This window comes from Dromiciops gliroides, chromosome 6, assembly GCF_019393635.1.
Source record: "Dromiciops gliroides isolate mDroGli1 chromosome 6, mDroGli1.pri, whole genome shotgun sequence".
Taxonomy (NCBI): domain Eukaryota; kingdom Metazoa; phylum Chordata; class Mammalia; order Microbiotheria; family Microbiotheriidae; genus Dromiciops; species Dromiciops gliroides.
The window spans coordinates 124,154,384-124,442,741 of NC_057866.1; the positions used below are offsets into that span (position 1 = coordinate 124,154,384).

The 288,358-nt window shown below is 39.0% G+C and overlaps 2 protein-coding genes across 3 annotated transcripts; one reads left to right on the forward strand and one right to left on the reverse strand.

The window, feature by feature from the left end:
* The first annotated feature begins 294 nt into the window (after nt 1-294).
* FIP1L1 (factor interacting with PAPOLA and CPSF1) lies at nt 295-95,626 on the forward strand. Its single transcript, XM_043970099.1, is given in 21 exon segments — nt 295-634; nt 2,286-2,325; nt 6,462-6,519; nt 8,931-9,034; nt 15,900-15,964; nt 18,726-18,833; nt 19,438-19,553; nt 19,828-19,896; nt 27,423-27,532; nt 30,640-30,747; nt 43,805-43,898; nt 48,303-48,440; nt 48,442-48,463; nt 61,963-61,989; nt 64,090-64,144; nt 65,314-65,369; nt 79,712-79,791; nt 81,977-82,190; nt 94,530-94,667; nt 95,324-95,499; nt 95,501-95,626. Coding segments are annotated over 21 exon segments (1,938 nt in total). The 5' UTR covers nt 295-549; the 3' UTR covers nt 95,576-95,626.
* Nucleotides 95,627-96,127: 501 nt separating this feature from the next.
* On the reverse strand, nt 96,128-211,434 carry LNX1 (ligand of numb-protein X 1). 2 transcript variants are annotated; one of them, XM_043970101.1, is made up of 10 exons: nt 210,935-211,434; nt 149,676-149,911; nt 148,884-149,036; nt 144,432-144,634; nt 140,015-140,386; nt 123,044-123,136; nt 112,537-112,714; nt 105,862-106,090; nt 97,534-97,692; nt 96,128-97,092 (listed from the first exon to the last, which is right to left on the reverse strand). In XM_043970101.1, the coding sequence occupies exons 1-10, from the start codon at nt 211,024-211,026 to the stop codon at nt 96,957-96,959; spliced, it is 1,851 nt and encodes a 616-aa protein (XP_043826036.1). In that variant the 5' UTR covers nt 211,027-211,434; the 3' UTR covers nt 96,128-96,956. The 2 variants fall into 2 exon arrangements, with proteins under 2 accessions (XP_043826036.1, XP_043826035.1); XM_043970100.1 differs by having other exon boundaries at nt 123,044-123,175; nt 210,935-211,431.
* Nucleotides 211,435-288,358: the final 76,924 nt, after the last annotated feature.

Here is a 288,358-nt window from a genome sequence, read left to right on the forward strand (position 1 = left end):
AGAACTCGTTCTGCATCCTTTACAAAACAGTACGTTGTTCTAAGGATTGGGCGGAAAAAAATATTGAGGAAAAAAGAAAACTGCGAACCTAAGGAAAGTACGCATGTATGGTAGAAGCACACCTAAACCAGAGATTTCATAAGTTGTCAGGGCCATGAAAATGGGGGAGGGATCTCAAAGAGAGGAAGGATGCCCAGAAACGCAGGAAATCGTGGTTGAGGAAGAACCACCCTCTTCTCAGAGCGTGGGGGGGAGGGGCAGAAGCTCGCCTCGCTTTTGCGCACGCGCACACGCAGGCGCATACTCAGGCGCACGCGTACCTGGCCAGGCTCTCCACACATCGCACCGCTCAGGTCGGGTTGCGATTGCGCGAGCGAACCTGTACCGCGGGGGGCTCGTCATCACGATCGCCGCCTTCGCTCGCTACGGGACCGGCGCTCCAGTGCAGTTCCCGGTCTCGCGCCCTCACGCCCCGCCTCGGAAGCGGAGCTGAGGGGAAGGCCCGGCTGGTGGTCCCGGCTTCTGTTCTCAGTCGTAGCCCGGGCCGCCATGTCGGCCGGGGAGGTGGAGCGGCTGGTGTCGGAGCTGAGCAGCGGGACCGGTGGGGATGAGGAGGAAGAGTGGCTCTATGGCGGTACGCAATTTCGGTGTCGCTCCTTCTCCCCCTTCCCCTCCCCCTCCTCCGCCGGTTTGCTCTGGGCCTCTTCTCCCTTCTCGGTTCCACGGTGGGGGCGGCGGGCTTGTGCCTCGGGCCTCTCTGCACCGGCTGGGACGCTAGGCCCGAGCGCAGCGCGCGTAAACCCTTCGGGAGCTCCTCCTCCACCCGCAACCCACGCTCCCCGTGGCCCTGGGTTCTAGCTCCGGGCCTGGCCCCTGGGGATTTGGGAGCTCCCTCGGACCCCAGCGGCCTGCCCGCCACCCCGTGCGAGCAAGCCCCTGTCTCCAGCTGAGAAGCCCGAGGGCCTGTACTGAATGCCCGCTTAGGCTGGGTTCTCGCCTTTATTCTCCCTGTCGGTTGTGGTGGTGGTCTGGATGCTAATGCCCTTCCCTTTTAGAAACCTCCTCCGCTTCTAAGTCTCTGGGCTTGTTGCCTGCTTAGCTGCTTGCTTGTTCATCATATATACAAAGTTTCTTAGGACCTTCCTAAGAGTCCGGTTCTCTTATGTTAGTCTTATTTGCATTAGTGACTTGATAACTTAGTTATTAAAACTTTTTTTTCAAAAAAATTAGCACCATAGAAGTACTACTATTGCATTTAATTTTGCATTTTGACTAAATTTCAAAAATTCAACTTCAATGATCAATGCCTCACGATGATTTCTCATGTAATTTGTGTGTTATAGTTATCTTTGTGCCCTAGTCCCTTATTTAACTCTTATTAAGCGTCTTAATGACTTAATAACGAACGCCCTGGATGTAGCCAGTAAAATATTAGCGCATTAGCCCTAATTAATGTGGTGGTATAGTAGTAGCGTGGGGAGTTTTTCGTTTTCCTGGGCTGAATCACAAGATAGTTAATAAATGCTTATGGAATAAAAAGGTTTGACCTCCCTCACTATCCTACTGACATATCTTTAAACTGAGTCTACCTTTTAACTTAGTTTATGTTTACAGTAGTTACGGTTCACGTGCTTGTTTTCTAAGGGAGAGTTTAACTTTATATTTAAAGGTTGTTTGCCTTATAAAGCAGCCAGATGTTTGACATTTGAACAAGTGTAGTGGTATCCAATTGTCTTTTGGATACTGTCATGTTTTTGTAATTGTATAGATAAGATACATGCAAGTACCATGTATCCCTTACATGAGTTTTAATCTTGGGTGAAACTAAAATTAGACAGCTTTGGCAGGAACAATTTATCAATAGCATTAAATAAATTTTGGATGATGAGGTTTCATTTGAGAGTCCCACACTTGAGAAAGTTAAAATTAACTTAGAATATAAATATGGTCTGGTTTTCTGTTTTTTTTTTAATGAGGCAATTGGGGTTAAGGGACTTGCCCAGGGTCATACAGCTAGTAAGTGTTAAGTGTCTGAGGCCGGATTTGAACTCAGGTACTCCTGACTCCAGGGCCAGTGCTCTATCCACTGCGCCACCTAGCTGCCCCTGGTTTTCTATTTTTAAGAAATCTAATAACCACCGTTTTTAGATATTTTTAAGGAGGAACTTATGTCTGTACATTATATTCAAGGTGAATGTTGAAAGATTAGGTTAGTATTTGTGTTTCCAGTTTTAAAGTAAAGATTCATTGACAATTTGTTTCGTTTTGTTTTGTTTTCTTGACAGATGAAAATGAAGTTGAAAGGCCAGAAGAAGAAAATGCCAGGTTGGTGAAATTGCCAATTGATACTTGTATTGTCAATCTCACAATTATTAACAGCTACAAATTTGGATTTTATATGTGAAATTTGAAGCTGATTAAAGTTTTACAGACCTATTCATAAAATGTAGGAAAAAAATTTCAGGGTTTTGCTAGCAGCTTAGGGATAGAGACTATCATTTCATTGGTATTGGGAACTTTTGTGGGAGGAAACTCCTGCCAAGGCAGGCTGGCATCCTCTGTACAACTTGCAGTCTTAAGAGTTTCCTAGAGCAGTGAAAGAGATTAAATGAATTCCTTAGAGTTACGCAATCAATCAGTATGTCAGGTCACCTTGGCTCCTAGGTCAGTTTCTGACTGTGCTGTGCTGCCTCTCATGCTACCAACTTAGGACATGGTGGGTTTTGTTCTTTTCACTTTTTTTTTTTTTACTATTACTACCTTACAGTAAATTTGTATGCAAGCATGAAATTTTTTCTAAAATTTTAACTAGTATGATAATCAAAATTAATTATACAGTAGCCAGAAAGATATAACCTCTTACCAATTTGTTTAAATTGCTTAGTGCTTTGTTAGAAGGATATATCTTTGTTTTATGTGCTAGGATGAATGTGCGGTTATCTTTTTTTGAATTATTATGCATGAAATCCCCAGTCTATACAAATTTGATTAATCAATACACCATATAGACAAGTTGCCATCTCATGCACTGCCCTGTCTCTTCACCACTAAGCTTGTAGCCCAGTGTGAAAGAATTTGTAGATACAGAAGAGAATAAGTAGTGAGATGATTTAGGAGACTTTGATTCATGTATTGCCATTACAACTTATGAATTTTCCTAGTCTGTGCTATAACTTTATAGTGGAAAGAGCAAGGTATCTGAGTTTGAAGACCTTGCTTGAAAGTGTCCTACAGTAGTTCTGTGACCCCCCCTGAAGCTTTGTTTTCCTTATCTGTAAAATGAGGATATTAATACTTAGACTACCAACTTCACATACATTTTTTTGAAAAAAAGTACTTATAAACCAAAAAACACTACATAAAACTGTACTCCCTAGTAGCACTTGAGCTAATAAATACACTCTTTAGTATTAAATTTTGCCTACATTTTGAGTTTAGACTTTTGTAAGATTCAGCTTAATCAATTTTCAATTTCTATAGGGAAATGCATTTCATCTGTTTTACAAGCTTATAAAAGGCAACCCATTCTTAAATTAAGACTGCACATATCAATTCTGATTAATCTAGACTAAATTGTTTTCAGTCTTTGCTTATTATCATTGCAATAGTCTTAATTTCAGGAAAGGACTTCTTTATAACATTAGACTAGTGTTGCAAAGTTTGTGGACGTTGTTGGTTGATGAACTTCAAAAACTGAAATACTTAGTTTTGAAGTGTTGATTTAGTTATCTGAATCCTTTTTTTCTTTTTTCTTTTTTTTTGGTGAGGCAATTGGGGTTAAGTGACTTGCCCAGGGTCACACAGCTAAGTAAGTGTTAAGTGTCTGAGCCCGGATTTGAACTCAGGTCCTCCTGAATCCAGGACCAGTGCTCTATCCACTGCGCCACCTAGCTGCCCCTATCTGAATCCTTAAAAATCTTTATTACAGCCAACAATAATTTATTTCATAAGTTTTGTTTGGGTTAATTTAATACAATTTTTAAAAACTAGCACCATATATTAGTGCATTTCATTTTGCATTTTGACTAAATTTTAAAAATTCACATCTAATGATTAATGGCTCATTTTAATGATTGGTAGTGATGGACTTAACATACCACTTTGTGTTCCTATTCTAATGCATTTATCCTGTAATATGTGTATTAAAGGCTTTTTTTGTGTCTTAGTCCCTTATTGGACTCTGTTTCATAAGATCAGGGATCATGATGTAGTTAAATTTATACTATCTCCCATGCTAACACAGTGGTCTGCAGGTGTTAAATAAATGTTTGGTGAATGAATAAGGGAAAATTTGGGGGGCATAGAATGAGGAAAAGGCATCGTTTTAATTGTGTTTGTAGATTTAGAGTCAGAGTGTATGTTAGGATTAGGTAGTTAAATTGTCTCATTTTACTGATAAGGACCCTCTTGAAGAGGTGGAGAACTAGGGATGTGGAGAGATGAATATGCTCTCAGGTGACTGATCTATATTTGGAAAGAAATGACTTAAAAAAACAAAAAGTATCAATAAAACAAGAACAAACATTTTAAATATTTCAAATCTAGTTCAGAGAACTCTGGACTTAATGAAAATATGAGGCTTTTCCCAAACCATGATACCAAATATTTTAAAATGTTTTCTAGACTACTTGCTTTGTTCCTCATAGTTCTGTGCCTTGAGTATTTATCTTGAGGTTTTTAAAAATAAGTTTTGTTGATGTCTTTTCTTTTTTGTATCACCTTACTTTGCTGCAGTATCCTTCCCCCTCCCCCTCACAGAGCTATCTCTTATAACAAATATTATTTTTTCAAAGACAAAAAAAAAAGGAAAAGAGAGGGAGCTATCTCTGAAAATATATTCAATATACAATACTTGTGAACTACCCACCTCTGCAAAGGGATAGCATGGGGTATCTTCTGTATAGATTTTTTTTTTTAGCGAGGCAATTGGGGTTAAGTGACTTGCCCAGGGTCACACAGCTAGTAAGTGTTATGTGTCTGAGGGTGGATTTGAACTCAGGTACTCCTGACTCCAGGGCCTGTGCTCTATCCACTTCGCCATCTAGCTGCCCCTTGGTATCTTCTCATAAATCTTCCTTCAAATCATTCTTGTTCTTTATAATTTTCAAAAATTGACTTTTAATTTTTTGTGGGTCTTTTCATTTACATTGTTTTATAGGCATTGTACATATTGCTTACTTGGCTCTACTTTTCACTATATCAATTCATGTATGTTTTCTCATCCTCCTCTATTCATCACATGATTTCCACTGGACAAATTCATAGTTATTGGAAACTTCTTTATGGCAAAGGCTTAGTGTGGTACAAGATATCTTTACTCAGAAAACACTATTTTGGTCATAATATAAACATTAGTATTTTTTAGCTGTTAATGTAAGGTATTGTGGTGGTAGTTAAATTAGTCCTCTAATGCAAAGCTTCTTAAACTGTGGGTTGCCACTCCATATGGGGTCAAATAACAGAATGTGGGGATCTTGAACTATTTTGCAACAGTAAAAGGTTATATATACATTTTATATACCTATATTCCCAAGGTCCTGTAAAAAAAATTTGGGGTCCTGAATAGAAAAAGTTAAAGAAGCTCTGCTCTAATGAAAGGAGGAAAAGTAAAGGAGCTTTTTGAGCTGATTTCAGATTATAGGAATTTTAAGGTCAAAATTGGGTCTGGCACTTTTTACCAAATTAGAGGACACTTTTCTATATAATCACTTAAAATAATTTCCAAGTACTTGCCATTTTAAATTACTTGTTAATCGGCTATTAAGTTATAGTTCATTGATTAGAGAATGGAGTTGGCTTAGCATAAATACTTCCCTTCAGCCAAAAGTAATCTCTAATTGCATTTGAACTTTCATCGATGCTTGATATAGTGAAAAGTACACTTAGATTGGGGTTGAGACCTAGTTTGAATTCTATCACTCAGTTGTGTGATAATTGGCAATTCATTTCACTTGCCCTAGGTGGTGTTCTTATCTGTAAAATAGTTGTAAGAAAAGGCTTTTTAAACCTTAAAATAACTATCTACTTATTTATCTAGATTATCTAGACCTCTGCTTCTTAAACCTTTTCCACTCTGGATCCCTTTTTACCTGAGAAATTTTTACAGAACCCCCAAGTCTATAGGTACATAACCTTTTACTGTGGCCAAATTTTTCACTTTCCCCACATTCACATTCAGACCCATAGTTTAAGAAGCTTTGGCTTAAACAAATGTCATTTTTTTGTTCCTTTGTTTCTTCTCTTTACCACTACAACCCCAACACCTCTTCACTCCAAACAAGACTGTAAGCAGTACGAAGCCAGGTATCATTGTCTGATTCCCACTGTCCCATTATACTGTATTTGTCATAGTTGATTATATATTTTTTTGAATGAATGACCTTAAAAATGGTAATGTAGCACATTATAGTGTTCATACACTAGTTATATAATAACTTTCTTGGGTGTGCTTTTCTTTTAAGTGCTAATCCTCCATCTGGAATTGAAGATGAAACCACAGAAAATGGGATATCAAAACCGGTAAGTTTAATTTTGCCTGTTATCAGACTACTATAATTCTTAATATATTTTAGGGTGTTTTGTAGAGAAGTATTTCTCTTTGCTTAAAGAAAATGAGTATAGAATTTGATATCAAAAAAAGCATTGGATTTGTATTTTAGAGATCTGGGAACCAGTTAATAGTGATGACTGAACAGATCTAAGTACTTACTTGATATTAACCTCAGTTCCCTCACATGACACTTACTAGCTGTGTGTCTGAGGTCAGATTTGAACTCAGGTTCTCCTGAATCCAAGGCTGGTGCTCTATCCACTGTGACACCTAGCTGCCCCTGATTAGGCTTTCTTGTGCCTACTAAGTCAAAGAATCATAAAATTTTAGGCATTGAGTGGCCAAATCCTTGTGTCACATCCAAACCATGAGATAGCTCTATATTTGTCAAAAAAAACTTTTCAGTTCTTTCATTACATATGTAATAGAAGGATGGTCAATTGTTCTGTCTTAGTGACTGGGTCTCCATAGGAACTCTCCTACTTGCTGCTCCCTGGAATTTCTCCCTGCTGCCATACAGTTTGCCTTCCTGTCGTTCTCTTTCTACCTCAGGCCAGTTCAGCATCTGATGGTAATGGCAGGGGAAAAGAAGAATATATAAACCCTGTGCCCCTTTCCCACATTTCCCGTCCTTCCACTCCCTTAGCTCCCTAAGCGTTGGGTCTTGCTTTCACCTAACCCCATTTCTTTTGATAAGAAGATTAGGATAGTTTGAATCTTATATTACTCTGAAATATTTTTTTTTTAATCTATCTTAATTTCTCATTCAAAACTTCAACATTTATTACTTACATGTGGATTTTTTTTTACGGCTTCTAAACAAAAAGAGAATTAGGAAAGCAGGCATATTAGAGAACCTTTTTGCTTCGTACATATTTCTTCATTTTTAGCATATTAAATCCTTTGAACCTTAAAAGGTCTACACGTTTTAGGGACAGGAAAATTCATTCAAAACTAGACTCCTTTGTATTTGATTTTCCAAAACTTAGCATAGTGTTTGTCATGTAGTAGGCACTTAATAAATGCTCATTAATCAATTGTTTGATTCCATATTAGGCTTGAGAGGAAATCCTGTCAGGAGGCAACAGTTGGTGCAATAGAAAGGAAAGTACTCATGTATATATACATGCATCCTTAAATAAGGTTTATGGGGAGAGAGTTATTTAACTAAAAAGGAGGTAGAGGTGGGAATGAGGTTGAGGTGAAGAAAAGAACAGCTAGAGCCAACCAAAGCAGTAATCTCCACATTTAGCCCTAGCCCTTACAACTTCATATCTGAATCCTTGCATTCCCTTCTAACTTCTCACGAAAATAGGTTACCATTGTCTCTGAGGAGCTTGGGTCTAGCTGACAGTTTCTGCTCTCTCTACATTTAGGCAGGGGCATTATGTGACCCTGGCAAACCAGGAACTATGAAGGCATTTTCACATAGGAACGTTGTGGCACATAATGTTTAGATTCTTATAAATTAGTTTAACTTACAGAGATTAAACTGGAGACTTCACTATTAGTAACATTGTTTCTTTGAAAAGATGTGTTCAAGTTAAGCAATTTAAGAAAATACCCTCTGGGACACAATATCCTAAGTTTGGTACTGTTTGTTTTTAAGGACCATAGATTTTGAGCTAGAACAGACTTCTTTCATTAAAGTCATTAAGACTAACCCCTTCCCCCATCAAAAACTTTTTCCTTTTCTAGCTGAGGAAATTGAGGCCCAGAGATGCTATTAGATTCCTATAGTTACATGGGTAATAAATGTCAGAGCCAGAATTCAAATCCAGGTCCAATGGAATAGCATAAGGAAAGTATTTTGACAAAAGTCATGGCCATTTTCAGATACCATACTTGTCATATGGGGCTGTGTTTCTACCCAGAGTTCTGTCAGTACAATAAATATTTTCACTTTTTACCCAGGAAAGGCAATACCCCAGTAGATTGCCCAGTTTGAACTTTTTATATGGAACTATATTCCAGCTGTGTTATTCTGTGTCATCATCTTATTGGCTTCTTTGTGGTTTGACACAATGCTGATGTTGGAAGCACAAAGACAGCTCCCTCACAAAACACTAATGTATTCACCCCCCAAAAGAGGGATGCATAAATATAGCTACACAAACATTTATATACTGATTTGCACACGTGTGCTAAGCATCATATCACTAAAAAATGCACCTGAATTTCTTACTCCTCCTACTTAACATGCGGTAGCAAACTCAGGGTTGGAAATGATAAAAACCCTCCAGTGAAGCTTATCTTCCCAGAATAATTTAAGGAAATTGTGGTTCAGTGTCTCAGTACACTTTTTACCTCTTCCAACCCTTGTGAATCTTTGATAATGAATTAGGTAACTGAAGAGTCTTTTAAATGATTCTCTATGTAGAAGGTGACTGAGACGGAAGATGATAGTGAGAGTGACAGTGATGATGATGAAGATGATGTTCATGTCACCATTGGTGATATCAAAACTGGAGCACCACAGTATGGGTGAGTTAATTTTTAAAAGAGTAAAATTTTAAAGTCTCAACAAACATAAAGCACATATATCAAACTAAAGTAGTTGTTTGTGTTCTTTTTCCATTTCTCTACCACTCCGTAACCTAGGAAGGCAAGTAAATCTGCATTAGGTTTGTACTACAGAAGTGTTACATTGTTTTACTCAAGTTAAAGGGAAATTTGTCAAGTTATATGAAAAAAGTAATCTGTGACCTGAGTTTATTTTTCACAACAAAGCAATGCAAAACTTAAGTTTTTCTTTACAGGTATATCCTGCCTAATATCACTTGTTTCCATGAAAATGTTAAAGTAGGTAAAACACATGGAGGCAGTTCCATAGGGATAATGCTTATGCACATGCCAATATGGTGTAATTGTAAGTAATTTTACGTGGAAAGAAATAAATACTTTTGAGGATCAAGTACTCCCTTGAATTGTCCTGAGTCATCAAGTTTGCATCCTTAGCAATTGGCTGAACAAGTCTCAAGGCATTGGGTGAGTTTTAATATATTCGGGACAAAAACATTGTCAGGAATATGGTAGTATGGTATCCTTGTGTGTCTCCTTTTACCACAGTTTCTCATTCATTGCCTTACCCAAATTAGAGTTCAGATTTAATTTTTTTTAATCAACCAGAACAGCATCACAAACAATACCAGTGGGTTGTTAGAATTAGTGTCTGTATTGTTATTGTGGTCCCCCACACTTTTTTTGTATTCACAATTTAAGAAAAAAGCCCCACAGAATGAAATGTTTCATTACATCGGTTGTTCCATTTTGATGTATTGAATCATATCGTCTATATAGTGTTAGGTATACTTTACCTTTTATCATAGCACATAAAGTATACTTCAGTTCTATCTTTAGAAGAGAAATATATTAGAGAGTTGATGTTTGCAGATAAAATAAATTGTCTTTTATTTGTAAGTCCTAACAGGAAATTTTAGGCTCATAAAGACCTTGGGAATTTAACCGGTATCTATGTAGTTACTACACACCTCAAGGTTCCACTTAAATCATCCCTGGAAAAAAGAAAACTTGGCAAGATGTAGTTTGTCAGCCTCATACAGTAACACCATCTTACCTGGTTTCCCATTGTCAGGAAAATCTGCCTTCTGTCAGAATGCCTTGCCTTTTATTTTAAACCTATTTTCTTCCTATTCTTTTGTTATCTATAGAGAACATCTCATTCTATGTCTAATGACATTAAGGCATTCTCTGAATGAATAGTCCTATTTCTTTTTTGCTTTTCTTCATAATTTTTTCCAGGTCTTAATAGTAATTTTGTTGGCTTTCCTCATCTTCCTACTTAGTTATTGTCTTTCTCACATTGTTTACTAAATGAATTAACCACAGTTTTACCAATACTGAGAGGAATATATGTTAGTTTAGATGTGCTTTATTACTAGTGACTAACCCTGTTTTCTGATTTCAATTTTAGACTTTATATGATACAACAAAACTCTTACTTTTGTTAGCCATTTATTGTCTCATGTTTTTGTATATAAAGAATCATTAAGTTTAACATTTATTAAGCTGCCATATTTAGAATCTTTAACTAAATTGTAATGTCATTCTAATTTCTTTGATAAAGTCATTTACTTTCCCAAAAGGTTTTTCAGTCTCTCTTTTAGAAGTGATTTTGTTTCTAGTACAACTTTTCTTATAGTAATGACAGGTGGAAATAATGTAATGATTGAAATGCACAGTTAATCACAGAAGCTTTTTACCTGTGAAAGGACATACAAGTTCCCATTATATTCAACATGCTACCAGAACCACCAATTTCCACAAGTTGCCCCTTTGCTGAGCCCAGGAAAAGATGAGTAATTGGAAATTATACCATTTATTAAACTCCTAAGTGCCAGAGAAATATGTGTAATAAAAGGAACAATTCCTATTTGCAAAGGAGCTATTGACAAAACTAATGTATACCGATTTTCCTTCCATTTTTCAAGGGTAGATATTAATGTTGAATGAAATATAGGCAACAAAAGATTGATAGAGGAGAAACTAGGAGAATATATATATATTCTTGTTGATTGTCCTTCATTCTCAAAGAGGACCATGACATTGGGGAGGTGATGTCATCACTTGCAGTGAATTGGATTTAAGTGAGGGAGGGCTGTGCAAAGTCATCAACCTCTCTCCTCCAGAGCCCTCTAGATATATCTATCTATCTATATCTATATCTATATCTATATCTATATCTATATCTATATCTAGCCCTCTGATATACATCAGGATGACTGGAGATGGCCATGGATGTTTTAAGGCAATTGGGGTTAAGTGACTTTTCCAGGGTCACACAGGAAGTGTCTGAGCTGAGATTTGAACTTGGATTCTCCTGACTCCAGGGCCAGTGCTTTATCCACTGTACTACCTAGCTGCCCTTTGGAATATATATAAGCCATGTATTGGATAGTGAGAATTCTAATAACTGAAAAGTAAAAATCAGATTTTTTTTCTTAGCAAACTTACTACAGGTCAGTTTTTTCCTTTTATTTCTTTATGGGGTCATTAATCTCACCTGTGTGTTTTTTACAAAACACATTACAAGCCATCCAGGCCTTCTGATTCTGCGCTTTTTTGTTTATTTCCATTTCCTTCCAGAAATCCATTATAGCAGTTCTATGGAACATGCTTGAGATTCCTCACTCTCCCTTTTTTTTTCTTGAATAGTTTGTGGGGTTTTTTTTTTTGGTTAACAGTGGGTTATTCATCTATATTTTTTGCTATTTGACCAGCCAATTTGTCCTTTTCTGGTCATTTGGTGAATAGTTATTCAACTTGAGTCAGTAGGATCAGGGTTTGAATAGTGCCTCAGAGAGCTGTGCAACCCTTCAGAAATCACTTAAACTCAGTTTCTTCATCTGTGAAATGGGGACATTAATACCTGTAGTCTCTATCACGAGCACAGAGAAAACATCTTAACATACATCTGTCTTAATTGCCAAACAGAGAGGGATGGCTGACAAAGGCAATACTAGATTAGGGTGGGGTGTGTGTGTTTTTAGAAAATCTTACAAAGTGTTTTGGATAATTATGTAAGCTGGGGAAGTAAAGCCAATTTAGAGAAAGCTTGTCAAGATATCCAGCTAAAAGCAAAATCATCCCAAGGGCATTTAAAGATTTAAATAGAATAAGGACTACAAGCAGAAGAAAAATAAAATACATTGTTTTCTCTCTCAAGGCTGTTTTTAGAACCACAGTGCTCAGATCCTGTCATCATAACTCCATATGTGTTTATGGAGAAATTAGAAATGTTTCTAAAGAGAACAGAAAGAATTATTGTGATAGACCAAGTATATATAGAGCAGACTCATGTTGGAGATGATATTATGAGATGTTGAGGGACTGACAGCTGAAGTATATGAAGGAGACTATGTCAAAGGCATGGGAAAGTCTCAGACTTTATTTAAATAGGTGACTCAAGATAGTAATAACTATCAGTTGATCTTATATGAAATTTTTATAAGTCATTTATTCATGAATAAAAAATCTCTCTTGATGAGGGCATTAAGGAATGAGATATTTAGAAATGATATTCAACAGTAGACAGTATCTTTGCCATTTCACTCAACAGAAAAATGTAGAGAAAATAAGGTGTATTTATTTGCAAAAAAGCATTAGATGCAGAACAAAACTCTGCCTTAGATGCTTATTTATAAGTTTTCTCCTAGCCATACAACAGAATAATTCAAGATTCCTTGGAATATATAACAATAGAAAAAACTGTCCAATCATCCTCTGATTATAAATAAGAGGCAACATAATATGCTTACCAAAGGTGGTCACCTCTCTGTTGGAAGCAGTCCAGCTCTAAATTTGCTCGACAATGATTCCCTATGAATGGTGAGCATTCTCCAGCTCTTGTTTGTACTGATTTCTTTGGCCTCCAGAACCTTGTCAAATGTCCTTGAAGAGACATGTAATCACTAAAAGAAGTTTGGTCTATCTGTCCACACACACGAGATGAAGAAGCTTTATTGTCCAGATTTCAGCATGCATTTGGGTGGGCATGCTATAGCGCTCTATTATTATGAGTATACTTGAGACCGACAATGTGGATAGACAATGAACTGACCTCACAATAGAACAGGCTAGATTACTCTCAACAAATTGTAAAGTTCCTTTGATGACCCCTAAACTTTCCATGAAAACCAAGGCCTATCTTTTAAATACTCATTTTTATCTGTAAAATGGGAAGAATAATAAATCTCGGGGTTATTATAAGGCTAAAATGAGTCACATGTAAAAGTGCTTTGCAAATCTTAAAGCACTACAAAAAGGCTATTTATATATATATATATGCATCTGCCTATGAAGAACTAAAATGAGTCACAGAGGGAAGTGGAATTATATAGGGCAACAATCACTGAAATAGAAATGGAAACCTGTTGTCTGTATATTGACTTAGAAAACCATGTATAACATATTTTGTTGTATTTATTTATTTTGTTAATGATTCCCCAGTTGCATTTTTATTTGATTCAGGCTGCACAGGGGTGGGAGAGAGAGATGATGTCAGTTATGGTACAGGAGATCTGAGCAAACTCAGAAAGCATAAGTACCGGAGGCAAAAGATGTCATGAAGGAAGCTTATGGTAGGAAGAGAAGATGTGGTAAGGGATAACAGGTAAACATCTGGGTTCTCCTGCAATGTCATGGAAGAAAGAAGAAAGCTTCCAGTACACTGTGTGGACTGCCCGAGTCTTCATTTTTGGGAAGACATGGATGAGGAGTTATGAACGGCATAGTTGTAATGAACTTATAAATTAATGCATTCAGGGATCCATTGGAGTAATACCACAATCTCTGTTGCATGAGAAAATAGAAATGGCATCAAACAAAATAAAGATGGAACATAAGACACACAGAGGAGGTCTGTTCTGGCAGGTACACCATTTCCAGGGTGTGGAGAGGATGAATCTCAAATTACCTGTAATAAAAGGATGACAGCAAACACTTGGAAAAAATCATGGCCTTAATGTTACCAGATTTCTTCCCCCCAAAGCCCCCCAAAGAAAAGCAATTGAGGAATTTCTCTACAAAATATTTATTGAGAACAAACATAGTCACACTTGACTGAAATATTAAATTCCTGTGTAGGGGGCAGCTAGGTGGCGCAGTGGATAAAGTACCGGCCCTGGATTCAGGAGTACCTGAGTTCAAATCTGGCCTCAGACACTTGACACTTACTAGCTGTGTGACCCTGGGCAAGTCATTTAACCCCCATTGCCCTGCTAAAAAAAAAATTCCTGTGTACTTATTGTTTTATGTAAAAAAAAAATTGTATTCTATAGAGCAAAATGGTATCAGACAAGGCACCTCTAATTCAAACATAAAAAATTATTGATGTTTCTGAAAAGACATAACAGTACAAATACCTTTGTTCAATCCTCTGATTATTAATATTACACAAGACACAATTTGTTACATAGAAAATGTCTGCGCTCTACGTAATCTGTATCTAAAAGATATTCTATATAGATTGTGAGGTTCTCCATATGCTCATATTTACAAAGAACACTGTGCTTGAGTGCAGTAATCCCAAGAACATTGCAAAGTTCCTTTTGATGAAATCACTATTCAGACTAAAAAATTCTGAATAAAAGTCCACAAAGGAAACAAGTGAATAATTGTTTTTTAGATGGATAGTCAGATGGACAGTTGCTAGAGCTTATCCAGTAGTACATAGCAGATACTATGGACAAACGAGGAACTGGGCCGAAAATTGAACAAGAGGAAAAGAGCAGTCTCAGTGGCAATTAAGAAAATACTTTGTTTTAATGACCTCCAACATTTTTCCTCTGGAATTGTGGTTGGTCACTTTGTTTAATTCTTTCAAATTTGTTTTTACAGTATTGTTGTAATTCTGTAAAATGATTTCTTGGTTCTACTTGTTTCACTCTGTATCAGTATTAGTCTTAGGTTTTTATGAAACTCCATTTCATCACTATTTTTCCTTTCATCATTTCTTTGGCACAATAATATTTCATTGCATTTGTATTCCATAATTTGTTTAGCCTAAATTAGTTTCCAGTTCTTTGCCATTACTAAAAAAGCAGCTATAAATATTTTTGAATATATTTGATCCTTTTTAATTTCTTTGTGCTATCATCCTAGTAGCAATATCACTGTGTCACAGTTTAGTGAATTTTTAGTCCCTAGCCTTTCCTTTGAAACAGAAGTCTATTTTTGTCACATACTATTTAGATGATAGTCTCAGAGTCCCAGAATCATGAGTGACTTGGAATTTTTTTAAATCTCCATACTTAAAGTTTGTGTTCAACTAAAGGATAATGGAAGTGGTCATAGTTAAGTCTTTTTATTACAAGCTGGGGTCAGATTTTTCCTGTAAGAAGGAGTACCTTGCCAAAATGAAGGAGGTTTGTGGGAAGACACATTTTTATGTAAGCCCATTTCCTTTGGACTGAACTTTTTCCCCCTAGGACTACACATAAAGTGAATTTAATCTGTAATGTTAAACTTAATATGTTTGATGTAATCACAAAATAATTGCTATAGGAAGGAAATAGAATGCATAACAGAAAAACACCTTAATTTTACAAAGTTGTTTTCAAAATAAAAATAATAAAATAATATGCAGTTGGGCAAGCTCATCTTAAGGTAGGAGCCCAACTAGTATAGTGTTGTTGACTGTTTTTTATCTTTGTACTTCAGCCTAGGGTTTTGAATCACTTTAAATGAAAGTATCTTTTTAATGTTACTTGATCTTGGTGAGTACACAGTAATTCATTCAGATTTTGCATATATGTAGTTTATTTCAGGGCATTGGGATCTTTGCTGACATTACTTTGATTAAGTTTCTTAATGTAATTTTTATTTTTAGGAGCTATGGAACAGCACCTGTAAATCTTAATATCAAGACAGGAGGAAGAGTTTATGGAGCTGCAGGTAAAATTTGCACATTGGCATGAGTAGAAATTTAAATGAAAATATTGATCAAGTTATGTTTCAGGGAGAAGTTAAAAATCAAGGGTTAAATGGTACTAACATACAGATAAGTTAGGAGCTTCATTTACTTAAGCCAGCCATTAACCTTTTGTGTGACATTTCCAGTAAATTATATTTGTTCTGATTTATGCATTAAATTGGCATAACCCCTATATACACAGATTTAAAAAAAAATTTTTTTGTGGGCCAGTGAGGGTTCAATGACTTGCCCAGGGTCACATAGCTGTCAAGTGTCTGAATTCGGATTTGAACTCAGGTCTTCCTGAATCCAGGGCCGGTGCCCTGCGCCACCTAGCTGCTCACCCCCGAATATATTTTCTACAAATATCTTCTACTGCATTGATACTCGCGTATTTCAGGTTGTTATGCTATCTAGTTATACCCATAGAAGACATCCTCCATGATGGTGGCGAATACGTCTTGCCATTATATGTCTCCTTGTTTTATACCTCACTTGAAAGTTATCAGAGTTCTAACAAGGTTATCTTTATTTTTATAATTATCAAGAAGTCTTAAGTGATTTTGACATAAGAGAAACCTTTTAGAGTTGGACCTTTGAGGAAGCATTTTGCTGTACAGTAGGGCTTGCTAAAATCTGGCCTTCACCTGTTTTTATGGCTAGCAAGCTAACAGCAAGAATTTTTTTTACATTAACAAATTTTTATGGTACTTTAAAATGTAACAGCCATTTAAAGTTATATTTTATGACTGTCCTTTTTAGTTATGCTGGAACAGGCTTCTAGCTTTGATCTTCAGGCAAGTCTGTAGTTTGACAACCTATGCTCTATAGCAAAGTTTCTTAAACTATGGGTTGCAACCCCATATAGGATAGTATAACTGAATGTGGGGGTCACAAAGAATTTGGCAGTAAGTGTTTGATTTGTATGCCTATTTTATATACTTGTATACCTTGGGGTTGCGTAAAAATTTCTTGGGCGAAAAGGGGTTGTGAGTGAAAAAAGTTAAAGAAGCCTTCTCTATAGAATCAGATTTTTGGTAATCAGCAGACCAATACAGAGGGGTGTTCTATTTTCTACAGTTTTCATTCAGTTGAGTGATGATTTGGTATTGGGAAAATCTTTGCCACTTCAGTGTGGGCTTAGATTGTTCTCATGTTTTATAGAAATGGGAAAACAGTTGTGTTCACTGGTGATTATTGACATTCTGTCTTGTTGTGTATGCATATGTGCTTGTATGTGTGCTTGTGTAAGGTCCAGAGTTTTCCCAAACTCTTTGCTACTCATCTCGTTTCCAGATGTCTTGATTGCTTGATCCTGCAGTTTGCCCCTCTATCCCCTCAATTTCTGTCCCGTTTGCCGTAGTTCTTTGTGCATACTTATTTATGACCAGTTGCTCTTTAGTCATTTTCATCTCTATTAGCAACAGGTCAGGGAAGTAATATTAGAGCCCAAATGCTAGAGCTTTATTGTCTTTGGTCATGAAACAATTTTTTAGAGTCATTTTGACTGATTTTTACAATTTTCTTGTCTCTTCCAATTTTTTCAGTGAAAACCTTTAGAATGACTGCTTAGATCTGGTGCTAAACTTTCTATTAGTCTTACTTGCTAATGCTTCTCACTTAATTTATATTTAAAACCCATAATGAGTTGAGAACTATCTTTACATGTAATGGGGGAAAAAATTTATTAATTAAAAAAAAACCATAATGGTCTTAGTTGCATTATCTCTATTTGACAAGAAAATCAAGTATATGCTGAGGTAGTTTCTAAGTTCTTTTGGCTTCCTCAGGACAGCTGATTTACCTGAGTCAATAGTCTTCAGAAAATTGTTATAATCTGTGTTGATATCCCTTATTCCATCCACTTCCATTTTGGAGGGCATTAATAGCTTGCTTAGGTCAGGTTGAAATTATTATATTTGCATGACAGAGCATAAAAATGATTATTTTTATTCTTCTAGCTTTTGTGTTTGTTTTTTTTTTAATCTTTGTGCTAACAAGTCAGCACTCTGACGCTATATGCACAGCTGTTCTGTGCTGCTCACCATATCTGTTTTTTGCTTCTCTTTCCAGTTTTATTTCATGGTACTACCCTTTGTAATTGTTTTATTGCAAATTCAGGGACCAAACTCATGCAATATAAGTCTGTATTTTGAATTCAGAGATGCAGTGTCCTGTAGTTGATAGAGGGTTGCTTTGGTTGTCTGATCATGCTGAAGTCACAACCTCTTATTGCTCCAGGCAGCACTCTTAAGAATAGAGGTTATTGGGGGCAGCTAGGTGGTGCAGTGGATAGGGCACCAGCCCTGGATTCAGGAGTACCTGTGTTCAAATCCAGCCTCAAACACTTGACACATACTAGCTGTGTGACCCTGGGCAAGTCACTTAACCTCCATTGATTGCCCTGCAAAAAACAAAACAAACAAAAGAATAGAGGTTATTGGTCAGTTGCCATTCAGGATCAGCAGAGGGAATCCCTACATATACTGATGAAAGCACAGATCTAGATCAGAATCAAAAATCTTAATTTGGTTTAATCCAGTCTGCAAGTGTTTCTAGATTTCCCTTGACAAATAAGCAAAAGGAGCTACTACTCATCTTTTCTTTCTTTCCCCCACATACAAATCTGATATTTTTTACCTCCCTAGCATTACCTAAGAGTGTAACATATATGGTATATAATTGGATTGACTGCTTTTTGTTTATATAGCTAAAAAGCTGTTATGTTATTTTTCCTAATAGGGACAAAAGTCAAAGGTGTAGACCTTGATGCACCTGGAAGCATTAATGGAGTTCCACTGTTGGAAGTAGATTTGGATTCTTTTGAAGATAAACCATGGCGGAAACCAGGTAATATTACTCATTTATATCACAGCACTAAGTGCTCAGGGTAGAGCTGGCATTTGTATAGTAATGCTTATTGAATGAATCATAATGAATGTCAGGTTTTTTAGATTTTGTTTCTTTTTCTAATCAAATATTTTAATTCAAACAAATTTTTTAGATGGTTCATTTTTTTTTTCTTCAGTAATATCTGAAAAGTAATATTTGGGCACTATATTTGAATATACTTAGTTCTGATTTTATACTGATGACATTCTCAAATATAGATAATAAAATGCTATCTGAGATAGGATTATTTTGAATAATAAAAGAATATGACTAGTAAATTTGAAATATTAGTCATTACTAGAGAAAAGGAATATGTGTGTATAATTTTCATGTGTGTTTATATATAATTTTTGTATGTATATATACACACACAGAATGTATAAACACATTTGTTTTCCACTGATATACGAAGACTGGGAAAAAATATAATAACATTCAGAATCAGTATAGCTTTAACATAGTAATTTTTTGTTTAGTTTATGTCAATTTGCTGTATAAAAATAATTAAAACTGGAGAGAATCAGAACATATTTATGTATTTAAAAGTGTGTTTGTTTTATAGGTGCTGATCTCTCTGATTACTTTAATTATGGTTTTAATGAAGATACGTGGAAAGCTTACTGTGAAAAACAAAAGAGGATACGAATGGGACTTGAATTAATACCAAATAAAATTACGGTAATTAGGAAATATTCTATCATTCCTCTTTTTTCCCTCCCCATACCCCAGTCACTTCTCATCCCTATAAAGGTGGTTAATTGCAATATTACTGCAGTTTAGAATTCCATCCATTCTCCTTTGTTAATGAATTTATTCTTTCTCCCTTCCCTTTCAGAGTTTCTCAGTAATGTTTCTCAATATTGTTCTTACTTTCATGTGACAGACTAGCTACAATTAGTAGCTAATTCAAAATTGTGTGGTATCTTAATGGGGAATATGTTATTTAACTTAGGCCGAAGACTATACTATGGAAGTTACACCAGGTGCAGAGATCCAAGATGGCAGATACAATCTTTTTAAGGTGAATTTTAGTAAATTATCCTTGGTTGCTCTCATTTTTGTTCTTGAGTATGCTTCCCATACCACTACTTATAGTGACAAGATTGAAGTGGAAGTAGCTACTTTTTTTCAAACTCTCAGCTTCCTGGTGACTTACAAATTTGCTGGATTGTTTTGTCTCCACTGCTGCAAGCATGTGAGTTATTAGTAGCCTACTGTACTAACAAATGCAAGGTGAAACTGTTTGTACTTTGTTACTTTATTTTAAATTATAGTATTGTTTTAGGATATTAAAATTACATACCAACATACTAGGTAAATGCTATATATGTGTATACATAGGTGATGGCATTATCTTTTTGTTTGTTTTTTGTTTTTATGGTGAGGCAGTTGGGATTAAGTGACTTGCCCAGTGTCACACAGCTAGTAAGTATTAAGTGTCTGAGGCCAGATTTGAACTCAGGTCCTCCTGAATCCAGGGCCAAGTGCTCTATCCACTGTGCCACCTAGCTGCCCCTGGCATTATCTTTTAATGGCAAAGGTGGACTATTTCATTTTTTACATTTCTCACATGTACTCTAAAGGTAGATAGCAGCTTATCTATTTTCATTTGATACCTATTTTATTGATAAAAAGCCCTTTTAAAATTTAGTCTAATGAAAACATTAGTCATCCAGTGAATGCCCTGTGTTCAGTGGAGTGGCATAAAGCATTGTAATTTTCTACCTTTTCTGAACTACTTAGAAGTAGGTTTATATAAAGGACACCAAGACTGGCCCAGGCCTTGTCCTCAATCTGACTAAAAGGAATAATAGTACAGTTATATCTCTCCTCATCCCAGCTGAGTTCATACACTCCTGTCCCCATTTGCATATGAATACATCCATACATACTTAATTGTTGAATCAAGCAATAATTGTTATGCTTTTAGTGTTGTACACACATTTCTTTTTTTGAGAACTGGTCTTCATAGAGACTGGCATTGGGTAGAAAGTTAAAAGTGGTTACTATACCGCTATACATACTCTGCTACTCTATGTAGACTGGGTGTAAAGTTCTATACCTTCTTCTGGACTGTACCCCTCCCCCTAAAATTGCTGCCCTATACAAATGCATGCCAGCTCTGCTGGAACCTAGTACTCCTGAATTTAATTTCAGTGTACTTTTTGCATGAGGTAAGTATCTGGTCTTTGCTGCAGGTATTTTTATTGTATTAGATTATTTCTCTTCTATTTGAAATATATCAGGGTTTTTTAGGTGTTTTTTTAATTGGATCTTCCTCTTCTCGTAGCTGAATATTTTCTTATCTGATCAGTTTTGTCAGGATTGTTTTAATGATGACAAACAATTCTCTTATAATTCTTTCCCCATTCTTTTCTGTGCTGCAAATGAAAGCTCTTTTTCTAAACAACTGCTTTTATATATACACACATACACACACATATGTATATATGTATATGTATATATGCTTTACTTCCTTTCTTCCACAGTGGACTCTTCTAAGCCAGGAGAGACAGAAAATGAAAGGGGCTTGATTTTCCATTGTAGGCAGCCATAAGAGTGAGTTATATATGGGAAGTACCATTTTAGGAATTAGTCTAAAACTGATTTCAAATGCAAAGAAATCTCTGAGTGTTTCATTCTGTATCTGGTATCTTGAATGAACTATGATTTAAAATTTCGATGTGTTATCTGGTGGCTTATCTGGCAGGGCAATATTATCCCCATCTTATGTATTGATCTAATGATTTAATATTCTTAACATAACAGGTTAAAAAAATCTTGGAATGCTCTTTTTTTTTCAGGGTCCAGATAAAATTTTACTAATTGGCAATTTTTTTTTAGTGTAACAGAAGGATGTTTGACATCTAATCTTATCATTGATTTAAATTTGTATATCAAAAATCATACAGAGTAACTTAAAGATTCCTTCATTTTTACATCAGTGCCTACAGGTGTGACTGCCTGCTTTTTATACAACATTATATAGAATGTACTATGTGGCTATTCATTATGCTAATTTTTATAAAGAACATAAAATGTAACTTGTGGTCTCTTCCCTCACAGAATTTGTTATCTAGTTTAATACAATAAACATTTATTTACTACTTATATTCAGAACACTCTTAGGTTTTGAGGAAAATCAAAAGTTTAATAATATGAAGTCCCTGCCCTGGAGCTCAGTTTCTAGAAGAAAATCAAGCACAGATGTAACTAATAACTTATGTTAGAATATAAGTAGGAAAGATAACATTGTGCTCTGAGCATTTTGGGGAGGACGTGACTTCCATCTGGAATAATCAGAAGACTTCTGCCTCCTAGGTTCAGGGGACTGTTTACCAGAATTCAAGGAGGTAGGAAAATATGAGGAGAGTTCAAGGAAGAGTGAGTAGTCTGATTTGCCTAAAATGGGAGTTTTAGGCAATAGTAGTTTGAAATATAGAAGAGGCTGAGCTATAAGAATTGTAGTGTGCTTTAGATCCATCACTGTACTACTTAAGCCCTTTTCTGGGGCTTGAGAATACTCTTCCTGTCTTTGCCCTTCTCACCCCCTATCCCCTCACCTTTTTCTTTGCCATGTTTTGAGCCTCCCTTAGTACCTCTAGGGATAGAGTTGCACTTGAAAGCCTTCAAATTACTAAGCCTGAAGGGAGCAGGCAGTAAATTGAAGCTGAGGAGTGGGGGGAGGAATGTGAAAGTCCTGAGATGTGGGGAGGAAAAATGCCCAGGGTTGAGATGACCACTTGACAGCATACCCAGAGACACAGGATACATCTTTTGAAAACCACTGAACTAGATGACATCTGAGGTCCCTGCCAGCTTGAAGTTCACATGAGTCTATAAATTTAGTATTCTTCAATATCATACTCAAGTGACACTAAGAATTTTGACCTTTATTTGATAGGCAGAGGAGAAGCCTTTGGATGTCTTTGAGCAGGGGATGCAAAGTGATACATCGGATATATTGAAAAGGAAGAGAATGGAAACAAGGAGACTGATTAAGAATTCATTGCAGTAATCCTTGGGAGTAGTAATGAGAACCAGAACTTGGATGCTGGTATTGGCATAGAGGCATATTGCAAAGGAAGATTTGGTGGGATTGAATGTAGCAGAAAGGCAGGAGTTATTGATGAATTTATGTGTATACTATCCATTAGCAGCAGGGTAGAGCAGTTTTGGGGGTTAGGGAGGGCTGAATGATCTCAGTTCAAGTAAATGTTCGGTTTAAGGTGCCAGTGAAACACCGCCAGTAAGTTGGAAATGTGTGTCTGGAACGTTAAAAGAAAGCTCAGGGAAGAGTGGAGGGTGGATATTAAACCCTGTACAGTGTCTGAATTTAAGGAATGGGAGCTGGTGGAATGACAAAAGGAAACACAGAAAGAGAAGTAGAGAGCTAGAAGGAGAGGGCACTGTCACAAGTACTTAAGGATAAGCAAATTTCTAAAATGGGCAAGGTTAGCAATGTCAGATGTAGCAGAAAGTCAGTGAGGATTGGATTTGAGGAAGAGGAATTGAATAGCAATTAGGAATTCCTTGATAATCTTTGAAGGAGCAGCTAGATGGTGCAGTGGATAAAGCACCGGCCCTGGATTCAGGAGTACCTGAGTTCAAATCCGACCTCAGACACTTGACACTTACTAGCTGTGTGACCTTGGGCAAGTCACTTAACCCCCATTGCCCCACAAAATTTAAAAAAAAAAAAAGAAAAGAATAATCTTTGAAAAAGTATTGGAGGTGGAGTTCACCTTTGAAGGTGAATGGGGGGAGGGAATGAATGAGTTGGGAAAGGCAACAAATAAAAGACTGCTCTTGAAAACTGGGAAGACTATAGAAGGAGGGGGGAAAGATACTCAAGCTGGGTAGCAGGGCTCTTTTTAGACTATAAAAAACTGGGTGTGTTTAAAATAAAGAGGAAGTAGCCACTAGAGGAGGAAAGATTGGAACTGTGAGAAAAGAGGGAGATAATTGATGAAGGAAGATCCCTTAAGAGGAGATTGGATCTCAGACCCAAGCTGAAATGTTAATCTTTGGAAAGAGGTAGGATATTTCTTTCCCTGATAGGGGAAAAGGAAGAGTTTATGGGTAGAAATGCATAACTATTTGGGGAAAGTTTAGGGGGCTTACATGTCTTTTAAAGTAGAAATCATAGACTGAATTAGAAAAAAACCTTACAATCTCTTACACAATAAGTGGTTATCTAGCTTTCCCCTGAACATGTCCAGTGTCAGGGAAGTGGTCAGAAGGAAGCAGAGCTGGAGGACAGAAGGAAGGAAGTGTATGGAAAAGATAGGAAAAAGAAAACTGTAAGACAGTGATCTCCCAAGTGAGTTGGGCATCACCCTGACTGCAATAGTTATATCAGTGTCCTTGGGAAAATCACACCCACCAGCAAGAAAATGTTGCCAATATGAGTACTCACTCAGAAAAGTTTGGAGGCCACTGCTATGTAACAGGAAGGCCACTAAAAATGCATAAAATGTAGGGCTGTCAGTAATCACTGAGGACTTTGCCAAGTTTGGGGAGCATGAATTTGCAGGAGTACGAATATTTAACATGGGCTTTCTCTAACAATATTTGGCCTGCTGTGAGCAGTGAGCAAGGGCTTGCTCTCCATAGCCATCTTGCTGTAGTGGGACTAAAACTAGGCAAAATGTACTGCATAATGCTGGATCTAATGAAAGACTGACTTCCTGGCTCTTGCATGACATAATATCTGTCTCCAAGCACATTGACTATTTAATGATAGCTCGTGTGGCTTTCTTTTTCATAATCACTTCAGTTGTTTTTTCTTCACTTTTGCCTATCCAGTTTTTTTATTTTTACCTATTTAGTGTGCTTTAGATCCATCACTGTACTACTTAACATTTGCTTATAACTTCATCTTGTTTTCCTTACATAACACAGGGATTAAGTACTCTCTCTACCCTTTTCACAATCATAGTAATTCCATCTAACTTGATAACATTTGTCATTTTTATGTGCCAGAGTTGTCATCTAGACAACTGTGGGTGTGCAGTCATCTAGACAACTGTGGGTGTGCAGTTAAGCAATAAGAAAACTAACTCTGGACTCATGCAGTTCCTCTGGGACTCTTGAAATTTACCTGTCCCTCCCCTCAGCTTCTTTGCCATTGGGAACTACTTTGAGGGTAAAATGTTAAAATCTTTTATGAAAGTGTCTAACATTAATTAGTGTATTTCAGACAGTTACTTTCTTTGCTTATTAATTAGAAATTTGTCTGGGGTGCAGTCAACAACAGGCCTTGCTTGCCCATACTGCTTATGACTCATGTTTATGAAGTTAAAGTGAAAGCCCCCTGAATTGGAAGGTGGAGCTTTCCCTTCCCCCGCCCCCCCCCCATCTTGTAGAGGAGCAAACAGGTGCTGGAAGGTGACGTGCTGCCCCGCAGCTCCCCTCACCCCCACTCCTTCCTCTTGGGGTTACACAGCTGGTTAAATGTCAGAAGCATGATGGGGGAACACAAGTCTCCTGACTCCCTAGTCCTCTTGCTGCAATACCACATTGTCACATGCTCTCTGGGCTTCCATCATCGCTGTCATACACTTAGCTTGTATTTAATAATGATTGAAAATATAGCTCAAGGAGTTTTGACTGTTGGAAGAAACAGCACAGCAAACTAATCAAGTGGCAGGTGTTAAATGTTGGTCACCTTTATTAAGAGTGTTCACCAGAATTATGTTGAGCAAAATTGATGGTGACTTTATTAAATTTACTGAATGTCTCTTATGTGCAAGATACTGTTAGGTGCATGCACTTTACATTGGTACATAGGGATACCAAAAAGTGTAAAATGTAATCCTACTTTGAATCTAGTGGTGAAGCAAGCTACAATAAATATGTGAAAACATATCCCACAACAAATGATTGAAGAATCATCTAAAGCAATAATGGTGGAGATAGTCCTAGAATTTTGGAAATTGGTAGATACATTAAAGGTCACTTTGTCTTAGAGGTGAAAAAAACGAAGACCCAGATTCATGATTTTTCCAGGTTAGAATGCTAATTAGTGGCAAACTAGAGACTGCCATTCTTAAAACAGTAAGGTGTGATGAAAACTTTAATCCCTGTTCCAACAGTCATCAGTTGAATTCTAGGAAAATTGGGTCACTGGTCCTAGACTGATGCTTCCATGTCACTTGTATAGACTTCATAGAATAGCAGCCCTTTCCACAAGTCATGTACACACATACAAGGTAGAGTGTAGTAATATGGAAAGAAACCTACAAAGGGCACTAAGAGGATATGGAGTTTACTTCCAGCTAATGGGGAGAGGAAGAAGATTCTAGTGTGGCACCATGTAAAGCACAGTCAGAGGTAATTGAGGTTAGAAAACACGAGTCCTGTGTTTAGGCAGTGGTAAGCAAACTGAAATTTAGATTAAACCCCTTAACAATTAGACCCTTGAATCCAGAATTTTAAGGACTTAATATTCAGGCAGTTAGTAATGAGGATGTGAAGTAGGGTATGGAGAGCAGGAATGGAAAGGAAAGGTAGGAATAACAATTTAATAACCTGGATTGGAGGGGAGAGAGCAATTTTTTTTTTTTAGTGAGGCAATTGGGGTTAAGTGACTTGCCCAGGGTCACACAGCTAGTAAGTGTTACGGGGAGAAAATTTTTTAAAAGAAATCAAAGGTTTTGTAAGCTCTAGAGCTGAGGGGACAGTGGTGCTATTAATAGAAAAATAGACAAGATGGGGGAGCGGCTTGAAATTATACTTTTTATTTTGAATCATTTTGAGTTTTAATTGTTGACATTATCCACAGGTTCCATGAAGACGTTTGATAGATACCCTCTGTGAAATGTACAAGTTACCTTCATTTATAATATACTCCAAGAGTCTTAGAGTAGTGAGAAAACGACCAGTTCCTTCTGTAATTCTAGGTTTGTCAAGTAGAGGGATGGTCTAGAAGCCTTCCTGTTGTGGAGGATAGGTTATGTTTAGTCTCTTGTACTCAACTATAAGAACCTAATGAGATGTGTTTAGCTTTTAGGTTGAAAAAAGTTGTTGATACATGCAAAACATTAATATTCAAATTTGCTGGATATCATCCCCTCTATACTAATGGCTTTATACTACTATAATAGTGACTTTATGCTAATAAAACCTCACAATTTTGATATATTAGTTAAAGGGAAAAGTTTGCTTTTAGTAATGCTAAAATTCTGATTTTCCAGTTCTGGTGGTTGGTCATTTCATTTGTTTTTCAATTTTTCTGGGGGTTTTCTGCAAAATCCAAAGAGAAAATAATTTTTAAATTCAGTAAGTGAGCATTTCTAAAAGTAACAGAAGAAATTTTGTGTTTTGTGTGGTTTTTGTATGCTTTAATATATCACTTAGAACAAAAAACAATGAACTCCTAATTCCTATGGAACACTTGATATCCCACAAGCGATTTTTTCATATTTTTCATCCTGTTTTTAAATGTTTCATTTTATTAGACATTCATTAACATTACAATATGAGAGATGTTAACTGAAATTATAATTAAACTTGAAGAACTAATAAGGAAACATTATTTTGAAGGTACAGCAGGGCAGAACTGGAAATGCAGAGAAGGAAACAGTGCTACAGTCTGCCAAAACTGAGTTTACATCTCCTCCTTCTCTATTCAAAACAGGACTTCCTCCAAGCAGGTTAGTTGAACATTTGTAATCAATAAATCATCATAAAGCATCAGTAACTTTTATGTTGTGCTAATACTATGTGAAATGTAGGGAAATTCAAATGTTCCATAAACAAAAGTAATATCTGACTTGACTTGGCTTAACCACCAAGCCTAATGCAATATGAAAGATTGTTCCATATATTGTCCTTTTAGTGTATATGATAAATGAAGTGAAACTGAACAGAAGTAAAATGTGTGGGTTGGTGGGTGGTGTCTTTTCTGTTTTTATTGATCATTTTTCTATAAAGAATTGTGTTGACTATAAAGCTTTTGGAGTGACTGATTTCTTAATACCAATAATGCAATCTGTGGAGAGTACGTATTAAGAAGTCTTCCAAAGTAAAATAGATTTTTCATATTTCTGGTTCGGGTGAAATGTAATAGTATGTGTTTCTCAACAATTCTGATTTGGGGTAGATGTAAATAACATATTTCTCACCAACTGCCTGTTGTACTGGGGCAGATATCAGTTAATAGTTTCTTAACACGAACTAGTAAATGGCCAATCCCATATTTTGGAGGACAGTCTGATTATAATGCAAGATCTAAGATAGCATACCCAGGCTGAAAGTAATTCTAGGGTATTCTTTCTGTTATGTATTAAGTCCAGGAAAGTTCTTGGGGAGGGGAGGGAAATATCCTATAGGTATTTATCTACTTTTAGCTTGGTCCAGAATGACCCAGATCAAAAATATATTCTAGCACATTTTTGAAACTTTTAAGTGCTTTAAAGTCTTGTCTATATTCAATTCTGTAATACAATACTTATCCATTACATTCCAGATTAAGTATTTTGTTAAAATAGATTTGTAAAGAACTTCAAGGTCATGTCATTTAGCACCTGTATTCAGGTAAATATGTAAGCCGTGGAAAATAGAAGAGTGTTGTTCAAGATATAGGAATGGAGTTTACCATGACCATCAGAATCGGACATATTTTTCCTTTAAAAAGCTTGATGAATACAGTAGTTAGCAAAAGAATTATTTCCTGGTATTGTGATATCTTATACTTCAAATACCAGCATCAGCTTAACTTTCCCCTTCCCTCAAAAGTACTATTTTAATGATTCTCTTAGCTTATAAATTTGTATAGTGAAAATTCCATAATATATTTTCCATTTGGTTTTGCTATGGTTCTTATCAACTTTTTAATTTATTATTTTTAGAATATTACAGTAGTTAGGAAGCAAGAAAGATACTCTTGAAAATCAGTGTAAACTTTTAATTGATCAAATTAATAATCAATTGTATTTGTTAAAATATTTAACTTAAAGCAACTTCTAGTTTGTATGAATAGTCATACATATATAATTATATGATGTTCAGTGTGTCATAGCCACACATGCTCAGAATATAAAAAGTATAACTGTTAAAATATTTAATTTTTCATAAGAGGATATGGTATCTTTAAATATAATCTTGTCGGGGCAGCTAGGTGGCGCAGTGGATAGAACACTGGCCCTGGATTCAGGAGGACCTGAGTTCAAATCCAGCCTCAGACATTCTACACATTTACAAGCTGTGTGACCCTGGGCAAGTCACTTAACCCCAATTGCCTCACCAAAAAAAAATATATATATATATACACACACACACACACACACACACACACACACACGTATATGTATATATATATATAATCTTCTCTTGCTTGATATACCTGGATTGTATTTTTTGCTTTTTAAGTTAGCTAAGTTGATCATGTCCTCGGTACCATCATGCTATAGTCAAAAGTTTAATTTCCTTTTGGGTCAGCTTGTTTTTCTGAATTCAGTAGGCATAGACCTCTAATTTCCTTCCCAGTGCTCCTACCCTTGTTTCTTTGGTTACAACACTGCTAAGGCAAAAAAGGATGAATAGATCAAATACAACTCAATCACCATTTCAGTACATCAGTAATGTCATTTTTTTGTATAAAGAATAACACCCATTTGACATAAAGACTCTTTGAGTTCGTTTTCACTTGATTGAGACCAAAATGGGGGGTTGGGGAGAGGGAAACCTTTTGAATTGATGTAAATCACTTCTCTCGATAACAAACTGTTTATGTGGAACTGAAATGCTAAAAGAATAGAAATTAAATGTATAAGACTAGATTACAGAATTCTAGAAATTAGATTTCTGTCTCTTGGTCATATAGAATACTGTTCCAAGTCTCACTAAGCTAACATTCTATCACTGAAATTTTTATTGTGTTCTCAGTTAACATTATTTGTGTTCTACATATAGCAGTTTTGATGTGGCAGTATTTCTTTCTAAAGGTTTTATTACTGAAAATGTTAGGATCTTGACCTTACGTTTGTAGGAGAAATAAGGTCAAGCCAAAATGTTATGTTCAGTACATGTGTAGATCAGAATGCTTTGCCGCATTAACCTTCAAAAGTTTTGAAAAGTATTAGATGGAACCTTTTTATCCTTTAGAAATACTTGGAAAGAATAGCAAAAAAGATAAACAGTCAAACTTTGCAGAAGGATAAATAGCTGAACTTCTTACATGTTGTATGTAATTAGAGATGATACTGACTTTTCTTTATAAGTAGCTTTCTTAAAATGTACTTTGAATTTGTTAAATTGAAGTTGTTTTATATAACAAATGCTAATTTATCATGAAGTATTGTTGGCATAGTATTTGAATGATTGGTTTCATTAATACCTTTGAATGAAAAGTAGGGGGGTATAAAGTCTTAGTATAATTTTATGAACCCACAAAAATTAAAGTAATGTTATTTACACACAAAAGCAGGAAATTTGTTCATAACATCCTTTCTGTTCGTACATTGTAATCTGAAGTGAGGTTTGGATCATACTCTTCCTATTTTAACATTTGGCATAATGCGGCACTATCCTAGAAAATATTTCTAAAAGTATTTCTGACGCCAAACTAGCTAATAACACTTTTCTATTTAAATAATAGCAGAGTTTTTGGTATTAAGTGTAATGTGTTCTTTGTGGGGTAGAAAAAGGATTATACAGGGACACGAAAAGGAAATTGTCAAGAAATGAAAATAGTGAGAAAGAAACCTAAAGTAATAGTAGTAAAGATACAGGAAAAGACATAGAAAATTTATCTCACCAGAAACAGCACCTCTTCTCAGTCTCAGACAAGTTCTGCCTCCAGAAAAGCCAATTCAGGCATCGGGAAGTGGCAGGATCGATATGGGAGGGCCGAATCACCTGACTTAAGGTAAGACTACCCCAAAGAATGTCATATAAGCTCTTCCTCTTGAGATGATTACCACTGTTTTATTTATTGTGACAGTCAATTTTGGTTAAACCTGCCACATCTATGCCTTGATATTGCAACACATATAATAAGTGATACTTTTAACCATTAAATATAAAAAAATACTTCTGGGTCTAATGGTACCTTTAACAAAAAAAGTGTTATTAGTGTCTTATGTGTGTGTGTGTGTGTATGGTACCTTTAACAAAAAAGTGTTATTAGTGTTTTGTGTGTGTGTATGTATGTGTTTTCACATGTATATTCCATATTGTATTCTTAGAGGTCCTGCCTGTCTGTATTTATCATCTCACACTAAGATTACTGCTATATAGTATAACTTTTATCCTTCTCCATATTATTTCCCCCTTCTAGTCAGTGTTTCGTGCTGGTCATAGATTTTACCCTTCATGCCCTTTTCAAAAAACTTTCCAACTGTACCTCAATCCCAGACCTCTCAGCCTATTTATTAAAGTTCACTTATAGCTTTCGTTTGTTCTTCAAGATTTTATTAACTGGACTTAATACTTTACCAATCTTATCTGTTGTTATTCCCTGTGTAAATTGTCTACTATAATCAAAAGGAAACTAATTATTGTCTGTAATGATCATTATGGTTTGCAAAGCACTTTGCATATGTTACCTCATTTGCTCCTTATAACTACCCTGTTAGGTTCTTGCTGTTATTATTCCCATTTTGCAGATGCTAAAACTGAGGCAGAGAGAGGGGTTAAATGATTTGTCCTGGGTCACACAGCTAGGAAAGACCTGAAGTGGATTCAAACTCATGTCTTGCGTCCTATTAAACATACCTTTTTGTTTCCTGTCTTTGGGCCTTTTTTTATTCTGTTTTGTAGCTTAATCCCTTTTTTAAAACATATTTCCACATTAGTCATACTGTAAGAGAAGAATCAGAGCAAAAGGAAAAAAAACACACAAGAAAGAATAAACAAGAAACAATAACAACAAAGTAACAACAAAAGTGAAAATAGTATGCTTCATTCTGCATTCAGATTCCATAGTTCTTTTTCTGAATGTGGAGAGCATTTTCCATCATAAGTCTTTAGGCAGTGTCTTGGATCATTGCATTACTGAGAAGAATTAAGTCTATCACAGTTGATCATTACACAGTGTTGTTGATACTGTGTGCAATGTTCTCTTGGTTCTGCTCATTTCACTCAGCATCAATTCATGTAAGTCTTCCCAGGATTTTCTGAAATCCATCTGCTTATCATTTCTTAAAGCACAATAGTATTCTATTACATTCATATACCACAATTTGTTTAGCCATTCCCTAGTTGATGGGCCTCCCCATAATTTCCAATTCTTTGCTACCACAAAAAAAAACAGCTATAAATATTTTTGGACATATGGGTCCTTTTCCCCTTTTTTATGATCTCTTTGACCTAATAGTGGTATTGATGGGTCAAAGGGAGCTTATTCCTTAGTTATCTAGATCTCATTCTGTCTGCCTATAAAATCCATTGTATCTTGCCTCTTCTTCCATGAATTATCCATCTCATGGTACTTAGCATTTTCATCACTTCTTTAGTACCAGTAGGATACTGCCTTACTTTTTTAGTTATATTTTTAATCTTTCAGCAAAAATTGGTATAGCTACTAGGGAGGGAAGTGCACTCGATTAAAGTTAGAAGGCCCGATTTCAAATCTTGAGTTACAGTGGTACAGTGGTCAAAGCACTGCCTGGAGTTAGAAAGCTTGGGTTCAAATACTGCCCTTGCCACCTATAACCTGTGCGACTTTGAGTAAGTCATATGACCTCTCTGTTAAAGTAAGAAGTTAGACTAAGTGCCTTTTAAGGATCCTTCCACTTTTAGATATATGATCATATAATTCTTGAGTATAACCTTGGGCAAGTCAGCAATCTCCCTGAGCCTCAGTACTTCATCTATAAAATGGGGCTAATACATCCATTACCTATTTTTTCAGCGTTGTTTGGTAGAAAGCATTTTTGTAAGTCTTAAAATGCTATGTGTATGTAAATATGAAGTCGATTTACTATACTTTTATTACTAGGTGCTTTGTACATGGAACTATACAATGATGACTGAAATGGATTAGTTTCAGGTCACGTAATCTATATAAAATTGGCTATAAAATGTAGGTTGTGAAAGTACAAATACAAGAGCTACAAAAGGGGGAAAGAGTTGTCTCTAAAACCATATTGTGAGTTTCTCAAAGATGGCCATTTATTACTTTCCTGTAATGCTTAGCACAGCTTAACACACAAAACATTCAGTATATCGTAGTTATGCCTGTAGTTTGCAACTTTACCCATAAAATAATCATAGCATATGCAGGAAAGTTATTTTGAAATAGAATTGCTATATATACTTTATATGTGAATTTCTCTGAAAATTGAAACTTAAATTCTCATTTTTCACATTTATCACCAATTTTTTCCTTTGATCAGTAATAGTAATTTAGTGTGGTATAAAATTTTTAAAAGTGCCCCTGTGGGGGTGGGGGGGTGAGGCGGGGTGCAGCTAGGTGGCACAATTTATAAAGCACTGGGCCTGGATTCAGGAGGACCTGAGTTCAGGTCTGGCCTCAGACACTTGATGCTTACTACCTGTGTGACCCTGGGCAAGTCACTTAACCCTCATTGCCCTGCAAAAACAAACACACACAAAAAAAAACAACAAATAAAAGTACCCCTAGGCCAGTGGTGTCAAACTCAAATAGAAATAGATCCCTAGGGGCATATTGAATTAGTAAACCACAAATTAACATTTATGTTCTATTTTATCAAACATTTTCCAAATTACATTTTAATCTAGTTCTAGCTCCAGCCCTTTGGACAGTGAGTTTGACACCTCTACCCTAGACTCTAACTGAAATGTAAACAATCTGAGTCATTAAAATTTTAAAATTTCTGTTTACCTTGAAAAAAGAAATTATTCTCTCTGATGCTTTAAGAACTATCAATTTGATTATAAAGTCTTTATGGCAAGTATTATCACCATTTAATTAAAGGGAAAACCAAAACATTTAAAGAGAATTAAGAGATGTATTTTTCTCTTTCCACTCCCTAAATCTTACAATTAGATAAGAATTAAATTAGCCTTGGAACATTGTTTTACAGATCATGCTCTAATGTGAAAGTTGCTTTTATTGCCAAGAGATATATCATCAATTCATAGCTCATTTTTTAAAGTTCACAAAATCTTTATTTTATCCATCTTTGAATTGTATTTCTTAGCTTAAATAAATGTTTTTAAGATGCTTACAAGTTTTTAAAGTATTTTTCAATGTTATTTCAAGGAATTTTGGTTGTAGGATTTCCCAGTTATAGAAATGTATTATATAGTCTCTACTAGAATTGAAAATTAAATTTGAGTTTTAACATCTGTGGATTGATTAACACTTTGGTTTTTCTCCAATAACATATATTAAATATATATTCTCAGTGAAAATAACAAAGTTAAGATCCTCTTATAGATTGCTAATAATAAAGAAGTGTATAGATGAATATTTCATATGATCTAGGTATAGTGAAATCCATATAATCCAGAACATATGTCTTATGTATCTTCTTCTAGATCATGTAAATTCAGACTTACACCTAAGATGTGAATTTTATGTTGAGAGAACCTTTAACAGCTTCTGTCCATCTCATAGGTCTCAGTTAAGCACTTAAATTTAGAATCATAAAATTCTTTATTAAAGTGAGCAGTATAGATAAATGTAGAAACTTAGAAATATTCCTTAGACTAAAGTGAAAGGGCACTGAGGATAGTGATATTTACTGCTCAGGCATCCCTGAGGACAGCCTCCTCAATTTTTCTCACTCAACAAGAGAACTTCAGAATTTTATCAAAACCTGCTAAGGCTCCACAGTGGTCAAAAAAGAGCCATATTTCTTTCCCTGCCAAATTTGGTTTGTATAAAACTTACATACTGCTTTTGTAATTGTACCCTTAGTATCTTTTTTCTTTTTTTTTTGCGGGACAATGGGGATTAAGTGACTTGCCCAGGGTCACACGGCTAGTGTCAAGTGTGTGAGGCAGGATTTGAACTCAGGTACTCCTGAATCCAGGGCCAGTGCTTTATCCACTGAGCCACCTAGCTGCCCCCATGTACCCTTAGTATCAGTGACATCGCAGGCCTCAGTCTCTCCTGGCACTAACAACAGCTTATCCACATCTGATGTTAAAGTCTGTGCTAAAAGCCTCTGTGACTGATGCTATGGGGGAAATTCCTCCCCTCATTCCTTAAGGGATAGAGATCTCACTGCAAAATCCATCAACTTATCTGAAGCTAGAGAGAAATTGATGGTAGAAAAGGTTCCCTGAGGGGTTCTGCCATCCATGAGGTGTCAGTGCTTTGTCAGGAAGATCTGACTGCTTTCCCACTTAGAGGGTTAGGTAATCCTAGAAACTAATTGAGAAAGGAGACAAAGTGTGACTATGGTAGGTCCCTTAGGGTATTGAGGTTTTCAGGTGTTGCATTTGATCAAAGCCTTCAAAAGGAGTGCAAAACAGTGGCATGGGAAAACAAGTAACAATGACCCTAGGATTTTGTCTCCTTAAAGGCAAGCAAAACCTCTTAAATCCTAGACTTTAGAGTACCCTCTGTCTCCAGAACAAGGTAGTGGTGGAAAGAAAGTTCAGAGACACTATCCCAGGTTGGGAGAGTGAGCAGTGAGGTTGGCCTGGGCAAGAGAATATTTTGTGGCATTTGTTCCCACTCTTGAGAAATCTGCCAAGCCCAGCTTGGTGGTTGAAAGTAAGCATGAGAAGGTACCATAGGACATCTAAATGAAGGGAAGAGAACAGAGAAATACTCTTCTTTTCATTACTGTAATAGAATGCTAGTAACATCATTTGTTCCCAATGTAGATCTCCCTAACCTCCCCCATCTTTTGAATGAACTTTATTTTTTTTTTACACACAATCTAGATGTTCCTGAAGTTGGAAAAGTCAGATGAAGTGATAGACATGCCCAAAAATAATTAATAGAAGGGTAATGGCTATTTAAAAAATATTTTTGTTTTGTTAAATATGTAAATAAAATTTTAACATTCATTTTTAAAAATCTTAAATTCTAAATTCTCTCCCACCCATACCCCCGCCTTGAGAAGGTAAGTAATTTTATGTCTACTTTACATGTGAAGTCATACAGAATATATTTCCATATTAGTTATATTGCAGAAGAAAACTGACCAAGAAAAGTAAAGTTTAAAAAGTATGCTTTAATCTGCATTTAGAGTTTATTAGTTCTTTCTCTGGAGGTGAAGAGCATTTTTCATCATGCTTCCTTTGGAAATGCCCTGGATTATTGTCTTGATCAAATTAGGAGTCTTTCACAGTAGATCATCCTTAAAATATTGTTGTTACTATGTACAGTAGTCCCGTGGTTCTGCTAACTTTACTTTGCATCAGTTCATAGAAGTCTTCCCAGTTTTTCTAACACTATTTTGCTGATCATTACTTATAGCACAATAGTATTCAATCACAATTATATACCAAAACTTGTTCAGCCAGGCATTGACTAGTTTAAACATGAACTAGAACTGTCCTCAATTTTATTGGTTACATAGTTCTTTATTTTTATTACTGAGCTTTATTTTTCTCTATTGTTTTTATTTCATTGTTAAGTATTTTCCTTTTCTGTTTAACCAGTACAAAAAAATAGAATAAAATATTGTGGAATGTTGGATACAGTGCTTGTTTGATAGTAGCCAAAAGTTCCCATATAACTGAAGAAAATGGCAGTTCCCCTATGTGCTATTAAACTATATAAAATATATTTATTGAGTTGTAAAAAAAAACTTTTTCAGGAAGTATATTTTACCAAATATTTTGTGTCCCTCTCCCCCCTTTTTTTGGTGGAGCAATCGGAGTTAAGTGCTTGCCCAGGGTCACACAGCTAGTAAGTGTCAAGTGTCTGAGGCCAGATTTGAACTAAGGTCCTCCTGAATTCAGGGCTGGTGCTTTATCCACTGTGCCACCTAGCTGCCCCCTCTCCCCGCCTTTTAAAAAATACTATAAAGGCTAATTTCCCATATTTGCGATTATAAATTTCCCCACTTACCTAGATTTGCTGTGATGCTCAGACTTTTGTTGTGGGAGAAACATTTTTAGAAAAAAATGAGTTTTTTTCCTAAATATATCAATGGAGTCTTTATTTAGTAGTTTTTATGATTGTTTTTTGTTGTGTGCCTATTTCTTTTTCTATTTCAGAGATCTCTTATATAGGGGCATGACCTGTATTTAGCTTGATATGGTACTTCTGCAGGGAGAAGTGCTGCAGGATTCATAAATGTGGCCATTTAAATGAGGTTCTGTGGTATTAAAATTCAGCAAGCATTTATTGAACATGATAGGTCACTAAAAAGCACATAAAAGAAATGTCTTGGGCCTCAGTGAGTTTATGGAAAATCCTCTTAGTGGATTATTCTAGGTTTCAGGTATACTTCGTTAAACTGTCTTTTCCTGGGCACTATAAAGATGCTTTAAAAAATGTTCTATTTAATTTTCAATTGCTCTCATAATACCTGTAATTTAGGGCATAGCAAAATTTTATTAGTAATCATGGAATGTTTAACAGGGATTTTGGAGACTGTCATTTCTGACTTTTTTTTTTTTGCGGGCGGGGGGGGGGGTGTCAGGTTTTTGTTTTTGATTTTTTGTTTTTAAGTATTTTTGATTTGGTTTTTTACATCATTATAATTTCCCCTAGGACTCCCCCATAAAATATCCCATATAACACATAGTATTTTTTTTTTAATTTTTTAAAATATGGGGCAAAAAAGAAGAAAATATCAGTATAATTTGATCAGAAATTTTGAAAATTTATTGAAATGTGTAACATTTGTGGATAAGGGCATAGGATGGAATATTTCAAGCCATGTTTGTTCTTCATAATTTTGCAATATGCACTTTTGATTATTTTGTGTGTGGGGGGGGTTCCATGTACATTGTCGTAATGTTTTCTTGGCTTTGTTTATTATTTCACTGTATCAGTTTGTGTAGTTGTGTCCATGCTACTCGATATTTGTCACATTCATGATTTCTTACAATGTAATCTTCTAGTGCTATCACACAAAATTGTGTAATAAGTATTTTGTTTTAAGTGGGGACCTTATCAGTGGCCTGCCTTGGTGTATATAAGTCCAGTAGTGGAATTTCTAGGTCAAAGGATGTAGACATTTTAGTCACCTTATTTGCAGAATCCCAAATTGCTCCTTAATGATTGTACTGATTCACAGCTCCACCAGCAATGCACCTGTGTGCCTATTTTCCCACAACCCCTCCAAAATGGATTCTTCCCATCTTTTATCATCTTTCCCCATCTATAGGGTATGAGGTGAAACCTCAGCGTTTTAATTTGATTTTTCTCCTTATTAGTAAATCAGAGCATTCTTTCATTTTATCTTTAATAGTTTGTAATTCTTTTGAAAGCTGTTTCATATCCTTTGCTTATCTTTTGAAGAGGAACACCCACTCCCCCCCTTTTTTTAATGAGGAAATGAGTTCAAAGAGGTTATGTGTTTTTCTTGAAGCCTTGTACACTGTGACCTGAGGCATGACTTAGAAATCAGGTTCCCTGATTCCCAAGGTTAGTGTTTTATTCCGTTTGGGGTTGCTATACCACAAAGCCTGAACAAATTTATACTTTTTTCCTATTAAAGGGAAGCCCTTAAAAAGAAAAGCAAATTGTATTACAGAGAATAATAATATTCAGAAGGGAGTGGTAAGATGATAGTGTTGGTATTCAAAGATGTTGTAGTTCTGCTATATCCAGGTTCCTGAGAATACTTAATTTTGTCTTCGTTGGACTTTTTCCCTAGGAGAAAAGAAGTTTGCCCTTCATAAAGGCAGCCAGTGCTCTCAAATGTGATAACATTTGACCTATTCAGTAACAATTCTACAAAGGTGTGTCACTCTTCCAAGTATTTAAGTAGAACCCTTTGTAGTTGAAGCATCTGATTTATAAAATTATAAACATTTGTAGAATATTTTCAGGTTTTTTTTTTTTTGCTAATTTAAGTTATTAAATTAAAGTTATTGATACTTTAGTTTTGAATCTCTAAAAGATAACTAGGCAATTTTTTATTGCTATATATTATACAGAGAGGCAACTTAGTATAGTAGATAAAATGCTAGTCTAGGAGTCATTATGGCCAGCTCTGGCACTTAGTTGTTGTGTGGTCCTGGGCAAATAAGTTCTTCAGTTGTATAAGAGATAACGTCTCTATTAATGGAGAGTAAACACCATTTGAGAGTTCTTTATGCTAATAAAATCACAGGACCCTCTCATTTACATATACAAGATACAGTACAAAATCCAAACCATGCTGTAAAAATAAGATTGTATATGATAAACACATTAGAGAAATAGTGTGGTATGGTGGTTAGGGAGCTGTCCTCAAAGTTAAGAACATGTGGATTAAAAACCCTCTACTACAGATTGACACTGTGACATCCAAACAGGTCAGTTCTAACTTCTCAGTTCCTAAGGCTCTAATACTAAAATAGTTGCAAATCTGCATTCACTGAGAGGTGGCTACACCAGTGAAATCAAAAGTCTAGACTATGAATGCTTGAATCTAGCTATCTTTACATATTCCAGTAATGGCATCCCCAGACATTTCACAGTAGCATTGTTGTGCTGATGACTGGGTAGGATATGTTAAGAGAGGAAGTTTATACGTACAAAAAACTAATTTCATAGTGTTAGACTATGCCTCTAACTCTGGCCAGCCATCAGCTCAATTCAAGATCCCGAGAAGGCCTGAAGAGGAAAGGATAGATTATAAATCCATCATTCACAAGAGTGGCTAGTTAGTAGGGGTCCTTCAGTTTACATTCCTTATCAACCAATAGCATAATTGTTTCAAACAAAAAGGCAGCCAGATAATTTAATTTTTTAATGATTAAAAAAAATTAGACCTTTTTGAATGATGCTTTGATGTTATAGAAGAAGCAGTAGTCTTTTAAGCCAAGAGGTCTAGTTTCTGGTCCTGGTCTTGTGTTTAACTTGCTGTGACTCCAGATAACCCACTTAACATCTTTGGAATTCTTTCTTCTCTATAAAGAGAAGATAGTAAAAGATAATCTCAAAGTTTTTTGATTCTAGGATTCATTTTTTGTCTCTTATCTTCCAAGTCCACTTTTGAGTACTAGGTTCTTTGTTTATTATAACTTTTGGTTTCTCTTTCGTTTAAATAATATATTAATGGCTATAATTACCATGTACTCTCCAAAGTATTATCTTCCTTATTCACACACTTCATATATACTTATTGGGGGGGAGGGAAATAATGTGTTTAGTACCAATTTTACTATAAAATTTTTATATGCATTTCGTGGTTTGGAAATTTTAGAAAGTAATGTGACAAACTTAACTAAATACTACAGTTTGGTGATTATTTGGTATTTTCAGATGGTTATATTTGGTGGTATTTTAAAAAATTCTTTTATTTGGTCACCAGTGTTTGGGGATGCTAAAATAGTTTGAGATCCATTATGTCAAAATGTGAGGTTAGAAAAGATATACAAATTTCTTCTCTCCCCATCTTAGTTAAATTGTTCTATGTTATATTCTTTAAGAATTTCTTCAAATAGAATGCTTTAGAGAACTTTTGTTTCTAGATCATGTTAACTGATGATAGCATTAAAAAACCTAATATTTTAGTTTATATATGTTTCTGGCCCTGTTTTGGAGTAGTTAAGTTTGATCTAAAACAAAGTCATCAATATGGTTTTAATGTATGTATACATTATAGAGAAAATTACTCTCTCCATTGTTTGGGTAGAAAATTGTAGAAGAATTAGCATATATCAGCAACATAACTAGAGAAAACTGGAGATAGAAGTAAATAGTTTGTGATTATATAATCTGTTGCTTTAACCACTTAACCCTTAAAGGATATGACATTGGGTTTGTATCCCTCATTTTACTTGTTGACTAATTAATATTTTTTTCTCTCCCGTCTAATAATCTTTGAACAGACATTTAATGGTACTGATTTATGGTCAATAAAAATCATTACTAAAATTCTTTCTAAAAGATTGTCTGTTATAAAGGGTGCTTGGATTAAAAGTCAGTTCAGTTTGGGATTCAAGATTTGAGGCTTCAAATGAAAGCTCTTGATACTTTAGAAATCTCTAAAAGCTAACTAGTTATTTCCTAATATATATATTATACACAGAAGCTGACTATGTAGTAGTATACCCAGGAGTCTCCAGTTCCCAAATGTGGTAAATTCATCTTTCTTTCCTTTTTTACCTTTATTTAAATTTCAAATTTTTCTGGTCCTTGAGTGTCTATATAGAATATATTTCTAAACTTTATTACAATACATGTATGGGGACTTTTTGTGATAGAATATTATTTGCTTTTCTTATAAGCATAGACCATTATTGGATTATACATTGGGCTATTACTATAAGCATTGTCAGCTTTTCAGAATTAAAATGGGAACCCCTAATGCAAGAGTGGTCCTGAGTTGGTGAACTTTCTCTATACTTTTATCCTTCTTACAGGTACCTTTATTGCCCAAGATTTTATTTCACAAGCAATATTCAATCGATTAGGAATTTATTTTGGTTTTTTAACATTTTAACCAACTAGTAATATTAAGGCTTTTTAGTCCTTCATACCTTAGAGGCAATTATGTTATTTCATATGCATTTCTACTCACTATTTTTTCTCAGGGACCATTTGTTTTGAAGGGGGAGAAGGGAAAGAGATTTTGATATTGTGGCACGGAGCATTGCTCAGAAGGGCAAGTTTGAATGGGGTGCTGTTGTTGGGTGACTTTGGGTAGTGAAAATAGCCAGAGGCCATGAGACATGCAAAGAATGGATTTGGGGTGTTAAAGGTGTTTGGAGGGTCCTCAATAGAGCTTGGGATAACTGATATTTTAAGACCTTCAGCTGCTTCTTATTTCTGGTTTCAATACCTAAGGATTCCACTTTTGAGTCAGTCAGTAGTGATACAAGAAAAATAAATGTTGGGGTTGGTGGTTGAGCAGTATTCGTTTATTATACCTTTTGTTATACCTAGTTTATGTATTATTATAATATTACATAATTGTTTTAAATTTATTATAACTTCACAGTTTTGCACACACTTGTAAAAGAGTTTTTTACATTTAGTGACAGGTGTGCAAGTTCAGCAGAGTACAGTGGAATCTTCTGTTTGCCATTAAGTTATTTAATTTCTTTCTCAATTTAATATAGTATACCTTTATGTATGTTTCACTTTTAACTTGAGAGTTTATGCAGATTTAATATTTCAGTAATATAGTTGGGATATGTTGTTGTTTTTTTCCTGAATTAAAATGCAAAGACTTTTTCCTTAAAAGAAATTTACATAAAATACCTAGTAAATTGGCAAACTAGGTGGCACAGTGGGTAGAGTGCCAGACCTCATGTCAGGAAGCCAGTCTCCTCTTCCTGAGTTAAAAGCTGGCCTCAGACACTAGCTGTGTTGACCCTGGGTAACTCACTTAATCCTGTTTGCCTCAGTTTCCTCATCCATAAAATGAGCTAAAAAAAAACGAAATGGTAAACCACTTCCAGTATCTTTGCCAAGAAAACCCCAAATGGGGATGTGCACAAATGAAACAACTGAACAAATCTAGTATGTTATGAACTCTTAGTTTTGTAATTTAAAATTCTAAATGTGGGTTCTAATCTTTCCCCCCAGTTTTGGGGGGGGAACTGACTAAAATAACTGATAAATGAGTTTAGATTTTTTAAGCATTTATTGAAACATAGTAAAAGAAAGAGAAAGATTGAGAACAGATTTCCTATAACCTGGCAATCCTAGCCTTCCTAATCTCCCACTTCTGAAGTTCTTTTGCCACTACTCTGATGTCTCCAAGCAAAGAGGAAGAACCCTCCCCAGTATCCACTTCCTGCTTCATGCTCCCCTCCCAGAAATGGGAGGTTCCTCAAACTGATTGGCTAGTGTCATTCAAATTTATTTAGTAACCTTAAGTACCAACCAGATGTGTTTACAATCTAGTAAGCCAGTCAGAGTACCCTTAAGTACCAGCCAGACATGATTACAATCTAGTACACCAGTCAGTCACTCTTCCCCAACTCAATCAGCCCAGATCAATCTCCAGGTAAATGCCTGAGTTCCATTATCTTGACACAGAGTAAATGTCAAATTTACAATTTTTTACTGTAAATGTTTTCCACATTTTTTATTTTTCATGTGAGATATTTGCATTTTTTATGTTTGCTTTTACATTGTTGCCACATAGCCATATGATTTCCTGTAATCCTAAAGGAACGTAAGTATTCAGAGAGAAAATTGTCATTAAATGTTCTAGTTTTATTCTCTAAAATCAAGAGTAGAAAACTGTCTTCCTTTATTTTTATGTTTATAATGGATTCAACAAAAAAATGAAAAAAATTTCATTTAAAATAAATTTTTACATTAAAATTAAAATAATTTTAATATTTTAAAAGTCTGTGCTAGAAACATATGTGCTGCAATATATAATGGCCCCATGGTAATAGTTATCATTCTTACTCTAATTATGTAATTTAACAGATTCAGTTATGAATTAGTTGTACTTTTTAACTGAATTTCCTGGCTTTTGTAGTATTTCTATAACATTATTTTAATGTAATCCACTTTGCAAAGTGGAGATGACACTGGTTATCTAGCCTGTTTTATTAAGAAACTAAACATCATAAAACAGACAGTTAACAAATGTCACTCATTCAGTAAATAAAGATTTTTTTCAAGTAAGTACCAGATTGGTCTGAATATAGGCCATATTTGTTCTGCAGAACAGCTTATCTAAAACCCAAGTAAGGTATTTAATCTGTTTTATTTTATATTGCCTTTTCCACCAAAAAAGTTTGCATTTTAAAGAAGTGGCTTATATTTGGACCAATGTTATAATATGATCTTATTCTGGAGTGATAACCAGGATCTAAAAATGCTTGTTTTTTCAATTTTATTTTAAGTACAGTTTGTACAGAAGTCTTAGGATTGTGATACTGAATTAATATAACTTATGTTACAGGAGATTATCTGGCACAATTGATGTAATTGGTCAGACTATCACTATTAGCCGAGTAGAAGGAAGACGGCGTGCAAATGAAAATAGCAACATCCAGGTTGAGTATTTCAATTTAATACTTATTTTTCCTAATTAACATGTTGTTCTTGTCTTGATAAAGATGAATTTTACATCTGTTAGGTTCAAGGATTGTGCTAGATATTAGAAATAATACAGAGAAAAGATGTGGCCTTCCAGTCATTAAAATGATGCAAATCTTGAATTTTTGTAATCATTTTTTAAATTTTTCTATTCATTTCTAAATGACCAAAAAACTCCTAAACCAATTTCCATGTACACAGCACAACACAAAGAGAATTCAGTATGAAACCATGAATCCCCATTTCACAGTTTACTTTTTAAAAAAAACACCATGTAATAAATACTATATATTGTTTTCAAAGCTTGTTGTTCTTTTCTGTGCTTCCTTCTGAATTTTCTTTTTTTCTCTGCTGTGCACTTTTTTTTCCCCCTCCTCACCCATCCTAGAAGAAAGCCACCATTAGAATTAATAAGTGTATTGTATATAAAACCATAAGGGCAGGCTAGGTGGCACAGTGGATAGAGCACCAGCCCTGGAGTCAGAAGGACCTGAGTTCAAATACAGCCTCAGATAGTTGACACTTACTAGCTGTTTGACCCTGGGCAAGTCACTTAACCCCAATTGCCTCACCAAAAAAAAAAAAACCCAACAACATACTACACATATTCTATTTTATCTATCATCTTCCATCATATATTCTTTGTAGTTGATTTGAGTATTTAAAACAGTTAATGTCTTCATTCACAGTTCTTTTTCAAACAATATTGTTACTGTATACAATGTTCTCTTGCTTCTGCTCATTTTACTCTTTATTATTTCATGGAAGTCATTCCATGTTTCTTTAAAATCAGCCTGCTTATCATTTCTTACAGCACCATTTATCAGTTGGGGAATGATTCATATTCTTTTTTTTTAATGATTCATATTCTTAAACATTAACAAATTTTTATATGCAAGATTTTTATCTGAGAAACTAAAATTTTTCCTCCCAATTTTCTACTTTGTTTGCAATCTTTGCTATATTGATTTAATTTCATTTGTACAGAACCTTTTTAATTTAATGTAATCAACATTATCCATTTTATACCTCAAAATGCTCTTTATCTATTGTTCATAAATTTTTCTCTCTTCTTTAAGTCTGATAGAGGGAATACTGTATGTTCTGGACTAGAATATACAGTAACCCATATGATCCATTTTCCTAACATCAGCAAATATATGAAGGTTGTATAAGAAGGCAGAGTACTAGTTAACAATTTCCACACAGATATGTTTGCATGTGTCTATGTGAGCTTTTACATATAGCTTTAAGGTTTGCAAAGTGCTTTACAAATATCTCATTTTATCCTCACAAAACTAGCAGTAGATGCTATTATTACCCCATTTATAAATGAGGAGACTGAGACAGACAGGAAAAGTAAACTTCCCACAGTCATACAACTGATAAGTGCCTGTGGCAGTATTGAAACTCAATTCTTCCTGACTCCCAGATTCAACTCTTTATTCACTGCATCACCTAGCTGCCTTGGGGTCATGAAAATACAGCAAAGTACTTTGGAAAGACTAAGAATACTGTTAGAAATTCAGAGATAGCGGGGCGGCTAGGTGCGCAGTGGATAAAGCACCGGCCCTGGATTCAGGAGTACCCTGAGTTCAAATCCAGCCTCAGACACTTGACACTTACCAGCTGTGTGACCCTGGGCAAGTCAACTTAACCCCCATTGCCCCGCAAAAAAAAAAAAAGAAAAGAAATTCAGAGATAAGATCTATTTTGGCAGAATAGTTTTCCTTGTATAAAGGAATGTTATTGTATAGCAATCTTTTCAGCTACATATCTTGGCAGTATCATTTGGTGTTAATTTGCAGTAATATGCACCTCTATCTTTTTTTATTATTTATTGCGGGGCAGTGGAGGATTAAGTGACTGGCCCTGGGTCCACACACAGCTATCTAAATGTCAAGTGTCTGAGGGCCAGATTGAATTCAGGTCCTTCTGAATCCAGGGGCCGGTGCTTTATCCACTGCACCTCCTAGCTGCCCCCCCCATTCTTTAACTTTTAAAAAGAAATTATATTGGGGCAGCTAGGTGGTGCAGTGGGTAGTGACGCAGGCCTGGAGTCAGGAAAATCAGGCCTCGGTTAGTAGCTGTGGTGATGCTGGGCAAGTCACATACCCCAATTGCAATCGCATTCCCCCCCTCAACCCCCCCAAAAAAGGAAAAAAAGAAATCATAGAAATAAAGATGTAAGATTGTTAAATCCTTTAACATTTATGCCCTGGCGTGTGTAATTTTTAAAATAAGTGGTGCACAGTGGAAAGGACTTTAGAACACATGTATTTTTATGCCAAGTGCTTAGCATAGTCAGTCCTGGTGCTTAGCAAATAACATTTTCACTAATTTGCACTTTCATTCGGGGGTTGGCTCATTCTTACTTCTGATTTTGTCTCTGGTACTTTATTTAGACACATTTCATTTTATACCTCAGGGTCTCAGTTTCCACATCTATAAATGAGAAAGTTGGTTCTAATTATTAGTGGCAAGCTCAAATAGAAATGGATGCCTGTAGGCCCCATATTGACTTAGAAAACTGTAAATTAACACTATCTATTTGTATCTCCTTTTAATTTGTTTCATTTAAACATTTCCCAATTACATTTTAATCTGGTTGTGTGGGCTGCTCAGCAAGTTTGATGCTACTAGTGTAGATGATCTCTGAATGCAGATACTGCTTAGTCCTTACTGCATATCTGAGGCAAGTAAGACTTGTCCTTATTTTCAAAAAATAAAAAAAATATAAATTGATTATCTCATAGTTTTGTTTTTTGTTTGGGGGGGGCGGGGCAGTGAAGGTTAAGTGACTTTCCCAAGGTCACACAGCTAGTCAAGTGTCTGAGGTCTGATTTGAACTCAGGTCCTCCTGAATCCAGGGCTGGTGTGCGCCACCTAGCTGCCCCTAGCTCATAGTTAATATGTTACTGGAATACAACTTGAAGGTGAATGACCCTGTGATTTCCACTTGATGAGCTTAGTGACCATACCATGGAAGTAGCTAGTGAGGCAATGGAGAGAGCACTGGGCCTGGAATCAGTACAACCTGCATTCGAATCCAGCCTCAGTCACTTAGTGGCTAGTCACTTAGCCCCAGTTTGCCTCAGTTTCCTCTACTGATGGAATAAAATGAAGATAATAAAAACACATACTTTGCAGGGTGGTTGTTTGTCTTTCTTTTTCTTTTTTTGGCAGGGCAATGAGGGTTAAGTGACTTGCCCAGGGTCACACACAGCTACTAAGTGTCAAGTGTCTGAGACTGGATTTGAACTCAGGCTGTCGGAATCCAGGGCCAGTGCTTTATCCACTGCGCCACCTAGCTGCCCTATTTGTCCTTCATGCTTGAAGAGGGCAGTGATTATTAGGTGATGTCCATGACTTGAAATGAATTGGATTTAAGTGAAGGAAGGCTCATCAACCTCACTCTCTCTTCCAGAGCTACCTGGGGTCCAGAGGCAAGATATACATCAGGACAACTGGAGATCTCCCTGGATGTTAAGGCATTTGGGGTTAAGTGACTTTGCCTAGGGTCAGCAAAGCTAATAAGTGACTGAAGTGAGATTTGAACTTAAGTTCTCCCAACTCAGGGCCAGTTGTGCCACCTCGTTGCCCAAGGGTTGTTGTGAGAATCAAATGAAATAATGTTTGTAAAGCATTTCAAACAGTGCCTGACACATAGTAGCTCCTATAGAAACGCTTATTGCTTTCTCTCCTTTACCCTTTAGTAAAGACTTACTAGGTTCCTACTCTACCCCAGGCACTTTGTTGCACATTCAAAGAGAAAGACATTTCATACTCTTCTTTAGGAGTTTGCATCCTACTGGATGAGCTTACATTTTGTTTGGATATTCATATTGTCAAAAATGCGGAGTGTATCAGGGACAGCTAGGTGGCCACAGGGATAAGTACTGCCCTGGATTCAAGAGGACCTGAGTTTAAATACAGCCTCAGGCACTTGATATTTACTAGCCCTGTGACCCTGGGTGAGTCACTTAAGCCCTCATTGCCCCACAAGAAAAAAAAATGCAGCAGGATCTCCCAGTTATAGCCTATGCTTTACATGAAAATATTCTGTCAACAAATATATTATGAGCCTACAATTGGTGCCTAAGACCATTAGTAATTTGATGGTACCAATATATTACATAGCTTTTCTCTTTTAACTTATAATTTCTTATAAATAAGTTACTTGTAATAAAGGTCATAAGTTTTGTGTATGTTTGCATTCTAATATATAGAGGAATTAATAATTAATAAAGGAATCTTTTCTCTGTTTCTTTTAGAATAAATAATGCTTTCATTTAATTACAGGTAAATCATTAGAGATATGAATTGCATAGATATGGTATAAATATTCTTAATTCTTGTAGGTTCTTTCGGAACGACTGCTGCTGAAGTAGTCAGACAATTGTAGCAAACCCCACCTCCATTTTTTCCCTCCAGGAGCTCCTCCTACTCATCTCCCACCACCTCCATTTCTTCCTCCTCCTCCAACTGTCAGCACTGCTTCCACCTCTGATTCCCCCCCCAGGTAAGGTAGTACACACAGCAGTATGAAAGTGCTTCTTGTTTATTTCTTCTAGGGAGAATATAAACATGTACCGGTATTTTAATAGTGGATTTTGGTAATGGTACAACACATGGTCCATGGTGAAATTGATTTAATGAAGACCTAAGGTCTTTTATCTATATTTATATACATACACATAATATACATATTGTATGTTATTTGTATAATATATAAATTTACATGTGTGTATATATATATTATACTTAAATATTTTGGGACGTTGAGCCTCTAGCAACCCGGATATAACTTATGCTATTAAAGTGTTGCTTGGGCCATTGAAAGATTGACTTGGTCAGACAGTCAGCATAGATCAACAGCTGAACTGAACCTAGGACTTCCTGACTTCGGTGCCAGCTTTCTCTTCATTCTCTCATACTGATCTTCATATACACACATTCACAAAGTTTCATGTTGTTTTACCACAGTAACATTATACAACATAGTAAAAAAGAAAATATGATTAGAAAATATACTTTATTGTAATCTTAAGTTCAGCCATTAGTCTCCCTAAATACATTTAATCTTATGTTTATAAATGCTTATATAACAAACAAGATATAATTTTATAGTTGTTTTTAAATCCTTATCAAGGGATGTTTTTATAATCTGAGTTGGATTTGCAGACTACATGTTCATTTCCTTTGTGGAGTCTTCTATAGTTCAACTAATGTATGTAATCAGTTTTTAAAAACAGGACAAAAAAAGGATGTTCTATTTTTCAGTGTTTTCAAGTCCACTCTTGTATTATGGCAGTAGGCATCAAGAAAAATACAAGTCATTGAAATATACAAATAATTGAGCAGTTCTGGGTCCCACTCCCAGTATACTCTCCAACAAACTTCTGATTTAAAGTTACTAACAAGTAACAAGATCGATGGATTAAAGTTTTAACTCCTTATCACCCTCTTTTTCATTGTAAATGAGGTAGTAATCTTTATTAATTGTACACTGCACTTCATATTATAAAAACTGATGCTACAATGTCTGCTGAAAGTGTTGCGAGTGCTTTTTTCCCCCAATATTATCAAACTGAATGATTTCCCAGGATCTTAAAACTCAGCTTACAGCAGTGACCCATACATACAAATAGTTTTTCCACCATTTCATAGTACTGCAACTCTGCTGGTGAAGCCATTGATGTTTGGTGGTTTGGTTTTTAATGGGGAATTTAAAGGAAAGTGTAGTAGGCTTAGAAGTGTAGAGAAACAGCTATGAAAACCAATCATTTTCGGGGGTGACCATAGTGTCGTCTTAAACATACAGATACTTCTGAAAGATTAGATGTAACCATCTAATCATCTCTTAATTATGTTCAGATTATTTCCTCAGAACACCCTGATAAAAGCAATTGCACCTGAAGAATGGGCATTTTGGGGGTAGGAGAAAAGGTAAGAACTTTAGACCGTAAAGCAGATTTGCATGGGATGCAAAATAGAGGACTGTAAGGCCAGGGGAACAACAGACACTAGAGGGTGAAAGGATGCTAGAAACAAACTTTAGTCATTTGAATGTCTAGAAATGTTCTTCCTCTTAACTAGGGTTTATAATGCTGTTTATAAGGGAAAATGCTCCTTCCACACAACTTTTGGGATACAACCCATTCATCAATTGGAGACTATCTACATAAAGATTGTTAACCCATGACTGACCTCTTCGACATAGCAAAAATTGGTGAAATGACAAAAAGAAAATATGATGGCATAAATAATCCACAAATTGCTTTATTAGCCTCTGGTCTGCCTATTAGTTTAGCTTTATAACTTTTGTTTCATCAAGGAAACACCCCATGTTTCTCAATGAGACAAAGGGGGAAATGTGATAAAATAATGGAATTTGGCAGACCCCCAAGGGTCCCACCTGATTGATCTAGTATTGTTTGAGAAACTGACTAAGTACCTACTTGAGATGATTAGATACAGGCCACACCTGGCCTGCCCTGAATGATGTATACTGCTGACATCAGTGGCGGGGACCAGTCTCAGCCTTGCAACTTGAAGGACCTCCCTTTTAGTGGAGGGAGAGAAAAGGTAGAAAAGTGAATGCTGAGGCTGGGAGCTCACTTTCCCGTCCCTGAGCTTCTGAGAATGGACTGGAGAGGGGCTGCACAGTTGACTCCTATAGAAACTACGGGCCCCAGGTGGTGAGAATAGAAACAAGGCCAGCTCTCCAAATTAGCTGAACTGGAAACAAGTTTGGGGATTTACTAGAGCCAGGGAGATTATCCGTTTTTCTCTTCCCTTATTCCTTTGTCCTTGGCTTATTAATTTTACCTTTGTTGTATATTTTATTCCCATTAATAAAACCTGATTTGTTTGTGGAAAAGAGGCTGTTAATCTCCTTTCTTATTGGCCTGGGAGAAATAGCTTAAAAAGGCAGTTTGGAGGGGAGGAAGCTTTGGACCTAGAGGTCCCTCATTTTCTGAACCCCAATATTACGGCGAGCCACCCAGTTAACTCTCCCCATATTAAATTTGCCCCTTACACTTTTAAGTAATTATCTTTAAAGATAATTGGGGGGTTTTTTGCGGGGCAATGGGGGTTAAGTGACTTGCCCAGGGTCACACAGCTAGTAAGTGTCAATTGTCTGAGGACAGACTTGAACTCAGGTCCTCCTAAATCTAGGGCCAGTGTTTTATCCACTGCGCCACCTAGCTGCCCCTTAAAGATAATTGTTTTTAAGAGCCTTGGCACTCCTGCCATAGGCTGCATCTGTGTAATCTTAGCCCATAGTTTGTTTGCTTTTTTCTCTTCACTGTTAGTTGTTTGTAAAGAGAAAGTGGGTAGTATGTTACAACCCACTCAGGAAAAGGGGAGTGTTCTTCCTTTGGTGGTGCAGTGCCCAGGCCTCTATAAGATAGAGAATGTCATTATTTAGCAAAAGCAGAAATATCCTAACTATTGTGTTCCTAGTCTCCAGATGTCTACTAGGGCCAAGACCCTTCTGGTTTATAGAAATACAATGCCGACTCACAGAATTCAGCTAATCTTGTTCCACACTCTTTTTATCTGTGTTGTCAGCTCTCAATCATGTCTGTTGTAGATTTTTTGAAATTATACTCCAAAAAGCTCCCTAATTGCAATCTCATTCTGTACAATCACTATCTATTTATTTGTTTGTTTATTCATTTATTTATTTATTGCGGGACAATGAAGGTTAAGTGACTTGCCCAGGGTCACACAGCTAGTAAGTGTCAAGGGTCTGAGGCCAGATTTGAACTCCGGTCCTCCTGAATCCATGTTCATGGTGGTCCATGGTTCTGTTTCTGTATTCACTCCAATTAACTGTTATTCCCCTTGTTCAACAATACTCAATAGCTATACATGTCTCTCAGACCAATATTAATTACATTGTGATCTGAAAGAGGAGGAGGAAAGAGAAAGGAGCAGCTGTCAAGGGAAGTGAGCAAAGGTTGGGAATCTAGAAGTAAAGGAAGGAAGAAAGGATAAATGGGACCCACAGCCCTAAACCAAAATCCTTTGTGTCAGGATCAGAGTAGCCATATAAGTTAAACTTTAACCATAATGTTTGCAGAATTGATTATTAAGTAGAACTCTTGAATTTCTTGAAAAACCTTTAAAATATTATTACTTTTTCGCCTCTTAATGATGATGAACAGAATTAAAATTCTTTTGAGGATCTTAGAATGCCTTCCATTCATCATTTTGAACATTCTATCTTATTACATAGTTATATAACTGTAGAAAGTTAGGTTAAATATTTATTGTCCTCAAGTTACATGCCCTGGATGTTGGTTTTGAATAAGTCCCTTAGCAGATTTTTGTTTTGTTTTGTGATTCATTTCTTAAAAGTAGAATATGGAGGGGAAGGGAAAACAAGGTTATTTGAGAGAATCAATTACTTGTGTGACAGTAAAAGTTGCATGTCGTGGTAATAAAAATATTTCTACTTTAGAATGTTTCTTTTAAATAATAATAGACTATATAATATGTAGAAAGTGGGATAATTGTGCGAAGGGTAAGGACAGAAGGAAAATACTTGAGAACTCTGAATGGTTTGTATTCCCCTTCTCCTCTCCCCCCAAGGAAGGGATCTTAATTGTTGAGGCTTAATGTTTTTGACCAAACCATTTTTTATGTTTGTGTCAACTAGGTTAGGTATAAAATTCACCTTTGTATTCATGAAATTAATACTTTTTTAAAAGATTATTATTTATAGTGGTCACTTTATCTTGATTGTTAAAATGTAGTCTAGGAAAGAAGAGGAAGCAGTCGAGATTAAACCATTTTTCCAATTTACTGATCTTTAGGAGGGTTTGTGTAACTGACCCAGTAGGAGAACAGTATCAACTAGCTCTGCAATATGTAGGGATGCTATTTCCTGAAAAAACTAATCTAGTCAAACCTTAAGATATTCTCATTTGATTTTGTTTTCTTCACTTAAGTGAAAATGTTTTACACATAAAATTTACCTCTTAAAACAAGACATATATGCAAAATATATTTTTGAGCAACTTTGAATATTCATTTTCAGTCTTTTGTTTAACAGACTGTTCTTTTTTAAAAAGACTGCATCAACATCCTATGTTTCTAATAAATCTCAAAGTAACATTGAGGGCTGGGGCTTTAGCACCTTTTAATTGTATTAGTAGCTCTTCAGAGCTGTTAATAAAATATAATCTGTCTTCCTTGTTGCTCTCAATAGAAGACACAAAGTGCTGTTCATACCTCATATTAATTGGTACTGTTTGAGAGAAAAAAATCAAGTTTTTAATATCCTTCTAAAACCCCTTTTTACATGGATATTGCTTTGTTTTCTTTTTTCATATTTTCTTTTCTTGGGCCTTTGTAAATAAACAAAATAATACCTATGTTTTCCTTGAGACTTTATTGTATTATTTATATGTTATTTTTTGTAGTGGGCATGTACTGGTAATTGAAAATTATCATTTAAAAAAACATGATTCATTAGTGCTGAAGTCTTCAGATGTTGGTTTTGAATGCTTTAGAATTTTTCTATGTATTTTCTCTCTTTTTTAACCAATGAAAGGAATTATATTTCTTAGGGCCATAGATGCCTTCAGTTTCAAAAATGTAATGCTTTTGTCATCTTCAGTAATTCTATTATATGATTACATGGAAGAGATATCTTATAGTGAGATCTTTAGAAATATTAAAACAGTAGGTATAATTCAAGAAAGGATTTTTGATTCGTTCCTCAACTAATTTTAGAAAAAAATAATTATAGGATTTAGAGTCTTTAATATGTGAGGATCTATAAATGTCCACTTTACTATGAAAGTATTCTATCATTTTGGGGGGACTACATAAGAAAAGAATTTGGACGGTAGCTATCAATGTTGATTGCAAAAGCAGACATCTAATTGTTTTATTATTAAAATTATACTGTAATGCCTTAAACTTTTTTCTTAATTAGGGTTTTTTTTCCTACTTTTTAAAAATGAAGCAAGAAAACTAAAATGTTAAGCTATTACTTCTTGGATTATAAAACAATGCCCTTTGTATTATTCTTCAGTCTTAGATCTTTTGCTAACATAGGTGTGTGTGTGTGTGTGTGTGTGTGTGTGTGTGTGTGTGTGTGTGTGTGTTGAGAACTACCACATTACTAGGTGCATAGAAAAGCAACTCCACTGGAAAGGGCTTTTGCAGTTCAGTTTTTAAAAATTTATTATATATGTAAAAGTATAATTCAAATTACTAATCTTAGTTTCCTTTGTATTTTCAATAATGTTATATGAAAACCCCTGTATTTTGGGGTTTGATAGCTATATGGTCCTTTTGAGACCAGTAAAATTTTTCCATTTCCTTTTTAGCATATGATCAAGCTTGATTGCCATTCATCATAGTAGTGCCGTTGAGTCTCAAAAATTGAGGGTTTTGATGAATAAGGAAAAGAAGGAAACTCTATAATGTAGCTTATATAATGCCCTGAATTATATAGCGTATAAATCCAAGTGACTTATAGCCTTTAAAATGTTACTAACCTAAAAAAAAAAGTTACTAACCATATCAGGTATATCTTTTAGATTCACTCAGAAGTTCTGGGTCATTTTAACCAAAGAATAGGAATATATATTGGGATTGAGAAGATGATTCATAGTATTTATTTAAGCCTTTATTGTGTAAAGGACATGACTCATTTGGGGAAGTATTAGAAAAGAAGTTATAAATAGCCTTGCCCCTTAATTTTCTTTATTCTGCTCTCACTCCTTGACTGTATTTCAACAGTCACTCCCAATCCTACATTCTGAGTGACCCTTGATATAATTCAGTATCTATTGCATTACTTTGGGAAACAGTGGTGCCATCAATGTGGATATTTCTTCCATTCCGTAGTAAACTTTTCGTGAATTTCTGTGGCACATTTTTTAAATCACCAGGTAGGCAATGTTCTATTAATGGCACTCTCAGTTTGCCTATTTTCAGTCTCATGTTACAAGCATATTGTCTCTAACCCATGGTAGGAGACTTTCTAGCTTTGAAGGCCGTTCAGGACTTTTTGATTTGTTAGCCTTAGAACATCTACTTTAATACCATATTGAAGCAGCAGAGTAGGACTACCTTGTATAAGTTTCCTACGTTTAGCGATATAAATTGTTAGACTTAAAATTTTCATTCTCTCTCTTTTATTATAATGATGCTAAATAGATATGCTGATATCTTGCAGTGTAACAATGGAATTACATATAGATATTAATCTTTTCCTTAACTACCAAGTCTTGCTAGCAGTGCTGAGCCAGGAAGGAAGCTTAGAACCTATTATGTTCTCAGTACTTCAGATACTGCGTTTTGAGAGTTTTCATAAAGGAACAAGGTATGCTAGTTAATCAATAGTCAATAAGTGTTTATTCATTAAGTGCCTACTATGTGCCACATTCTGGACTGCACTGGAGATACAAACTGGACAAAAGATAAGGCAGAGTTAGTCTAAACTAACTATATTTTTAAAATTTATTCATTCATTTATTTATTTTTTGCGGGGCAGTGATTATTAAGTGACTTGCCCAGGATCACACAGCTAATAAGTGTCAAGTGTTTGAGACTGGATTTGAACTCAGGTCCTCCTGAATCCAGGGCTAGTGCTTTATCCGCTGCGCCACCTAGCTGTCCCTGTCTACACTAACTATAGACAGAGTATGTCACCTATTCAACTTTTCTTTGGGGTATTGAAATCTAAAGAATCAAAATGTTTTCAATAGAGTAAGGCAGGAATTCCTTTTTCTTAGTGTGCCACAATTTTACCTAGAAATCAAGACAACCTTTGCTGTTTTCCATCTCAGTGCTTATATGTTTTATTACTTAAATATTACTAATTTATCACATACGTATGTTTTTCTTATGTGCCACTCGAAAAGTACATTGATGTTGAGGTCTCAAGGATTTTTGCCAAAAGAAAATGCTTATTTTTAAATGGTGATCAGGAAATATATTTGATAGTTTGAAAGGAATATCTGACATTCTTTTCAATGCCTTTTTGCTAGTTTTTTAAATTGAAATTTGTTGAGAAATTGGACTTGTATAAATTAATCAGTTATAATCTCAACAAAGGTACTGCCTGTTATAAACAGAGGTCAAGCTATCACCTTGATATTTTTACTTCTCATGACAAGTTTTTCACTTAGAAAAGGCTCCAGAGTGAAAAGAACTACAGTGAGGTAGGAAGGGCCTGGATTCTACCATGAGCCAGTGTGACCTAAAATCATCTTTGCTACATGTTTTCCTCCTCTGTGAGAGTGAGGGAGTTGGAGAAGATGGTCTTTAAGGTCTATTTCAGTTTACTATTGTAGTAAATTGTAGGCTGATGATAGGGGTGTGTTGTCATGGGGGCACCAAGTGTACTTGTAGAAGTCTTAAAGAATAGGAAAAGATCAGGAAATAATAAATCATCAAATCTAGGTAGAGAATAGAATATGTGAAGAAGAGTAGTAAGGCTTTGAAGGTAGCTAGTATCCAGATTTGTAAGAAGTCTTTAGTAAGCTAAGGAGTTTGTTTTTCAGTGTCCCTAATTGCATTTAAAAATATACTTCATTAGATTTCTTCTAGTTGATTTTTGCTGTCATTTTATTATTTACAGCAAAAGCCATTAATAGAATTGTACCTAATTATACCTTTTATTTTGTTCTTAATGTATCTTATTAGATCTGTTGCATCATAGTTTTTTTTCCTTGCCAGCTACATATGTTACTAAGCAGGTTACAACTATTAACCATTTAATGCATTTCAAATTTTTTTGGAAGTCATTCAATAATCATTTATTAATTATCTTCTGGGTGACAGGTGTTTTGCTAGGCACCAGGAATATAAAGACAAAAATGAAACTGTCCCTGCTCTCAAGGAACTTTACCTTCTTTGGGAAAGACATCATGTGTACATATATAAGTCCATATGAAAGAATTATAAGGTAATGGGAAGGGGGAAGCGGGACTAGTAGAGCTCTGGTAACCACTGGGGATGTGTCATAAATTCTAGTGCTTGAGTTGGTCTTTAAAGAAATTAGGGATTCTAAGAGGTAGGGTTAAGTAGTATACATTGCAGTTATGGAGCCTGGGTAAAAGAATGGGTTGAAAGATGTGTCATCTTTTTGTTGTTGTTGTTGTTGTTGGGGGTTTTTTTTTGTTGGGCAGTCGGGGTTAAGTGACTTTCCCAGGGTCACACAGCTAGTAAGTGTCAAGTGTCTGAGGTCGGATTTGAACTCAGGTACTCCTGAATTCAGGGTCGGTGCTTTATCCACTGTGCCCAATGAGTGTCATCTTTGAGAAATAGCAGTAATGCCTATTTGGTTGGTTTAAAGGGTGTACAAAGTGAAGAAATGTCTAATAAGGCTTGAAAAGGTGCAAGTCTAGAAAGTGCTTTCTTAACAATTTTCTTTACATGAAATCACTTGTATAAATCAAACTGTTGTTTGATATTACAGTAAAGTTGGTTGGCTAATCTATCTTGTGAAAACATGGGCCTTTATAGCTGTGAATTTCAAATTTGGGGGACTAAAAGGAAGCCATCTCACCTGGAATATTGAGTGAGGGGGAGGGGCATGTATGTTGGAGTGATTTGAAATAAGCCCAGGAGGGCTATTTCTAGATGGTAACAAGTTTAAAATGGTAAGCTCGCTTTTTTTTTTTTTAAAATCCGGAGTTTATCAAGCTCTGCTCAAGGTTCTCAAGCAATGAAATAGTGAGACTTGTGTTTTAGAAATACTGTTATGACAAGTGTGTGGAAATAGATTGAAGAGAAGAAAACCTGGAAGATGAAAATCCATAATGAGGTGGGAACTAGAGTGATCCATACAAGAAGTGATGGCTTGAATTAAGGTAGTGACTATGTGAGTGTGAGAAGGAAACAGATGCAAAACAGGTTTTGTAGGTGAAATCAACAGGTCAGCAACTGATTAAAGAGATGATCCCAAGTTTGTGAAGCTTTGTGACTTGAAGTACTATGGTTACCTTAGCCGAATGAAATTTGGAGGAATATGATTAAGAAGTGTAAGCAGTTCTATTTTGAATATATCACGTTTGACATTCATGTTCTATGAACATCAGTTGGAAATGCCCCGTAGGCAATTACTGAAGTAAAACTGGAGCTTAAGAGGCCTGGGGTTGGAGCTATAGATCTAGAAGTCATCTGCAAAAATAGAGTAATTGAACATAGATGTCATAGGAATCACTGAAACTTCTTACAAAAGGAGTAAGTACAGAGTCAGATCTGGCCTTTAGAAATACCTCCTTGGCAACTGTGTGGAATATGAATTGAAGAGATGAGAGACTTATGGGGCACCAGTCTGGAGGACAGGGTTTTATAGGTATGAGGTAATGAGATGGCAGTGACCCTATGAGTAGAGAAGAGGGAATGGATGCAAGATGATGTCGGGTGGTATCCACATAACTTGGCAACTTTGTATGAGATGAGAGAGAAGCAGATAAGTTGGATGTTTAGAACCTGCATAACTCAAACGATTGCCTTGCTTGACAGAAATAGAGAATTTTAGTAAAGGAGATGCTTTGGAAGGAACGCTATAAAACATTGAGTTTGAGATGCAGAGAGACTTGAACCTGTGGGAAATGAGTTCTCTATGAAAGGATTTGCATAGTAGAAATGGGCACGGATAATGATTCAGCAAAAGACTGGTGTTTTTTTATTTGAGGAAAACTTAGGGCAGAAAGTGTTTGGGGATGGGTTGTCAAGATGTGTGCATGCAGAGTTTTGAGAACTGAGAAGAGACCATCAGATTCTGTCATTAAAAGTTTGTTGGTAATCTTGGAATTAAAATGAGTACAGGTTTGCAAGAGGTCAAGAAATGGAGGCCAGGGAGGGGGTCGAGTAAGGTAGAGACAAGTTTGGGCCTTTTTTTTTTTTAAAGAGCTATAGTATAGCCTGAGGGTTATTAGTTCCAAGTGAAGAGTTTTTTAAGAAGTTCAGGAGACCCGGAAATGTTTGTAGAGGGCAGGAAAGGAGCTAGTAGGTAAAGAGGGGGACATTGTTGGAGAGAGATGGGGATGATGAATGAAAGGGCTTTATGTGGAAGGTGTATAGGACAAAGACAAAATGGGGTGACAATGCCCTTGGCAAGAAGTGCCAGCTTTTAGCCTAGAGCAAAGGTAATTTAGGAGAATGACATTGGGAGATTTTGAGGAATGCAATAGAAGAGGGAGCTCAGAAGATAGCCTTTTTTCTGCAGTCAGGCCCTGTGATGAGACAGAAGGGTGGGGGGTGGTATTTCTGGAAAGAATGTTTGAAATATCCAGTGTGGAGAGTGCACTAGAAAAAAAATTAGTGTGGGGCAGCTAGATGGCGCAGTGGTTAAAGCACCGGCCCTGGACTCAGGAGTACCTGAGTTCAAATCCGGCCTCAGACACTTGACACTTACTAGCTGTGTGACCGTGGGCAAGTCACTTAACCCCCGTTGCCTAAAAAAAAAAAAAAAATTAGTGGAAAATGGAAAGATTTCAGCGTAATAGTGTAAGGGCTCAGTTGTGATGAATACATTTTAGTAGTAGACCAGCCAACAGGGTTTGATTTCTTCAGTTGTCTTTCAGCAGTATATGAATAGGAGCAGAGAAGGCTCTGTTATGGTTTGTCTAGGTATAAACAGCAATAGACAAAGATGGCATGGAGCTTGAGAATAAAAATTCCCCTGTGGTTGAACTGGTTAGCTATAGTCAAGATTGATCATGGCAGGGCATGAAGCCAGAGGAAGGTATGATGACCTGGACGATGTGGTTAGTCAGAGGAGTCAGGAATCTCCTGCATAGAGTTGCATGTTTAGGAGTGATGGTGAGAACAAACATGAGAACATCCTTTATAGTCTTCAAGTTAAGTATAAGGACAGAACTAGACTGGAAAGCTGGACTGTGGATATGTAATACGTTAACTTCTTGGAGGGGAGTGGGGAGAGGTGGCCTTATGACTTGGAGCTACATAAATGCTGTTAGAACTGGATAGGTTGATGATCCTCTTTAAATTTAGAGTATTCCTTGGACTATTGACATATGCAGTACTTCAGTAGGCCCTATTGAAAACCTTTCCAACTTGGTATGACCTGCCAGAACCTTTTGTTCTGTTGGCATAATTTTCAAGAACATAGTTATAGAGGTGGAAGAGAATTTATGGATCATTCCAGTTCAGTCTCTCAAAGATGAGGAAACCCAGGTCCAGATGGAATGACCTCACCTATGTAACAAAGGAAGTACAGGGTGAACCAAAACTCATGGTTTGAATAATTTTTTGAAAATAATTTTTTCTTTATTTTTGCCATGTATGAGATTTGATTTTTCACAGGTAATAAAAATTCATTTCCTATTTATACTATAAATGATGCTATGTTATTGTAAATTAAAAACTAAAAATAAAGGAGTTATTCAATATTGATTTTTGACCCACTTCTGTGTAAGGTAAAGTCAGAACTCATATTGAGAGCTTCTCACTTTAAGGCCAACTTGCTTTAAAGTTTTTTTAATATCACACAGAATTTTAGTGGTAGAAAATTAGATGGCAATGATTAATAAAATATAACATGCCCTACCTTTGTTTACTATTTATTTTGGTCTCCATGGGAGCCTGTTTGTGGGGTACTCAGTGTTTTTGCTATATTTCAATTTAGCGATGTGGAAAAAAGCAAAAGAAGTCATAGATAAGTGGGAATTGGCATGAAAAAATGTGAATGTGGTCGATCGAATTTATTTAATAGTAATAATTTCCAAAAAGCTATACAAGCTGTACTGCAGACATTTTGGAATTTCTGGGTTTGCACTTTTAGGATATCTAAAGATATTTTTGAAAATTTGTTGTGGTAACTTACACATCTTCAAAATTTTTCAGAAGTTATAAACATGTTTTCAACTGAAACAGTATAGAAAGTGTTCATAATACTTCAAGCAACTTATGGATTCATTTCTTAGATTAGAAAAAGTTCATCATTCAGTTAGGATTTAGGAAATGTTAACATTTTTGTCAAGTAGTCTTTTTAAATATAAATTTTTAATGATTCAAAAACTGTTTTCATTTTCTTTTTATCTTATTAGCATCTTTTTCTCTAAGATAAAATTGTTGTTTGTGGCATACCAAGTTAACTTTTTTGTACCCTTGTCTTAAATATTATTTATTTCATTTTGAATGCTTAGCAAATGTAAATGATTACATCATTAGGGTTTTGAGAACAATTAGGTAACATAAGTTGGTAATGTTTTCTTTGGAGATATGCTTTTGTCTTAAAACCAGAATACCTTAGGCTAAAAGTATTGTTATTGAAAAACCACTACTTCTCAAAGTTTGCAAACAAATTGTGTACAAATGTGAGTCAGGAATGTACCAGGATATTGTTCGCTGACATTTGTAGCAATAAATTTGGCATCTTTTTCTTTAGGTGCTTTGGGTTGTTTGTTTATAGAGCCTTCCCAGCCACCAGCAAAATGTCATATTTTCATTCCCTTTTTCCTTAACTGATAAAATGTATTGCTGAATGTTTGTTGAGTATCCCAAACTATATTGAAGTTTGTAAAAATGAGTGCTAGATCTCTTCTTCAGAGTTGTATTTTGTACCTCATTAAGGCTACACAAAGAGCCTATTTTCTTATTAAAGTGTCAAAATGTATTAATGGAGCTGTTGTGGAAATATGCAAAGGGTCTGCTTGGGACCTGATATTTTAGTTGGGCTAATTTCATGGGCTTTTGATATATGTGTGCACGAGTGTGCTTTTTAAATGATTGCTAAATCTTCATTTGCAGTTTTAACAAATGGGGGAAATTGTAATATCAAGTTGTTAGATTGGGTCTCATCAGGAAAGTTGGATGTTATTCTGTCGTATTGTTACTTTTATACAAGATGGAAAATGATCAAAAAGCATGGCTCATGATTCTTTTGAGTGAATGAAGCCAGGAAAATAAGAGGCCATTGGTTTTTATTTCAAAGTTTGTTTTGGTGATGGCATTAAATACGTACCAGGTAATGAAATCCAATTACTATATTAAATTTCATCACTTGTTTTTTAGGTATTCCAATAACTGTACCACCTCCAGGTAAAACCTTTTTTCATGTTTTCTACATCATTGTTAATAAACATGAAATTTCACGCATGTAGTTACAGGAGGGACAGTGGTGATGTTGTTAGAATATGGAATAGGCTATTGAGATTTCAAGGTCCTATTTTCAGCTCTGCCTTTGCTTCATTCCAGTCCTGATTCAGAAAACTACATTTAGTTTTCTCTTACCACTTGTCTTACCCATTGATATAGCAACAACCCTTCTCTAGGTGAAAAGAATCTGTTAAAATCATCACCAAACTAATTCATAAAAACCTTGAAGAAACAGATTACTAGGAAATAAATACTGTGATTCTCTTAAGAATAAGTCTTCTTAGACTAACATTTTTTCTTCTGTAACAAAGTGACTGGCTTAGGAAACCTAAAGAAACGGATGCAATTTTATCTTTACCTTTCTGTGGATTCTTATTTTTATCCCACTGGCGTATTCATCTATATACTGGGATAATATGGTTTCAACCACACAACTATTAGATGGATACTCAACTGGTTGGATAGTTGTATCAGTGTTGGAAGAACATTATGATATACAGGGTTTGTTCCTTGACCCAGAGTTGGTGGTGGTTTTTTTTTCTTTTTAAAAAATATTTTCATCTGTGGCCTTGATAATGGGAACAGCAAGCATGTTTGTTAAGTTTATTTTAGAAGTCAGGAGGAGTGGAACATATGGGAAGGTAACCATTACTTTGAAGAATGGAACTAAATTTCAAATTGACCTTGATAAATGGGAGAATCAGTAACAGGCTGAGAATTAAGTTTAGTAAGAGTAAGTGCTAAATATCACACTGGCATATGGGAAGAGAATGACTGGCTATGTATGAGTATGACAGAATATTGATCATAGTAGATGACAAGGAATACAGAAATCATTGGTGTGTTGTGGTAGTTTTTAAAAGCAGTATGAAAGCATATATAAATAACAATAATGAAGTAATTCCATTATATTCAGCATTTTGTAGACCCTTATTTTATTAATTATGGATTCCCAAACTGAGAGCAAAAAAAGGACATGGTGACTTGAGAAAATTTGAAGCAGAGCCACAAAAATGTATAAATTAGTCCTTCAAAGAACGTTTAAAAGAACTGAGATCTCTTAACCTGTAAGAGAAGGGTAAGGAGAGTCTTAATAATCTTCATATATGTATATGAAGGGTCACTAGAGAGAAGATAACAGCCTGTAACCTCTCTCTATTAAGGTTAGTGTAAGAGGAAGTAGTCTAAAACTAACATGAGGAATTTAATTAATTGTATAACCTATTTCCTAACAATGGGGTTTGTTAAAATTTCGGTGGGTTGCCACAGAAAGTTAAGGTACCTCCTTTTAGGAAGTCTTTTAAAAGTTTTCTTTTTATGAGGTGGTATAATATAGTTATGTCAGAAATTGGAAATTTAGACTAGTTGAAGACTCAGGGCCTTTTTAGTCCTGTGCATTATAAGTATTTCATATAGGTACTGTAAATAACTAAGATTTTCCATGAGGAGTACAGTAATGGTGCAAATTTCTTTTTAAACGAAATTAAAAGCTATACTAAGTGCTTTGCCTTTTTTTTTTTTAATAGTTCCTTGGGATTGTGCTATCAGCCTTAAGTGCTTTAGATCTTTGCTCGTAATATATTTATAAATTAAGACTTTTAAAGTAAATTCTGACATATCTAAACTTCTCAGATTATTTTTTAAAGTGGTAAATATTTCTTTGCTTATGTCTCATCTAAAATATCAGAACAATAATAGGTCTCTGGCGTAAAAATAGGGATTTATGTTTCATATATGGAAAAGGTAAGGCATTGAAATTGAATTTGTCAGACTAATAAAATGGGCTATGTGTGGTGCTGAAAATAAGACCGGGTCTCCTGATTCCTAATTAGTGTTTTATGTTCTAGACAAGATTACCTTATAAAATGTCATAGTACCATTTTTTTTTTTAAATTCAGGGGTTCTTTTGCTGTCCAGTACAAACAATAGAAGAATATTTGTTTCCAGAAAAATTGAATGATATTCAATAACTTGATTTTAACTCCTTCCATTATATGTTGACACCCTATTAATTAATTTTTCTTATTTTATGATTGAATACAGGTTTTCCTCCTCCCCCAGGAGCTCCTCCTCCATCTCTTATACCAACAATAGAAAGGTAAAGAAGAATGGATTGTATAAAGTACTAGTTGATGGTTGGTGACTATAGGCAGATTGAGATTTCTAGCAAAACCTTTTTTATATCTTGGAATTGGTTTTTACCTAAAATATTAGTTTGCTTTATATACAAATACTTAGCAATAAATTTCTTATATTTCTTTAAGAGAACTATTCCTACAATCATACACCAAAATTTCCCCCAAAAAACAGAAAGGATATTATTTCTATTAAAATTTAATGTGGGGGCGGCTAGGTGGCGCAGTGGATAAAGCACCAGCCCTGGATTCAGGAGTACCTGAGTTCAAATCCGGCCTCAGACACTTGACACTTACCAGCTGTGTGACCCTGGGCAAGTCACTTAACCCCCATTGCCCCGCAAAAAAAAAAAAAAATTAATGTGATAATTACTTTGTTGAATTTGACAAGTATACTTTTATGGTTTTCTCAGTTCCTGACTTAATACTATTACTGTTACCATAATCTCTGCGTATGGGAGTGTAAAGGAAGCATTAGCATAGACTGAACCATGAGAAATACCCTGACCTACCTTGTAGCTGCAGTTTTCTACCTAACAAAAAGGGAGACTTACCAGGCAAAAGCAAGAATAAGTGGAGATGCTACTAATCCTCTCCTTGCTTTTCTTTATTGATTCCTTAACAAGGAATGGGTCTCCAAACTATTCCCTGAAGAAGGAGCTAGATAATGAGAAATTCTCTTGGAGGGGATAAGTACTCTTACCTTGGAAAGATCTAGAAATAAAGCATCATGGTGCATAGCTGGGTTGGGTGGGCCCTAGTTACAGTTTCCTCAGCAATATGGCAGCTGGATGCCAAGGAACCAAACAGTAAGAAACAGATCTATATCTATATCTCCTATATCTTGTGGTAAAATCTTATCAACCAATTTGTTTAGCTCCTCTTGAACAAAAATTATATCTCTGGACATAATGAATTAGGTTTATTTCCATACTTTAAATGTTATCAATTAAGAACAAATTTGTAACAGTAAATTGTTAAATATTTCCAATAGATATTTGACATTAAAATTCTATTGCTTCTTTTATTTTTGATTTTCCATATATCTTGCCTTTATATTGAAGTTAGTAAAACTGAATAATTAACATGAATCTATTGGAATTAATAAAGTTTTTGTTTTTTTTTCCAATAGTGGGCATTCTTCTGGATATGACAGTCGTTCTGCTCGTGCATTTCCATATGGCAATGGTAAGTTTTTTAGTTTCCTAAGATTTAATTTAAACTTGTGAAAACACATAAACATGTTATAAAAATTTTAAAGGCTTCCATTACACAAAGCATTGAAAAAAAACATTGAACATAGAGAAAATTTATTTACATAGTAATCTAGCATGTTAGGTAGTAAAATGCTTTCAAACTAAGCATAATATGTCCTTTTTTTTCTAGCATGGTAAAATAATTTTTAGGTAGTCTGATTGGTATGGCACTGAATAAGTAAATTAATTTAGGTAGAATTGTTATTTTTATTATATTAGCTCAACCTATCTATGAGAAGTTGAAATTTTTCCAATTATTTAGAACTGATTTTATTTGTGTGAAAATTGTTTTGTAATTGTGTTCATTCATAGAGTTCCTGGGTTTGTCTTGGCAGGTAGACTCCCAAGTATTTTATATGGTCTACAATTACTTTTTAAAAAATTTCTTTTTCTATCTATTGCTGCTGAGCTTTGTTGGTCATGTATAGAAATGCTGATGATTTATGTGGATTTATTTTATATCCTGCAACTTTGCTAAAGTTCTTGTTTCAAGTAATTTTTTAGTTGATTCTTTAGGATTCTCTAAGTATACCAGCATATCACCTGCAAAGAGTGATAGTTTTGTTTCCTCCTTGCCTGTTCTAATTCCTTTAATTCCTTTTTCTTCTCTTACTGCTAAAGCTAATATTTCTAGTACAGTATTAAATAATAGAGGTAATAACGAACATCCCTGCTTTTACCCCTGATCTTATTGGGAATGCCTCTCATATCCCCATTATATATAATGTTTGCTGATGGTTTTAGGTAGATACTGCTTATTATTTTAAGTAAAGCTCCACCTATTTCTCTGTTCTCTAGTGTTTTGAGTTGTTTTTTTTGATGGGGCAGTGAGGGTTAAGTGACTCACCCAGGGTCACACAGGTAGTAAGTGTCACGTGTCTGAGGCTGGATTTGAACTCAGTTCTTCCTGAATCTACAATCAGTGCTTTATACACTGTGCCACCTAGCTGTCCGCCTCTAGTGTTTTTAATAGGAATGAATGGTGTATTTTGTCAAAAGGTATCTCTGCCTCTATTGAGATAATCATATGATTTTTTTTTTTATGGTGGGGCAATGAGGGTTAAGTGACTTGCCATGGGTCACACAACTAGTAAGTGTCAAATATCTGAGGGCCTCCTGAATCCAGAGCTGTTGCTTTATCCACTGAGCCACCTAGCTGCCCCCAATAATCATGTGATTTTGATTAATTTTGTTATTAATGTGGTTGATTATGTTGATAGTTTTCTTAATGTTGAGCTAGCCCTGCATTCCTGACTCACCTGGTCATAGTGTATTGTCCTGGTGATGAATTGCTATATACCCTTGCTAATATTTTATTTAATATTTTTGCATCAATATTCATTAGGGAAATTGGTCTATAATTTTCTTTCTGTTTTGGCTCTGCCTTGTTTAGGTATCAACACCATATTTGTGTCATAAAAGGAATTTGATAGAACTCCTTCACCTATTTTTCCAAATAATTTATATAGTATTAGAATTAATTGTTCTTTAAATGTTTCATAGAATTCACTTGTAAACCCATATGGCCCTGGAGGTTTTTTTCTTAGGGAGCTCATTGATGGCTTGTTCAATTTCTTTTTCTAAAATGGGCATAATATGTCACCTAGCAGTGTGCTTCCTGCCAAATGGGCAAATGGTATTTGGGATGCAATTATCAACAATTTTGTATAAATAAAGCAAAGTATCACTATTTAATTGTGATCATAAAGTCAATTAAAAACATATATAGGTGATGTTTCTGAAGGGCAGTATGTGAAATAAGGCAGAAAAAGGGAATGTTGGAACAAGGTTGTAGAGGACTTTAAGTACCATTCTGAGTTTATATTTTAGTCAATCAATAAGCATTTTTTTTTTTTTGAGGCAATTGGGGTTAAGTGATTTGCCCAGGATCACACAGCTAGCTAGTAAGTGTTAAGTGTTTGAGGCCGGACTTGAACTCAGGTCCTCCTGGCTCCAGGGCCGGTGCTCTATCCACCGCGCCACCTAGCTGCCCCAATAAGCATTTATTGAATGCTTATTATGTGCCAGGCACTTTAATAAACTCTGGGGATGTAAAAATCGATCAGAACAGTGTCTGCCCTTAAGGAACTCAGTGTCTAATGGCGAGAGAACAATCAAACGGATATTTACAAACAAACTCTATGAGATAAATAGGAAATAATTAATAGAGGGAGGGCATTATCATTATGAAGTTGGGAAATATTTCTTATAGGAGATAAGATTTTAGTTGGGACTTAAAGGAATCCAGGAGGAGATGAGGAGGGAGATTACTTAGCCAGAGAAAATGGCCAGAGTAAAAAGGAAGATTGAAGAGGCCAGTGTCTCTGCTTCTAAGAGTACATCTTGGGGAGTATGTTGTAAGAAGACTAGAAAGGTGTTAGTAGAGGAGATGTTAGGCTGTGATGGGCTTTGAATACTAAAAGGTAGGTTTTATGTTTGATCCTGGAGGTAAGGAGCCACTGGAAGTTACTGAGTTGGGGGACTGATAGACTTGAGTTATTACATGAATGGCACATGGATTGGAGTGGGGAGAGACGAGGCAGACAGAGCCACCAATAGTCTAGGTGTAAGGTGAAGACCTACACTAGGGTGGTGGCAGTCAGAGGAAAGAAAAGGCCATTTCAAGAGAGATTGCAGAGGTAAAATATTTTTCATTTTTTTTTTACTTAGAATTTTATTTTTTCCCAATTACATGTTAAAAACATTTTTAATGTCCATTTTTTAAAACTTTGTGTTCCAAATTCTCTTCTTCCCCCCTCTCTAAGAAGGCAAGCACTTCAATATAAGTTATATATCTGTAGTCATGCAGAACATTTCTGTATTAGTCAGGTTGTTTTTTTAAGTTTTAAAAACATTTTAACTTAAAGTTTTGAGTTCCAAATTCTATTCCTCCTTCAGTCCCTTCCCCCCCCCCCCCGAAACAGTAAGCAGTCAGATATAGATTATATATGTACAATTATGTAAAACATTTCCATAGTAGTCATTTTGTATAAGAAGACTCAAATGAAAGAAAAAAATGAAACAAAGTGAAAAAATAGCATGTTTCAATTTGTATTCAATCTATCAGTTATTTCTTTGGCAGTGGATAGTATGCTTCATCATTAGTCCTTTGGGATGTCTTAGATCCTTGTATTGCTGAGAAAAGCTAAGTCATTCATTCAAAGTTTTCAGCAAACAGTATTGCCTTAGGACTAGGATCCAGGATCCCCATTTAGGTTTTGCATCCTCTTACCACAAGTGTCCTCCAGTCTTCTATCCTGAGCCCATTTCTCTTCTCCCTTAGTACTTCACTCAGTGATCTTATCAGCTCCCATGGAGTTAATTATCATGTCTGTTCTATGCTGAGGATTCTCAAATCTATTTTTCTTCTCCCAGCTTCTCTGCTGACTTCTAATCTTGAATATCCAACTGGCTCTCAGACATCTCAAACTAGATGTCCTGGAGACAGCTTAAGCTAAACACATTCAAAACAGAACTGGGGGGGGGGGGCAGCTAGGTGGCACAGTGGACAAAGCACCTGCCCTGGATTCAGGAGCACCGGAGTTCAAATATGACCTAAGGCACTTGACACTTACTAGCTGTGTGACTCTGGACAAGTCACTTAACCTTCATTGCCCCACCCCAAACCAAAGCAAAACAAAAAACCATAGAACTCATTATCTTTCCCCCAACCCTTCATACATCTTCCCAAATACTGGAGAGGGCAATACCATCCTCCCAGTCTCTCAGACTTGCAAGCAAGGAGCCATCCAAATTCCTTACTTTCTCACCCTCCCAGGGCCAATCAATCTTACCTCTGCAAAACCTGGGAAGACTTACATGAACTGACCCATAGTGAAGTGAACAGAACCAGGAGTGGTGATCACATGAAAGCAGAGGGAATGAATGTGAAAGATGTTTTGAAGATAGGTTTGGTGGCATATTTTTAGATTTATTTTCTCTCTGTATGTCTGTGGGTTTATTATATGTTTGTTAAAATGTCGATAATCTATAAACAAAAAAATTAAAGCTAAGTCCAATGTCTGTCAGTGTCATTATTAAAAGTATATATCTTGGATAGAGCACTGACCCTGGAGTTAGGAGTACCTGAGTTCAAATCCAGCCTCAGACACTTAACACTTACTAACTGTGTGACCCTGGGCAAGTCACTTAACCCCAATTGCCTCACTAAAAAAAAAAAAAAAGTATATATCTTCACCATGGCCAAAATGTATATTCCAAAGAGATCATAAAAATGGGGATAGGACCCATGTGTTCAGAACTATTTATAGCTACTCTTTGTGGTGGCAAAGAATTAGACATTGGGAGGATGCTCATCAATTGAGGAATAGCTAAACAAATTTTGGCATATGAATATAATGGAATACTATTGTGTTGTAAGAAATGATGAGTAGGCAGATTTCAGGAAAATCTTTAAAGATTTACCTGAACTGATGCTGAGTGAAGTGAGCAGAACCAAGAGAACATTGTACATAGTGCCAACAACATTGTGTGATGTCATCTGTGATAGACTTAGCTGTTCTCAGCAATACATTGATTCAAGACAATGTCAAAAGACTCATGATGGAAAATTCGTTCCACATCCAGTGGAATCCAATCTGAATGCAGATTGGAGAATAAATAGTATTTTCACTTTTGTTTTTGTTTCTTCCTTCTTTTTTTTTTTCTGTTTTGTTCTGATTCTTCTCTCACAGTATGACTAGTGTAGAAATAATGTTTAACACGATTGTAAGTTATAACTATATCAGATTGCTGGCTTCAGGAGAGGGGAGGGAGAGAAATTTGAAACTCAAAATCTTACAAAAATGAATGTTGAAAACTATCTTTACATGTAATTGGAAAAAATAAAATATATATTTTTTAAAAGTATATATCCTCAACCATGAACAGTAAACCACAAAAGTAGAAATACATGCTCTCAGTCTCAGTCACTTCTCAACAGTTTTGCTTAGCTGTTTTTAGGAATGTGCTTTGTGAAGGGGTTGTATGCTTTTTGGGACATGTCAGAACAGTAATGAAAGTAGACTATTGAAATGAGAGGCAGCATGTCACAAACACTGCCTAACATAGTGACCTCAGGCAGAACAGGTGTAAATGTGCATTTGTGCACTGGAGTCCCCTATAGCAATGAAATCACAGATCTGGTCATCTCCTCTTCCCCCCCCCCCAATAGTTATAATAACCCTGCTTATGGACCAGTGTGTTCTCCTTTTGCCCTTATATTTTAGGCAATGCTTTGTGTAGTATTTACACTGTGTGTGCAGTAAACCTCTGACAAAGTATGAGCTCCTCAGTAGAGTATTCAGTGGCCTTTCTTCAATTCTTTGCCAACCCTCAGCAAATTGGGTAACAGGACAGAGAAGTTTTTTTCCGGAGACCATTTATTTAGTGTGTAATGGCCTTTCCCTGTGTAACTTTCTGAGTAACAGTCTTCCTTATATAATTCTACCTGAATATTAGAATCTCTTGACAGTGACCTACACATAGGGCAGGTAACGTGTTAACTAAATTGACTTAGTGGGATTCTTGTTCACATTGTGTTTTCTTTTCAAATCCCTGATTGCTTCCGTGACTACTTTCTTGACCTCCTTCGCCCCTTGCCTTCAGCATCCATGCTCTCTAGAAAAACAATATTCCTTTATTTCAGGGCCTCAAATACATTATCTAATTGATGTAAAAATTTCATTCCTTATTGGTGTTTGAACATTGACTTAGCTGTGTCACTTTGACTTTGGCCACAACCTTCTTCTAGAAGTCTTTAAGTGGTTTTTTGATTTTTTTAAAAATTTCCCTAAAGCATTTTACTGTAATGGAGGAAACACTAAACTTGGAGTCAGGAAAGTTGAGCTTTGGAGTTTTAATGTTGATTAGCTAGTTGACCTTTGGCAAATTACATAATCTCTTTTTCCTTATAAGGAAAATGGTGATGATAACACTTGCTCTATATGTGCTCTAGTGTAGATAGAGCTTTTGTAAACCTTAAAGTACTCCAGATATGAATTAGCATTCCCAGTTTAGAATTATTAGTCCCTGACAGTGTTTTCCACTTGACTCAATGTACTTTGTTTTTTACATTCTATTGTTTTCCAAATAGATCCTTCCTCCCTACTCAGTGAACCTTGCTTTGAAACAAAAAATTGAATAAACAACAGCTTAGCAAAATCAACTGACAACTCAAGTTTCTAACAGTAAATCCTAAGCAGTTTTAACTTCTTAATAAATTTTCCCTTTCTTGCACTTAACTGTCTTTGCAAGGGCCTTCATCCCAGGTTTTGGCCTAGAGTTTATCTCCCTTAGCTGCTAGTGCTTTCTTCCTCCAGTCTTACCTTAATCTGTTTCATATGCATTTTTATATACATCTGGGTGGTGTGTGTGTTTGTCATTTCATTGGGTCTCCATTTTCTTCTATGTAAAATGAAAGTGTTGGACAAGATAAACTTTAAAGTCCTTTCCATTCTAAATCTGTTATCTTGTGATTAATCAGTTAACCTTTCTTAAGTACCTCCCACTATGCTAGGTGTAAATGGAAATAGGCCTTGTGCAGGGCACACAGATAGTAAACGACAAATCAGTATTCAAACCCAAGTCTTCTGACTCCAGCTCCAGGACTTTTTCCAGTGGACCTTGATGCCTTCATTTTTAACTATGTTTATATTATCATGAGTTGGGTAAAGATAATAGATCAAATTGAGAATTGAATTATCTAATTTTTGTTTAGCTGTAGAGATTCAGGGGATGTAGGGAAAGGCAATGATTTGGAGTTGGGAGGACCTGAATTTGGCTGCCACTTCATAAATGTAGTAGCTATATGACTCCTGGCAAACTGAGTACCAGTTTCCTTGTCTGAAGTCATGGAAATAAGGTTGAATTGGGTAGGCATTTATTATGGGTAACCTTTTTTCCTTCAGAATCATTATGTTGACATGTTTATCCTTTCATCTGAGGATTTTAAAATATTAAAATCATAATATTGGAGTTGGAAGGACTGTCAAAATAATTTATTCCCAATTTCCTTATTTTATGAAAAAAATTGAGGGAAGGGGAACTTCTATTTTGTTGTCTGTGGTAAACTAGCTAGGAATAGAGCAAAGACTAGAACTTAGAGGTTCCCTGGCACTATACCCCCCTATTTGTCAAATGTTAAATGAGGACTGCTTTTAAAGAAGAAAAGGATTTTAAAGAATTTGGTTTGGTTTGTGCATTTGTTTCTAAAGCTAATGGAAAGAGATCATCTTTTTTATAGTTGTCCATTGCAGTTGAGAGAAGTCAGGTTAGAAAAGTCAAATTCTGTACTTCCAAAAGATTATGCAAATGTCTGCCATAACCCTCCAAAGTCTATTTTTGTCCTCATCATCATAGGAATTTATGATGCCCTCCATAGGAAACCTCTAATCAATGAGATATAAATCTAGAAATGGAAGGAACCCTGGACACTTTCTAGTCCTACCCCTTATTTGATAGGTGAGGAGACAGACTCTGGAAGAAGTGACTTGCCCAATTTAGACAGTATCTTGGGATTTGAACCCAGGGTTTCTGACTTCAGGGCCAGTACTCTTTCCACCTTACTATCTTCTTCCATGAGCCCACGGTACTTTCTCTACTTTACTACCTTTCTGGTCTCACACCTCAAATCTCTTCTACCTTTGTCCCATTGTGGCTCATTCTTTGCCAAACCCCACCCCTGCATTATTTCCACCATCTGCCACTGCTCCTCACTTGTGCTAAACAGTGATAGAAATCACCATCCACCTCCTTTGCTCCCACTCACATGCTGCTGAGCAGAGAGAAGTCAAGCAGCTGGTTTGATTGGATCCAGCTGGAAATTGGTTCACTCACCTACTGGGACCTCACTAATTGGTCTCCTGGTCACACCCCATTCCGCAAAGCTGTTCTAAGTCTTTGCTTCCCATCCCCAGACATTAGCTTGAAGTCTTGCATAAACTTAGCTTTTTTTGTTTTTTGTTTTTTCATGGAGGTCAAATGTTATTTAAAATTTAAGGTAAAAGTGAAAGATGTACCCTAAACTTGGGTTAAATAGAGAGGTATGTGTTTTTAATTTATGCTTTTGTTTTAATATCTCATTGATTTTCATTTCTGACCTTCACCAAATCTACTACCCAGAGTGTACTTTGTAACAAAGAATAAAAAAGAATTTTTTTAAAAAAGGTGAAAACCACCTAAAACCACATCTAGAATGTGCAATACTTCATACCTGTAGTTCCTTCTCCTCCTTTCCTCCCTCAACAAAGAGAGCCCACGCTTGGTCATTATCATTTGCTTAAACTTTAAAGTGATTTTTATGTAAATGTGTATGATTTCTCAAGGATCCTGTTTCTATAGGAATCAGTTGTTGGATGAAAGGGGTTTAAATTGTTATATTAAAATTGAAAGATTGAAAATTTCTATTTTGAGGCCTGTCATTTTAAGTGGGATTTTTCTTAACCTTTGAGAACTTAGCCCAAAAGTTCAATTTATCTAAAATTTTTTCTAAATGCTCCTCTTGGTTGTCTTGCTATAAATTATAGCTAGATACAGTACAGATTTATTTCTGTAAGCAGCACATCCAAGCTGTCTATTATGTAATGGTGTTTAGTAAACTTGTTGGCAAACAACTGTAACCATCTGTTTTGGAGCTTAGAATTAGATTTTAATCGTTGATGGCCCAATTCTATAAATATTTGTAATTATTTCTGTGAAAATATAAGGTAGGGTGTGTGTGTGTGTGTGTGTGAGACTGAAGTTGTCTGTGACTATTGGGTGTTTACTATTAGTTATTTACAACTGAAAAAGTCATTGTTAAAAGTATTTATGTCTAGATCTACATTGGCTTAAATTATTTGAATTAAAAGAAATTTCCTTTAGAGAAAGGGATACTGAAGGGTTTTTATGCCTGATTGAGAAAACTAAATTAATACTTGAAGAAGTTGTTTTACTGACTTAAAATAGAGAATTCTAAATGGAGATTAAAAATTGAGAGAAAGGGGACAGCTAGGTGGTGCAGTGGATGGAGCACCAGCCCTGGAGTCAGGAGTACCTGGGTTCGGATCCGGCCTCAGACACTTAGCACTTCCTGGCTGTGTGACCCTGGGCAAGTCACTTAATAACCCCATTGCCTCACTAAAAAGAAAGAAAGAAAGAAGAAAGAAAGAAAGAAAGAAAGAAAGGAAAGAAAGAAAGAAAGAAAGAAAGAAAGAAAGAAAAAGTGAGAGAAAGTAACAGAGGAATATCTTTCAATAAAAAACATTTGCACAGAAAAGTACAAATAAAACCAAAGTGCATTTAGGAGTTAAAGATCAGATTCTTAGCAAATAGAATGATCAAGTTAATTGCATATTATAATTTGTTTACGGTATAAACATGCATTCTTATCTGTTTAGGTATATTCAACATTATATACATTTTCATTTCAGAATAAATCTTAATTGTTTAATTTTGAATTTAGTTTTGTGTTTTTTCTAATGTTTATTTGTGAAGAGGCTAATGTGTTTTTCTAACTACCTTAAATTCTTTTATTGTGCCTTTTAATTAAGTTTGTTAATTAAACATTCCCATCTTTTAGAAGAGAGATGTTAAAATTCTGAGAGACATTTTTCTGGCTTTTGATTGACATCAGATTTTTAGAGTTCAGTAATAAAATAGCCTGTTATATAAAGCCAGTGGATATAATAGTTGGCTAGTAGAGTTAGGAGTTTTATTATATCTGAGTAGATACATCTCTGGACAATAATAAAGCTTCCCATATGAGCCTAAAGAGCACACATGGGTTTGGGGGTTTTTTTCCCCCCTTTCCAAGTCATGTCCTGCTATCAGGTAGTGTGTGCTTCAGTATTTAAAAGATCGTTAATTTCATCAGTTCTGTTACTCCCTCCACATCACAGAACATTAACCCAGAATAGAACTTATTAGGTAGTCCTTCAGAGTTGCTATGTCTGAAAAATTAATTATACTACACAGCCTGTCTGGTGATATCTCTTCAAACCTAGAAAGACTGAGTCTTAGATGACAAATTATAGACCAAGTTCTCTATTTGATAAATAGGGATAGTGAAATAGAAAGTGTCACTTTTCCAGGTCCTCCTAGTTATTAAAAAGTGGAAAAGCTGAAATTTGAATCCAAGTCTTCTGTTTGTTTTTTGTTTGTTTGTTTGTTTGTTTTGGTGAGGCAATTGGGGTTAAGTGACTTGCCCAGGGTCACACAGCTAGTAAGTGTCTGAGGCCGGATTTGAACTCAGGTACTCCTGAATCCAGGGCCGGTGCTTATCCACTGCGCCATCTAGCTGCCCCCCAAGTCTTCTTCTGATTACAAATCTAGTGTTCTTTTCACTAAGATATCCACCTTCTTTGAGGACTCTCATAGATGTCATTAGTCTATAGAACATTCTTCACTCGCTGTCAGCATAGCTTCTGTTTCCTCTTAAGAATGAGAAGGTAGAAGTATATTTAGACTTATTGGGAGAGAGGAAAGAGGAGTGTATACATTTGCTCTGAAAATAGTTTATCTCAGTTGTTTACGGTTATCATGGACTAAACAAAACCGCGGTGTATTAATAGAATTTATTAATATAATCCACTGCGGCTAGGTGGCGCAGTGGATAAAGCACCAGCCTTGGATTCAGGAGGACCTGAGTTCAAATACGGCCTCAGACACTTGACACTTACTAGCTGTGTGACCCTGGGCAAGTCACTTAACCCTCATTATTCTTAAAGAGAAAGTTTCACAAAATGAGCGTAAAATTTTTTAATTGCTCTTTAATGATCTAGATGGAGAGGATCTTTATTTTTAGAGATTATATTTAGTATAGATAGCTCTCTACAGGTTTGCAAAGCATTTTATTTACAATAACATTATGAAATGCATTATGTAAATATTGCTATCACAACTTTACAAAAAAGGAAACTTAGATTCAGCTATTGAGTGGCACAGTTGAAATTTTAACCCCATGTCATCTGAGTCCAGTTGTAGTATTCTTCCCGCTACACTATTCTGTCTGGTAAAAAATCATTTAACTGCAAACCAGTGCATCATAAGATTTATTTAACTGAATTTTAATTTCTGTATTCATCTGTTAAAATAAATGGGTAAGTATCAGCAAAACAACATGTTATTATGGTTTCCAAAAAATTTAGCAATGGAATTCATACTAGTGTCAAGAATGTTATCCCATCTATTTAAACACTACAGGGAAATGTGATTTTTTTAATGTTGATCTTGACATGCACTGCATGATCATAGATTACCCAAGAAAGGTTTTTTTTTCCCTCCAAGAAAGTTTAAAATATGTTCTTCATATGTTGTACTAAAGCAGGATTTGAAGTTTTAGAAAAGGAGAAAAATCCCAATATATTTTTGGTGAATTCTAAGTCAACTAGAAAATTTAATTCCTTGGGTATTATAATTAAGCAGAGTTTTTCTCCACATAGCAAACATCTCAAAACAGCTCTACTAAATAAATTTTCCCAAATGTTTAAGTGTTTAATTTGGTCTTTATATTAATAATTTCATGGGGGGGGGGCGCAGGGCAATGAGGGTTAAGTGACTTGCCCAGGGTCACACAGCTAGTAAGTGTCAAGTGTCTGAGGCTGGATTTGAACTCAGGTCCTCCTGAATCCAGGGCTAGTGCTCTATCCACTGTGCCACCTAGCTGCCCCCAATAATTTCATCTTAAGTTGTATTGGTTTTCTCAACTACATTAGACTTTGGGAAGAGAAAAGGAAGGGGTCATGTGATTTTTCTGAAGAGATTTTAGAAGGTTTTGGGGGGAGGTTTTTTGTTTGTTTTTGTTTTGTTATTTTTTGGCTTTTGGTGAGGCAGTTGGGGTTAAGTGACTTGCCCAGGGTCACACAGCTAGTAAGTGTTAAGTGTCTGAGGTCAGATTTGAACTCAAGTCCTCTGGAATCCAGGGCTGGTGCTCTATTCACTGCACCACCTAACTGCCCCCCCCCCGTCTTTTTTTAAAGAAGTTTTTGAATTAGAAAATACTTCTATTTATGTGTTTTTTAAAAATTTAAGCATAATTTTTTGGAAAACAAATGAAAGATTTAATAGGTTTTTGTTTTGTTAGCTTAGTTGTTTTCTTAGTACTTCTTGGTTAACTTAAGTTTAATTTTTAAAAATTATTCAGTAATCTCTTTTTTGAAGATAGAATTTTATAGTAGTTCTGATAATCTCCATTTCCCCAAAATTTACATCTGTAAAAGACCAAATGAATAATATTCTTGGGTGGTGTTCCTAATTTAAGACAATTCCACAAATGGGCTTTTGGTCTGGGTGCTAAGTCTAAAATTCAGGAACTAAATGATTTTCCAAGGGAAAAAAAAAACAATCTCAGAAACAGGGAAAGGTAGTCATGTGATTTTTAGGGCATTTGTTCCCAACTCAGGTCAAAACCCAACTTAAGTTCAGCAGGGATATATTCTACAAAAGAAACCTGGAGCTTATGCACAGTGAATGAAAGCCCTAGTGAGCAGGACTGCCTCCTCCTAGCCTGTTTATTTCTTTCAAACTTTTAACTGACTTGATACAGGTATGGTGGTAGCTGAGGGAACTTGGCTTCCTGTTTCTCCATGAACCAAGTGGTCATCTTTAGTGCTTCTGCCTGTCAAAGTTATCATCAAAATCAGTACCAACCAACAACATATTTTTGGTTGTCAGGTAATAAAGAGGGAAATAGGGGACTCATGAGAAACAAAAAGTATGTCTATAAAACCTTAAAAGAAATCAAGATGAAATCCAGTGGAGATCATTGTCCTTGTAGTTTACTAAGGTAGCAGTTATAATATAATACAGGCTATTCTCCATTTGCCAAATCTTGCCATTTCTACCTCTGAAAAATCTTTATCAGATACTCTCTCCTCACACAGATGGTACAGAGGCTCTCATTACCTCTCATCTAGATTTTTGTAATAGTCTCCTAACTGGTCTCCCTGTCCCAAATCTCTCCCTATTCAAGTTTCATCCTCAGCTGCCAAAGTGATTTTTCCATGCCGTTCCCCTCTTTAATAGTGGCTCCCCCATCACTTTTAGGATAAAATACAAACAAGCCTTTCACAACCTGATTTTAACCTAACAACTTTATTTGAGCAAGGTGGGCCAAAAATCACAATGTTTTAATAAAAAAAAACTTTGAAATTTATTTTTTCATGATTTTTCACACATAATGTAAATTCATTTCCTTTTTACATATATTGTATATGTTGCTATGTTATTGTAAGTTTAAAAAAATTAAGGCGTTATTAAATATTGAAACCCCTTTATGACTTTTTGCTCCCTTGGTACTTTCTACTTCCCCATTCCCATGCCACCCCCACCCAATACAACTAAACTGTTGTTTGCTCTTTCACATACAACACTCCATTGATTACCTTTGCTCTGACCACCTTCCATGCCTGGAATTTACTCCCTCACCATCCTTCCTTCCTTCAAGATGCAACTCAAGTTTGACATTCTAAGTGAAACCTTGCCAGATACTCCCACCTGTGAATACTTACCTGTTTTACACTGTGTTAAAGACTTTGTATTTATTGAGTAAATATATTCTTTGTGTACACACACACACACACACACACACACACACACACACACACACACACACATATGATGTGTGCATACATACATAGTGGTGCACACATACTTTTTTCCCTAGAATAATGGAGTTAGCATATAAATGCCTTGAAAATAAGAATAGTTTCATTCTTTGTATTTAAATGCATATTGTCTAGTGCATATAACAAGTGGCATATAAGTACGTGCTTAACTCATTGGTCGATTGGAAAAGATTTGACAGTTATAGTGTGCCACAGGATGAATTTGAGGTGGTAATATATTGCTAATTATTTTTAAACCATTTTAAAATTTTATATTGTATCTTTATCAGATTATAAGACAATTTTTTTTTCAGTTAGAATAAAACTAAACACACATACACATGGGTAATTTTATTTATTTATTTTCCACAAAAATCCTGAAAAGCTACAGGGGCCAGGAATTTGCAACAGAGGTAATAAACAAGCTGAAAATAAGCTCTTTTGAGAAAACTTAAGGTATTTGGGATGATTTTTCTGAGAATAAGAAGGGTAGAGGAAAATGTAATAATGATAGCAATAAAGAGAAAGTTGGCCACTCTATAGTGAACTGAACATAGACCAGTTAGCTTGTCCTATCCTTTTGGGAGACCTGTGATTTTTAAGTAGTCTCCATACTTTCTGTCTTCAAAATCAATATTTTGTTTATATACAAATAATGTTTTCTTTTGATTATTTTTTTCTTCACTTCTAGATTTTCTTTCGCATCTATATATTTGGATTTCCAGTCAGTTCTCTCCTATTTCTTTGGTGAAATTTGCCTCTGGAATCAAGGTTTTCCATTCCACTCATCATTTCTACTGTGCATGCCATAAATTCTATTTACATGATTCTTAGTTCTGTCTTGAACCATTAAGGAACATCTTGTTCTGGTTCCATTGCTGTCTTGGGAATCCAGAGGGACTTCTGCCTCATCAGATATCTTTGTTTTACAACATTTAAAGATTTTTGCATCTGTTTAACCTGGAGACTGTGTTTTCTCCTTGGTTTATCTGTTTGTGCTCAAAGTTCTTTACTCATTTTCTTCCTCCTGAGATCTATGGTATCCATAGTCCCCTTTTTCTCACTTTCTGACTCTCCCCTTTATTAGCAATTTTCTTAGGAACTAAAATTCAAATCTGTCTCAGCTTCTTGTGCAGTTCAGGCTTTACCAGCCTCAGTCTTTGCCCTAAGTGACTTCTGCAGGGACAGAACTAAACTTGGCTGGGTGTTAATAAATCTTTTCCTTCATACCCGGTGAAGACTCCCTTGATGGTGCCCAGCCCCAGGTGTCTCTGTTCCTCTCACATGCACCACTAGCACACTGCAGCCCTCAGCATGCCTCCTCTTAAAGGACTGAGTTCTCTTAAAGCTGTCTTTTGACAGGTTGGTTGTTATGGGGTTGAATAAGTAAATTAATTTAGGTAGCATTGTCATTTCTATCATATTGATTCAGCCTAACCACAAGCAATTAATACTGCTTGTGTAAAAGGGATTTTTAGTTGTATTCGTATAGTTTGTGTTTCTTGGTAGGGACACTCTACAGTCTTATACATTCTGCAGTTTGTTTTAAATGGAATTTCTCACAAGATCTTCTGCTGAGTTTTATTGGCATTATATAGAAATGCTGATGATTTTTATGGATTTATTTTATATCCTGCAGTTTTGCTAAAGTTATCGTTTCATTAAATTTTTGGTTTACTTTCTAGGATTCTTTAGGTATACCATCGTATCATCTGCAGAAAGTGATTTTTGTTTCTAATTTACCTCTGTTCCCTCAATTTTGATTTTTTTGTTATCTTAGTACAATATGTATAACAGTATAATATAATATAGCATTTCTAGTATTATGACAAATAGAAATGGCAACAGTGGACATTCTTGTTTCACCCCTAATTTCATTGGAGGATTCTAATTTATCCCCATTACATATATAATGCTAATTCTTGGTTTTAGACATATACTATTTATAATTGCTTATCTTAGGGTTTTGTCTCTTTTTTAAAACAGAAATAGGTATATTTTATCAGAAGATTTTTTTCTTGCACCTCTTGATAAAATAAATCATGGGGTTTTCTAGCTTTTGTTATTAGTATGATTAATTAATTTATAGTTTTCCTAATATTAAACCAACACTGAATTCTTGGTATATGTACAGTCCAGTCATGGTGTATACAGTCTTTGTGATATGTCTATCTTTGTTGCTTAAATTTTATTTTAAGATTTTGTATCTATATTCATTAGGAATATTATTCTTTTTTTTTTTCTTGGTGGGACTTGTCCAGAGTCACACAGCTAGTGTCAAATGTTTGAGGTCAGATTTGAACTCAGGTCCTGAATCCAGGGCCAGTGCTTTTATCCACTGCGCCACCTAGGTGCCTCCAGGAATACTATTTTAAAGTTTTCTTTGTTGACTCTGGTATATTAAGACAATATTTGTGTCATAAAGGAAACTTGGTAGGGTTGCTTTTGCTGTTTTTGCAAGAAGTTTATGTAATATTGGAATTAATTGTTCTTTGAATGTTCATTAGAATTTGCTTATGAATCCATCTGGTCCTGGGGTTTTTTCCTGTTTCATAAAATCTATCCCTTCCCTATCCACCCACCCCCAAATCTACATGTCAGTTCAGGTTCATTGACATTTAGAAGCTTGTGATAGCTCTTCTACTACCAGCAAATTTATAAGTGGCAATTCACAGAAGCATACATGGAAAATTTTTGAAGGTTGAAACATATTGTGGCTGGGAAATATCCCAATGGTAAATAAGCACTTAGAATTTGTTTTCTTCAAGAGCATTCTTATTAAATTTGCAGCAAAAAGTTTAAGCTTGCCTCATACTTTAATATAATAGCATATCTGGGGGGTTTTTTCTCTGCCAAAAAAAATATATGTGTATGTATACATACCAGTCTGTTCAAACATTAGTCTTTTGTTTTCAGTATATTAACCTTTGTTTCTAATTATTTCATTTTCTTTTAGTTGCTTTTCCTCATCTTCCTGGTTCTGCCCCTTCATGGCCTAGTCTTGTTGATACCACCAAACAGTGGGACTACTATGCCCGGAGAGAGAAAGATAGAGAACGAGAGAGAGAACGAGATCGAGAAAGAGATCGCGACCGTGATAGGGAAAGAGAACGTACCAGAGAGAGAGAGAGAGAACGTGACCACAGCCCGACGCCAAGTGTTTTCAACAGGTTTGTTGAGTATACCTTAATTTATACCTAATGTTATATACATCAGAGTTTAAATCCAAATAAACAACTAAAAGTTTTGGAGGGAGAATGAAAAATCCCAAACGGAAACTTTAAAACTTGTATTAAAAATTTCTTAAGTATCTTTTACATGATGGGCACCAATCTACATACTTAGGTTACCCAGACTAAAATAGAACAGATACTGCCTTCAAGGAGCTTACATTCTGTTGGCGGAGAGGGGAGACTGGGAGCTGGAAATAATGTGTATGCAAGTGAATATATATATATATATATATATATATATATATAAAATATATATTTCAGGGAGAAAAACGTTAGAGACTGCAGCAATCAGGTCCTATTTCTTTTGAGGGCACCACCATCCTCCCCATTACCTAGCTTCCTAGTCTTCCAGTAGCATCCTTGATAACTTTGTCCCTTGTTATCTAAAACCATCAGTGTCAGATTTTGTCAGTCCCCATGACCTCTCTCATATCCATCCTGTTTTCTCCATGCATATCTTCTGCACTACTTCAGAACCTCTTCATGTTCTGTTACCCAGTAGTTGCTGTTCTTTTCAGTGTACTTTTTCTCTAATTTGCTATCTCCACACCTCCTAGAATACTCTTCCAAGGCACAGCTCTGGCTGTGCAATTCCTCAGAATGCTCAGACTACCAAAGATTACCCATGGCCTACAAGATAAAACAGAAACACCATCACTTCTCATTTAAGGCTTGCCATAGGCAGGGTCCCACTTATTCTTAGGCTTTTGAGTACTGTAGTCCTCATTAAAAACTTTACATTCCACAAACCACTTCTGCCCATTTCCTGAACTCAGTCCAGTCCCAGCTTCTATGTATCTGTATAAGCTCTTTCCTAGAATTCATTCCCTCCTCATAATCCTCGTTTTTAAAGCTGTGATTTGAGCACTGATAGTATCCAAGATATTATTCTACCATCATCAGTGACAAAATTTTATAAGTGAAATACATTTATAATAGTATCTTTGTTTTATAAAATAAATTTTATTCACATCTTTTATTTATGAGAAAGAATATGAGAAAAATGTATTAGTACCTCAAAAAAATTCTAAAAATATATGCAATATCCATAGGTACTGAGCTCTCACTTACGCAAGAGAGTGGTGTGTCTTTTCATATCTCTTTTTGGTGACCATGCTTGTTCTTTATAAATTTGTAATGTTCATTGTTAGTTATTTTATGTCTTCCCATGCTTCTCTGTACTCATCATTTCTTATAGCCCAATAATATTCCATTGCATTCCCATTCTATAATTTGTTTAGCTATTCCCTAGACAGTTTGTATCTATTTTGCTTCCAGTTCTTTGCTATTACAAAAAGTGTGGCTGTGTATAAATGCCTTCATCTATTTGGAGATTTTATTTTTTGTCATTGATCCCCTTGGTGTTTATTTCTAGCATTGGAATCTCTGGAACAGAGTGTATAGCTATTTTAGTAACTTAATTTGCATAATTCCAAATTACTTTCTAAAATGGTGGGACACTTTTTCAAGGGGGTTGTGGAGGAGTGAAATACTTATCTGGTAGGTACATAGCAAGTTTATCTGACATGTAAGGTAAGAGAATAAAGTGGAAAGAGAAGTATTTGCATTTTTGTGAATCAAAGTTTGTTGTCCATAGCTGGTTTTCTACTGGAAATCTGAAACAGAATATTTGTCCTCTTTTTGTTAGAATAACTGCTGTCCATGTGTTACTTAGGAACAATGGGAAATTCTCAGAGCACTTTTGAGGGCCTGTCCATTTTTTGTTTGTATTTTTATTGAAATAACTTTATTTTAAAAGAGTTTTTGTTTGTTTTTTTAATGTCCTTCTTAAACTTTGGGTTCCAAATTCCCTTTCTCCATTTTATTCCCTCCCCCCAGCCACTGAGAAGACAGGCAATAGGATATCAATTATACATGTGAAATTATTTTAAATATTTATATATTATCCAAATATTTCAAAAAGGTGGGGAGGATTATACTTCAGTTAGCACTGAGAGTTCCTCTGTTGTCTCTCTCTTTGGAGGTGGATGACATTTTTTCATCATGAGTCCTTTGGAATTATCTTGAAACATTGTATTGATCAGAGTAGACAAGTCTTTCACAGTTGATCATCATTACAAAATTGCACAAAAATCTCTGTTCTTCTCGCTTCACTTTGCATGAGTTCATATAGGTTTGATCATGTTTTTCTGAAGCCATCTCCCTCTTCATTTCTTATAGCACAGTAGTACTCTCACAATCATATGTTACACCTTGTTCAACTATTTCTCAGTTCATGAGCATTCCCTTGATTTCCAATTCTTTGATCTCTTTGGGATATAGACCTAGTAGGAGTATTACTTAGTCAAAGGGTATATAGTTCTGTAGTTCCTTGTGCCTATTTCCAGATTGATCTCCAGAATGGTTGAATCAGTTCACTACTCTACCAACAGTTCATTTGTGTTCCTATTTTTCCCTCATCCCCTGCAGCATTTGTCATTTCTCATAGGTATGAGGTAGTACCTCAGAATTGTATTCATTTGTCTTTCTCTAATCGATAGTGATTTAGAGAATTTTTTTCATGACTATAGGTAACTTTGATTTTTCCTTCTGAAAAACTACCTGTATCATTTGACTATTTATCAATTGGGGAATGGCTCTTATTTTTTTTCTTTCCTTTTTTAGTGACGCAATTGGGGTTAAGTGACTTGCCCAGGGTCACACAGCTAGTAAGCATTAAGTGTCTGAGGTCAGATTTGAACTCAAGTCCTCCTGAATCCAGGGCTGGTGCTTCATCCACTGCGCCACCTAGCTGCCCCTCTTATTTTTTTCTAAATTTGACTCTATTCTATACTTAATACATATTTAAGAAATGAGGGCTTTATTAGAGAAATTTGCTGTAAAATTTTTTGATATTACTTCATTTTCTATATCAGGGCTTCTTAAATTTTTCCCACTCATGAACCCTTTTTGCCCAAGAAATTTTTATGCAACCCTGGATATATATATATATAGGTGTATAAAATGGCCATATACAGCCATTTACTGTTGCAAGTTTTTTCCTGATCCCATATGAGGTCACAACCCACAGTTTAAGAAGCTTTGGTCTGTGTTACTTTTTAACAAAATGTTTCCATGATTATCCTTTTTAATTAACTTTATTTTTGCTTTTGCTTTGATCAAAGAAAAAGAAAAAGGATGACCTACATGTACAAGAATATTTCTTTATAGCAGCTCTTTCTGTGGGTGGCAAAGAATTGGAAATCAAGGGAATGCTTATCAACTAGGGAAAGGTTTGGACAAGGTGTGGGGCATATGATTGTGAGAGTACTACTGTGCTATAAGAAATGAAGAGGGAATGGTTTCTGAAAAACACAGCAAGATCATTACTTTGATCATGATTGTTACCTCTGCCTTCTTTTAGTTCAGCCTGAAGCATATTAGATTCTGCTCCAACTCTTTTAACTCTGTTGTCTTTGTGTTTCAAATGTGTCTCTTGTAAACTACATATTGTCGGATGGTGGTTTCTAATCCATTCTGTTATCTACTTCCATTTTATGGGTGAGGTCATCCATTCACATTCTTCAGTTATGGTTACTATTTCTTTCCATCCATTTTCTTCTGTTTTTTTCATCTCTTTTTATGCTATCCCTCCTCAGAAGTCTGTTATGCTTCTACCTACTTCCTCCCTTAATCTTTCATCCCTTTTATCACACACTCTGCTCTACACACACACACACACACACACACACACACACACACACACACACACACACCTCCCTTATCCCCACCCCCCTCCTATTTCCCTATTGGGTTGTTATTTGTCCTTCTCGAAGAGAACCATGACATCAGGGGTGATGCCATGACTTGCAGTGAATTGGATTTAAATGAGGCAAGACTGTGCCTCATTTCTCTCCTGCAGAGCCATCTGGGTTCAGTGGCAAGATTACATCAGGACAACTAGAGATGGCCCAGATGCAGTGGGAGAGCTTGGCCTTTTAAGCCTTTCACAGGTCTCAGTTTGCCCAAGGCAATGCCTACCTAGTGATTAAGACTAGATAAGAAATGAGACAAAGAAAGGCCTCTTTTATTAAGTCAAAAAGAAGATAGATAGATAGATAAATAAATAAACAAATGGGGGGGGGCAGCAGGGGAGACCCTTAGAATTTCTGCCCAAAATAGAATCAGTGGCTATATAGACTAACTCTAAGCCCTCCAGAAGCCAAATGAGGCTTGAGCCGAGACCGATCAAAGAGAACCAGTCATTTGGGTTTAAAGGAGTGGTCCTTAGAAGAAATCTATCCCAAGACATTTTACGGTATTTTGGCAGACAAACATTTTCCTACCCTGTCGTCCCATCCCTTCTCAAAAGTCTGTTTTGCTTCTACCTGCTGCCTCCCTTAATCGTGCCCCCACCACCACCACACACACACACATACACCCTTCTTTCTCTTATCCCTACCTCCTCCTATTTCCCTGTTGGGTGAGCTATATTTCTATACCCAACTCCGTGTGTGTGTGTGTGTGTGTGTGTGTGTGTGTGTGTGTGTGTGTGTGTGTGTGTGTGTGTGTGTGTGTGTTCTTCTCTCTATGAACCAATTATAATGAATGTGAGGTTCAAGCATTGCCTGCCACCCCCACCTCCCATTTCCTCCTCCACTGTAAAAGTTCTTCCTTGTATGCCTCTTTTATGTGAGGAAAATTTCCCCATTCTACCTCTCCCTTCTCCCAGTGCATTCCTCTTTTTCACCCCTTAATTTTATTTTTAATTCCAACATAATTGATTAACATTCATGCCCTCTATGTAAACTCCTTTTAACATCCCTAATAATGATAAAGTTCTTAGGAGTTACATAGGAATGTAAAGAATTTAACTTTGAGACCCTTATGATTACTCTTTCATGTTACCTTTTTATGCTCTCTTGAATCTTGGTGTTGAATGTCAGATTTTCTATTCAGCTCTGGTCTTTCATCAGGGATGCTTGAAAGTCCTCTATTCATTAAATACTCTCATTTTTCCTCATGAAGGAGTATTCTCATTTTTACTAGTAGGTTGTTTTTTGTTATAATCCTACCTCCTTTGCCTTCAGAAATATCACATTCTAAGCCTTCTACTTCTTTAATGTGGACATTGCTAAATCTTGTGTGAGCCTGACTGTGGCTCTATCATATTTGAATTTTTTTCTTTCTGGCTGCTTGCAATATTTCTCCTTGACCTGAGACCTTGGAGTTTAGGTATAGTATTCCTGAGAGTTCTCTTTTGAAATCTCTTTCAGGAGGTGATCAGTGGATTCTTTCAGTTTCTGTTTTACCTTCTAGATCTAAGATATCAGAGAGAGCAGTTTTCCTTGATAATTTCTTGAAATATGTCTAGGCTCACTCTTTCATTGTGGCCTTCAGGTAATCCATTAATTCTTAAATTCTTTCTCCTGATCTCTTTTCCAGGTCAGTTGTTTTCCCAGTGAGATTACATTTTCTTCTATTTATTTTTCATTCTTTTGACTTTGTTTTCTTGTTTCTGATGTTTCATGAAATGATTAGCCTCAGCTTGCCCAATTTTGATTTAAGGAATTATTTTCTTTAGTCATATTTTGTACTTCCTTTTTCCATGGAAATATAAATGTCCAGCATATAATAGGTGCTTAATTATAAATTTAATATTATTCATTTTGGATATGGAATTATAAAACTATAATACTTTCTCATGCTTTACTAAAATTTAACATTACCAGCCCACCACTGTCTCTCACCTGGACTACAAACTATAGTGTCTTCTGTGTTGAAGGAATAATAATAATTTCTTTCCAAAGAGAAAGGGGGCGGTGACCAGGATGAGTTCGGTCTAGTCTCTGACCCCCCCACCTCTGTGGCCTTGACCATGGCAGGGAGTTTTTCTGCACCTCTGAAAAATTGGAAGGAGAAAGCTTCAGACAGTTCTTTCAGCTCTAGATTGATGGTCCACTTAGAATCATAGACGCCCTACTCTCTGTCAGAAAAATCTCTTATCTCATTGGAAAATTGAATCCTAATTTGAAAATATAAATGCTTTATTTCCTCCATATAGCACAGTGCCTGGCATATAGTAGACACTTAAGAAATATTTGTTATTAAATTATGCATATATTTTTTGTCTGTTTCATGTTGCTAGAATCACCACAAACATAATAAATGGACATTGTCTGTGAAGTTCAATGCTTGTATTTCTAAGAGGATCAGTTAGTTAATCAAACTTGATTCAGTCATAATTCTTATTAAGTTAGTTTAGAAATAAACCCACTGTCTATGAAATGTGCAGTTCATAAGCAAAGAGTTTAACTTTAATATAATGAAAACAGAAATCATATATTTCCATGGAGTTACATGTTTTCAGTATGTACGAATAATGCAAATACTTGCAGTTGCAAAGTTGCATTGGTGAGGAAGAGGACTGAAAAAAATCTCAAGTGGTAATTTAATTTTCAGTATAAAAAATAGACAATTATATTAAGCCAATTTGAGAAAAGTTTAATCTTTAGGTTCCTGAGATGCAGTAATACCAGTCCAGTGTTTACCTATTCTAGAAGTACTCAGGGCATGATTTAAAAAAAAAAATGTTTAGAGCCACAGAGGGAGAAATGTGAGAGTACTATGTAGGTTTGAATTTTCTCCAGATTATAAAACATACTTTAAAGGTCCAAATGAAGTACAAGAAAATGCAGTTCTTTTCTGAAAAACAGACATTATATTGATAGGGGCATATAGTATGTGTTGTATTACAAATTACAGGGTCAGTGTTTTAAGAAGTCCAGACCAGTTGTAACATCTGTTTTCAGGCAGCTAAATTGAGGACCAGAAAGAAGCTGGTCATTCTAGGTGCTTGAAATGAGCTATAATGACTTCCAGGCCCAGAGAAACTTCTGTGTAGCTGCCAGAGTTATCAGTAAAAAGGGTGGGAGAAGAGGCCTTGGGGTTTTGTGTGTGGGACTAAATTATCTACCATCTGCAGTAAAGCTGCTGCCATATGGCCTGCATTAGAAACTAAAAGACCTTATGCTAACAGAAGTTTGGTTTTAGAGTAAGAGAGAGGGTTAAAAAAAGATAAAATCGTGAAATAATTGGCATGTGTTTAAAAAGAGAGGAAGGAAAAAGTTTTCCAGTTTAAATCATTAAAAAGAGAACTTTTTATTTAAAAAAAAGGTTTACTGGCATCATGTGTTTTCTACTTTGACAATACTGTTTTATCTTGGATATTTGGTCATAATTGTCAAAATCTTGCTTTTTTAAACCACTTCCCACCTTCCAAATATTGCTTCTCACAAAAAAAAATAAATAAGGTGAGGTCTTTTGCTATCAAAATTGGATGCCAGTAAAATTGCTACCAGTACTATTACCTCTTTTTACAGAGAGTATCATTCTGACTTTATTATTCTCATTTTTGTGTTTCTACCAACATGTGGAAAAGAATCACAGGTTAGAGAATTATGGGAAGATAAACAAAAGCGAGATGGAAGCAGCATAATTGATTTTATTTTTCTGTGTATCATTTTGGCCCTTTGTTGGAAAAGTTTTCAATCCCGCTGTAGGAGTTCAACCTAAGAATTCTCAATTTGAGGATATTTTTCATCTGGATGAAACTGGCATCCCAGAGTTTTCCTGCTCTCATATTTGGACTTCTGGAAAGTCAAACTTAGTTGTCAGATCAGAATTATTCATTCATTCATTTATCCATTTTACTGCAGGGCAGTGAGGGTTAAGTGACTTGCCCAGGGTCACACAGCTTAGTAAGTGTCAAGTGTCTGAGGCTGGATTTGAACTCAGGTCCTCATGAATCCAGGGCCAGTACTTTATCCACTGCACCACCTAGCTGCCCCCTATACTGATAAATTTAAAACAGATAAGCCTAATGTTTTATTTGAATATTACTGGAATAATCAACAAAGACTATTTAAATAATTCTGGGGGGCAGCTAGGATATTGTTTTCCTTCTACCTAGTATTGATAGCAGATGTAAAAAAAATATTTTTAATAGGCCAAAAAAACCCAAGCTTTTTTGAATCATGGATAATATGGATAACAATTCAGTTATTGCAGAATTAAATTAAGCCTGAGCTTCTTTTGCCAACTTGATATTAAGTAGGAAGCAATGGGCTAAAGAAAGGAATTGTTTTACTAAAGCTATCTTAATTTCATAGTTGACGTACTCATATAGTAGGCAAGTCACCTAGTGATAAAACTTTTTTGTGTGTGTGTGCCAGGGTTCTGATAAAATAAGGAAAATTTAAAATGGCCCCTGTCCTTTTTCAGTCCAATGATGCTTTGCAGTAATGGTGGAGTGCTGGGAAAGGGTTCCTGGAGGTGTTGAGTCGCAGTTTTTTACCATCAACAAATTGTAATTTGGCTATTGGTTGCTGTAAATGTGAGGTCCTTGTTCAGTAATTGAATGGACATATTGTCAGAAGAGATGAATCACATCACTCTTGATATTCCTGCTATAAATGAAGTGAGAAGGAAGGAAGGAAGTTGGGGCTTAAATGGGATGATGGCTCACAGGATCCTTGAAGAGGCAAAGAAAGAAATTGGCAGCACGGGTTTTATAAGAGATGTTTCATTGACAGTGCACCATCATCATGAATTGTAGCATTATGGCATAGTGTAAATATTTGAAGCTACTGAAATTAACTTGTAAAATAGACAAGTAAAATAAATGTAAAACAGTTGACAATAGAAACGACATCAGCACAGACTACAACAATTTCATCCAGAAAGTAAACCATAATAAAGAGCCCAGAAAGTGCCCATGCAAACATCTGACATACTGGCCAAACAGAGGTGACTGTCAAAGTCAGCATCAGCTTAGAATATGAACTCCTCTATCAATTTTTACAAAGAAAGATGATGTGTATTGTTTCATAAAGCAGAGAAGCGAAGAGAGTAAAAGTCTTACTTTGTCTAAAGACCTCTGGAGCCAGGCCTAAAGGGCCATTCAAAGACTACAAAGGACTGGGGTGGGATGGGGGGTGGGGGGTGGAATAGATTAATTACTCAAAACAAAACTTTTCTCATCAAGGAGTGGACAATCACACTTGGACTGATATGGTTAAAAGAAGAAATAGAGGGGGCAACTATGTGGCGCAGTAGATAGAGGAAAAGGGCCTTGTATTCAGAAGAACCTGAGTTCAGATCTGGCCTCAGACACTGACACTAGCTGGGTGACCCTGGGCGAGTCACTTAACCCTCATTGCCCCGAAAAAAAACCCAGACAAACAAAAGAAGAAATAGAAATGGCACTAAAGAGCACAAAGGCAGGAAAAGTAGCTGAATTGGGATCAAGAATAAATGAGATACGTAAATGAAGCAATCAAGCACTTATGAACACCAGCTGTATGCAAAACATTTGTGCAAAGCAGTGGGGATTCAGAAAGAGAAGTCACAATTTCTATAAAGAAAGTTCACATCATAGTAGAGGAGATGACATACATGGAAAGTTTCAGTTGCCGGTCATATTGGAGGGTCCCATGGTCCTTAGGGTGCAGCAGCAAAGTTGATGGTGATGATTGCTGTTTAATGTCATTTCCATTGACAAAATCACATCAGTTTCTAATGTTGAACCATATGACAGTGTCAAAAGACTTTATTGGCAAGAACTTTTTAGGTCTCTAGTAGTTTTGTCGGTAGCACCTGCAGGAACAGCTGTCGGGTGGCATCTCCACATGGTTTCCTTCCAGGATGATGGTTGTGAGGATTCCTATTCCAAAGGTTCTTGGATTTAGAGACCTCGGCTGACCTCCAGCAGAGGGTATTGTGAATGATGGTTTTAGTTTGACCTTCCTGTCACATGCTGCCTCCTATTTCTGCCTCCAGGTGTCCAAGTTCATGCTGGAGGTAATACAATTGATGGACCAATGGATAGGTTTCTAAAGTAAGGGAAGTAACAAAGCCATAGGAAGAAACCTCAGACCTTACTGATTCCTCATAAGCATATAGGTGATAACTACACCTGTGTGCTTATCCTCTCATCTATACAAAGTCCTTTTGAGAGTCATCTACACATGAATGGAGTGTGTCCAGCGAGGTTATTAGTAGGGAACAAGCTGACTTTTGCACACAATATTCAACCGCATACTACGTCTTTACTGTCTCTCAATTGACTGAAAGATACAGAAAATACAAGATCCCATTGTTAAATGGAAGAAAGGAGCACTCAGCAGAACAAAACTCCGTAGGTTCTTTTATACATAAAATCCTAGCCATATTTGCCACTTGGATGTAGGAGATCAGGATAGAGGTCAGGTCAACGAGGAGGATTTTATGTTGATGTTGTAAGCTCCAGTTGCCCACACAGAAAAGACTACAGTATATATCTGAAGGGATGACCTATCAAAGTTCATCAACATTCTCTATCTGAAACAGACAATTTGGCTTAATGAACTGGGTCCAAAATTTTAAAAGAGGAGTGCATAGGGCAGCCAGGTGGTGCAGTGGATAGAGCACTGGCCCTGGATTCAGGAGGACCCGAGTTCAAATCCGGCCTCAGACACTTAATGCTTACTAGCTATGTGACCCTGGGCAAGTCACTTAACCCCAATTGCCCCACTAAAAAAGAGGAGTACAAACTGGATCACTTTGGGCAAATTGCAAAGCAATTTTACTGACCCCACACTTCCCATAATAGCTGTGGCCCATTTTTTCAGCACAAACATGTTAGTAGTGTTGTCTGTATGGCAGTACAATCTGCAGCATGATTTTCTCCAAAACAACTGAAGATAAAGGCAGACAGTAGAAAGGCTTATGGTAGGTTTGAGCAAACATAGAACTAATGAGAATTCCAAATAGAATTGCTTGACAGATCAAGAAAATGGGTTGGTTACATAGAGGATAGAGGTCAGCTAGAATGCTCCCCTGGTGCCTTAGCAATTTTAGGAGAAAACAAGAAAGGTCTCCATCATCTTTGGGGGAGCCCAATTGGATTGTACCTCATATTGTTGGAGGGAACTCATCATTTTGAGTAAAGAGAAAGAATTTATAAGAATATCTTCAAGTAAAATACTCCATAATTTACTATGGAACCATCATGGTGAAAGCCTATTGCATTTTATAATGCCAGGCTGGTAATTCAAAGTACAAGGTATGACATCCTGTAAGGTTATATTATCTATATTTTTGCATTCATAAACAGACATGTATTTTAGTCCTAGCCACTCACTTAATAGGATGTAAGCTTGTTGAGGATAGGAACAAATTTTATCTTCCTTTCTTAACACAGTGCCTTGCAATTAGCTGTTGATACTAAATGTTTGAATTCAACTGAATTTGGCATGTGTAAGACATTGTATGAGACACAAGTCCCCTACTTTTATGGTATTTAGGCTAGATTGCCATAGGCCTTGATTTTTCTGGTAACTGAATCTTAAATATTTAGTCACTGATCACAAACTGGATTTTCTGTGAAGACAGTGAAGATTTTGTCCTCTCCTTGAACCAGTGTAGCATTCTTTGCTTGATATTCAGGGTGTAAAAAGTGGGACTTGGATTATCATGTCCTTAAGTAGATAGACTCAGAAGTAACTAACTTTGGGGTTGGCTTTATTGCATATTTTTACAGACTTCTTACATATACTACTAAGGGTTAAGCTCTAATTTCATTACATAAAAAAACCAGTCTTGGAACTTAATGGACAGAACAGTATCATGCTTCTTAATTTTTTAAATGTCATTTAAAAATAGTGCTTATTTTTTCATATATATGATTTTTTACAAACAAATCTCTAGTGAAATTATATTCTCCTGAGGAGTTTGGGAGTGAATTAGCACATGCGCTCGCTCGCTCTCTCTCTCTCTCTCTCTCTCTCTCACTCACACACACACACACTCACTCTTAACCGTAGATAGACAGGTGGTATCATTTCGTGCATGTGAAGAAAATACCTAGAGGAAATCTGTTGTTTCTTTAGTTATTGGAGATAATTGTGGAACCTAGAGCCTAGCTAGTCATTTCACTTGCAGAAAGCAGCTAGGTTACTGTGCTGTCTAAAATAGAGGATACTGTGTTCTAGAAAATAGAGAAATGTCTTCATGCAAACCCTCATCCAAAATCATCTCCCTCCAAACTGATGTCTTGCTATATTGACTCCCTAGAAATATATAGGTCAAGAACTCACTTGCTATGGTATATTTCGAGCATACTCATTTATATTGGGGGGATAAAAACAGGAGGCATTAGACCCACTTATTTCTTGATTGGTAATATTTGTTTATAAGTTGGTATGTAATGACAACTATGTGTTGTTTAATATAACTGCCCCTACTTGTTTATGTCTGATAGTTTTCCAGCTAACTTTTTCCTGACTTCAATTCCAGTGATGAAGAACGATACAGATACAGGGAATATACAGAAAGAGGCTATGAACGTCATAGAGCGAGTCGAGAAAAAGAAGAGCGACATAGAGAAAGAAGACACAGAGAAAAAGAGGAGACAAGACACAAGTCATCTAGGAGGTGTGTTCTTTAATTTAAAAAATGAAATGGATATGAAACTAGTAGAAATCCACTTGACTTGAAATACTAGAAAAATCATATAAACACTTCCAAATAATCAGTAGTATACATGCTGCTCTCTAAATCATTAAGAATAACTTTTTGAAACACAGCATTTATTCAGTCATAGACAGTGCATTCAAGCTTTCACTATCCACAAATCTGGATGGTGTGTGACACGAAGGGCAATGCAGCACAGAATCTGATATGGAAAATTAGAAGTGTGGTAGCATAAATGTCTTTTTAAAGAGATAACGTAAGCAACCCAAAATGTCTTTTTTAAAAGTATATGTTCTGCTTTAAATCCATTGTTTAAAATCCCCAACTGCTATTACTTTTTATAATTTTGTCTTCTATAATTTAGATTATATGAATAGAAAGTATAATATGAGTTAAATAGATTTCATTCCACGGTCACCTGTCGTAAAAAACCGTATGTGCCTAAAGGTCATCTCATCAAAATAGTGATGATCTGATCAGTGTTTTGTTTTTCCTTGATTCCCAAAGCACAGAGAAACAAGGAGGCCTGGTTTCATTTGTCAGGTTCTGGTGTAAAAAATATTGTGACCACCAGTCAACGTACAGTAGCTCTGACCTTTTTTTCCTTTTTTCTCTAGTAATAGTAGACGACGCCATGAAAGCGAAGAAGGGGACAGTCATAGGAGACACAAACACAAAAAGTCGAAGAGGAGCAAAGAAGGAAAAGAGGCTGGCAGTGAACCTGCCCCAGAGCAGGAGAGCACTGAGGCCACCCCTGCTGAGTAGGCCCGTAGTGCTTTCATTAAGGCCAGAAACTGGCTGCTTTAAATCTTGTTCTTTTTCTGGATAATGTTCAGAAATTTCTGCTTAATCTTGTTCTGTTAGTATAAAGAGAAAAGGTTAATTTTTTTTTCCAAAATAAAGTGAATTTTTCATGTCAAGTTTAGACTTGCTTGATTTTTGTCATCATCTTGTAATATTTGAGAAATCAAAGGGCAGAAATCTCTCGAGGGTATTGTGAAGAAATCATTAAGTAGATTTAGAGAGGGTGTTCCTTTCAAACAGGATACCAATGTGGATATCACGTTAATGGAACATCAGGCTCCTCTCTGCGCCATGGTTTTCAAGAGCTAATCAGCTACCTGTCTCATGCCACACTGCTAAAGTATCACAAGGCATACTTGTATGAGCCTCAAGAGGACTTCATGAAAACAGGAACGTGTTATTTGCAAGTAAGTTTTTTTTCTTTCATATTAGGATGGAGCTATTTCTGTTGACATAATATGGCACTTGTTTTTAGTATTACAACTATCTGGCAAGAGATTTTTAGCATACATTTGGGAATATAAGTAGATGGTAGAAGTTCAGTATTTCCAAATCAGGAAAATCCGTTTTTAAGGCAGTCTGGTAATTTTGTCAGAAATTACTAGAATTATGTAGTTCCTAGCAGGCACATACACTTGTTATTTGGCACCACTTTGGACCTCCTCGTGGTCATCCAAAAGAGCCAGGATTAAGTTGGTTTTCTGTTACCAATCACCAAGGCCTCTTGGCCTGTCTGTCCATTTGTGCAATTTTACATTGTTGCTACTACCTATGTTGTGAATTTAAAATCTCTTTCAATAAAGATATTAATTATTTAAAGACGTAAAGGCAAACTCATAATTCTGGGTACTTTGGGGATGATCCTAAAGTTAATATTGGTAGTTTTTGTAACAAATCACATGGCATTACAAAGAATTCATTAGTGTATTTTTAATTATAACAAATTCAATTCATATAATGAGGACAAAATAAATTTGAAAAAATATTTGCTGCCTAGCTGATCACTAATGGAAAACCTTGCTATAATGTCTCTTCAGCTATTTGGGATTGAAACCATAAATTTAATCATCACATTATTTCTCTGGTGTTTTACAACTGCCAGTTCTTTTTCCTTGTTGATTTCTTAATCAAATTGCATATAAATTCGAATACAATAATAAGGGGCACACAAGTAGTTCTGGCTAAAGGGTTTTTATTACATTATTATATAGAAAAATATAAACTTAGAGACACGAAATGATGAGTCTTTGACATGAAAAACTACTAATAGTTTTCTGGTTTTTTGAGAAGCATTCTTCTTGAGACCCTACTTTTCTGACATGCAAGTTTACATTTTTCTTAATGTACCCATTAAAAAGTAAAAGTTGAAAAAAAAAAAGTCGAAATCTTATGTCAAATTTTAAATAGCTTGTTTGTGTTCTGTTTTCCACCACAGCATCACTTGTTCTATAAAAAAGTTCCAGGCCAAGAGACAATAGTGAGGGTAATTCTTCCTTTCAGTTCTTTCAGCATCCTTGCCAAACAAGCATGCATCATTCCTGATGTGCTTCTACCATTGACAGCAAGAAGAATATCACCACATCTGGAAATACAGAACGACAATATGTTTATCCATTGTTACAGTTATTTTAAGATTTTTTGCTAGTTTGTTTCTCTTACATCAGTCAGCAGTTTCATGACATCCCCTTATTTTACCATTAAGGGAAGACTTGTCTATCTCAAGCCTTTTCCCTGCACTTATTAAATTATATATACCCTTTGGCTCCAATGTATTTTATAATACTTTATCAAAAAAGACAGCTATGCCCATATTTTTCTATTCAAATGTATAAATTCATATATGGTAGAAAGAAGTCATGTACTAACATAAATAGCACATAAACCTGAAAGTTTATAGCTAGGCTTTTTTAAGTAGTATGAAACAAAGTATTCTCCCTCCCAGATTCCTTAATATAATAAACCTGTGTACTCAGGAGAAATTCCACCAGAACAGAACCCCCTTCAATTACCCATTTATCCTTACCTAATTCTTCCATCATTATATGCTGGTGTTCCTTCAACAATAGATTTAATAAAAAATGGTTTGTTGCCGCTGTATTCTTCATAACCTCCTACAATACTGAAACCTAGACTTCCAGCTGTATTCCTTCGTAATATTACGTCTTTGCAGCTGTACAAATACCTGAAATATCAACGTGATTAATGTATATACAGAAGGTTAAGCTTAATTACTCATGACTCTTAATTCACCTTTCTGTTCCTCTTGTTTTTTAGATTAATAATACCATGGGTTCACTCAAAAGAAAATAAGTCTTCATTAGTAAACTAAATTTGTTTATCTGACTTTCTCTAATACCTTTCATAAGTTTTGTATGAAAAAGCATTACAGAAAGCTAACAGTGGCAGAGACCAACAGTGAAATAATGATTATAGTAACACCTGAAAGGTAGAGCGGAAGACATGCATTTCAGATGTTGGAAGTAGCTAAAATAAGTCCTAAAAGGTTGGTGGTGGCTAGGTTGTGATGGGCTTTATATGTCAGACTGGGGAGTTTTATCTTGGAGACAAAAGGTAGCCACTGAAGGTTTTTGAGCAAGGTCGTATATATTCCTTAGATTAATATTACAGGTGTGTGGAGGATCGATTAGATGGGGAAGAAATTGGAAGCAGGGATATCAATTAGGAGTTTTATTGCATTGGTACAGGTAAAAGAGAAAGATCTGACCTTGAGGGTCACATAAATGGAGAGGAGAATACATGAGAGGTTACAAGGATGCAATCAACAAGATTGAAATGATCATGAGGAAGAAGGAAGAATCAAAGATGACTGAAATTGAAAAAAACTGGCTGACTGGAGAAATGGTATCACTCAATAGAAATAAAGGAACTTGGGGAGTGGCAGGGTGAATTTGGTGGTGGTGATGGGAAGAAGTTTTTTTCCCCATTTGGGGCATGTTCAGGCAGTTGATAATATGAAACTGGAATTCAAAAAAGAGACAAGGGCTGGATGTGTAGATCTGAGTCATGCACACAGAAATTCTACAGAGATCCAAAAGACTAGATCACCAAGAGGGGGAAAAAAATGACCCAGGTCAGAGCCTTGGAGTAGACCATAGATCAGATCAGCCAGAGAAGATATGGTCAGGCAGGTAAGGAGGAGAATCAGCAAAGAATTAAGTGGTTGGGGAAGGGGGCGGGGTAATTCACAGTCAGTATAAAGGTCAAATAGATGAGGGCTAGGAAAAGGCAATTAAGGTGACTGATAATGCAGAAAACAATTTCAGGCAAGTGGTGGGATTGGAATTCAGATTGAAATCCATTGAAAAGGGAGTTAATAGGAAATGAAGGAAGTCAGTACTTTCCCTGGGAATTGCTATGTGAAAAGGAGGGCATAGGCTAAGAAACCATTTTCCAATTTCTTCTATTTATCTGTATCTATCTATATCTATATCTATATTAGATGATTATGCCTCTTCAAAGCATTTTTCACAATCCCCAGCCATTACCCACCAGACCACTTCTAGTCATTGCTGCTGAACTCAACTGGTGAAATGGCCTTCTAACTGTTCTCTTTGATTCAAGTCTTTTACCCCTCTCCAATCCTCCACACAGCTGCCAAAGTAATCTTTCTAAGGTACAGATCTTCATTTGCTAGGGTCTAAGATAGCTTGAAGGTATAGCAGGGTCAAGTGAAGGTTTTTGAGGAATGGAGGAGATAGTTCATCTTAATACCCACCCGAATCTGGATCAACATGTTCCTTTTAATAGACAAACACTGAAATTGTTGGTCTTATGAAATGATACATATTGGCAGCTAATCTTGATTATTCTGCTAAAATGCCTACAAGTGCTATCATATCAGTGCAGAAAGTCTGTTTGAATTCTCATATCTTCATAAAATTTAAAATATTGATAAGGTTTGTATATTAATTACTACTAACTGTTCATTGCATTTGCAATTCAATCTTTTCTCTAAAATTTCTAATTCCCAGATTAAATGAGATTTGAAATAAAATTAAAACATTTTGATTAGATTAAAAATTTTAAACTGGTGTTCAAATTAGTTAATTAAACATCCAGGTTTTCAGGTTTATTTTTTAATATAATCATTTAGGACCTTACCAATTTTGTTGTTTTTTTAAAAATATATAATCCAGTCACCCAGCAAAAACAGGGTAGCTTAAAAGCATGAATTGTAATAAACAAGAATCCATATCCTAATTTTGATGTAAAATAATATTCTTTTGCCTTATTTCACAGCAGGACTTTATGGTAGTAGTAGATTTATCCCAGTGGAACTACAAATATTCACCTGCTGCTAGGATGTTAGATACCATGTTTACACAACAGTTCACTGGCTGCTAATGTTAAAAACAGATGATTTGGGGCCTTTCTCCAGAAACCAGAGAATATTACTTTCCCATCTGGGTGGCTGTACACCAAATGACTTTGGGGGAGGAGTCAGAGAATTTGGTCAATACTTAACCAAGGTCATGGTCAACTGTCGTCTTAGCTAACTGTGTTAATGTATTATTTTTAAAAATTGGTCAGTATGTAGACATATTTCAGTATTTGCTTTCATAATAATAGGATTTGGGAGATGCTGAATGACAAGACTATGTCATTTTTGGTATTTGCTAACTAGGTTTAATATGAATAGTGGCTAAAAATACAGGAAAAAAAATTTAATGACACTTAAAAAAATCTTTTTCCTTTTTTTTAGTTGCTACCTATCATACACCAGAAATACAAGTCTTGTAAAATTAAGTTTGTGTGGCTGTGCCCATTTTGATTTAGTTTTTGTTTTGTTTTTTCTTTTTTTCTGGGCAATGAGGGTTAAGTGACTTGCCCAGGATCACACAGCTAGTAAGTGTCAAGTGTCTGAGGCCAGATTTGAACTCAGGGCTCCTGAATCCAGGGCTGATGCTTTATCCACTGTGCAACCTAGCTGTCTCCCCCCTCCCCCCCCCCCCATTTTGATTTAGGAAACAAAACAGTTCCTAGTTAGAGAATGGCATTCTGTGTCTCATATTGTCATAATGGTAAGTTTAGTTTTCATTTAAGTATAAGGTCATAGATCTTAAGCTAGAATGAAATGGGATCCCAGATTTGGAGTGGGAAGAGACCTCATTGGAACCCTTTCATTTTACAAATGAAGAAACTGAAGCCCAAAGAGCGAAGTGACTTGGCCATGGTCATATAGATAATAAAAAAGGTGGGATTTGAGACCATTTTGCAAATTTTAAAGCAATATGTAAATGTAAGCTACCATTATTTTGAAAAGATAACAAAAATCAATTAACTGTGCTGGCAATTCAAATTAATCAAAACTAAATTTTTTTTCCCTGAATGTTTTCATTGACGTTAAGTATAAGTCTGGCATTTGAAGTAACGTTTTAATGTTTCAACAATTAGGTTTACTGACTTGGATCTTGGTCCTCACATACAAACTACTGTTATTTAAATATTTATATCAAGATTGCCTTCTGGAGATTTTAAAAAAGAAGGGGCCATCTAGAATCATCTATAGTAGTTCCTTCAAGTAGAAAGTCAGGTGCTGTGATCTGCAAAAAAATGCATTATTAATGAAGAGCCTATCCCCATTACTGTTAATTGTATAGTTTTCATCTTCCCACTAACTTAGATGTATTCATTTCTGGGGTACAACCTATAATTTCTATATTGCACATCAACTCAACCTGCCAATGAGTTCATTAGTTCCCTGGTCCACTTAATTTATCTTTTGAAATTTGATTCCCTATAAGTAAAAAGTTCAGCAAAACTAGTAGGTGCCTGTGAATACAGTGAGTTATGAAGCCACTAAGAGGGGCAGCTAGGCAGTGCAGTGGATAGAGCACCGGCCTGGAGTCAGGAGTACCTGAGTTCAAATCTAGCCTCAGACACTTGACACTTACTGGTTGTGTGACCCTGGGCAAGTCACTTAACCCCAATTGCCTCACAAAAAAAAAAAAAAAGGAATGAAGCCACTAAGGAATGGGCCAAAACAAATGTTAAATCTCCTGCTTTAATCATTTTTCATTAGAGAGTGTGTGTGCATGCGTGCACATGTGTGTACACATATATATGTGTACATATTAAATACAATATGTTCAGTTAATATTACTGTTAAAAGATAGAGACATGGCACATTTGTTTTAGTTAAGAATATAAAAGAATAACATGATAGACTCTCTACACTTGGAAGCAGCCTAAGCAAGAGTGTTGTTACAGTAATAAAGGAGGATCAGGGATTTGAGTGATATCTGGACATAAGAGAAAGTCTGGGAAAAGATCTTTGATTCCTACAATTTAAGAGAGAGTATCCACAGACCACAGCAGTTCTTAACTACCTAAACAAAAAGGAAAATGAAAACCATCTAGCCTTAAAACACCTTTTAATGCAGGGAGTAATCCATGTTTCTACATATAACACAAACTCTAATTTAGATACTGATTGTTTAAAACTGCAACAACAAAAAAGAGACCAATTATCTCATCAAAACCCCTTGATTTGCAGATTAGGAAATCGTTTCAGAAAACTTAAGTACTTGTTTAAGATCACCTGGTTAGTAAGTATTAGAGTTCATTACAGAATCCAGGTTTTAAAATTCTGGACCTAATTCAAACAATGATAATAGGAATAATTAAAATAACAAATTAAAATTTTGTTCTGTGGCTGGTACAATACCACCCAAGTATATAATAAGATCATGGATTGGAAGGTATTTGAGGTCATATAGTAAACCTTCAGTTTACAGTTAAGGAAACGGAAATCTAAAGATGATGTTTTCCCAAATATGAAATAGCGGAGGTAAGATTTTAGCCCAACCCCTTAAAATCCTCTTTCCACTGGACCTCACAGAAGACAAATATTTGCCACAAATAATACAATCTCCTGGAATGATAATTTTTCGTGGTTTCTAAGATATAAAGGTGGGGAAAAGTAGAGAACGATTGTCACTAATTTAATTTTAAATATGCCATGAATTCAATGTCTGGCTCCACGTGGGGTGAAAATGTGGTCACAGCAATGATGTATCATGGGATGAAAGGAACCAAAGACATGAAGAGTAAATGTACTTAGTGGTTGGTTTTTACTAATGGGGAGGATTTTTGCTCAAAAGAGAATCTTCCCTACAACTCCCACTTTTCTGTGTGGTTTGCAACTATTCTGAATCTTTATGAATCCTTCATGAAAAGGATGCCTACATGCCATGGGCAGGGGCTGAATGTTTTAGACACCCTACTGTGCCACATCCTGGAGAAAACAGTATAGCTCAAATGGTGTTCTGTTTTGCTTTTGTAAGTTAAGCATCCCTGATTGGGGGGACGTGGGCAGGACGTGGCTTTTTAAATGGCAGAAAGGTATGAACTAACCTGGAACTTTAGGAGCAACATTTCTTTCCCCGATTCTTTTACAACCTGTTAGGCCAGCTAGGGCGGGCCACAACTCCCTGTCTGTGTGTTTACTTTAGTCACAATGGGTGTGAGTGTGGGAGAGGAGCATTCCCCCCCCCCCCAAAAGAATTTCTAAACACTTAATAGTGCACACGATCAAAAAATAATCATGATGTGTCCAAAACTCTTGAAAACAACTCTGTAACTGTAAATGCATTTCAGTGCAATTTATAATTTGACAATTCCTAGGATATTTGGGTTGTCTCCAATGTATTAAAGGTTTATTCCTTTGTGGTCCTAGTGGGAACCCTGGTGGCTAGTCAGAGCAGTAGGAGCCGAGGTTTGAAGATCCTTTTCATCCTCTGAGAGTTAGTGAGCCACCTTAAATAGCCTCATGTTAAATGGAGTGGGACCATAGCAGGTGCGCAATAAAGCGGAAGACCACCCTGATCTCCCGGCTCCTGGAACTCTCTGTTCTGGCTCAGAGTCCCCATCTAATGCAGATGCAGGTTCCAAGTCCCAGGCCTTGCTTATTCCCTTGATAAGTCCCTGCTTGCTCTCTTGTTTCTTACTATCATCTGTGATGTGAAGGGAATTGTTCTTTCATTTGGATTAGCTGGAATCCTCCCTTACTCAGGCACTGAGTCACTCTTTGTTATTTGAAAACTTCTTCCCACAAAATAGTACTGTTCAGATCAGGAAAAACATGCCAGAGGTGCTACGAATAAAGGAAGCTGTGTCTAAAGTGGAGTATCATGCTGCTAACATCCATCACAACCCATCAACAATAATGTATGAATTTTGCCCAGATTCCACTCCCAGAATCTGGTCCTGGGTAAAGAAGGAACACATGAAGTTATCTCAAGTAGTTCAAATCACATTCTTGTGCAAACCTATGATGAAGCTTAAGTGGAAGAAATACCTAATTGAGTTCTTCTAGGAGTGTTAGGAAAGGTTTTTAAAGGGAAAGAAAATCTTATAGGAAACCTTCACCCCCAAAACTTCAGAATTCCAGGATAGGAAAAGGTTAAATTCTTAGGGAAGAAGGGAAATGATTTAATGTGTCTTAATGTGATACATGTCCTGATGAGAGAACTTGTTGAAGGACTTCCAGATGCTGAGTATGGGCCCTCAAGAGCTAGCAGAATAAAGATCATAAGTATTCCCTGAGTCAGCTCCAGTTAAATGGCATCTGATAACCTGTGTGACTAAATGACATCTGAAACTTGCCTCGCCTGGCATACAACCGGGTATTAATAAGGGTGAGACACAGCTTTGTTTATTGTCCATTCGAAGCCACTTTTACTCTTTCTACCCATTGCCTGAGTCTGAATATAAGAGGATGGGTACCCACTGGATCAGCATACTAATGCCCCACTCTTCATGCACACTCGGGCCCTTTTTGTGTGAATCCAGTTGCAGCTGGGGATGTAATTACAATAAATTTCCTGTTTCTAGACTTGATATGTGGTGGAATTTTTCTTCATTGGAAGCTAAGAGGGCTGGCTTGGAGTGGCAATAGGGCATATAGGCCTAGCTAATCATAACAAGAATTTAAAGAAAGACTTGATGTTCTTCATCTAAACGGAGTCGAGATTTCTTTTTAAAAATATTTTGCAAAAAAAAATTAATAAAAAAATTTTGCCTTGTTTGTAACTGCCTAGGGCTTCCACAGCCAACCAGAATATATTTCACAAAGGGTCGTAGAATAGCCTGAAACTCCCACCTGAGCATTCAAGATAGGTACCTGGAGACATCCCCATGTAATAGGGCCAAAAGTGTAATGAATTCATGTCTATATCAAGGAAAGACTGGTTTCAGGAGTCCCTCAGGGACTCTACTAGCTGGAACGGCAAAAGTTAAAGACAAGAATGCTCAGCCTCCGAGTGAAAAGCAAAGTGTGTTCCAGGGAGGGAATTGGATCCTGGCACTGCCCAAGTGGGTGATGTAGCAATGAAGATGGAAGATTTCCTAAGAATACCAAAGCAACTGAAAACCAGTGATTTGTTGACTGGGAACACTTCAGGACACTCCCTCACTCTTCCCTTAGAGGGCACTCAGGAAAAGCTCATGTTTCTCTCCCACCAAAGAGATAGGCTCCATTGTTCCCTCAGCCAAATGAAAGCTAAAATGCAAAGGAGGGTGAGATGAAAATCTTGTCATTTGATTTCAATACTATGGAAGGAAAGGGAGTATCTCTTTGCTATTTCTTATTTGTAATTTCTTTGTGATTTCCAAGTCAGGAATACCTGGGTTGAAATCCTCTAATATACTGGTTCTATGACCTTCCAGAGTCAGCATTGTACTAAATGACCCATAACAGCCCTTCCATCTCTTAAATCCTGTTATGTGTGGTAGAACGGTTCTCTGAATACTATTAGGAGAAACAAACTCCTAATTTTAACTTCTCCTGGCTTAATTTCCAGAGGCAGATCTCAGTTTGGTACAGCTGCTCAGAACACCTTTCTCCTGGGGGAATCTGTGTGAGAAAATTAAATGTCTCACTCTGTAGCTCTAATTGCATTTTGCCAAAATTACAATTCAGCTGCTTCCTGGGTTTTGCAAATAAACTTTTCAGTTACAGAGGGTGAAGAGAAGACAAAGCCAAGCAGTTCAGCTACACAGCTGTCTTAATGGCAGATTCAGTGTCACAACTAAAGCTGCAGGGCATAGAAGGGTGTGTAGCACTAGCCTCTTAGGTCTTCTCCATGTCCTCTGTTTCTTATGTTCATTTTAAAGAATAGGTCACAGACACAAGCCTTTTAACCACACATTAATATCACTCCCTTTCTGCCTATTCAGACCCAAAGGGAAAGGCAGAAGTAGTTTTAAAAAAAAGTCCCACAAGCAAGCCTGGTTCCAATTAAGATGTGAGTATAATGAATCAGCCCGAGAAATGGGAACATAAATCTTTGTCCGCGCTCCTCTATCTGAACGTCATTTGTAGACTTACCTTGGCAATTCCAACCACATGACCCAGGCTGGGGACCATTCGCTGGGCTGTGCAGTGCTCTGGTTGTTCTCCAGGGCCAGACAGTTGCCGCCGGTCTCCAGGGACTCACATTCTCTCAGTTCTAGGGCTTTGAGCACCACAGCTGAGGAGGTGTTTTTCAATAGTGCAACTGCTTCCCCTCGGCTGGCCCCCGTCAGGTCAATCCCATTGACATTCAGCAAAATGTCACCTAATAGCCAAAGATCACAAACTGCTTTTAAAGGGAGGGAAGAACAGTCGATTTTGTTTAACATGGGGATAGGTGGCAGTAGGAGAGGGGGCTGGGATTTTGTAGCTTGTGTTTGATTCATGACTGAATCTATGAATCTGCATAAAGAATAGATTTAAAACTTCACATAGCAATATAGGTCAGTTTATATTATTGCCCCCCCCTTAAATTGAGCAGTCATTTTGGGGACCTCACTTAAAAATCAGACCAACTGCCTTGAATCTACTTGAATTTTTCCCCTCTGCTTTCTCTCTTATTTTCCCCCTCCTCTCCATAGGAAAGGAAAAGCACAAGTTGAAGCAACTATCATGAAATCAGCAAGAAAGCCTGCCTACTATTAGACAAAAAACTTAGAATTGTGGTTAAGAAGGAAGTATCAGCTGGGCTATATTGTTCTTTCTCTCTGTGTGTGCAGAGGTGAATTAATGTAGTAAAGTAATGGGTTGATAGGATAGCTCCTGTAACATTAAATGGTTTATGTCCCTGCTAGCCCAGGGCCTGGCACACAGTAGGAACTTAAGAAATGCCTCTTTGTTTGATCCAGTTGAGGTGCCTCCTCTAGCTATCTGCCTCTTCAGCAGCTTGGCTCCTCTCAGTTATCAGGAATTTGCCAAGAATATAGAGGATGGGGGCAGCTAGGTGGCACAGTGGATAAAGCACCGGCCCTAGATTCAGGAGGACCTGAGTTCACATTCAGCCTCAGACACTTGACACTTACTAGCTGTGTGATCCTAGGCAAGTCACTTAACCCCCATTGTGCAGGAAAAAAAAAAAAGAATGTAGAGGATGATCTGACTGGGAGATCAGAGGGATTTTAGAGGTGATTTAATCCAAGCCCCTCATTTTACAGGTGAGGAAACTGAGGCAGAGAAAGGTCAAATTACTTGTCTAAGGTCACAAAGTTAGGAGGTGGAAAAGCCAGTATTTGAACCCCAATCCTTTGGCTACCACAAACCCAACATTATTTCCACTATATGCCCCACAGACTTTCTTCTCTTTCTTGAGATTGAGCCATGTCTGTCAGAGAAACCCAAACAGTATAGGAGGTGGGAGCAGAAAGAGCAAAGTCCTGGGGAGGCATAGTGCCCCATATCTTCACTGAAGCACCAACAAGCAGCTGTGGCACCAGGAAAACACCTGTGCTGAGCAACTAATGAGCTGACTGATGGCTGGCTGAAGTCCTGCTACTCCTCAGGGGGAGAACAGAGTTCATGTTCTCATCACGTGGGGGAGAATGCTGAAGGAATTGTAATACATAAATGAGATGGAATCTTCTTGTGCCACATTAAACACAGAATACAAGGCATTCAGAGAAACACAAAAGTTGCAGTTAAATAAGCAGACCCAAAGCAACAATGTACACAATTGAAAAATGTGTAACCTAAAACAAAAGCAAAAGGCAAAGTCTGATTAATTTGTAATGACCCATTTCACCCTCAGCCATTAGAGAACTAATGAAATCTGCTTTCCCCCTCTCATTAGAGGGATGGGAAAAGACAGGTTAAAAAATGTGGTGCATATGGTCAGATGCAGTCCTGTTCAGTTAAATTTGCTTAACTGTTTTTCTTTAATGCCAGAGAGGTTTTAATGGTGAGTAGAAGCTTAATTAACTTAATTAAATGGTTAATATAAAAACAGAAAGAGGCAATAAAACTTAAAAAAATTATTTTGAACCAGCCCTATGACTTCTTTGTTATAGAGACCTTCCAATGAAGAAACTTCTGCTAATGCAGATGGACACCTGCTTGGTGATTTATAATCTTAGCCCAGGCTACTGTGGCAAGTCACCTGACCAGAATGTATTAGAGGTGGAGCAGGGAGCCAGATCTTCATGACTGGGCCAACTCTCTGCCCATTATGATACCCTGTCTTCTCCTGTCCTTTTCTTGAAAATGAATGCCATTACCTGCTGTCTAGGGAAGGGGGGGAGGGAGGAGAGGGAAGGAGAAAAATTGGAAATTGGAAATCTTATCTAAACAAATATTGAAAACTAAAATTAATTAATTTTTTTAAAAAAGAAAATGAATGCCACTCAAACCCAGGAACTATATGAACACAATTACAAAACGCTTTTCACACAAATAAAATCCATCTAAACAAATGGAAAAATATCAATTGCTCATGGGTAGGCTGAGTTAATATAATAAAAATGACAATTCTACCTAAATTAATTTACTTATTCAATGCCATATCAAACTACCCAAAAAAACCCTCTTTTATAGAGCTAGAAAAAATATTAACAAAATTCATCTGGAATAACAAAAGGTCAAGAATATCAAGGGAATTAATGAAAAAATGCAAAGGAAGGTGGCTTAGCTGTATCAGATCTAAAACTATATTATAAAATGGCAATCATCAAAACCATTTGGTACTGGCTAAGAATAGAGTGGTAGATCTGTGGAATATATTAGGTGTACAAAACACAATGGTATATGAATATAGGAATCTACTGTTTGATAAACCCAAAGACTCCAGCTTCTGGGAGGAGAACTCATTATTTGACAAAAACTGCTGGGAAAACTGGAAAACAGTACAGCAGAAACTAGGCATAGGCCATGGGCACATGATCTAGACATAAAGAGGGATACCATAAGCGAATTAGAAAATAAAATACTATGAAAAAACTTTTAAAAACCAAGAAAATGAATACCTCCTCTCAGAAAACAGGTTCATGCTTTCAAGGCTTCACCCACCTACTCACATGGCAGTGTTAAGCTACTCAATCTCTAATCCCCTTTACCATGCTGTCATATCTTCTTAGTCTAGCCAATTCCACTTCCTCCTTCAGCTTACTATTTCATCATTTGAACCCCAAATCTAACTCTTCTATACCTGCGTTTTTTTTTTGTGGGGCAATGGGGGTTAAGTGACTTGCCCAGGGTCACACAGCTAGTAAGTGTCAAGTGTCTGAGGCCAGATTTGAACTCAGGTACTCCTGACTCCAGGGCCGGTGCTCTATCCACTGCGCCACCTAGCCACCCCAGATACCTGCCCTTTTAATGAAGGGATAATGCAATGAGAGGTATTGATTAATGGACAGAGTGAATCAGCAAGATCTGAGATCAAGACCCAGTTCTGTAACATACTAGAGTGTGACACCAGGTGTCAATAAATCACTTTACTTCTCAGAACCCCGGACAGCTCTCTAAGACTCCAACTTAAAGACAAGCTGACTACATAGGCAGTTCCCTACACAGCTGAAATTCCAGGTCCCTCCAAAAGGAGAACAATAAAAACAAAACAAAATCCTGAGCATAATAGATCAAACTTAGAACTTTTGTGTCCAAGGGAATAGATGAAATTAATTTTACATAACTCTATAAAATAGTAGAGACAAACAATAACCTAGTCCTTCCCCATTTATCTCAAAAGTGAGGACAGAGATTACAGTGCAAAACACAAACATTTTTACCAGGTCATTTCACCTGTAGAAGATAGCATACCCTACAGAGATATTATAACTTTACTTACTGTTTGCCTTTTCCTAAAGCACTTTGTATGTGTCTCTGCTTTAGTTACATTATTGTATTATACATAAATACATGCCATATTGGAGAAGGAAATGGCAAACCAGTGTCTCTGCCAAGAAAACCCCAAATGGGGTCATGAGGAGTCCAATACAACTGAACAACAAAAACATGCCCTATGCCACATGGTGTATTCCCTCTGGTAAAATGTAAGCATCTGGAGGGAAGCAACTATTGCTTTTAATCTTTGTATATGTGCCCTGAGTCCAGCATATAAGAGACATATAATAAATGTCTTTGGAATATAAGTAGTATTATAGTTATGTCAAAGCGGAAAACCTAAATCTCTTTCAGCTTCAAATCCAATGATTCTGTCATTTGCTCAAGGTCCCATGGCCAAGAAGTATGAGAACTGGAGCCTAGGACTTCTGACTCCAAACTTAGTGCTCTTTCCTCTTATATCATACTGCCTTAATCAGTTAGGCAAAGAATTATATTTTATTATTGGGGCATCTCGGTGGCACAGTGGATAGAGTGCTGAGACTGGGGACTGGGTTCAAGACAACCTGAGTTCAAAGCTGATCTCTGACGCTAACTTTGTGACACCGGGCAAGTCATTTACTCTCTGCTTGCCTCAGTTTTCTCAGGTGTAAAATGGGGATAATAATAGCACCCAGGATTGATTTGAGGATCAAATGAGATAATAAAAATTATAAAGCACTTATCACAGTGCCTGACATGGTAAGTGCTATATAAATGTTAGTTACTATTGATATTATTGTTATTGAAATATTAGCCATCTAGGTGTCTCAGTGGATAGAGCAGCAGGTCTAGAGTCAAGGAGACTTCTTCAAATCTGGCCTTAGATACTCACTTAACTTATTTTTACCTCACTTTCCTCAATTTTAAAATGGGAATAATAATGGTACCTTCCTCCCAGGGTTGTTGTGAAGAACATTTGTAACATGACTAGCATTGTGCCTGGCACATAGTAGGTTCTACATAAATGCTAGTTGCTGATTAGTTGTTGTGGTTGTCATCATTATCATTGTTACTACTACTACCACTACCACTATAACTAGTACTACTACCACTACTACCATGAAGATGACGGAGCAGTTTCCATTGAGGATCAAGCCATGAAATTTAACCAAAACAACATGGTGTTAATTTTTCTAGCTCCTGTTGATTCTTGAGTTTGTTGCAAGGTTCTAGTACAGGAAGTCAGAACCTTGTAAGAGCAAAAGAATGGCACTCTTTGCACACAACTTTGGGTGGGAAACACATGGAGTGGGGATGTGGAAAGGAGAAGCTTGATTAGCTTGGCAGATCAAATGAATTAATCTGGTGGGTAGTGTGGTGACTGTTTAGACAAGGTCTTGTCTTCCTAGTAATTCTTTTTTTTTTGGTGAGGCAATTGGGGTTAAGTAACTTGCCCAGGGTCACATAGCTATTAAGTGTCAAGTGTCTGAGGCCAGATTTGAACTCAGGTCCTCCTGAATCCAGGGCTGGTACTCTATCCACTATGCCACCTAGCTGCCCCCTTCCTATTCTTATTGAAAGGCAGCAAAGGCATAGCAGAATCCTGATACCTACTAGCTGTGTAAGTCACTTAACATTTCTGAGCCTCAGTCTCCTTGTCTATAAAATGGCATAATTGATAGTGGTAATAGCTTTGTGGCAGGGTTGTTTTGAGGATTAAATGAAATGATCTTCCCTAAAATAGCAGTGTCAAACAAATAGAAATAGGGGCCAATATTCCATACATATGGATCCTTGGGGACAACAAACTGACTTTGTTTTAAAATGTACCGTTATATATGTTTTATTGTATATTTCTTTTTGTTAGATATTTTCCAATTATATTTTATTTATTTATTGGGGGGGGGTGGCAATGAGGGTTAAGTGACTTGCCCAGGGCCACACAGCTAGTATCAAGTGTCTGAGGCTGGATTTGAACTCAGGTCCTCCTGAATCCAGGGCCAGTGCTTTATCCACTGCACCACCTAGCTGTCCCTCAATTATATATATATATATACACATATATATATTAATGTATTTTATTTTAGTTTTTTCTAGTTTTCTCAACATTTGTTTATACAAGCTTTCCAATTTCAGATTATTCTCCCTCCCTCCCCTCCCCTCGACAACAGGTAATCTGATACAGGTTTTGTGTGTGTGTGTGTGTGTGTGTGTATATATATATATATATATATATATACACACACACACACATAATAACATTAAACATATTTCGGCATTAGTCATGTTATAAGAGAAGAATCAGAGCAATGAGGAAAAACCTCAAAATAGAAAAACAACAGCACCAAAAGCAAAAGAAATAGTCTGGTTCATTCAGCATCTCTACTCCACAATTCTTTTTTTTTTTTCTGGATTTGGAGATCCCCTTCCATCATGGGTCCCCTGGAGCTCTTCTGTACCATTATATTGATCAGAAGAATCTAGTCCATCACAGTAGATCAACACACATTGTTGATGATACTGTGTACAATGTTCTTCTGGTTCTGCTCATCTCACTCATCATCAGTTCATGCAAGTCCTTCCAGGTTTTTCTGAACTCCTCCTGCTCATTGTTTCTTACAGCACAATAGTATTCCATTACATTCATATACCACAACTTGTTCAGCCATTTCCCAATTGATGGGCAACCCCTCAATTTCCAATTCTTTGCCACCACAAAAAGAGCAGCTATAAATATTTTTTGTACATGTGGGTCCTTTTCCCTTTTTCATGATCTCTTTGGGGAAATGACCCAAAAGTGGTCCCCAATTATATTTTAATCTGGAGCATGCCAGGGGAAGTGTTTGACACCTCTCCTGTAAAGCACTATACACCTATTAGTGATTACAAAGTCTACATGACCTAGATAATTGCCTGATCTTGCCCAGCTTCTTTTTCCTAGGTCCCTTTAGTTTTTACCTGTTTTTATTCGTCCATCTCTGCTTATGACTCCTCCAGGTTCAACACTGATGACATAGATAGGCAAATCCCATTCTCTATGGGATGCTCCCCCTGCAACAGTCATGCCAAGTGATTCTGTGTAGTCTTTTCGGACACTTACCACCTTCTCATGACAGGTAACAGCATGGAGGATAGTCTATGAAAGACACAAGGTAAAGGCAAATAAAATAAGTATGGTTGACTCATTTGTAACTATTATTGCATTTTCTAATTCATCATTGTTAAAATTGCACCAACAGGGGCAGCTAGATGGTGAAGTGGATAGAGCACCAGCCCTGGAGTCAGGAGGACCTGAGTTCAAATCTGGCCTCAGACACTTAACACTTACTGGCTGTGTGACCCTGGGCAAGTCACTTAACCCCAATTGCCTTACCAAAAAAATAAATTGCACCAACAATGTACCAGTATAGTGCTTGACACAGAAATGTAATATGAACAAAAGAGTACTGAATAGAGACCCAGCTCTAAAGGCATTTGATTTTTCTGAGCCTCAGTTTCATCATCTGTAAAATGGGAATAGCACATTAGTACTTACCTCATAAGGTCTTTGGGAGAATGAAAATATATAATGTATTTAATTAGCTTAAATTGTGTTATATACATGTTTCCTATGATTATTAGTAAAGTGAAGAAGGTGGACTAAATAATCTCTTTTTAAAAAAAATTAATATTTTCTGAATTCTCTCCCTTTTTCTCTCCTCCTCCCAGTGAGAAGGCAACCAATTTGACATAGGCTATACATGAGCAGTCATGTAAAGCATATTTCCATGTTGTACTAGGTAATCTCTAGCTTTATGATCCTAAATTCCCAGACCAGCAACCAGCTAAGAATGACAATAGTATTATTAAAATTATTAATGTATATTACTAGGTAATGAAGTAAGCAATTATATTTACTAAATAATGTCACTCTGTTTTAGACTCCCTTTCACCATGGAGTTCAGTACTATGGTCTGTCTCATCAATCTTCACAAACCCCTTAAGTAGGAAAAGTTCTTCTAATCCCTGGAGTAACCAGGAAGAAACAAAGAGGTTGATTGTTTTGTTTGTCTTTGTCAGGGACACATCTCCGATTAACTTTTTTTTTGCATGTACATATTCATATATTGCCTTTCATCTTTGAATCATAAATTCTTCTTGAATTTTTTATACATGTATGATTATGTAAAACATGACCATATTGGCCATTTTGTATAAGAAAACTTGAATAAGAGAAAAAAATGAAGAAAAGTGAAAAATAGCGTGCTTCAGTCTGTTCCATCAATATCACTTCTTTCTTTGGAAGTGGATAATATGTTGCAATAGTCCTTTGGGATTGTCTTGGATCATTGTACTGTTGAGAACAGTCAAGTCATTCACAGTTCTTCAAACAATATTGCTGTCTGTGCACAATGTTCTCTTGGTTCTGCTCACTTTACTATACATCAGTTCATACATGTCTTTCCAGGCCTTTCTTAAATCATCCTGTTTGTCACTTCTTATAGCATAATAATATTCCATTACTATCATAAACCACAGTTTGTTTAGCCATTCCCCAATTGATGGGCATTCCTTTGATTTCCAATTCTTAGCCACCATAAAAAGCTGCTATAAATATTTTTGTACAAATATTCCACTAACTTTTCAAAATTTAAAGCTTCCCAGAATTACAAAGAGAAAAGATATTTCTTCTAGTTATTTAGGCTGACTCAGAAGGAAAATGTTTCCATTTGGAAAAAAGCACCAACAAAAATGGTAGGAGGAATTGACCAGAGTTCCTTGGAGGAAGATCAGAACACGAAGTGAACCAAGAGTTATGAATTACTCAAATGACTCATTTATCACTTAGAGTAAGTGAATCAAGATTTAGAAACGTTTTTTACCCCCCAGCAAATTGGAAAGCTGATGTTTTAACACCCTCCCTACCACCACCAAGTAAACACATTTATATTAAGTCGGTCACCATGCCTCGCTTACTTAATAGCTAGCTCCTGGATACTTTGCAAGAAAATTATCTATTATATATATTCTAATATCAAACCCATTATCATTTCAGTTCTCAAAATAGATACATATAGATACTTCCCATCCCAGATACCTGCAAGCAAAGTTTGGTAAGTTGAGAATCTGGCCGACAGAAAGCTCTGAGATAGTAGAATGAGTGAGACAGTCAGAACACCTGGGTTCCAATCCAGACTTTGCAACCTGCTACCTGTGTGAGCTTGTCAAGTCACAAAACCTCTCTGGGCCTCAATTTCCTCTTTAAGATGAAGAAGTTGGACTCATTCAATTCACAATGATCTACTAGTCTCCATGTCATTCTTCCTCCTTTTTCAAAGAGTTAAGTACTTGTATAAGGGTTTCTCTCCAAGTCAACCCCTGCCCTTATGCTCATTGTCCTCTCAAACACCATGGCCTTTCCATTCATCATCATCTGCATCTCCCACAGCCTATCTTCACTCCATCTCAGTCAGGATAATTATACCTTTGACCTTATCACCCTTAAGTGTTCTGCCTCTGTGATCAAGAACTCTGAAACTCCCCCTTTCTTCTCATCCCTCCTTTCCATCTATCTTTCCCTCTACCTCATTCCTCTTAAAACTGTTGTCCTCTTCATGACTTCTAGTAACAACTCCATATCTTTTTTTTTTTTAGTGAGACAATTGGGGTTCAGTGACTTGCCCAGGGTCACACAGCTAGTAAGTGTTAAGTGTCTGAGGCCGGATTTGAACTCACGTACTCCTGACTCCAGGGCTGGTGCTCTATCCACTGCACCACCTAGCTGCCCCTCAACTCCATATCTTAAAAGCACCCTATATCACCACCATTCTCATCTCTCTGAAGGAATAGATTTCTTTGCCAAGCTCAACCCCACTTACTCCCATACCCCCTTTTTTTCCTTGAAATACCTGCCCCTTTTGATCATTCTCTCTTTTTCTCTAGTGTTCAATCTCTCTTGATCCACTACTTATTTACCTGTTCCCCTACAATCTCTCCATTCTTCTTTTTTTTTTTTTAAAAGTGAGGCAATTGGGGTTAAGTGACTTGCCCAGGGTCACACAGCTAGTAAATGTTAAGTGTCTGAGGCCGGATTTGAACTCAGGTACTTCTGAATCCAGGGCCGGTACTCTATCCACTGCGAAATCTCTCCATTCTTAATTGTACTCAATCCTGCTATCCTGTCAAACTCTGTTCCTACATCTCTTCTTTCTTCCAAAGTCAAACTCCTAGAATGTGCAGTCTATAGTCTCTATTTTCCCTCCCAATGACAAATCAACTCCTTTCCTTCCAATTTGCAACCCCACACAACAGAAACTGTTTATCTGTTAAGTGCTAAATCTGACAGCCCTTTAAAAATTTTTCATTCTACTTATCCTCACTGTAGCTTCTGACACTGTCGACCAGGTCCTCCTAGATATTCTTTCCTTTCATGGATTCTATAACACTTTTCTTCTTTGTTTCTACCCCTCCCTCACAAAGGATGACTTAACCTTTTCATTTTCCTTTGCCCCCTGACCACGGGTGTCCCCAAGACTCTGTCTCTTTCTAGAAGTTTCATTGGTATCTCAAACCCGTCTTCTTCAAATAGAACTTGAATTTCTCCCAAAGCCAATAAATTTCCCCAAACCCCTTTATTTACATTAAAAGAACCACCATCCTTCCAGTTACCCAGGCTTACCACCATGGAATGCATCATCCTTGACTCTTCTCTTTCCTTCACACTCATCTCCAATTACTTGGCAGAGACTTGTTGATTCTACTTCCACAAAATCTCTTGTATCTATTCTCTTCTCTTTGATCACACAGCTATTACCCTGGCTTATGCCTTCACCAGCTCTCACCTGAGCAATGACAATACCTTTGTAATTGGTTATTCCATCCCTAAACCATCCACCACACAACTGCCAAACTGATATCACTAAAGCACAAGTCACACTATGTCTTCCCCTACTCAAGAAACTTCGGTGGTTCCCCATTGTTCCTAGGATAAAATACAAACTTTTTTTTTGTGGGTCAGTGGGAGTTAAGTGACTTGCCCAGGGTCACACAGCTAGTAAGTGTCAAGTGTCTGAGGCCGGATTTGAACTCAGGTACTCCTGAATCCAGGGCCAGTGCTTTATCCATTGTGCCACCTAGCTGCCCCCCAAATACAAACATTTTTGTCAGACATTTTAAGCCCTTGACAATCTGACTCCAACCTATTTTTCTACACTTATTTCAGATTCCTTCCTCTATGCTCAGAGAAATCTGATCTCCAGTCAATCTGACATTCTTGTGGTTCCTTCACATGACATCCCATCTCCTCCCACTTTGCCTTTGACAGGTTGTCCCCTATACCTGGAATTCACTTCCTCCCCACCTCTGCCTCACACAATCCCTAGCTTCCTTCAAGGTTCAATGCAGATGTCACCTCACATGGGATAAAAAGGTCATAAGACTATAAACAACGAGTTCTTCTTTAGAAGTAAAAGATGGAGTAAGCCAAATTTCCAAAGCACTGTTTAATGCATTTCTAGACTTTTCATATAAATTTCTATGTTTTCATAATTACATTTAAATAAACTTAACAATTACATGTAAATAAAAATTTTTAACATTTTGATACACTTTTCTAATCCTATTGTAATCAATTTGGAGACCTTGGCAGTGAATATATTTCAGGTTTCTTTTTAGGTCAAAGAAAGGTATTTACAAGAGATGGTCATAACTTCAACATTCTGCCTGGGTCACCAAAGTTTAGTTCACACACATGTCTACAAGAAACAGTCTTTCTAAAGTGGATAGTTAATACCATACATGAAGCACAGTGGCCATTTAGAATGCCTGAGCCAGAACTTGGATAAGCTCTAAAAAGAACCAATATTTAGGTACCAAAACTGATTCTAAGGCTGCTGTTGAAAAAACCCAATGGGCTGTTGCTTACTTTTGTCCATAGTGAGCTTTCAGAACAAAACACAAAAACCAAGTGTCTGGCTGCTGTAAATGTAGCTCTGCCCAAGGTGAGAAAGTATGGATTAGACCAATATTTTCAAAATTAATTTCTGTTATACACTTTGAGCCTTAAGGTGTATTGCCAAAAATTCATAAATGTTGATCTGGGGGAGCAGAAAACCTCAGGAACAGAGAGGGGAAAGGGCTGAAGAAAATTTAAGTATGATAAAGGTAATGAAATATTTTCATACCAGAACTTCCCACACCTAATATGTATTTTTGATATATGTGTGATTTCTTATTTAACATTGTAGCAGGGAAAATATTGTTAACATTTTTTTCTCTTAGAGCCCTTAAATTATATACCAGATTGATGTTCATAATGTGATCTGGTCCCCTGTTGTTATTTGATAATTCTACTCTACCCTTATTCACTCCTTATCTTATTCTCCATAGCAACTATTTTGAAATTTTCCTTGTCTCCTTTCCATACCACAATAACTCTACCCGCCTTCATCATTTATGCCAAATGATTTTGCCTCCCACTTTACTGAGAAAGCCAAATCTACCAGATGATCTGTCTCTACTCTTTACAATTTCTCAGCATTAGGGTCCTTTCTATCTTTTGTCTTTCTGGATGCAGAAGAGGTATTCTTACTTCTCAGTAAGTGCTGCCTCTACCAGTTGTTTGTCCTTCATTCTTAAAGATCATGAAATCAGGTGATGTCATGACTTGCAGTGAATTGGATTTAAGTGAGGGAGGGCTGTGCAAAGTCACCAGCCCAGTAGCCTCAGTCCCATTCCTTCCCACTTCTTTTCTTTTTCTTTTTTTTTTTAGTGAGGCAATTGGGGTTAAGTGACTTGCCCAGGGTCACACAGCCAGTAAGTATTAAGTATCTGAGGCCGGATTTGAACTCAGGTCCTCCTGACTCCAGGGCCGGTGCTCTATCCCCTTCCCACTTCTATTACTCTAGTAGTCATTGTCTCTCCCTCTTTTGCATCTTCAGTATCTCAACCTTGAACTGACAAGGCTCACATTATTCCCAATCCTAAAAAAAGCCTTCCCTGGATCTCTTCCTCCCATTCAGCTGCCATCTCATCTGTCTTCTCCCCCTTGAATTTCTTGAAAAAATTGTCTATAGTAGATGTATTCCTCAGCATTTACTCTCTAGTCAATCCTTTGCTTCCCTAACATTCTACTCAAACTATTCTCAGGTCACCAATGACTAAATTCAGCAGTATTTTCTCTAGATATCATAATCTTTGTCCTCTTTAGCCTTTGATACTATTGAGAAGTCCCTTCTGCTAGATCCTTTCTTCTCTCTTGCTTTCAGAGACACCAAATGGTCCTGAATCTCCATCTACCTCTCTAACTATTCCTTCTACAACCATCTACTTCCTGATCTCTTGATAGATACATTTCCTAAGGATCTATCCATGACCTTCTCTCTCTACAATCTTTCCTTTAACAAACTCAATCTCAAAAAAACTATAGAACTAATCAATAAAACTAAGAGCTGGTTTTATGAAAAAACCAATAAAATAGATAAAATACTGGTTAATTTGATTAAAAAAAAGAAAGAAGAAAACCAAATTACCAGTATCAAAAATGAAAAGGGTGATGTTACCACCAATGAAGTGGAAATTAAAGCAATAATTAGGAAATATTTTGCCCAACTGTATGCCAATAAATTTGACAATCTAAATGAAATGGATGAATATTTACAAAAATACAAACTGCCCAGGTTAACTGAAGAGGAAATAAAATCCTTAAATAAACCCATATTAGAAAAAGAAATTGAACAAGCTATTAATGAACTCCCTAAGAAAAAATCCCCAGGGCCAGATGGGTTTACGGGTGAATTTTACCAAACATTTAAAGAACAATTAATTCCAATATTATACAAATTATTTGGAAAAATAGGTGAAGAAGGAGTTCTACCAAATTCGTTTTATGACACAAATATGGTGGTGATACCAAAACCAGGCAAAGCAAAAACAGAGAAAGAAAATTATAGACCAATCTCCCTAATGAATATTGATGCTAAAATCTTAAATAAGATATTAGCAAGGAGATTACAGCAAGTGATCACCAGGATAATACACTATGACCAGGTGGGATTTATACCAGGAATGCAGGGCTGGTTCAACATTAGGAAAACTATTAACATAATCAACCACATCAATAAGAAAACCAACCAAAATCATATGATTATCTCAATAGATGCAGAGAAAGCCTTTGACAAAGTACAGCACCCATTCCTAATAAAAACACTAGAGAGTTTAGGAATAGGGGGAGCTTTCCTTAGAATAATAAACAGTATCTACCTAAAGCCATCAGCAAGTATTATATGCAATGGAGATAAATTAGAGGCCTTCCCAATAAGATCAGGGGTGAAACAGGGATGTCCATTATCACCCCTATTATTTAATATTGTCCTAGAAATGTTAGCTTTAGCAATCAGAGAAGAGAAAGGAATTAAAGGAATTAGAATAGGCAAAGAGGAAACAAAACTATCACTCTTTGCAGATGATATGATGGTATACTTAAGGAATCCTCGAGAATCAAGTCAAAAATTACTTGAAACAATTAACAACTTTAGCAAAGTAGCAGGATATAAAATAAATCCACATAAAAAAAACAAACTCAATCTCTTCCATGTCTACAACTCCTACTATTATGTAAATTACTCCCAAAGCTATATCTTCAGCCCTGATCTCTCTTCTGAGCTCTGAACCCATATCTCTGATTGTCTATAGGACTTCTCTCCCTGAAAGTACAAACAATACTTCAAACTCAACAAACAAGTGAAAAATTGGCCTTATTTTTTTCTTCTTAACCCTACTGTTCTTTCTGATTTTACTGTCTCTGTAGCACAAGCTTTCATCTAATCTCCTATAATTAAAAAAAACTTTGGAATTATTAAAATTTAATTAGTTTCCCAATCCTGTTGCTTTTGTCTTCTTTTACTACCACTACCACAGTAGACATCTTCATTGTTATTTGTATGGATCTCCAAACAGGTTTTCCTGACTCCACTTTCTCCCTTGGAAACAATACAGCATTTTGTTTTGTAATCACTGCCTAGTAGTTAGGAAATAGCTTGCATTATGGGTTTCTGGTTTTATTGTTTGCAAACAGTGTGGCTTAGTTATTATTTTTATTTATTAATTAGGGATCAATGTAGATTATGCAAGGAAAACAGTGAAGACTGTCATTATTATTTTTATTGGTGATTACTTAGGGATTATGCAAGGAAACAGTGAAGATTGTACAATACATTACTGCAGCCTATAAAAACTTAGGATCTGCCAATCACCTACCAAGACATGACCTACTGGCTAGAATTATACATCAGAAGCTCATTATCTTTTGTGGACTGACAAATACAGACCTGAAGAACTAATTTAAAAAAAAAAATCTGTCCTAGAACCAAATCTAAATTACAAATTGAAAATGTCCATAATCCACCAGAAACATTGATTCATTAAAAATTAAAAATAATGGTTTGAATAGAAATCACCCTCTCAAATATTCCTAATCTCCAAATCACATTTAACAAAAAACTTTCAAAACATCCATGAGGGGGCACTAGATGGCGCAGTGGATAGAGCACTGGCCCTGAAGTCAGGAGTACCTGAGTTCAAATCCGACCTCAGACACTTAACTAGTTGTGTGACCCTGGGCAAGTCACTTAACCCCAATTGCCTCACTAAAAAATTAAAAATTTTTTTAAAAAACCCATCCATGGGGAATCAGAGGACATATCATCCCCCTTGCCCTATCTGCTCTTGGGACTGTACTGAAGCTCCATTCAGTGAGCCTCAAAGGATAAACACATCCTAATCCATTTTTTTCAGCTAAAAAAAGTATTGCATTTTGCTCTATTTATGGTGGCACAGAACTGGAAACAAAGGATGCCCATCAACTGGGAAATGCTGAACAAGTTGTGATATATGAATGTGATGGAATACTCTTGTGCTGTTGGAAATAATAAAAGGGATAGTTTCAGAAAAGCCTGGGAACATTTGTGTCAACTAATGAAAAATGAAGTGAGCAGAACCAGGAGAACAATCTACACAGTAATAGCAATATTGTAAAGTTAACTTTGAAAGACCTGGTAACTGATCAACACAATGACTGACCACAATTCCAAAAGTTTCATGATGAAACATGCTATCCACCTCCAGAGAGGGAACCGATTAATTCACAATACAGATTGAACCATGGCTTGTTTTTTTCTCATTATTCCTTTTTCTTGCTTTTTTCTTAGAGGAATGTGGAGGGAACATGGCTAATGCAAAATTTTGTTTTGCAAGACTAAACAAATTTGTAATAGGTTTTGTTTTTCTTGCCTTCTCATTGTGTGGGGAAGAGAGTAGAAGGAGAGAGAATTTGGAACTCAAAATAATAGAATAAAAACCTCTGTACTTAAGAAAAACTTTTTTAAAAAGACTATTTTGCCTACCTATGCAACAACACATAGAACATTGACGACAAAGGAAGAATACTAAGATAATGACATATCCCAGGACCATTTGTTTCCATCTGAACCCCATTTAAAAAGATAACAATTATAATAGCTTACATGAATAGCACTTTAAGGTCTGTGAACAGCTTAACATATAATTATCTCATTTGATTGTCAGAGTCAAGAGAGAACTTGTAGCAAATTCCACCTCTGAGGCTTACTATGTGACTTAACAAATCACTCAATTTTTCTGAATCTCAGTTTCCTGACCTGTAAAATGGGGATAATAATGCCTGTAGTAACTGCAATTCCTTAGCTTCTATGACCTCTGCCTGTATTCTGCAGGCAGGCAAGCAACAAACATTTATTGAGTGCTTACAATAAGCCAGGGGCTGTGCAGGGAAACAGTCATATCTTGGACTCCCCTCTTCAACCCCCTCTCCTCAGCTCAACTGAGTTTACCCCAAGGGAAAAAATTCCTACCTATGGCTCTGGTTTCATTGAGCTGTACTATTATGTTACCAGAGGAGATTCTAACGAGGAAATGGGACTTGGGGGGTGGGGGTGGGGGTGAGGGTTAGTTGAGTCATTAGGAAATGACCGTGATATAAAATAGTCATAGACCAAAGTACAAGCTGTACCTACTGATTCACCCAAATTCATCCCCTTAAGAAACAAAGAACAAACACCACGAATGTCATTATGGTCATCTTCAGCCAGATTGAGACTTTCCAAAACCCAAATCCAGTCAAACTTCTTGCTTTATTCTCGTCTTTATTCATTTATTTTTAAAATCAACCTAAAAGATTTTTTACCAGGGAACACTGCAACTGATTGTCTGGTGAGAAAGCAGGTTTGTCTACAGTATATGAGGCTGAGACTTGGTTTCATTTTCATCACTCACTTTCCTCTTTTCCTAGCTTAGATAAAAGATATAAGATGTTTTTTACGTATTTAATTTAAGGCCAGTAGTGCCTTTCCTAAGGACGATGACCAGAGGTGATTTTAAAATGTCAAGGCAGCAAAATAGTCTCCACTTCTGCAGCATAAACAGTCAGGACAGTTCAAGTCCTCGGACTCACCTTGTGAGTATTCCTCCTCTCGCCGCGCAAGGGCGGGCTGCCATTGGCGTTCCAGCCTCCCTCCTGCAAGATGTCAGCACCTTGCTGTCGAGTCTGCCGGGACACAACGAAGTGAACTCGTCTTTCGCTGGCCTGTGTGATGAGACACAAATGTAAATCCCGCTTACATAAATCCCACACCAGAGGATGGATTATAGGATTACAGAATGTTAGCATTGGAAGGGACTTTGGAGATGGTTCTGGCCCTGCTCCTTGATTTCACAGAAGAAGAAACAGAGACTCATAAAGTTGACATGAGTTTTGCCCAAGGTCACACAACTGCTTAGTAGCGATATCAGAACTGAAAACCTGTTTTCAACTGCCTTCTATAGAATGGCTAATTCCCATAGGACCGATGTTTGGGAATCTCTCTATCCTAAAAAAACTGTTGGTGTTGCCAGTATCAATAAATGCATTATTTTTAACCTTTCTTTAATAAATAGTACTTTAATAGTCACATTTTCACTCACTGCCTTAGACAACAATGTTTCAGAATATCCTGCTGGATGTTACATGCCATATTATCTTTCAGGGGAAAAAATTCTTTAAAAAGACAATGAAAGGGGCAGCTAGGTAGCACAGCAGATAGAGCACGGGCGCTGGAGTCAGGAGTACCTGAGTTCAAATCCGGCCTCAGACACTTAACACTTACTAGCTGTGTGACCCTGGGCAAGTCACTTAACCCCAATTGCCTCACTAAAAAAAAAAAAGACAATGAAAAAAGAATGTGGGGGAGATGACAGTGAGAAAGAGGGGAGATGAGAGGGAGAAAGAGAAAAGATGGGGGCAGCTAGGTGGCGCAGTGGATAAAGCACTGGCCCTGGATTCAGGAGTACCTGAGTTCAAATCCAGCCCCAGACACTTAACACTTACTAGCTGTGTGACCCTGGGCAAGTCACTTAACCCTCATTGCCCGAAAAAAAAAAGAAAAAAAAAAGAGAAAAGATGAGGAAGAGAATCTAGTGCTATCCCTAAAGGGATTTAAATTTCTAGCAGGGAAGTGAAAAGACACACACCTGGAAAATTCGAACAAGTTCTCCAAGATGGTTATAATAATAACAACAATAATAAGTGACACATGTCGCACTTGAAGATCTATAAGACACAGTATATAAATTAACTAATCTGAGCCTCATATTAATGCTGTGGGAAAGGGTACTTCATGTATTATTCTCATTATGCATATAAGGAAACAGAAGTTAATGGAGATTTTAACTGGCTCATGTCACACAGCTCATAACTATTATGAGTTGAATTTGAACTCAGGGCTTCCTGACTCCGATTGCAGAACTCTATCTGCTATGACAGAGAAGCCTGTAAACAATCTAAAGGTACACAGTGAAAACTTTGAAGAAAATATTTCTGAGAGGCTGTAAAATGTTAGGATTAGAGCCCACCAAAATAAACCAAACCAACCTTTCATTTTTCATAAAATGCTGATCTTATAGTTTGCAAACTACAAATAATAGCTAACATTTGCATGGTGCTTTCACATTTGCAGAGTGCTTTACAAATTCAATTTCATTTGATCTTCACAACAACACTGGAAGGTAGATGCTATTATTATCCCCATTTTTAATGGTGAGGAAATGAGGCAAGCAAAGGTTAAATGACTTGCCAATGGCCATCCAGCTAGTATCTAAGGCAAGATTTTAACTCCTGATTCCAGGTATAGTATCCTATCTACCATGCAACCTACATTATCTCATTAGATTCTCACAACAACTCTTAGATATAGGTTACACAAGTAGGATTATACCCATTTTATAGATAAGGAAAGAGATTAAACTGACTGAGCTCACTGAGCTAATTAGTGACAGATCTCAGACTAAAATCTGTGTCTTGAATTTTTCTAATGCAGTATATTTGGTTTACTAAAGGTAGAGAAAAAAAGCCGGAATGGACTTGGTTGCAGCATGAAGGATATAGAGTAGAAATAAAGAATATCCAAAATATAAAAATTCTTAACACCTGAAAGTTATAGAATGCTTCCTTCTTAAAAACATGTCATGAGTAGCCTTAAGACTATCCAAAGAAAAGGCTAGTTTTTTCAATTTAAACAGTCATTATTCCATTGAGTGAACTTCTAATTTCTTCTAGCCTAATCCAACTTTTTTGGTAGTATATTGCACCTTATTTATAACACACACACACACACACACACACACACACACACACACAGAGCAGTAGCAGCAGCAGCATCTTTCTGTTGCTTTTGGATCACCAACTATTCTGATTTTCAGAAATCATGGTGTTCCTGGGTTCACAACCACATAACATCAACTGAGGAATACTGATTTCTAAAGGCTGGGTTTTTTAAATTTCAAGGACAGAGAATGGACTGTGATTTCACTCGTCTGGGGGAACCCCAGATTCAACTTGGCACTTTTCCCACAACTTCCAGTTACCTAGTTCTTTGAGAAGTTAAGTGACTTGCCCAGGATAGCATGGACAGGACATGTCAGAGATAGACTTGAATCCAGATCTTCCTGACTTGTAATATATAAATGATACAGGGAAACCAATCCCTAGATGAAGGCTAATTAGAATAACTTGTACTACTTTACTGAAAAAGCTGGTATGGTAAATAGCAGCATAGAGCAGGGGGTCAAACTCAAATACAAAAGGATTCCCATAGGCTGCATAATGATGAAGGACATCTCAAATCAACATGATCTATGTTGCATTGAATTTTTGTTTACTTTGTTAAACATTTCCCAATTACATTTTTATCTGGTTTCAGGCAGAACTTGGGAGTAGCCCACAAAGCCATGAATTTGACACCTCCTGTAGAGCATTTTAATAGCCAGGACTGAAGAAAGTCACATGAACCCAAACATTAAATAATCAGATGAAAGAGAAAGTCAGAGACAAAGAAAAAAAACACAGACTGAGACAGATGAATTGAGCCATCTAATAAGTATAAAAGAAGATGAAAAGGAGGCATTAAACCATGAAATTGCTCTGGGCTGATTGAATCATGGAATCTTTTTGAAAGTTTTCCCCTTTCTAATTTCTAGTTTGAAATCATTTTAATACTTAGAATAATTTAACAGTGGTAAAGTATCTGGATCTTCCCCATCTAAACACTTATCCAATGATATATCTTTCATGTAAATAATAGAGGGTTTTATTTTGAGTCACACTTCTGCAGCACATTGTAGCAGATTAAAAAAAAAAAAGATAAATTGTGGGGCAGCTAGGTGGCGCAGTAGATAAAACACAGGCCTTGGATTCAGGAGGACCTGAGTTCAAATCCAGCCTCAGACACTTGACACTTACTGGCTGCGTGACCCTGGGCAAGTTGCTAAACTCTCATTGCCCTGCCAAAAAAAGGGGGGAAAAAAGGAGATAAATTGAAATAGTGACCTCAGTGACAAAGAAAATGATCTTCATTCTCAAATACATGAATAAAAATTTCAAAACAAGGTCATCCTGAAGGATGAAATGAATTGGGGAATGAGTTCTTGAAAGTGGGCAAGTAAATTTAGAAGAATAAATGCCATTCCAATTGATAAATGGTCAAATGATATTAACAGGTGGTTCCCAAGGGTAGAAATCTAAGCTCTCTTAATCATGTAAAAAAGTACCAAAATCACTAATAAACTAGAGAAACACAAATTAAAGGCTCTATCTCACACCCATCAGATTGGCAAAGATGATAAAAAAGGAAAATGGCAGTTGTTGGAGGGACTATAGAAAAGCAGGCATATCAATGCACTATTGGTGGAGTTGTGAATTGATAGAGTCATTTTAGAAAGAAATTTGGAACCATTTCCCAAAAGTTACAAAACTGTGTAGATCCTTTGACCTAGAAATACTAATAGTAGTATAAGAAAAAAAAAGGTCTTATATGTACAAAAATATTTAGAGCACCTCTTTTTATAGTGGCAAAAACCTAGAAACTAAGGGCATGGTTGGTGCCCTGTTGGGAGATGGTTGAACAAACAATGGTGTATGAATGTAATGGAATATTATTGTGCTATCGGAAATGGTGAGTTTCAGAGAAGTTTAGGGAGACTTGTATGAAGACAGAAGTGAGCAAAACCAGGAGAACAACCTATACTACAATATAATATACTACAATAGAATGCTACACTACTTGGCAAGAATTGATGGACTAATACGCAGAATAAGACACACATTTTTGGACATGTTCAATATGGTCATTTGTTTTGTTGGACTGTGAAGTAAAGTCTCTATATCATGAATGGGACTAGTCATCTATAAGAAGACTTTCCCAAAATGACATCCTACAGTGGAATTTGGAGCTAGTTTACTGATGAGATGAAGGCATCTCCCTATATGTCATCTGCAAGCAGCCATACTAAAATGTAATGGATGAATTACTATCTATGTGGTTGGGAATTATAACATTTTCTGAAAGCATGTTGGAATGAAGATGGTGATGCAATGACAAATGTAAACACAAAAGTCCCAATCCTAGTGGAGTATAGAAAAATGAGATTAGAGAGTAAAAATTTGCTAGCGTTTCTCCAGTATTGTTCAAGGGAAACAGAGACACTGCAGTTTCCATCTACCATGCATAGGAGCTTGTCTGTACACAGGTGTTGGCCTGTTGTGTCTCTCCCATTAGAATGTGAGTGCCTGATGGGCCCAATACTGGAACTATATTTTTGCCTTTGAATCCCCAGTACTTAGCACAATGACTGGCATATAGTAAGCACTTAATAAATGTTTGTTAACTAATTTTATTGGGTGGACGCCAATATTCCAAACACAGGAAATAGGGAGACTTGAACAGATGGAACTAGAGCTCAGATGAAACATCCCTCGAGACGGCCCAACTCTATTTGGGCTAATTCTGTGCTTCCCAAGCAACTTTCTGATTATTCATCACTTCTCAGGTAACTCCATTCTGGGGAGTCAGTGCCCTGAAGGACAATGAAGAACATTCTGACTTTCTGTCAAAAATCGAGTCTCTCATGAGTTGGGGGCAGAATGAGCCAATTATCTCAAGGAAAATCATCCCCAGGTGATTTGTAATAGCCAGCTCAGGCATCAGTTGGGGATTTCTCTGTGTTCTCCCTTCCACAGCCCCAACCCCTACTCAAAGTTATCATCTAAGGCAGTGGAAATGAATAGATTTTGTACTCACTCACCCTTTTATTCTTTTCTTTCCCTCCCCCCAGAGGTGATGTGGTGAAGTAGAAAGAGTTCTACAGTATGAAATAGAACAAAAGGGAGATTGGTTTGGAGTCATAGACTTTAGGGCACTGAATCAGGAAACACTAGAGATCAAAATCTGGCCCTGCAACTTACTGCCTGTGTGACCCTGGGTAAGGCACTGAACCTCTCTGGGACTCAGTTTCCTCACCTGTAAAATGATAAGGTTGGAACAAATGACCTCTAAGGTCCCTTCTGGCTCTAAATCAATGGTTCTGTGACTTTTAAACACAGGTCTTCTACTTACTGGCTTCAAAACCTCATGCAAGCCAGTTGGCCTCCATGGCCTCAGTTTCCTCACCTGTAAAATAAGGTTGGATGACTAGATCATCACTTGAATTTTCCTCATTTATATCAGGATTAACACTTTCACTAGCTTCTTTCACAAGATTGCTATGAGGAAAGCACTTTGTAAACCCTGTACAAATTTCTATTATTTTCTGACCAGTAAGGTGGTCATACAAAAAAAAAAAAAAAAGAAAAGAAGCAATAAAAACACCATTGGTAAAACTGATAGGGTCTTCTTTTACATTGTTAGTCTCCATACACGTTTCTTCATCAGAATAGTACCAGTTATACTAATTAGTCTTCATTCAATAAGTGATTTCCCTGAATTATTAATATCACAAGTCTTAGCACAGAAACCACTCCTATAATATCAATATTATAAAAACAATTTCCTGACCTTACTTTTTTTTCATTTTAAGAGAAATCTGTCCCCAGGGCTTCCCACCCAGACAACTGATTGTTTTGTTGTTGTTTAGACATTTTAGTTGTGTCTGGCTCTTCATGACCCCCATTTGGGGTTTTCTTGGCAAAGATACTGGAGTGCTTTGCCATTTCTGTCTCCAGTTCATTTTATAGATGAGGAAAACCAAGGCAAAAAGGGTTAAGTGACTTGCCCAGGGTCACATAGCTAGTAAGTGTCTGAGCCTGGATTTGAACTCAGGTCTTCCTGACTCCTGTCTAGACACTCTATCCACTGTATCACCTAACTGATTGATTATTTACAAGGAGGTTATAAATGTGATGAATTCCATATGAAGACACACAGCAACTGGAAGCATTGCAGAAGCCTGACAGTGAGGACAGCCAGATCCTGTGAATTCAGACAACCAACCCCAACTCTCCAAGCCACGTTCTCTTGTATGAAAAGCCCAGTAATCTCTGATGATCAGAGTAGTCACTGCTTTTTTTTCTTTCCCGGGTGTTTCTCATCAGATATAAAGCAAAGACGTTCAAGTCAGGTTCCAAAGGCCACATAAATAACTCATCCAGGAAGTAGGAATTAAGAAACCTGACACAAAGATCTATGGCATTAGCTAGCTAGATGCACTTCTTGGAAAAGCATTTTACAATAACTGTGTCCACTTCTTTGTTTCGCTGGCATCAATTATCCTAATGAGTTTATCTTCGATACTCTCCTAGAAAAAAAAATTTCTCGAGACAAATTGGGGGTAAACATTAGGGATGAATCTTGAACTGAGGAGCCCAACTTGGTCTCTCTCTCTTTGGGAAATTTCAGGCCTCTTGAAGCATGCTGGCACAACTTCCCACTCTGGGCCTGTGTTTTGTGTTGAGTTAGTCTTGGAAGAAGAGAGGACACCAGATCTAATCACCTCATAAAGGATCAAGGGTATTTTAGGCTCATACATCACATCAAGTGGACAGACAAAGCCCAAATGCCAAGGAGCAGTCTGCAACAGTTATTCAATTCACATTTTCAGTCTCAGACTTCTCACTGGATTTTCATGTGCTGTATTTAGCATTAAGTTATTGGCAGAAAGGCACCCCTAATAAATAACGGCTCTCCATGTACGTGGAAATCCTTACTTGTAATGTTAAGTTCTCAGCTCACACCAACCACCTAATAAAAAAGGCACACCAAGTCTGCATGTAGAGGGGCTTCTCCACTCTTCCACAATGAGGTGGGACCTATCATAAGTGGGAAAATGCATCCATTACTTTGTTTTGTTTTGGGTTTTTTTTGGTGTTTTTTTTTTTTTAGTGAGGCAATTGGGGTTAAGTGACTTGCCCAGGGTCACTAGTAAGCTAGTAAGTGTCTGAGGCCGGATTTGAACTCAGGTACTCCTGACTCCAGGGCCGGTGCCCTATCCACGCATCCATTACTTTGTGCAGGTGAATCCTCGATCCTGTACCCTCATGCATCTAACTAGACTTGGAATCAAGAGGATGAAGTTCCAACATTGCCTTGCTAGTCGTATGCAACTCAAACAAGTTTCAGTCTCTAAGAGCAAACATTCTTTGAGGCTGACTATTTGGGGACTATTTCATTTCTGTCTTTGTGTTGCTGGCCTCACCCAATGCCTGGCACCAGGCAGGTAATTAATGTACGTTTAGTTGATTGACTGATTTGTAAACTAAAAACACTACAACTGTACTACCTGTCTCATGAGATTCAGCAGGGATTTCTTAAGTTGCTACTATGTGTTAGGCACTGTGCTAAGCACTGGGGATAAGGAATAGAGATGAGACCTGTGATTTTATTGACATAGGAAAGTCTCAGATGAGGAAAATCCTTCTACTATGGCAGGCCACATCATCTCTGCAACATATCAACTTAAAGAGTTTCTTGGCTCACTGAGAGGTTAAGTGACTTACCTAGGGCTACATCACCAGTATGTATCAGAGGTGAGACAAACCCAGATTCTTTTAGAACCAAGGACAGCTCTCTATCCACTATACCAGGACCCAAGTAGGCAGAGGATAAAAAAGACAAAAACAAAACATTTCTTGCCCTCAAGGAACTTACATTCTACTAGAAGGAAACAACCCACATGGGAAAGTATTTGAGAATCCTATAGGCAACTAAGTGGCACAGTGGATAGAGTGCTGGCCTGGAATCAGGAAGACTGACTTCAAATCCAGTCTGAGACACTTACTAGCTGTGTGACCCTGGGCAAGTCACTTCACCTCTTTTCCTCATCTGTAAAATGAGCTGGAGAAGTAATTGGCTAAACCATTCCAAGTATCTTTTTTGTGTGTGAGGCAATGAGGGTTAAGTGACTTGCCCAGGGTCACACAGCTGGTAAGTGTCGAGTGTCTGAGGCCGCATTTGAACTCAGGTCCTCCTGAATTCAAGGCCAGGGCTCTATCCACTGCGCCACCTAGCTGCTCCCCACTCCAAGTATCTTTGCCAAGAAAACTCCAAATGGGGTCATAAAGAATCAGAAAACTGAACAATGACAACAAAATTTTCAAACCATATAGCACTATAATTAGAGACATAAATTATTCTTCCTTCGTACCAGAAAGTCAATACATTGGAGCACAAGGGATTGTTTCCTTTCACTTGTAGAGGTGCAAGAATTGGTGCTGTTGGGGGCAGCTAGGTGGCGCAGTGGACAAAGCACCGGCCCTGGATTCAGGAGTACCTGAGTTCAAATCTAGCCTCAGACATTTCACACTTACTAGCTGTGTGACCCTGGGCAAGTCACTTAACCCCCACTGCCCCGCCCCCCCCCAATTGGTGCTGTTGACCCTTCTTTTCATTTCCCACCCAAATGAATACTTCATGTGCCATGCAAATGGATGACTAAAGGGGGGAAAGCTGAACTTGTCAGTAAGAGGAATTACTAATCATGAAAGTTTGCCTATGAGCCAATAGAATAACAAAGTATTTCCATGTGATTTTCCTCCACTAAAGCCCTCCTCAGATGGCATTGACCTAATGCATGTTATGCCAGTGGAGTGCAAGCTCCAATAGAGCTAAAGATGTGATGACATAAAACAATGGGAAAAGCTCTGGATTTAGAGCCCATCTCCACTATTTTCTACCTGAGCAAATCACTTAACCTCTCTGGCCTCATCTTCTGTATCTGTAAACAGAGGGGGTTGGCCTGGAGCTTGCAATTTACAATCCTATGGTCTTCCCAAGGTGAGCAGGCCCCAAGCTTAGGTCCTAGCATCTGTCAGCTGGGGACTAATCTGTCCAGATCTGGAGAGGCTCGGGCTCTCCAGAAGCTGTTAGAAAGCCACGAGGTAATGGACTTTTTCACCACAACAACTTCTGAATTGGCCATAAGGTATCTTTAAGAGGTTTACGGTATTATCATAGTTATATCTTACAGACATGGATACCCTGTCAGAGGGGCTGCAACCTTCATTCATACAGGGAGTGGGCATGTGGATAAAATAACAGATCTTTTAAAGGGTTTTTTTTTTCCACCTTTGTTGTACCATGGACTCCTTTGGGAATCTGGGAAAGCCTATGGACCCCTCTTTGGAGTACAGTTTTCAAATGCATAGAATGCATAGTATTACAAAGGAAACCATTTATATCAAAATACAATTATCAAACTTTTTTTTTAAAGTTCAGGGTGCCTCACATTAAGAATCATTGTTTTAAAGAGAAGGGATGTGTAGGATTTTTATCAATTGGAATTCCAAAGTTACATCATTTTAATTAAGGTTTCCTCTCCTCTGAATCTTGACTTTCCCAAGTCAGATAAGGAAACTGTGACTCTGAGAGGTGAAATATCATTTCTCACACATCCCACTCCAACTTCCATCTCCTTTACACTCACTGCCCCCTGTGTCCAAAGACCTAGATTCCCATCCTTGTTCCAACACTTACAATTCTGAGTAAAGCACTTCATAAACCTGAGAGTTTTCCACAGATGTGAGTCGTCATCATTATTCTTGTCATAGCATTATGGTTAAAGCCAATAACCTACAGAGCTACGTGTTTGAGACCAACCTCCTTTATGTCCGTGGGACTTGGCCATGTTACCAGTAGTGCCCCCTAAGGATCAAAACCACTTGGCATTATTCTTTCCATTGCCCACCCAAGAAACAGTCCTCTAGAGAGGCTGAATTTTATTGTGTCCAATACAGCAGCATGGGTCTGGAAGGGAGTCAATTAGCTGTTTGATAACACTAAACCCATGGTGGCTTGTCCAAGTCACGCTGAATGAAAGGGGGTACAAAATAAAATTCCAAAATGTGAGTTAGCTGGGTTCCACAAACACCATGCCCTCAGTTATCCATGTTTTTCACCACATTTACTTGGGGTCAATCTGTCATGATTTGCCCTGCTTGGGGATGTGCATGTGAGTCCAGAGGAAGAAGATAACAACATGAAAAAAGATGAAGGACCCTGGAGTTACATGATTTCCTGCTAATCCCAGAAGGAATTTCATCTGAAAAATGATGTTTCCTGGTGATACACAGTTCATTAGAAAGCTACGTGTAAACTGCCCCAGTACAATGTAAGCTCTTTGAGGGCAAGGCCTATTTTTCACCTTGTCTTTTTATCACCAGAACCTAGCATGTTGCCTTACACATGGTAGGTGTTTAATAGATGCCTGTTAGTTTTAATTGAAAAACTTAAAAGCTAGAAAAGAAAAGACCTTAGAGATTCTCTAGTTCCAGATCAGGAAATTGAGGTCTAAAAAAAGAACTTTCCCAAGATCAAACAGATGATACACCATGGAGCCAGAATTTGAACCCAAGTCTAACACTCTTCATTTCTTAACAGTGACTGAAATATTTTGACTGTGAATGATAATTAAAATTAATTTATCAATTAATCATTTTTGAGAGGTGCCATAGTATAGTATACAGAATGATGAGTTCAAATCTTGCTTCAGACACTTACAAGTTGAATGGTTCTGGGCAAGCCATTGAACCTTACTTGGCCTTAGTTTCCTATCTGTAAAATGAAGGGGTTGAATTTGATGGCCTTCAGTCCTACTGAGTACTTAGTATGTGCCAGGCACTGTGCTAATAAGCGTGCAGACACAAAGACAAAAATCACACAGCTCCTGTAGGGAACACAGAATGGGATCATAGATTTGAAGCTAGAAGAAACCTTGCAGACCACCAAAACCCTTTCCTCTTACTGATGTGGAAACTGAGGCAAAGGGAGATTAAATGTTTTGGCAAGGATCACACATCCAGTAAGTATCCAACAAGGATTTGAATCTAGATTGATCTTCTGGACTCCATGCCCAGTGCTCAATCAATATACAACACTGACTTTGGAGAGTCACTTCAAAAAGAACTCTCCCTTCATCCATAGACACCATGAGCATTTGCTTCTTTTACACAACCCTAGAGAGAAAGGTTACTAAAATAGACCATGTTCTTTGCATCATCATACAAAAGAGACACAGAAAAGGGTACTGCATAGAGAGTTTGCATTTCACTTGAAATTCTGACTGACTCCAGGAAACTTGATTCTTCCCCAGGTTCCATCTTGAATCCACACTTTCTCTACCATGCCCCAGAAACCTCCTCACACTAGAAGCTCCCTCTCACCCCTGGATTCTCACACTGGAAGTACCCTCCACTCCTGTGGCCCATTCTTCTGATTGGCTGGTTCCTCCCAGAACCTCCATCTTTGCACAGGAAATTGCACAGGCCAATTCCTCTCCAAGATCCACTCCTGACCCACCAGACATTCCCTACCCTGCCGCTGAGCATACCCATCATCCCTCCTTTTCAGCTTCCTTTTAAGTGAAATGAAATGTAAGCTCCTTGAGGGTAAGTCCTATCTTTCTTTCACTTGTATTTGTATTTCTGGCCCTTGGTACAAGGCCTGGCATGCAGTAAGCACTTAATAAATGCTTGTTGACTTAATTTCTAAGTGACTGCCTCAGAGCTCCAGATACTCAGCAGAACTCATTGGCTAGCTGGAATAGAATTCAGGAAAAGTAAGAAACCAATGCTGATACTGCATCACAGCATGGTGTAGTGGATAGAGAGTAGGTCTGGGAGACAAGAAGGCCTGGGTTCAAGTCCTTTTCCTGGCACACACTGGCTGTCTGGCTCTGGCCAAGTCACATAAGCGCTCAGTGTCTCAAATCAACTTTTCTAACACTATTAATTTCAGAACAGGTGCTGGTTTGCCTTGGTAGAAGGAGAATCCTCATCAGGGATTGTCTATGCCAATGAAATCACAGATGTTCTTTGATGGTCTCTAAATGTATGTCCTTTACAAGTTGTTACATGGGTCTTAATGCAGTTTTTTTTTTTTTTAGTGAGGCAATTGGGGTTAAGTGACTTGCCCAGGGTCACACAGCTAGTAAGTATTAATGCAGTTTTAAGCGACAAGATATAGCTTTGTGTGTATCCATGCATATTACATATACATATTAGACATAATTCACAGTTTTACTGTTAAATATTTAATATATAGCAGTGAATCTTCATTGAAAATCTTGGCTATTATGAAAGTATATAAGGTGGTTTAAACATGTTGCTCCAACATATTAATGATGAGTCAACTATCAGGCATTTGCCATATGTCTGAAGCCCCCAAATATAAGTAGTTTTAATTTATATGTAAAGGATAAATGAAATGTTAACTGTTAAGGAAACATCAGGAAAGATATTCAAATGGTAGTTAGTGACATTTTGGTATTTAAGGTAAAAATTCCTGGGACTGTAACTTACTATTATTTTGAGCTTTGATTTCAGGGATAGTTATATTGTCATGAAGCCAATAGCAGAAAGTGGCAAGTGCTGCGGACTGAGAACTGCTAAAGGTGTGTGGCATTCAAAGGCCTTCATGCTCTAGCTCCCTCTTACCTTTCCTGCCTTCTTATACATCATTCACCAACACGGACTCTCTGGCCCAGTGATGCTGGCCTTCTGGCCCTTCCACAAAGACGGTATCCCATCTCTTGGCCCTGGGTATTCCCTCTGGCTAGACCCCATGCCTGAAATTATCTCCCTCTTCATCTCTGCCTACTAGCTTCTCTGGCTTCCTGTAAGACCCAACTAAAATCGCATCTTCTACAAGAAACCTTCTTCCACTCCTCTTAATCCCAATGCCTTCTCTTTGTTGATTATTTCCAATTTATTTTGTAGAGAGTTCACTTGGCATATATTTGCATGTTGTCTCCCCTATTAGATTGGAAACTCCTTGAGGGCAGGGACTATTTTTACCTCTTTTTGTATCTCTGCCTCTTAACGCTGTGCCTGGCACACAGGAAGCACTTAAAAATGTTCATTTATTAATTTAAACTCTAAGTGCCCCATGGCAACTCTGTAAGACTATTAATGACAGATGAGTTGCTGACCTATCTTGGTACAGGGGGTTTTCAACACTGATGAAATTATGAACCCAGACCAAAATACTATGGTGACAGAATCTGATGATAAGCACGATTCTCACCACCACCACACCCATGCTCATCACTTGTATGTAGATGATTGGATAATGTGTTTTTATTAACTGCTCAACATTCATCACATCCCAAATTTATAACAAGACATAGGTTTAAATAATGGTTCTGCTACCTCTACGGCCTTAAGGGGAACTTTTGGGGCCCCAGTTTCCTCATCTGTAAAAGGGGTTGAACTAAATGACTTCCAAGATCCCACCAAACTAAATCTGAGATTATGACCTCCAACTCTTTCTCTCCTTTATTTTGGATACATCCATTTCAGGTATAATCCTGCACAATTCAGCAATTCCACTGTCACATTCACTTAAGTCGATCACACAACTGCTGTTTTCAAAGTTATTAGGAAACCGACGCTGGCGGGAAAGCCTAATTACATCCAAGATGCTAAGGAAAGGACTTTTGGCTAACTTGAAACTTTTGGCTCTCTCATGATGGGGCTCTGCTTTACTCTGGGCCTCACATTTAGGGTCTGGCAAACTGAAGCCTGCTGTTGAATAAGCAGAGGTTAGGACCTGACGTATGTAAAGTCTGTCCGATTCAAAACATTTGTGGCTTCTTCAGTAATAACTCTTCCCTGAAATCATGTGGAAAGAGCCAGAGTGCGTGGTACCCTAAGAGAAAACAGGACCAAAAGGATATGCTGTCTGGGAATTCTTCTGTTAGGCAAATGTGATTCATGGAGTACACACATCAGGCCAAGGATGGCTGGGGATTGGTTGGAAATTTGACCTTCTCCCTTTGATGGGGCAGTCTGTTTAATTCCATCCCCCAGCCCCCACCTCCATCCCAGCCTGGTGTGTGTTACAAGAATCATAGGAATATCCACATTTTAGAATTAACAAGGGCTTAGTTGGTTTTTTTCAACAGTGTATCATTTTTTCCATTTCTTCCCCAACCAGCTTTTTGGTGGGATCTTCCACAGCCCACGGGTCTCCTTCTGCTTATAAAGCAAACTGGTTCTGTTTAGTAAGCAAAAGGAAATGTTTTTAGAAATTCCCATTCTTAGGCAAGATTTCATTTCATAAATTAACCTCCTTGGAATAGACTTGGATTTTTGTTGTTGTTTTTTGCTTCTCTGCTAATAAGAGGAAAAATCCTGAATTCAATTAAGGTCTTTTCAACTGACACAGATAGTGAGTTGTTTCAGCAAATTCAGTTGTCTGAATATTATGTGAGATGGTTTTTTTTTCCTCCTAAAAATTAAAATGCATTTATGTGGTGTGGATGAAGCTGAAAGTTTTACCTAAAGCAGATTCTAACAACTTAAGGGTCTAGGGACAATTTGTGGTAAATAATTTTTCCCTTAATCTAAAATCACACCATGTATGATCCTAACATAAGGAACATCAGAATGGCTTCTTCCTTTTTATTTTCATGCATTTGGCCTATGTTATGTGCCTGTGGAATGGCACCAACATTTGAGATGCCCGTCCTCATCATATGCAAATAGGGCTTTGTTTCAAAGTTGTTTAGCCAGCTGTGTTCAAGGCTTTCCAAGGAGCCTTCAAAGACTTGGGGCCTCAGAGAAGGAGGAGAAAGCTACAGACTGCCATGGGAACAAATGGCGTTTAAAAGAGGATTCACGGGTGATGCGCTTGGCAAATGACTTCATGAGGAATCCCGGGAGGGGGGAGGGGGGGGAATGTGGAGCGGACATGGGACAGCTTCACCACCACCTGAGCAAACCATTCACCATCAGAAAGGGAGCAACTCTGGCTCCGCTCTATGTTTGTCCCACTGTGTGACAGCCTGTCATGGCACAAGGAGCCACTGTGCGTATCGTACTGTGACATCGAGAAGATGAGCTGCATGGCTCAGGTTTGCTCCTCTTTAAAGCCAAGGTCAGGAAAGAGTGAGTCGTGTGACGTCAGCTAAGTCGCCTCACTGCTCCTTGGACAGATTTCCCCATCATTAAAATAGAAATATCACTAAGTGTTCCCCGCACATGAATTCAGAGGAGCTAACGTAAATGAAGCACCAGCAACACCTCAGAAAAGAGCAGGAGCCCAAGGCAGGAGCCTTTCTTGGAGAAAACATTAGAAGGGATCCCTAGAGGGCAGGGATCATGTCCTACCATAACTCCTCACAGGGCACTGGTCTCTAGATAAATGATGTTGCATTACAGACAATCTTATCAGGCTCTTCTGTGGTTCTAGAAACCCAAGATATTACTAAATACAATTTGAAATCCAAGCCCCCAGATTGGGTTTCACATGTGGAGTTTTATGGGAATGCTTTTGTACAAAGCTTGAAAAATTATAATGGGGGCAGCTAGGTGGCACAGTGGATAGAGCGCCAGCCCTGGATCAGGAGGACCTGAGTTCAAATTTGGCCTCAGACAGTTGACACTTACTAGCTGTGTGACCCTGGGCAAGTCACTTAACCCCAATTGCCTCACCAAAAAAAAATTATATATATATATATCAGCAACCCTCACACTGGGCCTCAGCTATATCCCACATAGGCTCAAGGATGTGAATTCTGGGCCAATATGAGGTCCCTGATTTGCCTGATGAAATAAACAAATGTCTCAATCAATGCTACTCTGGGCATCCTGGTGGGGGCAGGGTGGGGTGGGGTGGTGTAGGGACAGAGGAGTAAGTAGAGGGGGTGACATACTTGTGAGGTTCCCATCTGCTCCAGGAAAGGCTCATCCAAAGGGAACCCAAGAGCTTAGTCCTACCCTAAAGTAGTCTTGGTCTCTGGCACTCGTAGAAGAGGCTGCATAGGGGCTTTCTTGCTCCAGACATTCCAAGAATGGGCTAGAATGTGGGGCATACAGGTGTATCATGTGTTAGCTTTCACTAAGACAAATGCCAGGCCTCCCTGAACTCCACTATGTGAGATGGGAACCCCTCTGTGCTGTGATACACCTTACAGGTACTAACATTGTATTACAAGATGGTAGAGTGGATAGAGGGCCCATCAGGGAGACAAGAAGGCCTGGGTTCAAGTTCTTTCCCTGGCACACACTGGCAAGTCATGTAAGCTCTCAGTGTCTCAAATCAGCCTTCAAACACTCTTAATTTCAGAACAGGTGCCAGTTTACCTTGGGAGAGGGAGAATCCTCATCAGGAGTTGTCTATGCCAGTGAAGTCACGGGCCCAGTTAAAAACAATGATAACAACAATTTTTCATAATAACTTACCTTTCTACAACACTTCATAATTGACAAGACACTTCCCTCACAGCAACCCTGTGAGGTAAACAGTACAAATACTATATTTCACAGGTGAGAAAATTGAGTTTCAAAGAAATGATTTGCTCATGACATATAGCTAATGTTAGATCCAGGGTCTGAACCCATATTCCTGGCACTCTTTTCAGGACACAATATCACTCAATGTCCATTATCGCATGGATAGATTATGGTGCTATAACTGGGCAATTTCCAAGTCACCAGGGCTTAGCACCACTACTTGGACAAAACCTGTGCAAATGCTAGCCAGTCGGCCTTTTCTCCCTTAAAGAGTCACAACAAATTCTGTGTGGCAGTAACAGGGTTGGGGCTACGGTGGAAGGGTATTAATGACAGGTTCCAAATGGACTAGACAGGTTCAGAGGGTGGTCTGGGACCACCGTGACCCACCTGGATCAGCTGGGCAGCCCTTTCTGGACTGCCATACCGAAGGTCATGTCCGTTAATGGCTAACACCCGGTCATTCTCCTCCAGCTGGCCGTGCCGGTCGGCAACACCACCATCCAGCAAGTTGAAAATGAACACCCCGGGTTCGTCCACCTTGCGTACTAGTTTGATCCCGAGCTGCTCTTCTGGAGTGCTTTTGTTCAGGATCACATGAAAGCTATCGTCGCGGGGGCTCTGAGTCTCAAATGCCAAGCCGCTGGTCCTGCTGCGGTATCTTTGTTCCCTCAGGACTGTTAGCCGGAGCACTTGGCAAGGCTGTCTCAGGAGACTCAGGGCATAGTTGTGAGGCACACTGCTGATGTCCATGCCATTGACCTAAGGGAGAAGGAACCACAGAGTCAGGGTAGGGGCCACAGTGCATGCTTTGTTTCTTTTCTTTTCTTTCTTTCTTTTTTTTTTATTTTAAAACAAGGACCATTAATACATGGGCATGGCATACAGAAAACCTCACCTCCACCCTACACACAAGAGTCAGTGCTTTTCTTCTCAACTCAGATCATATTGTACTTATCTTGTGTCATGTTCCTCAGTAGAAAAAAAACCAACCACTTTGACAGCAGAGACTGTTTCTCATTTGTGTCTCTCTACCTCCAGAGCCTATCATAGCGCCTTACTACTCATTGTTGTTGTTCAGTTGTGTTTGACTCTTCATGACCCCATTTGGGCTTTTCTTGGCAGAGAACTAGAGTAGTTTGCCATTTGCTTCTCCAGCTCATTTTACAGATAAGGAAACTGAGCCAAACAGGGTGAAGTGTCTTGTCTAAGGTCACCCACCTAGCAAGTGTCTAAACTTAGAACTTCCAGGCCCAGCACCCTACCTACCTACTGTATTTTTTTTTTGTTTTTGTTTGTTTTTTTTAGTGAGGCAATTGGGGTTAAGTGACTTGCCCAGGGTCACACAGCTAGCAAGTGTCAAGTGTCTGAGGCCGGATTTGAACTCAGGTCCTCCTGACTCCAGGGCCGGTGCTCCATCCACTGCACCACCTAGTTGCCTCGAGTTGGCAGTTTTTACTTATTTCAGTAAAACTCTGGGTCTAAAGAAATATGATTGTCTTCCTCCCTCCCCATTTTTTAAAAAATTCACAGAGAAATCTTTGCAGGGTTACAGTCAAACTGAAGTAAATAAGAGCTTCCATACATATTCCATACACCATTAGAACATTTGGAAATGCCTTTTAAAGACATTGAAAATATGCCCATCCCAGTAGTGCAACAATAACGCTCGACAGGGCTTTCTGGTTTGAATTACTCTTTTCCAAACAGTCCCGGGCTGAAAGGCTGCACCCTTGAAAGTTCCTCATGACTCTGGAAGAAAACAATTTCACAGCATCTCTGCAGCTCAATTCTCCCAGGGCTGAAACCATGACAAAGGAGAAACAAGTGGCCTGGATTTCCCTAATATTGGTGAGACGTCTTTTCCTGGCAGCTATTCATTAGAGGAACCTTGGAATTAGCTTATAAACCAATTCCACCCAGTGTGGGTAAACTCAGAAAACATCTTCTCAATCCCCAGCAAAGAAAGTAGAGGGAATGGGGGTGGGAGAGTCATTTATTCAAGAACAATCAACATACTACGCCTCTGTCCAATCACAGACAAAGGAGAAAAGGAAGACTGGGGTGGGGTTGTTCCTGGTTTCCTACTCTGCCATCTGTTCCATAAGGAATTCATCATTGCTTATTAAGAAGCATGGGGGGTGGGCAGCTAGGTGGCACAGTGGATAGAGCACGGGCCCTGGATTCAGGAGGACCTGAGTTCAAATCCAGCCTCAGACATTTGACACTTACTAGCTGTGTGACCCTGGGCAAGTCATTTGACCTCCATTGCTCTGCAAAAAAAAAAAACCCCAAAAACAAAACAAAACAAATAAAGGCATGGGGGGACCTTTTTGTCTCAAAACTCAAGTCAAAGCTCTCCAGAAGCCACACATTTTGTGGAACAGTCCTCAAGGGAAGATCTTTATATTGTTTCTTTGAGTACTAGGGAGGGAGCCATTGGGAATATGGAAATTCCTTATCAGATGAGAGGAATGCCTATCCCTTGAGTTTACCTCACTGGACTAGTCATCAAGAACATCGCACTTTCCAAGATAATTCCTGTGATAAGAGATGCTACTATATATACATTTTAATAAAAAAATTAATTTTAATCCAATTAAGACCAGGACTTATGCCCCTTTTAATGGTCAAGCAAATAATATTTCACAAAGTGACAATGGGTTCTAGAGAATTTTTTGCATAAAAACTTCTCTACTAACAATGGACCTGGGCATTGGTTTATACATTTTAAATTAATTTCCATTTATTTTCTCTCCCTCCTACCAACATTGTAAAAAGGAACAACTCTGAAAGATTTGAAAACTATATAGACGTTTCTAACTACTCTCCTTTCATCCTTAATTCTCTCTCCCCTGAATTCCTATGAACTTAAACAGATATACAAGTGCTTTTAACTATAAAGCACCATCTCAAGTTTAACTCTCATGCTCTTAACAAGTTATATTTGGGGGCAGCTAGGTGGAGCAGTGGATAAAGCACCAGACCTGGATTCAGGAGGAACTGAGTTCAAATCCAGCCTCAGACACTTAACATTTACTAGCTGTATGACCCTGGGTGAGTCACTTAACCCTCATTGCCCCACCAAAAAACAACAACAACAACAACAACAAAAATCCCACCAGGTTATATTTTTTCCATTCTAATATAGCAGTTTATATGCACCTCTTTAGTGATTCCTCTCACCGACTGACTGACCTTTCCTAAACTGTCACTTCCCTAAGAATGGGGACTGGGACTTATGTATCTTTACACCCACATTACCCAGTATAGCTGCTTGCACAAAATGAATGCTCAGAAAGACTACACAGCATTTATATAGCCCTTATAAAAAGCTTCACAAATATTATCTTATTTTTATCTTTATATTTATCCCCATTCTTCAGGCTGCTTCTTGTCCTTCCTTCTCAAAGAGGACCAAAATGACATCACTATTTTGGAGTTAAGGTATATGTGTCTGACTGGGGCTGATCAGACTAATCTGGGCTTGCAAGGCTCTACCACAGGTTGGGCACAAATAGTCCACATGAACATTTGGAATGGAGATGTCTCTAAATTTGTGCTTCTCACATTTCCTTTGAGCTACTGCAATTCTACTTCTCTTATAGCACTGTCTTTGATGTGGGCACACCGTGCTGGATGGTTCTTTGCCAATGTCTCCCATGTCAAACAATCAATCCCAAAGTTCTTCAGAGAGATCTTGAGAGTGTCCTTGTATCATTTCTTCTTCTTCTTCTTTTTTTTTTTGCGGGGCAGTGAGGGTTAAGTGACTCGCCCAGGGCCACACAGCTAGTAAGTGTCAAGTGTCTAAGGTCAGATTTGAACTCAGGTCTTGTTTGTCCTTCATTTTTTTTGTTTGTCCTTCATTTGTATCATTTCTTCTGACTTCCATGTAAGTACTAGCCTTTTTTTTTTTTTTTGTGGGGCAACGAGGTCAAGTGACTTGCCCAGGGTCACACAGCTGGTAAGTGTCAAGTGTCTGAGGCCAGATTTGAACTCAGGTACTCCTGAATCCAGGGCCAGTGCTTTATCCACTGTGCCACCTAGCTGCCCCACTAGCCTTTTTTTTTAATGGGCAGAGGTTAAATGATTTTCCTAAGGTCACAGCTAGTAAGAGCCTGACCTAGGTGTCTCAAATGAAAACAATAAGGAAAAACTAGTTTATAACTAATTAAAGGAATAGAAGGAAAATGTAGAAGAAAAGCTTCTTTTTTTGTTGGTTTTTTTTTTTTTTTGTGGGCACTGGAACCTTCAAGGTCCCTACTATAGGTTTTTCACTTTTTTTTTTCAAGTGAGACAATTGGGGTTAAGTGACTTGCTCAGGGTCACACAGCTAGTAAGTGTCAAGTGTCTGAGGCTGAACTTGAACTCAGGTCCTCCTAAATCCAGGGCTGGTGCTTTATTCACTGCGCCACCTAGCTGCCCCTAGAAGGAAAGCTTCTTAACAATTAGAGGGGTCCAACAGTGTGGGCATGGTGTGGGGGCTCAGGAAGTTGTGAGTTCCCTGTCATTGGAGGGATTCAGATGGAGGCTAGATGACCAGTTGTCTGAGAAGTTTCAGAGATAATCCATGCTCGGGGCAAAGGGGGAACTAGATGATCTATCTCTGAAGTTTCTTCTGTCTCTAGAATTCAGTGGTTCTGTGATTCAATTATAGACACATGGAAGGAAAAGTAGAGAAGGAAAAGCCAACATGGGATTTGGAGGCACGAGGACATACACATAGAGAAAGATGCATGTGTCAGACTAAATTCACAGGAGAATGTCAGTTCACTCATTTAACCCTACAGCCGAGAGCTTTCTATACCTTTAAGATCATGTCCCCTGGTAGTAGTCTTCCATCTCTGGCAATCACTCCATCTCTATAAATATGCTGTATAATAATATGGACCAAGGGAGTTTCACTCCCTCCCACGACCCTGATAGCCAGGCTTTCATTGGGATCCACACGGGTGATCTTGATGCTGGTGATTTCACCATCTGGAATCAGGTGATACAATCTGGGGAAAACTAAGATGCAAAAAAACAAAAACAAAAACAAACAAACAAACAAAAAAAAAACAGAGAGAAAAGACAAAAGGACTCACTGAAAAACATTCACTTGTCTTTCCAGAACAGTTTTCATTCAATATGTTTCATCACTTGCTTATTGAAAGGACTAGGAGTATGCTTGTTTTCCTGCCCTCTGATCTATTTCTTACATTTCTTTCTTGCATTTCTAGCTTTCGCGCTATGACAATTATTCCTCCTCCCAGCAGCATAATAAGCACTTAATGTCTGTGTGGTATGTTAAGATTCACAAAGTGTTTTACACATATTATTTCATTTGATCTTAACATCAAACCTTTGTGGGGTTTTTTTTGTTTTTGTTTTTGTCTTTTTGCGGGGTGGGCAGGGCAATGAGGGTTAAGTGACTTGCCCAGGGTCACACAGCTAGTTAAGTGTCAAGTGTCTGAGGTCAGATTTGAACTCAGGTCCTCCTGAATCCAGGGCCAGTGCTTTATCCACTGTGCCACCTAGCTGCCCCCAACATCAAACCTTTGAGGTCGATGCCGTTATAATTCCCATTTTACAGAGGAGAAAACCGAGGCTCAGAGAGTGAAGTGACTTGGCCAGGGTCATACTGCCTGAAGAAGGACTTGAACACTTCTCTTTTGGGCTCCAAGTCCAGCACTTTATTCACTCTTTTCCTCTCAGCAGAATCTTTGTTGGTGCTGAAGCTAAAATAGCCACCAAGACACAATAGAAAGAGCCCTAACTGTGGAATCAGAGGGTCTAGCTCAGAATACTACCTGTGTTACTTTGAACAGATCACTTGCCATCTCTGTGCCTTGATTATAAAAGGAGGGGGTTTGAATACCAGCTCTAAATCTATTCTCATGCAATGAAATTCTTGAAAATTTCCAGTTTCTTGTAGTTTTTCAGTCATTTTCAGTTGTGTCCAACTCTTTGTTTTTGTTTTTTATTTTCTTAGTGAGGCAATCAGGGTTAAGTGACTTGCCCAGGGTTACACAGCTAGTGTCAAGTGTCTGAGGCTGGATTTGAACACAGGTCTTCCTGACTCCAGAGCCAATACCCTATCTGCTGACCCACCTAACTGCCCCTGTGTCCAACTCTTTGTGACCCCCTCTGAAGTTTTCTTGGCAAAGACACTGGGGTGGCTTGCCATTTTCTTCTCTAGTTCACTTTACAGATGAGGAAACTGAGACAAACAAGGTTAAGTGACTTGCCTAGGTCATAAGTTAGTAAGGGGGGAGGGCAGCTAGGTGGCACAGTGGATAAAGCACTGGCCCTAGATTCAGGAGGACCTGAGTTCAAGTCTGGCCTCAGACATTTGACACTTACTATAGCTGTATGACCCTGGGCAAGTCACTTAAACCCCCATTGCCCCACATAAAAAAAAGTTAGTAAGGGTCTGAGGCTGGATTTGAATTCAGGAAGATGAGTCTTCCTGACTCCAGGCTCTATCCACTATACCACCTAGCTGCCCTAGTCTCTTAATAGATCATAATGTATAGACTGTAATAATAATAATAAATACCCTTGAAAAGTATATATATAAACACATATGTATACACACATATACATACACACATCTATCTGTCTTTGTGTCTATCTATATTTAAAAAGCCACTAGGAGTGAAGGACCATGATGGTGTGATGGCGGACAGTAGCAGCTCTGCCCTTAAGACTCTTCCCATTACCCACCTAATTGCTTCTGTTTAAAGTCCTCAGAACACTGTGGTCCCACAGTCCTGAACCGAAGTCCCCATGGACAGCACCAAATAACATGCTATTGCTAAAACTGGGTTAAATGATACCGATTTCTATTTCCAAGGAAGAGCGATCTCACAGCTGCTTTAGGCCTCTGGGTTTCAGAGTGGACAGGCTAGGCTGCCTCTGGTAGCTGGTTTAATTAAGCACTGAGTACACTGAATCACATTGAAAGGGGAGGGCTCTAACTCACAGGGTACGGCTGCCTTGGCCCTGGGAGGCTTGACTAATTATGTCAATTGGAAAGGTCACAACAATGGGTCTGGGATCTTTGTAACCCACTCCTCTGTCTGTCACTGTTTCCAAAACCCATGACCTTAATCCATTTCCTCTAATAGGATAACAAGTGGGCTGCTCTCTTGGGAGAATACAGAGAAGAGCTAAAGTTCCTTGAAGTTAATAACCAAGTACCATTCGGTGACTTGAAGAAGACCGGGTCTCAAAAAAATCTGGACTCCAAACTGGATCTCTGATCCAATTTAACTAACTGGCTTGTTGTAAAACCTTTAACTTCTCCGTTACTCAGTTTCTTTATTTGGTGCAAAACTTAGGCAGTTTAAACTGAAATCTTTAAACCATTTTAAAGATGCAAAGCTATATATTTGATTATTTCATCCCTACCCCCCTTTTCAAATACTGATTTGAGAAATTTTCTATTTGTCAGTTTGAAGAAGGAAAGTTTATGTGTTGGAGATGAGGGCGACCCATTTTCCCTTCCCTTTCTCCTTAGGCCGCCCCCTGAATTCTAAAAGAAAGACTACTGGCATTTGAATTAGGAGACCCGGGGTAGAGTCCTGTCTGACACTAGCTCTGTGACCTTGGGCAAGTCAATCATTTCACTTTTCCCCCATGAAACGAATGGGTAAAACTAGATTACCTCTGTTACTTCCAGCTCTAAATCCTAGGACCCCCAAGCTATTATTTGGCATCGTATTCAGTGTGTGCCATTAAATCTGCCTCTTGTCAACTTGTCTCCATGGCTTCTAGATCTGCCCTTTGGAACCAAGCAGCACAATCCCTCTGTTACACAGCAGCCCATCAAATGCTTAGAGGTGGTTCTAGGTCTTCCTAGGTCTTTTCCAGATTAAACACACTTTGTTTTTTGTCTTTGTACTCCCAAAGTCTAGCCCCATTTCCTGCATATGACATGCACTTAATAATGGTGAATGGAATTACATTGAATATGACGCCATCTGGACAATGACTCTTCTCTTACCCAGCGTGAACCAACCAATAAGTGTTAGAGGCAGGATTTGAACCTGAGTCTTCCTGACTCCTGGATCAGCTCTCTATGTATTCTACTACATGGCCTTAGCATGTATTCTCTTTGTAACCCTTAGGAAACAAGCCAAAACAGACCTCTCTGGCTAAGTGACAAATAAATACAATTTGGAGGCATCTGATTGGGTAGGTTTGAGGTTAGAGAAGAGAGTTCAGTTTTCCTATTTTTGCCCTCTATTTTTTCACTTCCTGCCCCATCACCAGTCCTGTTCTTGATTCTATAGGATGATGGGCCCCAAACAAAGACACTGATTACTTTGTAGTTGCTAGAGTGAGTTACCTCTGATAGGAAGCCTTCAAGCAAAATTTATTGGGTAAGCTGGAGTAAGAATGGGACTAGATAGGTTCCTTCTAACTCAAATTCTGTGTGTTTCTGTTATTGACGGATCATCCATCCTTGGCAATTATAGTAATACAGTGGGCTGGGGATAATAGTCTCCTCCCTGGAACAGGATATGTCTGGTCTGCCTTGGATAAAGCCCTACTGCCAAAGTAATAATGAATGAAACCAACCTCCCAAGTAGAGGGAAGTTGACCACAGTCACTACTCCACATTAAGAAAACTTAAATCATGTGACTCTGGGCAAGTCACTTAACCTTCATTGCCCCGCCAAAAAAAACCCCCAAAAACCACCCCTTAAATTGGTGGAAAATACAAAGGATGTGACTTCAATACCTTGTTGGCATCTGGAGGAGGGGGTCCCAGACCCTTTTTGTCTTTTTTCCTTTCTCTATAAAGTGGATATAATTCCTGGCCCTCCCTACTTCAAAGGAGGTTTTGAGGAATGAGATAATGGGCATTAGTTCTTCATGACTTACAAATAGGTGTGCTAATTGAATTATAAGCTACTATTATTCTTGGACAGTTTGGTGGCACAGGGGACAGAGCGCCAGACCTGGAGTCAAGACTCATCTTCCTGAATTCAAATCTGGCCTCAGACACTTGCTAGCAGTATAAACCTGGGCAAATCACTTAACCTTGTTTGCCTCAGTTTCCTCATCTGTCAAATGAGCTAGAGAAGGAAATGGCAAACCACTCCAGTATCCTTGCCAAGAAAACCCCAAATGGGCTCATGAAGAGTCGGACACAACTTGAGAAATGACTGAACCAAATTATTATTCTTATTAATACCAGGAATCGAATCACAGAATTGATCCTGAGCCCCACCCAAATCCAGGTGGGAACTTATGTAGACGTATTTACCTTCTGTGGCAATAGCATTCTCAGGATTTTCCCTCGGTTGGTCAGCTTGGTTGGCCACTGCACTTCCACTTTTTGTTCTCCGAAGAACACTCAGAGCTCTATTTATTTTTTTAAAAGATCTACTTCTGATGCTGGATCGCTCAAAGTGCTGGGCTGTTGTGAGGGAAAAGAGAGAATCAAGAAAGCTAGAGAAGCCACCAGTTACATCTTAATGGTGACCATGGCACGGACTTTATTCCCATATTCGGGGTTGGTTGTGGTTCCCCAGTGCCCCAGCATCTCATGGTGGGAGTGGGGGTGTCCCCCTCCCCTCCCCCCGCCCCTGAGCCTCAGAGCCCCGAGCATTCCACAACATTTACCATGTGTCCATTCTGGAAGGCTGTTCCATGGTTAAATCCCACATAGTTATCCTTATAATCTGCTAACAATCCTAGAAAGTATGATGCAGCCCATATGGCTTTGGATTTGGAGTTAGAAGACCTGAATTCAAATCCCTCCACTCACCTTCACTTTTCTCATTAGTAAAATGAGGGAGTTCCATTAGGAGGCCTCTATGATCCTATTTGAAAAGGGACATTGCCAAGTCAAGGATTGTGCTTCCTAGAGTCCTTTTCTTTTCTTTTTTTTTTTTGGTGAGGCAATTGGGGTTAAGTGACTTGCCCAGGGTCACACAGCTGGTAAGTGTTAAGTGTCTGAGGTTGGATTTGAACTCAGGTCCTCCTGACTTCAGGGTCAGTTCTCTATCCACTGCACCACCTAGCTGCTCCTCCTATTCTTTTCTTTCACACTCACCTCTGTTGGTTCGAGCAGAGTCTACAGGGCTGTTTGCTGACTGGCCATCATCTGTGGTAGAGACAAAAGCAGGGTTGTCAAGGCCCGGCTCATCTGTCATCAAGGCAACGGTCGCTGCTGCAGAGATGTCTGGAGAGAGCGCTGCCGATGTCAAGCTGGCACAGCCTTCTGGGCAGCCATCTTGTGAGCGCCTCTTGCGGTCCTTGGTAAGGCCATAATGGGAGGCACCTTTACAGCTGAGGCCGGAAAAGAGAAGAGAAGAAGACTTAGTCTGAGGGGCAAACATTCATGTCTAAAGCTGGCAAAAGAAATCCATTTAATTTTTTGAAGGCTGTGTCTGTAGTGTCTTGTAAAAGTGTACGTTGCTCAAGGCTATGATGAGGTTTCTGTAGTTGTGGCATGTTTAGGTATCTTGCACTAGTATGGGCTGGTCATTCCTTCTTTGTGTTTTTTTTTAAACCACTAAAGTCCTGAAGACAACTGATCTCATGCCAGTTATTTCCAAGTTCCTAATTCTGGCATACCCTATTGTTTAAACAAAGTATTTCCTGGGATTCCATATTGAACCTCCTTCTGATGCCAAATCACACAATAACCACCAAACCAATGTGGACTGATGAGTTTTCTCCGGAGTCACTCTTGGTTGCTGCCTGTCTCTTGGTATCCCCGATCATAAATATTTGGCTACTAGGTGGTATGGTGGATAGAGCACCGACCCTGGATTCAGGAGGACCTGAGTTCAAAAACAGCCTCAGACACTTAACACTTACTAGCTGTGTGACCCTGGGCAAGTCACTTAACCCCAATCGCCTCACCAAAAAAAAAAAAAATTGGCTAATGGATTTGCTGTGTTTACTACTACCATTACCAGTTTCTGAAGACGCAGGTGAATTGGGACTATCCATTGGCCATTTATGCTTTCTACACTCATCTCTGGCCTTCAAAGTCAACTCAGGGGCAGTGTTGAAGCTTTCCCTGATCCTCCTCAGCTGAAAACATGTTCTCTCCCAACTCAAAGATTTCTACAGCAACATCTCCAGAGCTCTTCTTTGTCCTGATTACCTTTCTCCTTCTATTACAGTCATGTGTCTATATATTTCATCTGCATTCACACACACACACACACACACACACACACACACACACACACACACCTTTTAGAATATACAGTTATCCCTTCCACATCATGACTTTCCCCATCATGGGTCAGAATAAGAAATTAAATGGGAATCTCGGGGGAGTTTTACAGAAGTTGCAGATGACGCATGAAGACCAGCAGACAAAACAGAAAAACTTTAGAAACTGAGAAATGTATAAAATATGTACAGTATTGTATAATATCAACCCAACTTTTACAGTAAGGTACTATAAACACCCCATAAATGAAGAAGAAACAAAGTCAGACTTCTTCTCTGGTACAAAGGAAGGGCCAAAAAATTTTACATGGATTTTCCAGATCACAGGGGCGAAGTGGAAGGGATAACCGCAAACTCTTGAGAACAGAGACTATCTTGGTTTTGTTTTTATATACCCAGTGCCTTGCTCAAAGCAGGCACTAGATATACTTTTTGTTGAACTGAATTCCATTGAATCTTTTTCTTTTTTCTTTTTCTTTCTTTCTTTTTTTTTTTTTGTGGGGCAATGAGGGTTAAGTGACTTGCCCAGGATCACACAGCCAGTAAGTGTCAAGTGTCTGAGGCTGGATTTGAACTCAGGTCCTCCTGAATGGAGGGCTGGTGCTTTATCCACTGTACCACCTAGCTGCCCCCTGAATTCCATTGAATCTTTTACAATTCAGAAGGATTAAAAAATATTCTTGTACCTGACGAGGCAGCTTGGTGTAAAAGAAAGAACACTGTAGTTGAATTGACAAGAGTTGGGTTTGAATCCCAAGTCTAATACTTGTAGCAATTTGATGGTGCAGAAGACAAGCCTGTTAGAGCTGGAGTCAGGAATACCTGAATTTAAATCCAGCCTCTGACATTTACTCTCTGGGTTACCCTGGACAAGTCATTTAATATCTGTTTGCCTTTTCCTTCAACTGTAAAATCAGGGCAGCTAGATGGCGCAGTGGATAGAGCACCGGCCCTGGATTCAGGAGTACCTGAGTTCAAATCCGGCCTCAGACGTCGCTTAACCCCAATTGCCTTACTAAAAAAAACAAAAACAAAACAAAACAAAACAAAAAAACCCTGTAAAATCGGATTGATAATAACATCTACCTCTCAGGGTTGTCAGTGAAGATCAAATGATCAAAATATTGTAAAGTAAAATTAAATAAATAAATATATTGTAAAGTGCTGGCACAAAAGAGGCACTATTTAAATGCTTATTCCCTTCTCTAGTACTTGGGCAGGTCACTTGACCTCTAGAGGCCTCAATTTCCTTATGTATGAAATGAAGGAGTTAAGCTGGGTCCCTTCTAGTTCTAAATTCTACACTCCTAAGAGTAGCCCTTAAACTTAATCTTTCTCTTGTTCCTAACAGCTAGGTGGTGTGGCAGCTAGGTGGTACTATCGCCCTACAATCGGGAAGGACTGAGTTCACTAGATGCTTGATCCTGAACAAGTAACTTCACCTCAGTCTGCCTCAGTTTCCCTCACTTCTAAAATGGGGATAATAGTAGCACCTATTGGGGGCAGCTAAGTGGCACAGTGGATAAGGTACCAGCCCTGGATTCAGGAGGACCAGAGTTCAAATCCATACTCAGATACTTGACACTCACTAGCTGTGTGACCCTGGGCAAGTCACTTAACCCTCATGGCCCTGCCCCCCCCCCCAAAAAGAGAGAGAATCAGGAGATGATGTGAGGAGTCATACACATTCTTGTTGTCCCTCTAAGCTGTCACTGTTAATTTATCCCTCTACTGTTGGCCAGATTTGAAAAGACACCAAAATACCCATCTTCTCAAGGAATAGGTATTACTAAAATTCAATATTTTCCACAAAAATCTCTTGAATTCATCCCTCACTAACTGAAACTTTGTACATAGCTGCACAGACAATTTATCCTTTGCATAAATTTTTAGAACAGGTTTTCCAAAGTAAATTAATGCTGCCATCAAGATTCCTTGAGTTCATTGGGGATTAAGAGAATAAACTTTAGCTGCACCCTTTTGTAGATAATTTACATGCTAATTATAAATCTTTGCTTCATAAAATGTCCCCAACCTGATTATACTAATCAACACTTTGATCGTGTAGTTTGAATGACCACTTAAAAGAATAAAACTGGGGCGACTAGGTGGTGCAGTGGATAAAGCACTGGCCCTGGATTCAGGAGAACTTGAGTTCAAATCCAGCCTTAGACACTTGACGCTTACTAGTTGTGTGACCCTGGGAAAGTCACTTAACCCTCATAGCCCTACAAAAAATTAAATTAAATTAAAAAAGAATAAAACTGTATTTCTTATTTTTAAAAATTACATATTTGAGCCTTTTCACTAAGTCCAACTTTCTTCCCATTAGGCCAAATTATTAAGCTTCTATTGGAATGATATTCAAGCTTGTTAGCTTATGGGAAACTCAAGTTGGAAGAAATGCTGTGTGGTAGGCAAAATAAAATGAGATAAGAGTTTGGGCAGCCAGAAAACCACAGCTATCTCCAAACAGAGCACTTTTCTAATTAGGCCAACAGTATTTGATCTGTAATGCAGGTGTCAAGGGATGGGAAGTTCCTAGACTGTTTAGTTGGTCTGGAAATACTCCCTCTTTTCTCAGGGCATCATGGCTCATGACGGTGTACTCTGCTGGAGCCAGCGAATGACTTCTCCATTTGGACAGATGGCTGGCAGAAGCCTCCAAGCCCTCACTGGTTGGGGGGAAACAAAGAGTTGTGATCAAAAGAGAGGGGGAGGCAGCTTCTTCTGGTGGTGCAGGAGTTAAAAGGATCCAGGCTTTGAAAGGGTGAATACTACGGAAATACTACTACAAAATCTTAGTCAGTGTCAAATCCCTGGGGCACCAGGCCCTTCAGGAAAACAGACTCAACTGTCTCCAGAAAGGGACTGATTTTAAACTTGAGAAACGGAGGGGGGAGGGATAAAAAAAAACAAAAAACAAACACACAACAAAAACCCTTCCCAGGTACAACTGCTGAACCAGAGGCTGTGAAGAGGAGCAGATTTGGGGCAGCTAGGTGGTGCAGTGGATGAAGCACCAGCCTTGGATTCAGGAGGACCTGAGTTCAAATCTGTCCTCGGACACTTGACAGTTACTAGCTGTGTGACCTTGGGCAAATCACTTAACCCCCATTGCCCTACAAAAAAAATAAATAAGAGGAGCAGGTTTAACAGATGAAAGAGAAAAGTTGTACAGTGGAGGCAGTCATGAGGAAAGAAGAATATGGTCATGAATTCTAGGTTCCTGCCTTAGTTACTGCCAGCCACCCCAGGTCCTCCAGGGGACTGTCTTTGCTCCCTCTAGGCTACCTAGAAACTAGAGATAGGCTCCTGAAGCCCAACTTCAGAAGCTGGGACTCACTACCTGCCCTCAGGGTCTCCTCCCTTATGTTATTCCTGCCTGCCTACACCTCCATCTACTGCTTACTGCTAGTGAGTCGCTGAAGGATTTTGAGGAAGGGAGTGAGTGATGCGATGGAGTTACATTCTAGCAAGATAATGTTGACAGACATCTGTAATTGCAGCAGCAGGCTTCTCCATACTGCTTTCAGGTTTACTAAGCTCTTTATATACAATTCCTCTTGGGATTCCCATAACAATCCAGGGACAAAAATGCTGTGAATATCATTATGCACATTTTGAAGATGAAACTGAGGGTCATGAAGGTTAAGTGATCAGCCCACAGTCACACAGCTAGGAAGTATCAGAGATGGAATTCATAGGATCATAAATGCAGAACTAGAAGAGACCTTGGAAGCCACTGGGTCCAAACTCCTCCTTTTACAGATAAGGAAACTGAGACACAGAAAGGGTAACTTGCCAGAGGCCACACAGGGAATAAATAAGACTGTGGGCTCCTTGAGGGCAGGGAATGTCTTTTGCCTTTCTTTGCGATTAGCAGAAAGTGGGACAAATAGTAGGTATTTAATTAATGGTGACGATTGGGATTTGGAACCAGATCATCTCCCTTCAAATCCAACACTGCACAATATACTGAACCAGGTCAGGCAGGCAAACTAGTGCTTATTAAGTGTCTCCTGTGCGCCAAATCCCTTAACTCCATGTCCACTGCCCTCCCCAATGGATCCTTTGTAGAAGAAGTATGTGCACATAAACTGCTCCTTCAGGGAACCACAAGCTTGGTGACCAGGTTGTTTCAATATCAAGCTGGAAACAGCCAACTTCCTACTGCCAAGAAATGGTAGAACAAACCTAAAGGAATGGGAAAACCTCGTGTTGTCAATTTGACCTATTCTAACCCTGGAAGTAAATGTACGGAATCCCTGGAAAAACTATAATCTTCACATGGTTAAATCTTCATCCTTAAAAACCTCCTTGTGGTAACCCTCCATCACAAAGCCTTCTCAGACACCCTCCCATATAACTAGGGGCAATGTTTCCATGAACCTTTGTTTAGACCTCTCTTCAGCTCTTACCCTATTGGAATTATCGGTACATGCATCAAACATGCCCTTCTATTCAGACTGGAAACCCCTCCTGACTCAGACCATGCCTTATTCATCTTTGTAGCCCCAAGTGCCTAGCCCCGTGCTTTAGCCATAACAGACACCTAACCAATAAATGTTATTTGTTGAAATGATGAAATCTCTCTCCCTGCTCTTAATACACAGCTGTATTTTTAATGGCTGTGGTGAGAGAACACAGATGGGAACAGAAGAACCCTGATTCATGAACCTTTAGTAGAGGAGGGGGTTCATGCTTATGCAATGTTGGCTTTTCCCTTCTGTTAAGCTTAGCTTGAATCTGAGGCAGAGTAATCTATGAAGCAACTACATGTAAGCACTAATTATCTTTTTCATTGTGACTAATGCTTAGGTCCAACAGGCAAAAAAAAAAAAAAAAGTGGGGGTGGGGGGAGGAGAGTAGATCTTTTAAATAGCTTTTAGTCAATGCCAAAACATATAGGTGAAGTTAGGTGGCATACTAGATGGAGTACTGGCCCTGGAGTCAGGAGAACTGACTTCAAATCTGGCCTCAGACACTTAGTAGCTGTGTGACCCTAGGCAAGTCGTTTAACCCTGATTACCACATATATATGCATGCATGTGTATATATGTGTATATACGCCTACATGTATGTATGTATGTATATCTGTCTTCCTACCTATCTATCTACATACTGTGATTAGGGATATAAATTAACCGTGTGTCTATTTCCAGCCTTAAACATTTGGGATGCTAAGTGTTTAAGGGTTGTGCCTAAACAGAGGGAAAATGGCCAGCCTTTTTTTCTCCCTAAACCCCCCCAAAGAGACCCTTCTGATGCATGGCTGTGAAACACACCAACCCTGAAAATTGTCTTTCCTGGCAATACTGGAATGAGGGGGCCTGTTCCTTCTTCACGAAGTGAGCAATGACAAATAACTCATTAGAACAAGAATACTAAGCTACCAAGAGGTCATGGGCTAGTGGTCCCTTTTAGGGAAGAGGAAGAAAAAACAAACATTCCAAACCAAAGCGGAGTGGGCTTATTGCTAATGAGACTTGGAGGCCAACAGCAGATGCTGAGCCCAGGCATCATTCAGATGAGGTCTGATGGGGCTTCCTTTTAAGAGTTCAGCCAACTGTACCTTGGATCTGTATCAACCCTAGTTCAGTAAGCAGCCTCGCCGGGTATAGTGGGATTTGGAGGGCGAGTAGAGAGCTGGTTTCAAAGCCAGAAATACTAGGTTCCAGTCTTGCCTCTGGCACATACATATCGGCTGTGGGATCTTGGGCAAATTCAATCTTTTAGACAACTAAGACCCTCAAATGCAGAGAAGGCACCAACCTACATTGGCAAAAGTAATTTCCACACCTGGAAGTCCTATATATCAATGAAATCTCAGCTTCTGTCCCTGTCCTTACCCAGGTGACTGAATCATATGACCTCCCTGGGCTGTGAGATCTTCATTTGTAAAATGAGGGCATTGGACTACATATTCTCTAAGGTTCCTTTTAGCTCTAACTTCTATGATTCTGTGTCCCTGAAAAACTGCTCCATGCGTGACATGTGAACATTATCCACAAGAAAGCCGGATGAAAGACTATTGTCACAGTCATATTGGCAATGCCCTTTGATCCCTTTACTTCACAGAGTTTGGATCCAGTTGTGTGTGTGCGTGTGTGTTTTTTTTAATTAGCTTACACCAGCAGCATTGTGTGATGATCAACTGGGATAGACTTAGCTCTTCTCAGCAGTGCCACAATCCAAGATAATTCCAAAGAACTCATGATGGAAAATGCTCTCCACACCCAGAAAAAAGAACTGTGGATTCTGAATGCAGATCGAATCATACTGTTTCTACTTTTGTTTTTCTTTTTTGAGGTTTTTCCCTTTTGTTCTGATTCTTCTTTCACAGTCTGACTAATGCAGAAATATGTTTAATGTGATTGTAAATATATAACCTATATTGGATTGCTTTCAGTCTTGGGTGGGGGGAGGGAAGGAGAAAAATTTGGAACTAAAAATCTTATGAAAACAAATGTTAAAAATTATCCTTACATGTATTTGGAAAATAATAAAATACTTTTAGGATTTAAATTTTAAAAATTAAAAAAACCCAAAACCAAAAAATTAGGTTATATGTCAAATCAGCTTTCAGCAGCAGCAGCACATTTTCCTCTGTGGATGAGAGATTTGAATTCATTACCTGCCCAAAATGACTTTGATATGAACAACAACAAAAAAGCTGCCTGGCCAAGGAAATGTCCATCAGCCTAATATCTCCAGCACTGTGCCTGGTACAGAGTAGGGCCTTAATAAATACTTGTTGACTGGTTTGGTGCTCTGGGTCCCCCAGGGATATGATGACTTTTCTTTTGAACCAAAACTTGGGACCAATGGTTTGAGAAAGGACCACAGAATCTCAGGAGCAGAATCAAGACCATCAGACCCTAAAATGGACCCAAACTCCTAAGAAAACTTCCAGCAGGTGGTCACATGACCTTCAAATAAAGATCTCCACTGATGGGGAAACCCTTCTACCTGATGAGGCAGCTCACTCCCCTTTAGGAGAAATGGTGGTTGGGAATTCTTTCCTTTTGGCAAATCTGAATCTCTGAATTTTCTGAAACTTTCATCCATCACCACTCCAAGTTCTGCCTTCTGAGGCCAAGGAGAACATGTCTAATTCTTTTTCCATATGACAAATCTTAAAATATTAGAAGACTGCTAATTGTGTTCCCCTGGAAGCTTCTATTTTCCAGGTGAAACACATCCAAAGCCTTCAGTTGAACCTGGATTTCTCCAACCTTCTTGATTATAATTATATTATATTATAATTATATCCACTGCAGCTAGGTGATGCAGTGGATAAAGCACCAGCCCTGGATTCAGGAGGACCTGAGTTCAAATCTGGCTTCAGACACTTATACTTACTAGCTGTGTGACCCTGGGCAAGTCACTTAACCCTCATTTCCTGCAAAACCAACCAAACAAACAAAACCAAAACAAACAAAATAATTCTCCAAATTATAAAATGGCATCCCTACACTATGGTACTCAGAACTGAAAACAGTATGGCAGATGTCACCTGACTAGGGCAGAGTACAATAGCACCATCATCTCCTTAGTGCTAGACACTAGACTCCTTTTAATGCAGCCTAAGGTTTCGCAAACTTTTTTAGCTATCAATCCCACTCTGTATTTATGTTGGCAGTCCATTAAGATCCCCGGATCTTTTTCCGACAAACTGCTTTCTTCACACAGTTTCCCCAGTTTCATAATGGTGAAGTTGGTTTCTTGAGTCGGCGTGTGAGATATTACTTTATCCCTATTAAATCATCAGCATTCTAAGCTATTGAGAGGTTTTTGGATCTTGAGCCAGGCAGACAATGTATTAGCTTTCTAATGAAGGATCATAGAGCTAAAGGAATCCTTAGAGGTCATTCATTCCAACACCTAAATTTTGCAGATGAGGAAACTGGGGCCATGAGAATTTAAGTGACTTGCCCAACATTACACAAGAGGTAACGTTCAGTCATTTTGGTCACATCATGACCCCATTTGGGGTTTTCTGGGCAAAGATACTAGAGTGGTTTGCCATTTCTTTCTCCAGCTCACTTTAGTGATGATGAAACTGAAACAAACAGGGTTAAGTGACTTGTCCAGGCTCACAAAGCTAGTAAGTGTCTGAGGCTGGATTTGAACTCAGGAAGATGAGTCTTTCCAATTCCAGGCCGAACACTCAATTCACTGTGCCACCTAGCTGCCCATAGGGTTAAAGTTACAGCTTGGATTTGCTTTTTCCACTGCACCAAACCAGCTCTTATCCCTTGCTGGCCCAATATTTTAACTGGTTAAGTTTGTGAATTCAGACTGTCATGTAATAAGTTAGTTCTATGTTATCTGAAAATTTGATAAGTATGTCATGTATGTATTCATCTAAGTCATTGAAAAAATGTTAAACCACACAGGTCTAAGCACAGATCCCTAGGGACTTCCTAACAAGCTGCCATTGAACCATTAATGAGTATTTCCTGAGTCCACTGAAGCTAGAAGCCAGAAACAACTTTCTGTTAGTTCGGAATCTACCTAACATCCTATAGTTTAGGTCACATCTCACCATCTTTTCCACAAGAAGAGCAAGACCGATTGCCAAATAAAAATCTATATTTGTTAAATCTGAGTCTGTATATGTTTGTGTGGAGACAGGATTTCCTTGATCTGCCAGTCTAATAAATCCTGTCAAAAAAAGGAAATTAGATTAATAAAGCATGACCTGATGCCAATGAAGCAAGGCTTCTTCTTTCTAATCCCTGCTTATTTTTCTAGCTTTCATTTCTTTTCCAGATTTACACTTTCCACCCCATTCCTCCCACCATGTAGTCTTTGGTCCAGTGACAATGGCCTCCTTGGGCTTCCTCAGACATGACTTACCAGATTCTGGCTGAGCATTTTTGCTAGCCTTAAACATTCTCCCTCCTCATCTCTGCCTCTTGACTTCCCTGGCTTTCTTCAGGTCCCTGCTAAAATCCCATCTGCTAGGAGAACCCTTTCCTAACCTTTCTTAATTCAAATGGCTTCACTCTGTTGATTATTTCCAGTTCATCTGCAGTGTCTCCATTTTACTCAGAATCCCTAGAGAGCAGGAGTTGCCTTTTACTTTTCTTTGCATTCCCAGCACCTAACAGTGCCAGGCACATCAAAGGAGCTTAATAAATGTTGATTGCCTGACAATTGACTATCTAATATATTGTAACTCACTTGACCTCTTGATGCTTTAGGCGACTCTAAGACTATGTTGCAGAGACAGTACCAACCAGCACTAGCAGAGAAGAGTTTTCTCAACTGAGTTCCCTATACCAATGAAATGACAGACCCTGTCCCTCTCCTTATCCCTCATGAGTTCATATTCCACCCCTGCCTAACTCCTTTTCTGAAAATCAGGAAGGCAATGGCCCTTCTCTAATTTTGCAGCATCTCTCCCATTCTTCATAAGCTTTCAAGGATCATGACAGGATTTAGTCCATCTGGGCCAAGTGGCTCGAGTTCATCAATGGCAATTAATGCTTTTTCCATCTTCCTACTCATGCTGAGCAATGACTCCAATGAGCCACTTTTGTTCTGTCTTTTCCTGTCCAATGAATAATCCTTTACAATGTCTCATTAAAAGTACACACATTCTTTTTTAATTTGGTTCTGTCCCAACAGCTATATCATCCCCTCCTCTCTACTGCTCCCCTCTACTGAGGAGGGGAAAAAATTATCTTCTATTCATACTGTAACCCAGATGGAAACCAAGAGGAGGCTTCCTTCTCAATATTTACTACAACCCAAACTCTGATACAGGGGAAAGAAATAAAACTGAACACCATATTCATGGTTTTCGGATTTTCTACTTTAAGACCTAAGCCTTTATCTTAGTAGCAGAGGTTTGGACTGGATAGTGATGGAAACAATTAGCCAGCAGGGAGAAGGGTCCAACTCTAGTGTATCTGGGAAAAGGGAGACATTCAACCTTAACGGGTGTATTCAACCAATCAGACAGCAAAAGGAATCAATATTAGCAAACTCTACAGGGACCTATCTCCCAGGGTTCACAGCTCAGGTGCAGGTTACTCACGCTAAGTAAAAAGAGTGACTTTTAAACTAAGCTCAGTGGGCAGGGGCCAGACTTTGGAGTTTGAAGATGGGTGACAGAAGAGATGACAACAGAAGGATACTAAAGAGTCTGAGTCTGAGCTGTTATGTTTCTAATATGACTCCACCTTACTCCCATACCTAGGATTCCTTTCTCTAGGAACTGGAATATCAACTACTACAATTTAGATAAGCAGCTCTAGGTTGGTCTGACCACAACATCATTAATGCCTCCAATTCTAGCGTATACTATGGGTGAGGTCTGTAGCGGCAGAAATCCTGACCTGGTATGATACAGGTATCCCCATATACTACCACAGCAACACAGTCAGAGGTCCCAACAATACAACTGTCCTCCTTTTCATAACCTCAACTGCTCCCTCCCCTGCCCTAGCTTCAACTTTCACTTATGCTCAATGCACCACCAGGTTCCATTATCCCTCTTACACTGCCCAAAACCTTTGCTCACAGTATTCTTCACACGAGAAATTCTCTGACCACAGGGCTAAAAAATCCTCAACACCCCCCAAAGGCTAGGCATAATCCCTTCTTCTCCGAAGCAAGCACTATCTGTTCTGGATCCTGTGATCTCCACTTTAAATTGCTATAGCACTTTTTATTTGTATCACTCATTTTGCACAGTGTTGCACACAAAAAGTGTTTAATAGAGTGCCCACACTCTTTGACTCAGAAATTCTGCTGAGTGGTATATATCTCAAGGAAGCAAGGCCCCCAAAATACCCATAAATATTTATAGTAGTGCTTTTTTTTAATAGAAAAGAATTTGAGACAAAGTAGATGCTCAGTAATTGAAAAAAGGCTAAACAAATTGGGGTACGCAAATATAATGGAATATCTCCATGCTACAAGAAATAGTGAACATGAAGACTACAGAGAAACATGGGAAAAATTTATATGAAATGATACAAAGTTTAGCAAGTAGAACCAGTAAAAAAAATGCAGACAACTAGAATAATGTGAATGTGAATAGGGTAGCAAAAAACCCCAAACCCCCAAAAACCAATAACAAAAAAACCCCCCAACCCTCTGAAACTGAACAATGCTATTTACTTAGAGTGATCAGACTTGATCCCAAATAAGGGATGAGATGACTCACCTCTCTTCTTTTCATGAGACTGTAGGTGTGAAACAATGCATATAATATAATATAATAATAACAACAGCAACAACTACAACATGTATATAGTGGTTATTATGCTGTCAAGTACTATGCTAAGAACTTTATAAATATCATTTCATTTGATCTTTACAAAACCCTGGAAAGTAGGTGTTGTTATTATTATTATTATTATTACCATTTTACAGATAAGAGGAAACTAAGGTAAAGAGAGGTTAAGTAACTTGCCTAGGATCACACAGCTAGTAAGTGTGTGATGCCAAGTTTAAAGTCAGGTCTTCCTGACTCCAGACTTAGTACTTTTATCCACAGTACCAAAAATCAACCTCAGTTGAAATGGGGGAAAGGAGAGACATATTTGGAAATGAATGCTATGTAAATCCCAAATATATCAATATAATTTTTAAAAATCCTAAATAAATGAAGGAGTAGGTTATTCAAGCTCTGAAGTTAAATTAGGAAGGTGCTGATAGGTAGGTGGTACAGTGGATAGAATGGCATGCCTGAAGTCAAGCTTCCTGAGTTCAAATCTAGCCTCAGATACATACTGGCTATGTGAATCTGGGCAAGTCACTTACCCCTCAGTTTGCCTCAGTTTCCTTATCTGTAAAATGAACAATAGCAAACTACTACAGTATCTTTGCTAAGAAAACCCCAAATGGGACCACAAAGAGTCAGACATGATTGAAAAATACTGAACAACACAAACTGATAGGTAAGTGCATACAATTAGCAAAAATGGTTAGTTTTAGGGTTTGCGATAGTGCCATGGAACTTTACTTTCTAACATGGTTTTCATCAAATTGAACCTGTTGAATTTGATATTTTCTGGGGAAAAAAGGTTAAGTGACTTGCCCAGGGTCATACAACTAGTAAGTGTCAAGTATTTGAGGTCATATTTGAACTCAGATCTTCCTGAATCCAGGGCCAGTGCTTTATCCATTGTGTCACCTAGCAGCCCCTTGAACTTAATATTTTCAAACCACTTTAGTGCATGCAATCCCATGCAATCACAAAATCTCAGAGCTGGATGGGATCTCAGAGGCCATCTATTCCAACTTGAATAAAAATTCCATCTACAACACACACCAGTCATCACTTAGCACTGGTCTGAAGACCCCCACCTCTTTGTTGTTGTTAATTAGTAATTTTCAGTCATGTCCAATTCTTTATGACCCCATTTGGAGTCTTCTTGGCAAAGGTACTAGAGTGACTTGCCATTTCCTTCTCCAGCTCATTTTACAGATGAGGAAAATTGAGGCAGAGGTAAGTGACTTGCCCAGGGTCACACAGCTAGTCTGAGGCTGTATTTGAACTTACAAAGATGAGAATTCCTGACTCCAGGCCCAGAACTCTACTCACTGCACCACCTAACTGTTGTTTTGACAACCTCTAGTGATGAAAACCATGATCTCAAAAATACAAAAAAATTACAAAATACAAAAAACCCACCCCATTCTAATGTTGGCTATAATTAGGATGTTTTTTCTTTATGTTAAGCTTTATTTTTAATCTCTGCCCCTATAAAGTACTCCTTGCTCCTCCTCATCTCCTCTGAGGCTAAACAGAACTGCCAAAAATCACCGGCCTTTTTAGTATAATGACAATTGTAAATAGGTCATGGATAAAGTGCACACAAGTTCATAAGGGCAAAGAGCCATCAGACCAGCAGCCCCACCCTTTAGCAATTGGTTCAACCACTACTGAGTATGAACTTCGACCCAAATGACTTCCTGGGGAACTTATTTACTTCTATTACCAGTAAAACTAACAGGGCCCTCTTCTCACCGTCATTCATTTCTGAGGCACCCAAGTACTTATCCCCATGGGGAAAGGTATCTTCAGCTTTATCTGCTCCTCCTGTTTAACTCGCTAATGGAAACCAGATACAGCCCAAAGTGAACAGGAAGGTGGCATTAAAACTCAAACTGAGTTATGAGCAGAACTAACCCAAACTCACTCCTCTCTACCCAATAAGACTGAATGGTGAAATGAGGGACACAACTCTTCCCTTGTGTGAAACTCTAGGGGGAAAAACAAAGGGGCCTGTGCCCCTGGCCACATACCCATCTGAGCAAATACCGTCAATTTGCTTTAGCAAAAAAGTTGGCATTTTCCTTTGAAGTATGTTATCCAATGCTACACAGGCATGAGAAATTTTTTTACTATCTCTTCAGCAGATTAAATAATGAGTTGGAAGATGGAAGGTGGGGGGAGATCTTCCCAGATCTCCTTCAGTCTTTCCATTCCTCCTCCCTGCCACTGGAGCTAACCTTGCAAAGGCAGAATGCTGCCGTCACTGAGACAACAGTAGCCAAAGGTCACGAGGTGCCACCCCAGTGGACTGGATCCTGACATCATTGAAATACTGTGACTGCCCTAATGTGACATTCCAGCCACCGGCTACAATTCAAAATCAGTTGGTTGTGGACTGTGATTCAAAACAGCACTCTCTTTCCTCCTCCCCCACTTCAGCTTAAGACTCGTTTCCCTCTCATTTTTCTATCCTCCTGACAATTTAAGATCGGTAAAGTAGGAGACAGAGGAAACGAAGACTTGTTTTTATTTCCCCCAAAGAATTATGACTCGGAGACATCCCCAGTGCCAAGAAGTCTATTTCTGATCATTCCTCTTCGATACACTGACCTTGAGAAACAAGGCAAGGGACCCTAGCTAGCTTGCTCCCTGTTTCAAAAAGAGTATGGAATCCAGGCCTGCCCGATTTACTTTTTGTCATAACACTGCTGCTGGCTCCACCTGAAGGGATTATAGTATGGGTGACAGGAGAGAGAAAAGAAAAATTAAGAGACTTGCTAAGCAAGAAGAGGTAGCTGTAAATAACCTTATATTATTTTATACAGATATTATTCATTACGGACAAATTACTGGCTGCCAGCAGAAATACAAACAGCATGATCAGTAATAATGCCAGACCAGAAACTCTTCTACTGGATGGGTTACTCCAATGATGTCTGCATCTACACGGGCTGACATACCAATGCCCCTGCCTCATCAACCGGGACACTTTTCAGAAGCAAGAGAAAGCTGGGGGGTGGAGGGGAGGGGTAGGAGGGAGGAGCATGTTGGTGCTGAGTGGCAAGGTATGAGGAAGAAGTTACCACCATCCCCACATATTTTCTCTTAGGTTCCCATCTGTCTCAATGACCTAGTTGTCTTCAGGGACAGAGATGTCTCCATTTATTTGGAAGGAAATTGTATTCAAGTGATGGCACGGGGCAGGGGAGGGGGATGGGATGAGAAAAGGTAGAAGGGAGATGAGAATAGTTTATTCTAACACTTTCCTCCTACACCATGAAGTAGGAATACCACCACCATCTTTTATAGAAGAAAAGGCACCAGATACTTGATCTGTTCCACAGCAGTTAGGAGTACATTTCTTTTCTCATTAAAAACAACAAGGGGGCAGCTAGGTGGCACAGTGGAAAAAAGCACTGGCCCTGGATTCAGGAGGACCTGAGTTCAAATCTGGTCTCAGATATTTGACACTTACTAGCTGTGTGACCCTGGGCAAGTCGCTTAACCCTCACTACCCCACCAAAACAAAATAAAACAAAAATAAAAACAGCATATTGTAGTGTACTAGACAGAGAGCCAGCCTTGGGTTCAGGTGTCATCACTGACATATGCCAGCCATGTGATGATGCCAGTGCCCTGGGTAATAAGGGGCAAGGCAGTTTTCTCCACCAGGGGTCCCCACACAGATGAAACTATAGATTTGGACAAAAAAGAAACTTAAAAAAAAAAAAAGAATTCTCTTGTTAACACCTGCCAAGGCACTCTTTCACCTTTCCCCAAGTACTACCTGCGCAAACAGCAGAAACTCCAGCTAATTCAGACAATGCTTCCCTTACTCTAGGTTCTTCCTCTCACGTGCTCATGTGAGTTCCTAATGCCTTACTACACTGACTTCCAGAATTGCAACTAACTGCCCCTGGGGCAGGCCAGGGAGTGGCCAGAACAGGCCCCAAGACAGTCCCAGGGGATCTACAGTGACTGAAAGGATGACATTCATTGTTTGCTTAGCAAGAGCCAAGCTAATAGTCATGACTGCCTGATAAATGCCATTCCTGCTCCCCAGGGCGATGCCTAAGAGAATTCCAAAGTCAGAAACCAGATGTTAAATTGACAGTGGTTAATGGGGAATGTTTGAGGATTTGGGCACAGTCCAAATGCCAGGCTAATTCCTCAAAGAGATAGATGTATGTGTCCCTTCTGTGCATCTCCTATATCCAGTTCTCTCTGAGGTCATAGAATAGTTATTGTTGGCATGTTTAGACTGAGAAGGGGATGTCCCTAGCACTCTGAGCCAAGGCTAATGCTGCAGATGATTGGAACTTTCCATCAGCTTGCTCCCAATTTGAAGATTCTCCCATTGTTCATGAACATTTCTAAGGCTGTAACAATGAAAGGCCTAAAACCCTTAATTAGGTTCCCAATTTTTGTGTTACGCACTTAAAACACTCTGAAATGCTCAAACTCGATCATTTCATCTTCTACAAGAGCCCTTGTATCTCTACAATGGAGGAAGGCCTTTCCCTACTGGGAGTTCTCCGACATAGCCCAGATCCAGAACAAAAGAAATTCAGATAAAGTAAAGACATCAATAAAAATTTTATAAAAATTTTGCTGTGCTCCCTGACATTTAATCTATTTTAAATCTCAAGAAGAAAACAAAATATTTTATTAATCTATCATCCCTCTCAAAGCCCCTTCTGGGTTGGGTGTGTATTAAGACTTTTTGGAAAACTGTTCTTAAACATATTTGACTATGAATCATATTTTTCTTTCTCTGAGTTGAAGATGTTTACTATGTGAACTCTGTGTGTGTGTGTGTGTGTGTGTGTGTATAGCCTGACAACTTCAAGATGTAAGATGTCTGGGAAATACTCTTCCCCTGCTAAATTTCAGTATATTAATCTGCCTTGTCTCTTTGCTGCCCAGGATAGCATTCCATCTTCTCAAAATGAAGACTTATCGCGACCAACTTTCTATTTAAAGATGGATGAACATCTTTGTGGGAAGGAGAACTTTGCAGCAAAGTCCTGGGTGTTGCCTGAGATACCTGGAAGTCGAAAGCCTTAGCCACTGGCATACAGCAACGGGAGGCATAAGAAGCAGGACCTGAACAGTCCAAGCCCAGCCCTCAGCCAGTAAATCATCTTGATTTCCAAAGCTTAAAGAGTTGAAAATAATACTCTAGCATGCGTCTCCAAGAGAATAGATACCTTTCTCCATAGCAGGTAATGAATGGATTTAGTTACTAGATTATTCCCTTTTTCTTTCATCTCGCTCTTACTTTGCCCTCCAACATTCTGCTTTTTAAAAAAAGTCACTGTAGGGAGAGCTAGGTGGTGCAGTGGATAGAGCACCAGCCCTAGAATCAAGAATACCTGAGTTAGAATCCAGCCTCACATGCTTACTAGCCATGTGCTCCTCGGGAAGTCACGTAACACCAATTGCCTCAAAAAAAAAAAAAAGTTAATTTAACAGTATGTGAGTTTCTAAAGCTACAGTAAGTGTCCATGAAATATGAATTCAAAAGAGGGGCCAGCCATGCTTCTTTTTGCCATTACTCGGACTTTTGAGTTTTTCGGTCACTCTACCATACCAAGCTTTTAATAGTGGAGCATGTGCTCCAAACCATCTCATGCATACAGCATATTCTTCCCCACCCCTATACCTGCCTCGTTCTATTCTCGCATCTAAAATAACCTCCATCTATACAAGTTAATCATTCCTTATATCTCAATGCCACCAGCTCCATGAAGCATTCCCTGACTATTCCAGCCCATGCAAATCTCTTTTTTCTCATTCATCCACTCATTCAACAAATCCCATTTTGGCCTTTCTGCCTGTGGTTTGATATGTTCAGAGGGCCCAAGTTAGGTATAGCAAATTCCTACGGAGTCAAAAATAACATTGAGGCACAACCTGAAACCATAAGAAATGCAGGGAAATAAAAATTCTAATAAATACTACAATGGGTTTCTATGAATTGGGATTATCCACACCAAGTTTTTTCCCCCAAGAATAATAAGCAGGATAATTAGAAATCAGTCTAAGAAACAAAAAAGACCCGCCCCCCCCCCCCCCCCCCCCCCCGCCAAAAAAAAAATCTCTTTACATTTTACTCTCTGTCCTTATAACATGCTGACATTTCTCCTGTGGGTCTGGGTACACAAATTCCACTGGGAAGGAAAGATGGATAAAAGGAAAAGAAGAAGGAAAGAAAGAAAAGAGAGGAAAGAAGAAAGGGAAGGAAGTAGGAAAGAAGGAAACATTTATTAAGTGCCTACTATGTGCCAGGCACTGTGCTGAGTGTTTTACAAATATTATTTCATTTGATCCTCACAATGACCCTGGGAAGTAGATACTATAGTAATCTTTTTTAAAAATAAATTTTCTTTTACAGTTGAATAAACTAAGGCAGACAGAGGTTAAGTGACTTGCCTAGGATCATGTAGCTAGTAAATGTCTGAGTCTGCATTTGAACTCAGCTCTTCTTCAATCTAGACCCAGAGCTCCATCCACTCACTGCATCACCTAACAGAAGAAAGAGGGGTTTGGGGACAAGGCTAATGAAGCAAAAAGATCATTGGTCTTGGAACCTAAAGTCCTGGTTTCAAAACCTGACTTTGAAACATAATAGCTGTGTGATCCTGGGCAAGTTATTTCATTTTTTTAAGCCTCATTTTATATCTGCAAAATGGGAATAAAAGTGCTTATGCTATTTGCCTCATAGGATTGTTATGAAGAAAACATATTGAAAACCTTAAAGCCCTATAGGAATGTGAATTATTATGATGTTCCCAGCTTCTATCTCTGATTAATTTGATCAAACAGGAGGACTATCATATTGTATTCAGAAGAAGGTGGGTAGATTTTACTCCTTTCAGACTTTTTTTCCCTTTTCTTTTTCCATGGAACTCGGCAATCCTAGACTACAGCTCAGGGGTTGGGGGCGGGAAGCCCAGAAAAAGGCTTAAAACAGAAACAAAGCATTACTCTTGGCCACTTGCCAGCCAGGCCTGCACAGCCTATTCAGAAGAGATTCTATTGTGAAGTAAATTGAATGCATTCGATGAGGTCAAACTTTTTAATTGGTCCAATGACTCTAGAGGGGGTAAGTAACCCAAATCCCTAGATCAGTGTATGAAGAATTACATGGTTTTCACAGATTTTTCCAATCCAGTCTCTACCTAACTGCCAGCCCAGGTAAGGTGAGCAGAGCAGAACTCCCCAGGGATCTACAGCTGGAGACCTCATTTGAAACAACAATCAGTCCAGTCTACAGGAGTGTGAGTACTCAAAGAGCTACATCAGTGATATTTTCTCTGCCTTCCTAGACCCAAGCAACCCAGACCTGCAAAATCATCCTAAGGTTTCGGACAATTCCACTTGCTGCCAGTGTCTCTCACTGGAAAGACACAGATGAATAGTTATTGAAATCTCAAGTAAGAAGAGCACAATGGGCTATACAGAAACCTTCTAAGCAAATGCCAAACTAAGTTTGAGTAGCTCTAGCCAGTGGTATGCTGGTGAATGTTTAACAACAAGCTCTCAAAAAAAAAATGTATGTCAGGCATACTTTTAAGTTCAATCTACACTATTAAAATTTTCTCCACCACTTTCTTAAATCTAGAAGATCAATAAAACAATAAATCAAGCCCTGATGTGTAGGGTTTGCATATTTCTAAGGTGCAAATGCTCACACTGAAAATTTAACAATCAGCTTTTTTTTTTTTTTGCGGGCCAATGGGGGTTAAGTGACTTGCCCAGGGTCACACAGCTAGTAAGTGTCAAGTGTCTGAGGCCAGATTTGAACTCAGGTACTCCTGAATCCAGGGCCGATGTTTTATCCACTGTGCCACCTAGCCGCCCAACAATCAGCTTTTAAAAAACTCCAGTGTGTCCCTGGCTCCAGCATACTTTTCCAGCCCTTCCTTATACCCTTTCCCTCCAGTTCCAAGCAGATACAGCCAGCTCTTCTCAGTCTCAAGTCTTTGCTCATCTCATTCATCCCTTATGTTCAAAATGCTCCCTCATCCCAATCACCACCTATCTTCAGGGCCCCATTTAGATGGATCCTCTTCCATGAGACCTTCCCCATCCCTCCAGATATGTCATCTTCCTCTTTGGAGCTCTGATAGGATGTTTGTATTTCTGTTGTGCACTTATCTATTATATTCTAATTTATATTGGAGTTATGTATATACATCTTCCCCAGTGAAATAAGTCCCTTAAAGAACAGAAACAGTTATTCATCTTGGTTCTGTCCTCAATATCTAGCACCATGCTTTTTTCTGCAAGATCTAGCACCATACTTTTGAAAATAGTTTTAAGTTTCATTGTTTTTGGGGGAGCGGGGAGTGAGGAGTTTTAAATTTGTGGTTTCACTGATGTAGGGAATTTCTAGTATGGAAACTGCCTCCACTTCTTAGAACAGCAACTTCTCTGTAAATTATTCTCTTAGAGGGTAGCCTGGGACCCTGAGAGGTTAAGTAACTTGACAGCTAAAGTATAAAAGAGACAAGGAGAGAGCTCACCATTGTGGGAGGAGAAACTCACTGCATTTTGAGCTTTGAAAGTAGTTCTTTTGATCCATTCAACCTATGGTCTAGTGTTTCCAAAAAAATTAGAATATGAATTTGAAAATAAGTTAATGAAAGTGTATCAGACAATTTCTGAATGGGGATAGGAGGAATAAGTATTTCTTGATTTATTTCAGAATTAAGTTCTATAATGTTTCTTTCCCAAAATAAGGATAGGTTTGAAAAGAAAAAGCAATTGGAGCCACATTACAGGAATCACTTTTCGTCCTGGTGGTTTTATGTATATGAAATGGTCAGTGGGCAGGCCCAGCTCTGCCAATTAGATTCAAACATCTTGTGGGTTTCCTTTCATAGTCATTCCAGTTCTCCTGCTGTGACTGTTATTGACAAAGCATTTGGTTAATTGCAATCCCAAGAGCTGATTTTCAGAAGTGAGATTTTCCTTCCTCCGCACAGGGTTGCATTCTGGGTGGGCAGACTGCTCCTGGGTTGAACGTTAATGGGATTAATGGGATGCCATTTTGGTCAAGTGCTCTGTTCTCCACAGATTTTCCCCCCTTTCTTACAATATAAATACCGTCGGTGTGTTTGCAGAGACAATGTCATCACCTGGTTCAAACTATGAGGTTCATTTTAAAAACCAACAGTCAAATCTAATCAACGTTGCATTTAGCCATGTGCATGACAGCATGAGCCATCTTGCTGAAGAAAAACCATGGGCTAGAGCTAGAACCAGAGAACAATGAGACTTAGAACTGGAAGAAATCTCAGAGGACATTAAGTCCAACTCCCTTATTTCACAAATGGTGAAAATAAGGCCCAGTAGGGCTAAGTAATTTGTCCAAGGTCAGTTTTTCTGACTGTAGTAATTTGTAGCACTGGTGATCAAAAGTGGGGGGAGGAGCAACTAGGTGACTTAGTGGATAAAGCACCAGCCCTGGATTCAGGAGGACCTGAGTTGAAATCTGGCCTCAAACACTTGACACTTACTAGCTGTGTGACCCTGACCAAGTCACTTAACCCTCATTGCCCTGCAAAAAAAAAAAAAGTGGGGGGAGGCTGCTCTGGTCTCGGTCAATACCCACCTAATATGGCAGACACCTGGCTAGCCAACAGCAGGTTTAAAAACATCTGGGGATTTTCATGCACCCCAAGCTCAATATGAGACAACAACATGACAAGATCATTCCAAAGAAACACATCCAAACAAAAAAATAAAAAACCAAATTCCTTCTTTGACCACTTTGATATGCTTAATTTACAAAACAGAGATGTCATAAGCTCACTATTTTATGCCTTGGGCAGACCATAACTGAAATATTATATTTAGTTCTAGGCACCACATTTTAGGGAATACATGTGATGAGTCAGAGGGCATCTGGAGGATGCTGTCAGGACTAGAGGCTATGCCCAATGTGTATCAGGCAAAGGATCCTGGGATGCTTTGTCAGGGAAGGGAGGTCCATAGCTGAAAGACTGATATATGGAAGTAGGATGAGACTTTTTCTGCTTAGCCCTAGGGGGCAGAATGAGGAGAAAGCAGGAAGAAGCTGGAGAGAAACACGTTTTTTAACTCTGTTTGAGGAAACCTTCTTAACAATTACAACAGTGAAAGTGAGATGGACTGCCTTAGGATGTGGTGAGTTCCCATTCACTGGAAGTCTCTAAGTAAAGCTCAGAGCACTAAGATGTCAGAGATACTGAAGAGGGGATTTTCACTCAGGTACCAGTTGAGGTCTGGAGATGCTGGAGCTTTGGGGGTCCCTTCCAACTCTGGGGGGTTTTGTGAGAAGCTGAATCAGCTCAGGGTGCCTGAGGGCTCCCCGCACTGAGCTCAGGGCAGCCAGCCCCTCAGCAGGTCTCTTTCTCTCCTGTCTCCCATGTTGGTTTGCTTGCATATCAGCCGATCTTTGGAGGAGAATTTATGTAGGAGTTTATTAGGAATGAAAATTGTAAGAGCAGAAATTTGTACTTGATCGGGTGAGCAACCTGAGGGTTCTGGAGAGTGATGATAGCAAGCCCAGGTTTATTCTGGCCGTCCTAATGGGCCAGATGCCTTTATTTACCTCCACCAGCTTGTTCTTTAATACTAATTTAGTTTAACCTAAATTACCAAGCTAACCACCCTTGTCTAGGCCTGGCAACATACTCAAAGCAGCACATGTGCTTCTGATTTCTTCAGCCCTCCCTTTATGCTGATGTCAGCTAATCCCTGATCTATCCCTATGTCACTTACTCAACAATATTTATAGGGCATCAACTACGTGAAGAAAGCCCATCCATAAGGCCAACAGATGCTTTAAAAAGGGTAGGCTAGGTCAGGTAATTCTATCCAACAAACATTTATTAAGTGTCTACTGTGTGCGCTTAAACACTTGGCCGAGGGCTGGAGATGGAAAGATGAAAGAAGTCGGGGCTCACAGCCTCAATAGGAATCACAAGGTCGCTGGGGAGGAGACACGTACACAGATTCCTGGAGTACAAATTAGATTGCAACAAGTACATAGGAAGGAGGCTAACAAAGTGCGGTAAGAGTTTGGAGGAAGGAGAGATCATTTCCAGCTGGGGGGGATTAGGAAGAGGCTTTGTGGAAGAGGTAAGACTTTCCCTAGATCAAAAATGTGATTATCTTATGATTGAACCCTGCTCACCCTTCTCGGAGTTATTCCCCATAGAATAGGGGGACTGTGGTGTAAGGGAGTGGAAAAGGGGGAAGGGGAGGGGAAGTTGGAGAGAGGAAAGATGGTTCAAATGGTGAAGCCTTTTATTTGTTCAATCACAATTAGGGAGTGTGTCACCTGATCAGTGCAAGGTTGTACTCTATCATTTCACATTGCAAGTAATAAGAAGAGCCATCCTTCCCACAGGAATGTCCAAATTGCTGGTGTCTTTCTAATCATGGCTTAATCAAAATCATCTCTATCAGTCTTTAGTGGAAAAAAATGCAGGCCACTTGTTTTGTGGCTACCTAGAGAAAAGATGGTGTGGTGAAGAGGTGGGGGGCAGGGTGGAAGTTGCCGTTACCTTACCTCCAGTTTTTTGAAGGAGAAAAAATATGGCAATCACAATGACAGCTTTCTGGAGGTAATCTTAAAAGCTCATCATGTCTTGTCCTTGATGTAGCTGATGTGCACCTGCTCAGTTTTCCCTCCTCCCCCTTGTAAGTTTTACAGTAAAACCCACATATGAGTCCCTTCTCACTGGGCCTTAGTTTCCCCATCTGTAAAATGAGGGGAAGTTGACTAAATGACTCAGTTTAATTACTCAATTCAGCAGACATTTATGAAGCACCTAGATTCTATGGAGAAGGCAAGGTGGGAGAGGGGGGAGGCCCTGGGGATGCAAGGATGAAAAAAATGTCCCTGAAGAGTTTATAAAGATGCCTCCTGCATACAAAGTCATCATTCCATATTTACCAAACTTCTACTGTGCACAATGTGTTTTGCTAAGTACTGGGGGCAACATGAAGTATAGATAAGATGGGATCCAGTAAAGAGACATGCACAAACATGCATAGCTCTATCGGGGATCCGTACTGGACTTGGGATTTCACTGATATACAGAAGCCCTGGATGAAAAGACTCCCTCTCCCAATGATGGTTAGCACCTTTTTGGTAACTTAGTCTTAGTGAGATGCATAAAGCAATGAGAGGTTAAGTAATGAGGATGATTTTTATAATGATAGCTAGTATTTATATAGTGCTTTATAAAAATTATCTCATCCTCACAACAACTCTGGGAAATAAGTTCTATCATTATCTCTCCCCCTGAATTTTACAGTTGAGGAAACTGAGTCAGACGGAGCTTAAGTGATTTGCCCAGGGTCACGTAGCTAATAAGTAGTGCCTCAAGATGAATTTGAATTCAGGTCTTCCTGACTCCAGGTTCAGGATTCTATGAACTGAACTTCTAGCTGGCTCAAGGTCACACAGCTCATACTCAGAAGTAAGTCTTGAATTCAGATCCTCTTGGCTTTAAGGACAGCTCCTTAGCCATTACACCACACTTCCTCTTGGATAACTATAATACTCAATTTTAAATTATAGGAGCATTTCTTTTTTTTTCTCCTGATCTTCATTGGTTCAGGGAGTTCCCAGTGAGAGAAATTCCCTCTATCAATGCAAATCAGCAACTGTTTTGCAACTTAAAATCTTAAAGATTTTAGAGGGTCTTGAATGTTGAGGAGAGGGATTGGGAGCAGCTAAAGATGCAGTGCAGAAGAGGAATGTGAAGGACAGATGGGACAGGATATAAGGAAGTATGATAAACTGTAAAGCTTCTTAAACCTTTCCCACTCTCGACCCCTTTTGGCCCAAGAAATTTTTACAACACCCCAGTATATAGGTAGATAAAATAGATATACAAACCAAACATTTAGTGCCAAATTTTTCAAGACCCACACATTCAGTTATGGGACCCCAACAGTTTAAGAAGTTTTGTGCTAGACAAATGTCTAAGGAGCATCACATCGGGGAGGGAGGGGAAGGGAAGATTGGGAGGCATTTCATGGAGAAGATGACACTTGACTTGAGCCCTGAAAGATTTGCTCCAAAGGTGTACAGTGTCTCAAAATCTTAGTGCAAGTTTAAAGCTATGAAAGCTTACAACTGCATCCAGACTTTTTGGGCATCCCATACTATAACAACATTATAAAAATGAACAATTGTAAAAGACCTTAGGTCAGAACAATGACCAAACATGATCTCAGAGGACCAACAACAAATTCAATTAATAGCTTATCAAATTCATATCAAAATAACTTTTGATTTCAATCATATTCAGTGAATAGTTATTCCTTTGTTTCTGCATATCAAACATAGCAAATACCAGATCCAAGCTACAAATAAATTATTTTCCAAGTTTAGAAAGGGAAGTAATTGTAATTGAACTCACCATTATCTGCCTGGGTTCCATATTTTTCTCTACAACATGGGTTGGGCTAGTTTTTCCTTGAAAGGGGAAAATGCTGTACTTGGGGCTTGATTGGCCCAATGGGCTAAGGTTCAAGCCTCTGGCTGTATTGAAGTGACTTCCTGGTCATCTAAGGCCCCCCAGGAAGCCCATGCACATGGAATGGGGGGAAGAGGAGGTGACGGAAAGAAGCCTGATCTTAGAATGGTCAACAAGTCTTGAAGGTTTTTACTACCTATAGATGGGGGTTCTATTACAGTAATCAAGTGTTGCAACTATCATTGACCTTTAGGACTGGATGGAAATGTGGTGATCCTCTAGTTCAATTTAATTATTTTAGAGATGAAGAAAGAAAGGAAGCCCAAAGGCCACATGTCTCACTCGAAGCAAGATCAAAGTCAAAGAAGGAAGCCTAAAGGTTCATGTGTCTCACCCAGTCAAGTGGTAGTAACTAGTAGTGGGGAAGGGAAGGGAATAAGCATTTAATAAGTGCCTACTCTGTGCCAGGCACTGTGTTAAGGACTTTACAAATATTATATCATTTGATCTTCACAACAACCCATTATCATTCTGATTTTGCATTTGAGGAACCTGAGACAGAGTTTAAGTGACTTGCCCAGAGTTGCACAGAGAGTAGTAGGTATCTAAGTTGGATTTGAACTCATGTTTTCTTGACTCTAGGCCCAATACTCTATGTACTATGGCGCCACCTAGTCCCTCTCCAGTGAGTGCTACAACCCAGGGCTCCTGAGAAAGTCTAGTACTCATTCTACTATACCACATTGCCAGCCCAACTTTCTTCAATTTTCATGGATCATTTACCTACATTTATATTCCTAGTTTGGTCACATGTTCATGATGTCATAGGAGATTCAGAGAAGGAAGAAACCGTAGAGATCTGATCTCTACTGGAAGCATCACCAACAAAGGTCCATCCAGACTCAGAATGAAGATCTCCGATGACTAGCAACTCACCCTGATCTGAGGGGACCCCATTCCATTTTCAGACAGTTCTGATCATCAGAAAAATTCTTCCTCATATTGAGACGAAATTTCCCTGGAGCTATTTCTATCCTTTCATCCCTCTTCCTCATCAACTATTGAAAAAGACCAATCATGCCCCTTGCTGTCTTTCTCCTCTCCAGGTTCAACACACCTAATTCCTTTAACTGATGCTCACACGACCTAATTTCAAGTCCTTCTCACCATCCTAATCACACTTCTCTAGATGAGTTCCATACATATGTAGAGCCAACGTCTCTCTTAAAACACATCAGCACCTAGAACAGAAACGGATACGATCCAACCCAGGCAGGGAATAAGAGAACTATTACCTTCCTTGTTCTGGTGTCAAAATATCCAAAGTTTGTATAAAATCCTACATCTGTAACTCAGCATTGTTATTATAAGGGGTCTTTGCTTCTAGGCACTTCTTGACTCCATCTGTTCTTGTTGGCAGTGTTAGAGGGAGCTCCAGTCCCTCTTTTCATGTGAACTATCCAGGACTTAAACACAAACACACACGTGCTCGCGCTCTCTCTCTCTCTCTCTCTCTCTCTCTCTCTCTCTCTCACACACACACACACACACACACACACACACACACACACACACACATGTTCTTTGACTCATACTACATATTTATTGTTATTAACCTATTTTTATGTCATGCTTGATACTTCTCAGCTGTCTGCAGTCTTGAGTTGGTACAGCCTTCTGTTACAATCAGAATTATCATTCCCCTTTACACAGAAGTGATTAAACCCACACAGACACACACATTCCACAAAATACATACAGCCCAGAAAATGGCACACATAAGGCCCAAGAGGATCATAGTCCTCTGTATTCCTGGCCAGACTGAGTGAGGATGATTCACAAGATTAGATTCTGGTTCTGTGATATGGGCAAAAATCCCACAATAATTGCAGTTTTGGTTAATGACATTTCCTCCACTAAACTAAGGCACAGACTTCCCATGACTTAGTAGCTGAAAAAATTTCATCACCTACTCAACCAAACTAATGATAAATTATGAAATGACTTAGACAGTATAGGCTTCAAGAACTGACACGGTGTCAGACATGGTGATATACCTACTAGGCTTGTACCCCAAAGAGATGACCAAAAGAGGAAAAGAACCAATAGGTACAAAGATATTTATAACAGTTCTTTTTGTACTGGCAAAGAAGTGTAAACTAAGGGAGAGTCCAACAATTAGGGAATGACTGAACAAACTGAGGGATATGAATGTAATGGAAGACTACTGTGCCATAAAAATGATGAAAGGGATAGTTTTAGAGAAACCTGAGGAGATTGACACTAACTGATGCAGAGTGAAGTGAAACCATAAAGCCAAAAGACTTTGGAAGATTTAAGAATTCTGGCCAGTGCAATGACTAACCATGATTCCAGAGGAATTGTGCTACCCACCTCCTGACACAGAGGTGATAGACATGCAGAATTAGGCATGCACTTTTGGAAACAGCTAATATGGGAATTTGTTTTTGACTGTGTTTATATGTTACGAGGGTTTTGTTTTCTTTTTCCTAATGGGTAGGGGACTAGGAGGGAGGGAAAAAAAAGTTTTGTATTAGTGGAAAAGAAGTAAATAGACCGAGGGTTATACCATTATTAAGATTTCCTTTAAAAGTTGGGGTTTCGATTAGGGGAGTGACGATCAGGGAAGGGAGTTCTGACTTAACTGTCACAGGGAATGAGAGACTCATATATAGCCTCTTCAGAAACAATGCTAGAGGGGGGCAGCTAGGTGGCACAGTGGATAAAGCAATAGCCCTGGATTCAGGAGGACCTGAGTTCAAATTTGACCTCAGACACTTGACACTAGCTGTGTGACCCTGGACAAATCACTTAACCCTCATTGCCCCGCCCCCCCAAAAAGAAACAATGCTAGATTTGACTGTTCTCAGAGACAGAACAAGAGGTGAAATAGGTGTGAGAGGTGTCTTGCCCATGGCAGCAGGGTAGATAGCAAGGTGTTGACCTTGTTTTCCTAATAGATAGCAGGTCAAATGTAGCAAAGGGCAAAGACTATATTTGAACTCAGATCCTCCAACAATGAGTCCAGGATTTTTCCCCCTAGATCATTTTATTTCTTTCTTATTTTATCCTTAATTATGCCCCTCTCTCTAGAACATAGGTATTTCTCTTAGCTCCCTTGGTCACAAAGGTTCAATTCAAAACAATAAACATTTATTGAGGTGTGGGGAGAGGGAAATTAAGAATTTATTGAGTGCCTGCTATGCACAAAGCACAAGGGAGGCAGCAGGGACTGTTGCAAAGTTGGCATGATAGATATGTGGTCCTTGCTCTCTACTCTAATTGTCCTCACTGCCTAGGATGATTGATCCAAGTATTTTCTTCTACCTTCCAGCTCCCAACCTCACCTTGCATACTAGTAGCAGATGAACTAGCCTTCTCTCCTTCACTGAGATGAAGGAATCAGAAAGGAATTCACAGGATCATAGACTAAGGGTGCGAAACCACCCTACACCCCCGGAAGGTTAAATGATTTGCCCAAGGACACACAGGCAGTAAGTGACAAAGCATAGAATAAACTCTGGTCCTCTGATCCCAGATCACTGTGTTCTTTCCACTGAGCTACTCTTCCTCTCTGCCTTAACTCTCATTTCCAACTCCTTGCAGCATCTTCAGCCTCTTGCTTAAGAGAGAGGCATTTCTACTTACTAAGACAAGTCCTTACTCTTGATTCCATCATCTCCTTCTTTTTCCAAACTTCCTACAAAAACGTTCCTTTCTCGGGCATTGTCAGACTTTCCTTCTCCACTGGCTTCTTCCAATCTACCTGTGAACATCGTTGTAAAAAAGCATTCCCTGGGGTAGCTAGTTGACACAGTGGATAGAGCACCAGCCCTGGAGCCAGGAGGACCTGAGTTCAAATCCAGCCTTAGACACTTGATACTTACTAGATGTGTGACCCTGGGCAAGTCACTTAACCCCAATTGCCTCACCAAACACACACACACACACACACACACACACACACACACACACACACACACCCTTTCCCTTTTCCCTTCCACCCCATCCATTTACCATTCAATCTCTCCCTTGCTCTTTCTGGCCAAATTTCTGGGAAGAGGTTGTCCACAAATAATGTCTCCAATATCCTCTGTAGCTTTTCTCTCCTTAACTTCTTATAATCTTAGCTTCTGTTCCCACAGAACTTTACTGAAAACCAGGAGATCTGAATTCTGCTTACAGCTTTGTGATGTGACTTTGGGCAAGTCATTTAAGTACTTTTTGTTATTGTTCAGTCATTTCAATTGTGTCTGACTCTTCACAACCCCATTTGGAGTTTTCTTGGCAAAGATACAGGAGTGGTCTGCCATTTCTTTCTCCACGTTATTTTACAGTTGAGGAACTGAAGCAAACAGGGTAAAATGGCTTGCTCAGGGTCACATGGCTACTAAGTGTCTGAGGCCATATTTGAACTCAGAAAGATGAGTCTTCCCGACTCCAGGCCCAACACTCTATCCACTGAGTCACCTAGCTGCCCATTAACTGCTATAGGCTTCAGATTTCTTATCTGTAAGATGAAGGGGTTGAATTAGACAAGCTCTCCCATTCCTACCAAATCTAACTGACTCTATCCTTTATAGTCTGGGCCTGACATACATCTCAATCTCCTCTCTCCTCCCAACCCTCTGGAAAAAGCTCAAGGGAATGGGAAGCTTTCAGGCCAATATTTATCTTTGAAATGGTTTTTAATATAAATTATTTTAGCTTGAAAAATCCAGTTGTTTGATTTCTCCCTCATTGATGCTTCTGTGCCTTATAAACATATAAGTTTAAGGGGATGCAAATGGATGTGAATGAACTTACAAATTATGTTTAAACTAAACCAGGAACACAGTTACGATCCAAACTAAAAATGTCACACATTTGCATTTTGTTGGACTCGAGTAGTGTTCAGCCATGCTCTCCACACATCATCATTCTCGACGTTGTACTATAATTCATACCCAAAGTTCTAAGAAGTATCTGGGGTTTAGTTTCTTCCAGACATCAGTTTTGTTGTTCTTTGGCCTATTATAAAAACATGTTGGCGATCTATTTATTTGCTTCTCTTCATGAATGTTTAAAAAGGAGAGTGTGGTCATTTTGAAGATAATTCTGGAAACTTCATACCAGTACTTTCTGCCTCAGTCTCCTCATTTGCCAAATGGGAGTAGGATTTAAAATGGCCTGTTGTAGTTGTGAGTATTATGCACATTAAGACTTGGCAGATGTGTATTGAGTGGTCTGAGTTCCACAGATGAAAGGTAGTCAATGTTAGTTAGGGGAAGATAATATTTGCATATGTGCCTAGACTACCAGAGGCAGTAGACTGGAATGGATAGAGATGGAGTCAAGAAAACCTGAGTTTTAGTACTGTCTCCAGCACATATTAGCTGTGTGACCATGGGCAAGTCATTTAACCTTTAAGTGGCTCAAGAAACTTAGCTAATATGTTAGAGATTAAGCTATATCCATGACACATTAGATCAAGATATAAAAAAAATAGGGGCGAAGCTATATCCATGGCAGAAGTTTCTACAAGGAGACTTCCCTCAAACTGTGAAATGATAGGTCAGAGACCTCTCCCTCCATATAAATATTCGCACACATATACATGTGTGATGGCTCCTCATTGAGGGTTGGGAGGAATGAGAACATAAAGGTGGGTAGTTGAAGTATCACAATCCCATAATCCACCTCATGCTCAATGAGGTGATTGACACCTTCTAAGCATCCCAATACAAGGCTATTAAAGCCCCAAGGGGCCCCTCAACTGTTTCATCCACCAGATTGTAACCCATTGTGGGTAAAGAGTGTGCTGATGGACTGAATCCAGACAGATTTCAAACAAACCCTGCTTGCTTTCTGTAAATATCACCATGGCAGATTGTCACTGAAGCTGCCTAATCCATCCAAACGGACCAGCTTTTCAAAGCATAATACTCTTAGAGTTACAATAGGAAATTCTCCTCATGCCAGTATCAAAATAACATCCCCAGTAAGAACATTTTGGAAAGGAAGTTTTTAATCACAGGAGACAGACTAAACAACATCATTCCCTAAAGCATTCAAATTATTTGTGTTCAAAAGTGAGGCACAGGGTCTGTCTTCCTGGTTGGTTGTACTCATGGCACCTCAAAAATTGCTTTCTGGTTTATTTGGCCTCACCTGAGGGTGAACTCAGTGCAGGTCCTATGGACAAATGATATGTGAGGTGGCCTCTGAGGCATAGTCAGGAATCCTTCAACCACATTTGTCCTCGAGTATCTCCCCTAGGGATCACTGATGGCAGTACCTTAGCTTGGCCTGAGGTTTCTATCACCCGCAGTCATTCCACCGCATTAAACAAATGGGTCGCTAGAAGACTATCATTAAAAATCACATGTTTTCTAGGAGTAAAGGAAGAACTAAAGCTTTCTTATCAACAGAAGGGATTTTAGAATCTCAAAAATTCCATTAACTAGGCAAAAGGGTAATTGCCTAAAGAGCCTAGAAGAAACTTACCAGCCAAAATCGACTTAAGAAACAGAAGGGGTACCATGGGATGATAAAAGAGGTCATTGGAGGTGATTCACCAATGGTCTATGAGACACTAAAGCTCCAAATGAACTGTGGCTGGTGAGGAACATTAAAAGACAAAACGGGGGAGTGTCTTTTTATCTATGTTAGGGGGGAAAGAGAAGTATCCAAAGAAGGATAGGACCACTACTTGTGATGTATGGGACAATGACACAGACAATCTGAGTATTTGTAGAAGGCTTAAACACTCAATCGTATTTTGTTATTTCTCTCCCAAGGAGAGTAGTCTTTGCATTCTAAAGGATGGAGCAAAACCAAATTAACTGGGGCAGCTAGGTGGCGAGGTGGATAGAGCACCGGCCCTGGAGTCAGGAGTACCTGAGTTCAAATCCAGCCTCAGACACTTAACACTTACTAGCTGTGTGACCTTGGGCAAGTCACTTAACCCCAATTGCCTCACTTAAAAAACAAACAAACAAAAAACCAAATTAACTGGGGACCAAAATAAGCAAGAAAATAAGAGAACAGGTAGCTGCCCTTGAGAAGTTCAAGTCACACAACCCAAGATGAACTACATCCTTGGGGACCAAAAAAATTTGCAGACATGACTTCTGAGCCACTGTCAGTGATCCCTGAAAGAACCCCGAGTGCAGCAAAAGAACTGGAAAAGGGTAAACATGAGACTAACTTTCAAGAAAAGGGAAGAGGGGCAGCTAGATGGCACAGTGGATGGAGCACCGGCCCTGCAGTCAGGAGTACCTGAGTTCAAATCCGGCCTCAGACACTTGGCACTTACTAGCTGTGTGACCCTGGGCAAGTCACTTAACCCCAATTGCCTCACTAAAAAAAAAAAAAAAAGAAAAAAAAGAAAAGGGAAGAGGATGGAGTCTATCAATTACAGGCTAATGAGTTTGACTTTAATGCCTGGGAAACCTCTAGAACTAGAGTTACTAATATACATTGAAGGTTCTACTAGGGAACTCTACTAGGCCACATGTACAGAGTAACAGGTAGCATGTAGCATGGCCAATCAAGAGTTGCCCTTGGAGCCAGGAAGACCTGATTACAAATGTTACCTTTGACACATTCTGGTTATTCGACTGGAGGCAAGTCCCTTATCTTCTCAGGCAACTCCCCAAGATCCAAAGTTGTAAAGAAGGTGTTGACTTGCGTGAGTAGAGGGAGTTTCCTTCCTACTCCAAGAGTTCCCTATAACAATAAAATGATGGGTCTAGTCCCTATCTCTATCCCTAAGTAGGGAACATCTTGTAAGGGAAAGACTAATCATGAAAAGCCAACATGACTTGCTAAGAACCTGTTAGGCCAGACTCACTTCATTTCTACTTTCACCCACAAGATCAGTGGTAGGTCAAAGAGACATGGTAGAAATAGTTCACCAAGATGTTATCAAAGTTTCCAATAATTTGCCTGAAGTCACAGAATTCCCTAGTGGCATAGCCCAGACTAGAATCCAAGCCCCATGACTCCCCAGTCCACTATATCCCACTACCTGATTGTCAAATTGGAGGACACATAAAGCCCATCCTTGAGAGGCAAGGCAGATGGAAATTCAGACAGAAGACAGGGCTAGAGATGCAAAGATAGGAATCCCTTCCAGGGAAGTGTTCATGGAAAGCCTGGACAGTGATGGGCTCTTTGAGGAAGAGATTATATACAGAAAGGGACAGAAGACAAAGGCCTCCATTTTGAGTAATGCCCATAATTAGGGGACTGGAGGAAGACATGGAACTAATGAAAAAGAAGAGGAGACAAGCACATTTTTGGACAAGGACCATGTGGGATTTGTCTTGCTTTTAAAAAATGGCTAGCATTTATATAGTGTGTTAAAGTTTACAAAGTGCTTTACAAATATTATTTAATTTTATCCCTATAACCACCCTGGGAGGTAGATTCCATTATTATCCCCATTTTACAAATGAGAAAACTGAGGACAGAGGCCACTATGCATGTTTGTGACAAGAGTTTTGTTTTTCTTTTAAATAGGAGGAGCGGGGAAAGAAAAAAATGCTTGTTAATTGAAAAATAAAATTAAATTAAAAAAAGAATAAGACATAAAAGGGTAGTCTGAAGAGTAGGAAGAAAAGTATCATAGAATCATAGGAATCTAGAGTGGTCAAAACCAAAAGGAGGACAATTTTAAAGTGCAGGAGTGGTGAAAAAAAAGGAAGGCAGTTGTAGATGACTTGTTCAAGGTCATAACATTTACTAATTAGGAAGACAAGGCTTCAAACCTGGGTCCTCAGATCCTAAATATAGCAATCTTTCTCATGCATCATACAGTCTCTGTAAGTTATGTTACGATGCAAATTAAGACCACCCAAATTAAAATTAAGTTGGTATGAGATATGCAGATATTACGGTTCTAACTTACAAATTAGGGGGTCAGTTGGCCTGAATGACCTTTGAAGTCCCATCCGGCTGCCAAGCCTGACCTCTTGACAATGTTTCTACCACTTTATGAAGACCCTACAGTGAGTGGAGAGTGTCCATGTAGCTTCAGTTTACTCTTTTCAGGAGAAAATGTTTTTACAAACTGTTTCCTTTCAAAATGTAAATTTCTTCCGGTCCCATACCCACGGCCACCTGGATGCTAGTGTAAAATAAAGTGGTTCCCAGTCTAATGGGGTGGCAAACCTTGCTTTACTTTGTGACTCTACAAGGGAACTTGGCAAATCAATGGAGGGAAATAAGTTGGGTGATTATACTGTAATGTAACTGAGCATTAATTATTTTAATGATTGGTCTCATTATACTGCTGTGCTAATGAGAAATTTAATATGCCACTTTATTGTACCACGAGGAAAGTCTTGCTATTGATACTAAAATTATTGCATTGTTCCTTGATGTGAAGTAATGGGGACTGGTGATTAGAGGTAGAAACGAAGGCAGAGATAGCATGTTTATCAAAAAGGCAGGCAGGGGAGGAAGAAAGGGAAAAGAGGAGAAGGAAAGGGGGAGGGAAAAGGAAGAAACATTTAATAAGCACCTACTATGTGCCAGGCACTGTGCTAAGTGCTTTACAAATATCTCATTTGATCTCCCCAACAATCCTTGGAGGTTGGTGCTATTATCATTCCCATTTTACAGCTGAGGAAACTGAGGCAAACAGAGGTTAAGTGACTTGACCAGGATCACACAACTAATTAGTGTCTGATGCTAGATTTGAACTCAGATTTTCCTGAATCCAGGTTTATTGCTCTATCCACTGCAAAACCTAGCTGCCTCTGATATCATGTCAGGTAACAAAGTCATCTGAATAGGCGGGAATAATGGCTGAATCTAATAACACAAAATGTAATAGGGGAAATTCTACATGTTGGTTAAAAAAAAAAAAAGACAACTGGGGGCACCTAGGTAGTGCAGTAGAGAAAGCACTGGCCCTGGATTCAGGAGGTCCTGAGTTCAAATCCAGCCTCAGACACTTGACACTAGCTGTGTGACCCTGGGCAAGTCACTTAACCCTCATTGCCCCACAAAAAACAAAAAACAAAAAACAAAAAACAAACAAACAAAAAGACAATTGCACAAATCCAGGTTGGGAGTAACCTAGCTAGGACAACAATTCATATAAAATAAGATCCTGGGGTTTTACTTGACTGAAAGCTCTTGATGAGTTAGTTAACAATGTGATATTGCATCATCACATTAAGAGAAGCACGATGTCTAAAATAAAGGAGGTGATTGTTTGCTTCTTGGTTGTTGCCAGTCTTGATCCACTACAAACTCCCAATGGAATGGAAACATTTCTTAAGCCCCTATGATATGCCAGGCACTAAGGTAAGCAAAGAGGCTACAAACAGAAGCAGGGGTTTTTGATAGACCCAACAGCTGAGCCAGAATGCCCCAACGTAACTCTTCACCAAGGCAGGAGAGCTCTGTTCTTAGCCCACCCTCTAGCCTGCGATAAGATCTGCTGTCTATGCATATTGCCTCCTCCCCCATCAAAGGGAAATCCAGTTGAATTAGGGGGTATTTCTTCAGGCAGAACTAAAAAACCTCAGAATGGTAATATCAAAGCCAGAGGAATCTTCTGAGGTTAACTAGTGCAAACCTGACCCACAGTAGTCATCCTGAACAAGTGGTCACCCAGTCTTTGCTTAAGAAGGCTTGAGAATCACCTCAAAAGGCACTGTGGGGTTTCCCGAGGTTGGGTGTGGGATGTTGAGTATGAAGTCAGATTTTCTTTTTTGACTGAACCGATCAGTTTTGCCGAATTTTTTCATCTTTTCCCTCTTCCTCTTTTTTTTTTTTTTAAAGAAGTTCTTTATTATAAGGGACAACTTTCTGGGAGGAAGGGAAGGATACAAGGAAAAATACCAGCGATGTTAAAACAAACCAATCAATAAAAACAAATCATAGAAAGAAGGAGATTCCTGAATACATACAGAAGACCATATTAATTGTAGGTATTTCCAGGTAGCTTTCTACTGAAATTGGGTGAGCATAAAAAGAGAATGAACAAAATCATGATATGGTGAAAAGAGCTTCAAATCCCACCTGTGTGACCTTGTGCTCTTCACTTAAACTAGTGGGGCCTCAGTTTCCTCATCAACTAAATGAGTGCGTTGGACCACAGCCTGTAAAGTCTGAGCTAGCTCTACGTGGTCTACATCTATGATCTTGCCATGCTTGGTTGTTCCCTATACTCCTTCCTCTCCACCCCTCCTCCAGAAGACCAAATACCATCCCAGAAAGCATCAGGACCTCTGACAAGAGTTTGTTGGGGACCTGACCTTCTGCTAAGAGGTCTCAATTAGGTTTGGATTCAGAATTAGAGACTAACTTAGAAACCCAGAGAATTTCTAATCTGATGAATTTTGCAATGGGCCATACCCATCTTTCCAGAAAAAGTGATAAAAATGATTGCATAGCTGAGCCCTAGTTAACTGATGCTTATAACCTGAAGCACGTGCCAAGATCCTGTGATTGACACTTAAAAGTGCAAATGGTTTGGAGAATGGGATTTACTAGGGGAAATTGCTTCCCTGTTTTCCTAGGTTATCTGTGTGGCCCCTCATGTCATAAGTCCTCAGCTAATAGGGGCTTTTTGCATGTTTTTGAAACATTAACTTCATCAACACTGATTGAGATCCTACTGTGACAGAAAACAAAGGCCTGGATGTGTTGCCAAAACTTCCTTCCCCAGGGCCACCTCCCTAGCCGAGATCTTTATTTGTGCTCCTTCCTCAACTCTCTCCCCACTAGCCCGAGTGTTCTGCTAAGATTTGGGCAATAGTCACATAGCACACAGCAGACAACTCCTCTTTCATTTATGGCATCACTCAGCTCCACATTCAGTCAGTTGACAGGTATATCATTAGATGAGGCAGATCCTCTACTAGGCCAGAGCCTTTGCCCTGTCTTGAGCAAAAACAAAAAAGCATGCTTATCCCATTGATTGGATTGAAGCCTAATCTAAACCAGATGATGGAGATAGGGAGGTCGAGGTGAAATTTTTAAAAAGAGGTAAGGCAAATTATAATGATAATTTCATAATATAATCAAATATTATATAAATTACATGTAAATTATATGGAATTGTGAACATGCATACAAGCCTTTGAAAAAGAAATCGGCTCTGAAATTGTTTGTGTATGATAGCCCCTCCTACACCTTCTGATAGCTGAGTTCAGTGACCCAAGGTAATGAATGGGTCTGTTGACAACTAACTGATTTTCAAGCTCCCTCCTCTGGCTGTTTTTTATAATCTGAATACTATAATGGGTCCAGACATAACTAGGAAGATGAGGTCAGACTGGATTACATTTGGGAAACTGCTATGCTTTCAATAGTCCCAAGCTGTTCTTGTCCACTAAGCCTACTTCATTTGAAACACTTGTGATCTTAGAAGAATCAAAATTGTAGGTGACCCAAAGGGTAATCAAAAGATACACGGTGAGTGGAAGTGGACTCAGTCTATCACTGAGACTTTTGCTCAAGCGGCATCGCAGTTATCATCAGGGAGGAGATGGGCAGGAAGGGGGGGGGGACAATCATTTGTTAAGAATGAGAAATAACTGTACCAGTTAATACCCTTCTATTATGTTTTGTTTTGTTTTAATACCCTTCTATTATGAAAAGAACTTGAGGAGGTATCTCATGCATGAAGGGGATCTCCTATGGAAGACTTGCAGAAAGACAAGGACAAAGTTAACACAGGATAAGAGCATGGATGGATTGTGATCTGTACCTTGGGGTCCTCAGCCCCATAAGGTCAAAGATCTTTCTGAGGAATGTTGAATAAGGAGATGTTATTTAAAAAAAAAAAAAGGCTTGGTTCTTTTCAGTCAAAGCTGATGCTTCTGAGCCAACATGAATGAACAGCCATCAGGAGCAAAGCTTGTTTTCCCAGAAGTAGCCATGGATTTCCTCCACCAAAGTCCAACTTTGAGGCTTCGATGTGATACAGACATAAGCCCAGACCCTCAAAGGCTTAAATGCTAGCAAAGCCCAAGCCCTGCCAAGTCCCCAAAAGCTGGAAAGTCTTCAAGTATGGAGTGGCCTTCTGGTAGACTATAGAACTGGGATCCAAGGATTAAATTAGCTCTGTTTAGAGAGGTTCATCATCCAGAGGTGGGATAGTCAGATAGGGAAGGATTAAAATATGCAGTGGTCAAGGGAGTCCTCTCACAGAAGAAATTTGTGTGTGTGTGTGTGTGTGTGTGTGTGTGTGTGTGTGTGTGTGTGAGAGAGAGAGAGAGAGAGAGAGAGAGAGAGAGAGAGAGAGAGAGAGGCAATTGGGGTTAGGTGACTTGTCCAGAGTCACACAGTTAGTAAGTGTTAAGTGTCTGAGGCTGGATTTGAACTAAGGTCCTCCTGAATCCAGGGCTGGTGCTCTATTCACTGCACCATCTAGCTGCCCCCACAGAAGAAATTATAGTTTTGGAAAGAAATGATGAATTTTTGTTGCTCCACTGATATTTTCTTACCAATTTTCCTACCATTGAAAGCATGCTTTTTAAAATTAGCTTCATCTAACCAATTAATATCAATTAGCTTTAACAAAAGGATGTTTAGTGTAATATTTATAGCCACCAAAGTAATTTTTTTAAAGCAAGCCTGACCATGTCACCTCCATCTACTCAATAAACTACAAAGAGAGAAGGCATTTTTAATATGGCATCTAAGTGGGGGCACAGCTAGATGGTGCAGTGGATAGAGCACTGGCCCTGGAATCAGGAGGATCTGAGTTCAAATGCGACCTCAGACACTTGACACTTACTAGCTGTGTGTGACCCTGGGCAAGTCACTTAACCCCAATTGCCTCACCCCCCAAAAAAAGGCATCTAATGAAGACAAAAAAATATAATCCATGATCATGAAACAAAGCAAAATTCAGGAGCTTAAGTGGGCTAAATAAAACCATTCTCCTCTTCAGATATGTCCTGGGTTGTAGGGTGGCTACTTATTAGGCCCAGGACTAGCCCGGTTACCCAACCATGGATGTACTCAGAGAATCACAGCATGTTACCAAATCCAACCCCTTTCCCTTGCAGATGAAGAAAGCAAGAAACAAGCATTTATTCAGCTTTTAACATGTACCTGACACTGAGCTTACTCGACTAAGGTCAGCAGCAGTGGGGCTCGAATCCGTTCCTTCAGAGGCCAGTAGCTTTCCATTTCACCACGCTCTCTCACCAAATCCTCCATAATTCCCCTGACTCACAAGTTTATTTTCTTTCTAGCTATGTCACAATCACACAGACCAGGAAAATATATGAGGAAATGTCTTCCCCTGGGGAAAATGAACCCCATTCTATTATCCGGGAGCTGAGCTGTCCGTCTTGTCCCTTAGCTCAGACACCTTTCTTTTATCAAGATTCCATTATCACCAAGAGGTCATTAGCAGGTAACTTGGAAATAGTTCCTTAGCTTATCCGGCCAAAGTGACATCCTCTCTATTCTTTGAAAGGACATTCCATCTCCTGTCTCCATGGCTAATCCCCGTGTGCCTGAAATTAATCTCTCTGTACCTTCAACTCTCTGAGCCAATCTCTTTTAAAGGAGGTGTTGCGATCCCACTTTCTATATGAGGCCTCTCCAACTGCTAGTGCCCTCCTCCTCCCTAACTCCTTTCTTTATATTTAACTACTTTATATTTGTTTGTGATTTATTTAGATTTGTTACATATATGTGTGTGCATATATATATATATATGTATGTATCTATATCTCTATATCTGTCTCTGTCTTTCCCCACTGAAATGTAAGCTCATTGTGTGGGTGGAGATTATTTCACTAATGTCTTTGTCTCCCCAGCTCTTAGCACAATTCCTGGCACATTGTAGTCACTTAATCAATGCTTATTAATTGATTGATGGATTGCCTCCTGCTAACTTTGTGTTTATCTTCCTTTAAGATTCCTACTGCCTTGGGGGCAGCTAGGTGGTGCAGTGGATAAAGCACTGGCCCTGGATTCAGGAGGACCTGAGTTCAAATCCAGCCTCAGACACTGGACACTAGCTGTGTGACCCTGGGAAAGTCACTTAACCCTTATTGTCCTGCAAAAAAACACGTGCAACTTCCACATCAAAGAAGGCACCATCTCTGATTTCCCACTATGATCCCTCCTGTGTGATCCATCTTACAAGCTAAGGTACATCTAAGGAAGGGAATAGTTTTCTTTATGGTTAACAGGAGAAACAGTTCACACATATGAACTTCTCCCACTTCATAAAGAAATATAGTCTAGTACATCTAGCTTCTCTAAAGGAGCCCAAGTACAAAGGATTGAACCACAGTGAGATCCTGGATATCTGCCTGTCTATTGTCACTGGCTTTCTACAGTTTCTGATAGTGCCCCAAGGCTTGGCACCATGATATTGGCAGCTCTGGTATTGTTTGTAATGACTTGTCAGATTATGCTCATTAGGAATATGAAATATTAGGGGATACATTAAGTATGAAAATAAATCTACATAAGAATTAGTTTCCATTAACCGGTGGCAAAGGCAAAGTCATCTCTTTGAAACAATACCCACCTATGTATGTGCGTGTATACATACACACACACACACACACACACACACACACACACACACACCATCAAAACTTGGGCATTTGGGGGGCAGCTAGGTGGCATAGTAGTACTGGCCCTGGAGTCAGGAGGACCTGAATTCAAATTTGGCCTCAAACACTTGACACTTACTAGCTGTGTGATCCTGGACAAGTCACTTAACCCTCATTGCCCCCCACAAAAACAAAAAACGAAAAAAAGAACTGGGGCATTTGAATGGGAAGGTCCTAGACAGGAGGAATAGAATTCAGGGTTGGCCTCAAAACAGGATCTCAGTGTTTCTGAACATCTTTTTATTCACTCCTGCACCTCTTCTAGCATGATTAGACACGAAACCACTATTGGAGAGGCCAGCTTGGCAGGCCTCAGCCCTCTCAGGGGTAATTACACCAGAGAAACACCATTAAGAGCACTGTATTTTAATACTGAGAATGACTTGATACAACACATAGAGATTTCTAACAACTTCCTGGGGAGACATTTTAGCATATGGTAGGGGATGCAATCTGAGCCATGGTGTTTCAATTATATAGTTCATTTCTGAATGTTACCAAATTATCATTCGGGTCCAATGAGCATGAATTAAGTCAGAAGGCCAGGGGCATGCCAAAATAGACAGACTTGTTCTGTCAGATGCAAAAGATTCAGCCTAGTGTCATGGTAAATGTTCCTCCTGACAGAGCTTGAGTCTCATCTGATTAATTTCTAAAGTAAGGACTGTGATTGAAAGAACCTTCCAAATGACAAATGTTTTGATCCCAGGGGACATGGGCCCAGAAAGATAAGTGTAGTGATCATTACTGTCCAGTCTCCTTATACTCAGGCTAGGAGAAGACCAAACAAGAATGTAGGCCCTTTAGGATTGAGAGGATGGTAACTGAAGATCCCTGACAGGAATAATGTGTGCTGGAAATTCTGGAAACAATCCAACTGAGCCATGGAAATAACCACTTAGAATTTGTTCACAGACCGAGCCCACAAGAGCAGCTGATTGAAGGAGACGCAGGAAGGGGACTGGGCTAACTCTGTCTGACCGGGAAAAAAAGAAAAGGAAAGCTCATTTTTTGTAAGCTTAATCTGTCCTCAGTACCTACTTCAAATGAGGTAAATTCCTGAACAATTGGATTGGCTGCATAATCGACCTGAGACATCAAAGTAGCTCAAGGTGCTTTATAGAAACCTAATCAGTTCTAAGCAGCTCTCAGAGCAAAATCCAGCTGTGAGGGGAATAAAAGGGAGTACTGGCTGCAATATGCCAGAAAGCACCTTTCATCCCCATGCCAGAGGATCTGGACTGTGGAAAGTTCCCCATCCCTCAGAGAGGGCACAGCAGGCAAATGGCCCCTACCCTCCAGAGTCCTCCCATTCATTTTGAAGTATTGGTGGGGAAAGAGGAGAAAGAATCTTACATTCATTTTAGATGAAAACAAAGGTAGGAGGAATGAATGGTTTCTACTTAATGAATGAATTGCCAGGTTTCTGATTTCCTAGCCTTATTGCTATTGAATTTTTAATTTTTTTCTTTTAATAAAACTCACTTAAATATAAAGCTGACATTTAACATGGGAAAAAATGTGTAGATTTCCCTTTCAGCTGCAAGATTCTATGATTCATAGCAAAATGATTAACAACCATTTTGCTATTTGTGGAAAACAGACTTGTTCCAACCTATTTTATTGAACTCTTTATTATGTTCCCTTTAAAGACAAGTTCACAGAGTTTCTTTCATCTGTATTTTAAATCAGAGTTACTTTGCAACTAAAGTTGGCATTGTGATCAGTAAGATTTGCTATGCATGTAAAGATGGTGGATAGAGAGGTGGCCTTAGATCTCTGGCAGAGAGGTAGGTAGGTGCATAGGGTGCTGGGCCTGGAGTCAGGAAGATCTGAAGTCAAATCTAGCCTTAGACACTTATTAGCTGTGTGATCTTGGGCAAGTCACAAACCTCTGTTTGCTTCAGTTTCCTCATCTGTAAAAATGGGGATAATAGTAGCTCCTACCTCCCTGGGTTTGGGGGAGGATTAAATGAGATTAAATGAGGATTAAAAGTGTTTAGCAGGGAGCCTGGCATAGTCAACACTGTATAAGTGTTAGCTATTGTGATGAAGATGTTGTTGATGATGGTGATGTTCTGCCTCTGACATATACTGTGTGACTGGGCTAATCATTCAGCCTCTTGGGATTATAGGGAACTACAAATTGCAGAAATGGTGCCTGCTTACACTGACAATGGGAGTTCTTTACCCTAAACTCCCTCCATGAATAAAATCATAGGACCGGTCCCTAATCCTTTAAAGATAAACAACAAGAGGCAGCTAGGTGGCTCAGTGGATAAACCCTGGCCTTGGATTCAGGAGGACCTGAGTTCAAATCCAGCCTCAGACACTTGACACTTACTAGCTGTGTGACCTTGGGCAAGTCACTTAACCCTCATTGCCCCCCCCCAAAAAAAAAAGATAAAAAACAAATACAAATGCTTCAAAAGGCAGGAACAGTGGCTCCCTCATTCAAATGAATCTACGATCTTATCATTGTGGGTAATCCCTCTAACAAGACAAATTTCAACTCATCCATGCCAGCCCTTCTGGTGGATTTTGTCCATGTTCTCCTGTAAGTTCACTGCACGGGATCCAGTGGTCCCCATAAACACAAATTAAGCAATTCTTTCCATGCTGGTTGCCATCCATCTAACAATTACAGTGGCTTCTCCTTCCCTCAGCACTTCAGCTTTGGTTGACAAGCTGGAGGGTGATCAGAATGGTGAATGGATGAGACCTTCCCTTCTGACCATCTCCATTGGTGGTCTTAGACTTAGAGCTCATATCTTTCAAGTTGCTCCATTGGCTGCTCTGCCAATTTGCTGCTTGCTGGAGAAAACAAGTCAGGAAATCACAAGTAGAATTCTTGCTAGATGCTGAAATTAGGGTTACAGTGAATCCTCAGTTTTCATGTTTGCCGGCATCAATTCTAAGTGGAATAATTTCATCTTAAATTGTCATGGAGGAGGGGATACAAAGGAGGGTGACCTGGAGGAGCTTACCAAAGGAAATGGGGGTGTTTAGCCAAGAAAAGCAAAGACTGGGGGTGTGGAGTGGGGTGGGATGGGGTGTAGGTGACTGCTGCCCTCAAGTGTTTTTAGGGCTGTCTGGATGAAGAGAGACTAGATTTGTTTCAATTGGCCCCTATAGGGCAGAATGAGGAGCAGTGACTGAAAGTTGCAGAGTCAGGGAAAACATCATGATTAGAGCTGGCTGTCAAAAGTGAGGTAAGAGGCACAGCAGATAGAGCACTGGCCCTGGAGTCAGGGGTACCTGAGTTCAAATCCAGCCTCAGACACTTAACACTTACTAGCTGTGTGACCCTGGGCAAGTCACTTAACCCCAATTGCCTCACTAAAAAAAAAAAAGTGAGGTAAGAGTCTCCCTTACTGGAGGGTCTTTAAGTCATGGCCTTGTGACCCCTTGTCCAGAACGTCACAGAAGGAATTCCTGTGCGGACTAGATTAGACTAGGCTTCTGAAGTCTCTTCCAACTGAGATTCTGTTCGATTTTCATTTTTTATTTTTGTTAAAGAATAGAGACTTCAGCTCATTTATAAAATGAGGTTATTCTATGGAGTATGTCATCATCAACTCAACACTCCTGTGGTTTTTGTGGCCCTTAATTTAGCAAGAATTAAGATCAATACTTTGCTGTCAGTAAACGTGAGGGGGTTGGCCCTTCCACCTTTGGTATTCTACAATGTAGCCTGTCCCTCTAACTCCAGAATCTGTGCTTCCTCTCAACCCTAAGATTCTAGGATGCTAAAAATAATTTTAGGAATGTACTTTGTGATTTCCATGATTCTCTAGTGAATGGGTGGAGGCTAGGAGTAAGTCAGAACATGGATATTAACATATTATCCTTAAACGAAAAGCTTCCAAATGTTTCCTTGGCAAAGGCAATCAATGTGAAGAGAGGGTGGGTTAGGGATCTGGTTTCTCCACTGAAAAGTAAGGCGGGTGACAGATGGTAAAAGTATGTCCATAATAGCAAGTCTTATGCTTGGGGATTAACAATGGACTTTTGCTACGTGCCCAGCAGTTTCTAATTGTTTTATCTGTAATTGTAAATGTACTTCATAACTAGTTTCTTCAGAAGCAGATGAAAAGACTTGGTTTTCAAGGTGGGGTCTTGGGAATTCAATCAATGGGTGCTGTGAAATAAAGGGAGGCAGCTAGGTGGCGCAGTGGATAAAGCACCGACCATGGATTCAGGACAACCTGAGTTCAAATCCGACTTCAGACACTTGACACTTACTAGCTGTGTGATCCTGGGCAAGTCACTTAACCTCATTGCCCCGCAAAAAACAAAAAACAAAACAACAACAACAACAACAACAACAAACCAAAGACAAAACAAAACAAAAACAAACAAAACAAAAAACAGAGAGATCAAAAAGCCACAGACCCACAGAGTAAAGCAAAAATGCAATGGAAAGAAGACTTTAAAATGACTGCTGGTGGTGAATCAGGAGAACACTGTACACAGTAACAGCAATATTGTACAATGAAGAACTGTGAATGACTTAGCTCTTCTCAGCAATACAATGATTCAAGACAATCCCAAAGGACCAATGCTGAAGCTGACTGTCCACCTCCAGAGAAAGAATAGACACTATCTGAAAACAGACAGAAGCGTGCTACTTTTCACTTTCCTTCTTTTTCTTATTTGAGTCTTCTTGTTCAAAATGACTAATGTGCAAATGTTTTACCTGATTTCACATATATAAACTATATCACCTTGACTACTGTCTTAGGGAGGGGTATGGGGACAGAGGAAGGGAGGGATAGAATTTGAAACTCAAAATGTTTTTTAATGGTTAAAAATGGTTTTAACATGTAATTGGGGAAAAATATTATATTCCATTATGAAATGACTGCTAGGGAACTCTTTTTAAAAGGCAACGACCTGATTTTTATAAGAAGGAACATAAAGAAATGGTATTTGGAGAATTCTAAATTGGTGAGGATGTTTAAAATAGTTTTGACCAAATAGCAGATAGAATAGTTGGAAAATGTGGCCAAGCAAACATTAGAAGTATGTCTTTAGGGAGTTAAAGAATCAGGCTAATACAGTTACTAAACAATTATGCTGTATAAGTACATAATTATTCTTTTAAAATTTTTTTGTACATAATTATTCTTGAAAAATTATCTTGCACTGAGGGAGTTCCCAAACTGATTGAGAAAAGACCAACAATTTGTCTAGTTGGTATAGGAAAATATTTAGGAAGAATGGTACTGAAAATTATTATCTGATTTCTCCAACTATTTTATCTTTAAAATAGGAAAATAATCTTTAAAAGTCCTGAGAACAATGGGGTAATAAATAATACATTGTTTGGGTTTAATTTACAAGAGACACACCTGTTAGATTATTGGGATAGAACTATAGATTTCAGTGCTGTGGTTTGTACAGATAGGACTGATGGAGGTAGGGAGAGGAAGAAAAGAGTAGACTAAATTGGTTTGACTCATTTGGCCTGAAAATGAACAGGAATCATTAAAAAAAAAAAAGTAATCCTAAGTGATATTAAATTCAGTTGTGTGAAGGTGTCTGGAAGGGTGTTTCAACAGTCAGCCACCTCGAAGCTCTGACCCAACACATTTGATGGATGACCTGGAAGAGGGAGTGAGGCAATTCATGGATCACACTCACTTGGAGAGTTCTCCAAGCAGCATGGGAAGCATGAGAGCAAATTGGAAGAAACGCAAAGATTTGAAGATGGTAAGGACAGAACCATAAGACATGAAACAACTTCATGAGATTTAGCTTTCAGAAATGGTAACTGGTATAACACAGATGGAACCTATTTGATATATAAAGATGGAGTGGCCCATGAGGTGCCCACACACCTGTGCTTTTGCGTTGTGCAACAGCCCTTTGAAAAAGGAAACAGTGATTTGGTCTTTAAATTCAAGAATAAAAATGAAAATTAATTTTTTAAAAGTAGTGATATTTTGGGCTGCATCTGAAATAATATTTGGAGTCCTCAAAAAAGTCCAGACTCCGTGGTGAGGTAACCTTCTTTTGTATGAGGAGCCACAGGTGTCACATATTGCAAATTTTTGGACTTTTTCAATGTATTGATAAGTTGTGCTTCTTTTTTCTCTCTAAAAATATTATTTGTTATATAGGATGGCTCTCTAGGAGGGGGAAGAGATATTGTTTGTTTGTCCTTCATTTCAAAGGGGGCCAGTGACATCACAGGATGATGTCTTAACTTGTGCACGAATTAGATTTCAGTGAGGCAGAGTTGCACAAAGGAAGATAGCAATTAAAACTTTTTTTAAAAAAAAAGATAACATTCACTTATTACCGTAAAAAAAGATAACATTCTCTTGGCCTCTTCAGGAAAATATCATCAATGATGAAGTGAAAAGAAACAAAGTGGTGCCCACTCGTAATTTTTTTTTTGATGACATTGAATGATCTGTTACATTCTTCTGTCAATTTTGGCATCGTAAAGACAAGGTCCACCTTGATTTGTGGAAAGTGGTTTCCCTGCTTCTGCCTAGTATACTTTCTTTTCCTGCCCATAACCTTTCTATCAGCTGTTATCTACTATAGAATGTAAGCTCCTATACAATGGTGGATCTATCTTGATGGGGAGATGCCCCATGACATTCAATGAAATTCAATCAGTACTTAGCAATGTTTTTTTGTTTGTTTGGTTTTTGTTTTTTTTGCAGGGCAATGGGGGTTAAGTGACTTGCTCAGGGTCACACAGCTAGTAAGTGTCAAGTATCTGAGGCTGGATTTGAACTCAGGTCCTCCTGAATCCAGGGCTGATGCTCTATCCACTGCGCCACCTACCCGCCCCCAGTACTTAGTAATGTTAAAGGAATTACCATATGGTGGCAGCTAGGTGGTACAGTGGATAAAGCACCCCTGGATTCAGGAGGACCTGAGTTCAAATCCAGTCTCAAATACTTGATACTTACTAGCTGTGTGACCCTGGGCAAGTCACTTAACCCTCATTGCCCCACAAAGAAAGAAAAGAAAGGAAGACAGGAAGGAAGGAAGGAAGGAAGGAAGGAAGGAAGGAAGGAAGGAAGGAAGGAAGGAAGGAAGGAAGGAAGGAAGGAAGGAAGGAAGGAAGGAAGGAAGGAAGGAAGGAAGGAAGGAAGGAAGGAAGGAATTACCATTGTTACCAATTCTGTGAAAAGATCACGTTATCCGAGTCCAAGAATATTGTAATCCACAGTAATGACCAATTTGGGTTTTAGAGAACAGATGAAGAAGCACATTTCCTTCCTTTTGTTACAAAGGTGGTGAAGCCTATGGGTGCATACATTTAGACAAAGTTGCTATATTGGTTGCTACAATGTGTGTGTGTATGTGTGTGTGTGTGTGTGTGTGTGTGTGTGTGTTGGGGGGGTAATTAACGTGAGCCTTAATAAATAATTGTTGACTATTTTACAAGGGTACATCCAAAGAAATGATTGTGATATAAAATTAATAAAACTCACCCCCCCCAAAAAAAAAGAAAGAGAAAAGAAAAACTGGGGGCGGCTAGGTGGCACAGTGGATAGAGCACCGGCCCTGGATTTAGGAGGACCTGAGTTCAAATCCAGCGTCAGACCCTGTGTGACCCTGGGCAATGCACTGAACCCTCACTGCCCCACAAAAAAAAAATTAATTAATAAAACTTTTAAAAAGAAAGAATAGTTATCTCCACATTACCCCCAAACTCTCAACATATTGTCTTCAACAATACATAAGTATTATACTTTTTTTTTTTCCCAGGGTAATGAGAGTTAAGTGAATCCAGGGCGGGTGCTTTATCCACTGTGCCACCTAGCTGCCCCAGTATTATATTTTGTTTGTTTGTTTGTTTTGTGAGGCAACTGGGGTTAAGTGACTTGTCCAGGGTCACACAGCTAGTAAGTGTTAAGTGTCTGAGGTCGGATTTGAACTCAGGTACCCCTGAATCCAGGGCCAGTGCTCCACCCACTGCGCCATCCATCTGCCCCCAGTATTATATTTTTAATGTTACTTTAGAGAGGGTATTTTTTTTAAACCAAGGGAGAAATTTTTTTTGCCTTAAATGGAAGATAGGTGGTACAGTGGATAGAACACTGCACCTGGGGTAATGCAGATTTGAGTTCAAATCCAGCCTTAGACATTTACCAGCTATGTGGCCTATGGGGCCTCTGTCTGCCTCAGTTTCCTCAACTGTAAAATGGGAATAATAATAGCACCTACCTCCCAGGGTTTTCATGAGGATCTAATGAAGTAATGTTTGTAAAGTGCTTAGCACAGTGCCTGAATTGTACTAGGTACTACACAAATGCTTATTCTGTTTTCATTCTTATCCTTTCTATTAAATTTTTCTTGAAGAAAAACATTCCAAAGTATTTTGTGAATAACTGTTTCATGTATAAATCATCGTATTTTCCGGGTCAGACTCTAGATGAGCATTTCTCCTCTTTCTTTAGAATCATAAAAACTAACAATTCATGCCCGGCGATGCCATCTGCAGGGTATGGATATGATCCCACCCACTTGTATCAACCAGTAGAAGAGAGACAGAACTAGCAATTTTGGTACTCAGAACAAGCAGCAGGAATGTTTCCCTAAAATCAATTTTTCAAACATACAGATTCAGTTGAAGGTGGCCAAGAGATTGTGAAGAGAGATATTTGCTTTTGGGACATAGGCATTATGGAAAGAGAGACCCCCAGGATGCCCTGGTAGTGACCAATGAAGATGAGATAGAAACACCTGGACTTTAGTCAGGTAGAGAACTCAAGACACTGAAAGCTGCTGCTATGAAGAGTCCATCAGAGGGCTGGGTAAGGAAGAGCTCACCTGGGGAACAGAGAGAGAGAGGTAGGAAGTATGCCTTTGACTGCTTCTTACTTTAAGGGCATCCATCGCCCTTTAAATCTCAATGCCCTGAAGCAAAGTCCCTAACCTCACCCTAATTATAGCTCAGATAAAAAAGCCAAGTGACAGGACAACAACTGAATTCAGTCATCACATACCAAATCGAGGAAAGGTGATTCTAGCACTCATTGGGATTATATTTCCATTAAAGGTTCTGATGATCTTGTAAAATGTTACCAAGTAGTTCCAGCCTTAATGTTTCCCCAGACTTCATCACCATGACTTAGCTGCCTTCCCCCTTTGTCCCTAGGGGCCCCTTCTTTAATTCGGGGAGTACCTGACCAAACCACCATTTTGAGAAGGGGCTCAGACTAGGTATTCTCCAGACTTCACCGCTACCCCTGCCCCTTGTGAGGATACTTCCCTTCCCCCACTCTTCCCCCACCAACTTTTCAGTTCCTTTTTATGTGTTATCTTTCCCAGGTTAAAACGTAAGGTCCCTGAGGACAAGGATTGTCTTTATTTTTGCTGATATATTTGTACTCCTGGCACTTAGTGCAGTGACTGGCACATAGTGAGCCCTTCATAAATGCTTGTTGATTACTATTTTTCAAGGGTACATTTACAATAATGAATGTTAATTAGTATCATTGGCTTTCAAAACAATCACATACCTTGTTCAAGATCATATCATTGAGTTAGTGGCACATTTAAATTCTAGACCAGGGGTTCTTAACTTGGGGTCTATCAATAGATTGGGAGGGGTGTGTGTGGAAGAATTACATCTTTATTTCAATATAACTGGTTTCCTTTGCAAGCCCATGTGGCCTATTTGGTACTTTCTAAAACATTATTCTGAGAAAGGGTCTATGAAAAAACCCCTTCTCTACATCTACCTCACCCACTAACTAGATGCGTTGGCCTTCGAAATTGGACTGGATGATCTCTACCATCCAGGGTAGAGCTCAGCTCAGGCTGGCTTGTAAGACCTGATTGTTAAATTTACAGTGTAAGCATTCCAAACTTTTGAAATTGACAAGCTGCCAATCAGGGCTCGAATTTTTGTTTTGTTGATTACCTAGATTTAAGAAAGTGATGGAGAAAATTTTAATAATGTAGATTAACCTTAAAAGTGTGCCAGTGTCACCTTAGGGCTTTTTTTTTTCCCCCAGAGAGCTCATTTACCAACACATAGTTTGTACTATCCCTCCCAGATCTAGAAGTCTATGTACTTTAGTATTAGGCTTCAGATAATGATGTCTAAGTTCTTTGGAGGGCTTAATAATTCTGCAAATATGAAACTAAAACAATCAATTAGATTTCATAGCCCAAGATAAAGTAAATACAAAGATGCTAAAAGCTAAAACACTGAATGTTATATTTAAAATCAAAATTAAAAAATGCAGAAGACAACCAAGTATGTAGGAGGTTCAGTTCTTCCTGATGGTGGTGACGGAAAAGGAAGGAAGAAGGAAATAGAAACACCTGCAGGTGTGAGTTTTGCTTCTCACAGTAAAGATACGTTTTGCCCTGGGGTGGAGACAATATTTCAACTTCTTTCCATGTGCCACAGTGAAAAACTGGGACCCCACCCCCACCCCCACCGCAGTTGGCTGATTTCTCAGCATGTGCAAAAGTGACAATCCTGGGGGCAGCTAGGTGGCACAGTGGTTAAAACACTGGCCCTGGATTCAGGAGGACCTAAGTTCAAATCTGACCTCAGACACTTGACACTTACTAGCTGCATGACCTTGGGCAAGTCACTTAGCCCTCATTGCCCTGCAAAACAAAATGAAAAAAGTGACAATCCTAAGAAGGAAGTAGGGAGGCCAGAGGGCAGAGAATGTAATAAAAGACAAGACCTCCAGGAAGCAAAGAGCTGTGGTAAGGGTAGAGCTGGTGTGACACACGTCACAGGTGTACTACAGAGGGAGGAGAAGCCTCACAAAAGCCCTCCTAAATTAAGATGCCACCAATCTCCTTCAGTTTTTTCCTTCTTTCTGAATGACTTGGTGACTTGGCTCTATGGTCCGGGATTTTCAAGGATCTTGACCAGTCAATGATACCCATGAAGCTATACTGGCCCCTTCATGAGGATGTACCTCCCCTTCATTCAAATGTCAAACCCAACACTGGAAAAGAAGAGATCCTACTGCTGTCCACCACCAGGATGAGAAATTCTGTGCTCACAAAAAAAGTCTCTTCCCACATTTACTCTTTCTACTCCTAGAAAACAAACAGACTTCTTGTCGGGTCTCCTGGTAGAACAGATTTCATAGGATTTGGGGCTTGAGGGGCTCTAGTCCAGTCCCCTCTTTTTTTTATTTTATTTTTTTTTAGTGAGGCAATGGGGGTTAAATGACTTGCCCAGGATCACACAGCTAGTAAGTGTTAAGTGTCTGAGGCCGGATTTGAACTCAGGTCCTCCTGACTCCAGGGCCGGTGCTCTATCCACTGTGCCACCCAGCTGCCCCCAGTCCCCTCTTTTTGCAGGTGAAGAACCTGAGGCCCAGAGAATTTAAATGATTCAACCAGTATCACACAGATATTAAATGGCAGAAATGGATTTGAACACAGGGTGCTTGACTCAAAGGCCTACTGCCTACCAGAGTCAAAAGTAGAAGAAACAGGGGAGCAGCTAGGTGGTGCAGTGGATAAAGCACCAGCCCTGGATTCAGGAGGACCTGAGTTCAAATCCAGCCTCAGACACTTGACACTTACTAGCTGTGTGACCCTGGGCAAGTCACTTAACCCTCATTGCCCCACCCCACCCTCAAAAAAGGTAGAAGAAACAGGAAAAAAGGGAGGTTGGTTTTGTTTTAGTGTCTGCAAATATTAGTATTTATCGGATCTTTGAATAGAGGTTAATAAGTGGGTGACTGAGTAGGAAGGAGAATCAATCAAATGATGAAGGAGGGCCACAGGAGAGGATCTTTATGGTCCCTTCCAGATGGGAATCCTTATGACCCTGTGGATCTACCCTATGCTCTGAGGAGTTGCTACAAAATTAAAGAGAATAACTCTCAACTGGTTGAAGTCCTGTTGTCACCTTGACTCATGATGAGGGTCATCTTTGGAGGTCCCTGGAATGTCTCCATAGACACATTCCCAAGAAGATGTTTCCAGGAATAGAGGAACTTGTAAGGATATTGCTTTAATATTCAGTAAAATTGGTGGCAGCTAGGTGGTGAAGTGGATAAAGCACCGGCCCTGGATTCAGGAGGACCTGAGTTCAAATCCAGTCTCAGACACTTGACACTAGCTGTGTGACCTCGGGCAAGTAACTTAAACCCCATTGCCCCACAAGAAACCAAACCAAACCAAAACAAAAAAAACCCAAACAAATGTTTAGTAAAATTAATCAATATATTGTAAAAGTCTGACTTGCCATTCAATGTTCTGCAGAATAGTCCTGCATCTCTGTACAGAACAGGGGACATATTCCAGGTCATGTCTAACTTTGAAAAAACACTAACAACTCTTCTGTCATTTCATTCATATAATTTCATATATTTATATCATTTTGTAACATTCACATGTTTTGCATAAATTTGGTTTTTAAATATAATAAACCTAAAAGGAAGCTGTTATTCTATTCCTGTCTGGAAAAAAAGAATGTTGTTTTATATTCTCATGATAATTTATTGTTATTACTATTACCTTATTCTTCCCTTTTTAACAGTCTTGTCTATGTGCCATTTTCCTTGACAAAATTTATAGAAGCCTTTCATAAAAGTTTTACTTTTGTTAATTATTAATATTGTTAATATATCAAAACAATATTTTCATTTATTTATCCAGTACTTCCACAATGAAAATAAAAATATTTCCATTGTGATTTATAATATGTTAGTCAATGTTTGGGGTTTTGGCATCCTTGTATTTATCTCAGCTTAGACCATAAAATTTAATTGGTTGATTTATTTATAGGTTCAAAAGCTTAGAGTTGTAGGGCTGTGATTTCAAACTCAGATAGCAACCAAGCCACTAATCCATTTGTAAGGCTCCCTGAGGGTGGCATATTGACTGAATTTTAAAATCAATTATCTACATTTTATTGTATTTTTATTTACTTTATTAAATATTTCCCAATTATATTTTCATCTGGTTGGGCCTTACTCTGGAAGGGTCACTCACAGACTTTGTATTTCACACCTCTGTTATAGGGGTTCTTAGATATCATTTAGCCCAAACTCTTCATTTTCCAGATACAGAAACTGAGGAGGCCCAAAGCAATTACCTGACCAAAGTCACTCGGGTAGTAGGACCTAGATTCAAACCTATATCCTCTGACTCTGTATCCAGAGAGTTTGGCCCACTGCCCCGCACTGCCTACTTTTTATTCCTAGTCAGCTTCTTATGACTTGGTCATCACGTCTAGCTCAGTGGTTGGGCTTCTCTAAAAGTTATACGTTCTTTATAAGTTACCTGAAGAATTCCTTTGCCTTAATGGAGTATTAAAAAGGAAGGAAGAAAGCCTGTGTAATACCATCGGGTGGTTGATGTTGTGCCAAACATGTTTTCTCAAGGAACTTTCTCTTTTGCCTTTCAACTCCCTGACATACCATCAGCAGGACCAAGGAAAGGCAGGCCTCTCTTGCCAAGTAGAGAACACGTATTCCGGATCACATGAGTGAGGAGGAAGGAGAGGCTGGGGTTACGTTACAGCTGGTAAAGCAGAGCTGGCTGGTTCTTGGGAGGAAGGCGAGCTAATAAAAAGGATTGTGGGGCTCCCTGGACATCAAAGAACCCTTAAAAGTGACATTTTGATGAGTTAAGTGTAAATGAATCAGAAACATGAGGCTTCAATTTCCTTCCAAATAGACAAGTTTAACATTTTTAAAAAAATGCTTGGTTAGACTTGTCAAGAATGTTTCCAAAATACAGAGACATGGCCCTGACACCTACATTGTCCCTTGTTTCCTTTCCTCCTCTGGGTTGGTAGCTACCCTTTTTCTGGGTGGAGGGCTACTCTTCTTTTTTCCATTTGCAGTCAACTCTATCTCCTCCCTTTCATATTCTAATCCATACTTCATTTAAAACATATATACATACTTTTTAAAAACCAGAAGTTGACACCATGACACCAGTGTGTGTGTGTGTGTGTGTGTGTGTGTGCGCGCGCAGAAGAAACAACCATCAGGGATTTATTTTAGACATCTTTTCCCCTGGAAAATCTAGAAAGCTTACTTACCCTGTTGATTTAAACATCAAAAGTGAGGAGAATAATTAATCCTGTAAAATAAAGTGAGACAGAAACTGATCCCAAAGCAGAGATTCTTAACCGGGGGTCTATGAACTTTAAATAAATAATAATCTTTTGATAACTGTATTTCAATATCATTGGTCTATGTATTTTATTTTATCTATTGAAAAATATTCAGAGAAGTGGGTTCATAGTTTTCTGTAGACTGCCAAAGGAGACCAGGACACAGAAAAATGGTTAAGGACCCCTCTTCTAAAGTTATTTATTGTGGTTCCCCCCTGCCTCTTTACACATCATGAACACTTTCACATTCTCATTCTCTCTCTCTCTCTCTCTCTCTCTCTCTCACACACACACATACCCCTCCTCTCAAAGAGTCGAAACCATATGAAATTGGGGCTGCTAGGTGGCGCAGTGGATAGAGCACTGGCCCTGGATTCAGGGGGACCTAAGTTCAAATCCAGCCTCAGACACTTAACACTTACTAGCTGTGTGACCCTAGGCAAGTCACTTAACCTCAATTGTCTCACCAAAAAAACCAGAACAAAACAAAACAAAAACATATGAAATTGTGACAAGTTTACAGCTCGGTAGATGTCTTGCTATTTAATAAAATTATTCATTTCAAAATTCTTTCAAGCTTTTAAAAAAACTGTAGTCTTGAATTACCTGGCTTGTTACTTAACACCTGGCTAAAACTAGGAGAAAGAGAAAGTCAATTCCAAGCAAATGTCAAATTACAAATTTGACCTAAGGTTGGCAAAGCTTAAGGATCCCAGACTGGGATTTGAAACTCTGCGAAACTTAGCCAGGCTGATATTTTCTCACATATAAACAAGGGGTGGTGGGGAGAGGGGAAGGGAGGAGAATCAGAGCAGCTGTACTTCATTTAAAGTTATTTTGGGGGTGTGAACCCAGAGGTGAAGCTTTTTGCTCCAGCGTGCTAGGTGTAATCAGTCAGAGGTGTTCCTTTCTCAGGTTGGTTTGTGAATACTCTACGGATGAATCCCATGTTCTGAGTCTCTGGTTTCTGCAGCCTGCTCTGCCTAGTCAGAAGATAAGGTTTACAGCTCTTGGGGTCCCCCCCTGCCTTATATTCTGACAGTTTCTCATTCCTGGGCTTTATTCTCTCTCCCCCAGCATCAAATGAGAGAAGTAATGATATTGAGGTCGCTCATTTCAATGTTCTAAAACAAAATCACAACTAAAACAAACCTCCTCTGCTCAAGAAACCCAGCCCTGTACACAGAGCCATAGCTAGGAATTCTAGCACCTGCTGGAAACTAAACATTGAGGCTGAGGACCTGGGAGCCCAAGGTGCCCCGACAGGGGCAGGGATTAGAGAGGGGGTGGGGACAGTGATCCCGTTACAGACTTTGCTGGGGAGGAAGAGTGTTACCTGGAGGCCCAAAGGTAACAGCAACAAGGATGGAGTCAACTTTAAAGAAGAGAGGAATTGCTTAGGGATGGTGACTGAGGCAGGTTCTAAAAATGGGTGGTGAGGAACAAGGAGTCTGCCACAAATGTATTCTGGTTTAGGAGAGGAAGTATCTGGCTCTGAGCAGCGTGCCAAGAGATGTGGCACCTTAGCCACCTGAGGAGGTGGCTAAGTTTCAGAGAAAACTCCGAGGTGGAAAGAATGTGAAAGGAAAAGATCTAAGACGAAAAGGGATTTGTTAAAAATAGCAACGAGTGATTAAATGATTAAAAACAACAATAACAACAAAGGAGGTGTAGGGAGTGTGAAGGGCTATTAAACTTTTCTCTCTCCCCCCTCTGATATTAGATTAACTACATACTGTTGAGGGCGGCTAGGTGGCGCAGCGGATAAAGCCCCAGGTCTGAAGTCAGGAAGACTGGAGTTCAAATCTAACTTGTCTTACTAGCTATGTAACCCTGATTACTCTGAGAGGTAAAATGAGTACTAGACTTTGTATATTGTACGTTGTATTTGTACATTGTATATCAGTATATTGTACTGATTCTAGCTCAGTTTCCGGAGGCAGGGGGAGGAGAGAGAAATGCAGCAAGAACCAGTGCTTATTGCCTTTGCTGCTCATCTCCTTGCCTCCAATTGATCCCATACAATAGATCTCGGGCATCCCAGTCATATGGAGTGACTCCCCAGGCCAGGTGGGTGGCATTTGGGGGGGGGGGCGGGGTGAGAGGTTAGAATTCAGCTCTGTTGGGTAACTACACCCTGGAGGAGGAATGTGATGGTCTCAGGACCCTGAGTGGGGCAGCCAGGGACCAAGTGAGGAAATGGGGGCAATCGATGATGGATACTCTGTGGAGTAAGAGGAAAGGGGAAGGAGGAAGTAATCGTCCTTGATTGGATGCCTAGAAGAAGCCCCAGCTGCCCTGTGCCAGTTCCACTGGATGGAGGAAGCTGGGAGGAATGGATTATCATTTTTTTTCTTCTCCCTTTTGGCAATAATTCACTAGTACTGATATTTGAAAACTGAAAATTCTTTTATGAATGAGTTAAGCAGACATTTCCTAACTCCCTGAGAAACTCTACAATCTACGACAAACAATAATAAAGAATTTTTCATTCTTCATCAACAGTATAGCTGGTAACTTCATTTTGAAAATCATAATCCACCCCCACCCACCGAGACCACACAGCAACAACCCATTCAGAAGTACCCAATATAAACAGATGAAAAAACAGCCTCACGAGGGGTCAATAGCCAGAGTGTCTCCACTCCCCCACTTCATCCCTTTCCCCCACCCAAACATATACACTATCACACATGCTATCATACACACACACACACACACACACACACACACACACACACACACAACTTGCAGAAAATCAAGCCCAGCTTCCTCATTGCTCTTCAAAGTCATTTAAAAAATGTTCAAATTCCTGAACAGAGATTCACCCATTAAAGAACTGGGCCTGGAAGTGAATGCAGTGCATAGTTAAGAGAAAGATGATAAAAGTGCCAGAAGTCAGATATAGCAAAGAAAGCACTGAGGGGCCCAGACAGAAAAGGAGTAGATCATCAAAGGTGGCAGCAATGGGTTTGAAAGACCAAGGAGGATTGTCAAAGTGGAAGAAAGATGACAAATGCACATAGATTAGGAAGGCAGAGAATTAATCTTCTTGCTCTTGTCGTTACATAGTTTTGTTTGTGTCTGATCCTTTGTGACCCCATTTGGGGTTTTCTTGGCCAAGGTACTGGAGTGATTTGCCATTTCCTTCTCCAGCTTGTTTTTTTTTTTTTTTAAGTGAGGCAATTGGGGTTAAGTGACTTGCCCAGGGTCACACAGCTAGTAACTGTTAAGTGTCTGAGGCTGGATTTGAACTCAGGTACTCCTGACTCCAAGGCCAGTGCTCTATCCACTGTGCCATCTAGCTGCCCCTTCCAGCATGTTTTACAGATGAGGAAACTGAGGCAAACAGTGAATTACCCAGGCTCACACAACTGCTCGTGTCTGAGGCTAGATTTGAACTCAGGTCTTTCTGATTCCTGGCTGGGCACTCTATCCATTGCGTCATCTAGCTGCCTCTAACTTTCTTCTTACCAAATGATAATAGTAATAATTCCCATTGCCTAAGCATTTTCCTTACAATAACTATTAAGGGTAGGCAGTATGTGCAGGTTTATCTCCATTTTACAAATGAGAAGACTACACAGCTCACACAGACTAAGTGAGCTGTCAATAATCACATGGCTAATGAATTATTGATTCGGGGAAGAAACAAACAAAAATGTCAACCTGGAAGTCAAATCCAGGGGTTTTTTGTTTTGTTTTCCCCACTTGGTTTCATTACCCACTTTTATGTTGAAAATATGAAATTAGGCTTCCTGATTGGATTAATTCAACCTTTCCCCCCCATCCCATATGGGCGCTTATTAAGCACCCATAACACCTAGCACTATACTAAACGCCAGAGATAAAAGGTGGGGAAATGATCCTTTGCATCCTGTAGGTTCACTCCTCTAAGATTTCTCTCTGGGGTCTTCCTTAAAATTATTATGTGTTATGGCAGCCACATTGGAGTTGGAGTTAGTTCCAGGCTCAGCTACCGAAGATGATCATGTTTTCTCAGTGAAGCACTTATTACTACAGGGTAGTCACTGTGCTAAGCATAGAGGGTGCAAATATAAAAAAACAAGACAGCCCTTGCCCTTGAGGACCTTACATTCTAATAGAGGACAGAGACTTGGCCATGGCAGAGTATATTGGTCAGGGAAGTCTCAGGGATGGTAAGTAGAGTCAGAGAGCAATTGCCTGACGAGCAAGCAATCGATTTACATCAGTCATCCCCACCCGAGATGACTCCTATGATCACTTATGTGATACTTTTCTGTTCTTTCCCCTCTGACAATAGACTGGCTATATACCAATAAGCAAGTCATTTCATCTCTCCAGGCCTCAGTTTCTTCATCTGTAAAATGATAGGGGGGAGAGAGAGAAAACAAGAGGGGAGGACACTTCACCAGCTGCAGTATTTGGCCTTGTGGTATAGTAGAGTCAGCAAGCTGCAGAGAGGGGGTGATGGACCTTTCTGTGACCCTGATTCATCCTAGCTGAATTTACTTTTCCAAAAACACCTCCCAATGTCCTAGTTTGCCTTGGCTATGCTCATTGAGTTTAGGTTTGGTTTAACCTGCATTGGTCAGGAGAGTTTTCCTTTGAACATTCTTAGCCAATGTTAAAAACCTGGCTTTACCTCCAGGAAGGTATAACCAGAAAATCCTGAGAATTGCACGATTCCACAATTCAGCCCACATCCCAGAACAATCAGCATCTGTGTTTTTAGTGGCCGGATTCCCTGATTTAAAGGCACCTTTGGCTATCTCCACATGTTCTCTGGTGCTATCATTGCCCTCACTGTCAATCAGCACCATGTTTACTCACTGTGATCATATAATAGTCTTTCCCCAGGATGGGCTTGTCATCTATTTGTAATTCCTGTTCAAAGTACCCATTGACACTCATTGCATGCACCACCACTGAGCTTACTAGGGCTATTTTTATATCTCCTTGGAGCCCAGATGACTGTTTTCCTAGTTCTTGTGAGGCTGTTGGTTAGTCAAGTGAAATGCATTTTTATAAATGCTCCAAATAGCCAAGGCATGCTTAAAAGAACTATTTATTTGTTTGCTAGAAGCCAGGAACATCGCTTCAGCAACCTTCTCCCAAACCTTACCAGCAGCCAGACTTAAGACAATAGCATGGCTTGAGGTTTGCTCCATTAATTATTTTCTCATAAAAGATGAATAGATCCCCTTTTTAAGGTTCTCTAAAACAAACAGGGCTGTCTTCCTCCGGTAAGGAATAGTACATGTATATTCAGGCTAGCATCTTCCTTATCAAATAGAGCCAGCTGATAGAAGCTGGGGAGGAGACAGCTGCTCACAGGCGTACTCTGTGCTTGTCTCCTCTTTGCTTCTATTTATGGAAGGAGGAGATGCATTTATTGAAAAAAGGCAGAGCCCTTCAAAATAAATGCACACACACAGAAAAGCAAAGGCAGCACAGGAACCTAACAATTCTTTGCTGAATCAGCTCTGCCCCCGTTAAACCAGGCACAGATTTTGTTTGTTTGTTTGTTTGTTAATCGGCCATGTTGCTTTAAGATGCAGGCAGGAGGTTTTGTTCCATCAGGCACGTTGTGGACATAGGATTCATCCCACTGGAGAGACTGCACAATAGAGATGCAGGCACAAGAACAGGGAGACACAGCCCCACAGCCCCACATGCACACAGACACCCACGGCCACTGTGAGTACTCACAGTTCTGAGTACAGGAAGTGAAGGTTGCCCACATTGTCAATGTAGTTTGCTGGACTTAACCAAGGCAAGACCAGTAAGAGAAGAGCCTTCATCTTCTATGCTGTCTTCCCGGGCACTTTGCTTCTGGCCACCGTGGCGAAGCAAACCTAGCTCCTATTCTCACCAAGCCTCCTTTAAAGCAGACCTTTCCCCTGCACCGTAAATCAGCAGCCCATCCTGTAGCAACAGCCCTAAACCCCTTACACTAAGCTCCACTGAGAAATCACTGGCCTGTAAGAGGATTACTCAGTCTGATCCTCAGACGGGCAGAGGTGAGGCGAGGCGAGGATGGAGGGCCAGCCCCTGGGTGGCTGGGGAAGAGAGGGCTACACTGCAGAACAGACTGATGCTCGACTGGCCTCTTCCTCCTGCAGGATTCAGAGTGGTTCCCTGGAAGCAGCTGGTACATTTACATCACTGGCCAGAAGCAGATGGGTTATCAGGAGAGTAGGAGCATGGCACATCAAACCCCCACCCAGCATGAGTAAGCATGCAACAGGAAAGAGATGTATGCCACATGCCGCACCTTCCTAAACAAGACTCCTGCTCGAAATGACTTGGAATAACACTGCCCCTGGGGACCTGCACTGAATCCGATGCTTCAATGTACAAGTGTCGTTAATAGCAACCCAGGGTACTTTTCATAATGCCATCTCCAGTGAATGCATGTATTAAAAGTAGGCACTTGTGAACGTAAAGCCAGATCAGAGACTGGGGGGGGGGGGGGTGAGAAAATGTTATCTTGCACTTCACTTTCTCCACCCAATCCTCCAAATCAGATCTATTTGAGGCGGAACTGGAGCGAGGAGATAAAGAGAAATGATATGATTATTCCCCTCTAGGCTTCTTTGAATGTCTCCCCCGCCCCCAGCTTGAAATTAGCTTGTATGTGCGCAGGTGATGAGTGGGGTTCCTTTATAATCCCTGGTGTTTGGAGACAGGATGAACATCCATTCACTTTACCAGTTGTGTTATGCTAGGCGTTCCTAGAATCATGGGGGTAATGGCTAGAGTAATGGATTTAAGACAAGAAGATCTTAGTTCAAATCCTGCCTCAGTCATTTGTCAGTTTCGTGATCCTGAGCAACTTCTCAGAATCTCCGTACTCTTAACTGCAAAATGGGGATAATGATAGCATCTACTTCACAAGTGTATTGATTGGGAGGATCAAATGTGTATAAAGCATAAGGAGCTATAAAAACGTCAGCTATGACCATTATTATCCTGTACATAACTTATCTTTGAGGGAGAATGTGATAAAATAATATTTAACATTTATATAGCACTTTAAGGTTCACAAGTGCTTTAGAAATATTTCACTTTAAATGACTGATATTACCAAAGTGTATAGAAACATCCCTGCCTGCATGCATATTGACGTCGAAAACCACAAATTAACATTATCTATGTTTTACCATATTTGTATTTAGTTTGTGAAACATTTCTAGGCTGTAGTGTAATGTTAGATACCTCCACTTGCCAAACTATTCCTCTTTCTTCAAGAAACTACCTGGCTCCCCCCAGCCAGATGTAACCTCTTTCTTCTCTGAACCACCAGAGCACATTTAAAAAATATTTCCTTTAATGCCTCATTGTATTTTGCTTTGTAAACTATAATTATTTGCATGCTTGTCATGCCACCAAAAATAGATTGTAAGCTCTTTGAAGGTAGAGACCCAACTTCACTCATCTTTTTCCCTGCAGCAGCACGAAGTATAATGCCTTACACATAGCAGGTGCTAAATAACTATTCTAAATGAAATTAACAATATTTGCCCACTAATTAATTTGTTTTGTAGGACAGTATATCTTTTCCCAAAATGGGTTTGGATCAAAAGCATGACCAAAGAATTTTGAGTTTCTCCTATTATCTTCATCTATTGGTCAGTTTGTCAGCACCTATTTATTATGCACTTACTATATGCCTGGGGCATTATTAACTTTTACAAAAGGGAGGAGCCATGGAGGCAGCTGGATGGCACAGTGGAAAGAGTACCAGGCCTGAAGTTAGAAAGATTCATCTTCTTGAATTCCAATCCAGCCTCAGATACTTATTAGATATGTGACTCTGGGCAAGTCACTTAACCCCGATTGCCACAGTTTCCTCGGCTATAAAATGAGCTAGAGAAAGAAATGGCAAACCACTCTAGTATCTTTTGCCAAGAAAACCCCAAGAATCAGACACAACTGAAACAACTTGACAGTAACAACAAAAATGTGTCTTGCACTGAACGAAGTGCTGGAGATACAAAGAAAGGCAAATACCTCACACATATCCCCTTCCGGCCCTCCCCTCCCCCGCCCCATCCCCACCAAAAAAAAAAAAAGAACAAAAACCAAACAGTCCCTGTCTTTAAGAAGTCTACAGTGTGAGACAATGTGTAAATTACTATATAAATACAGAGTACATAGAATGTAATATCAGAGGTGAAGACACTATCAACTGGGGAGTTGGGGTGAGGACTGGGGGGGAGTGACCCAGAAAGGCCTCTACAGAAGGTAAGATTTGAGCTGAGTTTTGAAGGAAGCCAGGAAAACTAAGAGGTAGAAGTGAAGAAGCATATCAGGCAAGGGGGACAGCCAAGGCAAAAGCATGGAGGTGGGAGATGGAGCGGGAAATGGAGTACCATGTGTGCAGAACAAGTAAGCCATTGTGTTTAGGGATTCATGTTCCTTTCTATTTATCATTTCAATAGGACATTTTTGTGGCTGGCATAATTAAAATGTCTAAAAGCTATGCTTGACAAAAATAAGATTAGAAATTGGCTTGGAGGCTAATTTTGAAAATTGGTCCTAGAAAATAGCTCAGTGTTTCTCTCTTACAGGATCATAAATAAAGAGCACCAAAGACGCATGAAGTTCCGACACCACGACAAAGCAATGACTGCTTGGTGGCCAATGGAAATCACAGGGATTTCTCCTTGTCTACCAATCAATCGAAGAACACTCTGCCACTTGCCATCTGACCCCAAGAAAGTCTCATAACTTCTCTGGCCTAAGCTGCTTCATCTGACAAAATGGAAATGATACCACATGTACCTGAAGGCAGAAGACAGGATGAGCTCAAGGTTTTTTCCAGCTTTGTGATTCTGTGATTCATTGAGATACTAGGTCCGGTTTACCTCCATTCTGATTAGGTCATATAACCAGCTACCTATAGGGAATGTGCTTCCTACATCCAAGACTCATGAAGTGAGTCTGGAATCCAGTTTGCCAACTCACGTTGAATTGACTTCTCTAAATTGAGCTGAGTCAGCGGAGGAATAAATAGTCCTATTAATAACAAGCATAAAACTATGCCGTCATAACAAACCATAGCTCACAGGGAAAGCTTATGAGGGCAACTGTTTGGTCCTTAATACCAAATTATCTGGGGATAAAGGGTGTTGCTCATTGCTTATGCCAACAATGATAGGAAAAAAACAGCATAGCATGACAGTGATCCCTAGGAAGGGAGTTTTATGAGACTTGGGTTCTTATCCTTGGGCAAGTAATCTCCTGGCCTTCAGCCTCCTACTCCTTAAAATGGGGATAATAATACCTGTACTACCTACCCCAGCATGTTTCATGAGAATGGAATTATGTTAATGGACAGGAAAGCACTTTGGAAAGCCCAAAGAGCTATGAAAATGGAAGCTATTCATGCTTTTCTAATTGTTATATTGCCTTTTATGACAGAAAACCCACTCCCCAATTCAATCAACTCAAGAGACAAGCATTTATTGAATACTTAGTGCATGACAAGCATTATGCTAAGCACTGAGGAAGTAAAGACAAAAGCAACACAGAACTTGTCCTCAGGGAACTTACATTCTAATAGAGGAGACAACACACTTATATAAGTATAAAAAAGACACAGACGTTAGGAAACTTTGTATGGGAAAGCACCAGAAGCCAGGGGAACTAGTAGAGGGGTCCTGAAAAAGATGGTGCTTGAGTTCAGTCTTGAATAAAGTCAAGGATGCCAAGAGGTCGTGGTCAAGAGGGGAGGATGCTAGACATGGAATAAAATACATACATTTTTCAGACATGACCAATGTAGGAATTTGCTTTGCCAGAATATAGGACTATGTGTTGAAGGCTACATTTTGTTTGGTTGATTTTATTATTTGTTCTGTGGGAGGTAGGGGAAAAGAGTGGAAAGGGCATTATTAACTTTTACAAAAGGGAGGAGCCATGTTGTGAGAAACTTTAAAGGCTGAAGAGAGGAGCTTATCCTAGAGATAATCAGGGGACACTGTAATTTACTGAGTAGGGGGAATAACAGATTTGTGCTTTAGGAAAATTACTTTGCAACTGTGTTGAAGATAGACTGGAGTGAGGAAAGAGTTCACAGAATCAAATTTCTCTATATATCAAGCCCAAATAAGTCTTTTGGCAATTTCCATTCTTTGCTCCAACTTCTGCTTGCCCTGGGGCAAAATAGAGCAAATATAATTCCAAGGGTAACCAGGTGGTGAAGTGGATAGAGTACCATGCCTAGTGTCAGGAAGGCTCATCTTCCTAAAGTTACATTCTGGCCTTAGACACTAGCTGTGTCACCCTGGACAAGTCACTTAATCCTATTTGCCTCAGTTTCCTCATCAGTAAAATGGATGGAGAAAGAAAGGCGAGCTACTGCAGTATCTTTGCAAAAAAAACAAACCCAGTGGGCAGCTAGGTGGTGCAGTAGATAAAGCACCAGCCCTGGATTCAGGAGTACCTGAGTTCATATCCCGCCTCAGATACTTAACACTTACTAGCTGTGTGACCCTGGGCAAGTCACTTAACCCCTATAGCCCTGCAAAAACAAAAACAAAAACAAAAGATAATTAAAAAAAAAAACCCAAATGGGGTAAGGAAGGGTCAGACATGACTGAAACAAATAAATAAAAACATCAAAAAATTCACCTTCCACATGATGATCCTTCAGATATTTAAAGATAAACTATGTTGTTCCTCTGAGATTTCTTTTCTCCAGTTAAACATCCCAAGTGCTGTCAACCAATACTTGTCTATCATGATTTCTAGGCCTTTCCTCATTCTGGTTATCATTTTCTGGATTCTCTCCAGCTGTTTATCGAGGTCTTCTTTGACCCAGGGACACTGGCCTCCTGGCTGTTCCACAAACAAGATACTCCATCTGTCAGCTCCGGGCATTTTCTCTGGCTGTCCCGCATGCCTGGAACTCTCTCCCTCCATCATTCCAGCTACTGACTTCCCTGCCTCCCTTTAAGTCTTGTTTTTATTTTTGTTTTTGTGGGGCAATAAGGGTTAAATGACTTCCCCAGGGTCACACAGCTAATAAGTGTCAAGTTTCTGAAGCTGGAATTGAACTCAGGTCCTCCTGAATCCAGGGCTGGTGCTCTATCCACTGAGCCACCCAGCTGCCTCCCTCCCTTTAAGTCTTAACTAAGATCCACCCTTCCACAAGAAGCCTTCACCAGTCCCTCTTAATCCCAGTGCCTTCTCTCTGTTAATTATCTCCATTTTCTCCTATGTATAGCTTCCTTTGCATTTACTTGTTTACATGTCTCTCCCCCATTAGATTGTGAGGTCCGTGAGGGCAAGGATTGACTTTTTGTTCCTCCAGTGCTTAGCACAGTGCCTGGCACATAGTAGGCTCTTAATAGATGCTTATTGATTGATTGATTCTTCAAATGTGTCACCTGAATTGTATACATTATTGATTAGGGCAAAGCAGAATGAATCTTTCATCCATTTGATGATGTCCCCTCCCCTATGGAGCATAAGATCATTTACAGGCCCAGAAAAATTGGATCAAACCTAACTTTATCACTTACAGACTCTTTGCTTTGGAAAGAAAATCCTAGCTATGGTTAGAAGGAAGTGACCTAATGAATGTACAGTTTCATTCTTCTTCTCCCTAAGCTGGTGGTTGGTTTACGAAAGGGCATTTTCTTTCATTGCCTCAGCAGCAAAAAACAAACAAGCACCATCCTTGAGCTTGGCCTACCAGCCCCAAATGAACATGGCATTTTTGCTCTGTCAACCTGACTCAGCACATTCTGGTTATGGATCTCCACTCAAGCCAGGGGCTATCACCTATCTGGTGAAGCTTCACCCGCTGAGGGGAGCTATGCTTGGTTTCCCTAAGCAGAGCAGCAGTGTCACATTCATTCCTAACTTCTACAACCACCATCCCATTATCTCCATGGTTAATGGAGAGCTCCTTTCTGTTATGGGGGAGGGAAAAGGCTTCAATGCAGAAACTCACTTAGCTTCAAGTCTCTTTGACACTCATGTGAAAGCTAAGGGGAAATTATTCTCTTACCTGAACCCCACAGAGGCTAGGCTCAGCATCCTAAACTTGCTTTGTAAGCAGAGGTTGGGCCTAGATCTCCTAAAGGCCTCTGTGTGGTCTCCTAAATCCCAGCTGGTCCCCATGCTTCTTGGGGACAGCAATTACCAAAGGAGAGACTGAAGACATCTGTCCTTGTCTTATTAACTAATCCAATCCCGAAATTATACATTACTGACATGGCAACATACGTGTTTGTCTTCTCTCATCTTTTTAGCATGCCAGTTCTTCACTGTACACTGTAGTTATAATGACCAAGCTTGTCTCCAAAGAAATGAGGACATGTACCCCACCTTCTTTGCAGAGGGAGGGGACCACAAGTGTATGAGTAGACATGTCAGACTCATTTGGTGTGTTGGTTAGCTTTGTTGGACTGCTTATTTTCTTCTCTTTCTAGTTTATTTTTGTTTCAAGGGCTGACAGTGCATAGGGATGAGGGGCTATTTTCAGGAATGAAGGAGATATAAAAACAAAAGAGAGCAATAAAAAAATGAAACAAAAAACGCCATTTCTTCAAGGGAACAATCCCATCTTTGTATAAGCTTCTTCTTCTTCTTCTTCTTCTTCTTCTTCTTTTTTGGGGGGTGAGGCAATTGGGGTTAAGTGACTTGCCCAGGGTCACACAGCTAGTAAGTGTTAAGTGTCTGAGGCCGAATTTGAACTCAGGTCCTCCTGAATCCAGGGCCGGTGCTCTATCCATTGTACCACCTAGCTGCCCCTGTATAAGCTTCTTCTGCCTTTATTCAGAGCCTATTTTTTTGTGGATGCTCAATGAATACCATACTAATAGGGATTTTGTAAGACAGCCAAAGTCTTAGTTTCACTAGGCATCCTCTTAATATCAGTGAAATGAAAACATGACCTTCACACACCCTCTTAAAAAAGGGTGGATTCCCAGGGTCAAGAGGTGTCTTAGATTGACTTAACTACTTCTCCCCTCAATGTGGTTATTAGCAAGGCCTTTCTGTGGGGGAAGGCTGCTATTTGCCCAACAAGCCAACCATTTCTATTGGAAATCCTTTGGAAGTTGTCCCTTCCATGATAGTGTGTGAGCTTTGGGGGAGGTCAGAGGTCAGAGGTCAGAGGTCAGAGGAATTAGTCAAAGACTTCCAAACAGTAACTCAGTCTCAAAATTCCCTCAGGAGAGTTCTGGGGCTTGGAATAAGAAACAGTAGCCAGAGAACCTTTTAGCCAAACCCTCTGCATAAGGCAAAGTAATTTGTACCCCTACTTCTAAACAAGGAGTATAGTTTTAATCCAAAGATTCATATTTAACTTGGTTCACCTAAAGTCCTTTGACTATCATTGTTTACCAAGTGCAAGGTTCCTGGGGGAAAATAGTAGCAGAATTTGTTTAAATAGCCATCTTACTCCCTGAACACTCGGTAACAAAGACTTTGGTTCCTATTAGCGGTGGCCCCATCAGAGGCTTTGGCGGAGGACAAACATTTCTCAAACATCAGTTTCTTCCTTCAGAGCAAAGGTTCCTTAATCTTTTTTTTGTGCTGTGGACCCTTCGGGCATTTTAGTGAAGCTGATAGATTCCTTCTGAAAGGGGATAATTATAGCACCTACATCCCAAGGTTGTTATGATGTTAAAATGAGATATTTGTTAAAGGCTTTGCAAACCTTAAAGTTCTATCTAAATGCCAGATGATGGTGATGTTCCTAAGGAAATCAAAGGTTAGTGAAAACAAAGATATGAATGTTTTTTCCCCACTCCACTTCATGGACCCCTTGAAATCCAGGTTGAAAACACTTACTTTAAAGGGAGAAAAATGAAATACCTGGCTAATGGAAATTGTAAAAATATTTTCCCTTTATCCAAGGCTTCTTAATATAAGGAGGTTCAAGGCTTAATGTTTCTGGTTTCCAGGGTTCAAAGCTAGCAGTTCCAAGTTTTCCAGGGTAGCCCATGACAGCAGTCCCAACTGAAAAGACTCCCTTTGATTCACAACCTGTACTCATATCCACGCTAGTGGTTTTCAAAGTTTTCCCATTATATCCAACTTCAAGAAACCTTAGCCTTCCTAAAGTACCATTTTTTAAAAGGCAAAAGCTACACTTAATAAATTAAAACCATAAAATGTTTAAAAAACTGATGAGTTATCCACCCCCCATTCAACACCTACTTCTAACAGAGCCCTCCAAACTTCTGATAGGATGGTTCCCAAGTAAGAGAACCCTGCTTAAGAAAACAATCCGGCCCCATAATCTCCTGCTTTTCAAGTTTAAGGAACTAGGGGGGGCATTAACAGTTTAATCCTCTTAAGATCCCCAATGAGGATCTTAAGCATGTGTAAGTATTATTTCAAGCCCATAGGTGAAGACTGGGGAACTTGCGAGGACTCAGAGATTTGCCCAAGACCAAAAGGGACTTCAGAGTCTACTAACCTCAGATTCTTAACCCCTGTCACAGACACCATTGGAGAAGAAAAGTATTAATTGAGTGCTAGTGCACGTGTTGTAAGAAATATTGGTTCTAACCCACTTAGAAAACTGAAATGTGCAAAGGCTTGACTATAAGCAGACAACTCACTTCAGGGGGACCTTCCTCCCTAAAAGGACACCACCGTGTAGTGTCCAGTGTACTGTTTTCTGAGGCTCACACACTCAAGGGCAAAGATTTAGAAAATCTTTGAGGTTGTCTAGGCCAGGGCTTCTTAAACTTTTTCCACTCTCAACCCTTTCTCTCACCACACCCCAAAGTTTTTATACAACCTGGAGTATATCGATATATAAAAAATAATAGAGGCACATAAAATAGGTCTAAAATATACAAATCAATGAATCATGGGCTTATAAAATATACAAATCAAACATTTACTGCCAAATTTTCCATGACCTCCATATCCAGTTACCCCCATATGGGATTGTGACCCACAGTTTAAGAAGCTTTGGTCTAGGCCTACCCACTCATTTTGCAGGTGAGGGAAATGTCCCACAGAACTGACAAGCAATATAAGGCATGAACAGGATTCAAATCCAGGGCCACAGAATCCAAATTCAGTGATACTAATAGCTCACATTTATAAAGCATACTTACTATGTTCCACGTACTGTGTTAAGTGCTTTCCAATTATTATTATCTCATTTGAGCCTCACAACAATCCTGAGAAGGAGACTCTATCATTATCCCCATTTTATTAGATGAACTGGGAGAAACAGAAGTGACTTGCCCAGTTCACCTAGCTAGTGTTTTATTGCTGTTGTTCAGTCACTGTGTCTGACTCTTCCTTTTTTGGCAAAGATACTGAAGTGGTTTGCCATTTCCTTCTCCAGCTCATTGTACAGATGAGGAAACTGGGGCAAACAGGGTGAAGTGACTTGCCTAGGGTCACCCAGCTGGTGAGTGTCTGAGGCAGATTTGAATTCAGGAAGAAGAGTCTTCCTGACTCCAGGCCTGCCACTCTGTACTCTATGACACCACCTAGCTGCCCAGTGATCTTTCTTTCACCTCCAAATAAGTTATATAATTCTAGACTTGCCGAGTCTCAATTTCCTCTTCTGTAAAATTAGGTTAATAATATTTTCACTATTTAGCTAAAATATTTATTCTTAGTGCTCCCAGGGAAAGAGCTCAAAGGCAGACAGCTAAAGGAAGTGGCATAATTCAAATCCACTTTGGGGTTCAATCCCCTTCCTGGTGTTTTTTAATATCATGCAAAATATTAGCTAAGTCTTTGAACTGGGTGGTTGTTGTTTTAAGTGAGCTCTGTTTAGTTGGTATCTGGTAATTTATTCTTCATGTGACCCCTTGAATTCAGTTCCCATAGCAAACTCTTGAAGGAATATCCCTGCTTGCAACTTTCATAGATCAATAATGCGTTAGGCTACAAATCTTGGGAGGACCGGTGAATTGGCTGCTATATCTTGCTTGGGGAGCATATGGTGGTTTAGAGTTGTACTCAGGCCAAAGCTTCCTTTCTTAATGAAAATTGCTCAATAGATACACTGGGTGCCACCAAGTTCTATCCTACAGAATCCTTCTATATCATCCAATGTATGGCTGCCCAAATTCATGCCCTTAACACCTATAGAATGCAGAGACAGAATGTGGATACCTGTAGATATAAAGAGTCAGCATGCCATAGTAGAGAGTCAGAAAGTTCTGTGTTGAAATACTGCTGCTGGGGCAGCTAGGTGGCGCAGTGGATAGAGCACCAGCCCTGGATTCAGGAGGACTTGAGTTAAAATCTGACCTCAGACCCTTGACACTTACTAGCTATATGACCCTGGGGAAGTCACTTAACCCCAACTGCGTCACTAAAAAAAAAAAAAGAAAGAAAGAAATACTGCTCCTGACACTGGTTGTATAACTATGGACAAGCTGCTTATCCCCTCTTTGCCCCTCAGTTTCCTCAATTGTAAAATGGTAATAATAATAATAATAATAATAATAATAATATCAGCAGCAACTCCTTCATAGGGTTGCCAGGAGTCACTTAAGACCTCAAGTCCCCATGGCACCTTAGACTATAAATCACTGAGCAAGCACCCATAGTATTAACTGGGAATCAGTCGGTCAATTAACATTTATTAAGTACCTACTATGTGCCAGGCACTGTGAACCAATGAAATTATAGGTTTAATAAAATATATGCAAATATGTATGATTATATAATGTAAGTATCATATGACCTTTCGAAGAAAAAGGCTCTTATTATTCTCTCAATTCTAAAACTGAGGGAGCATAGATAAATATCAGTCTCCTCCAAAATAATCAGCATTATTTATCATGATTCAACATTTGCTGAGAATCGTGAGCATTCCAAGCAGTGACTATGCTGCAGGGATGAACACAGTGCTTGCCCTGGAGATCACACAGGTGAATGATGGGAAGCTACTCATGAGTGCAACAGTCCAGCACAATTGGCCAGCAAATATCACTAGCGAGTGAGCTCCCGCATTATTGTCAGCAAAGACCCACACAATCACATCACATCACATCACATCACTCACCCGAGCTCCAGGGATGGTTCCAGACACTGAGAATCATTCAGAACACATCTAAGGATTTTCTTAGGCTAGTTTGAAAAAGCCATCCCTCTTACCTCACCTCAAAAAATAGTCATGAACCTTTCCAGTTTTCATGTAAGGCAAATTCTGTGTCTGGATCAAAACCTCATCCCTTTTTTTTTTTTTTTTTTTGAGATATTTTATTTTTTCCGTTACATGTAAAGATAGTTCTCAACTTTTGTTTATACATGCTTTACACTTTCAGATTTTTCTCCCTCCCTCCCCTCCCTCCCCCCTCCCCTAGACAGCAGGTAATCTGATATAGGTTATATCTATATATATCTATACATATACATATAGATATATATATACACACACATATATATACACATAATAACATTAATCCTATTTCTGCATTAATCCTGTTACAAGAGAAAGAATCAGAGCAGTGATGCAAAACCTCAAAATAGAAAAAAAAACCAACAGCACCCAAAACAAAAGAAATAATATGGTTCAATCAGCATCTATACTCCACAGTTCTTTCTTTCTTTTTTTTTCTTGGATTTGGAGATCCTCTTCTATCAAACCTCATCCCTTTTAAACTAAGAAACAGGATATCATTCTCAGATGGAAAACTCAGAAAAGTCGATGGGGAACAAATCTGGAGACAAAATTCTCTCTTTCAGATAATGCTACATACTTCCCTTCCTATGGGGATGGTAGTGATGGCGGAGGTAGAATGTCGCATACATTTTTCAGATGAAGACTCTGTATTGGTTTTGCTTGAGGGTTTTTCTTTGTTATAAGGGAAGCTCAACTCAGTGGGGAAGAGTCAAAACTGACTGTGATGTAAGAACAAATCAACCTTGTTTTAAAAATATTTCTATTACTTTTCAAATTCTCTCTCTCTTTCCCTACCCATCCCTCCCTCCCTCCCTTTCTCCCCACCCCCTTCCCCTGCTCTTTTCCTAAACTGGGCCCTAGTCAAAAGGACCTAAAAAGTGTTTCCCCTCCAAATGAATTTTCCATGTGTTATACAGGAAAAAAGATACCCGACTCTCCTAGTCTGTTGAATGCACTTGACACCAGCCACCCGTGACGTTTGGAGTCATAGTAAGCTTCCTTGTCTTCCCAGACAACTGGGATTTCCTGAAGCTGCTTGGAAAACAAGGACCTACCTGGTCTGAAAATGGTACTCAAGGTCACAGCGCTGCAGAACCTCTGAACAATGTTCCGTGAAAGGGCATGTCACCATTAGTTTATTCAAGAGCTTATTTACCAGGATGCTGGACTTTTTGCAGTTCTGTAATATGATTGTCTTGCGATCCACAGGGCAGAAGTCCTTTTCCACTAAGAAGTTTGTGAGGCAGAGTGTGCAGTAAGTGTGGCCACAGGGAGTGTCCAGGGGGTCCAGCAGAGCTTGCAGACAGATGTGGCAGATGAGGTCATCATCCACCTCCTCTGCATAGCTGTAGAAGTGGTTCTCTTCTGGGGAGTGGGCTTGGCCACAGACGGCACATAGTGCTTTAGGGCTGGGATCCATGCCTTCAGAAGGGTCTGGCTGAATCATGACTGGTGAGGGGCTGATGTGACCAAAAACCAATGAAAAGGCAACTCTTTAGGTAGCTGATCAGTATATCCTGGGAGCCATCCAATCTAAAGGAGAAAGAAATAAAGAATCTAAGTAACTTTCACATAAACTAAAGGCCCAGACCTGTGGTGGGCACAATGCACTGTGGTCCAGTGAGTGGGCAACTAGGCCAAGCTCTAGAAACCTGTGGTATTAGTACTGACTCTGGTGCTGACACATAACTGGGAATGAGTTACTTGGTGTCTGTTTGCCTCTATTTTCCCATCAACTAGAATAGGGACAATAATATCCTTAACCTCATCACATGGGTCTGGAAAGAATGAGCTAATATCCATGAAGCACTCTGAGTACCTCAGAAGAAAGGTACCATAGAAAAACAAAGTCTTGTTAATAAAATTTAATAGTTCAGTGATTTATGAGAGAAGAATACCCTGACAGGTCAAAACCAGGAGGAAAACAGTGAACCCTTTAGTCCTTTCTCCATTCTTTTTTCTTTCTTTCTCTCTTCAGAAAGTATTTGTAAGACACAGTCAGGGTGAGAAGTGTGGTATGGGGAGATAGAGAGCTGGTTTAAGCTTCAGGAAGAACAAATTCAAATTATATTGACACAGATGAATGGTGAACCCCTAAAAAAGAGACTGAATCTCTCAATCAATGCCCCCAGGAAATTCCCCAAGACCATGTAGAAGAATTGCTGATCTAGACTGGTCTGAACATTTTTGTTTTCTTTTGTTTTCCCACCACAGGTCCCTGCACCAATTAAATTCTAGGTTCAGACCAAAATTGAAAAGCAGAGAACATATTGTATGGGTTTGTAAGCTTATGATTATTTTTACAACATCTAAGAAAAACTGGAGCTGGGAAGGACTTTAGAAGCCAAAGTCCAAGCCTTCTCAATTTACAGAGGAGGAAACTGAGGCAAGAGACTTGCCCAAGGTCACATAAGGAAACTGAGGTAAGTGACTTGCCCAAGGTCACATAAGGGAGTAAGTCTCAGAGGTAGGGCTTGAATCTGGGTTCTCTGCCTCTTCAGTTGGTACTCTTTCCACTCTACCGTGTTGGTTACTCTTTAACCAAATTATATACTAAGTAAAAGAAAATAAGACCTAGGGCTAAATGCAAGAAGGTTGTTCTAGTGGGGCTCCTGAAATAGGAACAGTGCCCAAGTGAGTTTGTCCAACAGAAAAGGTTGTTACAGCATCTGGGGTGGGATTAAAGAACATTGATTGATAGCTCAGTCAGGCAATGACAGGGAATGGATGGAGGATGTCTAGCGAAGGCTGACCAACTCCTCCACTGATTCATTCATTCATTCATTCATTCATTCATTTATTTATTTATTTCAGGGCAATGAGGGCTAAGTGACTTGCCCAGGGTCACACAGCTAGTGTCAAATGTCTGAGGCTGGATTTGAACTCAGTTCCTCCTGAATCCAGGGCCAGTGCTTTATCCACTGCACCACCTAGCTGTCCCTCTCCACTGATGTAGCACAAGAAGGCTGCAGCTGCCTGGCTGAATCTCTGCTGCTTCTTCCCAAATGTCAAAAAAATAGCAGATGCTATGGATTCCTCAGACTCTGCCTTCCCACCTTGCAAATGGCTAGACCCCAGACACCCCTAAAAGGAACAGTGTCCCCAGATGCTCCAATGTGGTTGGAACTCTCTGAGAACCCTAGTGTTCTCTCTATATTTTACCTTGTGTGAAGGTACCCTGGGAAGAAAGCAAGAGATAACTGAGCAGCTACTTCCTTCTCTGCTCTTGACCTCCCAGTGAATTCAACCATTCCTGGTTTTTAGATTTTGACTTCACAAAATATTCTTTCAATTTTTACAACAGATGTGAGTCACGGAAGGACAATGGAATTCTCTGGGCTCACATGATGTCCCAACACCTTTTGCCTGGTCCTAATTTGATTGTTCTGCTCAGGGAGCCAGATTCTCCCAGTACCTAACCCCCTTATCCAGGCCACTAGGGCCCTGTTACATAAATCACTACTTCAGTATCCTATGCTAGTGGCCTGAAAGACTTCATGCACCTTTTTAAGGTGGCTAATTTACAACCAGGAAGTCACTAGGGCCACTGACAGAATCTGATTGAACATTAAGAGAAATTTAAGATCCTGGATCCACAGAAAGGTTCCCCAAACTTTGTCTTCTTTCAGGCAGAAATGAAAGGCTTCAAGGCTTCCACTTGAGTGCAAAGACCCATAAATAACTTAAAAGGAAGACGGTTTGGAAATAGCCCAATGGTGGAAAAACGACGCTGCATCTTTTGGCCTAAATCTACAGGGGTTTTGGATGGTTTCTACAAACAGGCTTATCTTAGAGAGAAGATGTTTACTTCAGACTTTCACTGAATGGAGCTGTTTACATATATCTGTAACAGACTCAGTATGGTCAAAACAATCACTTTCCAGGCAAGAAGTTAAAAGGTAAAATCTGCCATGTGAAAGCAATGCAAGGGATAGAGCATTGGAAGGACCTTAGAGATTGTGTCAAGGCTCAAAGTCACACAGTAAGTACTCCAAGTCAGAACTACTGTCACAATTTGTACCCAAGTCCTTTATACTTTAAAGGACCACTATATGGTACAGTGGATAGAGTATCCAAACTGGAGTCAGGAAGACTCATCTGTAAAGCTTATTTTTTAAAAAGTCTCCATTTCTTAAATAGGACAGCTAGGTAGATAGAATGAGTGCTGGGCCAGGAGTCAGAAAAACCCAGTTCAAATCCAGCTTTAGTCACTTAGTAGTTTTGGGACCCTGGGCAAGTCACTTAACCCCCTGTCTCAAGTTTCCTCATCTGTAAAATGAGCTGAAGAAGGAAATGGCAAACCCCTCCAGTATTTCTGCCAAGAAAACCCCAAATGGGGTCACAAGAGAGTTGGACACAACTGAACAACCTCAACTCTTTAAATTACACTTGATGATCCAAAAATTTAAGGGTTGAAGGAGAGTTTAACATCATTTAGTCCAATTTTCTCATTGGAAAAAATCGAAACCCAGAGAAAAGTGGTTTAGATTTTAAAAACTTCTTCTCTTCTAGATCAAAAAAATACATAGGGTAATGCTACTTATAATTATAAAAATATGTAAACAACCTAAATGCACATCAGTTGGCTAATGATTGAAAAAGGTATACACATAGTAGCATAACTGAGAAGAAATTGTTTTATGGGGCTATTGCTTTATTGTTTTCACATTTTTGACAGATATTAACTTGATGTATGCATATAGAATAAGTTTGTGTAATTTCTGTGTCTTCTTATTCTTTTTTATTAATTTATTCAAAAGGAAATTTTGGATCAGAATTATTTGATGCAGGGAGACTGGATATGTGTGTGTGTATATATATATACATATATATATATATATTTTTTCCCTTTTAAACATTGTTAAAGCACTCCTTGAATATCGAGCACAAAGGACCTCAAACATTTAATGCACTTTTTTAAGGTGTATGTATCATGATGCCTAATTTACAACCAGGAAGTCCCCAGTTAGGAAAATGTCTAGCATTTCTAACTTTAAATTTCTGTCTGTCTGTCTGTCTGTCTGTCTGTATCTCGGTCTCTCTCACTCGTTAATCCCCAGCCTTGAGGTGACTGAGGTGCAGTTCACTGGAAACATTTGGATAATGAAACAGCAAATTATATTCTAGTGGCTGCTTATATTCCGGCACTAAGAGGGACAGTTGGGGAAAGAGCAGACCTTCCTCTCCCCTCCACTTCTCTCAGTCCTTGAGTAAGTGGGTACCTTGGGGTCATCAATCTACCCTAGGCTTTCTTGGATATTCTCAGTCCTACCTTCTATTTCTCCTTTCTCTGGTTTCCCAAGGGCTGCTGGATCTTGGCTCAACTCGTTTATGGCCAGTGCTCCTTCATCTCCATTTCCAGGCCACTTTCAAAATCTCTTATCTGTTTCTCCCTCTTTTACAAATTCCTTAGGAGGAAACAGTCTCACACACAAAGCCTTGATGGATTTAAGTGGACAGAGTCTACACCCAATAAACTTAATTAATTCAATCAAGAAATTCTTATGTAAGAAAGGTACTTTTTCAAGTGTGTGGCTTAATTAATGGAACCCCACCCTTATATGTAAATTATTTTTGTAGTTGTAAAGGGTTTTTAAAGACCTTTATAATTAGGCCCCTGGTAACAATACTAGACAGTAAACCCATTAGCACCAAACCAAGTTCCAACTCTCATCTTGGTGCCTCACCATTGGTCATCCCTAGTGCCTAGAATGGGACACTTCTTTCTGCCTCACAGCATCTCTCTTTCACTTTAAGCTATAGCTCAAGTATGTCTAGGATGCCTTTCTTGCCCCCTAAATATTAGGTCATTTGAGAAGGTACTAGCGTACCTTCTCAAATGACCTAATATTTAGATTTGTATTGAATAATTTTTATATATAATTCTTGTTTCCCCCATTCAAATGTAAACTTCCTGGAGGTAGGGATTGTATTTATATCCCCTTATGTAGGGGATATATATCTGGCACATTTGTTGCTATTTCACGTCCATCTCTTCATGAGCCCATTTGGGGCTTTCTTGGCAGAAATACTAGAAGGCTTTACCATTTCCTTCTCCTTCTCTCATTTTTACAGATGAGGAAACTGAGACAAATAAGGGTAAGTGACTTGCCCAGGGGCACACAACTAGTAAATATGAGCTAGTGTTTGAAGCCAAATTTAAACTCAGGAAGATGAGTCTTCCTGACTCTATTCACTAGATCAGGGCTTCTTAAACTTTTTCCACTCAAGGTCCCTTTTTGCTCCAGGAAATTTTTACCCAACTCCAGGTATATAAGTAGATAAAACAGGTATACAAAACCTTTTAATGTTGCCAAATTTTCCATGACCCTGACATTCAGTTATGTGACCCCATGTGGGGTTGCAGCCCAGAGTTTAAGAAGCTGGCCACTACATCACCCAGCTGTCCTAGGAAGACTCCTGCTTTTCCCAAGACCCAGCTCAGTTCATCTTTCCTGATTCCCTCTTGAAATTACTTTGTAGGCCCTTGTCTGCATACATACAATACTCCCCTGACAGAATTCAAGCTCCATGGGGCAGAGGCTGTTTCCTTTTGGTTTTCTATCACCATGCTTAGCATAGTGCTTGGCACATAATAGACCCTTAATAAATGCTTGTCAGATTGAAAAACAGTAGGCATGCTGACTATGACTATATGAAAGGGGAAAAATGTAAACATAAATACACAATCAAATGAATAAAAAGACAGCAGAAGACAATATAGAGTGATAATTCTTTTTTTAAAAAAATTTTTTTTTAGTGAGGCAATTGGGGTTAAGTGACTTGCCCAGGGTCACACAGCTAGTAAGTGTTAAGTGTCTGAGGCCGGATTTGAACTTAGGTACTCCTGACTCCAGGGCCGGTGCTCTATCCACTGTGCCACCTAGCTGCCCCGAAAATTCATTTTTAATGTAAATAACTGCTAAATAATTTGTTGTGTTTTTTTTTAAGTTGAATGCATTTTTAAAAAAAAAGAACTTCTCTTAAAATAACTCTGAGGTACCACCTCACACCTATCACACCTATGGTTAATATGACAAAAAAAGGAAAATAAATGTTGGAGAAGCTGTGGAAAAATTAGAATACCAATGCATTGTTGGTGGAGTTATGAACTGATCCAACCATTCTTGAGAGCAATTTGGAACTATGCCCAAAGTGCTATGGGACTGGGCATACCCTTTGACCCAGTAATATCACTACCAGGTCTGTATCCCAAAGAGTTCATGAAAAAGAGGAAAAGACCCACATGTACAAAAATATTTATAGCTACTCTTCTTGTGGTGGCAAAGAATTAGAAACTGAGGGGATGCCCATCAATTGGGGAATGGCTGAACAAGTTGTGGTATATGAATGTAATGGAATACTATTGTGCTTTAAGAAATGATAAGCAGATGGATTTCAGAAAAACCTGGAAAGACTTAAGTGGACTGATGCTGAGTGAAGTGATCAGAACCAGGAGAACATTGTACACAGTAACAGCAATGTTGTGTGATGATCAACTGTGATAGACTTAGTTCCTCTCAGCAATACAATGATCCAAGACAAGTCCAAAGGACTCATGATGGAAAATGCTCTCCACACCCAGAAAAAAGAACTATGGAATCTGAATGAAAATTGAACCATACCGTTTCTACTTTTTTATTGTTGTTTTTTTCTCTTTTGAGATTTTTTTCTCTTTTGTTTTGATTCTTCTTTCACAGCAAGACTAATGCAGAAATATGTTTAATGTGATTGTATAACAATATTTCAGATTGCTTTCTGTCTTGAAAGAGGGAAGGGAAGGGAGGGAGGGAGAAAAATTTGGAACTAAAAATCTTTAAAAAACAAATGTTGAGGGGGAAGCTAGGTGGCACAGTGGATAGAGCACCGGCCCTGGATTCAGGAGGACCCGAGTTCAAATCTGGCCTCAGACACTTTACATACTTACTAGCTGTGTGACCCTGGACAAGTCACTTAACCTCAATTGCCTCACAACAAAAAAACAAAAAACAAAACAAAACAAAAAAACAAATGTTGAAAACTATCTTTACATGTAACTGGAAAATAATAAAATTCTTTTATGATAAAAAAAAAAGAACTTCTCTTTCTTCTGGGCCCAGTTCAGTTACCACCACCCAGAGCCTTCCTAACCCCCCCCTGACTGAATATGAATTTTTTCCTCAAATTTTTTAAAGCATTTTGGACCTCTTGCCTTTATCACCTTTGACCAAATATCATCCTTATTCCTGTCCATGTCTTATTCCCCAGAGTTCCCAAAATTAGATTATAAGCTCCTTGAAGGTCAGAATTATGTCATTTGAAAAATCTTCTAATTCCCAATACTTTGTACATCATAGGTACTTAATAAGTATTTGTAGAATTTAGTTGAATGAAATTGTCAAAGGATATTTAGTGTTAGAAATAGCTCTAGAACCCAGGTTCAAATCTGGCCTAAGACACATACTACCTCTGTGACTTTGGGAAAGTCATTTAATTTTTCTCTTCCTCTACAACTGTAAAATAAGGGGAGGTATAGACTCAATGACATCTAAGGTGTCTTAAAGTCCAGCTCTATGATCCTATGATCCAATTTTCTTGACTCTTTGGACAGTGATGTCCCCAATTGCAGTATACCATGTCACCTTTGCATGACTTAAATGCAACAGACAAACCCACATTGGCAACACTGATGATGGGGAAGATGATGGAGGACATTAAGGAATACAATTTATATATGATGTGAAGCCATTGGAGAACAGGGGAAGGGACGCTTTTGGGGACAAGTTTCATGGAGGTTCCTAAAGCTGGCATTCGTGCTAGGTTTTTAGGTGTCACGGTGACTAACTAGAATGCTGAACCTGGAATCAGGAAGCAAAGTATTCTCTTCCTGTCCTGACACTTACTGGTTGTGTGACCTGGGGGAAAGTCAATTAACTTCTGCCTACTTCAGTTTCCTCATCTGTAAAATGGGGATAATTACACCCAACTCCCAGCATTCTTGTGTGGTTAAAATGAGATATTCGTAAAGCTCTTTGAAAACCATAAAGAGCTATAGAAAGGTCAGCTCTTCTTTACTATTTTCTACCACCACCACCATCATTACTGTTGTCATCATGCTGAGGCAGTGGTTTACAATGCTGAGCTACACAGACAACATTTACCTGGCACCCAACAGAGTTAGAAATCAAAACAAAATCTAGGATGATTTTCTATTATGTGCTTTGGAAAAAATACACACAGCACATCTTTATTCAGAAGTATTCACAGGAAAATGAAAAGGTCACTAAAAAAAGCAAAACTCTGAGTAATTGAAAAACCAATAATGGTCCCAGTGACTATGTAATGAAAACTATTCCATTTCATCAGGCAGAGACGCAGGGATATATATGGGCAAAATGTTGCTACCCTGTCAAGTCCGGGTCATTCTGTGGGTTGGTTTTGCTTAACAGCTTCCTTTGTTTGTCACAAGGGAGAGTTCAATCCCAGAGACAGAAGAAAAGATCCAGAAAAGATAGTGATATAAAAGCAAAAGCTATCAGTAAAGCTTTTGCCTTTTTTTTTTTATAAAAAGTATCCTTTTCTTAAATAGGACAGCTAGGTGGTACAGTGGATAGAGCACTGAACTAAGACTTGGAAAGATCTGAGTTCAAATCCAGCTTCAGATACTTACTGGCCATCCTACCCTGGGCAAATCATTTAACTCTGCCTCAGTTTCCTCATCAGTAAAATGAGCTGGAGAAGGAAATGGCAAACCACTCCAGTATCTTTGCCAAGAAAACCCCAAATGGGGTCATAAAGAGTTGGACATGACAGTAATGGCTAAACAACAAATTTCTCAAATGCTTTCATTTAGATTCAGAATTCTAAGTCCCATCTGTGTTTTTCTATTTCCTGTATTTCTATAGTTTTTCTTTTCCAGTTGTGCCTACTGATGCATATTAGGTTCTACATTTTTATTTTGTCTGAAGCCTCTGTTGATCAATTTGGTGTTTGCTAGTTAATTTGCTGGAGAAATTTCTTGAACATTGTGCAAGTCAAAATCACATCCATATTACTAACAAGAATACCAGACATGTTAAAACCTCTGCTCTTCCTCTGATATTTCAAAGGTCCCAGAACAAAAGGATTCCTGAGTTTCTTTTTCCACTGAACCCCTCAAAGTAACCTATGGAGTGAATGGGTTAAGACTGCTGTTTTTCCTCTAACACAGATTTCTTTTTTTTCTTTGCACAGTTTGAATTCCCTGGTCCTCTCCTGCATAGGCAAACCAAGCTCTCAATATAATTTTAATGTCAACAATGGTGTGTATCTTTTTTGGCTTTGCTTTAGATTAAGTAAAGCCTACATGAACAGAAACAGATTGTGAGAAAGTTGACCCTCTAAGCAACTCTGTCCCCTCCAATAGGATTAAGTGGGCAATGTTTTCATATAATAAAAGTTATTTACCTGATAGTTCTTATTCTGACTGTGGAATATCCCATGACCATGGGAATAGTTGAAGATATTTTATTTGTATACAGCTGGTAAATGAAGAGGGAAGTCACAAAATCAATATTAAGAAAGACCATTGCCTTCCCATCAGAGAGTAAAAGAAAAATGGTCTGAGGTTGACCTGACCATTTTCATTCAATATGTTTTAATTTAAACGGTGATTTATAAACTCTTAGTACTTAGTCATATATGTAGGAAGTAGAGATGGGAAGATGCCAGAGAATCTTTTATCTGGCTTGTGGATCTATTGTGAGATCAAGGGATACCCTAAGAAAGGGAATCCAGTACCTTCTTAATTGACATCACTCTCCTTAATTGGCACCACCCACTAAGTAGTGTCCCTCTGCATGAAATGGGACCTCAAAGCAACATGTTTTAGTAAGGGTGCAGGTAAGTTTAGGAGTTTGAATACCAATTGGCCTTCATAAAGGCCAGGGAAGCTCCAGCCTACCTCAGTCTTCATTTTTGACATGGGATAAGTTTAAGGAGATTCACCAAAAAGTGGAGCAAGTATAAGGCAACAAGCTGTAATGGAAAAAACAATGAATAGGGGAGCTAAATTGGCTCAGGAGTTTGCTGGGTGAAACAGTGACCAAAACAACTACTCTATATGCTGATTACATATTGAACTAGTTGCCTGTTGTAGATATTGATGAAAATTTGAAAAAATCTGCCATGATATGGAAGATCACACCTAGGCTGTCTGTGTCCTCTCATACATTCATCACAGGATATCCAACAACATAATGGGTTAAGTCCTGTTTATTCCATGGTGAGAACAAGTGATGACCATTAGACATCCCATACACTCAATTGCTCTCCTCCCAATGCCAAGACAGGCTTATAAATATGAATTAGAGAACATAAAATTAATTTAACTGAATAAAAATGGAAATATATTTAGAATACTTTTAAAGAAGAAATAAGAAAGGGCTGATCATCTCATTGGTTTTTTGTAAGCATGGGAAATTGGGAAGCACCCTAATTGTGGCAAAGTCACCCTTCCATTTGTTCTCAAGTTTGTCTTTACTCAAGGAGATGCTTCTCATTTTCAAACTAAACAACAGTTTAAAGGCAGAGTAAAGTTGGAGAAAAGTTCTCCCATTAAAATATGTAGGAAATCTCCTTTTTTTCTATTTTTTCCTGAGGAAATGATGAAAAAGGTTAATCCGTCTCTACCAAAAGGCCCCTGTGTAATTTGACAAACAGAATCATGTCAGGCAGAGGCATAATTGAATGTGAGCTTGTATAGTGCATATGGTCACATGGAGAGAAGAACAGTGAGCTCCTGTAGGATCCCCTGAACATACTCCTGGAATGGGGAAGTGTCAAAAGGCAGCTGCCTTCAGCAAGTGTATGAGCCATGGAAGGCTGGAAGAACACTGTCCTCTGCCACTGGGAAATATATCTGCAGGGAAAGTAGGATGGACTGGGAAATCTTGCTCAGGGCACAATGTTTCAGATGTATTCCGGGATCAGGAATTTTAAAGAAACCTGTTAAAAAGAATACATTTACTATACTTCTACAATCAGACACAATTGCAATCATAATTATATGTGTACATATCCACATATATATATATATATATAAATATACACACACATATATATACTTATATATATACACATATATGTATGGGGGAGATCATATTAGTTTCTCTTTTGGAGGGGTTTGACTGTTTGGTTATGAACTTGTCATTTGAATCACTGGAAAAGGCAGAACAAAAATGACTAACAAGGAATTAACATCCAAGATAAATGAGGAGATACTAAGAGCACCACAGCCATTGATGAATTCGAGTCACTTGGCCCAAATGAACCACATCCTTGGGTACTGAAAAAACAGGCAGCTATGACTATGGAGCCAGTGTCAGAGATACTGAAAAGTCACAGAAAATGCTAGAGGTACCACAAGACTAGAGAAAATAGTATTCCAATTTTCAAAAGAGGAAAGAACAGAGTCTACAAACTATAGTCCAATGAGCTTGACTTTGATTCCTGGGAAAATTCTAGAAGGGATGATTAAAGAGATGGTTGGTGAACATCTAGAAGGAAAGGTGGTGATTACAAAGCACCAGCATGACTTCATCAAGGCTAGGTCATGCTAAACTAACCTTATTTCCTTTTTTGATAGAATTACTAAATAAGTAGACAAAGAGAAAGCTATAGATGCAGTTTACCTTGATTTTAGCAAAGTGTTTTTTAAAAAATACCATATCTCATACTTCCCTCATGAATAAGATGGAATAATAGGGATTTAGATGACAATACTATCATACTGATTCAAACTGGTTAGATGACCAGACTTAGAGTAGTTTTTAATGGTTCAATGTCAACAGGGCAGTAAGTCTCCAGTGCAGTATCCCAGGAATCTGTCCTTTGCTCTGTGCTAAGATTTTGATCAATGACTTAAAGACATAGATGGCATGCCCATCAAAGGTGCAGATAACACAACACTGGAAGGGATAACTAACAGTAGATAAAGTCAGGATCCAAAAAGGTCCTGGTATACTTGAGTATTTTGGCTGAATGTAACAGGATGAAGTTTAACAGGAATAAACACCTAGTGTTGCACTTGGGTACAATATCAATTTCACAAGAATAAAATGGCAAGGTATGATTAGAAAACAATTATTCTGAAAGAGCTCCGGGGGTTTCAGTGGACTGTAAGATTAATTAGTCATCAGTATATTGTGACATTCAAAAAAAGGAAGGCAATCTTAGGCTACATTAAGAGGCTTTTAGCTTCCAGGAACTGAGAGGTGATGATCCCACTGTACTCTGCACCTTCATCAGACCTCATGTGGACAATGTTCACTTCTAGGCACCATAGTTTAAGAAGGACGCTGATAAGCCGGAGAGTGTCTACAAGGAAGACAATCAAGATGGTGAAGCCGTTCAAATGGTGTTCTGGAACAGGATGCACTCAGCATATATCTTTTAGATTTTATTTAAGAGTTCCTCTGTCCCAAAAAGGTGCCCTTCCATTTCTTCAACCATAAAATAGGTATATTAAGACAGTAAAGTGTTTTTAAAAAATGAATCCATGGTATATGAGGATTGGTTGAGGAAGAAACTGGGAATGCTTAGCCAGGGGCTGGGGGTGGGGTAGAATATGAGAGCTGTGTTCTGAGCAATTGAAGGGTTGTCATCTGGAGGAGAGATTAGATGTGTTTTCCCTTAGAGGGCAGAATCAGGAGCAATGGGTAGAAGATTCTAAGAGTCAAATGTAGGCTTGATGTCAGGAAAAATTTCCCAAGAGTTAGTGCTGTCCAAAAGTGGAATGGGCTATTTGGAGGGGTAGTAGATTTAAGTAATCAAGTGGAGCCTCAATGACCATTTTAGGGGTATGTGACAGTAAGGAGCTCCTTCATAAGTATATGTTATATTAAATGGCTTCATTTCTCAAATTATGTGATTCTGCTTGGTTTTACTCCATTGGTTTTCTTTGTTAGCAAGGGAAGATTCAATGGAAGGAGATACACTGAGAAATTACTGTGGTTTTAAAAATCATCAGAAATGAAAAATATGCACACATTTATCAGCAATAGCTACCTTTAATTATTTTAAAAAATAATAATAAAAATAGTGGCATTTTTATAGCACTTTAAAGTTAAGAAAGCATTTTCCTCACAACCATTCTGTGATATGGGCAATATAAGTATTATTAGCCTTATTTCACAGTTGAGAAAACATAATTAGAAAAGTTATAAGTGACTTAACTATTGTTATTTGTCCTTCATTCCTGAAGAGGACCATGGCTTCAGGGTGATGTCATGACTTGCACTGAATTGGGTTTAAGTAAGGGAGGGCTGCGCAAGGTCACCAACCTCACTCTCCTCCAGAGTCATATGGGTCCAGTGGCAAGATACTCATCAAGACAACTGGAGATGGCCCTGGATGTTTAAGGCAATTGGGATTAAGTGACTTATCCAGGGTCACACAGCTAAGTAAGTGTCTGAGGTGAGATATGAACTTAGATCCTCCCAGTTTCAGGGCCAGTGCTCTATCCACTACACCATCTAGCTCCCCCCTTACTAAGGTCACATAGCAACTAAGTGGCAGAATCAGAACTCCCATCTAGGTCTTCTGACTCCAAGTTTGAGTCTCTTTCCACCATAATAGAGGATGGAAAAGGAAGAAATCCTCCCAGGCCTATTCTAGCTCACTTGTCCTTAGAATAGAGAAGTAGTAATGTGTTTGGTGATTAAGATAAACAGTTAGACACAAGGTAAATATGGTCTCCAAAACAAAACCTGGGGCTAAACATATCTAGTTACGGAGAGAAGGGAAAGGAGCAGGGAGAGAACAAGTATTTTGTGGGCTGATGCAGGAGTCCCCTTGAACTCAGCTCCTGCCTAATGTTGAAACCAATCAATTTGGAAAAGATGATAAACAACTCATTAATCAAACACACCAAGGAGATTCAACTGGTGGTATCGCCTACAGGAGGGATGACAAATAAAAGCGTAAGGAGGATACTTCAGAAGTCAGGAAATTAAAGAAGAATTGATGTGAATAGAAGCAAACCAATGCCTCTGAACCCCAAACATGAAACATAGGTATTGAAGGTGAGAGAAACATGGAAATGAGTTAAGTGAAGAGTCCATTGTGGACAGCCAATTAGACGGGAGTTTACTTTGTGATTTAAAAGCCAAGAAAGGCCATTAAGAGGCTGGTTACAGATGATCACAGCTTTCCGGAATAGGAATGTTTGAGTTTCTTTATCCCTTGAGTCTCTGGATACATCTTTTATACTCCATTTAAGTTTTGGGGTTTTTTTGGGTGGGGCAATGAGGGTTAAGTGATTTGTCCAGAGTCACACAGCTAGTAAATGTCAAGTGTCTGAGGCCAGATTTGAACTCAGGTCCTCCTGAATCCAGGGTCGGTGCTTTATCCACTGAGCCACCTAGCTGCCCCCTCCATTTAAGTTTAAGAGGCCCTCTGTACTCAAAATATGCTCTTCCATTTCCTCATTTGTAAAATGGGCACAACAACAATCTAAACCATAAAACCAAATGTATAAAAATTTTTAATAGTTTAATGTTACATTCATCCAAAGATCAGGCAAGAGACTGATATTAAAATAAACAGATTCATGGAGATGTTAGTTTTTGGTATTCCTCCACTTGAAGCAAAACCTTTTTTTTTTAATGTTCAGTGATGTACTACTAAAGGATTCTGTAGACAACCAAGAGATTAAAATAGTATTAATTAAACATGCTCTAGTTTAAAAAAAAATCGGTAATATAGTGCAGTGGATAAAGCACCAGCCCTGGATTCAGGAGGACCTGAGTTCAAAATCCGACCTCAGACACTTGACACTTACTAGCTGTGTGACCCTGAGCAAGTCACTTAACCCTCGTTGCCTTGCAAAAAAAAAAATCAGTAATATTTCTATTTATCAAGTGTTTCCCAAGTGCCTCCAAGCCAGGAGTAGTTGTGTCACCAGTAGCAAGTCACTTAGCCTCAGGCCTCAGCTTTCTCCTCTATGAAACAGAGAAAAGGCAAGACTCAGTGTTCTCAAAGTTTTCTTCCAGCTCTAAAGGCCAACGATTTTATGGCCAACATTATGCTAAACACTACAGGGGTTACCATTATCTTACACTTTAAAAAATTATTTTGGCGTTATACTTATTCAATGCCATGGACATTCATTAATTACCCACTGCAGACATTGTACTGGGCACTGGAGATGCAAAGATTTAAAAATAACACAGTCTCTGCGCTCAGGGACTGTAGAGAATGAAATATGGCCAGACTTGGCCCATTCCCAAAAGGGAGGCCACTAAAAGGAGCTCACCAATGGGAGAAAGGGGACAGTGTAGAGAAGGGAAGTTCCAGGGTGAGAAGACCCCAGGTGCTGAGGGAAGTTCTAGGGGGTGAGGAAACTGAGTCATAAAAGTGAACTCTGGGAGGGTCCAAAGAACAGTTGGGAGAAGAATTCAAAATCCTAACTAAGTGAACATGGAAGTCCCCTGCATAGTGATGATATCTGAGCCCACCAAATCACATAAGAGTAGCAAGGGAGAAAGGATATAGAGAAAAGAGGCGGAGGATATAGAACTTTGGGAGTAGGGGAAACAGTAAATCAACTCTGAGAGAGTTTGAGACCTTCTTCAGACAGTTATGAAGAAAACACAACCAAAGTCAGGAAGCTAAGAGAGGGGAGACTACTTAGGAAGAGCAGATGAGTAGCAATGCTGAAAGCTGAAGGAAGGTTCAGAAGGAGAGCATCTGTGATACTGATGAACAGTGAGGATGGGAAACTCAGATACTGGAAGTTCAAACAGGCCCAGTTCTGTCCATGAAGTGGCCTCAGACTATATGGAGAAAGCACACGGAAGAGAACCATCCATACTCAACAATTCCAAGTTCTAAGTAGTACCCTGGAGAGTACTGACTTTATGAATTCTTTCTTGAGAAAATTCTAACAACTCATTAGAATGTGATCTCTTGAAGGCAGAAACCATGTGTTGTTGCCTTTCTTCACATCCTTAGTCCTTAACACAGTGCCTGATACATGAAGAACTTTGTTCTCATTGACAGATTGATGAGAGAGAAGACACCCAAGAAATGTTTCTGTTAACTAGCTTCCTAATCCAGCCCTAGGTGCAGGATACACCCCAAATTCCTCCTCTCTATTCTCCTCAGTCCCATTGAAAATCCAAGGCCTGGGGCAGCTAGGTGGTACAGTAGATAAAGCATTGGCCCCGAATTCAGGAGGACCTGAGTTCAAATCCAGCCTCAGACACTTGACACTTGCTAGCTGTGTGACCCTGTGCAAGTCATTTAACCCTCATTGCCCTGCCAAACAACAATAACAAAAAAACCAACAATGAAAAACCAAGGCTGGGCCATTTCCACTATGCCCTTCTGAACCCATTTGATTTTCCAACAAATACCCTCTTACCTTTAGCTGTCCCAACCACCTGCCTTCTTTGTCCTTACTTGAACAGAACTCTCTGGTTCTCCCCTAAGAACACCACTTGCAGCTCATCCTTCTCCTCCTCTCTCCCACCTTCTCCTCCATACCCATTTTTGTCTCCTGGTCAGCCAATTTCATATGCCTTTATTTATTAGTCTCTACCCCACCCCATCTCAACTTCTGCCATCCCAACCAGCAAATTCTTATCCTTGGGAAAGTCCCTACATTTAATTTCTCTGCCTCTGGGGTTTCTGAAAAGTTAATAAAATGACACGACTGAGCTGGTTTCACCCACTATAATTTCATGCTTCATCATCTCAGCTGAGCTCTTGTTGCTAGACAATCTTGCCATTCCTAGATCATGACATCTCATCTCCCATACGCCTTTGCTGTCTGCCATACCTGAAATACTCTGCTCTCTCACAACTGCTTCTTAGTTGACTTTACTTTCTTAAGACTTGGCTCAAATGCCAACTACTCCTTCTTCTGGCCCCAGCTTCCAAAGCTTCCCCATCTGAGATTACTTCCCAGCTATTCTTGTTTATATATTGTACTGCCCAGTTGTCTCCTGTTTCGGAACATAAGCCTCCTGAGAGTAAGCACTGCATTTTTGCTTTTCTTTGCATCCCCAGATCTTAGCATGGTGCCTAAGCACACAATTAGCCCTTAAAAAAATACCTATTGACCGGTCTATTCTTATCTCATTCTCCACAGAGATTGGTCCAGACTTTTTCTTCTTTTCTCTTTCCACTATTCCCATCCCCACATTTACAACAGATGTGATTTAAGAAGAGTTCTAAAAAAATTTTTTTTAAATGGAGTCCTTTGAATGTGAACTCCTTTAACTCCTCTCCTCATTTCCTAAAAATCTCTGTGTCATGACCCTCTTGCTCCTGCTTCCTTCTAGCCACAGCAGTTCTATCCCTACTATTTACCAAACCTAATCCATCCACCTACATCCTTGAGCCCTTCCCTCTGCCTCTTCCAGCAGTCATTCATTTTCTCTCTTCTCTCATAACATTTTAGGCAAGATATTAATAAGTTGGAGAATGTCCCTTGGAAAGCAACCAGGACGTCAAGGGACCTAGAGGTCTTGCCAGATGTGGATTGGTTGAAAGAAATGAGTTTGTTTAGCCTGGAGAAGATTAAACGGGGTGGGGGGGTGAGGGGGGCGGGGAATGTGCTGGAGAGGTGATACATGATAGCGATCTTCAAGTATTTTAAGGGTTATCATTTGGAGACAGGATATACTTTTTTTTTTCATCCCCAGAGGGTAAGAAAGTAAGACCAATGGGTAAAAGTTGCAAGAAACAAAGAAACAAAAGACCAACAGCAACAAGCATATGTTTGGGCTAGGTCTCAGAGAAATCTTCCCTCTAAGTAAGTTGTCCAAAAGTAGAATGGGTAGTGACTTCCCCTTGATTGGAAACCTTCAGACAAAAGCTTGAAGTTATCTGGACCATTTGTTGGATTTTAGAAGGCATTCTTTGGGGGAGTATATAGGTCCTACTACATGGGTTCTGAGGTTCCTTCTCTCCTCTGGAGGCAAACTCCTTCTAAGAGCTCAGTAGTGAAAGGGAGAAGTAGGTTGATAGCTTGAGTTAGATAGCAGGGGTTATTGTAACAATTAGAAAACAACACAAGACAGAATATAATTAAGTTCCAAGTGTATGATATGGGCAACAAGTGCTTTTACATGTCTGTGAAGGGCCAGCACAGTCTAGAATAGTCAAATAAGACTTACTACGCATTGTTGGGGCTGGCAGTCATTTATAATGCCTGTCTGGGGACATCAATTCTGTCCTGGTGTAAAAATGTGCCTGAGAACATCAAACAGCTCCCTTGTTTTTACAGTAATGTTTCCTTTTAGTGGTCCTCAAAAGATGAATGCTATGGGAAATTACACAGAATGCCCTAAAATGCTAGGGCTAGAGGGCACTTTAGCGATCAATCATCTAGTTCAACATTTCACTTTACAGTTGAAGAAACTGAGGTCCAGGGATTTACCCAAATCTGCAAAAACAGGAAGTGACAGAGCTGGGACTCAAATCTAGGACTTCTCAGTCTTTTGCCTCCAAGGCGAGTCCTCTTTCCAATCCATCAAATTTCCTGAGAATCCTGGAGGAGAATGGTGCTCCATATAGTACACACAGAAAGGGACGCCTGTGTGTCTTCTCTGAACAAGATGACTCTAACAATCGCAGGCAGAGCAACAACATTTACGAAGCAGCTTGAAAACACCAGATGACTCACTAGTGACTTTATGTGTGTGGATTGCAGCATAAACATGTACCCATGGAAGGCCATGTGACCAACCAAGGCAGTCAGTCATGAGCAAGATATGCAAATCACCTCCAACAATTAGCACTGAAATATTAGTGCCTTGCTCTTCTGCACGTGTCGATGCCTCGTACTGTACCATGAGGCTATTAAAGAAAATTCTTGGAAAGTTTTAAACATTGGTGCTGTGCTTTCATATCTCTTTGATGAATACATCCAACAAACAGGTGTCACTGCAAAATGGTGGCAGAATTCAGGACCACAGGCTCAAGTCACAGCCAAACAGAGGCAATGAAAAGGCCCTGCGGTTGTAATGCTACCACACTCATGATCTAACAAGAGGGTTCAAAGCATCCATAATGAAGAAGGCAGGGACATGAGGACAAGCCAATCAGTGGCTTCTTTGAAATGGGAAGAACTCAGGATTTCTCCAGAAAAGATAAAAGACAAAACTTGAAAGGGTCATAAAGAACATGGATTTAGAAGCAGAAGGGCCCTCAGATGCAGACGTGGGGTTCTTAGATCTACTTCAACTCTGCCCTCTCTTAGTTTACAGATGAGGCAACTGTGAACCAGAAGGATTAAGGTGACTTGCTCAACATCAGTCAGAATCAAGACCTGAAGGCAGTTGCTCTGTCTTATGGTTTCTAATCAAGGGGAACTCATAATCCATATCACTCTGAATCAAGAAAATGAAATACAAGGGCAGCTAGGTGACTCAGTGGGTAAAGCATTGGCCCTGGATTCAGGAGGACCTGAGTTCAAATCTGGCCTCAGACACTTGACACTTACAAGCTGTGTGACCCTGGGCAAGTCACTTAACCCTCATTACCAGAAAGAAAGAAAGAAAGAAAGAAAGAAAGAAAGAAAGAAAGAAAGAAAGAAAGGAAGGAAGGAAGGAAGGAAGGAAGGAAGGAAGGAAGGAAGGAAGGAAGGAAGGAAGGAAGGAAGGAAGGAAGGAAGGAAGGAAGGAAGGAAGGAAGGAAGGAAGAAAGAAAGAAAGAAAGAAAGAAAGAAAGAAAGAAAGAAAGAAAGAAAGAAAGAAAGGAAAAATGAAATACGGAAAGAGGGATTTTTAAAAGGGGGGTAGTAAATGCCAAAGGCTTAGAGACCATTTTTTGTTTCAGATTCTTATACTTAATCAACTTTATAACCCTAATTCTAAAGGCTAATTGTGTGGAGGCTTCAGTAATCATATACCTCCAAATATGAACAAACCTGTAAGCTGTCTCATTTTTCTCCCCAGTGTTCTTAAAATGACCTTGCTACTTCCAAGGCATTGGTCAGATGACATGGAATTTGTCACCAGCATAAAAGCAGGGCTATGTAATGGCAGGACAGAAATAGCTAGTCCATTTAATGGCTTCCACAAAGTACATGAATACCATAGAATTGAGTTGGCTACATTTTAGAAATGTCACCTTAGATTAATAGCTGCTGGCATTTGTCCTTCCTCTTGGGCATCTTCAAGCTCTTCCTCTTTCCTGGCTCCTGCTCATCTACCTATAATCATAACAAAATTTCCCTACTCCTAAAAAAAGAAAACCTTCCCACAGCCCTCCTGCCACATTTACCTCTTCTCAGTCACAGACAGACTTCTTGAAGTCTATATTTACTAACTCCCTCCACTTCCTCACTACTGACCTCCCACCAGGCCACTGAAACTGCCTTCTTAAAGGTTATCAATGGTCTAAACCCAGAGTAAAATGACTTTTTTTCTTGGTCTTTATCCTCCTTGGAGGCACAGTGGATAGAAAGCCAGGCCTGAAGTCAGGAAGACTCCTCTTCCTGGCTTCAAATCTGGCCTCTGACACTTATTGGCTGTGCGACCCTGGGCGAGTCATTTAACTCTGTTTGCCTGTTTCCTCATCTGTAAAATGAAATGGAGAAGGAAATGGCAAACCACTCTAACGTCTTTGCCAAGAAAACCCCAAATGGAGTCACAAAGAATCAGAAACAACTGGAGAAAGTACTCCTCCTCTTCTTCCTCCCCCCCCCCCAACAACTTCCTTGACCTCTCTCTAACACTTAACACTGTTGACTATCCTTCCTAGTATAGGAAGGATACATTCTGAAGAGGACGCAGGGTACTGTGATGCTGCTGAATTTGTAGTCAATCACAAGACCTCAGTTTGAATCCCGACACTACAGCTGAAACTTGTGGGACTTTTCAGCAAGTGACTTAACCTCTTTAAGCCCGAGCCCCTCATCTATAAAACAAGGTATTTAGCCTTGATGGCCTTCCTATTCCTGTTCCAGCTCTAAATGTAAGCTCTTATGATCCTCTGCTACCTCTGCTACCTGGGGGAGACACTCCCCCAGACTCTCTCCTCCCAATCTCTTCTTCTCTCTCTCCCTGGGCAAGCTCATTCATAACCACAGTTTTAACTATCATCTCTCCAGAGATAACTCCCAGATCTCTACGTCCAGCCATGACCTCTCTCCCAAGCTCCCAGATCCTCATCTCCAGCTACTTTTGCCTAAATATCCCAGAGACAACAATTGAAACTCAGCACGTCCCAAACTGTCTCCTTTTAGTAAGGATCGTTTGATTCTCATACTTATAATCCCAGTGCTCCGAACAGTGCCTGATACATTGTAAGTGCTTAATAATTACTTGTTGATTGATTATAGGCTTAAAGAAGTACCAAAACTTGAAGCTAGGTCTTCAGTTTTTGAATCTAGTATTTTCCATTTTAACAGGCTTCTTTATCTTTTTTTTTTGAATGATCCTAAGAACTCAAGAACTTATTCCTCTTTCTGATTTCTTTATGTAAGAAAAATCACAGAATTTCAGAGTTGCAGAGTGACTTCAGGGGCCAGCTAATCCAATTCACATCTGAAAAAGAATCCCTACAAAGTACCTAACAAATAGCCATTTAGTTTCCAATTGAAGGCCTGCCATGAGACAGTACCTACTATGAGGCAGTCTACGCTACTTCTGGACAGCTATATTAGGAAGCTTCTTCTATCAAATCTAAATTTGTCCCTTTGTACCTACCTTCCACCTCTACCCTAGGGGATTGGTGGTAAAGAAAACCAAATTTCTTTTCCATAGTTGTACCTTTTCCAAAAAAGAATAACCATTTTCAGTGAACTTATGTTCCTTTACCAGCTAGTTTACTACTTTTTGGAGGTGGGGGTGGGGCAATGGGGGTTAAGTGACTTGCCCAGGGTCACACAGCTAGTAAGTGTCAAGTGTCTGAGGTCAAATTTGAACTCAGGTCCTCCTGAATCCAGGGCCAGTGCTTTATCCACTGTACCACCTAGCTGCCCCCTGCCCCCAGCTAGTTTACCACAATGAAAATATCTGTATTTTCCTCCCTCCATCGGTTCACATCGACTCCTTTTCCTGTGCCACCACTACCAACCTACTGAATTTGTACCTGTCCTTTCCCCTGATTTGCCCAAACATCAAAGACCTTTAATTCTACCCCTTAACTCCTGCCAGACCCCTTACAAGGCACATTGCCTCTAACTTTCCTGTGGATTTATTTCATTAGTTTGCATTATAGTTTTGTGTCTATGTGTCTACATGTCATATTCTATCCACCACCAGTACTAAACTGTGAATTACATAAGGGAAAAGACTGTATCTTGCCATTGCTCTTTCCCTCCCTTAGCACCAAGCAGTGCTCTGGAGCAGGCATTTAGATGTTTGAATTAAGCTAATCTTACAGAATATCTTTTCCCTTAACTAATTTCTTTCACATCCTCTTTCTGCAAAGTAAAGTAATGTTCTCTCCATTTCCCATAAAATAGAATTGGAGCAGATGCAACACCAAGTCACCAGGCCGACAACTGATCCAAAACTCTAGGAATTCTGCCTCTAGGAATAAACTCTTGCTCAGTCATAGCAAAGAACTAGGGCTACACAGTGATTTACACATGAAGGGGCATTTCAGCTAGCAGATAGATACAGTATCCTAGAACTACAACCCAAACAAGGTATTCATTGTTGCTAGTTTCCAGCCCGCAGAAATGTCTTTTAGGCCATTAAGTGAATCTGCCAAGAGATTCCATTGCTAGGCATACACCCCCAAAGAGGTCAATGATTTCTTTAAAAAAGAAAAAAAAAAGCTAGCATATAGACTAAAATATTTATAACAGCACTTTTTAAGAAATAGTGATTTGAAACTTTTTTTTTTTGCAGGGCATATAACAGCACTTTTTGTGGTACCAAAAAATTGTAAACAAGGTAAATGCACATCCAATAGGAATGGCTTAGACGAATTGTGGTACTTGATTGGAATGAAAAACTACTGTGCTATAAAGAAGAACGAACAGAAAACGGGAAAAGTAGACTCAGGAAAACAACATATACAATGACTAGAACAATATAAGTGGAAACCAACAACAACGACAAAATAATTGAAGCTGAATTTGGGGCAATTATAAAGACCACATTTGGCCCCAAGGAAGAGATATGAGGAGATACTTCCTTTACTACTTTGCAGAAACTACATTGTATATAACAGACTTTTTCAATGTGTTGAATTGATTTTGCTGAATTTTCCCCCATTCTTCTTCTTTTTTTGAAGGGCAATGAAGGTTAAGTGACTTGTCCAGGGTCACACAACTAATAAGTGTCAAATGAACTCAGGTCCTCCTGAATCCAGGGCCCATGCTTTATCTACTGTGATACAGGTAAAAATGTAGTTGATATAAAAAAGATATCGATAAAATCTACTTTTAAAGAAAAATTTACCAACTGTATTCAAAAGTCACTGGCCCTTGGCTGACTAGTGGGTTCTAGAATTGTAATGATATTTTTAAAAACTTTATCATCCCTGGGTTTTTTTTTGTCTGCGTTTTCTTTTGCAATATGGCCAATAAGCAAATGTTTTGTATGACTGTATATGTGTAACCTATATCAAGTATTTTGCCTTCTTAATGAGGAGAAGAGGGAGAGAATTTGGAATTCAAAATTAAAAAAAAAACCCAAAGTTAAAATTTTTGTACACGTGTAATTGAAAAAAAAATAAATGTAGAATTATAAAACCTAAGTGATAAATTGTTCTAGGCAGGTTATTGACTAAGAGAATAAATCAAATATAGATGTTTCCTTTCAAGAGAATGGGTAAATTGGTCTTTCTGAAATATTAGCATTTTAGTAAATAAAACACTGCCCCTAAACACAAAATCTGAAAAACCCACTAGGCTTGAGTTTATAACCTGCCTATGTAGGTTTGTAGACACAAAAGTCTATCCTTATAGCACATCAACATATCATTTAGTCTATTTTTTTTTTTAGTGAGGCAATTGGGGTTAAGTGACACACAGCTAGTAAGTGTTAAGTGTCTGAGGCCGGATTTGAACTCAGGTATTCCTGACTCCAGGGCCGGTGCTCTATCCACTGCGCCATCTAGCTGCCCCTATTTTTTTTTTAATAAATGAGGAAACAGATGGGTAGGGAGATAAAAGTATTCTCCCAGAGTTGCTCAGTAAATAGGTACAAAAGTTGGGATGAGAATTCACAGTCCTCAAATCACCAGGACATTACTCAGCCACTTTGGGTTATGTCTTCCAAACTGGGATTGGCAGGCACATGGCCCTGCCCTCTAGGATGATATGGGGCCCACATGTCTGTATCTGTTCTTCTGTTCTTTTCTTCTTGACTAAAAATAGGTCTTGAGAGACTATGATAGTCAATTCTCTGACCAACAAATCATCTGTGCTCTAGCCATATTCAATCTGCTTTGCCTCTTTTGTAAAGCCCTGATTGGCACCTCCCCACCTGTGACCTCAAAGGAGAGAAGCTAATCAGACCTGAACAGGACCCTCTATAAAATATCTGGAGGTATCCTGAGGCCAGGACCCAAGAATCCTGGTCAGAACTTAGTATAGCCAGGAATCAAGTCTTGGGAATAACCTCTGACAAGATCATCCTTTTTTGCCATAGCTTGAAGAGCATTGTGGCCAAGACTCCCTAGTGACACTCCTGGGTACATCCCTTCTCTGTACTTTCGTACTCTCATTTTGGAGTTAGCAGTTAACTCTTCTCTTGTTTTCCCAGCCTTCCCTTATGTGTTCCTTTGGGTGGCTCAGGTTAAGCCACACATTCTTATGGGCCAAATAAAAGGACCAATTGTTTTCGCTATTAATTAGTCAGCCAATTTCTCTGCAAATCCCTTTCTGTCTAAACAAGGGAACTCAAGAAAGGCCACAGTGGAGAGATCCTCAACTGATAACATGTTACTTCATACGATTCGCGAGTTCCAGAAGATGGCCTCCATCTTTGTGACCCTGACACCCATTCTGAAGCCAAGACAGAACGAGCTTCCCCGTTGTGGAAGAAGATACCTTCATCCGACATGCAGCACAAAGAATCCTGGATTTGGGGTCAGGGTTCCCTAATTTCTCTGGTTTGTATTTTCCTTATCTATAAGATAAGGGAGTTGGATGAGATGACCTCAAAGATTCCTTCCAGCTATAGATCTATGATCTAGAAAGAGCATACCTGACCATGGTTGCCTTTCCTGACCTCCCCTCCCCCTCCCCAAACTGAAAGTGTTCTCCCATCCTTACATTTCCTTGGATCAGAATTTCTTCTCTCAAATATACTCAATCTGTACACATGTTAAATTTCCACTCTCGGGAGAATAGAAGCTTCCAGTGAGGCAGGGAAAGGGCCATTTTTCATTTTTTGTAGATGTACCAAGCCCTTGGCAGGAGATCTTCCTGGGATTAATATTCACAACCAGGTAGACACTTAAGAAACCTTGGCAGAATTGCACTGAATCTGGTAGTGACAAAGTAACTGTGGCCATCATCACATCACTCCTAGATAATAAGGTAGTATTTGCCCAGTGGTTTGTGGGATACCCTGCATTTACTGCACTCAGCCCAACCTGCTCTGTGGAGGAAATTCAAAAGCCTTGCTTCTGCCTCCTCACACCTTTCTTTTGTCAGGCTTTGTGGGAACTCTCAATGATGAAGTTGACAATTTAGAATTTATTGGAATTACTATCATGATTATTAAAATCTGTTTTCACGGGGCAGCTAGATGGCGCAGTGGATAGAGCACCGGCCCTGGATTCAGGAGTACCTGAGTTCAAATCTGGCCTCAGGCACTTAATACTTACTAGCTGTGTGACCCTGGGCAAGTCACTTAACCCCAATTGCCCCGACAAAAAAAAAAAATCTGTGTTCACAATAGAGCTTTAGATGCTCCTCAGGGGAGCCCAGGAAAAGTTCTTTAAATAAAGTTTGACTCCTTAAATGGCACTCTTAGCAAAGCCTCCATCTACTGAAAAACAGATTATTGCAGTGAGCCACAGAACCATGACCTTGGCTGTGTTCTAGGGTAGTTTGCCCCTGAATTCCAATCTCTGAACACTGACTTTCTTCCCCCCCCCCCCTTTCTCTCTCTTCCTCTCCCTGTACATCATCTTTGTGACTTTTAGCAGGTTAATACACCTCTCAGTCTCAATTTCCTCATCTGTAAAATAAGGGGGTTAGAAAAGTTTTGCTCTGAATCTGTGATTTCTTTTCTCTGTCCCCTTTCTCCCCACCCCCCCAAACATAACTTCCTTCCCCCCATTTGTTTGAATATAGAATTGCACCCTTTAACATGAGAGAGGAAAAGAGGGAGGGGGGGATAGGAAGGAAAAGGGGAGGGAGAGATGATGAAATGAAATTATTTAACTAAGGTTCAAATACAGTCCTTAAAAAGAGGTGAAGCAAGGAACCACTGAACCACAGTGAACTGGAGGAAAGTAATCCCAATCAAGAGAAGTTTTGTGATTTCCCCCCATATACATTTGCCTTGGGTAGAGATACTAAATATAAGATATTGTGTTGGATCCCAATTCTAATAAGGCAAAGGCAGTAGCCACTGGCCAATTGAATGAGCTCAGAAAAAGAGACAGAAAGGTCAGAGAGAAGAACAATAGTGGTCTCAAAGGAATAAGAGGAATTGGCAGCCACAGCAGGACTAGTTTGGCTCAGTGAGAGGCCACTCCGTCCGAGACAAACTTCCCCAGATTGTTTCCAATTCTACTTTTGGAGAATGAATGTGCACTTTGACTTTTGGGGTGGATGAATATCGGCATAATTACTAACAGATCACTTCCTTGCAAACTTTTTTTTTTTTTGGCTAACCTAAGTCTCAGCAAAACAGCTGATGTAGGAGTTTGGCACACTGCACCTCACAGTTCTGTTTCTTTCCATGGGTTTCCCACAGCCAGGCCCTGACCCCCTAGTATTGTGTGTGGCTTGCAAGCCAAAGATTCCCCCCAGTGTAAGTAGGTACACTGAGGATGAGGCTGCAGGGCGTATTAGCTGTGAGATCTTTATTAAAGGAACAACAACAAAAAAGTGGGTCCTAGAGCTAAAGTTACTTTTAGGAGGCAAAAAAAGTAAAATACTGGCAGAACAATCTACTAAACAGTTTATTTACTGTTAAAAAATAATGGGGGGGGCGGTAATATTTATGGGGGGAGGGGGGAATAGAGGGGGAGAAGACCTTTGTACACCATTCATGAAGCTCAGAAAGGATAATCCACATTATCTGAATAAACACATGGCTAAATACAAAGCATTCTAATACAGATCATAGTCTCTGGTAAAAAACAGATTGTACAATTTAGGATAAAGATCAATCTGCCTTCTTCAAAACAGTTAGGGGCCAGGAATGTTGGGGGGTGGGTGGGTTGGGGGGAACATAAGGAAGAGCAACTGAATTTAAAGTTTAAGGAAGTATTCAGGAGGCAGAGAAGAGGTGCTTTTAAGATACTTTTAAGGGAAGAAAACCAATTCCTTACAATCTTAAATAGAAATGAACTTTAATGAAAGCAAATAAATAAATAAATAAATTAACCAGCTTCTAAGAGTGAAATTACCATTATAAAAATCTCCCCTTCCCACCCTGAAATTAGCATTATGAAAATCTCCCCTCCCCCCATGGAAACGAACACAATAGGTTAGAGTTAAAGAAAGTTTACAACTCCAAATCGAATTTCAAAGACTTCTTCCTCTCACCTTGCGGTTCGGTTGGGGGGGGGAAGGGAGAGAGGGAGAAAAAAAAATCCATATCCCGGAGAGGAAGAGGCTGAATTAATGATTTTTTAAAGGCAGCTTTAGCCTAGGGGCTTGAGAGAGTTTTACTGTGTAACCAGAAGACCCATGGGCTTCCAACTTTTATCCCAGAAGGAGCTTCCCTCTTTTGAGAAAAGAGTAAAGTTGTACTCACTCGGCCAGTTTCTTTCCTGTTTCCTGTTCAGAACAATGTGACCAGTGGTCTAAATATCCAGAAAGAAAATGGGCGTTTCAACTCACCTTTCCAGGTGTTAGGATTTCTGAAGTCGGCCACAGTCTGGCAGAGCACACACATCCCAAGCACGTAAGTCAATCAAACTCAGTCGGATCCCTTCTGACACCACATTTGCCTTCCTTCTGCAGGTGTCTGTGGGGAAGAAGAATGAATGGTATTGGTTGGCCTGGAGCAGGAAATGTGTGACATCACACAGAACCCTGAAAAGATAATCTTCGTGGCTTCGACCTTAGTGATTGAGGCAGTCAGTAAATTCCTCTGTACCTGTCATTTACCTGAATACCTGCAGGCAGGTGCACATTATTCAGTTAGAGTCATTTGCAGTGACGTATTTACTTTCTTTTTTAAGTTACAACCCAACCTGCCAGCCCCGGTGTAGCTAGTTTTCATCACAGTACAGCTCTTTAACTGCTAGAGCTAACAGAGAAATTGAAACAGCAAAATGTTATAGTAGTTTACTTGATCTCAGCAAGGAACATGTAAAAAGTGGTCATATAGAAACTGTAGTACAGTAGTACAGTATCTACAGGCTAGACAGGGAGTCATCACACCAGATTCAAATCCATTTACTACTCATTACCTGTGTGACCTTGGTAAGTCACTTAACCTCTGAGACCAAGCTCCTTATCAATAAAATGAAGGTAAGGGCTAGACTGGATGGCTTTTTATTGTCTTTCCTTCTTTACTTCTAGGATTCCATGAAATTTACACACACACACACAAAGACATATATATATGTATATATATACATATATAAATGCATATATTTAAATGGAAGTCATTTGTTCTTTTCATTAGAAATACTTATGGGCAGCTAGGTGGTGCAGTGGATAGGGCACCGGCCCAGGAGTCAGGAGGACCTGAGTTCAAATCCAGCCTCAGACACTTGACACTTACTAGCTGTGTGACCCTGGGCAAGTCACTTAACCCCAATTGCAAAGAAAGAAAGAGAAAGAAAGACTTCTATTCCTTTCCAATAGAATAATAAAAGTTTTTTTTTTCTTTAATCACTTTGTATTTACTTGTATAAACTTTGTAGTTAACTTATCTATGCACATGTTGTTTCCTCCAAAAGAGTAGTAAGAACTTTGAGGGCTGGGACTGTTTCTTTTTTTTGTTTGTTTTGTTTTGTTTCATTATCATACGTATGGTGCCCAGCACATTGTAGACATTTCAGTGCTTGTTAAATGATGGGATTTTGTTGAACCTCATTCATTCTTCACTCAGACTGTTAGGGCTGAAGAGAACTTCAAGAAGTCCTGAAGTCCTACCTACTTCCTTGTTTTCAGAGGAGTTAACCGAGGCCCTGAAGATTAAAAGAATTTACCCAAGGAAATTCAGAGAGTGGCAAATCAGGATTCAAACCCAGGTATTCTGATTAAAAGTCCATTTTTGTTTTGTTTTGTTTGGCGGAGGGTATTGGGGGTGACCTGACACCACACTCTTTTTTTTTTTTAGTGAGGCAACTGGGGTTAAGTGACTTGCCCAGGGTCACACAGCTAGTAAGTGTTAAGTGTCTGGGGTCAGATTTGAACTCAGGTACTCCTGACTCCAGGGCTGGTGCTCTATCCACTGTGCCACCTAGCTGCCCCCCCCCCACTCTTAACCAGGAGAATTGACTGCTATTTTCAAAGGAGATGTTCAAAGTTTTAAAATGCATCTTTGTGTTCCAATGACAGCCTGAGACGTTTGTAACAGTAGTCATGCCCATTACTGCTTGCTCAGCTGGCACGGGGCAGTTACAATTCTTTGTAGGCCTGCAATTACAAGTAATTTAAATGATTCAGATTAGAATGCTATTAATAAGGCGACTTTGCCTGCTAGTTAGAGACAGGAAGGAGGAGTCAGAAGTCGTTATTTATATTCCTAGCTTATTGTATGACCCTGGGCTGTATGCCATTTCAGCCTTTTTTCCACCAGGAAAAATAAGGGTAATGCTGTTTATCTCATGACAAAATGCGTTGTTATGGGGATAGTAAAGAACAAATGTGAGTGAATGTAGTAAAGCATTCGTTCATTCATTTATTCATAATTGAATTTCAAAGCTTTTTATTTTTGTGGCCTCTTTCCAGGATCCTTGAACAATTTAGACTATGCACTGGAATGTACCACCTGGGGAAACTGTGGAATCTCCTGCCCTGGAGGCCTTTAAAAATAGGCCAGCCAGTCATCTTCTTTCAAGAATGGCCTAGATAATTTTAGGGGGTTCCTCACAACACAGAGGCTCTACGAAATTGCTCCCCCTCCCCCTGAAAAGGGTGCTAGAATTCTCAAGTACTTCTTCCTTCTCTCCTTCCTTGTACCTCTCCTTATGCTCGCTCATTTTAAAAGGTGCCAATTTTCTTTTCTTTTCTTTTTTTGGACTGGATGTATGATGTCGTCAGTGTTGGTAGCTTCCCATTGAAGAACTGCCTGTACCCATGCAGATGGGCACCTTCTCTGTAACTATGGCATAGTTGTCTGGGGCACTGAGGTTGTCTTACCCAGGGTCACACAGCCCTCCCAGTCTGGGAGGTCATTTCCTTACCTGCTACAGCTGCCTTTCAAAAGGCAGGACTGTGGGTGTCAGTCATGTAATCTGTAATCAATTCAATGAAACAAATATATTAAGTACCTGCCACGATGGAAAGGGCATTGAACTTGAAGTCTAAAAACCTCTTTTTTTTTTTTTGGTGAGGCAGTTGGGGTTAAGTGACTTGCCCACAGTCACACAGCTAGTAAGTGTCAAGTGTCTGAAGCCAGATTTGAACTCAGGTCCTCCTGACTCCAGGGCCAGTGCTCTATCCAATGCGCCACCAAGCTGCCCCTAAAAACCTCTTTTTGAGACTGGTTCTAACATGGATTCATTTTGTGACTAACAAGTTACTTGAAACTGAGCCTCAATTTCTTTACGTTTAAAGCTGGAATGGGGATACACATAGCATCCGCCTCACAGAGCTGTGAAGAGTCTTCTGTACAATGTAAAGTGCTATTAAAATGTGAGGTGCTATTAGTAGACATTATCTAATTTTATCTTTATACCAACTCTGTGGGTTATATGGGGCAGGTGTTGTCTCTCATCTCAAACCCTCATATTACCCTTTATATGGTAGGTAAGGCATCATGGCTGTGCTAGTGCCAAAATATTCTGTATTTGAAGGCCTGAATAAATCTCAACCTCTCTGAACCTCAATTTATTATTATTATTATTATTATTAACAACAACAGCAGCAGCAATAATAAGATCCTAACTACCATTTAGATAACAATTTAAGGTTCCTCACAACATCTGTGGGAGGCAGGTGCTATAATTATCTCCATTTAACAGATGAAGAAATAGAGGTAGACAGTAGTGAAGTGACTTGCCCAGGGTTGCTCAGCTAGAAAATGTCTGAGGTGGGATTTGAACTCAGGTCATCTGTAAAATGAGCTGGAGAAAGAAATGGCAAAACCACTCCAGTACCTTTGACAAGATATCTTTGCCCAAATGGGCTCATGAAGAGTTGGACACAACTGAATAACCAAATGACAATGATGGGGGACTGGAAATGGCACTTCTAGATTGAGTGAGAATACCTAGGTTTGAATTCCTGCTCTGTCACTTATTACCTTCGTGACCTTGTGAAAGTCACTCGATCACTAAGGGCCCTAGTTTTCCCTATAATCAGCCTGAAGAGTGCCAGGCACTGGGTCTAAAAAAAAAAAAAAATCAAGTCCCTGCCTTTTACGTTCAGTTGGAGGGAACATGGATAAGTGTAAATAGAAATAGGTATATGACATATACTTTTCTATGTATTAGGCATACACGGTAATTGGGGTAGGGAGCATTTAGCAGCTGGGAGAATGCAAAAAGGGGGTCTGTAAAATGAAGGGAGATGAATAGAGGACCTCATGTTTCAAAAATCTTGGATCCAGTAGGCAAGGCACAGTGGAGTAAGCCAGAGAGGGGTCTGTGAGGATTTTGAAAAGCCTTTCATCACTGTACCTTAAACTTGGCCACCTTAATGCTGAAATACAATCTAGCTTGGGATCTGTGACCACTCCGAGTCATCTAGTATGACTGTGGGGGGAGGGACAATTCTGGTCTCAGCACTGGGGCAGATCCCAGCTCTTGAAATGCCTTCGGGGATATTTAACTTTCGTTTATTTGTTTGTTGACTAGTACCTGAGCTTTTATCTGGATAAGAAACTTTCCCCTGAATGGATGTTAACTTTCCTTGGAATGAGAAACCCCAAAGCTCAGACTGACCTAACCTACAAACTCTCTCAGGAAAGTTAGAAACTCAAGAAGATTCACCAATGAAGACTGAGCGATTTTGCTACCAACCAATATTTGTTTCCCCTTTCTACATGTCTGCCTTTTGGAAACTGCCACGGATGGGGGATGGGGGTGGGGGTGGTATTAGGACTTATCAGAAAGAGAAAAGCAACAACAAAACTTCCCTCTAAAAGAAAGGAGAAAGTACTAGGCTGTAAATGCGGTTTAAAAGTGGAGTCCCCTCTTTTGCAATAATAAGGCAGAACACAAATGCTCATTACAAAAACAAATGCACTTTGCTACTGGAAGGGTGTTCCCATTGGGAGGGGAGAAGAACTTGTCTGCCAGCTTTATGAATCACCTGAAAGGCAAACCCTCATATCTTTCAAGGCAGTCTGCCCTTTTGGACTGCAAGTGTTATGAATCTAACACCAACAACATTTTATTTTATTTTTTGGGGGGGAGGGGGAGAGGTGGAGGAAGGGACAAAAGATGATTCTTTCAAACAATGTGGTCAAAGCAAAAAGGCTGATATTCGATCAGTTGCTAGAAAGTTTTTGCCCCTTTGGTGACTAACAGGTAACTCAGCCCCAAGGTACTGAACCCAAAGACTTTGTCTTACTTTTACAGCAAGTGTTTTCCATAGTTTCCTTGATAGCTAGAGATAGATGAGTAATAGGAAGAAAATGTTCAAAATAAGAACAAAGCCCTACCAATTTTAATCGATCCATAAACATTTATTAAGCACCTACTATGTGCCAGGTATTGGCCTAAACACTGGAGATAAAGAGGCAAAAGAAAGTACCTGCCTTCAAGGAGCTTACAAGCTAATTGAAGGAGACAACAAATATGTCTAGAATTAGTCTAATTCACTTGTGAATTATTGAATTAGTATAAGGCATAAAAGATGGGAATAAAGCCAACAGGCTGAAAAAATCTTAGAAGTAAGGCCATGACAACAGTTTGTCTCATTCATGCAAAATTCTTGCATTCTGTCTTGCTCTCAAGTCACCTGGGTTTAGAGAAATTTAAAAATGAAATAACATTCCCTTCCCCCCCCCCCCCCCCCCCCCCCCGCCATTACAGTGTGAAATGCTGTGCTACTTACTAGCAGTAGACAGTCCAAAAAATTTATTAAGTACCTGGCTAAGTGCCAGGCATTCTTCTAAGTGCTTAGGGATATAAAAAGAGGCAAAAGATAGTCCCAGCCCTCAAGGACCTTACAATCTAATAGTATGGAATTAGATAAGAATTATAGTAGAAGATACTAATAGATGCAGCTTAGCATATTTCTTTGAAGCACTGGGGCCTTGAATCAGGATGGCTAAGGTTTATATTCTGCTTCTTTTTTTTTTTTTTTTGGTGAGGCAGTTGGGGTTAAGTGACTTGCCCAGGGTCACACAGCTAGTAAGTGTTAAGTGTCTGAGGCCGATTTTGAACTCAGGTCCTCCTGAATCCAAGGCTGGTACTTTATCCACTGTGCCACCTAGCTGCCCCTATATTCTGCTTCTGACACTCACTAGTGTAGTCAGTCTTCACTTAAACCTGTATATGCTTCAGGCTACTTCCTAGAATTTATCTAGTCATAGAAGACTTACAAGATCTGCATTTATGAAAGAGCTCCCCACCCCACCCCACCCCCTTCACTCAGATGAAATCGCAGATTTTTCATATTCTTGTGTTTATATGGTGCTTTAAGATTTTCGAAGCATTTTGCAAACATTTGTCTCTTTTGATGCTCACAAGAGGGAGGAAATTGCACTCAAGGAATTTGCCTAGAGTCACACTACCAGGGTTGGAGTTGGGATTTAGATTTAGTTCTCTCTGGAGTCAAATCCAACAACCCCATGATAGCAGAGTTGATAGATCAGTTCCCTGAATCTTATTATCTTCCTTGGCAAAGGTTTGGATCATTCATTTGAAAGGTGTGCTGGAGCCAGTTCTAACTGGCTTATAAAACCATATTGTTAAATTTTCAGTATTAGCATTTACACCTCAGAAACCATCATATGCAACAAAAAAAGGGCTTGATTAATTGTATTTTGATGTCTAGACTTAAGAAGGTGATGGAGAAAATGTTAATAATGCAAGTGAAACTTAAGAATCAGGTGGGTACATCCCCATGGGCACCTGCAGAAAAGCTGGTTGTTAAACATTTAACATCACACTCCTAGTAGATTATCTCTACGGTCCCTTTCCAGCTCTACTATTCTATGATTCTGTGATTTCATTAAATCAGAAGGCTTTTCTATGGCATATAGTAGGTGCATTAGTGCAGTGCTTGTCACAGAGTAGGTATTTCACATATGCTTGTTAATTTGATGACTTGCACAGAGATAGAAAAAGATTAAATAAAAATTGATGAATATTTGTGTTGGATATCCTCCTTGCCTAATGCATAATAAATCAACCAACAATCTTTTATCAAAAGTGTACTATGTTATGGACTTTTGCTAAACACTGGGGACACAAAGCAGAAGCAAAAACAGCCCCTATCCTCAAGGAGTAGTTTACATTCTAGTTGGGGAAACACCAAGAAAAAAAAGTGTATAAATTAGAACAGATTAGATTAGAAATACAGAATGGATGAGGCAGTGGCACTGGAAGCTGAGGGTTCCAGAAAAAGCCTCCTGGATGAAAAAGCACTTAAGTGGGGTCTTAAAGGATGTTGGAAAATTCGATGAGTGGAAGAGGGGAAGCAAATCATTACAGGTGTGAGGAATAGACAGTGCAAGAGCAGGAAGTCTAGAGATGGACTTTGGGAGGGAAGCAATATCTTAAAAGATTGTTGTTCTTTGTCTTTCGTTCTTGAAGAGGATCATTACAGATGTCATGACTTGCAGTGAATTGGATTTTTAAGTGCAAAGTCAGCAGCCTCACTCTCTCTTCCAGAGCCATTTGGGTCCAGTGGCAAGATATACATCAGAACGACTGGACTTGGCCCTGGATGTTTGGGCAATTGGAGATAAGTGACTTGTCCAGGGTCACACAGCTAGTAAGTGTCAAGTGTCTGAGGCCAGATTTGAACTCACATCCTGACTCCAAGGCTACTGCTCTATCCACTGCACCACCTTAGAAAGGTTGGAAGGGTCCAAGGTTGTGAACAGATTTAAATACTAAAGAATTTTATAAATGGTCCTGGGGGGACATGGGAGCCACTGGAGTTTAATATACAGGAAGGTGAATGGTCTGCCCTATACTTTAGAATAATCACTATTACAGCTGAGTGGAGGATGGGTTGGAGTGGGGAGACACTCAAGGCAGGGAGACCAGTTAGAAGGTTACTGGTGGTCCAAGTGAGGTGGTCCTCTCCCCTTGCCCCATAATAAGAGTCTAAACTCTGGTGGTGGCTATGTGTGTGTGTGTGTAGAGAAAAATTACAAGCCACTTTGTAATTGATTAGAGCAGCTAAGTGGTACAGTGGATGGAGTGCCAGGTTTGGAGTCAGAAAGACTCATGTTCCTAAATACCAATCTGATCTCAAACACTTACTAGCTTTGTGGCCCTGCGTAAGTCACTCAACACTGTTTACCTCAGTTTCTTCATCTAGAGAATGAGCTGGAGAAGGAAATGGCAAACCACTCTAGTATCTCTGCAAAGAAAACCCCAGTGAAGAGTTGGACATGACTGAACAAGTGCAATTGATTAGATACAGACATTCATGCCTGGAATTCTCTCCCTCTTCATCTCTGCATCCTGAAACCCCTAGCTCCCTTTCAAGGATCAGTTCAAGTATGGTGGAAAGAATGATGGTTTTAGATGCAGAGCACCTGGGTTTGAATCCTCCATTGACCACCTGCTACCTCTACGGTCCTAGACAACTTCTCTGGGACCCGAGTTTCTCATTTATAAAATGAACGACAAAAGGAACTGTTAGGCATCTTGAAGTCTAAATCGATGATTGCTTGATCCCTATTGATGGGCAAATAACGAGAATATTTTTCTGTGAATAAGAAGTAAAAAATGAAATACAGGTAGAAATATCTCCCCTACTTCGCACCCCAAACCCCTTCCTCTAGCCAACTTGGTTTTCCTTAACTGTCCACCACACTGTGGCCATTTCTAAATGCAGAATAAGTAAGATAGGAACACTGCACAGTTAGCCCTTCCAGACTGTTAAGAAGGAAGTGCTAGTCCCTGGTCTAGCCTATCCCCTTTTCAGGGTCTGGTACCTCTTATTGTTTGTACCTTTCATTTGGCTTAGAGAGGAGAAAGGACATTTGAATGACCTGTTGTAAAGAAACTAGGAGGCTGGAGGAAAAGTTTTACTAATGAAAGCAGGGAAATAATTAACCGTGAGTAGGGGTAGGGAGGAGCTGCTTACATTCGATTGGACCTCCCGCCTAGATAATGGTGCAAGTTTTCTAAGTAGGCAGGAACTTTCATTATTCCAAGTCCTGGTAGACACTTTGATGTGGACCTTTGTTATGGAATTGGTGGAGGCCTCTAAGACCTCCTGAAGGTCACAGCTAGAGCTGGCTGTCTGGTTGGACCTTTACCTGGTGGGGCAGGCAGAACAAAAGACAAAGAGGAGGTCCCTGCAGACAGGGGGACATTCCCTGGAGCAGGCCTCAGGTGGGTGGGCTGGGCTTCAGCTCTGCAGGGGACTATGTACAGCTGAGAGAGTGGAGCCACAAAGCGGAAACAGAAGACACCTACAGAGGGCCTGGCCGATGAGGGCACTGGCCGCCTTCCTAGGGCAAGTACGGGGGGGGGCTCCTAAGTCAGGACCGGGCAGGAACTCCAGCTGCCCACAGTGGAAATCTTGAGAAGTTCCTGTACTCTTGGGAGGCATTTCTGGATCAATGAAAGAACGATGGGGCCTTCACCTCAGGGTGATGGGAAAGGTGGGGCTCACCAGAGGAGGGAATTGCTTGATTCCTTAGCACACCCAAGTTTGGGACTCACACTTCACTGTTACTATTGAGGGCGGCGTTCTTCTCCTGGTCACCCAGGCTTGTACCCTAGCTGTCATCCTCTCCCCTTGCCCCACATCCAACCGTTCTGAAGTCCAGTCAATTTCCCCTTCTCAACAACTCTTGTATATACTTCCCATCTCTCTGACACTGCTACCATCCAGGTACGGACCCTCATCACCTCCCATCTGCACTATAGAAATAGCCCCTCCCTCAAGTTTCTCTCCCCGCTTCAGTGCAGCCACCACTCAGCTGCCAAACTGACCTCCCTACAGCCCAGAAGTAGCCATGTCATCTTACCAATAAACTCCATTGGCTCTCCGTCAAGCACAGAATCAAACACAAAACTCTTAGGCACTCAAAGCCCTTCACAACCTGTCACGAACCCTAACCAGACCCTCCCCCAGCTGCCGTCTGTAAACTGAGATCTCTTTAATAGGAAACCAGGCCTCCCATTCCACAATTAGAGATAAAAAGCTTAGGCTGGGTGGTGGAGGTAACTTATTGTCTCTAACTCATTCACAGTGAAGTGTAATCCATCTAGTGGCCTGTAGTTTTCCTTTAAAAAGCTGGGTTAAAAGTTAAGGGCGATATCAGCTTTCTTAGAGGGAGGGCTCTGGAAGAAGGGTCTCAGAATCTAATCACTTCAATCGGATTTGAGAGGCCTTTGGCTCCACCTTAAATCCCCCTGGAGGGGGTAGGGAGATTTCAATTGGCCTAAAGGGGCCTTCTGTATTATGCTCCCAAACTTGGGCGGAGAGCTCTTGTAGAAGGTAACAGGCACATGTCAATGGTCAATCACATAGCTCAATTTAATTCCCCCGACCTCTTTTTTTCTGGACAGAGAAGTGGCAAACTGCAGTCAATCTAAGAGTCAACTGTTTCTTTAGACCAGAGGGTTTTTTTTTTTTAAAGCAGGATAATGAGGGTTAAGTGACTTGCCCAGGGTCACACAGCTAGTAAGTGTCAAGTGTCTGAGGCTGGATTTGAACTCGGGTCCTCCTGAATCCAGGGCCGGTGCTTTATCCACTGGGTCACCTAGCTGCCCCTAGACCAGAGGTTCTTAATCTTATTTGTGTCATGGAACCATTTGCCAGTTTGGTAAAAGACTCTTTCTTAGTGTAATGTGTTTTTGGTTGTTGTTGTTTTGTTGATTTTTTTTTGTTTGTTTTTTGGAGGGTTAAGTGACTTGCCCAGGGTCACACAGCTAGTAAGTGTCTGAGGCCAGATTTGAACTTGTGTTCTCCTGACTCCAGGGCCAGTGATCTAGCCACTATACCATCTAGTTGCCCCAGTGTTTTTAAATAATTGAAAAAAATACTAAATTTCAATTTAAGGTGAGTGAAATTAAAGATGTATTTCTTTTCTCATGCAAATTTAAGACTCCCTGAAATCTATTCGCAGGTTGCCCCCATCTACACAGAAGCAAAAGTCCTGCTCACTCCACACTTACTCTCTAAATTCCAATTTCATACAAGTACGTGTTTTGCTTCAATTCTACCTAAGATGACAACATCACCCAATCCCTCAATTCCAGGTTGGCATTTGGATAATCAGAAGTTTGTTGTTGTGTCTAAATGGCTAGATTTGGACTTAGACTGAATCCAGCTCATCCCATCTCAGATACTTTGTGGGGCATGTCACTTGACCCTTCTGAGACTTAGTTTCTTATTTGTAAAATGGGGATAAAAATAATGCTAGCACTTGCCTCAGGGTTGTTGTAAGGATAAAAATGTTCTGTAAACTTTAAAACACCATATAAGTGACTAATCAATCTCCTGCTTTTCAGAGTGCTCTCTAGGGTTCTAAGCTGTACTCTTTAACTCAATGGTTTTACAACAATGGAACCAAGGGCCTGGGTTATATTTTGAGGATGGGGAAGATATGACCCATTTTCCTTGTCTCAACCCCCCATCAGTGATTTTTTTTTTTTTGGCTAGACTAACAGGAAGCTAGAGGCAGCTAGAGGCAGCTAGAAGGTACAGTGTACAGAGTGCTGGGCCTGGATTCAGGAAGACCCAAGTTCAAATCCAGCTTCAGACACTAGCTTTGTGACCCTGGGTGAGTCATTTAACCCTGTTTGCCTCAGTTTCCTCATTTGTAAAATGAGCTGGAGAAAGAAATGGCAAATCACTTGAGGATTTCTGGCAAGAAAACCCCAAATAGGGTCACTAAGAGTTAGTCGAAACTGAAGAAGACTGAACAACAGATAGCTATTGGCTCTATGATGTTGGGCAAGTTTCTTGACCATTCTCAACCTCAGTTTACTCAGCTGTAAAATGACGGGATTTTATTCATCTCTTACATTTCTGAATCTATTATCCTACGATCACGTGCATAAGACATGGACCGACACCCCCTCGTCCCCTCACTGTTCTCCTTTACCCCCTCTGAAAGTTTAACTAGCTGAATCAGGACTGATGATCATAAGCCAAGGAAGAGTTGTCCTTGGCTGGGAAATTAGTCCTGAACCAGGAACAGGTGCTGAACAGGAAAGGCTAAGCCTCTCTCATTCCCTTCCTGTGTAGAGTAACAAAGGACTTGCATAAGAATCAGAGAAGGATGGCATATAGGACCTCAGGAGAGAGAGAAATGCTAGCCCTTAGTACCATTCAGCTCTGGTAGAAAAGGATTGCTAGGAATCTGTGCAAATGTAGGACTCTTGCATATTTGCTAGGCAAGCATTTAATTTGTATCCTTCACTTCAATACATTATGGGCATGAACTTTAGTTTCTGGGTAGTCCTTGAGGAGTTGGGAGTTGGGGACTCCACCTTTTTCTCAGAGAGGCAGGAAGTAGAGCTGAGCTGGAGTGTGACATAGGTCACAGTCTGTGCCACTTCCTTGCCCTGCTCTTCCACAATTTGGTATAGCTTGATAAGGATAAGTTCTGAAAGGGTGCAAGGAATTTCTTAAGGAAGGTGAAAATCCATGATGAAAAATGCTCTCCACATCCAGAGAAAGAACTGTGGGATCGGAATGTAGATCAAAGCATACTATTTTGACTTGGTTTTTTGTTTTTGTTGTTTTCTCATGGTTTTTCCCTTTTGTTTTGATTCTTCTCTTACAACATGACTAATGTGGAAATATGTTTAACATGATTATACATGTCTAACCTATATTAGATTGTTTGCCATCTTGGGGAAGGGGTTGGGAAGGGAAGGAGGGAGAAAAATTTGGAACTCAAAATCTTATAAAAATAAATATTGAAAACTATCTTTACATGTAATTGGAAAAAAATACTATTAAGGGGGAAAAAAGGAAGGTGAGAATCTCACTCTGTGGGAATGGCACAAAACTCCAACTCCTGAGTGTGTCCCCAAGAAACTTTTGAGGTGCATACCATACCCTGCTGTCTCTGTTCTTGTGTGGTAATGAAGTGACACCCATTTGAAAACAAGAGGTAGCAAGCAAGGGGTAACAACCGAGTCTTTGGAATAACCCTTTGATACTTCTTACAACATCAATTGTAATCTCTTACAATTTTATTGTTTAGTCATTTTTTCCAAGGATGTCTGACTCTTCCTGATCCCATTTGGGGATTTCTTGGCATTTGGTTTGCCATTTCCTTTTCCAGCTCACTTTATAGATGAGGAAACTGAGGCAAACTGGGTTAAGTGACTTGCCCAAGGTCACACTACTAGTAAGTGTCTGAGGCCAGATTGTCTTGTCAGTTGTCCTGACTCCATGGCCAGTACTATGTCCACTGTGCCACCTAGCTGCCCCATAATAAGTGTCTGAGGCCAGATTTATTTGAATGCAGTTCTTTCTAATTCCAGGCCAAGCAACTGAGGGGCAAATGAATGAAGTCTGTGCTCAAGAGGCAAGTTCATCATCTTTGTGAGCCATTTAAATCTCAGAGCCCTAATACAATTTGGAATGATTCCTTTGCCCCAGAAAGGACTTTTGAAATTCTCCTTTACATTTCAGCATTTCCATCTTTTCACCCTTTTACTTTGCTGAAGAATATATGCCATTGGTATTTGTATCTCTAGTGCCTAGCATAGAGAATAAAGAGTACTGGAATAGGAGAGGAAACTCCCTTTACCATTTCAGGTCTACAATTTAAATTCTTAGAGAATTGCCTTGAACCCTAAGAGATTAAATGATTTGCACCAGGGTTATGCAGCCATTTGTATCAGAGATTGGACTTGAACTGGTCTTTCTGCTTCCAAGGCCAGTTTTCTGTCCAATACATCACTCAATTAGCACATAGTAGGCACTTAATAGATATTTGTTGATTGGCTGACTGATTCCAAGTGTAAAAGGGGAAGGATTATTCTATGATATATGACCAATTCATTTTTTTATCCATAGACCCTATATACTTACAAAGCATACTATTTAATTTATTGAAGAAATCCATAAACTTAAGGAAATCTAATTTTGTATATTAGATATATTTTGTATAATTCCTTTTCCTTTCCATTAAACTAATCTATACAATGAGAAGTTTAGAATAGACCCCTAATTGTCTGAACATCTATTTTTACCAGCCTCCTGCTCGCCATTCTAAAGAGAAAATGTTTCCATGATTAAGATAAATTTAGGGATTTGCAGACTTGGAGGGGTAGGAGGGAGGGAGGACAAGTCGCATGGGAAAAGAAAAATACAAAGATCACGGTAAGCAAAACATTTGCTATTTATTGTCCTGGAGTTAGAAGTCTTCTGATTTTTCCAAATTACTTGCTGAGAGATTATAGGACTCTGTGTTGTTTACATGAACTGTCTCTGCCTTTCCATCTGAAGTATCTTGCATCTTGCATCTAGTAGCTGCTTAGTAAATTTTGCTGAATCAAATTGAATGCAGGTTACTTAAGAAGGCATCACAGAGGCGTGATTCCTGCACTCATAAAACTCATGATCTAATAAGGATCTAATAAGGGGCTTAATTAGCTTTTCCACTGCTATATTACTGACTGCATTTCAGAGACTGAGGCACAGGGGAACTGGATTCTTGTCAGATGAGCCACTGTCTCCTCTATAAAACAAATAAAAGTGACCCAAGATTCTAGCTTGGCCTTTTTAAAATTTCTCTTTCCCTTTCTTTTCTTTTTTTTCCTTCTTCCTCCCTCCCTTTCTTTTTTGTTTTCCTTTTGCAGGGCAATGAGGGTTAAGTGAGTTGCCCAAGGTCACACAGCTAGTAAGTGTCAAGTGTCTGAGGCTGGCTTTGAACTCAGGTTGTCCTGAATCCAGGGCCGATGCTTTATCCACTGCACGACCTAGCTGCCCCTCTCCCTTTATTTTCAAGGCTGAAGTGCAGTGGGAGCAGGAATCCACCACAAGTGGTTCATTTCAGCTTTCTGGGGAGGCACACAGTGATAAGCATTTGTGCCTCCCAGGATATCTTCTGATTTTCTGTTTTCTTTTCCAACCACAGATCAGAGAGATGAGTGGAACTTCTGAGAATGGATTTTCCTGCCCATGATATGGTAGACACTAAAGCACTGAGAGAGTTCTTGGTGCCCTAAATGGTGGTGGTAGACATGTACTTGCAAGGAGCTTGAGAAAGTAGTTTGAGGGTACTGTTCACATCTTCTAACATCCTGGTTGTGTACGCAGGAGGGATTTTGAATTCCCTAGGTAATACTTAGCCTTCTAGCCAGAGAAGGGAGATTTCTTCAGTAGCATCAGCATTGGGGATTGCCTCATGAGCACCCCCAAGTTAAAGAGTTCCCAAGTTTGATTGTTTGGGCATGAGCCTCCTAGAGAAAGCAAGTTTCTTGGAGAAAGAAAGGAGTTTGCCTGAAGGGCTACTCTTTAGCTAAAACCATGGCCCATGGCAGAGCAAAAGATCTTGGGTCTTGTCAACTCTGTTCTTGTTTTGAGTTATTGGTACAGTATACACTTCTCGTGGGAAGTGGCTTGCTTGTTCAATAACCTGCCCCCTACAGATTTCAGAGAAACCTGGAAGGACTTACATAAACTGATGCTGAGTGAGATGAGGCAGAACTAGAACACTGGACACAGTATCAACAACATTGTGTGATGATCAACTGTGATAGACTTAACTCTTTTCAGCAATACAATGGTCCAAGATAATTCCAAAGGACTCATAATAGAAAATGCTCTCCACATCCAGAAAAAAGAACTGTGGTATCTAGATGCAGATTGAACCATAGTGTTTCTACTTTTTTTTCTTTTCTGAGGTTTTTCCCTTTTGTTCTGATTCTTCTTTTACAACATGACTAATGTAGAAATAGGTTTAATGTGATTGTACATATATAACCTATATCGAATTACTTGCTGTATTGGGGAGGGAGAAAAATTTGAACTCTAAATCTTATAAACACAAATGTTGAAAACTATCTCTACGTGTAACTAGAAAATAATAAAATTTTTTATGATTAAAAAATAACAACATGCCCCCTATAAAATGTGTTTGTTTTCTCACAGAATGCTAAAACCAGGGTTAGGTGGGATCTTATCTTAGAAGTTATACAGGACCCCCCCCCAATTATCCCTGCCAATCACACCCCCCCAACCTGCTCCCATCCCCTAATCTTCCCCTGCCCCCATCCTGGCCCCATTTTACAGAAGAAACACAGAGTGGTGAATGACTCACCCAAGGAAGTGAGTGACAAAGTACAAAATAGGGATATCACCTCTGGTCTTTCTGTTTTGCTTTCCTACAGAGAAGCCCCTTCTCAGCTAAACTGCTATTGTCCCTATAAGTACTGGTCATACAATTTCAACATAATGCAGCTGGTTCCTCAGGGAAGCAGAGGCACTTGATGGGATGCTGTATGCAGCATGGTTACTGTGAGCATCCAACCAAATAAATAAACAGCATTTACTAAAGAGGAGACAGAGCATGATAAGCAATAAGTATTTGTTGAGCAAGTCTGCTGGTCTCCTGAACCCTCAAAGTCCCTTAGACACAGGGTTGACTTGGACTTAGGAATTCTTGGATGTAGACAATTTGAGTCTTACATTGTGAAGGGTTACAGTTCCCATTGGATGTTAGGTTCTCACTTAAAAATTTTTTTTTCTTTTAATTTTTCTTTTCTTTTTCTTTCTTCTGTTTGTTTATTTATTTATTTAGATTCTCACTTTGGGATCAGTTATCAGATACAGTCACAGAAACTCTGAGATTGAACTTTTGCTGAACCTGGCACGTGGAACTCAGGAGCACATGGGAGCTCGGTAGGGTCCATTTTAACCATATGATTACTGGCAGTGACCTCTGACTTTATCTGGCTACAGCTGTTCTGGATTTGCATAAGAGGTATGGCTGTTCACTGAGAAAAAGTTAGGGTATGCAACAGCCAGCTCTGGCAAGAAGAAGCCTGATGCTACCCTTGTTGGTTAACCTTTCACTCTGTTTTTTTTCTTTTTTTTGGTAAGGCAATTGAGGTTAAGTGACTTGCCCAGGGTCTCAGAACTAGTAAGGGTCAGATGTCTGAGGTCATATCTGAACTCAGGTCCTCCTGAGTCCAGGGCCCACTGTGCTCTATCCACTGCACAACCTAGCTGCCCTAACCTTTCACTCTGAACTTGAATCATCACCACCTTCTTCTTCTTCTGCTGCTGCTGCCCCTTCCCCTCTGGTTCTTCTAGTTCAGTGTGTGATGAAATAATGAGATTTAGCAGATACTCAAACACCCACCTGGAGATTAATCTAGACTGATTGGATCAAGTGAGAGTGATTAACTGCTGATTAGCCTACTTCAAGTTAACTGGATTGTAATTACACCTTGAGAACACCTTCAGAACCAGTGGATTCGAATGATGCCAACCAATCAGCTTGAAGCAGTGTGTAAGGACCACCTCTGTTCCAGACCTATAAAAAGCTTCCACAATGAGTTTGCTGGAGAGAGTTCCTGATTAAAGCAGGCTCGTGGAGGAGGACTTCAGGTAGAACCCAACCAGGCTGGAACTCTAGGCTAGATAGGCTTTTTCTTAACTTTCTGAACTCCTTGTGAATACCTGTATGCTTTAATAAATGTTTAATGCCCAAAGACTGGTGCTGAAGCTTCTAATTTAAGGCGACCACAATTTAGATTTTAAACATCACAAGTGTAAGGAGGTTGTTCTTGAAAGCAGAGAGTGTGGGAAGTTGCTTTCAAGGCAACAAGCAGTGTGCTAAATGTTGAGGCTACAAATAAAGGCAAAACCCAACAAAAACAGTCCCTGCTCTCCAGGAGCTGCTAATTAAGTGTGACATTTATCCTCCACACTAGCAAAACATTTACATTTTCTCAAAAATACACAGGATGCATGTAAACAGGCATGCAGGATGTGTTCAAATTGGCTTAATGCAGCTGACTGTTAAATTTCTAACAAGCATTTACACCTTGGAAATCAGCAAATGCTATAAATTAGGGCATGATTTATTGTTTTGCTGATTATCTAGATTTAAGAAAGTAATGCATGAAATGTTAATTCAGGTTAAAGTTTAAAATGTCATGTATATATATTTTTTGGAAAGCTGGTTGTTAAATATTTATTATCATACATAAACTGTCTGCAAATTTACTTCATAACCATCATAATTTAGCACATAATATAGTCATAGGTAATCTTTAGAGAAATATGAAAGGTGATGCAGGAAGTCTTGGAAAGCAAAGAGCTCTTCGTGGCCAAGATCGAACACAATGCATCCTTGTTTGTGCCCTTCCCACTGATCTGTCTCATATTTATACAAACCATTTTGCTGAACTAACTAGTTGCAAGGTTTAATTCTGAACCCAGCATCCACTGGAAGGTCTCAGAGTCAGCATGTTTTCCTACTAAATGTTGAATGGCATAATAGTAGAGAAGAAAGAACTAGATCTGTCACCTGAAGAACTGGGTTTCAGTCCCTGCTCTGCCACTTAATTGTGACATTTGCTGTGTGACTCTGGACAAATTACTTAACCTTTCTGGGCCTCCAGTTTTTCATCTATAAAATGGAGACAATAAAGCTTTTATACCACCTATCTCACTGAACTGGTGAAAGGATAAAATGAAATTTGGTAGGTAAAGGGCTTTGTAAACTTCAAAGTACCATATAAATATAAGCTACTATGATTAGTCAACCCCTCTTCTAGACTAGGGAAAGTTCTTGAATTATCTTTCTGGACTATATGAAAATTTTTTATGTCTGCATCTTGCTTGGCCTGGATCAATCAAGATCAGAGGTTTTAAATGTAGAGTTCATGAACTTATTTTTATAAAAAATTTATTAACCATATTTCAACATAATTAGTTTCATTTGTAATATAGTTTATTTTATGCATTTAAAACCATTGTTCTGAAAAAGGGTCTATAGGCTTCACCAGAGTGCCCAAGAAATTAATAATTCACAAAAAAAGGTTAAGAAAGAGCCCCTGATTTAACCTTGCATATTGCTCCTATTACCATCCTCCCCTATCATTACTGAGAACCTTATTTATATTATAGTCCTGGGAACTCCAGGAAGTTATATGAGATGTCAGAGACTTAGCCCTTGCACATGAAAAGCTTATAATCAAATGAATATAATAATAGTTTCTCCTCTGGGGTGGGGGGCAGCTAGGTGGCACAGTGGATAAAGCACCAGCCCTGGATTCAGGAGGGCCTGAGTTCAAATTCAGCCTCAGACACTTGACACTAGATATGTGATCCTAGGCAAGTCACTTAACCCTCATTGCCCAACAACAACAACAAGAAGAAGTTTCTCTTCTGCCTGAAATTAGCTAATTGATGGTCATATACTCAACACTCCAACTGGATAAGTTTGAATCTCACAAATTTGTAGAATATTCAGGGGTGGTGGAGTGGGAATTCCCTCTAGTACACACACACACACACACACACACACACACACACACACACACTTTATGACAATAGATAAATATAAATACTGATGAGATGTCTAGTTCCCAGTGAAGTTAGATGTTTTGCCCAGAGTTGACCCAACTGGTTAATATCTGATGTAGGATTTGAACTCTGGTTTTCCTGATGACAAATATTTCATTTTATCCACTATAATGCTACCTTCTCAGAGTTGAACAATTTCAGCTCATTGTGTATCTGGAAATGCTATTATGAATGACAGCACTGTCAGTGTTGAGCAAAGCAGCCAGGGTGTGGCATTTTTGCTCCCATACTCTCATTGTATCCGTCAGGGGAGGTCTTCTCTCACAGAAAACATGGCTCCTTGGCCTTTTTCTTTGACTGAGGCAGGCGGAATGCATTAGGGTTCTCTGAACTCAAGGTTGGGTCTGGCCAACTTAACCAGTTCTCGCTCACTTGGGCCTTTTGATTAATCTGAATTCTTTTATGTGTTTTGACAGGGAAGTTTAAAGGAAAACCAAGAAGCAATCTTTTCCAAGCACTTTATTTCCAGTTCACCAAAATAAGGGTTGGCATCCTCAAGGATTTTAATGTTGGGGATGGACCAGTTGCCAAAATCCTGCCTGGTGAATAAGCAGATTACTTATGGCGGGGGGGGGGGGGGGGGGGGGGGGGGGAACCCAAGTGCCATGTTCTGCTTCCTCCGCCTTTGATTTTCACCCAGATTTGCACAATTCCTTGGAACGACTGACTGCCACAACAAAGTGCTGCAGGGCTCATCTGACGTTAATGAGGAATATTCCTGCAGAAAACATCTTTGGTTTTATAACTGATGGGACTGTTCAGTGTCATGGAGTGTGATCATTGCCCACAATCCATCAAGCTGGCTCTGGTCTTTTTCTATAAGCTCGGCTTCCAATGCTTTCTTTGGCCACTCACAGAGCTTTTGCCTGATGCTACTAAGTAGATCCCAGACATGAAGACTGAAAGGCACGGTAATAATTGCAGGCACTTGAGGATGTTGTGATAGGTGCCACCCAGTGGGATTGGTGAGCAGCAGCTCTGCTTGGCTCCTTCCCATGGCTGCTGCTTGGTTTGGTAGATGGTCTTTTGAAGCTACATTCTGGGCACACAGTTCAGAAGAAAAACTTGTGGTTTGGTATTGTATTTTTCTCTTATGGAAAAATGAATCCTTCATTCTGATCTTGCCGATGCCAGGCCTTTTTTATAGGTTGCACCAGAGTATCTGAAAACCAGAAACTCCTCCCTTTCTTTCTGGTAACAAATGATGACAGATTTTTCCCAGAGTTCATTTGGTGTTGGGGTATTTGAGCAATTTAACGAGAGAGAGAGAAACGAACAAGAACATTCCTCTGCCTCAGAACAGAACACTCTCCAATGGTTAAACACAGAACTAAACCTTAGTAGGGTTCTTCAAAATATTTTCTCTGGGCTTCATCTTTGGGTAGATGAAATGGTTAGGAAGACTCCAAGTGTGCATGCTGATAGTGTCCAAATAATTTGATCTTGCCCTTGTAAACAGGGTGGTCTGTTTACAATTAAAGTTTCGCAATTTGGAAAGTTGCAATGTCTTTGCTTCTCTCTCATTTACTCTTCCCTTCTCCTCCTCCCCCATCATTAACACTGTTTACCTACATCAGGGATGTAAAACAGAGGAGAAATATGCAGAAACAGGGAAGGGATAGAAATAGTAGAGGTTATTCCTCCTAATGACTTCAACCTGATAGTAGGGGGCCTGCTCTCTATCCCCTCTCTGTGTGGATGTTCTCCTGATCAATATTGTATAAGGATGGATGTCAGTAAGTACATTTAAGGCAGGAGGGGGAGGTAGAAAGAGAGAAGGGAAAACAGTTCCTGCCCCCTAGAAACTTGTGATCTAGTAGGAAAATGAGATGCTTACCATGTTCAGAAAGAAAATTAAATACAATGATAACCTGAAGAAGTAGGAAGCACTAGCAACCAGGAAGAGTTAGGAAAGGCTTCCTGTGGCAACAGCAGCCAGATCTTCAGTGAGGCTAGGGATTCTAAAAGGCAGAAACAGGGAAGGAGTGAAGTCATGTCTTTCTGTAAATCTGCCATAGAGAATTTATTTGACAGACAAGGAGTCTTCAGATATTCTGATATCTCAAAAGTAGCAACTAACAATTTAACACTCATCCTGATGGCTGAACAAGTTTTAGTATATGAATGTAATGGAATACTATTGTGCTGTAAGAAATAATGAGCAGGCAGATGTCTGAAAAACTGAGAAAGACTTACATGAACTGATGCTGAGTGAAGTGAGCAGAACCAGGAGAACATTGTACACAGTAACAGCAACATTGTGTGATGATCAACTGTGATAGACTTGGCTCTTCTCAGCAGTGCAATAATCCAAGACAATTCCAAAGAACTCATGATGGAAAATGTTCTCCACATCCAGAAAAAAAACCAAAAACCCTGTGGATTCTGAATGCAGACTGAACCATAGTGTTTCTACTTTGTTTCTGTTTTTTTTCTCTTTTTCGAGGTTTTTCCTTTTTGTTCTGATTCTTATTTCACAACATGACTAATGCAGAAATGTGTTTAACGTGATTGTGTGTGTGTGTGTGTGTGTATATATATATATATATGTATATATATATATATATATATATAGTTTATATCAGATTGCTTTATGTCTGGGGGGAGGGAAGTGATGGTGAAAAATTTGTAACTAAAAATCTTATGAAAACAAATGTTGAAAACTATTTTTACATGTAACTGGAAAATGATGAAATGCTTTTATGATTAAAAACAAACAAAAAAAACAACAAAAAACGACCACTCATCCTGTTCACCTTTGTCTCATTCTCTATACATGTAAAGATCTCCTCCTTTCCGGCCATGTAGGTCCCTGATACATATATACACATGCATGCATATATGCACATATAGATATTCACATACATATATAAGCATACAATATAAACATGTGCATATATGCACATATTTGCACCCATATATAAGTATATATTAAGCACATTTATACACATATGTGTATATTTGTATGTGTCTGTGTGTATATACATGTGTGTATATTTTTAATAGTTCATCTTTAGTAGTATCTATAGTTTACTTAAACCTACTGTGGACTTTTCCACCACCCTTTGGTTACTTGTTACTGTAATTTTCTAATAACTGTAAGATGTTTAGGTATGTGACTGAGTGCTTGGAATGTAATTGATTCTTGTGTAAACTTGTCATCATAGCATGTCATAGCTGGAGGGGACCTTTGAAGCCATTTGGGGAAGCGACTCATCCGTGGCTTTTTGTTTGTTTTTGTTTTTTAGGATTCCCTGTTTTAAAAAGAGTGTGTTCTAGATCATCCCTACTGATGTATAGTCTAAGCCCCTCCTGCTGTTCATCCTTGGTTTCTTATGTTTAGTCATCAGTAGAAATGATGAACAAGCTTCTGTCCTCCATACAGCAACTTCTTCATATGCTCGCCACTGTCTGAGTCATCTCTCAGGCTTCTCTTTCCAGACTGAATCACACCAGATTATTTATGTTCCTTCCCAGAAATCAGAATGTTCATAGTACTATTCAGGATCCAAAGAGGTCTCCAACAGAGGAGAGAATGAAAAGTGTGAGAGAACCATGGCAGCAGGAGAAGCCACATTCTAAGTTAGAACAAGTTTTCTTTTGCAGAATGAATTTTTAGTTGTAATTCAGGAAAAGGTAGTTCTACATAAACAGGGGGGATGTTATTGAATATCCCATCTAAAAGTTTGGTTTGTGCCAAAGAATAAAAGTAGAGAAACATGAGGGACATGACAGGCCAAAGTGGTGAGGGGACAGCAATGGGAAAATGATTCCTTCCTGAGGTCTGTGAACTTTTTTTTAAAACCTTGATAAATATATCTCAGTATAATTTCTTTCCTTTATATTTTTAATATTTTATTTTGTGCATTTAAAATCATTCTGCTGATATGTTCATATATTTCATCAGACTTCTGAAGGGATGCTTGGGACAAAGATTAAGGACTCCTGCCCTGATGTGGTCTGTGGAAAACCATTGTAAGAAGAGTCTAGAACCCTAGATTTGAAAGAGACCTTAGAGGTCATGGAATCTGATCCTCTGTCCAATGGATCTTTGGAACATATCTGACAAGGGCTCATCTATTTTCTTTTCTTTTTTTTTTTAGTGAGGCAATTGGGGTTAAGTGACTTGCCCAGGGTCACACAACTAGTAAATGTTAAGTGTCTGAGGCTGGATTTGAACTCAGGTACTCCTGACTCCAGGGCCGGTACTCTATCCCCTGCGCCATCTAGCTGCCCCAGAGTCATCTATTTTCTGCCTGAACACCTTCAGAGATGGGGAACTCACAACTTCACAGTGGATCCCATTCCATTTTGTCTGTTTGTTTGTTTTTTTGCGGGGCAATGGGGGTTAAGTGACTTGCCCAGGGTCACACAGATAGTGTCAAGTGTCTGAGGCTGGCTTTGAACTCAGGTCCTCCTGAATCCAGGACTGGTGCTTTATCCACTGTGCCACCTAGCTGCACTCCCCTCCCCCCCGCCCCCATTCCATTTTACGGCAGCTGTTTATTGGTAAATTCTTACATAGTTGATTCAAAAATTGTATCCTTATAAACTTTCACCCATTTTTATTATTTCTGACTACTGGGGCCAAGCAGAATAACCTAATTCCTCTTTTACCTGACAGCCCTTCAAATATTTAATGACAGAAATAATGTGCTGCCTCTCTCCCTTCTCTGTCTTTCCTCTAAGCTAAATATCCACAACTCCTTCAAGTCAATCCCATGCTACTTTGCTGTTCTAGTTGTCTTCCTCTGGGCATGTTCTATAGGGTCAAAGTCCTTTCTAAAATATGATACCCAGAGCAGAATACAATAACTCAGTTGGCAACCAACTGCCACAGAGTATGGTGTTTATCCATTTTTTCTCCTCTGATTTTAAAGACTCCAATACATTTCAATTGCTAGAACTCCCTGTAGGATAGAGGTGACCCCAGGTACTGGCAGGCTGTGCCAACAGAAATGCCATCTCCAACAGCTTCTATGAAGGTGGAGGCCACCAGTACTGGGCATGTCAATCATCTGATGACTAGCCTAGCAAACTCTATTGGAGCTTATCATGAGGTTGGCAGCAAGGAGATGGATTTTTCAACCACAACAACTTTTTGGTTTTGGCAGGCCAATGAGGTTTAAGTGATTTGTCCAGGGTCACACAGCTGGTAAGTGTCAAGTGTCTGAGGCTGGATTTGAACTCAGGTCCTCCTGAATCCAGGGCTGGCGCTTTATCCACTGTATTACCTAACTGCCCCCTACAACTCTTTTTTTTTTTTTGTGAGGCAATTGGGGTTAAGTGACTTGCCCAGGGTCATACAGCTAGTGTTAAGTGTCTGAGGCCAGATTTGAACTCAGGTCCTCCTGAATCCAAGACCAGTGCTCTTTCCACTGCGCCACCTAGCTGCCCCCCACCACAACTCTTAAAGACTATCTACTACTATAGAGGGGTTGCAATCTAGATAGGTGGAGGGGGTATCCTCACTGAGGAAATCACTTGGGTGCTTAAAGTAAAGGTAGTATATGAAGCTTCTTCACCTATTAAACTTGCAGTGAAACAGAATAGGGCTAGTTATCTCACTTGTTTTTCAGGAAGCTCCTGGAAGTCTGCCTAGACCTCATTCCAAGGAAGTGCTAGAATTAAAATAATGGAAAGATTTCTTAGGAAGTTTCTATTAGTCACACAGGAGTAAAGCAGAGGGAAGAGCAGTGGTGGTTATTGGGGGGGGGGGGCACACAGTGTAACCCATTTAAGTAATTAGCTCCCTAAGGGACCTCATCAGCTGCTGTCAGGAAAATTCCCCAATGGCCAGTGGAACTTCCAGTTCAGTTTTCAGATTGTCCCAAGGGAAGATTTAAGACCATGAATAAAACAGAGGTAAAGAAGGAGTGCATTTTGGGCATGGGGACCTGTCTATGTAAAGGCATGGAGATAGGAGCTAGAAAGCAGTGTGGCATAGTAGAAAGGGCATGGGGGCTAGCATCCGATGATCTGGGTTCAAATCCTACCTGTGTGACCTTAGCCAAGTTACTTGATTTCCTTGGGCCTCATTTTCCTCTAGAGGCGGCTAGGAGTCAGGAAGACCTGAGTTCAAATGTGACCTTAGTTACTTACTAGCAACCTCAGATACTTATTAGCAACCTCAAATACTTATTAGCTGTGCGACTCTTGGACAAGTCACTTAACCCTGTTTGCCTCAGTTTTCTCATTAGATAAATGATCTGGAGAAGGAAATGGCAAACCACGCCAGTATCTTTGCCAAGAAAACCCTAAAAGGGGTCATGAAGAATCGGACAGGTCTGAAATGATTCAACAACAACAACCGATAGTTTCCTCATCTGTAAAATGAAAGGCTTCAGTTAGATGACCTCTGGGGTCCTTTCCAACATCATAATCCTATAAACTGCCTTTCTACTTACCTACTAATCTTAGCTGCTCTCCTCATCCTCCCCATGGTCCTCTCAACTACACTAGACACTCCCCACCCTATTTGTTTTCCAGATGGTCCCAGATGTTTGTCTTTAAAAGCCAAATAGGTTTTATACTTGATCCCAGAGGGAATAGGGTAGCTAGGTAATGCCACAGTGCATAGGGCACCCGGCCTGGAGTCAAGAAGAGCTGAATTCAAATCTGATGTCAGACCAAAGCTAGCTATGTGACCATTGGCAAGTCATTTAATTTATGTTTGCCTCAGTTTCCTCATCTGTAGAAGAGGGATAATAGCTCCTACCTCTCAAGGTTGTTGTGCAGATTAAATGAGATAACTGTAATGCACTTAGCACAGTGCCTGGCATGTAGTAAGTGCTATATAACTGTTAGCTGTTAGTATTTTTACATGGATTTATTGAATTGAAAGAATAGTTGGAGACCAACAGGAAGGTTAGGGGCACTCATTTGGCCTAGGAGAAAGCCTCAAGTCAGCCCATGCCTTTCAATTCAGCTCAGTAAGCATTTACTGACCACCTACTTTGTCCTCACCACAGTGCAGCAGGGTCATCTACAAAAGTTCTAAGGTTCAGAGGAAGTATAACAATTCAGAAGAGCACAATCAGCTGATGTGGGTAATTTGAGCCCCCAATTCCTAGGTTCTTGGCATATACTCAATTTGTTGAAACTTCAGACTTTCCAAATCAGTGAGTGGCATCAGCTTCCAGTCACCTGGTCTTGTAATTCCTGCTCAAGACATGTTCCTGGGGAGAAAGGAACCAGTAAGTATGAAGGGAGGCCGGGGCAGCTAGGTGATACAGTGGATAAAGCACCGGCCCTGGATTCAGGAGGACCTAAGTTCAAATCTGGCCTCAGACACTTGACACTTACTAGCTGTGTGACCTTGGGCAAGTCACTTAACCCTCATTGCCCTGCCAAAAAAAAAAAAGTATGAAGTCTTCTCCCTGCTTTCTCTGAGCCATTCCAGAAGACTCACTGGGCAGAGCTTCTGCCCTTTGAACCTCAGACTCGCTCAGCCACATATTTCAAAACAGCCTCAGCTCAGGGAAGTCTGCATTGCCTGGGTGGTTGTGCCTGCTACTTGCTATAAGGAACTTGCCTTGCTTTCCTTTCCAGTAAACTCATGGTTCTGCAGATGTCTGGATGTGGCAAGCACCCAAAGAATCATTGGGGAGCCTAGAATCAGACTGTTAGAGCTGGAAAAGATAGGATGCATTTAACACCTACTATGTGTCAGGCATGATGCTAACTGCTGGAGATGCAAATAAATAAAGGGAAAATCACAGTCTTTTCTCAAGGAGCGCAGCATGTGAACACATACATAAAACCAAGATATATATAGGATAAATGGTGGAAAATCCCAGAAGGAAGGAAGTAACATGAGAGGGATTCTTATTTAATTAATTAATTTTTTGGTGAGGCAATTGGGGTTAAGTGACTTGCCTAGGGTCACACAGCTAGTAAGTGTCAAGTGTCCAGGGCCGGTGCTCTATCCACTGTGTCACCTAGCTGTCCCAAGAGGGGTTCTTGCTAAAGGTGGCATTTTAACTGGGACTTAGAGGAAGCCATGAGGCAAGATAGAGAGGGTGAGAATTCCAGGCATGGAGGACAGCCATGGAAAATGTCCAGAGGCTGGAGATGGAGTGTTTTGTGGAAGGAACAGTAAGGAGGCCGGTGTCATTGGAGAACAGAGAACATGGCAGGGAGCAAGCTGTAAGAAGACTGGGAAGGTTATGAAGGACTTTAAAGGCCAAACAGGAGCTTTTATTTTTGATCCTGGAGGTAATAGGGAGCTACAAGAGCTTATGAGTAGGGAGAGTGACCTGGTTAGACTGGACCTTTAGAAAGACTGGATTGACAGTTTCAGGAAGGATAGGCTGGAGGAGGAGGAGACACAGGCGTAATTTAACAAATCAGTAAACAGAGTCCCAGAGAGGCTAAATCACTTGGACAAGCTAGCACAGTTAGCTTGTGGCAGATTTGGGCCGGAAACCCAAATATCTTGACTTTGGAAGCTTACTTATATGTGTACAGTGGAAAGGGCACTGACTATCAGAGGACCTACCTTCAAATTCTGCCTCTAACATTTACTACTGTGGACAAGTCACTTAATCTTCCTGGGCCTCAGTTTCTTCATATGTAAAACAGGCCATTGAACTAAACAGCCTCTGAGGTCCCTTCTAATTCTATATCTATTATCCCATGTTCACAGAGAATTCTTTGTGTTTAGAACAATGAGAATACTACTGGGTCAGGTTTTCTGGGTCTGACCAGCAGCTGGTGTCTACTGAAGGATTTATTGTTGACTTGTAGCAGGGGATAAGAATCAGGAAGTTCCCACCCCATCCTCAAACTCCCTCAACCACTCTTTGGCAGCACGAGTTAGACTTTTAACTCTCAACTAGAATCCAGCTCTATGAGGGCCAAGAAAATGCCTTATCTAGCATTTCTACCTGCTCCAGTGCCTAGTAGAATGATTTGCCTGTAATAGGAAATGAATCAATATTTCGTGAATGAATCTAAATGGAAAAATGACTGAAAGGGATTTCCTCACCATCTGTAAGACATCCTTTTCTACCTTCCACATCTCCAGGGTTCACTTGAAGGGATACTTTGAATTTTATTACCTGGCCAGTACCATTTGTCAGGGGTCCCCAATAGATCCATCCGTCTTAAAGCCTTAGCTGGTAGATTTCCAGGCTGGTTAATACCACCCTGCTTCCTTCTGTATCAGCGTCCCCCATCAAGAACCTGCAGTATTAGAAGCTCTCTCCTAATCTGGACCAAAAGGAATGAAAAGCCAAAGCAAAACTAAACTCCTCATCAGGAATCTATCAAGGTTCCCTTCTTCTATCCCCTTCCTGGTTTACTGGAAAGGATGATGGGCTAGTAGATAGAAAACCTGGTCTCTGGGGATGCTTCTGTCAGGAACTAGCTCTGTGATGTTAAAAGTTGGTTCATTTCATAGGACTTTTGGTTTCCACATCCGTAAAATGAAGAGAATGGACTAATTATCTCTAAAGTCCTTGAGAGTTACATCAATGAAGGAACTTCTCACACTGGAAGTTTCTCATATTAAATAAAATCAAACATCCCCTTCTGAGGACCAGAATATCCTAGCATTGAGGCAGCTTGTGAGTCGGGGGGCTGGCCACATATGCCAGTCATGGGGGCCTTGCCCACAGTTAAAGTCTTGGGCTGTTTGTCCCACCTTCTAAAGAACTGTTTTCTAAGACTGCTCCAAGAGATCAGGGTCCAGAGGATCAGGTTAGAAGGAGAGTCAAGTGGTGGGGTCGTCACCATGTGCAGCCCTAGATCAGTTGTCATGTTAGTGAGGGGACACCAGACTGCCTGGGAGATTTGGTTTTGGGAACAATGCAGCAATTCATTCTAAACTGTCAATCTAAGGCATTTGCAGATAGATTTTAGGCAGTCTGTGAATTTGGATGGGAAAGGAAATTAAAATAACTTTATTTTCATAAATCTTTGTTTTCTTTTTCAATCCTATATATTTATTTTTTTCTTTTCTTTTTAAAAAATTAATAAAGTATTTTTTCCCGTTACATGTAAAGATAGTTTTCAACTTTTGTTTATACAAACTTTCCAATTTCAGATTTTTCTCCCTCCCTCCCCTCCCTCCCCTAGACAGCAGGTAATCTGATATATATATATACATAAAAACATAATAACATTAATCATATTTCTGCATTAGTCATGTTACAAGAGAAAAATCAGAGCAATGATGAAAAACCTCAAAATAGAAAAAACAACAGCACCAAAAACAAAAGAAATTGTATGGTTCATTCAGCATCTATACTCCACAGTTCTTTTTTTTCCCCTGGATTTGGAGATCCTCTTCTATCATGAGTTCTCTGGAACTCTTCTGTACCATTGCATTGGTGAGAAGAATATAGTCCATCACAGTAGATCAACACTCAATGTTGATGATACTGTGTACAATGTTCTTCTGGTTCTACTCATCTCACTCATCATCAGCCCATGCAAGACCCTCCAGGTTTCTCTGAACTCCTCCTGCTCATCGTTTCTTACAGCATAATAATATTCCATTGTATTCATATACCACAACTTGTCCAGCCATTCCCCAATTGATGGGCATCCCCTCAACTTCCAATTCCTTGCCACCACATAAAGAGCAGCAATCCTCTGTATTTATTGATTTTAAAACATCATTCTGAGAAAGAGTCCATAGGCTTTACCAGACTTCAAAGGTGTTCATGACACACAAAAATGGTTAATAACCCCTGGTCTACAGGGATGATGAACCAGATCAGTGTTGGCTATGTTGTCTCTGTAAACATTGCTGAAGATGCAAAATCAGAGATGCTGAGCAATCAGAAATTGGTTCTTAATGGACTCATTTGACTTTTTCCTATAACTGATTTTCTTAGGAAGAAATACACCAGAAATACACAAATACACTTATATTCACCAAATACTTCACCATTGATCTTTGGGTCACCCAGAACTTTTATTCTTCAGAGATTGCAGTGTTCAAGAATTTATAAACAGAGTATTGCCAGGAGAACATTTGTGCTTGTTTTTTTTTTAATTATGATTTTTTGCACTGGGGAGCAGCTTGGGATCATTGAAGGCTTTGTGTGATTTTCTACATTCAATATAGTTTGCCTCTTCAATTTTGGGCCCAATTAATTTCCTATATGTAACATATTTGTATTAATGTGATTACTCAATGGATCAACCAACCAACTGCATGTCCAAGCCTGGATTATAGGCATAATTTATTCATTTAGTTTTTCCTGTATGGATTGTTATCCACCTCTTTTTTGCAAAATCATGGATTTCATTGAAGAGATCCTATAATGTTTTTGGGACTTAATGCAATCAGAACAACATTAACCACAAACAGGAGCAACTACAGGATCTCTGCCATCTCTAGGTAAAGCTTATTATGTTTGGATTTTTTGTGGGATATCCTCCATGATGGTTTTTGAAGACCCTTAGTGAGCATATATCCTTGTTTTGCATCTTGCTTGAAAGTAATCAGAGAGTAGTGGAGCAGAGTGATTGGTGTGTGTGTGTGTGTGTGTGTGTATACACACATATATTTGTTTTTAACATATGTATATTAAAATGTATATGTAATAAAATATGTATAAACAATATGCATAATATACTGTTGGAGTGAAACCTTTAATACCATTTTGTTTTATTGAGTCCAGTGCTTTAAAAAAAACAACATGCAGCAGAATCTTGTATTTTCTCACTCTTTTAGTTGACTATGTGACTGTAAAGATGTGGTCTTTTATTAATTGTGATGACAATTGTGATGACTCAGTTCAACCTACTGACCTCCTTGGCTTCCTTTAAGTCTCAACTTAAATCCCATGCTTAATGGAAGCCTTCCCAACCCCTCTGTTAATTATTTTCTATTTATCCTGTATAGTATATAGCTTGCTTTGTATATATTTGTTGCATGTTGGCTCCTCCATTAGATTGTAAGCTTCTTGAGGTCAGGGGACTATCTTTTGTTTCTTTTTCATCCCCAGGGCTTAGCACAGTGCTGTATATGTAGTAGACACATAATAAATGTTTATTGATTGATTGATGTCCAATTTAGGTTGGGGACTATGGATGGTTATTTTGTTTGTTGGGTTTGACTCAATTTTTTCTTCATTACAAGGTGATACAATGGTGAAGGTGAAGTTTTTTTTTTGTAAAGGCATAAATAAAATAATTGGGGGAAAACAAAAAGATACAGTCTATTTTAGAGGAAAATTTATGAAAGACATTCTCCTTCTTTCTCATATTTTCATTAAAAGTACTTTGATAAATGTGTACATTATTTTCAAATAGATTTTGTAAAGATCAAAAAGTACGCATATGGGGGCAGCTAGGTGGCACAGTGGATAGAGAACCGGCCCTGGAGTCAGGAGTACCTGAGTTCAAATCCGGCCTCAGACACTTAACACTTACTAGTTGTGTGACCTTGGGCAAGTCACTTAACCCCAATTGCCTCACCAAAAAAAAAAAAGTATGCATATGGGTGAATACTTATTGGTACTCTTTTGATTGCCTTTTTGAGGTAATAGTGTCATCTGTAATTTCTTTCATGCTTGTGGTATCTTCTCTCCCTGAGATATCTTATAAAACAAGCCCTCAATGATTTGAATATTCTTTTTTTTTTTTTTTTTGGTAGGGCAACAGGGGTTAAGTGACTTGCTAGTCACACAGCTAGCAAGTGTCAAGTGTCTGAGGCTGGATTTGAACTCAGGTCCTCCTGAATTCAAGGCCAGTGCTTTATCCACTGTGCCACCTAGCTGCCCCAATTTCAATATTCTTTCACTTCCAGCATGAAATTTCTTAATATAGACTTAGTTTAATTCATCTACTCTTCTCTATTTTGTCTTGTTAAGTCCCACTTCTATTCCTTCTGATGCCACATTTGGGATTGAAATGTTCTAGTCCAAACAGGGTGGATCCATTGTTTAAAATGAAAATAAATTATTATAGAATCATTGATGAATTTGTTCCATTTACTCTCTTTTTACTCCATTTACTCCATTTACTTTTGTCCTCTAGCCACTTTCATCCAAACTTTGTCATCTTGGAATGATGTGGCTTAGGAAAGTATCAGAACAACTGTTCTATAGACATGCCTTTATTTTTATTGCTTTTCATTATTTCATGAAGCGATATTGATCATAATCTTTCACCATCTTCATTCATCTTGAATCTTTCAGTTGTATAGATCATCATCAGTCCTTTGCAGTCATTGAACTGATCAGAATTCCTAAGTCTTTCAAACCGTCTTTATAATGTTGTTGTTATTGTATAAATTGCTCTCCTGGTTTTGCTTACTTCACTTTGCATCTGTTCATACAAAATTTCCCAGGTTCCTTTGAACCAATACATTTCATCTCTTCTTACTTTTGCCCATTTTTGGATTACAATCACCAAGTATCAAAGTATATGTAGACTTGTTCTGGATAATCTTTTAAAGATCTTTATAGGATTTCTCTACCTCTTCATTCTCTGCAGCAGATGTTGGTTGACACATAAACTATAATTATCTTCATGGTGGTCTTTTTGCTTATGCTCATAATAAATACTACAAGATGAGATGAGCAAGTTTCCCATGAAATGATGTTTCTTGTCGCCTTTGGGTTTACAATGAAACCAACTCTGCCAGCTTCCTTTGTTTGCCTCTGCAAGGAGAATGTATGAGCCAACACTCCATTAAACTACAATTTCTTTTTATATTTCTGTTTCATTTATTGTAAGAATATTAATATTGATTTAGTTCACTTCTTCCAATCATATGTAAAGCAACTGTTCACTGGACCAAAATCTCACCTTTAGAGTTTGTCACTATTTATTAACTACCTAAAGAGTGGATGATTCATTGGACTCCATGCCTCTCCTCCACTTTTGTCCATCACTATGGAAATGAAAGGGGGAGACACAGGACTGAAGGTCATTCATAGTTTTCATTTGTTCCATGAGTTGTTACAGTCAAATAATTCAACACTTAGTGGCTAATCTGTTATTAATGATTCTTTTAGTACTTAGATAAATTAGCCGTTAGATAGCTGACTTAGCCTGTCACTGGAACAATACTTAAAGCCTAAAAAAGTTTGAATCTATTAGACCTTAGGCCACATTGGCCTATCCTTCCAGAACTCAGAGTCACCCCCATACCACAATGAGGTAACAGAGTATGACTTTGTATAGGAATAAAACTGATCACTATAGTGATATTAATTACAGTTTAAGCAATGACTAGTAGCATCTGCTGAAGACCCAGGAAATCAATGCATGTTAGCATATGTAAAGAGACTAAGAGAAGATAGATCTCTTCTAACTATATTCACATATCTACTTGTCAAGAGCTCCTGACAGGGACCTCCTAGAGTAATGGTAACAAATCTCAATTGCAATCAAAGACTCTGACCCAAGTAGTCTTATGCAAGATTTGGCAGACCAAAGTCTGAAGAGTACTTAAGAAAATAATCTTGCCATAAAAATCTGCTGCCTGTCTGTTTTTAGATTGGTTCCATGTAAGTGTACAGCAGTTCAAAGATTTTGAGGTTTGTTGACAGCTACAATTGCATGTTAATGAAGGAGTTTAAAACCAAGCATTGGAAGTGGATGATAGCATCAAAGCATTGTTTGTATAGGAGGTCTAGCTTAGTATAAGGGAAAGAATACCATCCTTTGAGCCAGAGAACTGGGATTTCAGTCTTGTTTCCTAATGATCACTACTTATATGGCCTTGGGCAAGTCACTTTTCTTCCAAGACCCTCAGTTTCCTCATCTGTAAAATAAAAGGACTGAACAAGATGACCTCTGTGTTTCCTCTAAGTTTTAGATTTATTTTCATATTATCGTTGAGGGCAGCTGTAGTACTTCAGACTTACATAATCCTTTGGGGTTTGTTGGAATGCAGCTCCCTGAAATGGTTTGAAGTGTAATGCAGGTTGATAATCAGGAATTGACTTTCAGGGACTTTCTAACCCTTAGTCAGACAGCAGCTAGGGACAGGCACTTCAACCTGCTCCAGTTCAAGAGTCAGTTCAAAAGACAGACTAAGTGCCTTAAAGCTCTAATAAAGTGATTGGATTGTCTGGGTCCCAAAAGAGCATATAGGCTCAGGGGTTAAAACTCTGCAAGTTAAATAAAAACTTCTCTCTTCATGAAGAGAAAGCTGCAATGCAGTTGAGATTCATTCTACCATGTGTCCTATTTATTACTACCACAGATGATCCTGAAAGCAATGGCCTTTAACATATTTGGAGTGTTACAATTTTACTTTCAGTAATTTTTCAGTCATTTTCTTCTTCTGTAAAATAGAAATAATATTTTCTCCTAGAAAGAATGAGACATTATCTTCTAGAGATAATACCTTTCTCCCAGACTGTTGGGGGATTAAAAAAATGAATGTACCTAAAGTGAGGGGTGTTGTGAGGCTCAAATGAACTAATAGATGGAAAACACATAGCAAACTATAAAGCTCTATAGAAATGTCAGGAATTATCATTATCAGAATTATTAGTATTATTATTAGCCTACAGTCACTAGGTCTCCAGTATGATGATGGCTTCATTCCCTGAGTCTTCTATTGTACTCTTGCTGAGCTCAAGCAATGTTTATAGAGCAATATAGGAGTGTTCTAGTAAGTATTTAACAACCAGGCTCTGCAGAAAAAAGCATGCAATACACATTTAAGTTTAATCTGCAGTACTAACTCTTTCTAAAACAATCAGTAAAATGATAAAGAAAACCCTGATTTATATAGAATTCTGAGACAAAAATGTTCTCAATGAAAATTTAACAATGAGCTCTCTCCCAAACCAGTTAGAGCTAACTTCAACACACCCAGGCTAAAGTACTACTAAAATGTTGTTGTTGTCGTCTTTGTTTGTCCTTCATTCTCAAAGAGGACCATGACTTTGGGGTGATGTCATGACTCACACTGAACTGGATTTAAGTGAGGGAGGGCTGTGCAAGGTCACCAACCTCACTCTCTCCTCCAGAGCCATCTGGGTCCAGTGGCAAGATATACACCAGAACGACTGGAGATGGCCCCGGATGTTTAAGGAATTTGAGGTTAAGTAATTTACCCGGGGTTACACAGCTAGAAAGTGTCTGAGGTCAGATTTGAACTCAGGTCTTTTTGACTTCAGGGCCAGTGCTCTATCCACTACTAAAATGTAAATTATTACTAAAGATTCTTGAGGGCAGGAGGCATCATCTAAACTTTATATTGCCTTCTGTACTATGTGGGAGCTTAAGAAATTTTTGTTGTTAATTGCCATTACTCAAATACAAATATCACAACAAATATAGGCATGCTCAGATTTGCCCTTTCTGGTGGTTTGTACAGAGCATGCACAGATATTTTTTGTTAGGTTCTAATCCAACTTTGGGAGCTGGTTTCTAGCCATGATAACTCAGTCTATGATGATGAAAAAATCTTCTAGATATCTTTGGAAATGGAAGAACCAATGACTCAGGAGTGGCTAGACCAACACTGAATGCACATTTTAAAAAGACTGACCTATGGGCATGCTGGAGTCAGTCCATACTAGCTCATGAGAGCCAATTTAAAAATTTTTTGCATGAGTATTTATACACCATATGGTAAATACTAGAAATCAGGGCTTGATTTATTGTTTTGTAGATAGTTTTGATTTAAGAAAATGATGAAAAAATGTTAACAATGCAGATTAAACTTAAAAGTTTACACGAACACATTTAAAAGTTATGCAATTATGACCAAACAAGAGATAGAGAATATTATGAAATGCAAAATGGATAATTTTGATTACATTAAATTAAAAAGATTTTGTACAAAGAGAAGCAATGCAGCCAAGATTAGAAGGAAAGCAGAAAGCTGGGAAACAATTTTTTCAGCCAGTGTTTCTGATAGAGGCCTCATTTCTAAAATATATAGAGAACTGAATCAAATTTATAAGAAGACAAGTCATTCCCTAATTGAGAAATGGTCAAAGGAGATGAACAGGCAGTTTTTAGATGAAGAAATCAAAGCTATGTATCTCCATATGAAAAAAAATGGTCTAAATCACCATTGATTAGAGAAATGCCAATTAAAACGACTCTGAGGTACTACCTCATACCTATAAGATTGGCTAATATGACAAAAAGGTAATATAATAAATGTTGTAGAAGACATGGAAACATTAAAACACTAATTAATGCATTGTTGGTAGAGTTGTGAACTGATCCAACCACTCTGGAGAGCAATTTGGAATTATGCCCAAAGGGCTATGGGACTGTTCATACCCTTTGACCCAGTAATACCACTACTAAGTCTGCATCCCAAAGAAATCATAAAAAGGGAAAAGGACCCGCATGTACAAAAATATTTATAGCAGCTCTCTTTGTGGTAGCAAAGAATTGGAAATCAAGGGGATGCCCATCAATTGGGGAATGGCTGAACAAGTTGTGGTATATGAATATAATGGAATAGTATTGTGCTATAAGAAATGATGAGTAGACAGATTTCAGAAAAACCTGGAAAGACTTAAGTGAATTGATGGTGAGTGAAGTGAGCAGAACAAGAACATTGTACACAGTAACAGCAACATTGTGTGATGATCAACTGTGAAAGACTTGGCTCTTCTCAGCAATACAACGATCTAAGACAATTACAAAGGACTCAGGACAGAAAATGCTCTCTACATCTAGAAAAAAGAACTGTTGAATCTGAATGAAGATTGAATCAAACTGTTTCTACATTGTTTTTTCTTTTTTGAGGTTTTCCCCTTTTGTTCTGATTCTTCTTTCACAACATGACTATTGCAGAAATATGTTTAATGTGATTGTACATGTATAACCTATATCACATTGCTTTCTGTCTTGGGGAGGGAGAAAGAAAAATTTGGAGCTAAAAATCCTTAAAAAAAACAATTTTGAGAACTATCTTTACATGTAACTGGAAAAAATAAAATATTTTTAAGATTAAAAAAAAGTTATGCAAATAAGTTTTCCCCCTCAGGGGGCCAGATGTTAAATATTTAACAACATGCCCTTGGACTGATCCATCATGTCAATCATTCCCTTCCTGGCATCATGGTACAAAGGAGTACTTTGAACTGCCAGATGGGAAAAGGGCAGG

Excerpts from the sequence above, each read along its gene's own strand:
- LNX1 (XM_043970100.1), bottom strand. The coding sequence starts at position 211,026 with ATGAAGGCTCTTCTCTTACTGGTCTTGCCTTGGTTAAGTCCAGCAAAC. Across the intron at positions 140,387-144,431 it reads CAGGGGACATGATCTTAAAG|GTCAATGGCATGGACATCAG; the intron begins GTATAGAAAGCT and ends CTTCTCCCTTAG. Across the intron at positions 112,715-123,043 it reads AGAGGAGGAATACTCACAAG|ACTATCCTCCATGCTGTTAC; the intron begins GTGAGTCCGAGG and ends TGTCTTTCATAG.